Here is a 237,594-nt window from a genome sequence, read left to right as displayed (position 1 = left end):
GTTGCTGACCATGACTGTGGCAAGCATGCCATTGTGGAGGAGTCTGAGGATTCGAATGTACTTTTCAGGGCATCCATAGGTGGATAGGACATCCCATAGGAGTTCCCTTGATACCGAGTCAAAGGCTTTGGTGATGTCAATGAATGCCATGTACAAAGGTTGAAGTTGTTCACAACATTTTTCTTGTAGTTGTCGCATTGTGAAGATCATGTCAATTGTTCCACGTGATCGTCTAAAACCGGCTTGTGTCTCCGGAAGGATCTTCCCAGCTAAAGGCTTGAGCCTGTTGTTCATGATGTGGATGAGGATCTTTCCTGCTGTTGCTAACAGGGAAATTTCACGATAGTTTCCACATTCGGATCGATCACCTTTCCTTTTGTAGATGGTAACGATTGCTGAGTCTCTAAAGTCTGCTGGTATGTCTTCATTTATCCAGATCTTGATGAGAAGTTGATGCAGTTGATAATGAAGCGGGTTACCTCCAAATTTGTAGACCTCAGCTGGTATTCCATCGAGTGCAACGGCCTTGTTGTTTTTCAAGGCTTTGATGGCTTCCTTGACTTCTTCAAGTGTTGGAATTTTCCTTAGGGAGTTGTCAACAGGCTGTCTTGGAATGTTGTTAATCACATTCCTGTCAAATAAGAGGGTCTGATTTACAAGATCTTCAAAGTGCTCCCTCCATCTAGAATTGATGTCAGCATTGCTCTTCAGGATGGTTGAACCATCCTTGCTTTTGAGAGGGACTTGACCGTGAGTGGATGGGCCGAAAATAGCTTTAGTTGCCTTGAAAAAGCCTCGAGTGTTGTTCGCGTCTGCTAGTTATTGGATTTTCTGAGCTTTCTTCCTCCACCATTGGTTTTCCAGGTTTTGGGTGCTCTTCTGGACTGCAGCCTTGCATTCCTGATAGTGTTTCCATTTGGTAGCCAATTGTTGGTCATTTTGTAAGGTGATCATTTCCTCCTTTCGTCGATGAGTTGTTGGAGTAGTTTGTCGTTACCACCGAACAAATCCTGATGTTTCTTCATCTGGAACCCAACTGTTTCTTTGCAGGAGGTGATGATAGCGTTCTTCAATTGATTCCAGTGTTCTTCTACAGATGGTGGGATTTGTTGAGGCAGTTGTTCTTGAACATTTTGTTGGAACTTCTGTACATGGTTGATGTCTTGAAGGATGTCAACATTGAATTTCTTAATAGTGTTCTGATTTTGGTGTTTCCTTTTGGGCCGAATCTTCATTCTCATGGTGGACGAGATGAGACGATGGTCTGTCCAGCACTCATCGGCACCACAAACAGCTCTTGTTATCAGTACATCTTGTTGGTCCTGAGATTGTATGATGATATATTTGATGAAGTGCCAGTGTTTGGAGCGTGGATGCTGCCAGGAGACTTTGTGTCTGTTTTTCTGGTGAAATAGAGTGTTTGTAATCACCAGGTTGTGTTCAGCATATTTGGTGAGGAGGAGTGTTCCATTGGCATTGACCTTGCCAGCTCCTTCCTTGCTTATTATTCCAGTCCAGAGCCTATTATCTTTCCCGACTCTGGCATTGAAATCTCCAAAGAGAATGATCTTGCATTGTTGGGAACAGAGGAAAGGATGTCATCAAGTTGGGCATAGAAGTTCATCTTTACTTCATCTTCAGCATCCAGAGTTGGAGCATAGGGGCTGATGATGGTGGCGTGTTGGTTCTTGACGATTTGGATTCGCAGAGTCATGAGACGTTTGTTGATTCCCAGTGATTGCTCTGTCAGCTTTTGAACTAGGCTGTTTCGGATGGCAAAACCTACTCCATGGATCCTTGGTTGTTCAGGATCAAGTCCTTTCCAGAAAAAGATGTATTAACCTTGCTCTTCCTTTAGTTGCCCTTCTCCAGCTCTGCGGGTCTCACTCAGAGCAACAATGTCAATGTTGAATTTTTGGAGTTCCTGGGCAACAAAGGCGGTTCTTCTCTCTGGTCAGTCTGAGTTTGGGTTATCCATCAGAGTTCGTATATTCCAGGTTCCAAATTTCATAGTTTCACTTCTTGATGCTTTTCAACCGCATGATAGTGATCCCTCTGGACGCAGCTTTCCAGACAGGGTGGAGTGAAGCAGCCTATTTTTAGGGCACCTTTTCTAGCCCCCTCCCAGTTTAGGGTGAGCAGAGTGGATCCTAAATAGGGCTGCTCAGACGTGAATACTGCTACCGAACAACTTTCCTGCTTCTGTCCAAAGGTTGAGCGACTGAATCAAGTATTCACCATTTTCATGCTGGTTCTTGACTAGGAGCTTCCCGCCATCACATTGCCTGCTCCCGTCGCCCTCCCCTGATCACAGAAAGACTTGAAGATGTGGCCCACAGAGCGAAGACGCCTGTGCGTGTATTTGTTTAATGTGTGCTTGGTGTTGCACTCCAAGAAGCACACGATGCTTCACAAATCAACCAACTGATTCTAATGGCATGGAAACCACGGCAATTGGAGCTGGTGGATTTGTTGCAGCCTTCATTCGCCTTCACAGTCGTTGAGTTCGAAGTAACTTCATCCACCTCTTCCACCGCTGAGGTCCTGGTTGGATTGTTCTTTGTCAGGGACCGCACCCTCGACCTTACCGCCATGGGTGACCCTACCAGGAGCATAGCTCCAGACGGCATTGCTCTCAGGATCTCAGGACCACACAAGCCTCTCCACCACGACAGGGTGACAATCCACAGAGGAAACAAAAGAAACCAGTTACACAAAAGAAACCAAAGAATGAATGCATTTCTGAATACATTGCAGAACTGTGCAAACTTTTCCAATACTGTGACTTTGAAGATGGACTTTCTGCTACATTAAGGGACTGCCTTGTATTTGGCATGCATAGTCAAGGTGCTCAAAAGAGGCTACTGTCTGAGAGAGACCTAACCTTAGAATGGGCATTGACCATTGCAATATCAATGGAGCTTGCAGCAAAGGATGCGCCTGAACTACAGAAAAAGCGTTTAGAATGTGAGATGCACAAAATGTCCCTGAATGGGGCAAAAAGCGAAAACTTTTATCAATGTGGCAAATCTTCCCATGATGGAAAAGTTTGCAGACAGTGTCACAGACAAGGCCACATAGACAGTGTGTGCAAGTTGGACAAAAACCACACAGTGTGAAGTTCTAAGTATGAAACTAAACAAATGCATAAAGCGACTGGATGTGAAACTGAATCAGACAACACAGAATCTGACACACTGATGCAAAACACAGCAGTTAGAGCCTTATGTGTTGAATGGAGCAATTACGCCATACCCATTGTCCTGGTGACCAAGAAAGGGAAGGCCGGAGCCGTTCGCGTATGCATGGACCTCAAAGTGAGCATCAATCCTGTGCTGTGTACTGTGCAGTATCCCGTGCACAGAAGACATTTTTGCATCTTTGGCAGGTTTTCAAAGATTGGCTTGTCACAAGCCTATTTGCAAATGGAGATCAAGGAGTCAAGCAAGAAAGTTCCTCACAACACTCACAAAGGTCTGTTCCATTATAATCATCTCATCTTTGGTGTCACATCAGCTCCAGTGATTTGGCAAACAGCAATGGACCAAGTGCTTCAAGGTATCCCAGGAACACAATGTTATCTTGATGACATCATTGTGACTGGCAAGAATGATGAAGAGCACCTCTGTAACCTTGGTAAGGAGATTACCAGGCTGAGTGAGTATGGTCTGCATGCAAGAGAGACAAATGTGAGTTCTTTGAGAATGAATCTCATATTCTGGACATGTCATTGACAAGCATGGCTTACATACAGTGGTGCAAGAAAGTTTGAAAATCCTGTAGAATTTTCTCTATTTCTGCATAAATATGACCTAATATGTTTTCAGATCTTCACCCAAGTCCTAAAAGTCCTCGATAAAGAGAACCCAGTTAAATAAATAACACAAAACATTATACTTGTTCATTTATTCATTGAGAAAAATGATCCAAAATTACATGTATTTGTTGGAAAAAGTATGCGAACCTCTGGGGTAATGCCTTTTACAAAAGCTGTTTGGAGTGGTGTATTTCAATCAATAAGATGAGATTGGATATGTGGGTTGTAGAGGTGTCCTGCCCTATATAAAAGACACAGAAAGTCAGAACCTGCTCTTCTCAGGAATGATCTGTTTAGGTGCACCATGCCCCGATCAAAATAACTTTCAGAGGACCTTAGAGGAATTGTAGAGATGCATGAAGCAGGAAAAGGCTAACAGAAGCATTTTTAAAGACTGAGTGTTCATCAGCCTACAGTAAAATAAATTGTCTACAAGTGATGGAAACTCAGTACTGTTTCTGCTCTTCTCTAGGAGTGGGCATCCTGCAAAGATCACACTGAGAGCACCACATGCAGTGCCAAAAGAGGTGAAAAAGGACCCAAGGGTAGCAGCAAAAGACCTGCTGAAATCTCTAGAACATGGGTTGTTATCATGGGTGACTTTAACTTCCCTAATATTGATTGGCACCTGATTAATTCCGAGGGTTTAGACGGGGCAGAATTTGTTAGGTGTGTCCAAGACGGAGTCCTGTCATAGTGTGTTGACAGGCTGACTAGGGGGAATGCCATACTAGATCTAGTATTAGGTAATGAACCGGGTCAGGTCACAGATCTCTCAGTGGGTGAGCATCTGGGGGACAGTGATCACCACACCCTGGCCTTTAGTATTATCATGGAAAAGAATTGAATCAGAGAGGACAGGAAAATTTTTAATTGGGGAAGGGAAAATTATGAGGCTATAAGGCTAGAACTTGCGGGTGTGAATTGGGATGATGTTTTTGCAGGGAAATGTACTATGGACATGTGGTCGATGTTTAGGGATCTCTTGCAGGATGTTAAGGATAAATTTGTCCTGGTGAGGAAGATAAAGAATGGTAGGGTGAAGGAACCATGGGTGACAAGTGCGGTGAAAAATCTAGTCAGGTGGAAGAAGGCAGCATAAATGAGGTTTAGGAAGCAAGGATCAGATGGGTCTATTGAGGAATATAGGGTAGCAAGAAAGGAGTTTAAGAAGGGGCTGAGAAGAGCAAGAAGGGAGCATGAGAAGGCCTTGGCGAGTAGGGTGAAGGAAAACCCCAAGGCATTCTTCAATTATGTGAAGAACAAAAGGATGACAGGAGTGAAGGTAGGACCGATTAGAGATAAAGGTGGGAAGATGTGCCTGGAGGCTGTGGAAGTGAGTGAGGTCCTCAATGAATACTCCTCTTTGGTATTCACCAATGAGAGGGAACGATGACGGTGAGGACAATATGAGTGAGGTTGATGTTCTGGAGCATGTTGATATTAAGAGAGAGGAGGTGTTGGAGTTATTAAAATACACTAGGACAGATAAGTCCCCAGGGCCTGACGGAATATTCCCCAGGCTGCTCCACAAGGAAGAGATTGCTGAGCCTCTGGCTAGGATCTTTATGTCCTCGTTGTCTATGGGAATGGTACTGAAGGACTGGAGGGAGGCAAATGTTGTCCTCTTGTTCAAAAAAGGTAGTAGGGATAGTCTGGGTAATTACAGACCAGTGAGCCTTACGTCTGTGGTGGGAAAGCTGTTGGAAAAGAATCTTAGAGATAGGATCTATGGGCTTTTAGATAATCATGGTCTGATCAGGGACAGTCAGCATGGCTTTGTGAAGGGAAGATTGTGTCTAACAAGCCTGATAGAGTTCTTCGAGGAGGTGACCAGGCATATAGATGAGAGTAGTGCAGTGGATGTGATCTATATGGATTTTGGAAAGGCATTTGACAAGATTCCACATGGTAGGCTTATTCAGAAAGTCAGAAGGCATGGGATCCAGGAAAGTTTGGCCAGGTGGATTCAGAATTGGCTTGCCTGCAGAAGGCAGAGGGTGGTGGTGGAGGGAGTACATTCAGATTGGAGGATTGTGACTAGTGGTGTCCCACAAGGATCGGTTCTGGGACTTCTACTTTTTGTGATTTTTATTAACGACCTGGATGTGGGGGTAGAAGGGTGGGTTGGCGATTTTGCAGATGACACAAAGGTTGGTGGTGTTGTAGACAGTGTAGAGGATTGTTGAAGATTGCAGAGAGACATTGATAGGTTGCAGAAGTGGGCTGAGAAGTGGCAGATGGAGTTCTACCCGGAGAAGTGTGAGGTGGTACACTTTGGAAGGACAAACTCCAAGGCAGAGTACAAAGTAAATGGCAGGATACTTGGTAGTGTGGAGGAGCAGAGGGATCTGGGGATACATGTCCACAGATCCCTGAAAGTTGCCTCACAGGTGGATAGGGTAGTTAAGAAAGCTTATGGGGTGTTAGCTTTCATAAGTCAGGGGATAGAGTTTAAGAGTCATGAGGTAATGGTGCAGCTCTATAAAACTCTGGTTAGGCCACACTTGGAGTACTGTATCCAGTTGTGGCTGCCTCACTATAGGAAGGATGTGGAAGCATTGGAAAGGGTACAAAGGAGATTTACCAGGATGCTGCCTGGTTTAGAGAGTATGCATTATGATCAGAGATTAAGGGAGCTAGGGCTTTACTCTTTGGAGAGGAGGAGGATGAGAGGAGACATGATAGAGGTGTACAAGATATTAAGAGGAATAGATAGAGTGGATAGCCAGCGCCTCTTCCCCAGGGCACCACTGCTCAATACAAGGGGACATGGCTTTAAGGTAAGAGGTGGGAAGTTCAAAGTGGATATTAGAGGAAGTTTTTTTACTCAGAGAGTGGTTGGTGCGTGGAATGCACTGCCTGAGTCAGTGGTGGAGGCAGATACACTAGTGAAATTTAAGAGACTATTAGACAGATATATGGAGGAATTTAAGGTGGGGGGTTATATGGGAGGCAGAGCTTGTGTGTCGGCATAACAATGTGGGCCGAAGGGCCTGTACTATGCTGTACTATTCTATAAACTCTATCTTTGCCAGGGTCTCTGTTCATGTGTCTACTACAAGAAAAACACTGAACAAGGATGATGTTCGTGGAAGGCCACCACGGAGGAAACCACTGCTCTCTAAAAGAAATATTGCTGTACTTCTCAAGTTTGCAAAAGACTGGATGTTCTACAACACTTCTGGGACAATGTTTTGTGGATAGATGAGACAAAAGTTGGACTTTTTGGCAGAAATGCACATTGCTATGTTTGGAGGAAAAAGGGCACTTCACATCAACACCAAAACCTCATCCCACTGTAAAGCACGGTGGAAAGAGCATCATGGTTTGGGGCTGCTTTGCTGCCTCAGAGCCTGGACAGCTTGCAATCGTTGCGGGAAAAATGAATTCAAAACATTTTTCAGGAGAACGTCAGGGTAGCAGTCTGTTACCTGAAGCTTAATAGAAGTTGGATAACGCAACAAGACAATGATCCGAAAGACAAGAGTAAATCGATAACACAATAGTTTAAAAGAAACTTTGTACTTTGGAATGGCTGAGCCAAAATTCTGACCTTAATCCTATAGAAATATTGTGGAACGACCTAAAGCAAGCAGTTCATGCAAAGAAGCCCACTAACATCTCAGAGTTGAGCAGTTTTGTAAGGAGGAATGGCCTAAAATTTCTCCAAGCTGATGTGCAGGTCTGATCAACAGTTATTGGAGCATCTGGTTGAAGTTATTGCTGTACAAGGGGGTCACACCAGTTACTGAAAGCAAAGGTTTACATACTTTCTCCAACAAATGCATGTAATATTGGATCACTTTTCTCAATAAAAAATGAACAAGTATAATGTTTTTTGTGCTATTTATTTAATTAGGTTCTCTTTATCTAGTTATAGAACTTGCGTGAAGATCTGATCATATCTTAGGTCATGTTTATGCAGAAACAGAGAAAATTCTACAGGGTTCACAAACTTTCCAGCACCCCTGTAAGTCACAAGAGAAGATTGAAACAGTGTTGCAGGCACCCAAACCAGAAAATCTGTCACAACTCAGGTCATACTTGGACCTTGTAAACTACTACCACAGGTTGCTCTCAAATTTTGGTGTGGTGCTGCACCCATTGAACACACTGTTGCAGATAGGAGCAAAGTGGGAATGGTCAGAAAGATGTGAAAAAGCATTCAAGGAAACAAAGAGCTTAACAGCATCAGATGAACTGCTCACCCATTTTGACCCATCTCTGCATCAGATGGGCGTGTGATGTGTCTCCTTATAGCATTGGAGCCATTTTGTCACACACTATGAAAGAGGGATCTGAACATCTGATTGCATTTGCTGTAAGATCACTGACGAGCGCAGAATGTAACTACACACAGATTGAACAAGAGGCGTTTAGTCTAGTATGGAGAGTAAAGAACTTCCACCACTACCTGTGCTGTACTGTTCTATGTTCTACCTGCATGGACAAAAGTTTACTCTAGTGACAGACCATCAGCTTTTTGTGCCCATTTTCAATCTCAGGAAGGGAACCTCAGTGATGTCTGCTACCCAGTTGCAATGTTGGACAGTTTTCCTAGGAGCCCACTCTTATGATAGAGTTCAGGGGTACCAAACAACACATCAATGCTGACGGCTTGTCACGTCTTCCACTGTTGACAACTGAAGAGAAGTCTTCATTCTGTGACCCAGCAGAGATGTTCCCAACAGCATTGGTTTATCAGCTGCCAGTAACAAATTCTGAAGTACAAAGAGAAACATTGTCATGTGTCAAAAGTCTATGATATCACCATGCAAGGATGGGCAGCTCATGGTGATCTTACGTTTCCAGAGATCACATTGAGACGTCATGTGGACCTGGATGTTCTGCTGAAGAACACACCTGGTTCGTCTGCACCCAACAAGAAGGACACATTGCATCCACTAGACTTACCACTCAGTTATGATTATGTTACTGACAGCAAAGACACTGACTGCAATAGAGAAAGTTGCCTTTGACAGGACACCTGCCAAACCTGATGCCACTCCACAGGTCCAGAGACACTACCCTGAAAGAAACAGAGTGCCACCCAAAAGTCTGAATCTTTAGTATAGTGAAGTTAAGTTATCTCTGAGCTCTGAGGCCTCTCTTGGTCAGAGATGACCATGGATATTGCATCCTAGCTGTCTAGATACGCAAGCCTGGACAGTATAATATGGAGAACAAGCTGTTGCCCATGTAGCAAGGTCCCCCTCTCCACGCATCTGATGAACCCAAAGGAACGGCAGAGACCGATACAGTTTGGTACCAGCAGCATTGTAGGAGTCGCCAGTCAACATTGAACTCCGAGACCCCAGCTCTGGATTTTTACTTCAGGGTAAACTCCCAAAGCCTTCCTCATGAGTGGATATAGCCACAAGGCAGTGGAGGTTTGGGATTAGTTTTCCTTCTCCTAGATGAGCTGCCAACCACAGCTGATGAGCCCCATCTGCCCAAAAGTTAGTTATGAACTGTTGTTTTAAAAAAAAAAATCAAGCAAACACTGCAATTGTGAAAGCATGTTTACTTGAACATGGTCTGTTAACGGGAAATTGAGTGTTTTATGTTACATAAATCTAAAGGGAAAGGAGGTGTGAGGTGCAGATCTATTTCTTTTAGGGCAAATACTCCCCTTAGCACTAATTATTGACTGATAACTTATGCATGTGCATTGATTTGTTGCTGTCTGTAAGGTGAATATACAAGTTCACTTCCGACTGTGTGTCTTTATTTAGTAGATATGTAGTTGTGCAGATACAACAGTGTGAGTGTGAGATAAAAATGGAAGAGCAAGGAGAAGGGAAGAATGGAAATATAGAAGGGGACAAGAGAAAACAGTTTGGGGAAGAAAAAAGAAAAAGAGCAAGTGAGGGACAGGCAAAGGGAGAGTTGAGAGTTGAGGGTTCAAAGTAAATTTATTATCGAGGTACATATATGTCACCATATGTAACCCTGAGATTCGTTTTCTTGCAGGCATACTCAGTAAATTCAACAAACATAAAAGAATCAATGAAAGACTGCACCCAACAAGACAAACAAATAACGTGCAAAAGACTACAAACTGTGCAAATACAAAAAAGAAAAATACACATTGAATGTTGAGAACATGAGATGAAGAGTCCTTGAAAGTGAGTCCATAGGTTGTGGGAACAGTCAGTGATGGGTAGAGTGAAGTTATCCCCAGCGGTTCAAGAGCCTGATGGTTGAGGGTGTAATAACTGTTCCTGAACCTGGAGGTGAGGGTCCTGTACCTTCTTCCTGATAGCAGTGGGAAGAGAGCAGGACCTGGGTGGTGGGAGTTCTTGACAATGAATACTGCTTTCTTGGGATAGCATTCTGTGTAGATGTGCTCAATGGTGGAGAGGGCTTTACCCGTGATGGGCTGGGCTGTATCCACTATTACTTGTCAGATTTTCTGTTCAAGGGCATTGGTGTTTCCATACCAGGTTGTGATGCAATATACTTTCCATCACATATGTATAGAAGTTCGTCAAAAATTTAGATGTCATGCCAAATCTTCACAAAACTTCTAAGGAAGTAAAGGTGCTGCCATGCTTTCTTTGTACTTGCTGGGCCCAGGACAGATCCTCTGAAATAATAACATGAGAGACAGAAAGGTTCAGTTAAGGAAGAGGATATGAAAAATTTAAGAATGTGAGTAGGCTTTGAGTCTCCTCTGAAATTCATCAAGATTATTTCTTGAATATCCAGAAATCTATTAAAGTATTTTGAACTGATTAACTGAGCCTGTATAGCTTCTTGTGGTAAAGAAACCCAGAGACTCACCATACTATGGATGAATAAATAGTAGTCATAGTCATACTTTATTGATCCCAGGGAGAAATTGGAAGTTCTTCTCATCTCAATCCTAAGGGCAGATCCATTATTCTAAATTTTTCAGCCAGGGAAACTTTTTACCAGTTTGATATGAATGTTCAGGTTACAATAACATCTCTTCTAAATTTCTGAACTGCAAAGAATGGGGCCTAATCACCTCTGGTCTGGTCAAGCTAACAACCATGAAATCAGTCAAGTGCAATCTCATCAAAGTCTTCGTTAATTGCACTGTGATATCATTACTTCTGTAATCAACCTTCTTGTAATAAAGACCAACGTACACACTTTGCTATATCTTTTAGTGCCTTGTACAAGGACAGCTGGAGAAAGCAATTCCACAGATGTTGCCTGACCTGCTGAGTAATCCCAGTACCTTTTTAATCTTTCAGTCATTTTTAAAAATTTTACATTTCCCATATCGATAATTTTCCATTTTTCCAGTGGGTTTTAAAAGTGTCTGGAAAATTAAATATTTTTACATTGCAACACATTCATTCTCCGGATGCAGCCTGGTCAGACTTTACAGTGGCTTGTGGTGAATATCTGACATCCAATATTTTCTTCCATCTATGGCCTGCACTTTGCTGCTGTTCCAAGCAATCTGTTTGCAAACTCCCAAACATTCAACATTTGAAAACTCTTAAATGAAATCACCTGGAAAAAGAAACTTGTAAAAACATTATGTGAACACTGCTGTTAATATGTAATGTACTTCTCTTCAGAGCCACACCATGTGGTGTGCAACAGCAGAGCTTGGCTAACCAGTTTGGCACAGTCAGTCATGGATACTGCTGAAAGTACCAGCATTTGAAGTAAAACATAACAAAATCAGAGTCAATATTTCTTCTTATTTGCTTTATCTTCCAATGATTAGTACTTGGCAAGAAGCTAGTAATTTTTTAAAAAATGTGATTATTTAATAACTTCTGCATTGGAATTACAATAAACCACAGACTTTAGTATAACATATTAATTTAGTACATGTAAAATTGTTTTGAGTAGATTGAAATACCTACTCAAATTTGGTCTGGTGTTCAAAATCACTCTATTCCCCACTTCCACACAGTGGGAGTTGTTTAACCAGATCCTGCTCCTTTGAATAGACTGAAATATTAAATTATTTTCTCAACGGCTGAAGCAGTTTCTGTGGTTTTCGGTCTGCTATTGAATCTATATGTGGTCAGCTTTTCAGTTTTGTAATCTCAAATGTTGTGCAATTAAAAAAATTAAATTTTACATATGTACACAGAAAGGTTTGATCACCAAAGGTAAATTAAAAATGCAGCCCACTTCAGCTCATTGCTATAAAAAAAAAAGCTGGTAGAATTACTGAAAAAAATATCCACTAGATAGTGATTCTAAAGGTTACAAGAGATGGGTTGGAGATGGTGATATATTGGTTGCCACTTTTCAGAATTTCATGGATTCTCAGAGAATCTACGGACTCACTCACTTTCAAGGAGTCTCTACAACTCCTGTTCTCAGTACTATTTACTTTTCTTATTTTTTTTATATATAGCTGCACGGTTTGTCTTCTTTTACACATTGGTTGCTCACCAGTCTTTGGGTGTAGTTTTTCATTTATTCTATTGTGGTTCTTTGTTCTCCTGCGAATATCTACAAGAAAATTAAATTTCAAGTTGGTATATGGTAACATATTCATAACTTGTTAATAAATTCTCTTTGAGTTCCAACAGATTGGAAGCAGCATATACTTATTATTTGGATAAATAGAAGGAAGACAGGGGTCTAAGAGACTTCTGAGGCCCATGTCTGTCAGAGTTGACCATGGATATTTGCACCCTAGCTGTCTAGATACACAAGCAGTACAATATGGAGAGCAACCTGCTGCCCATGTAGCAAGCACCCCCTCTCCACACATCTGATGAACCCAAAGGAATGGCAGAGACCAATACAGTTTGGTACCAGAAGCATTGCAGGAGTTGCCAGTCAGCATTGAACTCAATTTTCGATTGCCTTAGGGACTCCAGCTCTGGATGTTTCCCTCAGGGTTTACTCCCGAAGCCTTCCCCATGAGTGGGTATAGCTGCAAGGCAGTGGAGGTTTGAGATCAGAGTTTTCCTACTCCTAGATGAGCTGCCAACCACGGCTGATGAGCCCCATCTACCCGAGGCAACTGATTTTAAGGTGCCAGTAACCTGCCTTTGACCCTTCTGCCAGTAGAAGCAGTTCCGATGAGTTTAGCAGCTAAGCCACACGTGAAGGCCAGAAGATGGACCAGGTTATCAGAGGCTATTTGAGGTGCATGCCACTGGGAGCTTTGTCCTCATTACCAAACCCATCTATAACAACCTTAAGAAGCCAAGGTCTCTTAGGTGTATCTAAGAGAATAGCTAGCCTAAAATTAGTAAGGCTATAGATGGATCAATGTCATTGATTGAAAGTTTAGAGAAATGAGGCAAATACAGGTATATGAAACAAGCTTAGGTAGACATGTTGGTCAGCATTAACGAGTTGGCCTGCTTCCATTCTGTATGACCCTATTGGTAAGAAATAAACAGGGTGACTTAGAAAATAACAGATGCTACACAAGATTATTAAATAAAGTCCAGTCTGTAAGGTACTGTTGTAAGTTGAGGACTGATTAATTGTCAGAATAAAAAAAAAGGATATTTTTGGATTGAGTAGCTGTGGTGATTATTTCTGAGGTCCAGTTGTTCATAATTTATAGAAATGATTTGGTTGGGGGAGCAAGTGTAATAACATACAAAATTGATTATACTTTGGTGGGCTGCAATATGATTTGTAAGAAAGATGCAGAAGGGCAGGGGAGGGGGAAGTTATAGAGATGTGTGAATGGGCAAAAGGGTAGAAGGAATAAAATTTTAAAAATGAGTTCTTTGCCTTTTTTATAATAATGATAGAGTAAAATGTGTTGATGTGCAGTGGGTCTCCTCGTTCTTGAATCAAAGAATATATGGTATCACTTTAGATACTGATCAAGATTTATAACAGTGCACTGTCATGATATCCAGCAAGTGAAACATAAAATATGTTGAGGAATCTTGACAGTGTGGATGGAGGGGAAGTTTCCTTTTAGGTGAAAATGCAGAAAATTCCAGGCAGATGGAGGTAAAAGTTTCTCAAGCGCCAATGTAGAGTTTGAATTTTAAAGTCACCTGATAAATGAGGGATTGAAATGCAAGCTGGGGCATTTGAGTTTGTCCATGACATGAGAAAACAAAAGCTGTTGTATTTTCAAACCTAAGAGTGGTATTTGATCTGGCAGAAGTCGAATCAGGTTTAGCACTACTGACAGATGTTGTGAAATTTGTTGTTTTGAAGCAGTACATAATTACTACACACAATATAAAAAAAGTGAAAAAAGAGCAAAATAATGAGGTAGTGTTCATAGATGTTTTGACTCCAAAGTCTTTAAAAACTACATTTAGGAAGACCACATGACTAAAATTGGTGTCCCTTTGCAAGCTTAGTTTCCTTTAGGTGTTTGCAGTCAAATGTGGCTGTGATATAAGAGTGCATTGCTCAGCTGCAGAAGTCAACTTTTAATTTAGTATTAACAGATTTAATCAGGAACTTGTACTCCAAGAGCGGGGTTTGGAAAACACCGTCACTGCGAAGAGACAATGCAAGCATATTATCTTGAATATATGAATATAGCTAGCACATCTTGCATTTGTGCACAAACAGCCAGCTTCAGAAAAATGGTCCAACTGGCATGTAATAACAAGGCATCCACCTCCAATGTACAGTATTTGTTGTTGTGGAGTAATCAGTATAATTTCAGTTATGCCATGATGCTACAATTGCAGTCAGGACCACAATTGCTGACAAAGATCACTAATCTGTTTGTTTCAATGCTGCATGGCCGGAAATGATCTTCATTGACATTGCTGAACTCATCAATTCTACAGTGGCCATTGTAAAAGTGAATAAAATTACACCAGCAATACACAACAGAAACACATTAAAGGCCTTGTGCTTATCCAGTTAAAAAGCTTATGGACTACATAACAACATGCTTTTAATTATAGCAGGGGTAGACTTGTAAATTGAGAACATATCCCAAAGGATACCATAAAGAAAATTAGTCCAGCTTTTCTAAGTTAAGGAATACCAGTTTTATTCCCTATTAAATGATTCACAGAAACATAAAAATAGTGTTTCACAAATAAGATGCTTTATTGTGTTGGTTGCACAGATTAACCTGAAACAGTTCTCATTGATGAAATCAAACAAGTTCTGCAATACTAGTTACAGCTGAATTGACAAAATTTATCTCATCTATTTTGCACACTTTGGACATAAAGACAACCCTGCATTTATTCAGCTCACCAAATCTGCAATACAACCCAAATTGAACACAAACTTATATTTAATCAGTTCAGCACCATTGCATCGGTATTGCATGTTTAGAAACATCCAGAACTTAACACCACCACAATTTACTTTACACAGATTAGAAAGAATATCATAATGACCCACATAAATACATGTGTCCCATTTCAGGATTACTTTGAGCAAATCTAAAACCAGGTTATCAGTTGTATATAAACCAATAATTTTGTTCTTCATGCTTGCAATTAGTAGCAACAGAGTTTTTAATTTCAGAACCACATATCCAGCAATGTATCAGATTGAAAGCCACTTTGCAAAAAATAAGTGCCATAATGCCATAATTTTGAGTATTTTAGTCACTTAGATTACATAACTCAGAAGTTTCTGTTTTGTATTAGATATTAAGTAGAAACCACATTCAGAATTTGAAGACATTTACAGACATGGATGAAGAACTCCATAAATGTTTCATTATTATTCACATGCTCACACCTTGGCTGACATAAGAATTACAGAACTGCTATTAGTATATTTTTTTTTGGGAAGACTGGGGGTAAGAAATCTTTCAACATCATAATTTGATTATGATATAAATTCCTCCAGAATTTGGGATAAGCACAAGTATGCAGAGAAGTCACTGGTAAACCATGGAAACTAAGTTATTAATGACATGTTGTAATTCCACAGAGAAGTAGGTTCAACTCAGTGATTCAGGTCAACATGATGGATTTAACTATAACTATACGAATATAACTTTGAGGTTATATTTTATGGATAAAGCCAACAAGTCCGAAAAACATCTGTGAACAAAGAACCTCTCTCCTTTCCAATGGCACTTGCATTTATCAACCCCTATGTTCACAAAATCAGATACTAATACTTCAATAACAGAAAACAAGATGTGAACCAATATTTATGCACAAAATACAAGAAATCTATAAGTTGTTTTAAGCAATTTAAACTCAACATTTTTGCTATATGTTTGAAATTTGCATGAATCAAGACATGGATTAAAAAATAAGATTTAAAAATGCCTTGACTACAGCTTTTTATTTAAGTTAGCAAAAAAAATACAATATAAATACCTGTAGGAAGAGGTGCAGTCGACGTTTCAGGCCGAGACCCTTCATCAGGACATGAGTCCTGACGAAGGGTCTTGGCCTGAAACGTCGACTGCACCTCTTCCTACAGATGCTGCCTGGCCTGCTGCGTTCACCAGCAACTTTGATGTGTGTTGCTTAAATTTCCAGCATCTGCAGAATTCCTGTTGTTTGCAATATAAATACCTGCTATTTGAGTTCAAATTCTATTCTGAGTAGGAGTGTTGTGGAAACTGGTAACACTGAGTAAAAACTGGATGTCAGTTTCTAAGTATAAAGTAACCAATTACTTTTGAAAACTAAGTGAGGTGGTCAAAACAAATATTTATAGGACAGCCAAATGACTCAAATCAAGAACTGGAGTTGCACGTAATTCAAAAGCTTTTTTGCACCAAATCCAAGAACTATTCAATAGCACTCATTGGGAAAAGCAATCTGAAATCACTAACTGCAGATTGAGCATGAAAAATTCTTGTATAATTTTCTATGTAACTAACAGCATTAACTTTGATTCTGTAAGTATCAGAAATGCAGCCAGATGTGATCAGTGAAAAGTTACTGCCAGGAAAGTCAACCTGCAACCAAGTAAAATCAGTATTTTTCAAATCCTTTTTAATCTACATTTTGATCAGTAGTAATATCCAACCACAAACAAGAGAAAATCTGCAGATGCTTAGTTTTGTGAAAGGGGCACCGACTTCTGTAAGTCGCAAAATCTGGCAAAACACTAATTTATCACAAGCTCATTATCACCTAATATTGTTATCCAACTATAATTTAAGGTCTCATTTGAAAACATTTATGCTAAGGAAGTTCTTTAAATGTTAATAGTATTTATCTTTACATTACTTAAGATATTTTTATGGTTTCACTCCATAAACAGACACATGCATCAATTAAGGAAACATTAAAATGTTTTGTGTAATAATGGAATAATAATTCTGCTTCAGGACATACCAGACGTGACTATGATACCTGTTTTAAACACACTTTAAAATAAATGGAAAAGGATTGTGAATTATGCTTCCAGTATATACCACGAGTGCCCAAGAATGGTCCCAACATAATCAAGTACTTTTCAGTTATTTAAATGTGTACACTTCAGAAAGTAACAATTGCAATGCAAATAAACAAATTTATCTGGATAAATTGTGTTCAATTTCCAAAAACCATTTATCCAAGATCTCTTAATTTCAGAGATAATGCTTATATTGAATAATTTTCTACATTAAATCAGATACATGTATCAGAGCATTTTCTTCAGACATCTTTATTATACCTTTCCAAGCCTCTGTCACTGATGCAGATTGGGGAGATTTGACCAGGATTGTATTGGTCAAAACTTTTTTTCTTTTAAATAGGTGCTGTTTCTGGCAACAGCCATGCAATCTAGTGAAAATTATTTCCTCTACACCAATGCCAGAATTAAATTTTGTGGATAACACTTTGCTTACCTGTGTAATTTTACTGAACAGCAGACTTTTCTGCCGGGTCTTTACAAAACTAAATGCAAATATAATCCTAGGCATAAGAAAAATTTTTGAAAAGTAACAAATTAAAAATCTCCCAATTTGGTCCTTAGAGCTGTTTCACCAAGTTGTACTTTAAGCCAATTTTTTTTTGTCATGCTTCACATAATAAAAGATCACAATTTCCTTGGACTTCTTGATCAACTTGGACATTCTGATCAATCCCCTTTTTCTTTCAGCTTCTTAAGTGAACGAGCACGGATACTCTTGTTCATCTTCATGCTCAACTTCATTGACAGAGAAACTGGAAGCACAGATGAAATAATCCAACCCTGGGAAAAATTTAAAATATTATTTAATTTATTCTGTTTTGAAGCAATAAAAAGGTTTGATAAAGAAAGGTTTAGCATGAAATAAATTCAAATTTTATAACAGAACATTTGACATGTGTAATAACTGATGCAGACCCTGATTTTGGAATTAAATTTAAACTCGAATGTTACTCATGGAAGTTTGTCTTCTGGGGCAGAATATAAATAAGACAATGCATTGGCAAGTGACATATTTTAGTACCTTTTGCAATTATTTTAAAGTTACAAAATATCAAATATATAAAGTATATAAAGGAAAAGTTGCTGATACTTTTTGTAAAGCCTTGTAGATGGTTGAAATATGGAATTTATAGACCTAGTAGAGAGGAATATGACTGGCCATAAGGTTAAAGACCATGCTGGTGTACAAATACTGGATTGGCTAAATGGCCTCTACATTGTAAGGAAATGTTTGAACTACTGACTCTGATTATGTTAGTATATTGACAATTTTCACAGAAATGCAGGAAATTGACTTGGGATGAAAGGAACTATGAGAGATAAAAAAAAAACAAAGGAAATGAAGTTTATAAACTTTCATTTTTTTCTCTGCATTCATTTTAGAAAGCTAATTTCATAGCACTAAGGTGATATGCCAGTGTTACATAGATCCAGTGAAATGACATTTTAAGTGTACATTGAATTAATAAAAACCCAACATGAACACAGGAAGCATTTTAGATAATGTTTTCACTGGCCAACGTTTTTGGAAATTTCCCCATATACAGAAAAGTCAAAATTTCCCACAAGCAGTTCAGAGCATAGTGGGGACATCTACTGGACAAAGGCATCCTGTGGTACTACTTGAAGAGCAGGCCATTTTTAAATCTTCTAAAATCTGTCTCTCAGATTAAAACTTCAAATGGATGTGTCAGCAATATAAAAACATGGATGCCATAATTCTTAAATCAAATCAAAACTCAGATCAAACCAGCATCATGCTACACAAACACAAGGAATTCTTCAGATGCTGGAAATTCAAGCTTCACACATCAAAGTTGCTGGTGAACGCAGCAGGCCAGGCAGCATCTCTAGGAAGAGGTACAGTCAACGTTTCGGGCTGAGACCCTTCGTCAGGATGAAGGGTCTCGGCCCGAAACGTCAACTGTACCTCTTTCTAGAGATGTGGCCTGGCCTGCTGAGTCCACCAGCAACTTTGATGTGTCATGCTACACAGAAGTTTTCATGATATTACATACCAGCAGCAATAGACCACAAACTGAGTCAGGGTTTAATGTTAAACACAATATTTATTAGCATTTACTCAAAATCTGGAAAATTAAACAAACTACTCTTCTAAACAGAAGTTAACAGTGTTATGCGTTTGTGGCTCCTAAACCATCAAGTTTAGGAACAGTTCGTAAAGTTTAAATTCTTAAAGTTCTTAACTTCTTAAATTACTAAATGACAAATAAAAGAGGACTGCGTGTCCTCATAATCTAAAAAAAAAATGGCAAGCTGAAAAGTTCCAGTAATCCATAGAATAGATGAGGGGAGAAACTTGTAATTCCACATTAAAATGCAACAAGGAGGTGATCATGAAGAATTCCACAGGTTTCACGTTGGGAAAATGAAGTAGCAGTTACAGAAGATGTCAGCCGTTGAGTTGCGTTCCGAAATCCACGTAGAGATATTACAAGGTGACAGTCCAAGTGGACACCACATAACACACCCGAGTCCATGTGTAAGGGTTAATGAAAGTGGTCACCAGAGAATACTCCAAAAATCCATGTATGGATCATATAGAGTGACAGTCACATATTCAATATGCACTGTGTGCCGCTCATTCACCCAATCCTTTGGGAAAATATCAAACTTCACCCATTACTGTAGCGAGCTCCTGCTCGCAGTCCGAAGTCTTGTCTTGTCCTGTCCCCTCTCCCCCTCTGTGTCACAGCAGGCTGTCCGCATTTTGTTATATTAACGTTATACTCCCGCCTCATCCAGACGCTTAAAGTGACGCCCACAGTAAATGATACCTGTGGTCACATAACAATGAGAACTAGTAAAAGCTAGAGAGAAACAAATTGAGTTGAAGAAATCAGGTGAGGAAGAAAGGAACTAAGTGGCAGGAGCTGCATCTCGTGCAGTTGCACATGAAGGCTATTCACATTGACTGGAGAGCGAACCAGAGCAAAGGAAAAAAAAAATGTCTCCTTAATGATTGATTTTCTTTGTGGTATCCAAAACTTCAATGAGTGTAACATATTAAATAGTCTATGTGGATTTTAAACGTCCTACATGACAGCGTGGTCAGAGAAGTAAAGCCCAAGAGATGTAAATAAACGTAACAGCTTTGTCTAAAAATTAGCTCAGTGTGAGAAGGGAAAATGTAATGATCAATGAAACTTCAGTTTATACAATGAGGTTTGAAATCTCACCAATAGTTCCCCTGTTTTAAGATGCATGTTAACTGTCACTTAAGGGAAAAACCATGTCCTTTTCCAGTTTGCTCTTGTTAATCCAGACTAATGTGGTTAACATTTAATTGCCCTTAGAACACAAACTACTGAAAGGCAAACAGGTATTAAATAGAGGCCTAAACAGCAAATACTGTGCATGAATCACGTTGTTCCCTTCAAGATATAACAAGACTAACACTAACTTTTTTACTTCCCACTGCCTAGGAGCTCTAACATATTCTAAGTAAAATTGACTTGTATATCTTTCCAATAAGAATTTTGCCTAGTTACAAACCACCTCTTCTATACTTAGGGAAAACAAGAAGCAAATTGCATGGAGGCTTTGTGTAATACTCCTAAAAGGTCTATAAGCCAGATCCAGAGATTTCAAATAAACTTTTAGTTTAAAGTCTTCATCCCATTTGGTCTCTTATGTTGATAAAATGAAGAACATAGAATAGTACAGCACAGTACAGGCCCTACAGCCCACAATGTTGTGCCGACCCTCAAACCCTGCCTCCCATATAAGCCCCCACCTTAGATTCCTCCATATACCTGTCCAGCAGTCTCTCAAACTTCACTAGTGTATCTGCCTCCACCACTGACTCAGGCAGTGCATTCCACGCACCAACCACTGTGAGTAAAAAAGCTTCCTCTAATATCCCCCTTGAACTTCCCACCTCTTACCTTAAAGCCATGTCCTCTTGTATTGAGCAATGGTGCCCTGGGGAAGAGGCGCTGGCTATCCACTCTGTCTATTCCTCTTAATATCTTGTACACCTCTATCATGTCTCCTCTCATCCTCCTCCTCTCCAAAGAGTAAAGCCCTAGCTCCCTTAATCTCTGATCATAATGCATACTCTCTAAACCAGGCAGCATCCTGATAAATCTCCTCTGTACCCTTTCTAATGCTTCCACATCCTTCCTATAGTGAGGTGACCAGAACTGGACACAGTACTCCAAGTGTGGCCTAACCAGAGTTTAATAGAGCTGCATCATTACATCGCGACTCTTAAACTCTAACCCTCGACTTATGAAAGCTAACACCCCATAAGCTTTCTTAACTGTCCTATCCACCTGTGAGGCAACTTTCAGGGATCTGTGGACATGTACCCCGAGATCCCTCTGCTCCTCCACACTACCAAGTATCCTGCCATTTACTTTGTACTCTGCCTTGGAGTTTGTCCTTCCAAAGTGTACCACCTCACACTTCTCTGGGTTGAACTCCATCTGCCACTTCTCAGCCCACTTCTGCATCCTATCAATGTCTCTCTGCAATCTTTGACAATCCTCTACACTATCTACAACACCACCAACCTTTGTGTCGTCTGCAAACTTGCCAACCCACCCTTCTACCCCCACATCCAGGTCGTTAATAAAAATCACGAAAAGTAGAGGTCCCAGAACAGATCCTTGTGGGAGACCACTAGTCACAATCCTCCAATCTGAATATACGCCCTCCACCACCACCCTCTGCCTTCTGCAGGCAAGCCAATTCTGAATCCACCTGGCCAAACTTTCCTGGATCCCATGCCTTCTAACTTTCTGAATAAGCCTACCATGTGGAACCTTGTCAAATGCCTTACTAAAATCCATATAGATCACATCCACTGCACTACTCTCATCTATATGCCTGGTCACCTCCTCAAAGAACTCTATCAGGCTTGTTAGACACGATCTGCCTTTCACAAAGCCATGCTGACTGTCCCTGATCAGACCATGATTCTCTAAATACCCATAGATCCTATCTCTAAGAATCTTTTCCAACAGCTTTCCCACCGCAGTCGTAAGGCTCACTGGTCTATAATCACCAGGACTATCCCTACTACCTTTTTTGAACAAGGGAACAATGTTCGCCTCCCTCCAATCCTCCGGTCCCATTCCCGTGGACAACGAGGACATAAGGATCCTAGCCAGAGGCTCAGCAATCTCTTCTCTCGCGTCATGGAGCAGCCTGGGGAATATTCCGTCAGACCCCGGGGACTTATCTATCCTAATGTATTTTAACAACTTCAACACCTCCTCTCCCTTAATATCAACATGCTCCAGAACATCAACCTCACTCATATTGTCCTTACCATCATCAAGTTCCCTCTCATTGGTGAATACCGAAGAGAAGTATTCATTGAGGACCTCGTTCACTTCCACAGCCTCCTGGCACATCTTCCCACCTTTATCTCTAATTGGTCCTACCTTCACTCCTGTCATCCTTCTTTTCTTCACATAATTGAAGAATGCCTTGGGGTTTTCCTTTACCCTACTCGCCAAGGCCTTCTCAGGCCCCCTTCTTGCTCTTCTCAGCCCCTTCTTAAGCTCCTTTCTTGCTATATTCCTCAATAGACCCATCTGATCCTTGCTTCCTAAACCTCATGTATGCTGCCTTCTTCCACCTAACTAGATTTTCCACCTCACTCGTCACCCATGGTTCCTTTACCCTACCATTCTTTATCTTCCTCACCGGGACAAATTTATCCCTTACATCCCGCAAGAGATCTCTAAACATCGACCGCATGTCCATAGTACATTTCCCTGCAAAAACATCATCCCAATTCACACCCGCAAGTTCTAGCCTTATAGCCTCATAATCTGCCTTTCCCCAATTAAAAATTTTCCTGTCCTCTTTGATTCTATCCTTTTCCATGATAATTATAAAGGCCAGGGAGCGGTGGTCACTGTCCCCCAGATGCTCACCCACTGAGAGATCTGTGACCTGACCCGGTTCATTACCTAGTACTAGATCTAGTATGGCATTCCCCCTGGTCGGCCTGTCCACATACTGTGACAGGAATCCATCCTGGACACACTTAACAAACTCTGCCCCATCTAAACCCTTGGAACTAATCAGGTGCCAATCAATATTAGGGAAGTTAAAGTCACCCATGATAACAACCCTGTTATTTTTGCACCTTTCCAAAATCTGCCTCCCAATCTGCTCCTCTGTATCTCTGCTACTACCAGGGGGCCTATACAATACCCCAGTAGAGTAACTGCTCCCTTCCTGTTCCTGACTTCCACCCATATTGACTCAAAAGAGGATCCTGCTACATTACCCACCCTTTCTGTAGCTGTAATAGTATCCCTGACCAGTAATGCCACCCTTCCTCCCCTTTTTCCGCCCTCTCTATCCCTTTTAAAGCACTGAAATCCAGGAATATTGAGAATCCATTCCTGCCCTGGTGCCAGCCAAGTCTCTGTAATGGCCACTACATCATAATTCCATGTATGTATCCAAGCTCTCAGTTCATCACCTTTGTTCCTGATGCTTCTTGCATTGAGGTACACACATTTCAGCCCTTCTACCTTACTGTCTTTACACCGTTTATTCTGCTTCTCTTTCCTCAAAGCCTCACTGTATGTTAGATCTGGCTTTACTCCATGCACTTCTTTCACTGCTCTATCGCTCTGGGTCCCATCCCCCTCGCAAATTAGTTTAAACCCTCCGGAACCATGCTAGCAAACCTACCTGCGAGGATATTGCTCCCCCTCGAGTTCAGGTGCAACCCATCCAATCTGTACAGGTCCCACCTTCCCCAGAAGAGATCCCAATGATCTAAAAACCTAAAACCCTGCTCCCTGCACCAACTCCTCAGCCACGCATTCAACTGCCATCTCCTCCAATTCTTACCATCACTGTCACGTAGCAATGGCAGCAATCCTGAGAACGCCACCCTTGAGGTCCTGTTCTTCAGCCTCCTGCCTAATTCCCGAAACTCACACTTCAGGACCTCATCCCTCTTCCTGCCTATGTCGTTGGTCCCAACATGTATCACGACTTCTGGTTGCTTTTCCTCTCGTACCAGGATGTCATGCACCCGGTCAGAGACATCCCAGACCCTGGCACCCGGGAGGCAACAAACCATGTGGGTGTCCTTCTCACATCCACAAATCTCCTGTCTGCTCCCCTGACTATAGAGTCTCTAATGACGACAGCTCTCCTCTTCTCCGTCCCACCTTTCTGCACCACTGGGTCAGACTCAGTGCCGGAGGCCCTGCCACCGTGGCTCACACCTGGCCGGTCGTCCCTGCCAACAGTATCCAGGACGGTCAACTTATTATTCAGGGGAATGGCTACAGGGGTGCTCTGCACTATCTGTCTGCTCACCCTCACTTTCCCCCCTCTGACCGTCACCCAACGACCTGCTTCCGACAGCCTAGGTGCGACTACCTCCCTGTGGCTCTCATCTATGACTGCCTCATTCTCCCTTATGAGTCGAAGGTCATCCAGTTGCTACTCCAGATTCCTTACACGGTCTTCCAGATCGCCCAGCTGTATGCACTTCTGGCAGATGTGACTCTGCGGGAGAGGGGAGTTCCCCCAAGACTGCCACATCTCACATGAGAGGCACATCACCATCTCAGGAGACATTGTAAAAACTAACTGCAAGCTAGCTTGTCCTCCGCCTCTTCTCGTCGAAGCCTCTCGAGTCAAAGCCTCAAAGCTCCACTCCTTCACTGGCCCACTCGTGCACTGGCGGCTTCGCTTGAGCTATCCCTCTGTTTATCTGTTTGAGCTTTTCAAAATGTTTGGTCACCTGACCTCAACAGCCCAATCAGGTGTTTTCTGCTGAGTCTGAGCTATTCAAATCCTGATTGTCTAATCAACGGCTTTCTGCTGATCTATTCAAATCTTGATTGACTTGATTGCACAGACCAACTGCCAGAATCTCTCCAGTCAAAGCCTCAAAGCTCCACTCCTTCACTGGCCCACTCACGCACTGGCCGCTTTCCACTCAATAGAAGTTTGAGGAACATAACCTTTTCTTTTGATTAAGCACACTACAATCTTTGGGCTTCTATCAACTACTACAAATAAACCCGTCCCATCAAACATTCTATGGGCCAGGGGCTCCCAACCTTTCTTATGCCATGGATGCCTACCATTAACTGAGGGGTCTGTGGGCCCCAGGTTGGGAACCCCTGCTCTAGACCCATCTTATCCTGGAAACTACACACTTTTGTCTTGCATTATCACCCCTATTGTCACAGGCTATTCCATTATAATAATTCTCTTACATATACATGGAAATATTTCAATCCTACCACACTAACCGAGATATTTAAAGTTCAAGTAATAACTAAATATTGAACCAGTAACTGTGAACATCAAAACTAAAGGATGATCGTACAATTCATCTCCTTCATTAAGGTCCTTGCAGAAAGATATTTGCCATTCTTACCTGGTAAGGACTATATGCTGCTCCAGACCCTCACCACTGTGTTCACTTAGCTACACTGATTTGGCCTAGCAGACAACTCATTCAACAGGTAGTAAGCGATGAACAGTACCTTGCTGGGTTTGTCAGCAACACTCACATCCTGCTACTGCAATAATGGTTGCATAGACTTTTCTGAATTTAGAGTGTACCTGCTTTGTTGCAACTTAAAGCTGTTTACCTTTAACACTTTTCAATTCTCATTAAGGTCATTGACCAAAGGTCTTTCCCTTGCATGCTGCCTGGCATGTCTGAACAATGGTGCTGTGCAGGATTACTGTGGTGAAGCTGTGGAATTCTTTGCCACAGGCAGCTGTGGAGACCAAGTGGTTATGTATATTTAAGGCAGAGGTTGATAGATTCTTGATTGGTCAGGGCATGAAGGGATATGGGGAGAAGGCAGGAGATTGAGGAAAATTGGATCAGTCATGATGAAATAGTGGAGCAGACTTGATAGGCCAAATGGCCTAATTCTGCTCCTATATCCTATGGTCTTATTGGCTAAAGCAGAAATTTAGTGGCGGAGGATTCAACTACTAATTAAAACTGAACAATTGTCAATAAAGGTAGCACATTTGATGTAGGATATAGGACAGACCAAGTCTCACAAGCCAAGCCAATCAGGTATAACAGCCATTGAAATTAAGGGTCTGCAGCAACAGATAAGTGTGTTAAAATGCTTAAATTGTACATTTTATATACCTAGAACTTGCTTTCAGGATGTCAAGGTTAATGGGACTCAGAATTTTAGACAAGTATTTGACTGAAAGTCTCAATGATCATTTCCTATAAATGTACATCGTTGAACGCCTAAGCTGTTAATCACAGGCAGTGATTTTGACTTTCAAAGCAGACATGAAAAGATGCAGTGGCAATAATGCAAAAAAAAAGTTTCAGTCTGAGAGATGACAAATAGTTAAATTCATTTTCTTGCTGAATTCATTATAATTTTAGGAATTTTGCTTAATAGACTGTGCAAGTTTAACAATAAAAATTGACACTAGAAACAGACATAATACTCCCTTGGTCTGTATTTTCCCTCAAGCATAGGAACAGAGCCACAAATATCTTAAGTTAAAAAAAACTAAACATCAACTTAACAGAAGTCAATTGAGATTACAGGCTGAGAGACACAACCCAGTGTGGTTCTATTAGCAGTTTATTTTAAACTGCAATGAAAAACATACAACAAGGAGAATGACATTCACGAGCATCTCCAATTTCAAAAGGTCAACGAATAACCAGTCACACATTAAAAATAGCAACCTGTCCAGTTTTTTGGACAAAAAGACTGCCAATATCCAAACCACATGGTAGCCATCTAATCATACCCAAAATACTTTACAACACAAAATAATACAGGAAAATTAAATATTTTAAAGACGCATTAAAACAAATTGCATAACTAATGGGGGGGGGGGGGGAGAAATCGGCTTTCTTACCTTTATTGCATGTGGTAAATAACCATTTGTCTGCATTTGAAGGCCAACTGTGTTTAAAGCAGCTTTTACATATGTTTCTGGACTTGGTACAGCCACACCTGATTTACGTATCTTACTCAATTTTGTTGTCACAAAGAATGGAAGTATGCTCTAAAACAAAGAAAATACAATGTGAAAAGCCAGTTTAAGAATTCTAAAGCACAAATAAATTAGGAACAGGCCACTTTGGCCCTCAAGTGTGCATCGTTATTTAATAGGATAATGGCAAACTGATTATAACTTCATCCTCATTCTCCTTTATCTGCACAGTAACCTTTCAGCAACATAGTGCACTTAAAATACTAGTTTAAGAAACTCAGGAAAGGAAATTTTAATATTGACCACTAGATGGTGCAAATAAGGACCATCATGAGCCTTCATATTAGAAAGAACTCTTGGCTTTTAATTTAAAAGAAAGTTACATAAACTTTCTCTACAGTTATAAGAAAAACAACCAAATTTACTTTAAGCTAACAAAGATGATGTGTCTCCCAAGAGCAAATGAATGATTTGCACTCGGTATTCTGGATAAGTAACTAGTCCAAAGTAAATAAACAATATCTTTTAAAATAATGTTATTCTTAGTAATGCACAAGTTGCTAACAAACTCATTATTCATACAAATTGCCTTAAAAGTAGTGCTATGCCAACTTGACCTGCTGGAAAGAATGCAGCTGAAAGGAATTGCACCTGTTGCTTTGTTTCCATGAGTGGACAAGACCAGGGGCTGGCAGGTGCTATTTACCCAGTCTTGGCAACTTAACTCAGTGCATTTTGTAAATAGTACAAACTATAGCCAGTTAAATGGTGGCTGTGCAGTGAAACATTAGGGAGGTTTGGGCTCGGCTACTGACAACGATGGAGATGATTCTTAAATGGTTCAGCACAGACTAGATGGGCCAAATGGCCTGTTTCTGTGCTCTACTTTTCTGTGACTCCAATTTGCTTTCAACAGTTTAATTGTTCAGCATTCACAACTAGAGCTGGCAGAACTTTGATCTGACTCATAGGATAACGTGCCAATGACAGAAAAATGGAACACTTTCACCACAAGGATTGTATCATGCCACCATTTTATCTTTTTATTACTATGACTCTTAGCAATAGATAGATGGGCAAAGACTAAGTATAGTTTACTCTACACTACTGTGTTTGTTAGGTCTGTGACGTTACAAGTAGATTACTCTAAGTGTACAGTAAATTAGCCAAAGACCCTGCTGAAGGTGGTGATGTTTCTTTCATTAAGGAAGTTAAGGAAATTGATAAAACCATGTATGAACAAATTCAGAGTTCAAGTACTGTACATTTATTATCAAAGTATGCATTCAGTATACAACCTTGAGATGTGTCTTGCATACAGCCACAAAACAAAGAAACATAGAACCCGTTCAAAGAAAGAAGGAAACCACACAAGACCAAACACCCTACATCTCCGAATGTAAGTCCTCAGTGTTGTGCCAGTGGCTGCAGGCCACAGCTGCAGTCAGTACAGTGCTGAAGCACTCCCATCAAATCGTGTGAATAGTTAAAAAAAAACAAGAAATATGAAGTAGAGTCTCTGAAGCGAGTCCAAAACTATGGAGCACATTCAGCGCTGAGGCGAGCATTTCCATAGAAGCCCGATGGTTGCAGAGTACAGCCACTCCCGAACCTGGTGGTGTGCAACCCAAGACACCTGCACCTTCTGCCCACTGGCTGCAGTGAAAGAGACCAGTCTAACACAGACAGATGGCACTGAGCATCTATCTGTTCATCCTCTGCTATCATCCTCAATGATTTTAATCTTGCTCAATGTTTTAATTGGTGCAGAGTAATGGAGCCAACCACATGTTCATGTTCTACCATTAGGAATGGGCACAGAATCTCATCCATGCCCCAGGAAATCACAGATGTACCAGACCATTCAGTCTATCTTAAAATCCATTCTTAAAAGGGAAATTGCAGGCTGCAATCGATCATAGTTCAGAAGAAGTAGCATACTTAGAAGAGTAGCCAGTAGTTTTAGCTCTCAAACCTTCCAGGTGCCACTGCATCTTTCATTCAGACATTTCTTCTCCCTCCCCTTTGTTTTCAAGGCAAATAATACATTAACCGTTATTGCAAGTGAATTTCAGTAAGAGTACATTGAATCTCACTGGAACTGAAGAGTGCTCTGGTGAGAATGCACCTGGAATTCCTGGAATATACCTAGAATCAGGAAATCAACACCAAAATAAACTATAGAATATCTTAACAGATCTCAGAAATTCTCTCCTCAAAAGTGCTGTATTCAGTACATTTAAAAGAGAATGATTCCCTTAATGTTCAAAAATCTGCCAAAAATGTGGGAGTAATACAAGCAAGTTAAGTTCAGGTACAAAATCACCCAGTTTTACTAAATGGCAGAGCAGGTACCAGAAGTCAGACAGCCCATTGTTTTCTTAGGTTCTTTAACAGTTGCTGCAGAGAATTTATTATGGAATGCAGAGACATACACATGGCAAATCAAAGTGTTGCTAGGTTTCCTTACCTAAAAGATTAATAAAAATTAATTATACTATTGATAATCTGACTGCTATCTTGATTGCCTCTATGTTGCTTATACAAGGTATAATAACTGAAAATGAAATTCATGACTTGTCGCAATGGGATGAAAAGTCAGGTTGATAATTCCTTGATGAGTGAGGTAGAAATATTTTAATTTGCTTCCAAATGTCTGACAAGTCATGATGCTTTTGTCTTAGTATTACAGTTCAACTCTAAGAAAGCACAAATCTAGAATTAATTTCACTATATAGCTTTCGAAGTACTGCATCATCCTGTTATTTTGACATATCCAAGAAGGTCCAAGTTAAATATTCTGCAGTGTGAAGTTTGTTATATCTAATGTTTAAGTTGAGAAAGTGAAGTTTATTTTGATTTTAAACACTCCACGTTATCTTCTAGCATAAGGTGAACCATCTATTGGAGTGTTTGTTCTAACATAAACATGAAGCGAGGAGTAAGAATGAATGAGAGTTAATTTAGAAAGTTGATAATAACAAAAATTTTTCTTTTTAAATCTTTTTTATTGAGTTTCAAATTGATAAACATAACAATGATAATAATACAAAGAGATCAGGATTACATTAATAACAGTTAACGTACACAGACGCCGAGTAACATATTTAATTTAAACCTCCCAATCTCTTAATAACTGAACGTGAAAAAGATTCCAAAAAAAAAAGCTTTTACCCCCTATACTAAAAAAACAAAGACTGGGATGCCATATTTCATCGGGTAAAATCATTATTTGTCATTAACTCCGCTCCTCTACACACAAACAGAAAGTTATTAAGAAGGATTCGGAAAAGGTCAGCTTACATCATATGAAAATGCTGAATAAATGGCCTCCATGTTTCTTGAAAAGTAACCAAAGGATTGGTGGTACCATATAACAATTACAGCATGGAAACAGGCCACCTCCGCCCTTCTAGTCCGTGCCAAACTCTTACTCAGCCCATAACCCTCCATTCCTTTTCTGTCCATATACCTATCCAATTTAACTTTAAACAACAACATCGAACCTGCCTCAACCACTTCTGCTGGAAGCTCATTCCACACAGCTACCACTCTCTAAGTGAAGAAGTTCCCCCTCACGTTACCCCTAAACTTTTGCCCTTTAACTCTCAACTCATGTCCTCTTGTTTGAATCTTCCCCACTCTCAATGGAAAAGGCCTATCCACGTCAACTCTATCAATCCCCCTCATAATTTTAAACATCTCTATCAAGTCACCCCTCAACTTTCTACGCTCCAAAGAATAAAGACCTAACTTGTTCAACCTTTTTCTGTAACTTAGGAGATGAAAACCAGGCAACATTTTAGTAAACCTCCTCTGTACTCTCTCAATTTTATTGAGATTTTTCCTATAATTCGGTGACCAGAACTGTACACAATACTCCAAAATTGGCCTTACCAATGCCCTATACAATTTCAACATTACATCCCAACTCCTATACTCAATGCTCTGATTAATAAAGGCCAGCATACCAAAAGCTTTCTTCACCACCCTAACCACATGAGATTCCACCTTCAGGGAACTATGCACCATTATTCCTAGACCCCTCTGTTCTACAGCAATCTTCAATGTCCTACCATTTACCATGTATGTCCTATTTTGATTAGTCCTACCAAAATGTAGCACCTCACATTTTTCAGCATTAAACTCCATCTACCATCTTTCAGCCCACTCTTCTAACTGTCCTAAATCTCTCTGCAAGCTTTGAAAAGCTACCTCATCATCCACAACACCACCTATCTTAGTATCATCTGCATACTTACTAATCCAATTTACCATCCCATCATCCAGATCATTAATATATATGACAAACAACATTGGACCCAGTACAGATCCCTGAGGCACACCTCTACACACTGTCCTCCAATCTGACACACAATTATCCACCACTACTCTCTGGTGTCTCCCATCTAGCCACTGTTGAATCCATTTTACTACTTCCATATTAATGCCTAACGATTGAACCTTCCGAACTAACCTTCCGTGTGGAACCTTGTCAAAGGCCTTACTGAAGTCCATATAGACAACATCCACCGCTTTACCCCCGTCAACTTTCTTAGTAACCTCATCAAAAAATTCAATGATTTGTCAAACATCACCTTCCATGTGCAAATCCATGCTGACTGTTCCCAATCAGACCCTGTCTATCCAGATAATTATGTATACCATCTCTAAGAATACTTTCCATCAATTTACCCACTCCTAATTTTTTCCAAGTTTAAACATGTTAAAGTTTGGGAAAACCATTGAAATATAGTAGGGGGATTAGAATCTTTCCATTTAAATCTGGCTATTAATGTAACAAATACAGTCAAACGACAAGCTGAAATAGTCTATCATTGGTAGTCCAAAAACTGCAGTAATAGGTTGAGGTTGTAAATCAATACGCAAAACTACTGAAATAATATCAAAAATGTCTTTCCAAAAGAGGGCAAAGCCAGAACATATGTGTCAAGGAAGCTACCTCAGAATTACATCTGTCACAGACAAGATATGGGCTAACTTATCCTTAGACACATGGGCCCTATGAACCACCTTAAGTTGTATCAAAGCGTGTCTAGCACACATTGAAGAAGTGTTAACCAGTTGGAGAACTTTCTCCCATTTCTCTATGGGTAAAGGTACCTGAAGTTCTCTTTCCCTTTCATTCTTAATTTTATCAGACATACCTAAACACATTTTCGTAATTAAATGATAAACAATTGCTATTAAACTTTTCTGATAGGGATTTAAACCTAAAATATTTTCTGTAATTTCAGTTTGATGTGATATCGGAAAAGTAGGTAAAATAACCTTTAAAAAGTGTCTAACTTGTAAATATCTAAAAAAATGTGATCTGGGCAAATTATATGTATTAGACAACTGTTCAAAGGACATGAGACAAATATCCATGAATAAATCACAAAAACATATTATTCCCTTCGTTTTCCAGAAAAGAAAAGCTTGATCAGTTCTGGATGGCTGGAAGAAAAAAAATGGATATAATAGGACTTGATAGGATAAATTTATTCAATCCAAAAAATTTACGAAATTGAAACCATATTCATATTGTATGTTTAATTATTGGATTAATCGTTTGTTTATTCAGTTTAGTAAGTGCAAAGGGAAGCAGAGCCCGTAAAATAGAAGCCAATGAGAACCCCTGTACAGACTCAGACTCGAGGGTCACCCATCGTGGACATTGAATTTCATCCAAATCGTGCGTCCAGAACGGTAGATATCCAATATGAATTGCCCAATAACAGAATCTAAAGTTCGGCAATGCCAAAATGCCAACATTTTTTGATTTCTGTAAATATTTCTTATTTAATCTAGGATTTTTATTCTGCCATATATATGAAGAAATTTTAGAATTAATAATATCAAAAAAGGATTTAGAGATGAAGATTGGTACCGCCTGAAATAGATACAGAAATTTAGGTAAAATATTCATCTTAATAGCATGGATTCGACCAATCAATGATAAGGACAATGGGGGCCATTTAGTAAGCAGTTGTTTGACATGATCAATTAAGGGTAAAAAGTTAACTTTAAATAGATCCTTATGCTTCTTAGTAATTTTAACACCCAAATAAGTAAAATAATCAGTAACCAGTTTAAATGGTGATCATCTATAGTTTGCATATTTATTGGAAAAAGCTCACTCTTACAGTATTAAGATTCAATTTATAACCATAAAAACTACTAAACTGAGCAAGTACAAACCCCATTTCCAGAAAAGTTGGGATATTTTCCAAAATGCAATAAAAACAAAAATCTGTGTTATGTTAATTCACGTGAACCTTTATTTAACTGACAAAAGTACAAAGAAAAGATTTTCAACAGTTTTACTGACCAACTTAATTGTATTTTGTAAACATACACAAATTTAGAATTTGATGGCTGCAACACACTCAACAAAAGTTGGGACAGAGGCTTGTTTACCATTGTGTTACATCACCTTTCCTTTTAATAACACTTTTTAATCGTTTTGGAACTGATACTAATTGTAGTAGATTTGCAATTGGAAATTTTGTCCATTCTTGCTTGATATAAGACTTCAGCTGCTCAACAGTCTGTAGTCTCCGTTGTCTGATTCTCCTCTTCATGATGCACCATACATTTTCAATAGGAGATAGATCTGGACTGGCAGCAGGCCAGTCAAGCACACACACTCTGTCTCTACAAAGCCACGCTGTTGTAGCCCGTGCAGACTGTGGTCTGGCATTGTCCTGCTGAAATAAGCACAGACGTCCCGAGAAGAGATGTCGCCTTGATGGCCACATATGTCTCTCTAAAATCCTAATATACACCTCAGAGTCAATGGTACCCTTCACATACATGCAACTCACCCATGCTGTGGGCACTGATGCACCCCCATACCATCACAGATGCTGGTTTTTGGACCTTTCGCTGATAACAATCTGGATGGTCGTTTTCATCTTTCGCACGGAGAACTCGACGCCCATTTTTTCCGAAAACTAGCTGAAATGTGGACTCATCTGACCACAGCACACAGTTCCACAGTCTTTCAGTCCATCTGAGATGAGCTCGGGCCCAGAGAACTCGCCGGCGTTTCTGCATAGAGTTGATGTATGGCTTCCTCCTTGCGTAATACAGTTTCAAGTTGCATTTCTGGATGCAGCGACGGACTGTGTCGAGTGACAATGGTTTTCCGAAGTACTCCCGAGCCCAGGTGGGTATAATTATCACAGTAGCATGGCGGTTTCTTAGGCAGTGCCGTCTGAGGGGTCGAAGATTACGCGCATTCAACAGTGGTTTCTGACCTTGCCCTTTACGCACTGATATGTCTCTGAACTCTCTGATTCTTTTCACAATATTATGTACAGTAGATGTTGAAACTTGAGATCTCGGCATTCAATAATCCCTTTTCGACGGGCAATTCGAATGAAATGCTCCTTGCTATGCACATAGTGGAATCGGAGTATGACAGGTTGAGGTTTCAGTTCTTTAGGGGGTTTTGCTCTTAAAGCCCGGTGGGCGCAATCAAGTATAGGGAAAGTAGAAAAACTTCAGAGCCGAACACGTCCGTTAAAAAATTGAGAAAAAGATTTAGTAAGGTCACCACTCTCAACGTCTTCACAGAGTCCTATTATTTGCAAATTCTGTCTACGACTGCAATTTTCCAGGACAATAATCTTAGCTTTATATTGTTCCAGTGATTGAGTGGTCGAAGTTATTTTCTTTTCCAACAAATCCAGCTTGTGGTCTCTCTGTCTACCAGCTTCATCGAGTTCAGAGATTTGCCGTTGTTGTTTTTCACACTCCCGCTTAAGTGCTCCCAGTCTACTCTTGATCTCCTTTAACAATACTTCCCAATTAGAAAGTCTTGTATCGAATTTATCATCCAGGAGCTTCGACATAGCCTCCAAAGTGAGTTGAGACTTAGGCTGTTGAGAGTCACCTTCTTTCTTTCCATTTCCATTACCGGCTTTCGGCTAATGCCTTTTTCCCCTCTGGTACTCATTTCAGTGATTAAAAATCAAAGTTCAAGCACATAAAAGTGTTATAAACACTTTAATATAGATAGTAAAAGGGTGGTAAAAAGACTGAAAAATGAACGAAGCAAAGCCAAAATGCGACTTACTCCATCTAGTGCCACAAGAGCAATAATAAAAATCTTTTGCAATTGCAATCTAACTGGCTGAATAGAGTATGCAAGTATTTTTTTTTTTTACATAAAATTAAAAATTCAAATTCTAGGGAATAGAAACCCTGGGTATTCAAAGTAAATATCAAACATTCAAATCAAGTAACAAAATAGCAGATGATCCTCAGCCATAATTTTACAAATTTTGTTTCCACTCACTGTACCTCTTATTGCCCTCTTGAATGGAATAAATATTTTTTGTTAAACATTGTTAATCAATTACATTTGTTATTTTTGTTAAATCACATGTCAAACATGTGACTGAATTATAAACATCTATGAAGCAGAAAGCAGTGGATTAATTTCATCAGCTGAAACTTCTGGAATGTTTTGGACACATTTTAAATTGGAAAACTTATAAAATGCAACAAAAGGATGTTATTTTAATGTTTTTTCCCCATTAAAAGTTCCCAAGGTTTGTATGTTGCCCAAACATCTTTTAACATAATTATGGATTGAATACTATGCATTATACTCAAGCAACCACCATTTATTATTGATGCAACAGTTTCAAAAAAGTTGATGAAAAAGTCTTTCAGTCAGGCACTAGCATTGAAAACTTTACAGAAACCAAATGAAGCTAAGAAGAGGATAATTCCACTGCCTGAGGGAGAAGCAATAAAATATTTGGGGAAATTTATTTAAAATCAACACAATGATAGTTTTTGTAAATGAAGACATTCCATTTATGATCTGTTTTTAATATCATACACCTTCATTTTATCAGCAGCACTCATTACTCCTCTTCTCTTGCCATGTTATGGTACCAGTTCAGAATCTGATTTATTAGTTGCTATGACCGCAGTTGTTCCTATAGTAACCACAAGGGTACTTTCCCAAAATAAGCTCTGCTTACCTGGACAATGATTCCCTTTCCCTTGTATTCAGCATGGAGCGCTTGTGAAAAAAAATCTACAAATGCCTGGAAATAAAAAGGAATTGGGAGAGAAATTAATTTATTGTTCCAGATCGAACATAAAAAAAAACTTGGTTTTGGAACTTCAAACCTGGTGTATTGTCCCAAAGTCAGGAATTTAGATAGAACTGGCAAGCTCTGCACTGAAATCAGAGCCTGAAAGATCTCTGTATCTGACCACAGTAGGAAAAGCTTCAAAATCTTTCCTAAAAACACCTATTCTGAGAATGTGCTCCCTAGCTCCAGCAAGAAAAACACCAATTATAATAATCCCTTTAAATACTTCCAGAATTCTGTGCATTTCAATGAGACGTGACCAAGGTCAGTATGGACTTGTTGAATTGAAGGTCTTGTACACGTGCTATTTTGGTCTATGGTTGACTATAAATCATTGCAAAAGGATTGCCAACATTGACTTTTCTTCATAGGTCACACTGGTATTAATATTAGTCAAAAGATATGACCTTGACTACATGCAGACCCTAAACAATCATAAATATGTCTCAAGATAGCAAAGCTGAACTGGATTATTTGTAATTTTAATTTCATTACATCACTCATGATATTCAGACTCTGCATTTACCGTTGATTGTTTATTGTTGAGAACCTCATCCATACTTGCATTCCTAACTTGAATACTCTCACATCTTGAAGTTACTGCAGAAAAATTCTGCCAAGCATCCTTACCTGCCCCAGTACTGTATATTACAGCAATTTCGAGCTTATGATAGTGGCAAGTTGAACAACAAAATTTTTTTTTAATTCTCATGCTTTCATTCAAATGTCTTCTGTTTCACCCTACTTCCTCCTGTCCTAAATCATTCCCATGAGGTCTGTAGTCTTGATCTCATCCTTTGCTTTTCACTGGACTTAAAAAAAAAAATAAATCACACCACTTCTGACAATGCTTTAATCATTCTTGGAATAACTATTCTAAATCCTGGCCCCGCCACCTCATTTATCTCAGTTAATGTACCCAGGCCTATTTAACCAAGTTTTTGTTTGCAATATTTCAAGTGACCTCCTTGTAGCATCTTGGAACGACAATCATTATAAATGTATATTTACTAAGGAAACAAATCTTCTAAATTTCTAAAGTACAAATCATTCCAACTCAATCTTGCTTCAGGGTAAACATTCTCAAGTTAGAGATTAATCTCACGAACCAATGTTACACCATTTTCAAGGCAACTTTCTTTCCACGAACCAAGCTATACATAGTATCTCAAATGTGTTATCAAAGTTCTGCTCATTATCGACAGAAATTCATTACTCTCACATTCCAAATGCCTTACAGCAAAGCATGCCAAAGTAGTAGCTAACTTTGTCTGCAAAAGGATGTCATGATTCCTGGGAGATGCTTTTTGCACCATTTAAAGTTTTCTATTCTTTAATAACATCTACCAAAATTAACTCTACATTTTCCTATACCATACTGCCCATGGAATCATTTTAATACTCTTTATAGATTGTCCTCCACACAATTCTTTAACTTAAAGTAATGTTGCTTGACACATTACTTGCCAGTCTTTTATCCAACCTACTAGCAAGTCTCCTAATTAGATCCAGTACTGATCCATTTGGCACTGCAATGGTAAAGCTTGATACACAACAATAAATTAGTTAATTCCACCTCATTTTCAAATAATCTATTCTCTACACATAGGTGGCCAACTAATCCCAACATCCTAAACTTTTTAACAAATTCATGGCTTCTGAAAATCCAGCTACACCTCATTTACAGATTCCTCAGTCCTGCACTTCAGAAGTAACAAGGATTTAACGTTTTGCTTTCTTCCCCCCATCCATGTGCTGTCCCTTGGAAGGAATATCGAAAAAAATACTAACAGATTCCAAATGCACTCTGAAAATACCTTATTGCTATACTTCAGTATTTCTACAGCTTGGACCACAACTTACCTGTTGTTCAATCATGCACGTGCTAAAACTTCCTCCAATTAATTATTTGTATGGTTATACATGTAACAAGCAAAATAGAAGGCCTTGATTCATGAAGTTCATGGTCACGTTTCACTAAACCTGCTCATCTTTCCCTCACAAGAATGTTAACTCCTTTCTAACCACCAACATGGAACTAAATCATTTGTCAGAACGAGGGGTCACAGTTTGAGGATAAAGGGGAAGCCTTTTAGGACCGAGATTAGGAAAAACTTCTTCACACAGAGAGTGGTGAATCTGTGGAATTCTCTGCCACAGGAAACAGTTGAGGCCAGTTCATTGGCTATATTTAAGAGGGAGTTAGATATAGCCCTTGTCGCTACGGGGATCAGGGGTTATGGAGGGAAGGCTGGTGCAGGGTTCTGAGTTGGATGATCAGCCATGATCATAATAAATGACGGTGCAGGTTCGAAGGGCTGAATGGCCTACTCCTGCACCTATTTTCTATGTTTCTATGTATATGCAGTGCCCTAATTGTAGCTTCTGACTTCATAATCTGTTGCTAAGACCACCAATGTCAACAGCTGTAGTATGCCCCACAAACAGTCTATCATTGCTCAATGATCTAAATACTACCACCTGGAAATCTGAATCATGTATTCTGCAATGTCTCATTCACCCATTCTTGATTTTACACACCAACTTCTGGGGCCTTGCCTCAAATTATAAATTCACAGCTTTCTCTCAATCCCTTCCATGGTTTAAATCCTCCTATTCAAAATGGTGAAAAGACAGCCATACAAAATATGGCTCAAACAGAATCGTAGGAATTCAAACAAAATAGAATTTAATGCAAAACCTGCCTGCACTGGAATTACTTAAAAACAAATATGAATTATATGCAAAGAATAATACAAAAACAAGTCAGATTATTTAAATAGTGAAAGACTGCAGCATGCCATTGTGCAGAGGGACTTGAGTGCTGATGCGTGAAAAGGTTGGTTTGTGATGCAACAGGTTATCAAGGCGGCAAATGGAATGTTGGCCTTCATTTGTAGAGGCATTGAACTTAAGGGCAGGAAGGATGTGCTGCTACTGTACAGAGTACTGGTCAGGCTGCAGCTGGAATACTGTGTGAAATTCTGGTATCCTTACTTGAGGGAAGAGATACTGACTTTAGGTGTGATGCAGAGGAGTTTCACCAGATTGATTCTGGAGTGGAGGGGCGTTCGCATACCAGGAGAGATCAAGTTGTCTGGGACAATAATCGATGGAATTTGGAAGAATATGAGGGGATCTTACAGAAACATAAATTATGAAAGGGATGGATAAGATAGAAGCAGTAAAGTTGTTCCCACTGACAAGTGAGACTAGAATTAGGAGGCATTGGCTTAAGATTCAGGGAACAGGAGAAATAAGCAGAAATTGCTTTTCCCCAGAGAGTAGTGAATATGGAATTCTCTGCTGAGAAAAGTAGTAGGGGCCACCTCATTAAAACACAGACAGATTTTTTACACAGAAGGGAAATTAAGTGTTATTGGGAAAAGGTCATGATCTTATTGAATGACAGAGCAGGCTCCACAGGCCAGATGGTTAACTCCTGCCCCCATTTCTTATGTTCCTAGCCTAAACATAGAAATTCATTTATTTATACAATATTGTGTTTTACACGTTACAATTATAGGTAAAGTAAGCTTACAGGATGTGTCAAACTTTCTGCAAAAGTGTTAAATATATATAAAATGGGGACTATTCAATATACAGTAATTCCATAACTTGGGGTTTTGTCTGAACAGGTATAGTTTGGCAGAAGGGCAGCATAGTGGCTGGCATAACACTTTACAGTGCCAGTGATCCAAGTTCATTTCACTGCTGTCTGTACATTCCGAAGACATATGATTAGGAGGTTAATTGGTCACATTGGTGTAACTGGATGCCACAGGCTCATTGGGCTGGAAGGGCCTGTTATTGTGGTGTATCTTGAAACAAATAGTTTTGTTCAAATAAAGTGAGAAATTCAGTATAAGAAAATAGACAACTAACAGAGTTAAAAACCTGGATTTCAGCTTCTTTTGAGTAGCAACTGAATTACTGTCAACAAAAAAAAAACTAACAACAATATTTTATAACAGAACACACAACTTTGAAAAAGATAGGGCACTAACACCCTCCGATCAAGACCCAAAAATGAATGGCCTGATTATTTTCAGATTGTTGCTTGCAGGAATTTATTGTGTATATTGGGTGTTATGATTCTTAACAATTACAACAATAATTCTTTCATGGATGTAAAGCAATTTGAAGATCACAAAAAGTCCTTTTAACATTTTGTTTTCATCATGCAGTTTGATTTTTGTCATCTTGTATTCCAAGACTTTGCTATATAGCTTAGAAAGCATAAGATGAAATCTGCTGAAAAATTCAATCATCCACAGCAATTTGCTTGTACTACTAATCACCTCAAAATTTGTCAACCTTCAGCGTTCTGATTTAAGCACAGCATGACCCAGCTGTACTACATGTACTGTGCATTAACTATTACCTCAAGTCTGAAGCCAAGGAGTACCTTCAAAATTACATTTACACTTAATGCAACAAACAACAATTTGATGCATTGCTTTATATATAAAAAAAAATCCTCTACTATTGCTGTTTCCTTCTTTTCTTGCTTCTGAAATTCACTTATAAAAGTAAGTCTGACATTTTGATTTTGGTCTAACAAGTCAGTAAGAACCACATCCACGACTCATGACTGCATAGCTATATACAGCTCAGAAGTCATCTATAAATTTGCCATTTTGCACTTCATTAGCAAGTCTGATAAAGTGAATGTGGACTTCAAGAACAGAAAGTTGGGAGATTGCACACCAGTCCACACTGAGAAGTCAGCAATCGAAAGGTTTCAGTAGCTTCTAGTTCCTGGGCGTCAGCATCTCATAGGATCCATCTCGGGACCAACATATTGATGTAATCACAAAGGCAGCATGCCAGTAGATCTACTGCATTAAGACCATAAGACCATAAGACCATAAGACAAAGGAGCAGAAGTAGGCCATTTGGCCCATCAAGTCTGCTCCGCCATTTTATCATGAGCTGATCCATTTTTATCCTATTTAGTCCCACTGCCCCGCCTTCTCACCATAACCTTTAATGCCCTGGCTACTCAGATACCTATCAATCTCTGCCTTAAATACACCCAATGACTTGGCCTCCACTGCTGCCCGAGGCAACAAATTCCATAGATTCACCGCCCTCTGACTAAAAATTTTTTTTCGCGTTTCTGTTCTGAAAGGGCGCCCTTCAATCCTGAAGTCATGCCCTCTCGTACTAGACTCCCCCATCATGGGAAGCAACTTTGCCACATCCACTCTGTCCATGCCTTTTAACGTTCGAAATGTTTCTATGAGGTCTCCCCTCATTCTTCTAAACTCCAAGGAATACAGTCCAAGAGTGGACAAACATTCCTCATATGTTAACCCTCTCATTCCCGGAATCATTCTAGTGAATCTTCTCTGTACCCTCTCCAACGTCAGCACATCCTTTCTTAAATAAGGAGACCAAAACTGTCCACAGTACTCCAAGTGAGGTCTCACCAGCGCCTTATAGAGCCTCAACATCACATCCCTACTCCTATACTCTATTCCTCTAGAAATGAATGCCAACATTGCATTCGCCTTCTTCACTACCGACTCAACCTGGTTAACTTTAAAGGAATCCTGTACGAGGACTCCCAAGTCCCGTTGCATCTCAGAACTTTGAATTCTTTCCCCATTTAAATAATAGTCTGCCCCTTTATTTTTTCTGCCAAAGTGCATAACCATACACTTTCCAACATTGTACTTCATTTGCCACTTCTCTGCCCATTCTTCCAATCTATCCAAGTCCCTCTGCAGATTCTCCGTTTCCTCAGCACTACCGGCCCCTCCACTTATCTTCGTATCGTCAGCAAACTTAGCCACAAAGCCATCTATTCCATAATCCAAATCGTTGATGTACAATGTAAAAAGAAGCGGCCCCAACACTGATCCCTGTGGAACACCACTGGTAACCGGCAGCCAACCAGAATAGGATCCCTTTATTCCCTTTATTAAGAGCTTGAGGAGATCTGAAATGTCAAAGACTTTTACAAATTCCTGCAGATGTATGGTGGAGAATGTTCTGACTGAATGTATCACAATTTTGTATGGGGATTTAAATACACAAGATGGCAAGAAGCTGTAGAGCTTTATAGGCTCTGCCAGCTCCATTGTGGGTACAACCCACTCCATCATCAAGGCCATGTTTAAGAGGTGGCGCTTCAAGAAGGTGGCATTCATCATTAAGGACCTCTACTACCAGATTCATCCTCTTCACATTACTAGCATCAGAAAAGTAATACAGAAGCCAGAAAACCTATACTCAAAGTTTCAGGAAGTTTCTTCCACTCTGCCAACAGATTTCTAGATGGACAACAAACCTATGAACATGACCTCAGTCTGGTTTCTTATATTACTTATTTTGCAATTTATAGTTTTTTTTGTCTTTATACTGTATTGCTACTGCAAAACAGGACATTCCACACCATACAAGACAATGATAATACATCTGATTCTGACAGGCCAAACATTAGGATATGTTCACATCATAGTCATAATTTTTACCATTCTGCTGTGAAAATTAAAGCATACAAAATGAGTTGAAATACAAATAAATCTGCAAACCATTTTTATAAGATATATCATTTCAAATGGAAGGGAGAAATAAGTCTTACTTTGGTCGCAGAGTAGAGCGTCAGTAAAGGTACTGGAAACAAGGCGCTAGCAGAGGACACATTCAGGATGATGCCCTTCGACCTTTAAAATATAATATCACAAGTAATCAGTGAAACAAAGTAGGATAATTACATCAAAATAAATGAGGATATTATGAACTAAAGCAGTTAAGCTTAACTTAAAGTTATAGAATTACTCTTCATGATACATTTCATATGCACATCGAAAAGGAATGGCAGACAAACTGTTTTGCACCAGTCTTTACGATGAAATTTCTGAATTTCAGGGGGCAGAAGAGAATGCAGTTGTTATTACCAAGGACAAAGTGTTTGGGAAGCTGAAAGGTCTGAAGGTAAATAAGTCACCCAGACAAGATAAACTACACCTAAGGGTTATGAAAGAGGTAGCTGTAGAGATTGTGGGGCCACTTGTAGCGATTGTTCAAGAATCAACAGATTTTGGAATGGTCCCGGAGAACTGTAAAATTGCAAATGTCACTTCATTCTTTAAGGTGGGAGGCAAAAGATAATAAATTATAGGTCAGTTAGCCTGACTTCAGTGGTTGGCAAGATGGTAGAGTCCATTATTAAGAATGTACTTGGAGGCATTTGATAAAATTGACCAACGTCAGTATGAGTTTCTCAAAGAGAAACGTTGCCTAACAAATCTGTTGTAATTATTTGAGGAAATAACGGGCAGAATAGACAAAGGAAAGTTAGTGGATGTTGCTTACATTAGGTTGCTAAACAAGATGAGAGCCCATGGTGTTACAAGAAAGATACTATCATGGGCAGAAGACTGGATGACTGGCGGAAGGCAAAGAGTGGGAATAAAGGGGACTTTTTCTGGTTGGCTGTAGGTGACTTGTGTTGTTCCAGTAGAGTCAATGTTACGTACACAACTTTCCATGTTATACATTGATGACCGGGATGATAGAACGATGGCTTTGTGGCCAAGTTTGCTTAATATTTAAGAAGATAAGGGGACAGCAGTAACATTTGAGGAAGCAGGGAGTCTGTGAAAGGACTTAGATTAGGAAAATGGGCAAATAAATGGCAGATGGAATACAGTGCAGGGAAGTGTATGGTCATGCAGTTTGGTAGACAGAATAAAGTAGACTATTTTCTTAATTTCAGCAAATTCAGAAATCGGAGGCACAAACGGACTTCAGAGCCCTAGTACAAACTTGCAGGATGATTTGGTTAGGTTGAGCACTCCTTATCTGAAATTCCAAAATCTAAAAACCCTCAAATTCAGAATTGTTTTGAGCGCTTACTGGCAGCACATAAATTCAGGGTCGAGAATGATGGTGATGTCAAACAGCCACTGAACGTCCACCTGAGGAAGTGCAAGCCTACCTTTCTGATTGTTCAATGTACATATTTCTGTTTCATGCACAAAATTATTAAAATATTATACAAAACTACCTTCAGAGTATATAAGTTGTATATGTAATGTAAATGGATTTTACTCTCAAAATATATCATAGATATAAATATTCCAAAATTTGAAAAAATCCCAAATACAAAACAGTTCTGGCCCCAAGCATTTTGGATAAGAGATGCTCCACGATGGTAAGAAAGGCAAAGGAAATGTTAGTATTCATTCCAAATAGATTAGAATATAAAAGCAAAAATGGAATGCTGAGGCTTTATAAGGCATTGCTCAGACCACCTTTACAGTACTGTGTGCAGATTTGGACTCCTTATGCTGGCATTGGAGAGGCTCCACAGGAGTTTTATGAGAACTGTCTAGAGAATGAAATAGTTAAAGCATGAGGAATATTTGATGGCTCTAGGCATATACTTGCTGAGCTTAGAAGAATGAGGGAGGATCTCATTGAAAATACTGAACATTAAAAGGCCTAGATCACAGGTTCCCAACTTTTTTATGCCATGGATCAATAACATCAAGCAAGGGGTCCATGGATCAGAGGTTGGGAACCCCTGGCCTACATAGAGTAGACGTGGAAAGAGTGTTTCAAATAGTGGGAGAGTCTAGGACCAGAGGGCAGGGGCTCAGAATAGAAAGACATCCCTTTAGAACAGAGACAAGGAGGAATTTCTTTAGCCAGGGGCTAGTGAATCTGTGGAATTCACTGTCACAGATGACTGTGGAAGCCAAGTTATTAGATACATCTAAAGCGGAGGTTGATAGGTTCTTATCAGTAAAGATGTCAAAGTTTACAGGGAGAAGGCAGAAGAATGGGAAAATAAATTAGCCATGAGCAGACTCAGTTGGCTGAATGGCTTAAATCTGCTCCTATGTCTTGTGGTCTTATTATTTTGCTTGGCTTGGAAGGTTGCTGTTATGCTGTAACTTTTATGCTGATGCAAAATGGGTTTCAGTATGTATCAAATGGAAGATAACATATGTCCTGGGACAAAGTGCAATTATTTTCACCAAGCTATCTCACAACATCTCAAGTCTGTAATGCTGAATCGCAACTCAGTCTAAGAAATTTACATGTGTGGACTTACTTGAGATCAAAGCAAATGAAAAATGGAAAGCACTGCTATTCAAACCGATAACGAAAATATATACGCTTCTAAATGATTATTGCACGGATGAATCATACAAGGGGTGATTGATAAATTCGTGGCCCAAGGTAGGATTCAATTTTAGAAAACCTAGCACATTTATTTTTCAACATAGTCCACTCCTACATGTACACACTTAGCTCAGTGGTCGTGGAGCATACAGATCCCTTCTTTGTTGAAGTGGTCCACAGCAGGGGTGATAAGTTCGTGGCCGAAGGTAGAAGGAGATGAGTTATTAACTTCAAACTTTCTGCATTATCACTCAAAGAGTTGAACTGCACGTGCATGTAGCGAGTGCATCTTGCACCTCCAGGTGGTCCACAGCATGGGTGATTGATACGTTCATGGGCTAAGGTAGAAGGAGATGAGTTATACAGCTCTCATTACATGCACGTGCGGTTCAACTCTTTGAGTGAAAATGCGAAAGTTTGAAGTTAATAACTCATCTCCTTCTACCTTAGGCCACAAACTTATCAATCACCCCTGCTGTGGACTGCTTCTGGAGGTCCAAGATGCCAACTTCTACAAAGAAGGGATCCGTATGCTCCACGACCGCTGGAATTAAGTGTGTAAATATAGGAAAAATAAATGAGCTAGATTTTTAAAAATTGACTGTTGCTACCTTTAGCCACAAACTTATCAATCACCCCTCGTAACTTTATAGAATGAAGCCAACTTTTCACTGTTTGAATGCCATTTTTACAGCAGAGAGTCTAGTTTTTTTTATATAAAGCAAAGCTATGCATCGACAATTTTAGGATAGACACAATGTAATACAATACCCATCTTATATGGCAGAACAAGTGGTGTATATAACACGAACGATTTTGATGACAACAATCTGGTACTTTCATCAACATTACTGATACCATAAGAGTTGATTTAATTGATTATAAGTTGCTTAACTACAGTACTGGAATTTCAATAGGGAGCTGAACAGTAACTTAACCACCAAATCACCAAAATAGAATGCAATCTAAACACTCATTTGTTTGAGTCCAGATGCTTAACTGTTTGTCCACTCCTATGAGAAGTGAAATCACTTATAAAAAAAAATTCTCAATTTATAAGACATGCTTTTTTCAGGTGGGTATACAGCCACAGAATGCCATTTTCTAGGTAACAAGACTGTAAAGCCATTTTGATAATAAAGGGTCGGTGCTGTGCACAAAACTGTTTATGATATACATTTGGGACAATTTGGAACAGGGTACTGAGTGCAGCATACCTAACTTTGCTGATGACACTGAATTGAATGGAAAGCAAATTGTGCACAGCATGTGGATTCTGCAGAGATATATAGGTAGGTTAAGTGAATGAGCAAATGCCTGGCAGATCAATGTTGGTGAATGTGAGGTCATCTACTTTGGAAGGGGAAATAGAATATCAGGTTGTTATTTAAATAGTGAAATATTGTAGCATGCTCCTGTGCAGAAGGACTTGGAAGGTCTTGTGCATGAATCACAAGAAGATGGTTTGCTGGTGCAACAAGTTATCAAGAAGGCAAATGGAATTTGACTGTCAGTGCTAAAGGGATTAAATTTAAGAACAGGGAGGTTGTGCTGCAAATGTACAAGTTACTGGAGAGACTGCATGTGGAATACGGTGTCATTTTCTTTCTTGAGAAAAGAAAAAATACACTGGCTTTATAGGTAGTGCAGAGGAGGCTCACCAGATTGATTCTATAGATAAGGGGGTTAGCATATGTTGAGAGTCTGAGTTGCCTGCAACTATGCTTGCTAGCATTCAGAAGAATGACTTGCTACAGAAACATGAAATTATGGAAGGGATAAATAAGAAAGAGGCAGGAAAGCTGTTTCCACTGGTAGGTGAGACAAGAACTAGGGGACATAGCCTCAAGATCTGGGGTCAGTAGATTTAGAAGAGATGAGGAGGAACTGCTTTTCACAGAACATAATGGGATTTGTGGAACTTTCTAGCCAGGGAAGCAATGGAGGCTACCTCATTAAATATATTAAAGGCAGTTAGAATTTGGCATAGTGTGGGATTTAAGGATTATGGGGAAAGGAAGGTAAGTGGAGCTGAGTCCATGGCCAGATCACCCATAATTTTAAATGGTGAAGCAGGCTCAATGAGCCAGTTGGCCTAGTCCTGCTCCTATTTCATGTGATTACATTAAATTAAGACAATAAAGAACAAAGTAGTGAAAGGAAAAATAAATTGACTAAATATTAAATAGAAACTAAAATCAATTTCTGTAACAAATCATGAGCTTTAAATATTTATTGATTGAGAGATCACTGCTTTAACTTCCATTGCTTCAGGCATCTGGAAAGAGGGCCATGCACTTTTAATAAACTTCTATAATTGAGAAGGGCCATTTAATCACTTTTTACCAAATCATTTTTAGATTTGAAAGTTCACCTCTCTCAGGGATCATACTGCTTGTACTTATTTTTCTCCTCTAACCCCAAAAACAACACAAGTTGGTGCTTTAAAGACTAGAGGAATTCATGGGTCAGGCAGCATCTATGAAGGGAAATTGACAGTCATAGGTGCTACCATTTCTTCCATAGGTGTTGGCTGACCCAGCGTTCTTCCAGTAATATGTGTTGTTTTAGATTCAAGCATTTAGTTGTTTTTTTTTTCTTTTGGGATGGGTTTTTTTTTCTTCTTTTTTTTTGTCTTTTTCCTTTTTTTTTGCTTTATATTATCCGTGATCAGTTCTACATGTATGGGAGTTTTGGTAATTTCCACTATTTGGTTTTGCAATTACTCTTTTTTTAAATGTAACAATACATCTCATATTATCTGTATTATTGCTATGTTTTGTTTCTATATTTTGAAATTAATAAAAAGATTGAAAAAGATAAAAGATTCAAGCATCAGCAATCTCTTGTCTCCTTGATGTTATAATTGAAGTGTACAAATGCTACAGTTTATTTTTAAATATACTCACAGCTTTGCAGAAAATCAAATATAGGTAAATAAATCTGAAAGCCACATGTAGAGGTACTAGTTAAATATTTTCAAATCAAGGCTCTGACTTCTATACTTATACTAACTGAACAGTGGTTCAGGGAACTAAGGATTTTATTGGCAGCATGGTGGCAGAGCAGTTATCCTAATGCTTTTACAGTGCCAGCTACAAGGTCAGGGTTCAAATCCTGCTGCTGCTTCTAAGAGTGTATATGTTCTCCCTATGACCACAAGTGTTTCCTCCAAAATTCCAAAGATGTACAAATGAGGATTTGTAAGTTGTGGACATGCTATATTGGCACTGGAAGCATGCGACACTTGCAAGCTGAACCCATCTTCTTTGGTGCAAACAACACATTTCAATGTTTCAATATACATGTGATAAATAAAGCTAATCTTTATCTTTAAGTTAGAATGAGAGATGTAATGAGTTGCAAGTTAAAAATAGACATGGCACTTCACATGAAAGTTAGTTGGAAGATACAATTTTAAAATGTGAAAAACATAAGGAGGAATCCACTTGATGATTGTGTTTTTCAAATAGCAAAATAAACAATGATAATATCACGAACAAGATGGTGGCCACATCTTCCTCACCGAAGACAGCAACTTCCCAAGCAGGATACTTGGAAAGTAAGAGCAGCATATAACTAAAATATTAATCACAAATTACAATGTCCAATAAACCTTAAACAATGTAATCAGGGATATTTTTGTTAAGACTATTTGTTGACACTGATTGCATTGATTTTCTTTTAAAGTTTTTAGTTTCTTTAACTTCAAGTTTAATACACATTTTGGGGTTCAAAGCAATGTTGCAGCACCAAAGAATGAACAAGCTTCATCTAATACAGTGGATTCCAGTTAACTGGGCCATTGGTTAATCAGGGAGGCCACTTATTTGGGACAACCTTTAAAGAAAAAAAAACTAAATTGAGAAAATAGCCAGGATTCACTTTTATTTGGGATCCTATGCCAATTAATTGGGTCAGGAAAATGTTACTGAACAGTTTCTAACTGGTGTCAGATGTCTGCACTTGCTTGGCTGTTAAGACACTACACTGTGCTTCAAGCAGTTTTAAAATAGTGCCAGCTGCATGTTTTTCTGTTCAAACACAGTGATTTTTGTCACTGATAGTGATAATAATAAAAGCAGTAAGACAATTCAGAACAGTTTTGTTCAATGTAGTTTCAAGCATTCAGGCTTGAGGATGAGAGAAAAGACTGGGAGTGAAAACAAAACAATTTTCCTTCTTCAAGTTAGGAACTATGAAGAATTTGAAGGTAGCAACAATCACCTTGAATGTTACAATGAAAATGAAGATTTGGAGGATACAGTCATCAACAGCATTGCAGTCATAGTCATACTTTATTGATCCCAGGGGGAAATTGGTTTTCGTTACAGTTGCACCATAAATAATAAATAGTAATAGAACCATAAATAGTTAAATAGCAATATGTAAATTATGCCAGTAAATTATGAAATAAGTCCAGGACAGGCCTATTGGCACAGGGTGTCTGACCCTCCAAGGGAGGAATTGTAAAGTTTGATGGCCACAGGCAGGAATGACTTCCTATGATGCTCTGTGCTACATCTCAGTGGAATGAGTCTCTGGCTGAATGTGCTCCTGTGCCCACCCAGTACAATATGTAGTGGATGGGAGACATTGTCCAAGATGGCATGCAACTTAGACAGCATTCTCTTTTCAGACACCACCGTGAGAGAGTCCAGTTCCATCCCCACAACATCATTGGCCTTATGAATGAGTTTGTTGATTCTGTTGGTGTCTGCTACCCTCAGCCTGCTGCCCCAGCACACAACAGCAAACATGATCGCACTGGCCACCACAGACTTGTAGGACATCCTCAGCATCGTCCGGCAGATGTTAAAGGACCTCAGTCTCCTCAGGAAATAGAGACGGCTCTGACCCTTCTTGTAGACAGCCTCAGTATTCTTTGACCGTTGTATGAAGGCAGTCCATTATTTTGTTAATTTACTGACAAAAGAATGCGACAAGAATGAATTTTACAACACACGTCAATGATTTGAACTATGGGATTAAAGGGTTTGTGGCTAAATTTGCTGATGATACGAAGATAGGTGGAGGAGCAGGTAGTGTTGAGGAAACAGAGAGCCTGCAGAGAGACTTAGATAATTTAGGGGAATGGGCAAAGAAGTGGCAAATGAAATACAATGTTGGAAAGTGTATGGTCATGCACTTGAACGGAAGAAGCAAACAGGCAGACTATTATTTAGACGGGGAGAAAATTCAAAATGCAGAGATGCAAACGGAGTTGGGAGCCCTTGTGCAGGATACCCTAAAGGGTAACCTCCAGGTTGAGTCATTGGTGAAGAAGGCAAATGCAATGTTGGCATTCATTTCTAGAGATATAGAACATAAGACCAGGGATGTGATGTTGAGCCTCTATAAGGCACTCGTAAGACCACACTTTGAGCATTATGTGCAGTTTCAGGCTCTTTATTTTAGAAAGGATATACTGACAGTGGAGAGGGTTCAGAGAAGATTCACGAGAATGATTCCAGGAATGAAAGGGTTACCGTATGAGGCGCATCTGGTAGCTCTTGGGCTGTGCTCCCTGGAGCTCAGGAGAATTGGGGGTGGGGGGGGGGAATCTCATAGAAACATTCTGGATGTTAAAAGACCTGAACAGATTAGATATGGCAAGGTTATTTCCCATGGTAGGGGAGTCCAGGACAAGAGGGAACGACTTCAGGATTGAAGGTCTTTCATTTAGAACAGAGATGCGGAAAAATTACTTTAGTCAGAGGGTGGTAAATCTGTGGAATTTGTTGCCATGAGCGGCTGTACAGGCCAAGCCATTGGGTGCATTTAAGGCAGAGATAGATAGGTTTTTGATTAGCCAGGGCATCAAAGGGTATGGGGAGAAGGCAGGGGAGTGGGGATGACTAGAAGAATTGGATCAGCCCATGATTGAATGGCAGAGCAGACTTGATGGACTGAATGGATGGACTGAATGGCCTACTTCTGCTCCTATACTTATGGAATTCCTTCTTGATAAGTATTATGAACTAATACAATTTTATAGTACTGTAGTAGTACTGGTAGGGTCCTAATTTTTTCTGTATGTAATTTAAAAACGTAATTTGTTACTGAGTTTGACTTTTTTTTTTATACCTTTTTAACTATTTCCATGAAACCTTGGTTAATTGGAGCAGCCACTTAATTGGGCTAAAATGTACTGGCCCTGGTGTGTCCCAATTAACCAGAATCCACTGTACAATTCCATTTGGAGAACTATAAAAGGCAGTTTTATAACTTTTATTCACTAATGACTGTAGATTTACTATAATAGTTCACATTATTCAAGATGCCAAATAAAATTCAATATTTCTGATGCAAGTAAATATAAGACTGGAGCTCAAGTAAATTGCACAAGATGTAACTATAACATTGCTGCTTCACAAGGATAAACAATTCATAATTGTGTAAACAATTCATAAGCTGTGGACATGCTCATCTGTTTCAATGGTGCTGAGATGAAGGTAGTTGAGAGACTCAAATTCCATGGTGTAAATATCACTAACTTGTCTCAGTGCAGCCACATGGGCATAATAGCCATGAAATCTCACCAGTCCTCAAGAGGCCAGGGAAATTTGGAATGTGCTGGATGACTCAATTTTTTTCTCCTCTTTGCAGATGCACCATTGAGGGCAACTTATGTGAATACATCACAGTTTGATATGGCAACTCCGCTGCTCAAGATCACAAGAAATTGCAGATTTGTGGTAACAGGCAAGTCTGTCACAGAAGCCAACCTCCATCCTTTGACTCTGTCTTCACTATCTGCTACTTTGAGAAAGCAGCCACCATTATAAAACACACTCCCATCCCTGTGATTTTCTCTTCTCCCTTCCATCGGGCAGTAGACAAAATCCTGAAAGCATGTACCACCATGCTCAAGGACAGTTTCTATCCTACTATTATGAGAACTTTGGATAGACCTCCTATATGATAAAGATGAATTCGAGCTCTCAATATACCTCATCATGTTTACTGTATTTCACTTCCTCCTTAAATGTAACATTATATTCTGTATTTTGTTTTTTTTTGTTCTACCTCAAAGTACTTACAAGTTAGTCAGTTTTTCAATGTTCGTTGTCAGCTGGGTCATACTGTCCGTGAACTCCCTGTCGGTTGCCTCCATATGCTCCAGTCTTAGTTTTTTTTTAGTTTTAAGTCCTCCTGTGCAAGAGCCAAGAGCAATTCCCTTTAACTTTTTCTACTCCATAACTGGACAAACGCACACCAAGTATATTGTTTCCTCTTGGCTTGTTTTCTGTGCGTCCTGCGCGTGCCCAGTACAGGAGATTTGCCCAAATATCCATGTTAGTGTGGACAGAGATATATTGAAAAACGCTTAGTGTGTACGCCTGTGGTTTTTACTCGAAACCGGCATTTTCAAAATTATCCGGCGTAGTGTAGACGTAGCCTCAGTGTTACTGGAGCAAAAACATATGGGCTGCTAAGAAGCTTGAAAAGCCAGCTGACAATATGTTCAAGCAAAGAGTAGACACTCTCCAACAGCATTTAAACCCCAAGCCACTGGTCGTTGCTGAAAGATTTAAATTTCACAAACGGAATCAGAGCAAAAGTGAAAGCATTTCTGAATATTGTGCTGAATTGCACAAATTATCAGAACATTGTCAATTTGGAGCTGGTCTATCGGACACATTGAGGGACAGGTTAGTGTATGGAATGCACCGTGAAACCATACAGAAGAAGCTCCTGTGTGAAAAAGACTTTACATTAGAGAACGCACTGAACATTGCAATATCAATGGAAACAGCAGCACGGGGTGCTTCAGAGATACAACAAAAATCTCTGGAATATGCGACAAATAAAATGTGACTGAACAGAAATGAAGGAAAGAAATGTTACCGTTGTGGGAACATGTCACCCGGATGACTGTTGGTTTAAAGACAAAGAATGCAGAAACTGTGGCAAACAGGGCCACATTGGCAGAGTATGCAAAGCTAATAAACAGCAGAAAAAGGACAAAATACAGAGAAACAAGTCATAGTCATACTTTATTGATCCCGGGGGAAATTGGTTTTCGTTGCAGTTGCACCATAAATAATAAATAGTAATAAAACCATAAATAGTTAAATAGTAATAGGTAAATTATGCCAGTAAATTATGAAATAAGTCCAGGACCAGCCTATTGGCTCAGGGTGTCTGACCCTCCAAGGGAGGAGTTGTAAAGTTTGATGGCCACAGGCAGGAATGACTTCCTATGACGCTCTGTGTTGCATCTCGGTGGAGAAACCCCAGAAAAGAAAATACAACAATGTACACAAAATGAAAGAAAGCAGTTCTGGTGAAAACGACTCAGACAAAAGTGAATTGTGTTGTCTGCAACTTCACAGCGTGAAAGAGACAGATGATCAAAGAGTAATATGGATCACTCCATAAGTGGCAGGCGTGAGACTGAAAATGGAGTTGGACACAGGCTCAGCTTTAACAGTGATCTCTGTACAAGACTACAAATGACTGTTTTCTCACATATCTCTGAAACGAACTAAACTACTGCTAAAGACTTACACAGGACAGAGAGTGCATCCCAAAGGTAAAATTAAAGTGACAATGACCTACAGAGACAAAACACAGCAGCTGAATCTCTATGTACTGAAAAATGGAGGACAACCGTTGCTGGGACGTGAATGGCTCAGGAAAATCCAGTTAGATTGGCACACCATCAAGGCACTAGTTGTGTCAGCAAAGGAGGGTAGCATGACTACATCTGAGAGACTGTCACAAGTACTTGCTGACTCTAAGAAAATGTTCATAAAAGGAATAGGAACACTTCAGGGCATGAAGGCAAAGACTGAGATTGAGGAAAATGCATGTCCAAAATTTCATAAAGCCAGACCAGTGCCGTATGCAATCCATCCTACAGTGGAGGTGAAGCTGAAAAGTCTGGAGCAGGCTGGGGATTTGTCAAAGGTGGATTGGAGTGAACGGGCAACACCTATTGTTCCAGTGATGAAGAAAACTTCCAGCACAAAACCAGGAAAACCAAGCAAGGTGACTGTTAACCCAGTTCTCCGCACAGTACAGTATCCTCTACCTCATATTGAGGACATCTTTGCTTCCCTGTCAGGAGGGGAACATTTCACAAAAATCGATTTGGCCCAGGCTTATCTCCAAATGGAAATCGATGAAGCATCCAAGAAATACCTGACAATAAGTACACACAAAGGACTTTACTAGTACAACAGGTTGGTGTTTGGGATAGCATCAGCTCCTGCAATCTGGCAAAGGGCAAGGGACCAGGTCTTGCAGGGGATTCCAGGGACTCAGTGTTACCTGGATGACATCATTGTCACCGGTAAAGATGACGACAAACATCTTTCTAACCTTGAACAAGTGCTCACCAGGTTACGAGAATATGGGCTCAGAGCTAATCGACAGAAATGTGAGTTTTTCAAAAAGGAAATCTCATACTGTGGGTATGTGATCAACAAGGATGGCTTACACATGTATCAAAACAAGATAAAAGCAGTGCTTAAGGCACTACCACCTGAAAATGTGTCTCAGCTGAAGGCATATCTTGGACTAGTTAACTATTACCACAAGTTCTTGCCTAACCTATCCACAGTCCTACACCCACTAAATGCACTGTTACAGACAGGGACACAATGGAAGTGGACTGAGAGCCGTGAGAAAGTATTTCAAGAAACTAAAAGACTCATAACTTCAGAAGGGGTGCTCACGCACTTTGACCCCTCCTTACCAATCCGACTGGCTTGTGATGCCTCACCCCATGGGATAGGAGCTGTGTTATCGCACAAGTTTCCAGATGGCTCCGAAAGACCAATAGCCTTTGCCTCAAGAACGCTAACTTCAGCTGAACGCAACTACATACAGATTGACAGAGAGGCCCTAAGCCTCGTGTGGAGAATCAAGAAATTCAGTCACTACCTGTATGGTCAAAAGTTTACCCTGTTGACTGACCATCAGCGTCTCGTGTCAATCTTCAACCCAAGAAAAGGCGTTCTGGTGATGACAGCACAAAGGCTACAGCGATGGACCCTTTTCTTAGGAGGTCACAGGTATGACATTGAACACAAGGGGACCAAGCAACACGGCAACGCATATGGTTTGTCACGTTTACCACTGCCCACTTCTGAGATAACTACACAAATGGATTCAGCAGAGGTCTTTCACACAATAGCTGAACAATTACCAGTAACAAACAGCCTCATTGAAAGAGAAACACGCAATGACCCTATGTTGTCAAAAGTGTATGACATCACGGTAAAGGGATGGCCAGCGCAGGATAACACACTGTTTCCAGCCTGCTCAGCGAGGAAGGAGCAGTTGTCAGTGTGTCGGGGAACTCTAATGTGTGGTTCACGAGTTGCGATTCCCCCCAAGCTACGCACCAGAGTGCTGGAGGAACTGCACGAGGGGCACCTGGGTACTGTGAAGATGAAAAGTCTTGCCTGTGGTTATGTGCGATGGCCAGGAATCGATAAACAGATCGAGAACTTGACCAAGAACTGCTCTGGATGTCAAAAGACCCAGAACACACCACCACAAGCCCCTCTCCATCCATGGGAGTGGCCCTCATCACGATGGCAACGAGTGCACATCAACTTTGCTGGACCATTCATGGACTCTATCTCTTTAATCGCTGTCGATGCACATTCCAAATGGCCACAGTTCATCAAAATGAAGACAACCACATTGGAAAAGACCATTACAGTTCTGAGGGCCTCATCCGCCAGGAATGGCATACCAAAACAAATCTGCACAGACAATGGACGACAATTTGTCTCGGAAGAATTCCAAAATTTTGTGAAGCACAATGGAATCAAGCACTTTACATCTTCCCCTTACCATCCATCCACAAATGGCTTTGCAGAAAGATTTGTGCAGACATTCAAGAAAGCCAACAAGGCAATGGACAGCGAAAATCGACCACTGCAAAACAAGACAGACAACTTCCTCCTTGCCTATCTTAACGCAGTACATGCAACCACTAATCAAGACTCCAGCGATGATGTTTCTGAACAGGAACCCGAGGTCCTGCATGGATCAAACCAGATGCACGGTGTGGTGTAGAGAACAGACAGTTCAAACATTGAATACTAAGGCAACACGGAGCTTCAGTGTGGGACAGTCAGTTCTTGCACGTGATTACCAGACTGAAAAGTGGCAGCTGGGTACAATTTCCGCCACAGACAGGCCACTGATGTATACAGTGGAGGTGGGAGAGAACATATGGAGACGACATGTGGACCAGATCCTGGATGCTCAGGTGAAAAACACAACAACACCTTGCCCGGGCTCCCCTGACATAGAAGCAAACACTCCTGATGTGACCACATCAGCCTCATCTACAAATAAGCCTGTCATCAGTGCTGATGACCCACCTGATGTACCTGTGGAGACTCATTCCCCAAAGCAAATATTTCAGGACAGACGTTACCTGGAGAGGCAGAGAAGACCTCCCCAGAGACTTGAGTTCTAAATGGGTCTTAGACGAAAAGGAAAAAGAAAGAAGGCTTGTTATAATTTGATATTAAGTTACTTTGTTTAGCATTGTGCCCCAGTTAAAAAAAAAGTTGACACACTATAAAAATAAAAGGGGAGGAGTGTACCATATAGCCTACATTATAATATGGGACTACTTTATGTCTACATCCACTATTTAGACTTTTCAATATTCGAAAAGTTTCAGTAAGATTCCCCCCCCCCATCTAAACTCCATCAAGTATAGGCCCAGAACCATCAAATACTCATTTATTAACCCCTTCATTCCAGAATCATTCTCGTGAACTTCCTCTGGATCCTCTCCAATGCCAGCATGTACTTTCTTAGATGAGAGGCTCAAAAATATTCACAATACTCCCAGTGCAACCTTGCTCTTATATTCTAGTTCTCCTGAAATGAATGCTAACAATGTATTTGCCTTCCTTGCCACTGACTCAACCTACAAATTAACATTTAAGGAATCCCGCACAAGGACCAAATCCCTTTGCACCTGTATTTTAAAAAATTTCTCCCCATTTAGAAAAATCTACACTTTTATTCCTTCTACCAAAGTGGATGATCTTCACTACATTCCATCTGCCACTTCTTTGCCCATTATCCCAATCTGTCAAAGTCCTTCTGCAGACATCTCACCTCCTCAACACTACATGGCCCTCCAACTATCTTCCTATCGCCTGCAAACTTGGCCAGAAAGCCACCAATTCCATCATCCTAATCATTCACTTATGACGTCAAATACATCCCAACACTAACCCCTGCAGAAACCCACTAGTCACCTGCAGTCAACTGGAAAAGGCCTCTTTTATTCCCACTCTTTTACTCCTGCCAGTCAACTAATCTTCTATTCATGTTAATACCTTTCCTGTAATACCACAGGCTCTTCTCTTGTTTACCATAGGCTCTTATCTTGTTTGTGTGGTACCCTGTTGAAGGACTTCAGGAAATCCAAGTGAATTACATCCACTAACTCTCCTTTCTCTATCTGGCCTGTTATTTCCTCAAAGAATTCGAACAGATCTGTTAGGCAAGATTTTCCCTCAAGGAATCCAAGCTGACTTTAGTCTATTTTACAACGTGCCTCCAAATACCCCAAAACCTCATTCTTCATAATGGACTCTACCATCTAGCAACCATTGAAGTCAAGCTCACTGGCCTATAATTTCCTGTCTTCTGCCTCCCTCCCTTCTTAAGAGTGTGAAATGACATTTGCAATTTTCCAGACCTCCAGAACCATTCCAGAATCTAGTGATTCTTGAAAGAACATTACTAATGTCTCCACAATCTCTTCTCCTACCTCTTTCAGAACCTTGGGGTGTAGTCCACCTGGTCCATGTGACTTATCTACCTTTAGACCTTTCAGCTTCTCAAGCACCTTCTCCTTCGTGATAGCAACTGCATTTACATCTTCTCCCAGAGACTCCTGAATTTCTGGCATACGGCTAGTGTCTTCCACAGTGAAAACTAACACAAAATACTTAAGCTCATCTGCCATTATTTGTCCACAATTAGAACCTTTCCAGCATCATTTTCCAGTAGTACGATATCCACGCTCGCCTCTCTTTTGCTCTTTACATATTTCAAAAAACTTTTGGTATCTTCTTCTATATTATTGGCTAGCTTACCTTCATTATTTCACCTTCTTTCCCTATGGTTTTTTTTCATTGCCTTCTATGGTTTTTAAAATGTTCCCAATCCTTTATCTTCCCACAAATTTTTGTGGTATTAAATGTACTCTTTTCCTTTTATGCTGTCCTGACTTCTCTTGTCAGCCATGGTTGCCTCATGCTCTCTTTAGAATACTTCATCTTGGGGATGTATCTATCCTGCACCTTTTGAACTGTCCCCAAAAACTCCAGCCACAGCTGTTCTGCCAACATTACTGCAAGTGTTCCCTTTCATTCAGCTTTGGCCAGCTCTTCTCTCATGCCTCCATAATTGCCTTTAGTCAACCACTATACTAATACATCTGACTATCCACTCCCTCTCAAATTGCAGGGTGAACTCGAACTCGATCATATAATGATCACTTTCTCCTAAGGGTTCATTTACCTTCAGTTCCCTAATCAAATCTGGTTCATTACACAAAACACAATTCAGGATTGCCTTTCCCCGACTGGGCTCAACTATAAGTTGTTCTAAAAAGCCATCTCACAGGCATTCTATAAATGCCATCTTTTGAGATCCAGCACCAAGATGATTTTCTCAATCTACCTGCATATTGAAATCATCTATGACTATTATAACATTGCCTGTTTTACCTGCCTTTTCTAGCTCCCATTGTAATTTGTATCCCACATCCGGGATTCGTCCCATCAGGGTCATTTTACCCTTGCAGTTCCTTAACTCTACCAACAAGGAATCTACATCTTCCAATTCAATGTCACCTCATTCCAAAGATTTGATCTAATTTCTACCAACAGCGCCATCCAACCCATTCCCCTTACCTGCTTGTCCTTTGAATACAATATGTATCTTTGGATGGTCAGCTCCCAACTGTGATCATTCAGTCATGACTCTGATGTCCAGAACATTATATAGTACCTGTCAATCACTAAGTGCACTGCAAAACTATCTACCTTATTCCATATTCTGCATGCATTCAAATGTAACACTTTCAGAGCTGTATCCATCATGCTTTTTCAATTTCCCCCCCTTGTTGTATTGCAACTCCTCCAACTGACTGCAGTTTTGCCCAATTATCTGCCCAACTTTCCTCAGTATTCCTCAGCTACTTGTATACCAATTGCCCCATCCTCAGTCCCAGCATTTCCTTTCCCATCTTCCTGTCAAATTAGTTTAAACCCTCCAACAGCTCTAGAAAACCTGCCCGCAAGGACATTGGACCCCCCTTGGGTTCAGGTGTAATCTGTCCTTTTTGTACAGGCCATCCTTCCAAAGAAGATCAAGAAATCTGCCCCTGCATCAGTTCCTCAGCCACATATTCATCTGCCAAATCATCCTATTATTACCCTCACTGGTGCATGGCACAGGCAATGATCCAGAGGTAACTAACCTGGAGTTCCTGCATTTCAACTTCCCTACCTAACTCTCCAGATTTTCTTTGCAAGTGCTACTGAACGACAGTCATTGAGGCAGTTTAGCACATTCCTCTTGGGTACCAGCAGAAGGGAAGTCTTCTTGAAGCAGGTGGGTACCTCCGACTGCCAAAGCGATAGGTCAAAAATCTCAGTGAACACTCCAGACAGTTGATCAGCACAGGTCATTAGTATCTGGCCAGCTACCCCACCTACACCCTCCTGAAGGCTGCTGACACGTCAGCCTCAGAGACTGAAATCACAGGATCATCGGGAGCTAAGGGAGTTTGCAATGGCTCCTTGTTGTCTTAACGTTCACAGGTAGCATAACTGTGCATTGAGCTTATTTGGAAGTGAAGCACTGTTGTCACCTATGTTGCTTGATTTAACTCAAAAAGGTACCTGAAGAGATTGTGCAGGCATTAGTAATGATCTTTCAATAGATTTGAGCATCATTCAGGAAGACTAGAAAATTGAAAATGTCACACCACTATCAAGGGAGGCAGAAGAAAGCAAATTATAGGCCAATTAGCCTGACCTCAGCAGTTGGGAAGATGTTAGATTCCATTATTAAGGATGAGATTTTGGGGCACTTGAAGGCACATGATAATAGGCCAAAATCAGCATCATTTTCTTAATGGGAAACCTTGCCCGACAAATCTGTTGTAATTCTTTGAGGTAATAACATGCAGGGTAGACGAGGATATTCGGTGAATGGTGTGTACTTGAATTTTCAGAAAACCTTTGCTAAACAAAAGCCCAGGGTATTACAGGAAAGATACTTGCATGGATAGAGCATTGGCTGATTGGCAGGTGGCAAGGAATGAGAATAAAGGAATCCTTTTCAGATTGGCTGCCAGTAACTAGTGGTGTTCAACAGGGGTTTGTGTTGGAACTATTTTTTTTTATGTTGTATGCCAACAATTTGGTTGACTGAATTGATGGCTTTGTGGCCAATATGAAGATAGGTGGAGGGGTAGGTAGTATTGCAGAAATAGAGAGGCTGCAGAAGGAGTTAAGACAGATAAGGAAAATAAATTGATAGGTTCTTGATTGGTCAGAGTGTGAAAGGTTATGGGGAAAAGGCAGAAGAATGGGATTGAGAGGTAAAGAGAACAGCCATGATGAAATGGCAGAGCAGACTTGATGAACCAAATAGGTCACATAGTCTTACATCTTTAAAAATGGTGATAGCATTCATGTCCTGCTACAATTGTCAAGCATCCCTTGTTGATTCAAGTTTAATCCTGATTTGCCCCTTCGCCCATGAAATGGCTTTCTGGAGATTGTACCTTGGCCTCTGGTAACTTGCTTGGTCACCAGGTTTGAATACCTCTAATCTGGCCTTCAGCAAATTGCAGATCTCATGGTTCATCCAGGGCTTCTGAATGGGGAAAACTCTGGATGATTTTGTGGGTACACACTCATCTATAACTGTTTTAATAAAGTCCATGACAACCACGGTGTATTCATTCAGATCCACAGATGTGTTCATGAACATAGCGCAGTCCACCAACTCAAAGCAATCCTGTAGCTATTCCTGTCTTCCGTGACCACCGTATTATTGTCCTAATCTCTGGAGCTATGCTCTTTCAGCTCTGCCTGTATGCCTGATTTTCCTTCATGAAACGGTTGGCATTCATTATCTTAGTATAACAGTGGTCTAGTGTGTTGGGCCCTCTGGTGCTACAGATTATATATGCAGAGTTATCTTCAAACAAGCCTAGTTGAAATCTCTATGATTTGAAATGTGTTGGGATGGACTGTTTGTTTGGAGACAGTATCATTCAGAATCTCAAGGACTTGATTATATAGTTGATTGGTGGTGGCATGTAAACTTCTGTCAGGATTATTGAGGAGAACTCTCTGGGTAAATAAACCGGACAGCATCTGACTGTCAGGCATTCAAGACTGGGGGAACACAAGTTCAACAAAACTGCCACATCAGTACATCACGAGCTTATCATGAATCACACACCTCCACTTTTTCTGAATTAGTACTTCGGTCCATCCTGTGAATCGAGAAACCTTTGGGTCTGATCGCCGTATATGATGTGCTGGGAGTTCCATTACACATAGAAGGGGGTCTCACTCCCGTGTTTCAGCCTAGCTTGGAGCACTCCCCCCACCCTGCCCCGCTTTGCTTCTGGCCACGGTATTGAAACTTTGTCTGCTTAAAGGTGCCGCACCCTCTTAGTTGAGAGTTATGCTCACCAAGTCCTTTATAACATCATGAAATCTGTACACCATTGATTTAAAAGTACATTGCTTAAAGGGAAATTACATGTTCCTCATTGCAGTGAGTATTTTAAGAGGTATATTTAGAAGTATTGTACGTAGCCCGCAGAACATCGCCATGGTTCGCTGGAACCATCTTATTAGACAGAGGTAACAATTATGTATTGTACATTCTGTTTGATACAACTTACTGCCTCAGGCTAATGAATGCAAGAGATATGAATTATATTACAGGTAAGAACTGCTGTAAAAATATGGAAAATTACACATCCATAAAACAGGATGCAAAATGATACCTATTGAAAAATATTTAAGCCTATACCACCAATGACAGACATTTACCATTGAGAGATAACTGCAACTGATGAATTGAAAATTTTCAGTTATAGATTTACATACAACCATTGAAGATTTAGATTTATCACATGTACCTCAAAACATGCAGTGGAATGTGTTGTGTTAATAATCAACACACCTGAGGATGCTCTTGGCTGTGGATTCTCTAGAGTTCTGCCGCTTTTCTAATCTCTCACTACAGGGATGGCTAATTCTGCTTTAAATAGCCAATGGATTATGAGTCACTTTTCACTTATGCTTTTGGCTGGTGGGGTTATCCCAGGGAAACACAAGACAAACAGGTTTTAACTGTCAGCATCAACTGAAAAAAAACTATTGTTGCGTTACTAATGACTCAGATTACTCACTTAAAGCAATAGCTGTAAAACTGAAAAGGAGGTATTTCTTACAGCCCATGAATCATTCTCTGCTACCATACATATATTGTTAATCATATAAGCAGAAAGACAAAGCTCATTAGTTATTAAATGAATTCTTGAAAGAATCTCCCTTATAAATAATGATTTCACAATGACTCACTGCTGTACCATGGCAGGCAACACCATCCTAGTCATCTGTAGGAAAAGAAAAGAAATATCAAGATGTTTATCCCACAAATATGAACATCTAATAAGCATATCTGCATAAATATGTTACTTTCTAAAATAATTTATAACTTTAAAGAAAATTACCATTTTAAGTGTAAGAGCAATTTTTTCTACAAATTATAAACACTCGTATACAAGCTATTCTGGTCTTTTGATATTCACACTTTAAATTCATGATCAGATAAGCAGTTCCTTTCTATTAGCATAAATAAGATCACCTCATTCCGGTGCAGTAACTACCTAAACATGGAGCACATTGCCCCAATAGACTCAAACAGTGCATATGAAAATACCACAACAGATCAAGTAGGCTTGTTCCAGAACTAGTTTTTAACCCCCAGATTGTCTGATCACTTAGGAGGCATTTCTGCCTATATTACCCTGCCTTTGCAATAAAAGATCACAGCAATAATGAAAGGAGCCATGCAGACAATCCACTGTGTTACAAGCACTGTACTTAACATACAAATGAGATTCCATAAAATTAAATTAAATTCAAAAGCCTGACATATGCACATATATTCGTTCCCAAAAACTGCAGAACTAGCCCTCTGCTTCCCACTTTTAGAGACTTTTTTAAACTTGTGCTTTTGACGCCATTCATATAAATACTATGGAGATATTTTTACCATAATCACTTGATTTTTGGGCTTTTTCTGCCTTTCAGACAAAATCGACTAATGGAGTATAAAAATGGAACCTATTCATTATGCAACCATGGTCTAAATTTTATTTTGTTGTCAGTCTGCAGTTTTAAACCAAGGTTCAGACACTAGTTTGGCAAGGAGTAATCTGCAGAAACAATGGCATTTAGTGGAAGTGGTCAAAACAGCCAATTCACACCTACTAGCCTACTAGTGATAATTAGTAGGCATAATTCATAATTCTAGTAGGCCTACTAGACATAATTCATTTCATTGAGTGGGGCAAAAATCTTCACGGCTATCTTAAATGATTTCTAAATTGCTCACAGCTCTAAGTACCTATCACTTTATATGATTACTTATTTTATTTAAGATACAGCACGGAACAAACCCTTCTGGCCCAATGAGCTGTGTTGTTCAGCAACCCACTTATACACTATCCTATTCACAGACAGCTTACAATGACCAATTAACCTACTAATTAGTATGTCTTTGAACTGAGGGAGGAAACCAGAGCACCCGGAAGAAACACACATTGTCATGGAGAGAACGTACAAGCTTCTCACAGATGGCATAGGAACTGAACTCTGAAGTCTTGACGTCCTGAGCTGCAACACAGCCACGCTAACAGCTGTGCTACCATGGCATCCTATTAGATCACCAGCTATGCCGATTAAGTTACAAGGATTGGATAAGGCTTGTCATGTTATTAAAGACCAACCACAATAATCAAAAATAAAATTATATAAATGTAAATTGCTGCAATGGAAATCTAAAACCTGTGAAAAAAATTTAAATCATCTGCATTGTGCTGTGAACTAAAAAACTTCAGCATAGGGCTTAAATAAACTAGCTGTGTAGAGGTGATGTGCCATGTAGAAAGTATTTTAATTTACTTTATGAATATTCAATAACTAAAGGGCTTAGAATGCCCTGAAATGCATATGGTTAAAATGAACCATGGGAAAATATGCAAATGCCACATAGACAGTACCAGAGGTCAGGAATGAACACAGAGTTGAAGCAGAAACTATCAGCTGTGTCACCCCATAACAACATACTTTCCAATCACCTCTTGCACACTACAAACAATTAAAATCAAAAAGTTCTTAATCTGAGTCATCTATTTCCTACCGGCAACTGTCTAAAAAACGCTCATGATAATTTTAGCAATAAAGAAAATGCAAATAATTAGGTATATTGCACTTGATTAAAGTTTAGAACTTGTAAAATTCAAAAGAAAATTTAATTCACAAGTAACAATGTACAGGATGGACTAGAATAAAGGTGATGGCTTCTGTGAGAGGTGCAATGAAAATTAATTGCAAGGATTGGATAAGGCCTGTCATTTTATTAAAGACAGACCATAGTAATCAAAAAATATACTTAATTTTTATACAATGGAAATCGCTGCAAGAGAAATCTAAATCTGTGAAAAAAATTAAACCACCTGCATTGAGCTCTGAATCAAAAACTTTAAATATTTCATCAAAAGCTGTAAAGCAAAAGAGCAGTAGAATTAAAGATTAAAGAACACTGACAACTCAAAGTTTTCAACTTGCACTAAAACTGAGCAGTATTGTTGGTGTTTATTTAAAAATAGAGTATGGCACTAGTGGCTACCAGCAATTACCTTGTAATACCAAGTAGGCTAGAAGTGATTCTTAATTTTTGTTTTTGTAACAAGATTCAAGAATATTTCCCCAATATAGAAAACCAGCCATGACTTCAAAACAAGTTAAGATCACGTTTCGTGAAAGGGAAGTTAGTTGAGGAGAAAGCTGAATCCTCATTTTGCTTACTTACAATAATGCAGCTTCATATTTTCCCAAGTACTATGGCATTTTCATTAGTCAAGTGATTTTATGAGTGATCTGCCAGTTCCATTGGGAACAAGCATCAGCTGAAGAACAAATCATTTTCAGATTCCTGGAACTCCCCTCAGTGAGTGCTTCTGGCTACAAGCTGAGTGCAGGGCTTCACCAATCTCACTCACTATTTTATGTCATGTTAAATGAAAATGCTTATTCATTCGAGGCAGATGCAACAAAATATTAATGATAGCTTGGTTAAAGGAAACCTATGAACCGCTATCTCTAGTGATGTTAAATCAGCAACACCTTCCAAAACTGTATTTTGAAATTCCAGGTTATAATGGATCACAATTGCATCAGTGCTCTTCAAATTTCATGTTGCTTTTCCCCCCTTGTTCATATCCTCACCACTCACCCCATTACATATTTAAAACACATTTCCTTCTGATGATCTGCAAAATTATAATTCTCCTGATTTCACAATTGCAGAAACATGCTAGCACATTTTTAATACCAGACAACAAGATATTTTGCAAAGGCCTTTTAAAAAATACGTATGTCTATTAGGCAGCACCCTTAGAGAGAAAGGCAGAATGTAAAAAAACATATCAATGGCTCAGTTCCTCTCTTAACAAAATCTGCAGAGCACCTGTAGTACTTTATTTGAATTTCCAGCATACCTTGAGTTTTGTTTGTATTCAAAGAAGCCTTGTGGTTAAAAATACATTTGGATAAATAATTATGATGCTAATTTTGTCAAAATGATTTTGTCCCCACTTAATTCACCATCATCTTTAATCACAGACACATTGTTGGAGATCATTTGCATTTCAATTTATAGACACAAGACAAAATCAGAAAATACCAGAAGCAGATTAAATAGCATTTCATCCACCTCTTGCGCTGATCTACAGTAGTTCCACACATTCACTGCCCTCTGAGTGAAGTAGTTTTCCCTCATTTCCCTTTAAACATTTCACCTTTCACACTTAACCCATCACCTCTGGTTGTAACCTCATCCAACCTCAGGGGAAAAAGTCTGCTTGCATTTACTCTATCTATCATCATCATGTGCCATACTCTGCCAGAGCCTCAGCGACTGCTTTCTTCCACTGCGGTCTGTCGGCAGTCAAATCTCTTGCAACTCTGGCAGTGAGGCTGGTCCACTTCTTGAGGTTGTCGATCCAGGTTGTCCTCTGTCTGCCTCGGGAGTAGTTTCCTTCTACTCTGCCTTCAAGCACAGTGCGTTCCAGTGTGTCATCAGTTCTTGAGACGTGTGCAAAATAGCGAAGTTTCCTTTGGATAACGGTTTCCAGAAGTATTGGTTTTGTACCAACCTTTTCCAGGATGAAATTGTTGGATCTCTTTTCAATTTATGATACCCTGAGGATCCGTCTGTATGTCCACCTCTCAAATGCTGTCAACTTCTTTTCATCAGCTGCTTTTAGGGTCCATGTTTCACAGCCATATAGGGTTACTGGCCAGACGACATTCTTGAGGAGGCGCGTCTCGGTATCCGTGCTCACAGATCTATCTTTCCAGATGTTCCAGAGTTCGGTCGTGCTTGTGCATGCTATTGCTAGCTTTCGTCTTATTTCCTTGCTGCATTTGTTTGTGTCAATTTAGTTCTGCACCAAGGTATATAAAGGAGGACACTTGTTCAATCTTTTCATTTCCGATGCAGATGTCAGCTTGAATTGCAGTTTTGCTCATCACCATAACTTTGGTCTTTTTGCCATTTATAAGCAATCCAAATTCAGCAGAGATTTTTGCAACATTATTGAATCGTGCTTGTAGGTCTTCCTCTGTTTTGGCTAGCAGGGCTGTGTCATCTACATATCTCAAGTTACTGATGGTTCTTCCTCCTATTTTAATGCCAGTGTTGTCTGGAATTGCCAATCTCATGATCATCTCAGTGTAGATGTTAAAAAGGTGCAGAGAAAGGATACAGCCTTGGCGGACTCCTTTCCCATTGCAGAATGATTCAGTCTCGCCAGATGTGGTCCAAAGGCTGGAGAATTGCATAGCTATCTACACCTCTATCAAAGCTCTCCCCAATCTTCTATGTTCTCACCTAATCAATCTTTCCTTACATCTCGGGTCCTCCAGACCCAGCAACATCCTTGCAAGTTTTTTCTACATAATTTCAAACTTATTTATATCCTTCCTGTAGGTAGGTGAGCAAAACTGCATACTATACTCCAAAGTAGGCCTCAACAACATGTTATACAACCAATGTAATACCCCATCTCCTGTACTCAATATTTTGATCAATGAAAGCCAACGTGCTAAAAACTTTCTTTACAACCCTATCTAGCTATGACACCACAATTATAGTCCTGCATTCCCAGAACCTTTTGTTCGACAGCACTCTTCAATGCCCTAACGTGGTTGGTCCTACCAAAGGGCAACACCTCGCACTTGTCTGCATTGAATTCCATCTGCCATTTTTCAGTCCATTTTTTCAGCTGTTCCAGATCCCACTGTAATCTTCGATGGCCTCCCTTGCTATCTGCTACAACCCAAATCTTGGCATCATCTGCAAATTTGTTGATCCAGTTAACCACATTATCATCCAGATCAATGACACAGATGACAAATAACAATAGACCCAGTAATGATCCCTGCAGTACGCAATTAGTCACAGGCCTCCACTCAGAGAGGCAACCATCTACTACTACTCTCTGGCTTCTCTTGCAAACCCAATATCTAATCCAATTTATTATGTCATCTTTAATGCCAGGTGACTGAACCTTCTTGACCAACCTTCCATGCAGGACACTGTCAAATGTCTTGCTTGAGTCCATGTAGACAACATTCACTAGCTTATCTCCATCAACTTTCCTGGTTACTTCCTCAAAAAACTCTCTCAGTTTGGTTAGACACTATTTACCATACACAAAGTTATGCTAACTATACCTAATCATTCCATGTCTACCCAAATACTCATATATCCAGTTTCTTGGAATATCTGGTAACTACTTTCTCACCACTGATGTCAGGTTCACTGGCTTATTATTTCCTGGTTTATTTTTAGAGCCTTTGTTAAACAGTGGAACAACATTAGTTACCTTCCAATCCTCTGGTACCTCACCTGTTGCAAATATCTCTGTTAATGCCCCTGCAATTCTGCACTTGCCTCCCACAGGGTCTGAGGAAACACCTGGTCAAGCCCTGGGGATTTGTCCACCCTGATTCGCCTCAAGACAGCAAACACCTCCTCCTCTGTAATTTGTGTAGGGTCCATGACCTCACTGCTGCTTTGCTTCACTTCTATAGATTCTGTATTCACCTTCCAGACAAATGCAGATGCACAGAATTCATTTAAGATCTCCCCCAACTCTTTATTTCCACACATAGATTACCATTCTGATCTTGCAGTGGACCAATTTTGTCCCTTGCAATCCTTTTGCTCTTAACATATCTGTAGAATCCCTTCAGATTCTTCTTCACCCCGTCTGCTAGGGTAACCTCATGGCTTCTTTAAGCCCTCCTGACTTTTTCCCTCAAGTGTTTTCTTGCATTTCTTGTACTCAGGTACCCCAATTATTCCTGCCTGCCTATACCTGCTATGCACCTCCTCCTCTTTCTTATCCAAGGCCTCACATATCTTAAAAATAGAGTTTCACTAAACCTGTTATCCTTGGCTTTTATTCTGCACTCTCAAAATTTCACTTTTAAAGGCCTCCCATTCACCAAGTATACCTTTGCCAGAAAACAGCAGGTCCCAATCCATACTTGCCAGATCCTTTATGATACCATTAAAATTGGCCTTTCTCCAATTCAGAATCTCAACCCGAGAACCAAACCAATCCAATCGTTTTACATAATGTCATTCCCTAATAGCAGATCAAGTATTGCACACTCTCTCATGGGGACATATATTGACATACTCTATCCCATCTAGTCTTTTACAGTGTGGGAGTCTCAGTCAATATGTGAAACGTTAAAAATCACTTACTATCACAACCTTATGTTCCTTGCAACAGTTTATGACCTCTCCACAAACTTGTTCCTTTAAATCCTGCGGCTAGTTAGGTGGCCGAAAATATAGCCCCATTAACGTATAAAACCTCACTATACGAGTTCACCAGTCTGTCCTGACTAAGCACTGCCATAACATTTTCCCTGCAACCAAGTCTTACCAATGTCTACATTATCATAATTCCATGCATTGATCCATGCCCCAAGCTCAACTGCCTTTTCTATAATAGTTCTTGCGTTGAAATATCTTCAACTTTCTCACTTTCCAGGATATTTTCAGCGGCCCCAGTGGCCACATCTGCACTAGGTGCAACAAGATGCAGCTCCTTAGAGACCGTGTTAGGGAACTGGAGCTTCAGGTCGTTGACTTTCGTCTTGTTAGGGAAAGTGAAGAGGTGACAGGTAGGAGCTACAGGAAAGTAGTCAACCCAAGACTACAGGAGAGAGGTAAATGGGTGACTGTCAGGAGGGGAAAGGGAGAATGTCAGAGAGTGGAGAACACCCCTGTGGCCATCCCCCTCAACAATATGTACTCCATTTTGAGTACTGTTGGGGGCGGGGGGGGGGGAGAGAGAAAATGACCTACCCAGGGAAGCTTCTAGCACAGAGTCTGGCCCTGTGGCACAGAAGGGCAGGAAACTGAAGAGGATGGCAGCAGTAATAGGATACCTTATAGTGAGGGGAACAGAGAAGCGATTCTGTGGACGCGAAAAAAAAACATGGATGGCAGTTTGCCTCCTAGGTGCCAGAGTCCGCGATCTTTCTGAATGCATTTACAATATCCTGAAAAGGGAGGGTAACCAGCCAGAAGTCATGGTACATATTGGTACCAACGACATAGGTAGAAAAAGTGAGGAGGTCCTGAGAACAGAATACAGGGAGTTAGAAAGGAAGCTGAGAAGCAAGATCTCAAAGGGAGTAATCTCAAGATTGCTGCCCGTGCCACTCGACATTGAGGATAGGAATAGAATGAGATGGTGGATAAATGTGTTGCTGAAGAATTGGAGCAGGAGGCAGTGATTCAGATTTCTGGATCATTGGGACCTCTTCTGCGGCAGGCGTGACTTGCACAAAAGGAACGGGTTACAACTGAATCCAAGGGAGACTGATATACTTGCAGGCAGCTTTGCTAGAGCTGGAGGGAGTGGTTTGAACTAAAATGGCAGGTGGATGGGAACCAGTATAAGAGAGTTGATGATAAGCCAGTAGGTTTTACAAGTAGATGATGTAATATGTAATATGAATGCAAAGAAGGACAAGTCAATAATTGGGTACAACTGCAGACAGAGCAAAGAGTTAAATTGTACTACAGAGGCAAATAAAGATTGCACGACCTCTGGCTGGTTACACTCCCTTTTCAGGATATTGTGAACACGTTCAGAAACGTCGCATACCCTGGCACCTGGGAGGAAAACTACAATCCGTGCTTCTTTGCCAGAGGGGAGAGATGCATGCAACTTTACAGTGGTCAGAGAAGAGCTTGGTTGGTTGTAGCTCTAAAGCCAAAAAACATGAGATTGCAAAGGGAGCAAGAAAAGGCATGTAATAAGGGTAATGTCACAATTGTAATGGAGGAATTCCAATATGCAAAGGGATTGGGAAAATCAGGTTGGTGTTGGATCACAAGAGAGGGAATTTATTGAATGCCTATGAGATGGCTTTCTAAGAGCAGTTTGTGCTAAAGCCTATGAGGGGAAAGGCGATCTTAGACTGGGTGTTGTGTAATAACCCAGATCTTATTGGTTAACTTAACATAAAGGAACCCTTAGGAGGCAGTGATCATAATATAATTGAATTCACACTGCAATTTGAGAAGGAAAAGCACAAGACACATGTGGAATCGCAATGGAATAAAGGGAATTACAGAAGCATGAGAGAGGAGCTTGCCCAGGTGGATTGGAGGGGAGTACTGGCAGGGATGACAGCAGAACAGAGGTGGCTGAAGTTTCTGGGAATAGTTCACAAAGCACAAGATAGATATGTCCCATAGAAGTAGTTGCTCTCAAGTGGCAGGGCTAGGTAACCGTGGCTGATAAGGGAAGTTAAGGACTGCATAAAAGCCAAGGAAAGGGCATATAAGGTAGCAAAAGTCAGTGGGAAGTTGGATGATGGGAAGCTTTTAAAATTCAACAAAAGGCAACCAAAAAAGCTACAAGAAGAGAAGAGATGAAATATGAGGGCAAACTAGCGGATAATGTAAAGCAGAATACTCAAAGTTTTTTCAGTTATATAAGGAATAAAAAGGAATTGAGAGCTGATATTGGACCACTGGAAAATGATGCTGGTGAGATAGTAATGGGGGAACAAAGAAATGGCAGATAAATGTAATAAGGACTTTGCTTCAGTCTTTACTGTGGAAGACACCAGCTGTCTGCTAAAGGTCCATGAGTGTTACGGAGCAGGAGTGAGTGCCGTTGCTGTTACAAAGGAAAAAGTGTCAGGTAAACTCAAAGATCTTAAGGTGAATAAGTCACCTGAACCAGATGGACTACCTCCCTGAGCAACAAAAGAGGTTACTGAAGAGATAACAGATATATTGGACATAATCTTTCAAGAGTCATTCGATTCTGGCATGGTTCCAGAGGAATAAATGTTTGCAAATATCACTCCACTCTTTAAGAAGGGAGGAAGACAAAAGACAGGAACAAAGAACATAGAAATCTACAGCATATTAAAGGCCCTTCAGCCCACAATGTTATGCCAACTATGTAATCTACTCTAGAAATTGCCTAGAACTATCCTACCGCATAGCCCTCTATTTTTCTAAGCTCCATGAACCTATCTAAGAGTCTCTTAAAAGACCCTATTGTATCCACCTCTACTACTGGCTCTGGCAGTGCATTCCACCATACCTACCACTCTCTGTGTTAAAAAAAAAACTTACCTCTGACATCCTCCCTGTACCTACGTCCAAGCACCTTAAAAGTATGCCCCCTTGTGTTACCCATTTTAGCCCTGGGAAAAGCCTCTGGCTATCCACATGATTAATGCCATGCTCTCATCATCATGTACACCTCTATCAGGTCACCTCTCATCCTCCGTCACTCCAAGGAGAAAGGCCAAGTTCACTCAACCTATTTTCATAAGGTACACCCTCCAATCCAGGCAACATCCTTGTAAATCTCCTCTGCACTCTCTCTATAGTATCCACATCCTTCCTGTAGTGAGGCATCTGGAAATGAACACAGTACTCCAAGAGGGGTTTGACCAAGGTCTTGTATAGCTGTAATATTACCTCACGGTTCTTGAACTCAATCCCACAGTTGATGAATGCCAACACACCATACACCTTCTTAACAACGCTGTCAACCTGCGCAGCAGCTTTGAGTGTCCTATGGACACGGATCCCCAAGATCGCTCAGATCCTCCACACTGCTCAGAATCTTGCCATTTATATTATATTCTGTCTTCAAATTTGACCTAAGCGGAAGCTGATAGATTCCTGATTGGACAGGCATCAAGGGATATAGTGTGAGGGCAGGCGTAAGGGTTTGAATGGGATCCGGAATCAGCCATGAAGAAATGGCAGAGTGAACTCGAGGGGCTGAATGGCCCAATTCTGCTCCTATGTCTTATGGTCTTATAATCTAACCCAGAACATTAGTTGCTCAACCTTTTGATTGTGGTATTGTCTTAAAAATATCTGACTCCACAACCTCTCCCCCATCTGTTCTGGCACTCCGGTTCCATTCCCCCCGCAACTCTAGTTTAAATAACCCCCCCACCACCACCACGTGCAGTACTAGCAAACTTTCCTGCTAGGATGTTAGTTTCCCTCCAGGTTAGGTGCAAACCGTCGGTTCTGCACAGGTTCCACCTTCCCTGGAAGAGAGCCTAATGATTCAAAAATCCAAAGTCCTCCTTCCTACACCAACTCCTTAGCCACATGTTAAACTGTATGAAGATCTTATTTCTGGCTTCATTAGCATGGATAGCAATCCTGAAATCACGACCCTGGAGATCCTGTCCTTTAACTTAGCACCTAACTCTCTGAATTCACTCGACAGAACCTCATCAATCTTCCTACTGATGTCATTGGCACCTATATAGACCACGACCTCTGGCTGCTCACCCTCTGACTTATGAATGCTAGAGACTCTATCTGAGATGCCCCAGACACTGGCACCTAGAGGCAACATACTACCCGGGAATCTCATTTACATCCACAGAACCTTCTTGCTGGTCCCCTAACTCACAAATTCTCTATCACCACAGCTCACCTCTTCTCCCCACTTCCCTTCTCTGCCACAGAGCCAGAATCAGTGCTAGAGACCTGACTGCTATGACTTTCCTCTGTTATCGGCCCCAACAGATCAACAAGCTTCAAAACCTGGGCCTCTATAGCATTCTCTGCAACTGGAGCCTTGACTTCCTCACTGGGAAACCACAGTCTGTACAGACTGGGAATAACATCTTTTCCTTGTTGATAATCAACACTGCCACACCGCAAGGATACATGTCAGCATACTGCTATACTCTCTACACCCACAATTATGTGGCCAAGCACAGCTTAAACACCATCAATAAATTTACCACGACACAGCTATTGTTGGGAGAATTTCAGATGGTGACAATGTGGTGTAGAGGAGTGAGTTAGATCAGCTGGTTGAGTGGTGTCACAGTAACAACCTTGCACTCAATGACCAAGGAATTGATTGTGGACTTGAGAAAGAGGAAGTTGAAGGAACACACACAAGTCCTCATTGAGGAATCAGAAGTGGAAAGGGTGAACAGTTTCAAGTTCCTGGGTGTCAACATCTCTTGAGAATATATCCTGGGCCCAACATATTGATGCAATTATACAGAAGGCGTGACTGCAGCAATATTTGATTAGAAGTCTGAGGAGAATCAGTATGCCACTAAAGACACTCTCAAACTTCTAAAGATGTACTGTGCAAAACATTCTAACTGACTGCTTCACCATCTGGTATGGAGAGGCCACTGCTTAGGATCAGAAGAAGCTGCAGAAAGTTGTAAACACTACCAGCTTCATGATAGCCTCGACAACATCCTAGATACCTTTAAGAGGCGATGCCTTAAAAAGGCAGCATCCGTCATTATGGACTCTTATCACCCAGGTCATCCCCTCTTCTCATTGCTACCAAAGAGGAAGTACAGGAGCCTGAAGATGCACACTCAACATTTCATAAATTTCTTTTCCTCCTCTGCCATCAGATTTCAGAATGGACAATGAACCCATGAACACTTCTTCAGTATTTATTTTTCTTGTCTCCTTATTTATTTATTTTAACTTTTTACATATATGATTACAACTTACTTTTTATTATATATTACAATGTACTGCTGCTGCAAAACAAACTTCCCGATGTATGACAGCCATATTAAACCTGATTCTGATTCATATCCTTACAGACATTCACAGTGGAACTAAGAAATACAATAGAAACAAAGACCGACAAGCAAACCATGTGCAAAAAAAGACAAACTACGCAAGTACAAAAAAAGAATAAACATTAAGAATAATAACATTGAGAACAATAGTTTTAGAGTTCTTGAAAGTGAGTCCATAGGTTGTGGAATAGTTTAGCGTTGAGGTGAGTGAAGTCATCCATACTGATTCAGGACCCTGTTGGTTGAAGGGTAATAAGTGTTCCTGAACCCAGTAATGTGGGACTTAAGGCCCCTGCACATCCTTCCTGATTGCAGCAGTGAGAAGACAGTATGACGCAGAGGGTGGATATCCCTGATGATGGATGCTGCTTTCTTGCGGCAGCATCCTTGTAAATGTGCTCAATGGTGGGGAGGGCTTTGCCTGTGAAGGGCTGGGCTGTATGCACCACTGCTTGAGAGACCTTTCTGTTCTTGGCCATTGATATTTCAATACTTTGCCATGATGCAACCAGTCAGGATACTCTTTACTGTGGATCTTTAGAAGTTAATCAAAATTTTAGATAACATGCTGAATCTGCCCAAACTTCCTCTACCATGCCTTCTTTATAATGGCACTTACATGCTGGTCCCAGGACACATCCTCCAAAATGATAACGGAGTGATTCCCAAACAACTGGAGGGCATATTAGCAGGGTTATACCATACTAGAGAGTTGAAAGTTCAGCATTGGACAAGACCTTTTTTTTGCTTTAGAACTGGTCTAAATTGGGCAATGAACTGAGTTTTACACTATTGGGGTGGACAAACTCATTTCATTTGGACAGCTACTGTAGCAAAGTGTGCAAGCTGATAAGCACTGCGTTTTGCATTTTTATCATTCTAGAAGAAATTTATATAATATTATAACTGCACTGTTTTTCCCGAACAGTGACATAGCAGCAATGTATAAAAGCAAAAATAGTGTCTTCTGATCTTCCAGATTTGGTTTACTATGTCTGATAAAAGTTTTATTTTTACACTTTGAAACAGCATTGTTAATAATTTTTTCTTCTATGCACAGGCTTGTCACTTTAACAACACTAATCAAAAGCAAACACTCCTGCAGTTTATCAGTTCAGTGATCATCTACACAATTCTTAGACTGCACAACTCCTCGAAATCTGTGGCAAAACTAAAAACATATACAATGGAATTTGATCAAGATTAATTCACTCGTTTCAAATTGTTATAATCAACTTATAGCACTTGAGTGTCATAAATCAGACTGCCTAAAATTATTACAACTCAATGAGCAGTTAAAAGTATTTGGACACTTCCAATTTACCAATCAATAAATACTCAAACAAAAGATAAACACTTCCTTACACTTCATTTTCCTGAACAAAAAAAAACTGAATTTTATATGTTACATAAATCTTCAATTCCTGGCATTTGTTCCCTAAAGCAAGCTTGCCAACGCCCACAGCGTCTGTTCATCCTCACACTCAAACACCCACACAGTCTCTCAGGCACACACACTCTTCCTCTGTAGCTTCACCTAGCACAACCTATCAAGTATGTTTATCAGCAAAAAAAATACTTGGGAATAGTGCCTCCATTGCTAATACCTTAAATTATGATGCTGCAACACGACTTAGCTTAATTGTTCAACATCTGAAACCAAGTATTAGTCTTGGATTTTTCTTTAAGGTATGCCTTATTAAATGAATTTATTAGAACTCTCCATTATATTGCAGAAAATGTGTAAAATTCATTTTCATTCCCCTTTCAGTTTTAGCTCTGAATAATATGGTTACAAAATTGTAACTAGATGAATTTGTACTCTAATTATTAAGAGCATATCTCAAGGGTAAGTTCAGTTTGTTGCCACTCAACTATATATACTGTCACAAGAAAAAATGTTTCTCCGGACCAAGATTCACAACAGTACATAACTCACACACATAACATAAAGTAATATTACCACCAGTAAATTAACGTATAATAAGGTGCAGTTATGGCATAAGTTAAAAAGTAAACAGTATAACTACTGGCGCTTCACGTGTGATGAGACCTGGGTGGCGGCAGAGAGTTTAGTAATCTTACAGTCTGGAGGAAGAAGCTGTTTCCCATCCTAGCAGTTCTTGTCCTAATGCTACAACACCTCCTGCCTGATGGCAAAGGGTCAAGGAGATTGTACGGCAGATTGGAGGGATCACTGACAATGCTAAAGGCCCTGCATACACAGCACTCCTGACAAATATCTCTGATGGGTGGACCAGAGACCCCAATGATCCTCTCAACAGTCCTCATAAACCTTTATAGGGACTTGCAGTCAGATGACTTGCAATTATTGTACTAGACATTGATGTAGCTGCACGCAGCATTAGAAATAAAGTGGATGACCTTGTTGTACAGCTACAGGTTAAAAGATATGACATTGTGGCCATCACCGAGTCATGGCTAAATGATGGATATGATTGGGAGCTGAATGTCCAAGGATACACAGTGTATAGGAAAGACAGGAAGGTAGGTAAAGGGGGTGGCATGGCCCTGATGGTAAGCAATGATATCAAATCACTAGAAAGAAGGGACATAGGATCAGAAGAGGTAGAGTCCTTATGGGTCGAGTTAATAAATGACAAGGGTAAAAAGACACTAATAACAGTTATATACAGGCCTCCAAACAGCAGCCGGGATGTGGACTACAAATTACAGCTGGAAATAGAAAAAGCATGTCAGAAGGAAAATGTCAAGATAATTATGGGGGATTTTAATGTGAAAGTGGACTGGGAAAGTCAGGAAAGTACTGGATCTCAGGAGAGGGAGTTTGTAGAATGCCTACAGGATGGCTTTTTGGAGCAGCTTGTCCATAAGCCTACCAGGGGATCGGCTGTTTTGGATTGGGTGCTGTGTAATGAACCAGAGGCGATTAGGGAACTGGAGGTAATAGAACCCCTTGGAAGTAGTGATCGCAATATGATTGAGTTCAGTTTCGAATTTGAAAAGGAGAAGCTGGTATTAGGTGTACTGATATTTCAGTGGAACAAAGGAAATTACAGTGGTATGAAGAGAGGAACTGGCCCAAGTCGATTGGAAAAGTAAGCTAGATGGAGGGACGGTACAGCAGAATTGGATGAAATCCCTACAAGAAATAAGGAAAGTGCAGGAAAAGTATATTCCAAGAAAAAAGAAAATCATGAGTGGAAAAATGGCACAAATGTGGCTAACGAGAGAGGTTAAAGCTAAAATAAAAACAAAAGAGACGGCGTACAAGGAAGCAAAAATTAGTGGGAAAACTGAGGACTGGATGACTTTTAAAAACATACAGAAGGAAACTAAGAAAGTCATTAGGAAAGAAAAGATGAATTATGAAAGGAAGTTGGCAATTAACATTAAAAAAGGATACTAAGAGTTTTTTTTTAAATATATGAAGAGTATAAGAGTGACACAGGTAGATATAGGACCGATGGAAAATGATGCTGGAGAAATTATAATGGGTAACAAAGAGATGGCAAAGGAACTAAATGAGTATTTTGCATCAGTCTTCACAGTGGAAGACATTAGCAACATACCTGATAGCCAGAAGTCTCAGGGAACAGAATTAGGTACAGTCAAGATTACTAGAGAGAAAGTGCTTGGGAAGCTAAATGGACTAAGAATAGATAAGTCTCCCGGACCGGGTGAGGTGCACCCACGGGTTCTGAAGGAGGTGGCTTTGGAGATTGTGGAGGCATTGGAAATGATCTTCCAGGAATCAATAGACTCTGGCATGGTTCTGGAGGACTGGAAGGTCGCAAATGTAGCTCCGCTGTTTAAGAAAGGAGGGAGGCAGCAAAAGGAAAATTACAGACCTATTAGTCTGACATCGGTAGTTAGAAAGTTATTGGAATCAATCCTCAAGGACGAGGTTATGAAATAACTCGAGGTGCATGACAAGATAGGCCCAAGCCAGCATGGTTTCATGAAGGGAAGACCCTGCCTCACCAACCTATTGGAATTTTTTGAGGTATTCTCAAATAAGATTGACAAGGGAGAGGCTGTGGATGTTGTCTATTTGGATTTTCAAAAGGCCTTCGATAAGGTGCCACATAAGAGGCTGCTTAATAAGATGAGAGTCCATGGAATTACAGGAAAGATATTGGAATGGGTGGAGCTTTGGCTGATAGGCAGAAAGCAAAGGGTGGGAATAAAGGGATCCTATTCTGATTGGTTGCCCGTTACTAGTGGTGTTCCGCAGGAGTCAGTGTTGGGGCTGCTTCTTTTTACAAGATATATCAATGATTTAGATTATGGATTAAATGGTTTTGCGGTTAAGTTTGCAGATGACACTAAGATAGGTGGAGGAGCAGGAAGTGTTGAAGAAACAGAAAGGCTGCAGAAAGACTTGGTCAGTTTAGGAGAGTGGGCAAAGAAATGGCAGATGAGATACAATGTTGAGAAATGTACAGTTGTACATTTTGGAAGAAGAAATAATCAGGCAGATTATTATTTAGATGAGGAGAAACTTCAAAAATCGGAAGTTCAAAGGGACTTGGGGGTCCTCGTGCAAGATACCCTAAAGGTTAACCACCAGGTTGGATCGGCAGTAAGGAAAGCAAATGTTATGTTGGCATTCATTTCAAGAGAAATAGTGTATAAGAGTAAGGAGGTGTTGATGAGGCTCTATAGGGCACTGCTGAGACCTCATTTGGAATACTGTGTGCAGTTTTGGGCCCCCTATCTTGGAAGGGATGTACTGATGTTGGAGAGAGTTCAGAGAAGATTTACAAAGATGATTCCTGGAATGCAGGGGCTAACATATGAGGAGCGTTTGTCAGCTCTTGGACTATATTCATTAGAGTGTAGAAGAATGAGAGGGGATCTCAGAAACATTTCGAATGTTGAAAGGATTGGACAGAATAGATGTGGAAAGGCTGTTTCCCTTGGTGGGTGAGTCCAGGACAAGAGGTCACAGTCTTAGAATTAGAGGGTACTCATTTAAAACAGAGATGAGGAGAAATTTTTTTAGCCAGAGGGTCGTGGATCTATGGAATTCGTTGCCACATACAGCTGTGGAGGCCCAATCATTGAGGGTGTTTAAGGAGGAGATAGGTATCTAATTAGTCAGGGTATCAAGGGATATGGGGAAAAAGCCAGAAATTGGAACTAGATGGGAGAATAGTATATCTTATGGTGGACTGGCGGAGCAGACTCAATAGTCCTTTGTCTTGTGATCTTGTGGACAGGTCATCTTGGTGGTGCTCCTGTAAAAATTGGTTGGAAGGGAGGGGGGCTGAGCCTCAGACACCTCAATCTCCTTAGGAATATTAGGAATCAAATTATTTTTAAGACAGCAGATCCCAGTGTGTTGCAATGCATATCTCAACCAAAGTTATACAGTCGGCCCTCCTCATTCGCAGGGGATTGGTTCTGGGACCCCCCCCATGAATACCAAAAAACACGGATGCTCAAGTCCCTTATATAAAATGGCGTATTATTTGCATATAACCTACGCACATCCTCCCGTATACTCTAAATCATCTCTAGATTACTTATAATACCTAATACAATGTAAATGCTATGTAAATAGTTGTTACACTATTGTTTAGGGAATAATGACAAGAAAAAAAGTCTGTACATGTTCAGTACAGACGCAACCATTGTAGCTCTTCTGGGAACGCTGATGCTGCCTCAGCACCAGCCCATCCCAATTCTCCCATGATCTTTAAGTTCCTGAGGCTGTAGCACTTTACATAGATAGCTAGCTAGCCATCCCTTACTAGCTTTCAACTCCTTCCTCTCACTCACAACACAAGTAGCGAACAAATGAGACACGAGGCGAATTCCATACTGTCATCATAGAGAGCATCCTCACATCAGTCATTACCTTCTAGTTTGATGTAGAATCTTTCACAATATATGAAAACCACAGCAAACTGTCAGGTCAGCAGAAAAGGTCACTGGTTACAGACTGCTATCACAACAGGGCTTGCAAGTGCCCAGGACAAAGAAGTGGGCAGGAAAAAAAACATTATAGACACCACCCTCCCTGTAAAACCACCTTTGCCAAAAGCTCCCTTGCTGGAATGCACTATAAGGCTTTTAAAACAAATTCTTTCTGCCATCTTAAAAGTTTCTTCCTGAAGATAATTAATCTAATCAATCATTCTAGTTAGTACCCCTACACCCTCTATAAATCCCGTCAAAGCACTGTAAACACCTTAAACCACTTGATGTAATGCTGATTACATTGTAAATACATGCTGGTATTGATGTATTTATGCAGTTTATTTTACATAGATTACATTGTAAATACATGCTGGTATTGATGTATTTATGCAGTTTATTTTACATAGAATTCTTTATAATTCCTTTTTCAGCTTTTATTTTGTACTTTTAATAATTATGCATTCTGTAGAAAGTTCACAGATGTTCCAGGATTCCCTATATTGCTATCAATAAGTAGAAGCATTGAGCACACTACCACTTCTTAATAAAGGACCAGATATATCAGTTACTTATTCTTTGACGTATACAGGTTGAGCACCCCTTACCTGAAATGGTTAGGGCTGGCTAGGTTTCAGATTTTGGATTTTGGAATACTTGCACTTATATATACAGATTTTTTCTATTTTCCATTAACTTCTGTTCATTGCATGTACGAGGTCACTTCTCAGAATTGTCTGTGGTGCACAGAGACCTGGACATCACCAAGGAATCTTCCCAGTGTCTTGTGGAATTTTCCATTTATGATGTCATGTCAGTGCTTGGAAAATATTTTGATTTTGGAGGTTTTTGGATTTTGAAATTTCGGATAAAGGGTACTTAACCTGTTCAAGTTTGGTGCGTCATTGCATGTTACAAAAAAGATACTTATTTTGGTGTACAAAGCAACAGTTCTGTTTGATGTGCAGGTACCACATTAACTTTGTGAAAGCTGCCTCAAATACATCAGGCTTCAAGTGGTCTTGGTGCCAACGTCAATAGTAACTACGAAGCTTACTTTGACACAGAAGTATTTTGACAAATATGACCCAGTAAAGAAAGATTAGAATATGAGGTATAATTCCTTGAGGAAGATCATTACTCCAGACGTATTATCTCAAGACTTTCAGGAAATTAGCCTCAAAAGTATTTGCATATATAGGCATTAATAATGTTAAAGGAGTTCATTGGTATGTAGGGGTGATCATAAGTCAGGTGTTCCTCCTCAGATTATGAACACCTGACTTATGGTCACTCCTACAAAGTAACACACTCTTGTAATACTACATTTTAAAACTCCAATGTATATACATACTGTACATTTGTTTGATCAAATGGGAGAACTGGTTCCTACTCTCCCTACCTTTAGTAATTGCTCTTTATCAGTTTCATGTGCTTCACAATTTCATGGAGACAAAGTTACCATAGAGTAATTACCAGCTTTGACAAGTATCTTACTCCAATGTACTGAATATTCTTCTTGCATGGGATTCTGTTTAGGTAACATAATTCATAGAGGCAGATTTAGGCCATTTGGTACATCAAATCTGCTCACCATTTGATTATGGATGAGTTATTTTCCACTCATCTATCCCACATGTTATTTCCTCAAAAAATTCCAACAGATTTGTCAGGAAAGGTTTCTCCTTTAAGGAAGCCTTGTTGACTTTGTCCTGTTTTATCGTGTACCTCCAAGAACCCCAAAACCTTATCCTTAATAATGGACTCTAACATCATGCCCACCTAGTTCATGCGACTCACCTACTTTCAAATTCCCAAACACTTTCCCCTTAGTATTAGTGAGTACATGTCTAAAAACATCCCTTCAGTTTCAAACTGCAAAGATTCCACAGTTTAAAATCTATACACAGAATTTTCAAAAAATACATGTTTGAAACTCACATCTCTGAAGGAAAGTGCAGCCAATTAAAAAAAAATATCCTGGTAGTACTACACAATGTCCTTTTTTTTTGTACATCGTTCAGTACACAAGATCATCTTCCCTGGAATGGAGGAGCTAATGGAATTAGCACTAAAATAGGCAATTACAACATTAAGTCTGGAGGTACAGGTTCCCCCCGCCATCCGAAGGTAGAGTGTTCCTGTAAGCCGAAATGTCGTAAAGCGAAGAAGCAATTACCATTTATATGGGAAAATTTTGTGAGCATTTGCAGACCCAAAAATAACCTACCAAATCATGCCAAATAACACATAAAACCTAAAATAACAGTAACATATAGTAAAAGCAGGAATGATATGATAAATACACAGCCTATATAAAGTAGAAATACTTTTCCACAATCATTACTGAACTGTTCTCCGTAGCAAAAATATCATGCAAGCGCCGTCGGCAAAAAATCTCACGCAAGCGCTGTTGGCCAGAACACTCTCTCCAGTAACCTTTAAACTATGAAGCTGCCAAATCTACCAAATAACACATAAAAATACACAGCCTATATAAAATAGAAATGATGTATGTACAGTGTAGTATCACTTACTGGAATTGGGAAGACATTGAACACACTGATGATGGTGTGTTAGACTGAGTCGTCGCAGGCTGTGTGGTGCAGTGGCCCCCACCCTCCGGGCCGCCGACTGATACATTGCTGCGAAGAACGCAGGGGTAGCCGGGAGGCACACAGCACATCTTTAAGAAAAAAGCCGAAATAAACATGCTGCCTGGCACGGAAATGTCGGTGCAGATCAGAGGCGATTGCATCGGTACTGATCTGGGCCGACAAATACGTGCTAGGTGGCACCTAACTAATTAGCATGTTTATTTTGGCTTTTTTCTTAAAGATGTGCTGTGTGCGTCCCGGCTACTGTTGCCTTTTCCGCGAATCGGTATCTGTCCGTGGCCTGGGGGTTGGGGTGGTGGGACACTGGGGTGTCATCTCATCGTCGATCAGGGCAGGCAGCTCATCTTCTCCTATGACTGCCCGCCTCGATGTCGGAAGGTTGAGGTTCGTCGTCTGCTGTGGCTGATGTGGAAGGCTTGCTTGACTGCTGAGCCTCGCACATTTTTCTATCACACAGTTCTTTAATAGGGACTCAAACCATCCTGCAAATATCTCCTAAACCGACGTACCCTTTCAAAATTAAAGTCATACTTTATCATTACTCATTTGGTTTCGATTGTTATCCTTTTTTCTTCCAATTGCATCAGCTCTTCATCTGTCAGTTCTTGGTGACGGGACGCCAAAACCTCTTCAACATCATGTTCGTCAGCTTCCACAAGCCAAACTCACGTTGTCCTTACTTCGTTCACCACAATCAAAACGCTTAATTATGTCTAGTTTTACGCTAAGTGTAACACCCTTACGAGCTCTTTCAGGCTTTTCCGACACCTTAGAACTCATCTTGCAAACGACTGCTCACAGGCACGTGTTAAAGCAAAGCAGTTCCCAATCCGGGGGAGAGCGGCTGCTCGGGGCGTGCTCTGCCTTTTATTGCGCGCTGAATTTTTTTTCGTAACAGTGAAGAAACCTTCTGAAAGCGAAAACAGGGTACTAATGTAGGTCTTTTGTAATAGTGAAGTTTCGTAAAGCGAAGGTTCAAAAAGCGGGGGACACCTGTATGTGCTACTTTCTGCTCTGCCAGGAACTCTTGTCACACACTCCACCAACGTGCTCACCCCCCGCCCCCCTCCGCCCACAAATACTGCTCTGGAGTCAGATATTAACCCCTATATTTCCTTTTTTGGTATGCTGCTGTGCCAGAAACATAGCTTGAATCCATCAATGAACCATCCCACATGTCAATGTGGAGGTGTTGCCTGCAAAGTTGTTGTTGGGCAGCTCAGGGTGGTACTCTGGCACTACCTAGGTGACTTGAAGGATGTGATTAAAACTTATCTCCCTCTTTATTGACTTGCACAGCTCTCCTTCGGGCAGCAATCTGTTGAGCTTGTTACAACAAACCAAAGATGGAATATTTTATTTAAGGACTACAAACAAAGGTAGGAAGTTGAAAGATGAATAAAATTTCAAATTAAAATGCATTATATTTTGGAATTACAATCAACCTTTTTTGGTAAAAAGTTCTTATATTAGTAATATTAAGTGCATAAAAAGCACTGATCTCAAATTAATATTTAAGGTACTTTTCTGTGATAAACATGAGGACGTCTGTAAGTGCTGGAAATCCAAAACAACACACGCAAAATGCTAGAGGAACTCAGCAGATCAGGCAGCGTCTATGGAAATGAATAGATACTTGACTTTTCAGGCAGAGACCCTTCTTTAGCAATGGAGTCTGGAAAAGGGGTCTAGGCCTGAAATGTCAATTACTTTTCTGTGAGACTGGTTTGTTGAGGCACCTCATTCTCATTAACTCTAGTCATTTCCCTCAATGCAATGGAAAAAGCAAATGGAACAGGGCTAGATCACTAGCAGAGGAATCAACCTGCTCCTGTTGCAAAATTGAGAAGAACATTGCCCTCTGCTTGTATTGGGCGATGCTAGCACTGAGAAGATACTAGATTTGAGACGGCATATGACCAAGAGAGGTGAAACGTCGGGACAAAAATGGACCATACTGTTCTGCAAGTGACAATGCACAGTAAATAGTTAAATAAAACTACAGAAGCTGGAAATCTAAAAATTAGAAAGTGCAGCAAACATTTACAGGTCAGCTGACATGAGGAAAGAGAAACAATTAACATTTGAGATCTGGGAATGTTTGGCAGAACGCCACACATACTATCTGATATTTGGTACAGTTTAGAAAAAACAAATGCAACCATTCAATGAACACAACAGAATCAGAACTTAGTAGAATGAAAAAGATAATTTTACCTTACTGACAGACAGAATATTGATGTTGATCATTTTGCTGATGACCTGAGGGGAAGAAAATTGTTATTATATCAGAATACAATTAACTTTTGATTTCTAATTTTATCATATTGGAGAGCATTTGGGTAAAAGATCCAACTCGACTTATTACTGAATAATACAGTAGGAGCAATAAATATTAATTCAGTTAACTGATCACTTTTTTCAATACTAAAAGTAAAATAAGTGTTTAAACAGCTTTTGGCTGCCTATCTGAACATGCAATCCTGAATAAAATACTACTAACCACTTTACAGGTGCCCAGTTTACCTTCAGCCAGAGTTGTCTAGCCTTTAATTTTGTCAAACTGTTGCTTCTTGCACCACAAATGCTAAACAACAAAAGTTAGATTTTTCAGTGCTTCATTATTACATTGGAGCCAAGTTGATGTAAATATAACATGTTCTTTCATGCAAAACATTCAGGCAAGGTGATCATTGCTGGACAAGAGGATTTCATAAACACAGAGAAGCATTTAGAAAGATTCAGCACAGAAACAAGGCCCTTTGGCTAATAAAGTCCACACCAACCACATATTTATACTAATTCTATTAACTTTTTAAAAAATTCTCAGTTCTCCTCAGATTCTACACTCATCGAGGTATTAAGAAACTAGTCGCCAGTTAACCTACCAACCAACCCACCCATATATCTTTGGAATGTGGTATGACAGAGTACCAGGAGGAAGCCACATGATCACAGAGAGAACATCCAAATTTCGAAGTTCAATGTAAATTTATTATCAAAGTATATATATGTCACCAAATACAACCCTGAGATTCATTTTCTTGCGAGCATACACAGTAAATCCAAGCAACACAACAGAATGCACCCAACAGGACAGAAAAACAACCAATGTACAAAAGATAACAAACTGTGCAAAAAAGAAAAAATAAATAAGCAAGCAATAAACAGAGAACATAAGACCATAAACCATAAGATATAGGAGCAGGATTAGGCCATTTGGCCCATTGAGGCTACCAGTGCCTTATTAAGCCTCAACACTACAGCCTTGCTTTTATATTCGTGTCCTTTTGAAATGAATGTTGCCACTGCATTTGCCTTCCTCACCACTGACTCAACTTGCAAAGTAATCTTTAGGGAATCCTGCACGAGGACTCACAAGTCCCCTTGTACCTCTGACTTTTGAATTTTCTCTCCACTTAGTAAATAGTCTACACTTTTATTTCTTCTACCAATGTGCATGAGCATACAATTCCCACAACTGTATTCCATCTGCCATTTCTTTGCCTAACACAGAACCCTGTGGAATACCACTAGTCAAATGGCAGCAAACCAGAAAAGGCTCCCTTTATTCCCACTCTTTCCTTCCTGCCAATCAGCCAATGTTTTATCCATGCTAGTATCTTTCCTGTAATATCATGGGCTCTAATCTTGTTAAATAGTCTCATGTGTGGCATCTTGTCAAAAGGCCTACTGAAAATTCAAGTACACAATGCCCACCAATTCTCCTTTGTCTATCCTGCTTGTTATTTCTTCAAAGAATTCCAACAGATTTGTCAGGCAAGATTTTCTCTTAGAAAACAATGCTGACTACAAGCTATTTTACATGCCTCCAAGCACCCTTAAACAATCGACTCCAACATCTTTCCAACCATTGACGTCACACTAACTGGCCTACAATTTCTTCTGCCTCTCTTGAAGTAATATCGGCAGTGACACTGGCAATTTTCCAAACCTCCAGAACATTGCCAGAATTTATTGATTCTCAAAAAGATCTTTATTAATGCTTCCACAATCTCTTCAGCTATGTCTTTTAGAAGTATGGGGTGTACACCATCTGACCCAGGTGACTTATCCACCTTTAGACCTTTGTTTCCCAGCACCTTCTCCCTAGTAATAGCAACTTCACTCACTTCTGACCTGACATTCTCGAACTTCCAGCATACTGTTAGTATCTTCCACTGTGAACACTAATGCAAAATACTTTAGTTTGTCTGCCATTTCCTTGGTCCCAGTACTATCTCTCTAGTGTCATTTTCCAGAGGTCCAATATCTACTCTCGCCTCTCTTTTACACTTTATATATCTGAAGGAACTTTTGGTATCCTCTTTAATATTATTGGCTAGTTTACCTTCTTATTCCATCTTTTCCTCCTTAGGACTTGTTTAGTTGCCTTCTATTGGTTTTTAAAAGCTTCCCAATCCTTTAAACTTCTATTTTTTGCTCTATTATGTGCCCTCTCCTTGGCTTTTATGTTGGCTTTGACTTCTTGCCAGCCAATACTGCATCATTTTGCCTTTGAATATTATTACTTCTTTGGGAAGGATCTATCCTATGCCTTCGGAATTGCTCCTGACCTGGCCCTCAGCAGATTGCGGATCTCATGGCTCATCCAAGGCTTCTGGTTGGGGAAGACTAAATTATTTTGTAGAGACACACTCGCCTATTTTTATAAGCTCCATGGCAACTGTGTTGTATCTGTTCAGAACCTCTGATGAATTCTTGAACACAGACCAGTCTAGTGATGCCAATAAATCCTGCAGCTGCTTCTCTAGCTTCTGCCATGACACCTTTGTCGTCCTTATCTCTGGAGCCTTGCTCTTTAGCCTCTGCCTGTATGTCAGTAGGAGGAGGATAGCAAATTGATCAGATTTCCTGAAATGCAGTCTAGGCATGGTACGGTAGGCATTCCTAAGTGGTCGAGTGTGCTGGGACCCCTGGACTACAAGATATATGTTAATAATTGAGCAGAGATTTCTTCTAACAAGCCTAATTGAAGTCTCCTGACTAAGATCTAAGAGATGTTGGGATAGATTTTTTTTGTTTGCTATGTTCAGTATCTGGAGTGCCTAATTGACGGCCTTTGGCAGTATGTAAGCTGTGGTCAGGATCATGCAGGAGAACTCATTTGGTAAGTAGATTGCTCAGAACATCATCGTTAGATGTTCCAGGATGGACAAACAAGTGCGCGACAAGTCCACTGTGTCTGAATACTACAAAGAGGTGCAAACTACACACAGACAGCACCTAGAGGTCAGGACTGAACCCAAGTCTCAGGTGATGTAAGGCAGCAGCAGCTCTACCACTGTGTCTGCAGCAATGAAATGACAAGCTAGAATTTTCATACATTCTGCCAAGTTTTGTTCAATTACACTTCACACATTTAAGTATATGTTGTACATATGAGATTACCAGCCTCAAGCACTCAAATAAAAGATCAGCATCTCTACGTTTCCATATTTTTACTGGAAGTTTAATATAAAGTCAACACTACTTGTCCTATGAGAACTAGTGTTTATTTGACCAGATGATGGTGTAACCACAATTGGTAAGAGATCACTAAGTGTACTTGTTAAATAAGCAAATTGACAGTCTCAAAAGAATGCTCATTAAAAAGAAGTGAACATAAACTATAAAGGATGATAAGAACTCATTGAAGGGATGGTATGGAGACTTTTCATGCAGAAAAGCCTTTGCTATGAAGCAGTTTAGGGATTTCAAAAGAACACTTCCTGAGAAATTTGATGAGATATCTAAAGTTAAAGAAAATTATGAGAATAATAATACATTTATTTACACGGGGAGTTCTTGGCAAACAGGAATGCATGTCCAAGAGATAGCTTCATACTTCAAAAAAAAGTTTAAGAAAATTTGAGGTTAAGCCATATACGAAGCAATGTTGAAGCCACAAGGCACATTAAAAATAACACTAATGTAAAAACTGAAAACAGTTGGAAGTGTTCAACAAGTTAGGCTGCATCCTCTGTTACACAAACAGTTAATTTTTCAGATCTGAGAAACTTTTTCTGAACTGGGAAAGAGGAGAAACATGTCAGTTTAGTTGGGAAGAACATGGAATAGAGGGCTTGCTTCTTTCTTTTTCTTTTCTATTCATATAGTCTGGCCTGCTGGGCATATCTCACAGCTTTATTATTTACATCATGCTGCACATTGAAATTTAATGTGCTAGTAAGTGCCGCCATTAATCTATCTGGATTCACCAAGAGATATTTTAACCCCACATCCCCCACAAGAAAGAGGTATTTAGTAAAGAACATCTCTATATTTGCACATGTAGATTATATAATAACGAGTCATATTTACAAAAAATAACCCTACCATACAAAATGATCAGTTCATCAAATCCAAGGTGGCATTAGGCGAGCTGGCTTAGATCAAACTCTAAGTTTTCGATAATGTGCTATTAACATATTAACAAGATATCTTGCCAAATTTTAACTATGAAGGTACTGATACTGCAATATGTTAAGGTGAGCAGATTGAATTAGCCTGACTTTAAAACTATCAGGAGTCTATCAAAACCTCAGCACCTCGATTTCTTTTGAGGGGAATAAAAGAGAAAATCTAAAATTATAAGGGGCATTGGCAGGATTGTTAACCAAAGCCCTAACCATGGGGGGAAAAACTCTCAAAATCAAGAGGACAAGTGTAAGTGTAAGGTAAGGTGAAGCAGTTTTAAATGGGATTTGAGGAAAAGGTTTTTTTTTTAATTATACACAGACAAGTTGGTGTGGAATTAAATGGCAGAGGTGGTGGTGGAGGAATCAGAGACAACCACGACACCTACAGAACATTTAGGCAGGTGCTTGAATAAGCAAGTCTTAAAGCAATACAGATCTAATGCAAACAAAAATTACTGTACCTGGGCAAAAAAGGTTGGCATGGATGAAATGAGCCAAAGGGACCTTTTCTATGCTGTATAACTGTGACTCTAAAAACAAAACTTAAAGGCTTGAATTACTTACATTGTCCAGATCAGGCACATCCAGGAAATATTCTGGGTAGTTGTAAGAAATTCCCACATTGTTCACTGAAGGAAGTTAAAAAAGAGTCAATGACATAATAATTAGATCCTTTTTTCATCTCCATTTATAGCTTACAGTTGGCTTTCAAATTTCTTTTGCAGATAATGCCATTACAATCTGTTTGAAAGGGTAATGAAGAGAACGATGGACAGATAGATTTACAGTTATATGTCCAGGAATAAAAGGTTCTTTTTAGTTCCTTTAGTAATCAAATCATTCATTCGTCTGCTGGGAAAAGTTGGTCACTAGGTTAGTTACAGTAAGAGTTAAACTAAAGCAGAGTCACTACTACCTTGCTGAAGTTATATTATAAACATTGAATATATAGAATATACATAAAATTCACTTTGTATATTTCATGTCAATTATTCACAACTTCAGAATCAAGTGATACTAGCTAACCTGCATCATCTCAACTCACTTTCAAGGCAATTATATCTTAAGTTCTGATACATCTTTGGAGAAGGTGATATCTTAGAAACATCGTAAACATATGGGAGTGGGCTAGAAATGAACAAAAAAATGTGCATTGTATTCAATAGAATTTGATTCTAAAAATCTGGAAGACTATGTCAACAATATCTTGACCGGGGGGGTGTGTGTACGTACGTGTACATACACATGTACATGCTCACTAATTCGAGTCATGGCAGAAGATTATTCCATGAATGAAGTTTCCCACAATGAAATAATTTTCAAGTAAAATGATGTCATATTGGGATGTAGAATTATATTTTTCTTTAGTTTAACTTTCATATGCTTGCCTGTACTTTTATATCATCACCTATGTATGCGTAATTGTTCAGTAAATTTTCTAGTAATTGGAGAGTAGCTGATTCTGTATTTTATAGAAGCTTCTCAGATTTTCTGCAGATGTCATGGTACTTGAATATTACTATTTTATAGGTTAATTGTTATCACTGGAATATTGTTATCTCTAGTCTGAGTACGAGAAGACCACTACTTTTTCTTTCTCTTTGTTCATTCATTGTTCTTGTAACACTAAATAAAAACAGCCATGATCACCCAGTTTTATGCCTCATTCTGACTTTCAAAGAACCTCTGGATCAATATTACCAGGTTAAACAAGTCTCAAAGTTCTTTTCATATTCGCATAGCAGTTTTGACATTGTCATAAAAACTCACTTTTTTCAAAGAGTGAAAGTTTTCCGTTATCAATAAGATTGATACATGGCTCTAACAAATTTATCCAACAAAGGATCATTGACACAAACCGGGAAGGTCCAAAGTTGCCTTTGCTCATTGATTTCTCAGTTTTGGACAGTGCTACAGCCATTTGTTATGAAGGTGCTAGAAACCCTTAAGATACTGAAAATTATATTAGTCAGAATCAATATGATTCAAAATCAAGTTTTTGTAGGTGTAAATAAAAGACAAAGACAAACCTGCAGACGTAGATTTTCAAAAGGCATATGAAGTGTTACTCAAGATCCCATTTAAAGGGATGAAACAATACAGTTACAGATTTATTCAAGAAATCAGAAGGAATAGGTTTTTTCATAGTCAAAGTCAAACTTTATTGATCCCGGGGGAAATTGGTTTTCATTACTTTTGCACCATAAATAATAAACAGTAATAAAACCATAAATAGTTAAATAGTAATATGTAAATTATGCCAGGAAATAAGTCCAGGACCACCCTATTGGCTCAGGGTGTCTGACCCTCCAAGGAAGGAGTTGAAAAGTTCGATGGCCACAGGCAGGAATGACTTCCTATGACTCTCTGTGCTGCATCTCAGAATGAGTCTCTGGCTGAATGTACTCCTGTGCCCACCCAGTAGATTATGTAGTGGATGGGAAACATTGACCAAGATGGCATGCAACTCAGACAGCATCCTCTTTTCAGACACCACTGTGAGAGAGTCCAGTTCCATTCCCACAACATCACTGGCCTTACGGATGAGTTTGTTTATTCTGTTGGTGTCTGCTACCCTCAGCCTGATGCCCCAGCACACAACAGCAAACATGATAGCACTGGCCACCACAGACTCGTAGAACACCCTCAGCATCGCCCGGCAGATGTTAAGGAACCTCAGTCTCCTCAGGAAATAGAGACGGCTCTGACCCTTCTTGTAGACAGCCTCAGTGTTCTTTGACCAGTCCAGTTTATTGTCAATTCGTAGCCCCAGGTATTTGTAATCCTCCACCATGTCCACACTGACCCTCTGGATGGAAACAGGGGTCACCGGTACCTTAGCTCTCCTCAGGTCTACCACCAGCTCCTTAGTCTTTTTCACATTAAGCTGCAGATAATTCTGCTCACACCATGTGACAAAGTTTTCTACCGTAGCTCTGTACTCAACCTCATCTCCCTTGCTGATGCATCCAACTATGGCAGAGTCATCCGAAAACTTCTGAAGATGACAAGACTCTGTGCAGTAGTTGAAGTCCAAGGTGTAAATGGTGAAGAGAAAGGGAGACAAGACAGTCCCCTGTGGAGCCCCAGTGCTGCTGATCACTCTGTCGGACACACAGTGTTGCAAGCACACGTACTGTGGTCTGCCAGTTAAGTAATCAAGAATCCATAACACCAGGGAAGCATCCACCTGCATCGCTGTCAGCTTCTCCCCCAGCAGAGCAGGGCGGATGGTGTTGAACGCACTGGAGAAGTCAAAAAACATGACCCTCACAGTGCTCGCTGGCTTGTCCAGGTGGGCGCAGACACTGTTCAGCAGGTAGAGGATGGCATCCTCAACTCCTAGTCGGGACTGGTAGGCGAACTGGAAGGGATCTAAGTGTGACCTGACCATAGGCCGGAGCAGCTCCAGAATAAGTCTCTCCAGGGTCTTCATGATGTGGGAGGTCAATGCCACCAGTCTGTAGTCATTAAGGCCGCTGGGGCGCGGCGTCTTCGGCACAGGGACGAGGCAGGACGTCTTCCACAATACAGGAACCCTCCGGAGCCTCAGGCTCAGGTTGAATACATGGCGAAGTACTCCACATAGCTGAGGGGCACAGGCTTTGAGCACCCTGGTACTGACACCATCCGGGCCTGCAGCCTTGCTTGGGTTGAGACGTTTCAGCTGTCTTCTCACCTGTTCAACTGTGAAACCCACCATGGTGGTTTCGTGTGGGGAAGGGGTATAGTCCTGAGAGCAGGGTGGGGGACTGTGAGGAGGGGAAAGTGGAATGTGTGTTGGTTGGGGGCCGACAACAGATGGCTCATGTGGGGGATGGGCAGGAGTCACAATGTCAAATCTGTTAAAGAACAGGTTAAGTTCATTGGCCCTGTCCACACTGCCCTCAGTTCCTCTGTTGCTAGTTTGCCGGAACCCAGTGATGGTCCTCATCCCCCTCCAGACCTCTCTCATGTTGTTCTGCTGAAGTTTCCACTCAAGCTTCCTCCTGTACCTGTCTTTAGCCTCCCTGATCCTGGCTTTCAGGTCCCTCTGTATTGCCCTCAGCTCCTCCCAATTTCCATCTCTAAACACCCTCTTTTTAGCATTCAGGATGTCCTTAATGTCCTTCATTATTCAAATAACAAGTCATGGGTGACAAAGGACAGTTCTTGTCAGAACATTGCAGTCCACACAGAAGTTGATGTAATCAGTGATGCACTCTGTGAGCCCATCAATATCCTCTCTATGTGGCTCACAGAGTGCCTGCCAGTCTGTCACCTCAAAACAACTCTGGAGCGCCTCATAAGCCTCCTCCGACTATTTTCTCACTGTCCTCGAGGTTGCAGGTTTACTCTTCACCAGAGGGACGTAGCAGGGTTTTAGATGCACCAGGTTGTGATCTGACCTTCCCAGTGGGGGGAGGGGAGAGAAGCAGTATGCATCCTTAACGTTAGTGTACATCAAAGATGAAACTGCTATTTGTGATGTGCCACAAACATCAATCCTGGGGGCAGAGCTATTTACAAATTACATTAAGGACTAAAGTTCTGCCAATATAAATACTTAAAACAAGAATGCAATCTGAGAGAACTGCTCAAATATCCTACAAAGGGATACGGTCAAGTTAAGCATCCAGGCAAGATGACGGCAGATGGAATACAATATGGAGAACATCAGGATATTGATTCAGGTGGACATGAGGAAACATTTGACTGACGAGAAACTAATACATGGTGATCTTCAAAGAGGTCTTGATGCTTGAAACACAGTCACAGAAATGTTACAGAAAACTTTCTGGACAATTAAAAACCCAGTCAATATGCTGACATTTACTGCAATACAGGCTATGTTAAGGAAACTCACTGGAATTAGGCAAGAGCTTTGAAGAGACAGCATCTCAAAAAACTGCATTGCACTTTTTCCATCTGTGACCAAATGTTCACTGGATTCACGACACTTTTTTTGCTCTTTCTTCCCCTCCGCTCTTCCACCATATTCTCCCATTCACCCTCACCACCACCCCCCCCACCCCACTCCCCAGGAAACACTTGAGTAAGATTGGGCATTTACACTGGTTTAGGAAGGCATCTCTGATTTTCCTGGTGGTGGCGCATGGAGTAACAGCAATCTGCCATTGCTCCAGCTCTAATTATCTTACTATTTCCAACCTTTCTTGAATCTTCTTTTTTAAGTGTGATATTCTTTCATTATGGCTGGAAGGAGTGCCAGAGGTACTAAAAAGGATGATTTTCCTGCCTCTTTGGATTCTATTATAGAATTGTTACAAAGTCACACACGAGAAGCCTGAGAAGTTTCAACAATTCAGCACTGAATTCAAACAAATAGATGGTACATTAGACTGTATTCAGCAAACTCTTAATGAACACGATAAATGTATTAAAAATAATGAGGAAAATTTGTTGGCTCTGGAAATGGAAGTGGATGAATTACAGAAGCTTTGTGAAAAGCAATCAAAGTCCAACGAAAAGTTAAGACAGAAAATCATTGACCTAGAAAACAGAAGTAGAAGGAACAACTTACAGGTTCAGGGTCTCGAAGAATTAATCGAAGGTAACCATCCTATGGAGTTTTTTTTGCAAACTTTTTTCAAGAATTATTTCTGGAGATTTTGAAGTCTGTGCCTATGATTGATCGAGTTCACACATCTCCTGCGTTTAGACCTCCTAATGGTCAGAAACCAATATCACTAATACACATCAAAGTTGCTGGTGAATGCAGCAGGCCAGGCAGCATCTCTAGGAGGAGGTACAGTCGACGTCTCAGGCCGAGACCCTCTCGGCCTGAAATGTCGACTGTACCTCCTCCTGGAGATGCTGCCTGGCCTGCTGCGTTCACCAGCAACTTTGATGTGTGTTGCTTGAATTTCCAGCATCTGCAGAATTCCTCTTGTTTGCGTTTTTAAGATCACTAATAATCTGTTTTCAGGAATTTAAAACAAAGGAACTCTTAATTCGCGAATCTCGTCGAAGAGACTATAATGATCACAAGATTAGAATTGTCAAAGATTATTCACCTGAAGTTAATGCAGGAATGCGTTAAGTTCAAAGAAGTTACGTCCGAGATTTTTAATACGGGTTTCAAGCCTTCACTTTGCTACCCAGCCCAACTCAGAACCACACTTAAAAATGGTTCTTTCCAACGGTTTCGCTCGACTGTTGAAGCACAACAGTTTTTAAAATCCGAAGGCTGGTTGTTTAGTTTCTCCTTACATGAAGACACAAGAATAAGTGAGAATCTTTTAATTCGCAAATCCCGTAGAAGCGGCATGATTGGTTATAGGGTGGAATATTAAGATTCTCAAAGATTATTCACTTGAGGTTATGCAGGAATGTGCTAAGTTTAAATAAGCTCTGTTGGAATTTTTTTAATAAGGGTTTTAACCTGTCCCTTGGTTACCCAGTTTGACTGAGAATCTCATTAAAGATGGATCCTTCGAATGGTTTTGTGTGACTGGTGAAGCACAAAGATTTTTTAAATTTGAAGGCTAACTGCTTAGTCTGCTTTTCCATGAAGGTACAAGATTAATGTTTAATGTCTATCTGTATGAATAGTTGTACTTTTTACTTTTGGTAAACCTTTTTAACTGCTACACATCAGTCAAGGAAGCCTAACGTTCCCTCCCACGACCTCACTTCGGAAAATCGGACCATCAGGCCGTACTCCTCCTCCCGGCTTACAAACAGAAACTGAAGTGGGAGGTCACGGTGTCAAAAGTAGAGTCGCATTGAATGGAGGAAAAGGACAAGGTCCACCATGACTGCTTTGAATCGGTGGACTGGTTAGTATTCAAGGACTTGGCAGCTAACCTCAGTGATTATCCCTCAGCTGTCACAGACTTTATTTGGAAATGCACGGAGGACTGTGTGTCTTGCAAGACGATCCCGGTATTCCCTAATCGGAAACCTTGGAAGAATTATGAGGTCAAGTCCCTTTTAAAGGCTAGAGCTGCGGCTTTTAGGTCCGGGGATACCAATCGCTACACAGAATCCAGGCATGAATTCCTGAAAGCCATTCAGGGTGCCAAGAGGCAATATCGAGCCAAGTTGGAAGCCCAGGCTAACCAGAGGGATGCCAGTAGACTATGGCAGGATCTAAATGAGATCACTGGGCGCAAAGAAAAGGCTGGGAATATCAATAACTGGCGCTTCTGTTCCTGACCAACTTAACGTATTCTACGCAAGATTCGAACAGAAGAGGAGCATCCCGTTCCCTCTGGATGAACCGGACCTGGTGGCATCAAGATTCATCGTCACCAAGGAGGGCCTTCCTGAAGATAAATCCAAGGAAGGCGACCAGCCCAGTTGGCATCCCAGGACGGGTTCTCAGGGTCTGTGCAAGCGAGCTAGCTGGAGTGTTTGCTGACATCTTCAACTGCTCCTTGCTTCAGTCTAAGATGCCCTTGTGTTTTAAGAAGGCAACAATAATCCCAGCGCCGAAGAAGAGCAAGGTGGCATGCCTGAATGACTATCCACCTGTGGCTCTGACATCAATTGCTATGAAGTGCTTCGAGAGGTTGGTTATGGCACACATCAACCACAGCCTACCAGTCAACCTCGACGCTTTGCAATTCGCCTACCGGAGCAACAGCAACAGTAGATGCCATCTCTCTGGCCCTACATTCCTCCTTAGAACACCTGGAGAATAAAGACGCATACGTCAGGCTCCTTTTCATTGACTACAGCTCTGCCTTTAATACCATCATTCCAAATAAACTGATTCCTAAGCTCCGGAACCTGGGCCTTAGCACTCAGATCTGCAGCTGGATCTTCAGCTTCCTCACAGACAGGATGCAGGCTGTAAAAATAGGGGACAAGCTCTCCTCTACAATCACTATGAGCACCGGTGCCCCACAAGGCTGTGTACTCAACCCCCTGCTGTACTAACTGTACACCCATGATTGTGTAGCCAAGTTCCCAACAAACTCAATATATAAGTTTGCTGATGACACAACAATTGTAGGCTGTATCTCGATGAGTTTGAGTACAGAGAGGAAATTAAGAACCTGGTGGCATGGTGCGAAGACAATAACCTATCCCTCAACGTCAGCAAGACGAAGGAATTGGTTGTTGACCTCAGAAGGAGTAGCGGACCGCACGATCCAATTTACATTGGTAGTGCGCAAGTGGAACAGGTCAAAAGCTTTAAGTTCCTCGGGATCAACATCTCAAATCGCCTGACTTGGTCCAACCAAGCAGAGTTCACTGCCAAGAAGGCCCACCAATGCCTTTACTTCCTGAGAAAACTAAAGAAATTTGGCCTGTCCCCTAAAACCCTCACTAATTTTTATAGATGCACTGTAGAAAGCATTCTTCTCGGGTGCATCATAACCTGGTATGGAAGTTGTCCTGTCCAAGACCGAAAGAAGCTGCAGAAGATTGTGAACACGGCGCAGCACATCACACAAACCAATCTTCCACCCGTGGACTCACTTGACACCACACACTGTCGGAGCAGTGCTGCCAGGATAATCAAGGACACGACCCACCCAGTCGACACACCTTTCGTCCCTCTTCCCTCCGGGAGAAGGCTCAGGAGCTTGAAGACTCGTACGGCCAGATTTGGGAACAGCTTCTTTCCAACTGTGGTAAGACTGCTGAACAGATCCTGACCCGGATCTGGGCCGTACCCTCCAAATATCCGGACCTGCCTCTCGGGTTTTTTGCACTACCTCACTTCCTATTTTTCTATTTTCTATTTATGATTTATAATTTAAATTTTTAATTTTACTAATTTTTACTATTTTTAATATTTAATATTTGTAATCCAGGGAGCGGGAAGTGCAGAATCAAATAGCGCTGTGATGATTGTACGTTTCTAGTATCAATTGTTTGGTGACAATAGAGTATAAAGTAACTAATTTCCTTTTGTATTTTTTAATACCATATTTTTGATATACAAGAATTGAATCTCTTGTTTGGGTATTGCTTAGTCTAAGTTTGAATATAAATAACCTCGAAACTAACTGGAGCTATCACCAGGTTTTTTGGGGGGTTCTCCGTAGTTCGCAGATGCCAACTTTTTATTGGTCGGTTTTCTTTCTTTGGGAGGTGGACGGGGGTATGGTTTTTTTTCTCAGAAGCTGTTTTCGAATTTTTAGTCAACTTGTTGCTTGGTTACCATTTCTCAAGGTTTATGGCTTGGTTTTTACACTTACATTTTAACCCTTCCTTTAAATAGTATTAAAAATGGACCAAACTATTAATTTATTCAGTTTTAACGTGAAAGGGTTAAATCACCCTGTTAAACGTAATAAGATTTTTGATTATACTAGGAAATTTAAGGTCCCTATTATTTATTTATTATTTTTTTTTTTTACAAGAAACTCACATACGCAAATGTGATAATTATGTTTTTTTAGCCGTTGGAATGGACTTTGTTTTCACTCTTCTTTTCAGGCTAAATCTAGAAGAGTTTCGATTCTTATAGATAATACACTTTCCTTTGTCCAATATAAAGTAGTGTCTCATACTAATGGATGTTTTGATATAGTTTCAGGAAAACTAGATAATAAATTAATAGTATTTACTAATGTGTATGCCCCAAATGTAGATGACCCAGGATACTTTGATCGCTTTTTTTCCGTTTTTACCAGATCTGAATCTTCAGTCTTTGGTGATGGGAGGAGATTTTAACTGTTGGGTAGACCCAATTTTAGACTGATCATCTTCCAAACCGGCGTCTCTTAATAAATCAGCTTCATTTATTCAATCCTTTTCATTCAAATATGGTATAGTTGATGTTTGGCATTTTTTTTTTATATCCTTCAGATAGGGAGTATTTGTTTTTTTTCCCCTCCATGTTCATCATACATATTCCAGGATTGATTTTTTTAAAATCGATAGTCAAATGATTTCACCAGTTCGTTCCTGTGAATATAAAGAGATTGCTGTTGCAGATCATGCTCCTATATTTCTATCTTTAAAACTCCCTGGTCTTCTTCAAACCAACAGATTTTGGCATTTTAATACAACTTTGTCATCTAATAAGGAATTTTTTAAATTTCTAGAGAAGCATATTTTTTTTTTGAAGAGAATAAAAAGGAAGAGACTGCTAATCTTATTGTATGGGATACTTTCAAGGCCTATATTAGAGGACAAATTATTTCTTATACTGCGAGTGTTAAGAATAAAACTAATAAAGAAAGAATTGAATTAGCCAATCAATTGAAACAATTAGATCAAAGATATGCTATAAGCTCCAGATCCTGTTTTATATAAGAGACGTGTTGAAATTAAAACTAAATACAATCTTCTGTTAACATATCCAATTGAAACTCAACTTCTTAAAGATAAAACTCAATTTTACATTCACAGAGATAAATCAGGCAAAGTACTGGCCAACCAATTAAAAACTTCTGTAGATAAATGACGAATTAAAGAAATTTGTAAAACTAATGGTGATAGGACAACTGATTACTCTGAAATAAATGATACCTTTACAGAATTCAATTCTAAACTTTATAGCTCTGATTCCCCTAAAGATAATACTGTAATGAGTAATTTTCGAGATCAATTAAATATCCCTGCATTTTCTGCAGATAATTGCAAACAGATGTATCAACCCATTTCTTACGAGGAAATCGCTGAAGCTATACGTTCATTACACTCGGGGAAGGCTCTGGGTCCAGATGGATTTTCCGGAGAATTTTATAAGGCTTTTTCTTCATTAATTATAACCGCAGTTACACTTAGTCTTTTTGGATTCTTTCCAATTGGGTAGTTTGCCTCAATCTTTATAAGAAGCTTCTACTTCGCTTATCCTAAAAAAGAACAAGGATCCAACTGAATGCTCTTCATATAGGCCAATTTCATTACTCAATGTTGTTATTAAAATTCTTTCTAAAGTTCTGGCTCGTAGGATTGAAAATATTTTACCTTCTATTATTTCTGATGATCAGACTGGATTTATTAAAAACCAACATTTTCATTTTAATATACGCCGTGTATTAAATGTTACTTACTCTCCTTCTCAGGAGCTATCAGAATGTGTGATATCCTTAGATGCTGAGAAGGCCTTTGATGGGGTTGAATGGAATTATTTATTTAAAACCTTAGAAAAATCTAATTTTGGACCAGATTTTATTCAATGGATTAAATTACTTCATCTTCTTCTGCTTGGACTAATTTTCAAAATTCCAAACCATTTAAACTTCACCGCGGAACTAAACAAGGCTGTCCACTGAGTCCTTTGCTTTTTGATCTAACTTTAGAGCCCCTTGCCACTGCTTTTTGAGAATCTAATGATATCTGTGGTATTTTAAGGAGAGGTATCAGCCACAAAATCTCGCTTTACGCTGATGATATATTGCTTTTTATCTCTAATGTTGAGACCTCGTTACCTTGCGTACTTTCTTTACTCTCCCGTTTTAGCCAGTTTTCAGGATATAAATTGAACCTACATAAGAGTGAATTATTTCCTTTAAATAATTTGGTATCAATTAATACTAATCTCCCTTTTAAAATTGTAAGGAATCAACTTACTTATTTGGGTGCGACAATCACTAAGAATTACGAACACCTGTTTAAAGAAAACTTTCTTACTTTATTGAACCATGTAAAAGAAAATTATTAAATTGGTCACCTCTTTCAATATCGTTGATTGGACGAATTAATTCTATTAAAATGAATATTCTACCTAAATTTATATATCTTTTTCAGGCTTTACCCGTTTTTATTCCTAGATCCTTTCTTGACTCTCTTGTATCTATTTTATCCTCCTATATATGAAAAAAAAACGTCCTCGTTTAAATAAAGTTCATCTTCAAACACCTAAAAAGTCTGGAGGTTTAGCCTTACTTAATTTTAGGTGTTATTACTGGGCAGTTAATATACAATATCTTGTGTTTTGCTATATTATTTTAATCATGTAGACTGTCCGTATGGGTTTCTTTAGAAGCTAACTCTGTTAATAAATTTTCAATTATTTCTCTTCTTGGATCCTCACTTTCTTTATTTGTAAGTAAACTAACTGATCGAGGATCTGGATACAATTTAGAAAACATTTTGGTTTATTGAGATTTTCCCTTTCTAGTCCCATTTATTCTAATTATTTTTAAACCCTCCATGACTGATTTAGTTTTTAAAGAATGGGACAGGTTGGGTATTGAATGTTTTTGGGATCTGTTTGTTGGAGGAAATCTTTTTTCATTTGAGCAATTGTCAGCTAAATATAGCTTACCCAAAATGCACATTTTTAGATATCTACAAATCAGAGACTTTCTAAGATCTCAATTAGGCAGATTTCCTTTAAGAACTTACTAGACGTAATTTTTAATTTGACACCTTTTCATAATGGTTCAATATCTAATATTTATGGTATGTTACTGGAGATGAGGAATGTTCCTTTAGACAAAATTAAGAATCTCTGGGAACAAGATTTACCAACATCAATATCTGAGAAAACTTGGAATGAAATTTTTAAACTGGTTAATACTTCATCGCTATGTGCTCGCCATTCCCTCATACAATTTAAGGTGGTACATATGGTCCATATGACTAAAGATAAGCTATCTTGTTTTTATTCGGATATATCTCCCTACTGTGATGGATGTAATAATGGAGAAGCTTCATTAATTTATGTGTTTTGGACTTGTCCAGATCGTGAAAAATATTGGAAGGAAGTTTTTCAAACTTTTTCTTTACTTCTTAAAGTCAATTTTAAGCCTAATCCTCTGACAGCTCCATTCAGTATTGTTGCAGGACAAGATATCAAGCTGAAGACATCTGATTTACATATTTTGGCCTTCAGCTCTCTTATAGCTAGGAAGACGCTTTTGTTTAAGTAGAAAGATGTTTCTCCTCCTACTCATGCTCAATGGTTATGCAACGTTACATCATGCTTAGATTTAGAGAAGATTCGTTGTTCAATTTCTGAATCACGTCAAGACTTTCAAACATTGTGAATTATCTTCAAAACTTTCAAAACCCTCAATTCGTTGTTTAAATTCAGATGTTGGCTATTATTACTTTTTATTATACGAGAAGGTATTTTACCTTTTTTTTTCCTTAATAAACAGCCTTGGTCATGGTAGGGGTTAGGCTCTTTTTTTTGTAATAAATTAGTATATTTCAATATAACTTTGACTAACCTACATGAATACAGGGTAATGAGGTTATTATTATGAATAGATATAATGCAATTAGTAGTTTTTTTACCTTTATATATATACTTTCTTGTACTCTGTATTCTTCTAGGTAGAAACTAATAAAAATATTGAAAAAGGAAGGTATCTGAAACAATGAGAAATTCAGAAACACCATATCCTGCAGCTGGGGATCTCAGACAGGTTCATTCGCTTGAAAGATTGTGAATCTTTGGAACTCTCTGTTTCAGACTGTCAGTGCTCAGATGTTTAAAAAATTAAAGGCTGCTTTGAAAAGCTTGTTTTAGGGAATAATGGATGTAGAGAAATTGGGCACAAAAGCGTTAACCACTATATGATAATGGTGGTGGAACAGCCAAGGAGCGTTATGGGCCTACTTATTTATTTCCAGTTTGATTTCAGACACATTCACCATCAAGCCTACCAAAAGAGCTATTCCTGAGAATGCTTGGAATTTGGCAAACTACTACGGGGGAAAATTTCCAAACTATACTTATTTGCACAGAAGTAATGTGATTATATAGTAGTTTTAATTCAGCAGAGTATTCCAAAGCACCAGATGAAAATTTTTTAAAAAACTCAGATAGAGCTTGGCTAAAAGGTATTGAACATAGAAATCTAGAGCACATTACAGGTCCTTTGGTTCACAATGTTATGTCAATCATGTAACCTACTCTAGAAACTGCCTAGAATTTCCCTACTGCATAGCCCTCTATTTTTCTAAGCTCCATGTATCTATCTATCTAAAAGTCTCTTTAAAAACTCTATTGTATTCACCTTTACCACTGTTGCTGGCAATTCATTAATCGCACCCACCACTCTGTGTAAAATACTTACCTCTGACATTCTCAAACTTTTAAAAAATATGCCATAAAAATGAAGAAATTAGTTTAGGGACAAAACTCCCAAGCTTACAACCTCAACAACCAAAGGAAGAGCTGGTAAAAGATGAAATGATTAATTCAGTGGTGAACAAAAGGAGAGAATTGGAGGATCAAGGAGATGACAGAGACAGACCACATAGTAAGTTTAAATTGCCAATGTAAGTCAGCAAAGGATGATGGCTGAACAGTTCACAGTTCTGCTTATTCTAATTTATTCAAATTTGAGAAAAGTGGAATAAAAACTATGTGTAGGATTCCTGGAAGAAAGCAGGTTTAACATTTCAAAAGAAAGAGCCAAAAGTAATAACCAAAATTGATTTAACTAGTTCCAGTACTTAAGCAATGAAACTGTTTTTATACACAGATGATTACCCAAAGATACACAAACAGCAATCATTTTATCTTAGAATACGTACCGAGTACACCTATTTCCAGTCCAGCCAGAACAGGCTCAATAATCTTGTAGATCTCAACTCCTTCTCCAAAATCCACAGCAACTGTTTTTGTTTCAACACCAAACTGCTCATCTAGAAAACAAAATAAAATATAAATTAAACAAAATTAAACCCTTTTAAAAAGATGGAAATTGGTTCCCAAGTACAGGTGCAAAATCCAGGTTTGCCTTACAACTAAGTTCTTAGGCATTTCAAAATGTTCAAAAGGTTTCTTATTACATTAAAACTATATAAGACTTTCCAAACTGCAACTTACACCAAGCTTCTAATATTAAAAGGTGTAATCTGGCGGCAAAAGTTATTGTACACTTATGCAGTAATGTTGTGGAACAGAGTAAAGTCAAAACTGGTTTTCTTGGGAGTTATGGTGACAAAGGATTATTAATCCTGCCAAATTTACAGCTGTGTAGTTTTAAACAAATTTTTATTCAAACAGTACATCTTTACAAATGTTTAAAATTATATTACATTAAATATTTCAGCTGCTGCCTCTTGGGAGTTTGTACGTTCTCCCCATGACCACATGGGTTTCCTCCGGGTGCTCCAGTTTCTCCCTCACTCCAAAGACATACCAGCTGGTAGGTTAATTGGTCATTGTAAACTGTCCCGTGATTAGGCTTAGATTAAATCAGGGATGGAAGGGTTGGAAGTGCCTACTCCGCACTGCATCTCAATAAATAAAACAAATAAAAGTTAAATATACTGAATTTTCTCAAAGGCCAGGAAGATTATGTAACCCTCTCACCAGGGATCATAAACCAACTCCGCTTGCTAGCTAATTCTGCTAACGACCACATGACTCAGCAGTGAGAAGGCCACCTTTCATAAACAATACAGGTGTCCCCCGCTTTTCGAACGTTCGCTTTACGAAACCTCACTGTTACGAAAGACCTACATTAGTACCCTGTTTTCGCTAACAGGTGGTGTTTTCACTGTTACGAAAAAAAAACGCACAAAAAAAATCAGCGCACGATAAAAGGCAGCGCGCGCCCCAAGCAGCCGCTCTCCCGGATTCGAAACTGCATTCTCGCTGGCATTGCTTAAACACATGCCTGTGAGCAGCCGTTTGCAAGATGAGTTCTAAGGTATCAGAAAAGCCTGAAAGAGCTCGTAAGGGTTTTACACTTAGCGTAAAACTAGACATAATTAAGTGTCTTGATCGTGGTGAACAAAGTAAGGACTAAGTGAGTTTGGCTTGTGGAAGCTGACGAAGATAATATTGAAGAGGTTTTGGCATCCCATGACCAAGAACTGATAGATGAAGAGCTAATGCAATTGGAAGAGGAAAGGATAACAATCAAAACCGAATGAGTAATGATAAAGTACGACTTTAATTTTGAAAGGGTACATAGGTTTAGGGGATACTTGCAGGATGGTTTGAGTGCTTACAAAGAACTGTATGATAGAAAAATGCACGAGGCTCAGCAATCAAGCAAGCTTTCCACATCAGCCACAGCAGACGATGAACCTCGACCTTTGACATCGAGGCAGGCAGAGATAGAAGATGAGCTGCCTGCTCTAATGGAAACAGACGACGATGAGATGACACCCCAGTGTCCCACCACCCCAACACCCAGGCCGCAGATACCAATTCGCGGAGAATGTAGCGGTAGCCGGGAGACACACAGTACATTTTTAAGAAAAAAGCCGAAATAATCATGCTAATTAATTAGGTACCGCCCGGCATGTAATTGTTGGCCCAGATCAGAGGCGATGCAATCGGCAATCGCCTCTGATCTGGGCCGACAATTACATGCCGGGTGGCACCTAACTAATTAGCTTGTTTATTTTGTTTTTTTTCCTCAAAGATATGCTGTGTGCCTCCCGGCTACCGCTGGACCTCTGCATGCTTCGCGGCAATGTAACGGGTCACTGCCCGGAGGGTGGGGGCCACTGCACCACCCCAACCTCCGACTCAGCCTAACACACTATCATCATTGTGCTCGAATCTGTCCCAATTCCGGTAAGTGATACTATACTATACGTACATTATTTCTACTTTATATCGGCTGTGTATTTTTACGTGTTATTTGGTATGATTTGGCAGCTTCATAGCTTGAAGGTTACTGGAGAGTGCTTGCGCCGTGTTCTTGCTGACGGCGCTTGCGTGAGATTTTCGCTACGGAGGACAGTTCAGGCAATGATTGTGGAAAAGTATTTCTACTTTATATAAGCTGTGTATTTATCATATCATTCCTGCTTTTACTATATGTTACTGCTATTTTAGGTTTTATGTGTTATTTGGCATGATTTGGTAGGTTATTTTTAGGTCTGCGAACGCTCACAAAATTTTCCCATATAAATAAATGGCAATTGCTTCTTCGCTTTATGACATTCCGGCTTACGAACCGTTTCATAGGAACGCTCTATCTTTGGATGGTGGGGGAAACCTGTATACGCCCAGGATCGGTATGATTTGGAGTTTAACCAAACAGGAAAGTTAAGATGTTCCAATTAAGAAGCCTATGTTATAGTGAATGCTGTGTAAACACTGCCCATATATAGTTATCAGTAATTCAGAAATGACAGATCGTAAACCAGCATAAAATTAAAGAGAAAGCAGATGTACCAAATTTTCAACTTTAACAACAGTTACAGAGAAAGGAAAAACAAAAGGGCCCATTACAGTTAAATCAGTCCAATGTGCACATAAATGTTGGAGCTCATTCTGGAGTAGTCGAAGGTCTATCTTTATACTCACGTGCTGGACCTATAGTCTGTGTGTAGGCACCCGCCACAGTCTGAACTTCCATCTAAGATCATCTCAAATGAACTGGCTCTCCCTCAGGAGTATTGGTCCTTCATCCTTGGAGCCATTCATCTGCACAAAACACATCTTGCAAATGGGACTCTCCTTCCAATGGCATTCTGCGGCATCTTCCGTTGTGCGATGTTCTGCAGCTTCCACTAAAAAAAACTTCAAACCAGACTCTTGTCCTTCAGGAAACTTTTCCCCACGGCTCTATCACATCCCACAATCCTGACTGGCTGAAACATGTGGCTCCTTATCTTCAGCCAAAGCCAAAACACTTTTTTTCCCCAGCAGGTCACACTGCTTTTACAGAAAACAGCTAAATTAGAATACCTCACAGTACAGCAGGAGAAATCTTAAACAGGATAATAAAATTAGAATTAGACTCTTATAGATTACCACCAACAAGAAACTTTCCAATAGGTTGCAATGGCAATTTTACTGAAGGATTAAGTTGTAAACTTGCATTTTCTAATATCTTGGGTTACATCTATATTCATAAGAATACTCCACCACATTGATACTTTGGCCTTTAACTTGGACTTAAAAGATTTGCTGCACTCAACTGTGTAAGCTGGCCTTTATTTACAAGGACTTGTACTGCAACACTCCAACACAAACAAAATTATATCAGCTGTATTTCAATCTTGCCAGTTACAAAAAATGCACCTTTGCACCCTTTTTCATATCTCAAATAACTTTCTTCACATGTAAAATTCCTTCAGCTATGGCATGCATCAAGCAAATGAAGAACATTCAAACAAAACCACATGTTGGAAGGTCGCACTCAAAATACCAAAATTAAATGAAGGATTTAAAGCTCAGAATGCAGATAAGACAAGTGTCTTTAGGCGAGGATCAAAGTATACACAGAATGTTTAAAAATGAAGGCAGGCCTCCAGAAGTAAACTGGCCACTTCCAAAAAGCAATGATATTTGATGTGGTCAAGTGAACTACTTTCAGTTCCTTGTTTCCTTCTTCCAGCTTAAAACATTGTCAATTGTATATTTTTCCCCCACAAACATTTCTCCGCTGAATGAGATTTTCTACCGAATCCAGATCAGTAGAAGAAAAGACTTCAAAACCTTTGAAATCTGCCATAATATTGCATTATTTCTCCCCCCCATTCAAAGACGTTCAGAAATAATTAAGGGTTAAAGATAAAATTTTAAATCAGTGGAAAATTCTGCACTACCTCTATCAATTAATTTGTCTTAACTTCACTTTCTCATCTTCTTAATCAGTCATTCCCCTGCCTCAAAGTCTCAATCGTTAAAATCAGAGTATCCAGACTCTCAATCCTTGAGTAAATATTAAACACTGATGAAATTACACATTTGTCACCAAAAATATTGACCACAAAGCCATAATAGTTATATAGGATTAAGATAGAAATTGCAATCTCATTGCAAATTTAATATTCTTTTAATTTAGTTTTTAAATTTAATTATTTTTATTTGAACGCAACATTTCATCTGACCACAAGAGGGAACAAGACTTGGGAAAAGGTTTAAAGTTGCTTGAAGTTTATTATGGCATGGTCAGCTCTATAAAGGCAAGCTCCATTTCATCACAATTGACTTGTTTCCCCATGCCAGAATCAAATGACTGACGAAACTTCTTTCCCCTTCCAATAGATCAGTCAGTATTTAACCAGATCATTGCTTAATTCCACAAAGCTAGAACTCTATACTCTCAACTCATGTATTGTTATTCTCCCAACAAAAATCAAAATAGATTTCTTTCCAAAGGCAACCACTTACCAGCAGAAATTTTGAGCGAGCTGTTGATCACGGGTATTTTTCAGACAGCAAATGAGTCAGACTCACGACCTTTCCACAATACCACCCAATCCCAAATAGATTGGTGTGCAAGCATTGTGGTGTAAAAGGTTCCTTTCCTCCTAATTAAAGTATGCAATAGGTACTGCTGCTGGAACCACTGACATAATTTCAATATGCCCAAATCTATTTTTCAAATTTAATTTATTTTTAAAGCCCTTACAATAATGTTAAGGGAGAATAGCAACAAACTACAAGCAGAAGTAAAGGTCAAAATAACATGATTAAACTATATGGGATACAGTTACAGAACTAGTACAGGATAAAAAAAAACAAAAAATCTTTACAGATAGTAGGACAAGATTTTGTCAGGATGCTCAGAAATTCCCTTTGATTGTCAAATCCTGAACTTGGCTAATCATAACAAGGGTTTCCCTGACCGCACTGACATTATAACCCTCATGGAGTCCAGTGTCTGAGCTGCAACTCTTTAGGAAATATGTTCACTGAAGTAATACAGGAATAGAACCTTCTTCAGTGACGAGAAACTACTATGAGGGAAGATGGGAAGTGTCTATTAATTCATGTTTTTAGAGTGTGTTTATTTTAGAGATACACCACAGTAACACCTCTTCTGGCCCACGAACCTGCACCACCCAATTGACACCCATGTGCCCAATTAACATACTCACCCGAATGTCTTCGGAATGTGGGAGGAAACCTGAACACCTGGAGAATGTACAAACTCCTTACCGATGGTGGCAGATTTGAACTTGGACTTGCTGGTGCTTTTGCACTCACCGCTACACTACCGTGCTGCCCAGTTTAATTATTTATTGATACTTAATAACTGGTGATTGCTTCAGAATATCAGAGACTATCAAGGTCTTTCATCCAGTATTTAAAAATGCAAACACGAGGAATTCTGCAGATGCTGGAAATTCAAGCAACACACCAAGTTGCTGGTGAACACAGCAGGCCAGGCAGCATCTCTAGGAAGAGGTACAGTCCACGTTTCAGGCCGAGACCCTTCGTCAGGACTGCGAAGGGTCTCGGCCTGAAACGTTGACTGTACCTCTTCCTAGAGATGCTGCCTGGCCTGCTGCGTTCACCAGCAACTTTGATGTGGGCTCCTTCACCCAGTATATTTGACATCAAAACCAAAGGCACAACCATCAGTGGTATTCCAAATATTTTACATGCAAACTCCTCATCACTTGGAACCAAAAAAAACTGTGGGCAGGTAGTTGGCAAATCTAAAAGAACGTTGCATGTGCTCAGTAGATCAGTTGATAGTATAGCCAATTTACCATCAACAGAAAGTTCAGGCCAAAAATGAGGAATTATGAAGCGACAAACATTCAAATTATTGACATAATATAAGATTCACATTCTTCACACGTAGGAATAAAATATGAGAAATACGCAAGCTGTGCATCAACAGATTAGCACATGGCAGAACACAATGAAATCTAACCCAAAATAAACAATTACAAACTGGAAAAATTATATATAAAAATTATGCATAGCTGGATGATTACAAAATCAGAATCAGGTTTATTATCACTGACATGTGACATGAAATTTGTTAACTTAGCAGCAGCAGTTCAATGCAATACATAACCTAATAGAGAGAAAATATAATAATAAATAAAACAATGATAAACAAGTAAATCAATTATGTATATTGAATAGTTTATTTAAAAATGTGCAAAAACAGTAATACTGTACATTAAAAAAGTGAGGTAGTGTCCAAAGCTTCAAAGTTCTTTCAGGAATCGGATGGTGATTAAATGATTAAATTAAATGGTTATAACATTAAGTTACCTTTTTAAGTAGTTACTGATGTGGGATATGCAATGGCTAAAAAAACTATTTACCATATACAAAAATTACTTTACAGATTACCTTTATGTTATGACTAAGTACTGTTATGGTAATGTTGATTCAGAGAATGACCAGGATGCAAGGATAGTTCACTTGCTTTTCTAAAAATATAAATTCCTAGCTTTAGATGACATCCCAAATCTTCACAAATTTCTAAGAAAAGGGAGGAGCTGCCACGTTTTCTTTGTAATGGCAATTATGTACCTGATCCAGGACAGATCCTCTGAAACCATAACACCAAGGAATTTTAACTTGTTGACCCTCTCCACCTCTGATCCCCCGATGAGGACTGGCTCAAGGACCTCCAGTTTCCTCTTCCTTAAGTCAATAATCAGCTCCTTGGTCTTGCTGACATTGAGCAAGAGGTTGTGACAGAACTTAGCCAGATTTTTCAATATCCTCCTATATGCTGATTCATCCATTTTTGATTCAGCCAATGGTGTTATCAGCAAATTTAAATATGGCCCCGGAGCTGTGCTTAGCCTCAGTCATAAGAACAAAGTGAATAGCACAGCTGGCTACACACACAGTCTTGATGGAGATTGCGGAGATTATGTTGCCAATCCAAACTGACTAGGGTCTGCAAGTGAGGAAATCAAGGATTCAGTTGCACAAGGAGGTATTGAGGCCAAGATCTTGAAGCTTATTAATTCTGAGGGATGATATTATTGAATGCTGAGCTGTAGTCAATGTAGAGTATCCTGATGTATGCATCTTCTGTCCAGATGTTCCAGAGTTGAGTGACAAGCTAATGAAATGGCATCTGCTGCTGACTTATTACAACGGAAGGAAAAATAGAGCAGATCCAAGTTGCTTCTCAGGTAGGAGTTCATTTGTTTCATCACCAACCTTTCAAAGCAATTCATTACAGTGGATGTAAGTGCTACGGTATGATAGTCATTGAGGCAGGTTGCCACATTCTTCTTTGGCACCAGAATAAAGTCCTACCTCGAATGATTGTCTTAAAGTTGTCACAGCTTTATTGTCTACTTTGCTCAGTTAGTAGTTAGCAACTCCTAAAAATGCAATTTCCATTTCTTGTTGTTCTTGCACTGTCCTTCAATCTTCCTGTAATTTGAAGACTGCAGCACCAGTAGTGAGGACCAAGAAGGTATGGACAAATAAGGCAGAGAAGCACTTACAAAACTACCTTAAATTTATGGACTGGACTTGATTCAGGAATTCATCTTCGAATTTGAATGAGTATGCCACAGTTGCCACTGATTTCACTAAGACCTGAGTGGATGAGTGTGTGCCTATGAGAACTTACTGTACATACCCAAATCAAAAGTCATGGATAAACTAGGAAGTTTGTAGTCTGCTGAGGGCTAGATCTGTGACATTTAAGTAACCCAGGTCTGTAGAAGAAAACCAGGTATGACTTGGAGAGGGCTATTTCAAGAGCTAAGAAACAAGTCCAAGCGAGGTTGTGGGTGACATAAGGTAAACAAATTGGGCCTCTGTACCTCCTTCTGCAACTGGATCCTCAACTTCCTAACCAGAAGACCACAATCTGTGTGGATTGGTAATAACATCTCCATCTCACTGACAAATCAACACTGGCGCACCTCAGGGACGTATGCTTAGCCCACAGCTCTACTCCCTCTATGCTCATGACTGTGTGGCTAGGCACAGCTCAAATGTCACCTATAAATGATACAACCTTGGTGAGCAGAATACAAGATGTTGACAAGAGGGCATACAAGGGTGAGATATACCAGGTAGTTGAGTGGTGTCATAGCAACAACATTGCACTCAACATCAGAAAGACCGGAGTTGATTGTGGACTTCAGGCAGGACAAGACAAGGGAACACAAACCAATCTTCATAGAGGGATCAGAAGTGGAAAGAATGAGCAATTTCAAGTTCCAGGGTGTCAATATCTCGGAGGCCCTAACCTGGCCCCATCATATCGATGCAGCTATAAAGGCAGTTTGAGGAGATTAGGTATGTCATCAAAAACACGTGAAAATTTCTACAGATGTACCGTGGAGAGCATTCTGCTGGCTGCATCACCGTCTGGTATGGGGGGGGGGGGGGGGGGGAGAGCGGGGAACTGCAGCATAGGATCGAAGCTTGCTGCAGAGAGTTATACCTCAGCTCCATCACGGGCACTAGTCTCCATAGTATCCAGGCCATCCTCAAGGAGCGGTGCCTCAAAAAGGTGGCGTCATCATTAAGGAGCCCTCATCACCCAGAACATATTCAACACTGCCCCCCACCCAAAAGTTTTCATGTGTTATTGTTTCTGAATCACAGTGCATTTAACTTGGCTTTTTCAATGCTGATCAACAAAAAAAAAACTTTTTCGTGTCAAAGTGAAAACTAATTTCTACAACTTGGTCTAAATTTATTACAATTGTTAGACACAAAATAATTGATCACATAATTACTCACTCCTTTCCAGTCAGTATTTAGTAGATGCACCTTTGGCAGTAATTACAGCCTCGAGTCTGTGTGGATAGGTCTCTATCAGCTTTGCACATCTGGACACTGCTATTTTTCCCCATTCTTCTTCATAAAACTGCTGATCAAGCTCTGTCAGATTACATGGGGATCATGAGTGAACAGCTCTTTTCAAGTCCAGCTACAAATTCTAAATTGGATTAAGGTCTGGACTCTGCCTTGCCCACACCAGGACCCACTGTTACAGGATGACAGTGTTCTTAAGATGGCGTATGGTGTGATGGCCTTCATCAACTGTGGGATTGAGTTCAAGAGGTGTGAGGTAATGTTACAGCTATATAGCTTAGTCAGACCCCAATTGGGAGTATTGTGTTCAGTTTTGGTCACCTCACTACAGGAAGGATGTGGATACTATAGAGAGTGTAGAGCAGATTTACAGGAATGTTGTTTGGATTGGAGAGTATGCCTTATGAGAATAGATTGAATGAAGTTGGCCTTTCTCTTTGGAGCGACAGAGGATGAGAGGTGACCTGATAGAGTTGCATAAGGTGAGAGGCATAAGGCCAGAGGCTTTTTCCAGGGCTGAAATGGCCAACACAAGGGGTCATAGTTTTAAGGTGCTTGGAAGTAGGTACAAGGGGGATGTCAGAGGTAACATGTCAGAGAGTTGTGAGCGTGGTGGAATGCACTGCCAGTGACAGTGGTAGAGGTGGATACAATAGGGTCTTTTAAAAGACTCTTAGATAGGTACATGAAGCTTAGAAAAATAGTGGGATATGTGGTAGGGTAATTCTAGGCAGTTTCTAAAGTAGGTTACATGGTCGGCACATCATTGTGGCTGTAATGTGCTGTAGATTTCTCAGATTCTATGATAAATAACTTTGTTGTTTTTAAGCCATTCCTCTGTAGCTTTGGCTTTATGCTTGGGGTCATTGTCTTGCTGGAAAACATGTCTTCTCCCAAGTTCCAGTTCTCTTGCAGAATATAACAAGTTTTCCTCCAGGATTTCCCTGTATCTTGCTGCATTTATTTTACCCTCTACATTCAGAAGTCTTCCAGGGACTGCTACAGCAGAAGCATCCCCACAGCATGATGTATCCACCATGCTTCACGGTAGGGATGGTGTGTTTTTGATGATAGTTGTTGTATGCATAGTTTCTCTCATCTCAGCCACTGAAGCTTGCAACTCCTCCAGAGTTGTCATGTGTCTCTTGGTGGCCTCCCCCACTAGCCCCATTCTTGTGCGGCCTGCTCTAGGAAAGTTTACAGCTGTACCATATTCTTCCCATTTCTTGATGATTGACTAATCATTTTTATAGGCACTGCATATATACATATACTTAATACAATTCAGTTTTTTCTATATTCATCATGTATTGCATTGAACTGCTGCTGCTGAGTTAACAAATTTCACGACATATGCCAGAGATATTAAACCCGATTCTAAATAGTTTTCACACAAATTCTCCCACCATTTATAGTCAATCTCATCCTACATTAGTTATTTGATATAGTTTATTTCTCTCCTTACTTGCAGTCCCTTTCCCCTCATGAACCTATTGCATCCAAACCCTCAAAACAATTAAAATCTGCAGTTTCCATTCTTCACACTAGGCCCTCCACAATATCTTTACATCTAATTATCTGCTCAGTCACATGCCTATGTTCATCTTTGACCCACTCCCTGTGAGCAAAGGATTTAGAATTAAATGACTAGATAACCATTCGAGTCATCAATTCAAATCGGGTTGTAACACATAGCACTACTGGGCCTTTACTGTTGTTCTGCAGGATAATCCTGGAAATGCAAAAGGAAACCACTCACCCACATTTTAGTGTGGGCTATTCTAAATCACTCAATATGCAAAATTGGCCAGTTAAGATCCTATTCACACCTACCAAAAATTTTTACGAACTGATGCAAGTTTGCCTTATGGAGCAAAAAAATCAGCCTTTTAATTGATACCCAGGACCAGTTGGCTCCAGACTGCAGCACCACAGCCTTGTTCAAAACAGACTACAGGTGACTGAATTTCAATGAAGCATTTAATACTGGCTAAATTGAAATCAATGAGTATCAAAAGGAAAAAAAACACAAGGTACGACTCCAACACTGGAGTGGGCGGGAAAATCGAGGTTGTGGTAGGCCAGTCAGCCCCAGGCCCAGAGCATCTCAGTAGTTGTTCCTCATTGCAGGCTTTTGTAACTTCTGCTTCACCAATGACTTTCCTTTCAACATAAAATCAGTTGAGGGGATATTCACTAATACCTCCACAAAGTTCAATTCTATTCACAACTATTCAGCAGTTTAAGCACCCCTTGACTGCATGCAGCCAGATCTACATGACAGTAAGGCATAGGCAGATAAGTAGCAACACACACAAAACGCTAGAGGAACTCAGCAAGTCAGGTAACATTTATGGAGAAGAAGAAACAGTCAACATTTCTGCACAAGAACCTTCACCAGGACTGATTTAGCTTCATCCCCCTTCCTTTCCAGTTTTTATGAAGGATTGCAGCCTGAAAAGTCAACCATTTATTCCTTTCCACAGATGTTGTGCGCTTTGCTCTGGATTTTCAACATCTGCAGAATCCCTTGAGTGCTTGTGTAACATACAACCTTTTCATGACAGAAGGGCCAAGCAATGACCACCAAGAGGGAATCTTACCACCTACCCTTGACATTCAAAGGTATAACTAAAGTCCACCATCATCAATATCCTGAGCATCGCCGCCAACCAAAAATTCAGCTGGACCAGGCACATGGCTGTCAGAGCAGGTTAGAGGTTGAGTATCCAGTGACGAGTGATTCACCTCTTAACACAAGCACAAGCCCTCTCCATCATCTACAAGTCATGTCAGGAGCAAAGCAGAATACACTCCACATCTATTGATGAGTGCAACTCCAACACATATGTAACTTGAAATGATCTGGGGCAAAATCCCACCAATGCCAGCATAGACAAGCTATTAGATTATTTAGCCACTCTAAATTGCCCCAAATGGTAGAATCTTGGGAGGGGGAGAGGTAGCTCATGGGAATGTAGGGAGAATAAAATAGGATGAGTATAGCGAGAGGACTGATGGTCAGCAATGGATCAAGTGGGCCAAAGAACTTATTACCTGCTGTATGACTAACTGAACTGACCAGATCTACAACTACCATGCTCTATTCTCCAGGCATACCTAATGAATCACAAGGTATGGTTTGCTTTCTTGTGCCCGTACCACTGGTTCTAATTGTTTACACTGCCAGTACCTCCTTATTTCCTCAGCTACATCCTGCCTTTAACAACATCTTGTTGGAAAATGAAAACACGAGGAATCGTCTCGGCCCGAAACATCAGCTGTACCTCTTCCTAGAGATGCTGCCTGGCCTGCTGCATTCACCAGCAACTTTGATTGTGTTGTCAGAAAATGACTTTTTTTTTAGTATCATGTTAATACAGAGCTCTATTTCACTCAACTTGCTTTTAATAGATAACAGAAATTTACTCTAAAGCAGGGAAGCCCAATCCATTACCTTTGGTTGTTGTTAAAAACCTATTTCTGAAGTACTGAATGGTAATTATCTTCAACCAAACCAGAATGGTTGCTACCCTGAATCACAGAATCAGATTAGATATTGGTATAGCTGTTTTTTGATCCACTACCATCGATGAATCTTGTCCCCAACTCAGTTCATCCTATGCTTAAAAACTCCCATCTGTACTTTTTAAAGTCTAGATTTAATTCTAATAATAATAATAACTTAGTTCCGTCCCGCGACCTCACTTCGGAAAATCGGGCCATCAGGCCGTACTTTTCCTCCCGGCTTACAAACAGAAACTGAAGTGGAGGTCATGGCGTCCAAAGTAGTGTCGCGTTGGACGGAGGAAACAGATGAGGTCCTCCGTGACTGCTTTGAATCAGTGGACTGGTTAGTATTCAAGGACTCAGCAGCTAACCTCGATGAGTATGCCTCAGCTGTCACGGACTTTATTTGGAAATGCACGGAGGACTGTGTGTCCCGCAAGACGATCCGGGTATTCGCTAACCAGAAACCTTGGAGGAATTATGAGGTCAAGTCCCTTTTAAAGACTAGAGCTGTGGCTTTTAGGTCCGGGGATACCAGTCGCTACACAGAATCCAAGCGTGAACTCCGGAAAGCCATTAAGGGCACCAAGAGGCAATATCGAGCCAAGTTGGAAGCCCAGGCTAACCAAAGGGATGCCAGTAGACTATGGCAAGGTCTAAATGAGATCACTGGGCGCAAAGGCTGGGAATATCAATAACTGTGGCGCTTCTCCTCCCGACGAACTTAACGTATTCTACGCAAGATTCGAACAGAAGAGGAGCGTCCCGCTCCCTCCAGATGTACTGGACCCGGTGGCCTCAAGATTCATCATCACCAAGGAGGGCCTTCCTGAAGATAAATCCAAGGAAGGCGACAGGTCCAGATGGCGTCCCAGGACGGGTTCTCAGGGTCTGTGCAAGCGAGCTAGCTGGAGTGTTTGCTGACATCTTCAACTGCTCCTTGCTTCAGTCTAAGATCCCCTTGTGTTTTAAGAAGGCAACAATAATCCCAGTGCCGAAAAAGAGCAAGGTGGCATGCCTGAATGACTATCCACCTGTGGCTCTGACATCAATTGCTATGAAGTGCTTCAAGAGGTTGGTTATGGCACACATCAACCACAGCCTACCAGTCAACCTCGACGCTTTGCAATTTGCCTACCGGAGCAACAGCAACGGCAGATGCCATCTCTCTGGCCCTACATTCCTCCTTAGAACACCTGGAGAATAAAGACGTATACGTAAGGCTCCTTTTCATTGACTACAGCTCTGCCTTTAATACCATTGTTCCAAATAAACTGATTCCCAAGCTCTGGAACCTGGGCTTTAGCACTCAGGTCTGCAGCTGGATCTTCAACTTCCTCACAGACAGGACCCAGGCTGTAAAAATAGGGGACAAGCTCTCCTCTACAATCACTCTGAGCACCGGTGCCCCATAAGGCTGTGTACTCAGCCCCCTGCTGTACTCACTGTACACCCATGATTGTGTAGCCAAGTTTCCATCAAACTCAATATATAAGTTTGCTGACGACACAACAATTGAAGGCCGTATCTCAGGTAATGATGAATTTGAGTACAGAGAGGAAATTAAGAACCTGGTGGCATGGTGCAAAGACAATAACCTATCCCTCAACGTCAGCAAGACCAAGGAATTGGTTGTTGACTTCAGAAGGAGTAGCGGACCGCACGACCCAATTTACATCGGTGGTGCACAAGTGGAACAGGTCAAAAGCTTTAAGTTCCTTGGGGTCAATATCACAAATCATCTGACTTGGTCCAACCAAGCAGAGTTCACTGCCAAGAAGGCCCACCAGTGCCTTTACTTCCTGAGAAAACTAAAGAAATTTGGCCTGTCCCCTAAAACCCTAATTTTTATAGATGCACCGTAGAAAGCATTCTTCTAGGGTGCATCACAACCTTATATGGAAGTTGTCCTGTCCAAGATCGAAAAGCTGCAGAAGATCGTGAACACGGCGCAGCACATCACACAAACCAATCTTCCGTCAGTGGACTCACTTTACACCGCACGCTGTCGGAGCAGTGCTGCCAGGATAATCAAGCACATGACCCACCCAGCCAACACACTTTTCGTCCCTCTTCTCTCCAGGAGAAGGTTCAGGAGCTTGAAGACTCATACGGCCTGATTTAGGAACAGCTTCTTTCCAACTGTGATAAGACTGCTGAACAGATCCATACCCTCCAAATATCCAGACCTGCCTCTCGGTTTTTTTTGCACGACCTTACTTTCTAGTTTTCTATTTTCTATTTATCATTTATAATTTAAATTTTAAATATTTACTCATTTTTACTATTTTAAATATTTTTAATATTTAATATTTGTAACCCAGGGAGTGTGAAGCGCAGAATCAAATATTGCTGTGATGATTGTACGTTCTAGTACCAATTGTTTGGCAACAATAAAGTATAAAGTATAGTATGTTCCTGATTGACCTCTAATACACATAAATAGATGTAATTAAATACTTGCTGCCTGTGCCTGCTAACGTGTATCCAACCAAATTAAGCTAACATCCTTCCTGATGGTAGCAGTGAGAAAAGAGCATGGCCTGGATGGTAGGGGTGTCTGACGATGGATGCTGCTTTCCTGTAACATTGCTCCATGTAGATATGTTCAATAGTGGGGTCTGTGATGAACTGAGCTGTACTGAGGGGGAGGTGGGGCATTAGCAGAAGTTTGAGAAGTCAATGTTCACCTCCCCCTCGTACCCCATCCGTTATTTATTTATATACACACATTCTTCCTCTCTCTCTCCTTTTTCTCCCTCTGTCCCTCTGACTATACCACTTGCCCATCCTCTGGGCTTTCCCCCCCTCCCCCTTTTCCTTCTTTCTGTGCTTTTCCTTCTCCCTTGGCCTCCAATCCCATGATCTTCTCATATCCCTTTTGCCAATCACCTGTCCAGCTCTTGGCTCCATCCCTCCCCCTCCTGTCTTCTCCTATCATTTTGGATCTCCCCTCCCCCTCTTAAATCTCTTACTAGCTCTTTCTTCAGTTAGTCCTGACGAAGGGTCTCGGCCTGAAACATCCACTGTACCTCTTCCTAGAGATGCTGCCTGGCCTGCTGCGCTCACCAGCAACTTTGATATGTGTTGCTTGAATTTCCAGCATCTGCAGAATTCCTCGTGTTTGCGTTTGAAAATCTTTTCTTTGTACTTTTGCCAGTTAAATAAAGGTTCACGTGAATTAATATATCACAGATTTTTGTTTTTATTGCATTTTGGAAAATATCCCAACTTTTCTGGAAATGGGGTTTGTACATTAGTTACTTGTTTTCGCTAACAGAAGGTGTTTTCACTGTTATGAAAAAAGGCAGTGAGCGTCCCGAGCAGCTAAGCTCCTCCCCCAAACTCCATTCTAGCCAGCATTGCTTAAACACGTGCCTGTGAGCATCTGTGCTTTATGTCGATTTATTTCGAGCATCCATTAGCAAGATGAATTCTAAGGTATCAGAAAAGCCTAAAAGAGCTCATAAGTGTGTTACACTTAGCGTACAACTAGACATAATTAAGCGTTTCCATCTTGGTAAACGAAGCACAGTAAGGACAAAGTGAGTTTGGCTTGTGGAAGTTGAAGATGATGATGTTGAAGAGGTTTTGGCATCCCATGACCAAGAACTGATAGATGAAGAGCTGATGCAATTGGAAGAGGAAAGGATAACGATCGAAACCGAATGCAGCAGCGAACAGACCGAAAGTGAAGTCGTCCAGGAACTGAATATGAAGTAATTGCGTGAGATTTTTGCTGCAATGATTACAGAAAAGTACGACTTTAATTTTGAAAGGGTACCTAGGTTTAGGGCTTATTTGCAGGATGGTTTGAGTGCTTACAAAGAACTAGATGATAGAAAAATGCGTGAGGGTAAGCAGTCAAGCATACTGTCGTTTTTCTAGCCTTCCACATCAGCCACAGCAGACGACGAATCTTGACCTTCGACATCGAGGCAGGCAGACATAGACGATAACGACCTACCTGCACTGATGGAAACAGACGACAATGAGATGACACCCCAGTGTCCCACCACCCCAACCTCTGGGCCGCAGACCGATACATTGCTACGAAGAACGCAGCAGTAGCCGGGACACACCCAGCACATCTTTAAGAAAAAAAGCCGAAACAAACAAGCTAATTAATTAGGTGCCGCCCAGCACATAAACGTTGGCCCAGATCAGAGGCGACGCAATCGGCAATCGCCTCTGATCTGGGCGGACATTTACATGCCAGGCAGCACCTAATTAATTAGCTTGTTTATTTCGGCTTTTCTCTTAAAGATGTGCTGGGTGCGTCCCAGCCACTGCTGCACCCCTGCATTATTCGCGGATCGGTATTGGTCTGCGACCTGGAGGTTGGGGACCACTGCACCACCCCAACCTCCGACGACTCAGCCTAACACACCGTCAACAGTGTGCTCAGCGCTGTCTTCCCAATTCCAGTAAGTGATACCACATTGTACATACATTATTTCTACTTTATATAGGCTGTGTATTTTTATGTGTTATTTGGTATGATTTGGCAGCTTCATACCTTAAAGGTTACTGAAGAGATTGTTTCTGCCGAGAGCGCTTCCATGAGATTTTCGCTACGGAGAACAGTGCAGCAATGATTGTAGAAAAGTATTTCTACTTTGTACTGGCTGTGTATTTATATCGTTCACGCTTTTTACTATATGTTACTGTTATTTTAGGTTGTGTGTGTTATTTGGCATGATTTGGTAGGTTATTTTTTGGGTCTGCGAACGCTCACAAACTTTTCCTATATAAATAAATAGCAATTGCTTCTTCACTTTACGACATTCCTGCTTACGAACCGTTTCATAGGAACGCTTTACCTTCGGATGGCAGGGGAACCCTGTATAGCAGTGGCAGAGTGTATTGGGACACCTGGTGCTACAGGTGATATGTTGTTGATAATTGGACAGTGATTTCTTCACAAAAGCCTGACTGAAGTCCCCAACAATGATTCGGAAACTATCAAGCTAGGCTATTCCTTGTTTGCTGATGACAGCACTCAGTAGCTCAAGTACCTGCTTAACATCAGTTGGTAAGTAGAACAGTTGACACTTAATCATTAGATGTTACAGGGCAGGGAGGGTGGTGGTGGGGGGGGGGGGGGGGAGGGAGATCAAGAGTGCAACAAGACAACTGCATCCAAGTACCACAAAGAGTTTATCACGAAACACAGACACCCCCTCCCCTCATCTTTTGCCTTCTCCGAATCAGCAGTCAGGTCCATCTGCTGTACTAAAAAGCCCTCAAGTCTGATCACGAAATCCAGCATGTTTTGAGTTAGCCATGTTTCTGGGAAAGACAGAACACAGCAATGGCTTATTTCCCTCCGACCCTAGATGCTCAATCTTGTTCTCCAGAGACTGAACACTTGAACGGAAAAACCTACAAAAAGTAATGGATAAAGCCCAGACCACTGTGGGTAAAGACCTCCCCAAGGAGCACCATTGCAGGAAACAGCATCCATCATCAAGGACTCCCATCATCCAAGCCATGCTCTTCTCGCTGCTGCCATCAGAAATGAGGTACAAAACCCCCAGGTCCCACACCACCAGGTTCAGGAACAGTTGTTACTCCTTAACCATCAAGCTCCTGAACGAGAGCATGTCTCAACCCAACACTAAACTGTTTCCACAACCTATGGATTAACTTTCAAGGACTCCACAACTCATGTTCATATTTATTGTGAATTAACTTATTAATATCATTTCCATTTCTTCCTCTTTTTGCATTGGCAATTTATTGTCTTTTGCACATTGGTTGTTTGCCCATTTTTCTTGTGTGCCATTTTTCATTGATTCTATTATTGTGCTTCTTTGTATTTGCTGTGAATTGCTGCAAGAAGATGAATCTCAGGGTTCTCAATGGTGACATGAATGTACATACTATCCTCGTTATATGCGGGGGATACGTTCCTCGAAGTCAACACATAATGTGAAAATGCATAATGTGAATAATTGTTTAAATGGAGAAAATAGGGCTGTGTTCTGGAGACTTCCTAAATATGTTTTATCTGTAATTTATTCACATTTTCATACCAACATGACACAAAAGCTGTACCACAAGGCAACATTCGTATTATATTTCATCAATTTAAGGTACTATTCAACATAACAAATCATAGAAAGTTAACATATTAGGGTGTACAGTACTCAACAGTGGCAGGTGTGTTCGCTCCAGGAGATGAGTGGTTGTTGTGGTGTCAGGCAGCTTTACATGGATGAGGTGGATGGTTGTGTGTCGTCAGGATCATCAAGGACAGCAAGGGGTGAAGGAAGACTCACAGAACTCTCAAAACTGCCGGCAGCAGGAGATGACACCAGTTTGAAGAAAGTGGTGAGGGTTGTTTGCTTGGCAGCATTTTGTTTTTCAGCATAAATTTGCTTGTAGGGAAGAAGGCTTGACTGCAGGGAATGACTGAAATGCTGACTCTGTTCTAAACTTGGGTCCATGTCCATCACCATTTCTGCCAAGTGTTCTGCATCCTTAAAAAACTCTGCTAGTTGCTTCACCGTAAAATCCTTCACCTGCAACTTGACACTTTTTCTTCATTGTTATCACCTTCAGTCTGAGTTAAACGCAGAGCGTCATAGAAACATAGAAAATAGGTGCAGGAGTAGGCCATTCAGCCCTTCAAGCCTGCACCGCCATTCAGTATGATCATGGCTGATCATGCAACTCAGAACCCTGTACCTGCCTTCTCTCCATACCCCCTGATCCCTTTAGCCACAAGGGCCATATCTAACTCCCTCTTAAATATAGCCAATGAACTGGCCTCAGCTGTTTCCTGTGGCAGTGAATTCCACAGATTCACCATTCTCTGTATGAAGAAGTTTTTCCTCATCTCAGTCCTAAAAGGCTTCCCCTTTATCCTTAAACTATGACCCCTTGTTCTGGACTTCCCCAACATCGGGAATAATCCCTTTAGAATTTTATACGTTTCAATAAGATCCCCCCCTCAATCTTCTAAATTCCAGCAAGTATAAGCCTAGTTGATCCAGCCTTTCATCATATGAAAGTCCTGCCATCCCAGGAATCAATCTGGTGAACCTTTTTTGTACTCCCTCTATGGCAAGAATGTCTTTCCTCAGATTAGGGGAACAAAACTGCACACAATACTCCAGTTTTGGTCCTCCACACTTATTTTAAGTCATCCACACTTAATTCTTCATCATAAGAATCCAGGAGTTCTACCACGTCAGCAGTCTCGAGGTCTGAGAATCCTTCCCCACCAATTTTACGGCCCAGGGCCACACAATCCTGTACAGCTGCAGTGAAGGCAGGAAACTCCTTCGAGGGTGTGCACACACTCCACCCAATTGATTTCCACGCTTCATTGAGAGCTTCTTTCCCAAACCCTTAACAGCACGGGGGTTTAGTGAATGGTAAACTCCTTCAGCATTGGAACACAAGCAAAGTCAATCTATCCTTTGCTGCCTTGAAACCTGACGCAGTTTTTTCATCCATACTTAAGTAAATGTGTTTCAGCACACGCTTCCAAAAAAGCCAGGTCTCTTCTGCATTAAACACTTGCTTTGGTGTGATGCCTAACTCAGCTATCATAGCCCGCAACTGCACAGGGTAGCATCCCAGAGTTGTGTTACCTTCACTTGACGCCGCCCTGTTTATAATTTCCAACTTTTTTTTTTCCAAGTGTTAAAGGGGTTCTCTGCCGCTTGGCTAATGGCCCAGGACTTGACATCGGACACTTAGGAGGCATAGTTAAATATTTCAAGCACAAAATCACTGCACCATAGGTAAAAACAACAAAAGTTTAAGAGCGCAAGATCGCACATCCATACATTGCCAAAACCAATGCGAGACTGGAGTGAGACGTGCGCACGACTTGTATTGGCGGGAAAGCAGTGCTCCTCGCATAACTGAGTTTTGGACGCATAATATGGAGAAGTTGGTAGAAATAGATTCCTCGCATAACCGTTAATCCACATTGTCTGAAGACGCATATAATGAGGATAGGGTGCACTTTGATTTTAAAAAATCCTTTGAACTTTTCTTTGCACCAATTTGGAATGCCTCTCTATAATGGACAATTAAACACAAAATACAAGCTTTCAACACCAAATATCAACAATTCCTTTTCCCTCAGGGATGCTGCTTGATCTACTGATTTCTTCCAGCTGATCGTTTGTTGAAAAAAGTTTTTTTGTTGTCTTGCTGGGATTCATTAGTTTTCCATTTGTAGACTAGCACTCCCTCTAGTGACAAAATGAGCAATGTAACACATTGGAAATTCTGGTTTTCAATAGATCAGGGATTGGCAAACATTTTTGAGAGTCTGCGTCCAAATTGGTGATAATCTTCTAAAAAACCTCTCAGATACCAGAGTAATTTTAAGCAGAGATTATCACTGATTAATAAATCAGTAACAATAATAATCGGCTTTAAGAAAAAAAAAGTCCTGGGTATTTGTGTATATTCATTGTTTTACTATTGTTAAAACTATTACTGAAATAAATGAAATATTTTAGAAAAGTTGTTCAAAATTATTTATATAATTTTTTTAATTACAATTTTTAAAAACACTATAAATAGCATTGTTGTACTTCATAAATAAGAAACATGAATGTAAAATTATAAGCTTTGGTGTATATTCATAAAAGATCAAGGAAGAGAAAATAAAGATTTTATTCTCAAACTTCTGCTGCTGTACTAGCGACTGCAAGTATTTTATATCCAGCTTGTACTTGATTGTTTTGAGAGCAATGCACATAGCACTAGTTTCATCAGTAGGTCTACTCCTACAATTTGGACTTAGTCATGGGACACTAAACTACATACAGTATTTACCATTATGATCACTGGATATCCAGAGTTCACTCAAAAACTAAAGAAAAAATATAAGCAGAGCAAAGCTAATGCCAACTGGCACAACCATACACTATCATGATACTGATGTGTACACCAGTTCTGCGAGGATTTCAAAATATTGTATATCAACCAACATCATGTTTTTTCACAATGGTGTCATTGACACCAAGCCAACGTGAGACATTCCCTGTGAAAGCATCTCACTGCTCTCAGGTTGTAAAATGTCATTCTGTTTCATTTGGCAGTAAAGATAATTATTGTGTCTTTTCATTATGGGTGGAGTTTAAAGAATTGAGGGCAGCGCCAAATGCGACATGCCAACAAAATTCTTATGTGTGCATTGGCTCACCACCTCTTATCACCTGCTCGTCTCCTTCCAGAGAGAAGCACAACTCTTTCACTAGTGAAAGCACAATGGAAAAAAGGACGGATTGCAATACCACCAGACAGAAGTCAATATTTTTGCCTTCCATTTTCTTTAGGCATATCATTTTTGATCAATCAAAATCTAAGCTACAGAGATACAATGTGGAATAGGCCCTTCTGGCCCAGCAGCCTACAAATTTAACTCTAGCCTAATCACAGGACAATTTACAGTGACCAACTAAGCCACTAACCAGTAGGTCTTTGGAATGCAGGAGAAAACCAGAGCATCCAGAGGAAACGCATGTGCTTATGGAAAAAATGTACAAACTTTCTTCAAGGCGCCGCAAATGGACTCCGAACTGACTGTAATAGCGCAGAGCTACCTGCTATGCCACTGTGGCTCCCCACGCCGGGACTAAGCCAACAACGTAAAAAAAAATTTCTTCTTCTCCATGCCCTTCTCATACACTACCTTGAAAATGCTTCAAAAAATTCCACTCCAATTTGCAATAAGGTAAATAATTCCTGTGCATCACATATTGCATGACTGCATTCTAATTGTATTGGTATTCTTTGTATAGGTACATAAGTAACAACTGACAATTCTAAAAATAGACCACAATGCAGTACACTTTGAACCAAAATTCACAAGCCCCACAATCTCATCTATTCAAAATGTCAGTGAATTAACCAGGTACAAATGTGTTTTAGCTAAAGATCACAGCAGCAGCTGCCATACCAAAATATCAAATATTATGCCTTACAGGGGCTTTTTACATTTTAGGTGTACAACTATCAGTAGATGTATTCCCTCTTGGGGTTGGCTGCATTTAATAAAATACAACACCTTTAGACTATAAGAAATAGGAGCAGAATTAGGGCATTTGGCAAATCCAGTCTGCCCTGCCATTTTATCATGGCTGATCTATTTCCCTTTCAGTCTCAATTTCCTACCGTCTTGCCATAAGCCTTCATGCCCTGACTAATCAAGAATATATCAACTTTGGCCTTAAATAGACCCAATGACTTGGCCTCCACTGCCACTTGTGGCAATGAAACCCATGGATTCAGCACTCTTTGGCTAAAGAAATTCCTTCTCATCTTCATTCTAAAGGGTCATATCTCTATTCTGAGGCTGTGCCCTCCCCCACCATAGGAAACATCCGTTCCATACCCACTCTAGAGGCCTTTCAATATTTGATAGGTTCAATGAGATATCCTCTGAATTCCAGTGAATATAGGCCCAGAGCCATCAATCAGTCCTCATATGGTAGCCCTTTCTTTCCCAGAGTCATTCTCGTGAACCTCTTCTGAACCTTCTCCAATGTCAGAACATCCTTTCTCAGATAAGGGGCTCAAAACTGCTCACAATACTCTAAGTGAGGCCTCAGCAAAGTATCAACATTACATCCTTGTTTTTACATTCTAGCCCTCTTGCAGTGAATGCTAACACTGCCTTCCTCACCACTAACTCAACCTGCAAATTAACCTTTAAGGAATTCTACACAAGGACTTGCATGTCCCTTTGCATTTCAGATTTTTGAATTTTCTTCCCATTTAGAAAATAGTATACACTTTTATTCCTTCTACCAAGGTGCATGATCCTTATTGTACTCCATTTGCAACTTCTTTGCCCATTCTTCCAATCTGTCTAACTCCTACCATAGACTCCCTGCTTCCTCAACACTACATGCCCCTTCACCTATCTTCATATTATTTGCAAACTTGGCCACCAAGCTATCAATCTGTCATTCAAATCATTGACCTGCAACGTAAAAAGAACCAGCTGCAACACAGATCACTGTGGAACATCACTAGTCAACAGCAGCTAATCCGAAAAGGATCCCTTTATCCCAATCTCTACCTCCTACCAATCAGTCAAAGCCCTAACCATGACAGTATCTTTCCAGTAATACCCTGGGCTCTTATCTTGTTTATCTTGTATAGCACCTTGACAAAGGCCTTCTGAAAATCCAAGTACACAACACCCACCAATTCTCCTTTGTCTATTCTGCTTGTTATTTCTTCAAAGAATTCCAACAGATTTGTCAGGCAAGATTTTCCCTTGAGGAAACCATGCTGACGAGAGCCTATTTTATCATGTGCCTCCAAGTACCCCAAAACCATAGCCTTAGCAATCAACTCCAACATCTTCCCAACCATTGAGGTCAGACTAACTGGCCCTGTTTCCTTTCTTCTGTCTGTCTCTCCCTTCTTAAAGTGTGACATTTGAAATTTCCAGTCCTCTGGAACTATGCCAGAATCTATTGATTTTTGAAAGATCATTAGCAATGCCTCCACAATCTCTTCAGCTACCTTTTTCAGAACCTGGGGTGTACACCATTTGGTCCAGGTGATTTATCTGCCTTCATTCCTTTCAGTTTCCTAATCACCTTCTCCCTAGTAATGGCAACTTCACTCACTTCTGCCCTCTGACACCCTCAAACACCTGACATACTGCTACTGCCTTCCACAGTGAAAACTGATGCAAAATATTTATTCAGTTCATCCGCCATTTCCTTGCCCCTACACTACCTCTCCAGCATTATTTTTAAGTCTAATATCTACTCTCACCTTTCTTTTGTAGAATGTCTGCGAGATGGCTTTTTAGAACAGCTTGTTGTTCAGCCCACTAGGGGATCGGCTGTACTGGATTGGGTATTGTGTAATGAACCGGAGGTGATTGGAGAGATTGAGGTGAAGGAACCCTTAGGAGGCTGTGATCATAACATGATTGAGTTCACTGTGAAATTAGAAAAAGAGAAGCCGAAATCTGATGTGCCGGTGTTTCAGTGGAGTAAAGGAAACTACAGTGGCATGAGAGAGGAACTGGCCAAAGTTGACTGGAAAGAGACACTGGCAGGAAAGACGGCAGAGCAGCAGTGGCTGGAGTTTATGCGAGAAATGTGCAAGACAGGTATATTCCAAAAAAGAAGAAATTTTCGAGTGGAAAAAGGATGCAACCGTGGTTGACAAGAGAAGTCAAAGCCAAAGTTAAAGCTAAGGAGAGAGCATACAAGGAAGCAAAAATTAGTGGGAAGACAGAGGATTGGGAAGTCTTTAAAACCTTACAAAAGGAAACCAAGGTGGTCATTAAGAGAGAAAAGATTAACTATGAAAGGAAACCAGCAAATAATATTGAAGAAGATACTAAAAGCTTTTTCCAAGTATATAAAGAGTAAAAGACAGGTGAGAGTAGATATAGGACCGATAGAAAATGATACTGGAGAAATTGTAATGGGAGATGAGGAGATGGCAGAGGAACTGAACAAGTATTTTGCATCAGTCTTCACTGAGGAAGACAGCAGGATACCGGACACTCAAGGGTGGCAGGGAAGAGAAGCGTGCGCAGTCACAATTACGACAGAGAAAGTACTCAGGAAGCTGAATAGGCTAAAGGTCGATAAATCTCCCGGACCAGATGGAATGCACCCTCGTGTTCTGAAGGAAGTAGCTGTGGAGATTGCTGAGGCATTAGCGATGATCTTTCAAAAGTCGATAGATTCTGGCATGGTTCCGGAGGACTGAAAGATTGCAAGTGTCACTCCGCTATTTAAGAAGGGGGCAAGGAAGCAAAAAGGAAATTATAGACCTGTTAGCTTGATGTCGGTGGTTGGGAAGTTGTTGGAGTCGATTGTCAAGGATGAGGTTACAGAGTACCTGGAGGCATATGACAAGATAGGCAGAACTCAGCATGGATTCCTTAAAGGAAAATCCTGCCTGACAAACCTATTACAATTTTTTGAGGAAATTACCAGTAGGCTAGACAAGGGAGATGCAGTGGATGTTGTATATTTGGATTTTCAGAAGGCCTTTAACAAGGTGCCACACATGAGGCTGCTTAACAAGATAACAGCCCATGGAATTACAGGAAAGTTACATACGTGGATAGAGCGTTGGCTGATTGGCAGGGAACAGAGAGTGGGACTAAAGGGATCCTATTCTGGTCGGCTGCCGGTTACCAGTGGTGTTCCACAGGGATCAGTGTTGGGGCCGCTTCTTTTTACATTGTACATCAACGATTTGGATTATGGAATAGAGGGCTTTGTGGCTAAGTTTGCTGACGATACGAAGATAGGTGGAGGGGCCAGTAGTGCTGAGGAAACGGAGAGTCTGCAGACAGACTTGGATAGATTGGAAGAATGGGCAGAGAAGTGGCAAATGAAGTACAATGTTGGAAAGTGTATGGTTATGCACTTTGGCAGAAAAAAAATAAACGGGCAGACTATTATTTAAATGGGGAAAGAATTCAAAGTTCTGAGATGCAACGGGACTTGGGAGTCCTCGTACAGGATTCCCTTAAAGTTAACCTCCAGGTTGAGTCGGTAGTGAAGGTGGCGAATGCAATGTTGGCATTCATTTCTAGAGGAATAGAGTATAGGAGCAGGGATGTGATGTTGAGGCTCTATAAGGCGCTGGTGAGACCTCACTTGGAGTACTGTGGGCAGTTTTGGTCTCCTTATTTAAGAAAGGATGTGCTGATGTTGGAGAGGGTACAGAGAAGATTCAATAGAATGATTCCGGGAATGAGAGGGTTAACATATGAGGAACGTTTGTCTGCTCTTGGACTGTATTCCTTGGAGTTTAGAAGAATGAGGGGAGACCTCATAGAAACATTTCGAATGTTAAAAGGCATGGGCAGAGTAGATGTGGCAAAGTTGTTTCCCATGATGGGGGAATCTAGTACGAGAGGGCATGACTTCAGGATTGAAGGGCGCCCTTTCAGAACAGAAATGCGAAAAAATTTTTTTAGTCAGAGGGTGGTGAATCTATGGAATTTGTTGCCATGGGCAGCAGTGGAGGCCAAGTCATTGGGTGTCTTTAAGGCAGAGATTGATAGGTATCTGAGTAGCCAGGGCATCAAAGGTTATGGTGAGAAGGCGGGGCAGTGGGACTAAATAGGATAAAATGGATCAGCTCATGATAAAATGGCGGAGCAGACTCAATGGGCCGAATGGCCTACTTCTGCTCCTTTGTCTTATGGTCAAACACATAAGAAATCAGTAAAAAGCAGTCACACAGGAAAAAAAAAAGTCCAAGACCGAATCCATGAATGTTGCAGCCACCTGCAGTCGAACACAATGCAGTTTGTCTTCTGCCAAACAAACACTAGGCAGGCAGCACTGATTTTCACCATCTCACCTCCAGGAGTGCGTACCTGACTCTGATTCCTCTCTCCTGGACAGCCTTCAACAGGTGACACTGCAGCTTGACGCCTTGTCCTCACTACAACCCCAAGGTCATGCAACTCCCCCATCATCTGCCAATAAATCAGTGAATCAGACTTGCAGCACAATGTTCAACAGGGTGCTGTGACCACAAGAAAAATAACTGATATGATCACTCGTTGTTTGACTGCACACCGCCTTCACGCACTGACTCTAATGACTCTCTGACACAGGCAGCAGCACAATCCGCACCAAGTGCAACTCCTTCAGCTTCTCCACCGATGAGCAACTCACTGATAAAGTACTAAAGGTCTACTCTAACTACTTAATGTACAGCAGGGTCTTGCGATTGTAAAAAATACATTTAGAAAAAGCAATAAAACCAACCATTGGTTGACCACATAGAAGCCACTGCGATCAAATGTACTGTCGTCTTACTGGTCATTAGCCCATAACATCATCCAGTATGAGACTATCATCTTCATCATTGTCTGTAAAACAGTTTCAACTTTCCACATAGTATGGAGAAGTAAAACATTTGCATTTACATTATAAACACAAGAAATTCTGCAGATGCTAGAAATCCAAACCACCGTAAAGCTGGAGGAACTCAACAAGTCAGGCAGCATTTGTCGAAATGAATAAACAGTCGACGTTTCGGGCAGAGTCCCTTTTTCAGGACGGAAAGGAAGGGAGAAGATGCCAGAATAAAAAAGGTGGGGAGAGATGAAGGAGGATTAGTTAGAAGGTGATAGATGAAGCCAGGTGGGTTGAAAGGTGAAGTGCTGGACAGGAAGGAATCTGACAGGAGGGGAGAATGGACCATAGGATAAAGGGAAGGAGGTGGGGACCCAGGGGAGGTGATCAGCAGGTGAGAAGAGGTAAGGGCAAGAATGGGGAACAGAAGAAGGGGAGAGGAGGGAAAAAGTATCTTTTTTAAACCGGAAGGAGAAATTGGTAACCTCCAAGCTGATGGCATGAACATCGACTTCTCCTTCCAGTAACAATTTTATCAAGCATCGGCTGCCTCTGATGTGAAGGTAAGGAATTTCAGGATATTAACCAAATAGGGAAGGAACAATGAAACCCATTCAAGAAAGACACATGATTATAAGCATGCTGGCAGCTATGTTACTGGTTGTCATGGGGTTGTGTTCAAAAGATACCTCCAAAATAATTCCATTTGAAAAACTGAGTAAATTTTATCAATGATGGAAGGAATAGTTGTTAACCTTGGCAGATGGGTAACAATCAACCATTAAGCTATTTCATAATGCTGTTGGAGTTGTAAACATCAAATAAGTGGAGAGTTTCTTTAAGTCATCTGCAATATCCAAATTGCTTTATTGAAGCCTTTGCTCTGGTCCTGACTACATCTTTTCTCTAAATCCTGTACCGCATAAAAGTCTTTGGCAGCCTAGTTACATATGTGTGCCTAAGACTTTTGCACAGTACTGTATATTATATTTTTCCAGTTACCAAATAACACTTAATACAACTGAGCTAATACAAAGCTAAATACTCTCATTTTTGTTTCCTAACCACCTTCCAAATCCAACCAATATAGAGAGACAGAGACAGAGAGTGAGTGTGAGTGTCCAAGAATTTCACACAGTACTGCATTTGAGACAAGCTTAACAATATCTTATTGGATCAATGAGCGCCACAACACAGAAACAGGTCCTTTGACCCATTTGTGCCAAACTGTTATGCTGCCTAGTCCCACTGAGACACATCTGGACCATTATTCTCCATAACCTTCCCATCTATGTACTTACCCAAACTTCTCTTATATATTGAAATCAAACACTTGCACCATCCTCTGAATGAAGTTCCCCCTCACATTTCACCTTTCATTCTTAACCTATGACCTTTAGCTACAGTTTCACCCAACCTCAGTGGGAAAAACCTGCTTGCATTAACCTTATCTATACCCTTCATAATTCATCAGATCCTGATGAAAGGTCTCCCCCCAAAACATCAACCGTACTCTTTTAATGAAGGGTCTTGGCCCGAAACGTCATCTGTACTCTTTCCCACAAATGCTGCCTGGCCTGCTGCATTTCTCCAGCATTGTGTCTTGCCCCCTTCTCCAGCCCTTTATCTCTTTCACCAATCAACCTCCCAGCTCTTTATTTCACCCCTCTCCCTCTCTTGGTTTCACCCATCACCTACCACCTTGTACTTCTTCCTCCCCTCTCACCCTCCTGGTTTCACCCATCACCTACCACCTTGTACTTCTTTCTCCCCCTCCCTACTTTCCTAGACTGACTTTTCCTTTTACCAGTCCTGATGAGGAGTCTCAGCTTGAAACATCGACTGTGCTCTTTTCCATAGTACTGAGTTGGCCCTGGAGTGTCATACTCACAGACTTGTAGACATAGGGCCTCCATCCTCCGTACTGGCCTACTGAGTTCCTCCATCATGTTGCGTTTGTTGCCCTAGAAACAAGATTACTTCCTACTGTAGAAAACGTAAATTCACCTGAACCCAAAAGGAATTAGGGTCACTGTCGCAGAATCCATACAGTTCATCCACATGTTTTTGCAAATGTCTAGTCTAAATGCCACACTTAACTGCCATATATATTTTAATTTAGCACAAAATGAAAGCAGACAGCCCAAATATGACTTAAACAAACCAGAAGAGAATGGATCCTGCAAAACTATCTTAAGCATTTGGGGCCAAAAGTGGGAACACCTTCTGATGAAATGTACAGTCTCGCACTGAATGTACCTTTCTCCATCTCAAGTTGTGCGGTACTGAACCAAATAAGATAGAATCAGAACAAATCAAAAGGCAATTTTGAGCAAACGCTTAAGGTAACAGCACTGTACTCAATCCAGAATAGCATGATGCAAAGCATTACCATTAAGACAAAGGACCAACTCTGGGTTCAGGAGAGTTACCAAGAACATCAGTAAACATGCAAAAATAAGATTCTGAACTGGTGGAAATACAATTCAGGCCCACATGGATAATAATAGCAGGATTTTGATTGTAGACAAAGCTAGTTTATATAGAATAATCAGGTCAATATTATGTAGTGTTGCCAATTAAAAAGTTAACCACAGGAAGCTCCACGACCATTTTCATATTCAGTCCCTTACGGTCAAGATGGTGCTGAGCTACAAGGTCCGTTGAGATTAATAGGGATGGTTTTGGGGACAGAGCTAGAACTTAGGGGTCTGGTTAGGGCATAGATACTGGGACGAGGGGGAATTCGAGATCAGAGGCAGGAATTGGTGGTCACAGTCCAGATTGAAGCACTCCACAGTGAAAGACCAATGATGCCTGGGGGAGGGTCAGGATGGCAGCCGCTGAGGATGAAGACTAATTACTTCTATGGTCAAGACTATTGTCAACAAGCCACTGTGACCAGAGTTGGTGACTCCTCCAGGTTTGCAAGTCTCAGGGTTGGAGATCCATGTAGGCAGGAAGCACAAGGGTTAGTGAAATGCCAAGTTGATGAGACTGAGGGTCACAGGTCTGTGCAAATCTGAAGGTCAAGGCCCAAGGATATAAGCCTTGAGACAGCGATTCCAGAGGATGGAGGTCCTATGGCTGCAAGTCTGGGCTGAGGACTGATCTTGGAGGCCCAACATCTGTGAGCACGACACTCCAGGGCCAAGAACTGGAGGTCAGAGCCCGGAGGCAGAGTGTCCTGGGTTTGGAGGCCTGTCCGCTTGTGCAAGTGGGTGGGTGGGTGGGTGGGTGAGTGAAAGGTTGGGAAAGGAGCTTTTCTCTGTTGCTGCTTGTGTTGCTCTGCTGAATGTTGTGGGAATGCTATGTTTGCGCCAGAAACTTACTTGGGCATATCAGAATTGTTATCACAACAAGGAAGATAGTCATGACAGGAACAAAGAAAACATCTAAAGATATTGACTTACCTATTTCCTTTGCCACTTCATCCAGTTTTTCTTCATTTCTGCTGATCAGGACAATACTCATGCCACGCTTGGCAAGCTGGGTTATAGAGATCAAAATTTAAAGAATAGTATATTAGAACTACTTTAATTAAAAATCATTTTTTTTCATTTTGCACTGTTCATTTTTCAAAATATTTTTGAACACTAAATGCTATAAAAGGCATTCGGTGCAAGGAAATGCCTTAGACAAAGACAAAACTTAACTGATTAAAGAGAAGATGTTGACCACAACTGTGCAAAAATGACAAATGAAAATGAGCTAAGAAGCAACTTATTTTCTAACATACCTCCCTTGCGTAAGCCTTTCCAATTCCATCAGTTGCTCCTGTAACAACTTAAAAAGAAAAAAGTCAAGTTAATGTTTTGCCACATTTAATTGGTTTTAGGTGCTCATACAAAATCAACGATAGTGACTTTAACTATTGATAAAATAGCTTTCCTCTTTTTTTTGCAAACTGAAAATGATGTGTGCTTTTTAAACCTTGCAATCAATTCTAGAAAGTGTTCCTGGATGAAGTCAAATAAATCACAGTGGCTTCAGTAAATGCCTGCATGTATACCATGTGAAGTAACAAAACTATTTTTGAAAGCAACTTCTTGTAGATGTTGGGTGAAGTTTAGGGGAGGACTTATCGCAGTCTTTTTAAAAGAGTCACCATGGATATGATCAGATGAATTGTCTCCTGTTCTAACAAATCCTGTTCTATAATAAGATTTCAATCCAGATATTGCATGTATAACTTAATATTAAACTTTACACATTAACCAACTGGTTAAATAATTCAAATGCAGAAGGCCCTAATTCAATACTTTCTAATCTGCACAGATTTAAATACCAAGAACATATGCATATACATGTGACACTCAAGCATCATCCAAGTCTGTCAAACGGAGTATTTTCTAACACTGTGATCATCAAGGAGTGGCTAAGTAAAACAACAGATGTATGAGTTAGGGTAAGTCATCTAAAGAGGAATCATACGGTGCATCAACAACCTCCACAGGCCGATTGTGGCTGCCAGTACAAACAATATCAAGCTGTGAAAATAATCTCAGTAGATCTGTTAATTTATTAATTCCAAAGAAGCAGAAATGAGAAAGAAAAATTGGTTGTATTTGAACAAAAAGATGAAGTAGCCAAATTTTGGCAAAAAGTAAATTGGCCAACTTTATCTAGTCTTGCCTAACCACTATAAGCACCCCTACAGCTAAACCATATTGAAACTAACTTCTTTCTAAGCAGTCCAATGATTTGTAGTCAAGGGCTGCTGGACACTGGCTTGATAATCTTGCAGAAAATGTGGAAAAGTGAGTAAATGTAGCTTTAGTTAGTGTCAGCCACATGCATAACACAAAATGAGCATAAGTTAATCATTGCCTGAACTGAACAGGTCTCTACTGCAAAGGCAACTCTGAACATGACGTAGTGCTTGCCTTTTAAAAATACAACTTGAAATTAGCATAATTCTCCATATTAAAAATAAAATGCCCTCTCCAATTCAGGATAAACTGAAGACTGGCATATCACCAACTTAATCTATTTTAAACTTCCAGGATTAGCCATAAATTCAAAGACGCTATCAAAAATATTATGTATGAATAGAATATTCGTCTCTATAATCACCTAGACAAACATATTCTTAGGTCTGAAACAAAACATTTTCATATAAATACACAACCTAAAAGCTTTGTGTACCAAAGGGATATTTTTAGTTAATAAATTATTTTTGACATCACCCAAATTGTGACCTTTATCTGAAAGGCTGTGTGCAAGATCATTTTCATTAATGGCCAATATCACTGCAATCGTGACAGCTGCACCTCACACAAATGCAATGGACTGAGTAGTGAGGACCGCAGGAGCATCTCTCCTGGGGATCTATTGCATCGGAAGAGAAAATGCTATTTCAATCCCCTCCTTTCTATAAATAGAGGACTGTGATTAATCCCTTTGAACAAGGCACAAGGCTTTTTGTGCTGCATTTAGAAACCACTGAAGACCTTGGCATATATAACGCAACCAAGGCACGAGTGGATACATAATGAAGTGACAACATCACTCTAGATACACGAGAGGCAAGTTAAAATTATAGATCCAAGAATCTCAAAAATTAATTATTTACACTTATGTTTTGGAAAATTAAGAATGCCTCATTGCTTGCTTTCTCGCCAACCTCAGAATAATCACAAAGGCAAGTCACCGACAATAAAACAGCCACAGTAAGCAGTTGCGCCGAATTGAAACAGTGCATTAATGCTCAAGATCTGCAAGGCTCTTGTTTCATTCACCAAGTTAAACTGGCATCTCATCAAAATGCTGTACTTCACCAAGGTAAAAAAAAAACACTGCTTCCGTCACATTCATAGGAATTGATGTCTTGCCATCTTGACGGAGATGAATATTTTACAAGCTAAAAATGGCACACAAGCATCTAAAAATAGCTTTCACTGCAGACCTGTCAGATAGGAATGCAAGCTACACCAGATTTTCCTCCACTGAAAATAGTTTTTTTTTAAGCCACCCTATGTATAAAAAAATGAAAACTTAGCAAATACTTTCCCATATTTTCAATGCTCAAATGAATGATAAACTATAGTATTTTATTGTCAAGTTCAAAAATTCCTAGTACTGCTCGGATCCAAAATAAGGGTATACAATTTTCTGAATAATTAAAGGTCACACTTATTTTAAGTTCAACAATGTGTTTTTAAGTAATCGTCATTTTTCTCTGTGCACTTGAACTAGTTGCTTTTGTAACCTATGCTGTGGCTGGGTACCTCAGGGAACTACAGTGACTTCTGTTTTCTCAGCAAGTCTTCTCAAATTATAACACTGGCAATATAAATTGCTGAAAAAGCCCAAAATCAGAATTATTATCACCGGCATGAGTTGTAAAATTTGTTGTTTTGCAGCAAAAGTACAATGGAAGTTACAAATATAGTGCAGAAGAGGAATGAGAAAGTAGTATTCATGGACCATTCGGAAATATGATGGTCGTGAGGAAGAAGCTGTTCATACAACACTGCATGTGGGTCTGCAGGCTTCTCCGTCTCCTCCCTGATGGCAATAATAAGAGGACATGTCCTGGATGCCGAGGGTCCTTAATGATGGATGCCATATTCTTCAGGTACTGCCTCTTGAAGATGTCATCTGATGGGAAAGGTGTGTTCATGATGGAACTGGCCAAGTCTCCAACTTTCTGCAGCCTCTTGTGATCCTGCACATTGAAACCTCCATGCCAGGCAGTGATGCAACCAATCAGAATGCTCTCCAGCATAGATCTGTAAAAACTTGGTTTCCTCAAACTCCTAGTGTAGTAGAGTTGCTAGGATGCCTTCTTTGTGATTGCATTGGTTGAGCCCAAGATAGATCCTCCAAGATGTTGACTCCCACAAACTTGAAGCTGCTCAGCCTTTCCACCAACGACCCCTCAAAGATGTGTCTTCTCCTGACTTCTCATTCCTGAAGTCCATATTCAATTCCTTGTCCTTGCTGATGTTGAGTGCAAGGTTGTTCTTATGACACAGTATCCCACTCCTGTACACCATCTTATCATTAACTGATACACTTCCAACAAGTGATGTCATTGGCAAATGTATACAGCAGATGGTATTCGGACTGTGCCTAGCCATACATTGATGAGAGTACAGAGAAAGTAGTTTTTCAGACAATTGTGAATTAAAACAATAGTATTTGAAACTTATCACCAGGTTAAGTAATATGCGATAAACGTCTAGCTTTTTTTGAACATATCTACACGTCTACTTGCAGATATTTTCACATAGGTTGTATACATTTTCCAACTTCAAAAAAATAATAAGTGCATAAAATATCTCCAATATCAACTCTGCTCTTAAACGCATCTCCCCCATTTCACGTACATCTGCTCTCACTCCATCCTCCCACCATCCCACTAGGAATAGGGTTCCCCTGGTCCTCACCTACCACCCCACCAGCCTCCAGGTCCAACATATTATTCTCCATAACTTCTGCCACCTCCAACGGGATCCCACCACTAAGCACATCTTTCCCTCTTCCCCCCCCCTGCATTCAGCAGGGATCGCTCCCTACACAACTCCCTTGTCCATTCGTCCCCCCCATCCCTCCCCACTGATCTCCCTCCTGGCACTTATCCGTGTAAGCAGAACAAGTGCTACACATGCCCTTACACTTCCTCCCTTACCACCATTCAGGGCCCCAAACAGTCCTTCCAGGTGAGGCAACACTTCACCTGTGAGTCGACTGGGGTGATATACTGCGTCCGGTGCTCCCGATGTGGCCTTTTATATATTGGCGAGACCCGACGCAGACTGGGAGACCGCTTTGCTGAACATCTACGCTCTGTCCGCCAGAGAAAGCAGGATCTCCCAGTGGCCACACATTTTAATTCCACATCCCATTCCCATTCGGACATGTCTATCCACGGCCTCCTCTACTGTAAAGATGAAGCCACACTCAGGTTGGAGGAACAACACCTTATATTCCGTCTGAGTAGCCTCCAACCTGATGGCATGAACATCGACTTCTCTAACTTCCGCTAGGCCCCACCTCCCCCTCGTACCCCATCCGTTACTTATTTTTATGCACACATTCTTTCTCTCACTCTCCTTTTTCTCCCTCTGAATATCTCTTGCCCATCCTCTGGGTCCTCCCTCCTTGCCTTTCTTCCCGGACCTCCTGTCCCATGATCCTCTTGTATCCCCTTTTGCCTATCACCTGTCCAGCTCTTGGCTCTATCCCTCTCCCTCCTGTCTTCTCCTATCATTTTGGATCTCCCCCTCCCCCTCTCAAATCCCTTACTCACTCTTCCTTCAGTTAGTCCTGACGAAGGGTCTCGGCCTGAAATGTCGACTGCACCTCTTCCTACAGATGCTGCTTGGCCTGCTGCGTTCACCAGTAACTTTGATGTGTGTTGCTTGAATTTCCAGCATCTGCAGAATTCCTGTTGTTTATGGACAAGTTGGGCTGTTTTTCATACTGTATAGTTCTAACTCTAATTTAGACTGATTGTTAAAAATGGGATCACCAACCTAAACTGAGGTCTAAATACTTCAGCTTTCAAAACAAAGTTAAAACTCATAATTATTGAAGTTATACTGCTAATTACATCTAACTGGTAAGAGGATAGACTAGATGCCCTCTAACAGATATACTGTATTGTTAGACCCTGAAAATCTTAATTTAGGAGGTAGTGGCAAAATGATTAGAAAAATAGTTATGCACTAAAGAATCAAAGGATCACCACAGGATGGATCAAAAGAAAAACAAATGGAGAAGAATTTTCTGGCCATGAATTTTCATTCCTGCTTGGATATAACGGAGTGAAAGGAAATACGAGGAAATTCATAAAAGAGAAACAGAGCTGGATGTAGAAGTTAATTAAATAAGCAATAAGCAGAAACAAGGTCAAGGAAAAAATGGGTGAAAACAAGGAAAAATGTTACATTGGCAAAATAAGGAGCTCTATCTGAATGCTTACAGCTTTCACAATTTGTACAAATTAGTGCAGTAGTACATTGAAATTAATAACATGATTCAGAAAGCTCAGCATGGAGTCATGAAGGGAAAATTGAGTTAAATTAACTTTGAGTGCTGAGGGTATGACTAGTTAAGTAAAAAAGGAGGAACCAGACGGTTGTATTTACTTGCATTTTAGAAAGCTTTCAAGGTCTCACAAAGGGCATTGTTCAGCACAGAGCATGCAGAATTAGGGGTGACAAATTGACATGGTCATCAGAATAGAAAGCAGTTAGTGAGTATGAACTGATATTTCTCAGGTTGACAAGAGGGTACCACAGGGATCAATGCTTGTGCCCCAGCTATTCATCTGCATCAATAATTCAACCAAAGGGACTAAATGTCATATTTCCAAGTTGTTGATAATACTAAATCAGCTGAGAAGAGTATGGGTGATATAAAAAAATTTACAGTAGATACAGTTAAATTGAATGAGGAGATAGAACAAAAAAAAACACTATTTTGTCTTAAAAAAAGAAATAGGTTCAGGTTGATATTTAAAGGGATTAGAAGAATAAAAGGCAATATGATTGAAACTTACTAAGTTTTTACTGGACTTGGATGTTTTGTCTAATTTAGATTAAAATTAGGAATAAGAGTCAGGTTTATTATCACTAATTGCATTATACACACACAAATAAAACTGGAACACCCAAGGAAAACCACACAGTCGACAGGGAGAACATACAGAGACTCCTTACAAACTGTGCTAGAATTGAACTCTGGAATGTCCCAAGTTGTATTAGCATCACTCTAACCACTACTCCACTGTGGATGGATCTTGCATACAAAGGAAATTAAGGAAATTGGGGATAACACAGGAAGGGAGCCCCTAAAGTGTAAAAGATCTATAGTGAACACAATCTGACTAGTTCTCAACTCTCCATTGGAAAGCCGGCACAACAAAATATTTGTCAGACTGTTTATTGATTACAGAATCAGGTTTAGTACCACCAGCACATGGCGTGAAATTTGTTAACTTTACCATAGCAGTGCAATGAAATACTTGATAAATAAACAGAGAAAAAAAACTGTATATAGACATATACATATATACCCGCACTAAATAGTTAAATTAAGTAGTATAAAAAAAACAGAAATAATAAAGCAGTGAGTTCGTTTTTTGGGGGGTTTAATATCCATTTAGAAATTGGATGGGAAGAAACTGTTCCTGAATTGCTGAGTGTATGCCTTCAGGCTTCCGTACCTACTTCCTGATGGTAACAATGAGAAGAGGGCACGTCCTGAGTGGTGGGGATCCTTAATGATGAACACCACCTTCTTATGACACTGCTCCTTGAAGACGTCTTGGGTACTACAGAGGCTAGTACCCATGATGGAGCTGACTAATTTTACAAGTTTCAACAACTTAGTTTGATCTTGTGCAGTAGCACCCCCATACCACACGATGATGCAGCCAGTCAGAAAGCTCTCCACATTACATTTGTAGAAGTTTGAGTGTTTTAGTCGACAAACCAAATCTCCTCAAACACCTAATGAAATATAGCCGCTGTCTTACCTTCTTTACAGCTGCATCAATATGCTGGGACCAGGTTAGGTCCTCAGAGATATTGACACCCAGGAACTTGAAACTGCTCACTCTTTTCACTTCTGATCCCTCTATGAGGATTGGTTTGCACTCCCTTGTCTTACCCTTTCTGAAGTCCACAATCAGCTCTTTGGTCTTCCTGACGTTGAGTGCAAGGCTGTTGCTAAAACAACACTCAACTAACTGGTATATCTCACCCTTTCGTCACCATCTGAAATTCTGCCAACAATGGTGGTATCATCAGCAAATTTATACATGGCATTTGAGCTATGCATAGCCACACATTGTCTCTTCAATATTAACCACCTGAGCTCTATACCTCCCTCTGCAACGGGATTCTCAGCTTTCTTATTGGGAGACTTTAGTCAGTGCAGATTAGTGATAACAATTCCTCCTCACTAACAATCAACACAGGTACACCTCAAGAATGCGTGCCAAGCCAACGACTCATGATTGCAGCTAAGCACAACTCAAATACCATTTACGTATTCAGAGACGACACCGCTGCTGTTGGTAAAATCGCACACTACAATGACACTTACATGAGAGAGATATGTTAGTTGATTGAGTTGTGTTGCAGCAAACACCTCGTGCTCAACATCAGCATGACCAAGAAATTGTTTGCGGACTTCAGGAAGCAGAATTCAGGAGGACATACTCTCCTGAAATGTTTAGCGGTCTGAAGTGTGAGCAGCTTCATATTCCTCAGCATGAACACATGACCATCAGACAAAGTAGCAAAATTAGATCATTTGACCCATTGAGTCTACTCTGCCATTATATCAGGACTGATTTATTTTCCCTCTCAATCACATTTCCCTGCTTTCTCCAAAACTTTTGTCACCCTTACTAACCAAGAACCTCAATGGATTGCATAAACTCACCACCCTCTAGCTAAAGAAATTCCTGCACATCTGTTCTAAAGGGACACCCTATTCTGAGGCTGCACCTCCTGTACTTAACAAAGTGGCTAATGTGTTTCTGTTCAGTCCTAGACTCTTCCAATAATGGAAACATCCTCTCCATGTACACTATCTAGGCCTTTTAATATTCAATAGGCTTCAATTAGATCCTCCCCCACCCCATTCTTCTAAAATAGCACCTAGAGCCACCAAATCCTCTTCATACATTAATCATCAGAAAACCTGTCCTGTGTCCAATACATTGATGCAGTCATGAAGAAAGCACGCAGTGGCTCTTCTTCATTAGGAATCTGAGGTGATTTGGTATGTCACCAAACACTTTTGTAAAATTCCATAAGATGTATCATGAAGAACACTAACTGGTTATATCACAGCCTGATATGAAGCCTCCTATGCACAGAAACACAAGCAGCTGCAGAGGATTGCAGATTCAGCCAACTCCATCATAAGCACTTCCCTCACTACCACTGAGAACATTTTCACAACATGGTGCCTCAGTAAGACAGCATTCAATTAAAGACCCTCATCATCTGGGATGTGCACTCTTCTCATTAATACTATCAGGGAGACCCTGTTCTTGTTACTTTCATTAGGCAAGTACATGAAACTGTAGAGCTGAACTAGGCGATTCAGAAATAGCATCTTCCCCTCTGCCATCAGAGTGCTATTCCATTAACACTACCTTATTCTTTTGAGCACTATTTAGCTTGTAATTTATCATAATGTCTTTGCACTGTAATGCTGTCAGAAAACAACACGTCACACCATAAAACAGTGATAATAAATCTGAATCCGAAGATGAATCGTAATCTTGATGAATGGCAGAAATGCTTCAAAGAATAAGATCCCAACTTTATGTAAAAAAATGCAAGTAAATCTGACCAAAGGTGGCAATTCATACAGGGGGCTGTTCCCTGACCAACTGTAAGGAGAGATGAGAGGTGTTCAAAATCATGACTTGATATCGTAAATGACGAGAAAAATCAGTGATCAGCAGAAAAATGGAAAAATTTTTATGTTATAATGATCTCAAATAAATATCTGGCAAGGGGAAAAGTGAGGGATTATGAGAATTGAAGCATATTCAAAAATAACAAGGACAAGATTTTGTCATTAGGAATGGAGTACAAAGCACAAAGTAACATTTATTATCAGAGTACATACAGGTCCCCACATACAACCCTGAGATTCTTTTTCTGCAGGCGTACTTAGCAGATCTATGGAACGGTAACTGTAAACAAGATCAATGGACAACAAACTGTGCGAATGCAGAGTTAAATAAATAGCAATAAATAATAAGCATGAATTAGTAGTACAATAAAAGTGTCTTTAAATGAGTGTAGTTATCCCCTTCTGTTCAAGAGCTTGATGGTTGAGGGGTAGTAACTGTTCTTGAACCTGGTGGTGTGAGCCCTGAGGCACTAGTAGTCTTAATTTCAATCTTTAAAAGCAAGCACAAGCATGGCAGGTCTAATGCCACTTCCACTCCTGTCCCATATGATATACAGTGGCATGCAAAAGTTTGGGCACCCCGGTCAAAATTTCTGTTACTGTGAATAGCTAAGCGAGTAAAAGATGACCTGATTTCCAAAAGGCATGAAGTTAAATATGACATTTCTTTAATATTTTAAGATTACATTTTTATTTCCATCTTTTACAGTTTCAAAATAACAAAAAAGGAAAAGGGCCTGAAGCAAAAGTTTGGGTACCCTGCATGGTCAGTACTTAGTAACACCCCCTTTGGCAAGTATCACAGCTTGTAAATGCTTTCTGTAGCCAGCTAAGAGTCTTTCAATTCTTGTTTGGGGGATTTTCGCCCATTCTTCCTTGCTAAAAGCTTCTAGTTCTTTGAGATTCTTGGGCCGTCTTGCATGCACTGCTCTTTTGAGGTCTATCCACAGATTTTCAATGACGTTTAGGTCGGGTGACTATGAGGGCCATGGCAAAACCTTCAATTGCACCTCTTGAGGTAGTCCATTGTGGATTTTGAGGTGTGTTTAGGATCATTATCCTGTTGTACAAGCCATCCTCTTTTCATCTTCAGCTTTTTTTTTTAAACAGATGGTGTGATGTTTGCTTCCAGAATTTGCTGGTATTTAATTGAATTCATTCTTCCCTCTACCAGTGAAGTGTTCCCTGTGCTACTGGCTGCAACACAAGCCCAAAGCATGATTGTTCCACCCTCGTGCTTAACAGTTGGAGAGGTGTTCTTTTCATGAAATTCTGCACTCTTTTTTCTCCAAACATACCTTTGCTCATTGCAGCCAAAAAGTTCTATTTTAATTTCATCAGTCCACAGGACTTGTTTCCAAAATGCATCAGGCTTGTTTGGGTGTTCCTTTACAAACTTCTGACGCTGAATTTTGTGGTGAGGACACAGGAAAGGTTTTCTTCTGATGACTCTTCCATGAAGGTCATATTTGTGCAGGTGTCACTGCACAGTACAACAGTGCACCACCACTCCAGAGTCTGCTAAATCTTCCTGAAGGTCTTTTGCAGTCAAACAGGGGTTTTGATCTGCCTTTCTAGCAATCCTACGAGCAGTTCTCTTAGAAAGTTTTCTTGGTCTTCCAGACCTCAACTTGACCTCCACTATTCCTGTTAACTGCCATTTCTTAATTACGTTACAACCTGAGGAAACAGCTACCTGAAAACACTTTGCTATCTTCTTATAGCCTTCTCCTGCTTTGTGGGCATCATTTATTTTAATTTTAAGAGTGCTAGGCAGCTGCTTAGAGGAGCCCATGGCTGCTGATTGTCGGGACAAGGTTTGAGAAGTCAGGGTATTTATAAAGCTTTGAAATTTGCATCAGCTGGCCTTTCCTAATGATGACTATGAACAAGCCATAGCCCTAACAAGCTTATTAAGGTCTGAGACCTTGGTAAAAGTTATCTGAGAGCTCAAATCTCTTGGGGTGCCCAAACTTTTGCATGGTGCTCCTTTCCTTTTTTCCCCCCACTCTAAAATTGTACAAAACAAAAATAATATACTAATCTTGCTTAAAATGTTGAAAAGAATGTTTCATCTTTAACTTTATGACTTTTGAAGATCAGTACATCTTCTACTCAACTATTCACAGTAACAGGAATTTTGACCGGGGTGCCTAAACTTTTGCATGCCACTGGATGTAGATAGATCAATTCAACAAAAGCTCCGTACTTCCCAAACTTTTGCTAAAGTCAGTGTCAAGGATAACAGTGCCAGAATAACTCACCTAAGGGATTCAAAGAAGATACATTATAAATACAGAAACTAAAGACACTGTAGATACTGTAAATGCAATGCAAAACCCAAAAACAGCACACACAAAATACTGGTGACTCAGCAGGTCAGGCAGCATCTATGGAAATGAATAAATAGTCAATATTTTGTGCCAAGACCCTTCATTGGGACTTAAGATTGAATCCCAGAGCTGTTTGCAATTGCACACAGAGCTGGTTCAGGGAAAAAATCCACTTTTAAGTATTTATGCATCATACATCATTCCACAGAATGAGAAAACTTGCACATCATTGAAACAGCGCCCTTTCATTTGCTAACACAAGAGATTCTGCAGATGTTGGAAATCCAGAGCAACACATTCAAAATACTGAAGGTACTCAGCTGGTCAGGCAGCAGCTATGGAAATGTATGAGAAGCTGACATTTCAGCCAAGACCATTCATCGGAAATGGAGAAAAAAAAAGGGGAAGATGCCAGGTTAAAAAGGTGGGAGTAGAGAAGGGGGACAAACTAGGTGACAAGTGAAGCCATGTGGGTGGGCAAAGTAAAGATCTAGAGAAGAAAAAATCTGATAGGAGAATGGACCTCAGGAGAAAGGAAGAAAAAGTTCAAAATCAATTTATTATCAAAGCACCAAATTATCAAAATACAACCCTGATTCATTTTCTTGTGGGCATACTCAATAAATCCATAATAAAATAAATGACAAACAGCACCAACTCAGGTATTCAACCAGAATGCAAAAGACAAAAATAAATAATAATAAATAAATAAGCAACAAATGTTAAGAACATGAGATGACATGTTCTTGGAAGTGAGTCCATTGTTGTGAGAACTTGCCAGTGATGGGCAAGTGGAGAGAAGTTATCCCCTTTGGTTCAGGGGTAATAACTGTTCCTGAAGGTGGTGGGAGTCTTGAGGCTCCTAGATCTGCTTCCTAATGGCAGCAGCAAGAAGAGAGTGTGACTTGGGTGGTGGGAGTCCCTGATGATGGATGCTGCTACCCTGCAACAATGCCTCATGTAGATGTGCTCAATGGTGGGGAAGGCTTTCTGTTATGAACTAGTGAAAGAGGGGTACCAAGGGGAAGTGCTAGACAGGTGAGGAGATGCGATAAGAAGCCAGAAAATAAAAGAGATAAGAAGCCATAGTGGAGAAGAGGGAAGGGAGCGGGGAAAAAAAATTACCAGAAAGAGAAATCAAGGTCAATGCTATCAGGTTGAAGGCTACCTAGAAAGAATGAGATGTTGCTCTTCTACACCAAGATAAAAAAAAATTGACTTCTGGGAAATTCCACTTTTTGCAGATGGAGCTGAGGTGCTCGACAATGTGGTCTGTCCATCTATGTCTCACCAATGTAGAGGAGGCCACATTGGGAGCATCAAATACAGTACAAACGCACTCCAACAGATTCACATATGAAGTGTTGCTTCACCTGGTAAATGCCAAGAGGGAGATGAGTGGAGAAGGATGAAAAGACAAGGGAATCACTGATGGAGCAATCCCTGCAGAAGGTGGGGGGTGAGGGGGAAGGTAAAGATGTGTTTGGTGGTAGGATCCTGTTGAAGCTGCAGGAAGATTGGGTGAGCAAATCTATGAGAAATAGAGGAGATGGGGTGTGGGCAACATCAAAGATGTAACAATAGAAACCCTTTTCTTTGAAGGAGGGAATCTCTGACGTCTTGGAAAGGAAAGCGTCATTCTGGGAACAGATGCAGCAGAGATAAAGAAACTGAAATAAGGGTGTAGCATTTTTGTAGGAGATAGGGTGGGAAGAGGTATAGTCAAGGTAACCATGGGAACCGATAGGCTTATAAATGATATCAAACATTTAGTCTCTAGAAATGGAGAAAGAGTTCAAGAATGTGGAAGCAGAAGAGGATAGGCAGGTGAGAAGGAGAGGTGGTAAGGGGGTCTAGTGTGGGGAACTGAAGATGATGTGGGGGGGTGGGGGAGAACTTAGCAGAAGTTGGAGAAATCAATGTTCATACCATCAGGCTGGAGGTTTTTTTTAATGGAATATGAGGTGTTGCTCCTCATTGTGACAGGAGAGGAGGATATACACCAACATGTCAGACTGGGAATGGGGAGAGGAGGATATACACCAACATGTCAGACTGGGAATGGAAATTTGAATTAAAATGGTTGGCCACCAGGAATTTATAACTAGTGTGATGGGGTCCTGAATTACCCCTATGAACTGTGCTCGATTACCCCTATGAACTGTGCTTTTAAAAACAGAGAGAGCGAGAGAGAGCGAGAGAGAGCGAGAGAGAGCGAGAGATATTTAACACCAACACCTTGTTTTTAAGAGAGGGGGGCGAAGGCTGCTCACAGTATGTTCACATTTCTACAAGGACGCTGCCTGCTTGGAAATTCTTACAGAGAAGGGAGGAGCTGTTTGAGAGACAGTTGATATTCAGTACGGGGAGATAAATAGAAGGTCAGATGATAGACCTCAGACACATTGTTTTGGACTCTGAATGAGCTTTGTTGTGCCCACAGAAAAAATAGGTTTTGGAGGAAATCAGTGGCTCTCACAGAGTGAACAAGGCGTGACCGGTGGGGAGGTATGTGTGTGTCCAACCCTCACCTGTGTTGATAGCTCCACCACAGAACAACGGTCCCCTTTTGTTGTGGTCACAGTCAGTGACTTCTAAAGGATTTCAGAGGACAACAGGAAGATCGACAGCTTCAGCTCACCTGAAGACTCAAACCTCTCCCTCTCTCTCTCTCTCCCCATCACTACTCAACTCAATACCACGAACTGAACTGAACTTTACTCATCATCGTAAGACTATCTGTTTACCCCTAGACTTGAAGAAGCTTGGTTTTCATATATTTCCACACTTACTGATATACTTACTAATATATAATCATTGCTAATCTGTTTGATTTATCTGGATTTATATTACTGTATTGTGTAGTGTGACGAGGATACACATAGATGTTAGCTGTCCTGTGAGATCAGCAGTTGGTCTGCCACCTGTCCTCAGGGGAAGGAGAGATATGGAACAATGGAGCAGCGTCTGGAGATGTGTAATGAAGGGACGGGAGAGAAAGAGAGCTGTCTGGAGCGGCTCCCCCTTTGAACCCTGAACTGTTTGAAGTGATGGACAGGCGATACCCCAGCAGGGGGATAAAAAGGGACAGGTTCGCTAAGACAGGACACACGACACCCCGAAGTAACGAGACCCTGGAAGTAGTGTGCCTCTCACGAGTCGGTGGGACGTACCGGACCTTAAACGCACAGGGTGGAAAGGTACGATCAGCGGGAACCCGGTGTGTGTCCACCCTCGCTTAGGTGCCGGGTTCACTGCAGAGGATCGACAGCATCTGGAGGAGGGGTCACAGTCGGTGACCTCAGGTGACATCACCAAGGATCTGCCCGAAAGCTGCTTGTGAGCAATATCGCCGGTCTGTGGGTGGAAGCCGTGTCTGAATGATCAGTCGTTCCCGTTCTCTCTCTCTCTCTCCCCCCCCCCAACGTTGTCCATCGCCATGGCAACGATTACTGCGAACTGCACTACTAAATTGGACTGAACTTTGTGTCACGTTGAAATTGGTCATTTATCCCTAGACAACGATAGAGCTTGATTGATGCTGTTATCTTAATTCTGTGCACATGTGTGTTTATCATTGCTGAACTGTTGCATTTATTATCCTTTCGATTACTGTGTTGCTTGTTTCTTTAATAAAACTTTCTTAGTTCTAGTAATCCAGCTTCCAACTGAGTGATCCATTTCTGCTGGTTTGGCAACCCAGTTACGGGGTACGTAACATAAGTGGGGTTCTCGTCCGCGATTTTGAACGCTAACTTTGGGACGGAGTAAATTGATTGGGGTAAAATTCCCGAAAGAAAGAAAAGACAAACAGCAAAAATGGAGGCTGAGGAATTTATAAAGGCGCCGACCTTGGAGGCATTAGAGGATGCCAGGAAATCGGAATTGGTAGCTGTGGCCAAACGGTTGAATCTTGCTAAGGTGAAGTCGACAATGAGGAGAGAGGAGATACACAGAGCGATCGTAGAGCACTATGTATCTAAGGGTGTGTTTCCCCAAGGCGAGCTGGGGGTGGTGTCTATTGAAAAACCTGCTGGAGACGCAGTACAGGTACAGATACAGCTTGAAAAACTGAGACTCGAGCACGAGTTCCGGGTACGGCAGTTAGAACAGCGGGAGAAGGAGCGAGAGTTAGAAAGGCGGGAGAAAGAGAAAGAGGTAGAAAGGCAAGAGAGAGAGAGACAGTTGGAGAGAGAAGAGAAAGAGAGAGAGAGACAGTTGGAGAGAGAGGAGAAAGAGAGGCAATGGGAGCGAGAAGAGAGAGGGAAACAGAGGGAAAGGGAATTTGAGCTGGAGAAGTTAAAGATAAGGGCCGAGCAGGGGCTCGTGCCGAACCAAGGTGGAGGGTTCCAGGCGACCCAGGAGGTTAGGCTGGTTCCCCCATTTGACGATACCGATGTGGATCGGTACTTTCTCCACTTCGAAAAAGTGGCTATAAGTCAGGACTGGCTGAGGGATAAGTGGGTTGTCTTACTTCGGAGTGTACTAAAAGGGAAAGCCCAAGAAGCTTACTCCGCTTTGTCCGCGGAAGATGCCCAGAGGTATGAGGTGGTAAAAGAGGCCATCCTCAGGATTTATGAGTTGGTCCCGGAGGCATACCGGCAGAGGTTCCGGAATGCGAGGAAGCAGTGGGACCGCACGTATTTGGAGTTTGTCCGTGAGATGCAGACATATTGTGAGCATTGGTGCACTTTGAAGGGGGTAGAGGGGGATTATGACAGACTGCTACAACTGATCCTGATTGAGCAGTTTAAAGGTTGTGTCCCTGAGGGTATGAGACCCTACCTCGATGAGAAAGGGGCAGCCACGTTAGCCGCAACTGCTAAGTTAGCGGATGAGTATGCATTGACGCACAAAATGAAGTTTGCCCCGAGTAAAGGCTACCAGAAGGGTAGTCAGGACGGCGGGAAGAGTCCGCCGGAAAAGTCAGAAAGTAAGCCGGGGACTAGTGAGAAGGATAAGGTAGACCGGGAGCAGTCCGGTAGGAAGTCTCCTGGGGTCGTCTGTTATAATTGTGGGAAAGCCGGACACTTTGCGTCCAGGTGACGGGAGACGGGAAAAGGAAAAACGGCAATTTTGAATGGCTGTATCGAGCTGTTAAGCGAACCGTTAGGGAAGGACAGGTCTGAAAAAGTCCAGGAAGGGTGCGAGAGGTTTATCTCAGGCGGATTGGTGTCAGTGAAGGAAGGGTTAAAACCAGTTCCAGTGCGGATCTGGAGAGAGACGGGAGCGTGTCAGTCACTAATACTGAAGAGTATATTACAGTTTAGCTCAGAGACCCAGACTGGGGAGGTAGGGGTTAAAGGTGTTGGGGAAGGGACAGAGTCAGTCCCTTTGCACCAGATACACTTACAAAGCAACCTGGTCTCTGGACTAGTCACGATCGGGGTGAGGTCCGAATTACCGATGAAAGGCGTGGAAGTCTTGCTCGGTAATGACATCGCCGGGGAAATCGTGTTCCCAATCGTGAGATTGACAGGTCAGCCTGCCAGCAGTGAGGCCCCACCCATGGACTCACAGGTTCATCATGGGGCTGTGGTAGTGAATTCTGCTGCGGTGGTAAATTTAGCTGAAACATTTCTACCAGTCTTGTACGAGACGGGGGTAGAAAATGAAAAGGAGTGTAGTGAGACAAGAGGTAGTGAGGGAGCTGGGACAGATGTAGCAGTAGCCAGGAAAGAGTTATGGGGATGAGGTTTTTAACATGGCCCACGAGGTACCCCCCGGTGGACATTTTGCGGTGCTGGAGGAAACAGTTGGTGGAATCATGAGAGAGATTTACCGGCTGCCCAGGGGGAAGAATGTTATTGATCATGACCGACGCGAACTGAGACGGTCACCGGCTTTTGATATGCTAACAAACCTAGTCGGTGTTAGCGTGGAAATCAATGAAGCTAGGGGCCCCCTGATAAGAGAAAAAAACCATTTTGAAAAGATTAGTATGGGATCGATCAGATGGGAGAAGGCTATTGTTTTGGCCAGGTCTACTGATAAGGTCTCTCCCTTAATCCCCCAACAAAGCGACTCTTTAGGAGAAAATAAACGACTCGCACCCGTGTGGTTGATTGTCCCAAGGCAATGCAAAGAACTGGGACGTTGGGTGATGTCTGTTACAATAGGTCAGCCTAGCAAACAACATCCATATATAATGAGTAATTCAGTGACTAAAGCGCTGATGAACACAGAGGTGTGTATTGGCAATTTAATACGGCTGTCTGAAGCCAGCTTGATAGTGAACCTTGAAAAAAATAAGTGCGGCCACGTGAAGGTCAGTTACCTGGGAATTGTGGTGACACAGGGGCAGCTAGCAGCAATGCAAGCTACAGTGCAGGCTATCGCTGACCTCCCAACCCCGACAGACAAGAGAGCCCTCAGAAGGCTCTTGGAGATGGTGGGGTACTGTAGGAAGTTTTGCCATAACTCTGCGGTCACTACCCCTCCCCCTCCTACTAAACCCTTGCGAGAGGAAACTAGGTCAGAATGGGACGACTCTTGTTATTCTGGTCCGGGACAAAGCCAAATGAGAGGTTACATTGATCGCAATTCATCAGTGTTTTTGACCACTATGAAGTTTGCTGAGTTGGAGCCTGGTCTAAGGAATTATTAATAACACCTATAAAAGGAACAGAAAATCTGATGACTGTCTGTCAAGGTGTTGACAACTTCAAATTCCCTGTATTAGCCAAATAGCTGATAACGATGTATATTTGTGTGTATCAAATAATATATTCATGTTTGTAATTTTTACCTCCCGGTAAAAATCCTTAAGGGGAGGGAAGTGTGACGAGAATACACATAGATGTTAGCTGTCCTGTGAGATCAGCAGTTGGGTCTGCCACCTGTCCTCAGGGGAAGGAGAGATATGGAACAATGGAGCAGCATCTGGAGATGTGTAATGAAGGGACAGGAGAGAGAGAGAGAGAGAGCTGTCTGGAGCAGCTCCCCCCTTGAACCCTGAACTGTTTGAAGTGATGGACAGGCGATACCCCAGCAAGGGGATAAAAAGGGACAGGTTCGCTAAGGCAGGACACATGACACCCGAAGTAACAAGACCCTGGAAGCGGTGTGCCTCTCACGAGTCGGTGGGACGTACCGGACCTTAAACGCACAGGATGGAAAGGTACGATCAACGGGAACCCGGTGTGTGTCCACCCTCACTTGGGTGCCGGGTTCACTGCAGAGGATCGACTGCATCTGGAGGAGGGGTCACAGTCGGTGACCTCAGGTGACATCACCAAGGATCTGCCCGAAAGCTGCTTGTGAGCAATATCGCCAAAAGATCAGTGGGCCGTTCTGTTACAAAGTGTGATTAAGGGGAAGGCCCAACGAGTGTATTCGGCGTTGTCTGTTGCAGACACAAATAATTATGATGTAGTGAAAGGTGCTGTACTTAAAGTTTACAAGATGGTCCCGGAGGCATACAAAGGTTCTGAAATTTGAGGAAGCCTTGGGACCGCACGTATTTAGAGTTTGCCTGTGAGATGCAGAAGTACTTTGATCGCTGGTGTACCTCAAAAGGGGCAGGTGAAGATATTGACAACCTGAAGGAGTTGATATTGATTGAATGGTTTAATGGTTGCGTTCTTGATGGTATAAGGACACATTTAGATGAGAAAGAGGCAGTGACACTGTCAGCATTTGCTAGATTAGCAGATGAGTATGCCTTGACTCATAAGGTCAGGTTTGTTCTGAATAGGAGTTCTCAAAAGGGTAATAGAGATAATCCACCAGCTAAACCAGAAAGTAAGCCAGGGACTAGAGACAAAAGCAAGGAAGGAGGAAAGCAGTCGGGGGGAAAATTTCCCAGTTTCAAGTGTTACTTTTGTGGGAAACCTAGTCATGTGGCCTCCAATTGTTTTACTATGAAAAGGGAAAGAGGAAAAGAGAAAGAAAAAACCCCAAATGCCTGCGTTTAGATGGTTAAAACACCGCTGAAGAAAGAGGGGTCTGACTGAGTTCAAGAGGGACTTGAGAGATTTGTTCCAAATGGGTTTGTGTCTGTGAAGGAGGGGTCAACCCCAGTTCCAGTGAGAATCTGCAGAGATACTGGAGCTTTTCAGTCACTGATATTAAAGAGTGTTTTGGAATTTGGTGCTGAGACGGAGATTGATGAAGTAAATATTATCAAAGGCATTGGAAAGGGAAATGAGGCTGTGCCTTTGCATAAGATAATTTTGAAATGCAACTTGGTATCCAGACCAGTCACAATAGGGGTACGATCTGAACTACCGATAGACAATGTTGGTGTCTAGCTCGGTAATGACCTTGCAGGTGGAGATGTTTACCCAGCAGTTCGGCTCACAAGTAAGCCTGCTGCTACTGAGGATCCGCCCATAGATGCTGATGTGTATCCCGCATGCGCAGTGACCCGAAGCATGTCCAGAAAGGCTTCTGATGCTAATGTTGATTTATCCAAGACTATCCTACCGTCCCTATACCAACAGGACTTAGAGGGTAGTAAGGCTGAGGAGAGCAAGGAGGAAGGGAAAGATTTGTCCTTAGCGAGGAAGGAATTTATAGAGGCACAGAATAAAGATCCTGAAATTGTGGCTTTGAAAGAGACAGCTCTCTCTGAGGATGAAATTCAGAAAGAGACAGTGGGATATTACCTTAAAGATGGGGTGTTGATGAGGAAATGGAGACCAGCCACTGTGCCTGCAAGTGAGGATTGGGCTATTGTGCATCAGGTGGTGGTTCCAAAGGTTTACAGGGCTGAAATTTTAAACCTGGCCCACAAGATGCCTTAAGGGGGATACTTTGGAGTAAGGAAGACAGTGCACAGGATTATGAGGGAATTTTATTGGCCTAACTTGAGGAAATATATTGTCAATTACTGCAGAGGGTGTCATACGTGCCAGATGGTGCGGAAACCTAACCAGGCCATCCCAAAGGCACTTCGGCCGATACCTGCTTTTGGTGAACCTTTTTCTAGGGTCATAGTGGATTGTGTAGGCCTGTTGCCAAAGACTACAGCTGGTCATCAGTATTTGTCAACAATTATGCGTGCTGCATCTAGGTTTCCTGAAGCCGTGCCTCTCAGAAACATCCAGGCGAAGACTGTGGTAACGGCACTCAGCAAGTTTTTCGCACTGGTAGGTTTACCTAAAGAAATTCAATCTGACCAGGGTAGTAACTTTACTTCAAGAACATTCCAGCAAATAGTTTCTGAGCTGGGGGCTAAACAAATTGTGTCATTTGCCTACCACCCAGAGTCTCAAGGGGCTTTGGAGCGGTTTCATTCCACTTTAAAGACCATGATTAAAACCTACTGTTATGAGAATGACAGGGACTGGGATGAAGGGATACACCTATTACTTTTTGCCGTGAGAGACGCCATTCAAGAGTCCCTGGGGTTCAGCCAGTTTTTAGCTCATTTTCGGCCATAGGCCCAAAGGACCTCTGACTTTGCTCAGGGCGCAATGGTCTAACCCAAAAGTGTGTGTCAGCATGTTAGATTATGTTTTTAAATTTCGCGAAAGGCATAACAAAGCTTGCGACCTTGCCAAGAAGAATCTGCAAAACTCCCAAATTAAAATGAAACATTGATTTGATAAAGAGAGCGAGGGAGCAGGTGTTTGAGGTTGGAAATAAAGTGCTGGTGCTGTTCCCCCTTGTGACCAACCACCTCCAAGCACAATTCCATGGACAATACCACATAATTAAGAAAATTGATTCTTTGAATTATGTTATCGAAACTCCCGATAGAAGGAAGGCAACCCAATTAGTAAACGTAAATATGCTGATGCCTTATTTTGACCCTAAGACGGTACCAACAAGTACTGCTATGAAAACAAATGGGGCTGAGGAATTTGATAATGAGGTAAAAGATCATTTTACCAAACTGAATATTGTATCAACAAGACTTGATAACTCCACTATTTTGAAAGACCTTACTGATAAAGTCTGTCATCTAGAGCCTGCAGAGAGAGAGCAATTGAAAGAACTAATTAGCAAGCCTAAGGATTTATTTCCTGACATTCCAAGATGGTGCACCGGTGCAGTGCATGACATCATTATAAGTTAAATCCAGCCCATTAAACAGCATTCTTACAGAATGAACTTAGAGAAAAGCAAAATGGTCGAAAAAGAAATTAGTTACATGCTGACAGCCAGTATCATTAGGACCTCTACCTCAGACTGGGCGTCGCCCTGCATCCTTGTCCCCAAGCCGGACAGTAGCATGAGATTTTGTACTGACTACAGGAAAATCAATGCAATAACCAAGACAGATGCTTATCCTATCCCGAGAGTGGATGACTGTATTGATAGAGTATGAAAGGCTAAATACCTTACAAAGATTGACTTGTCAAAAGGATATTGCTCTGTTCCTTTGACAGAGAGGGCGAAAGAGATATCAGCATTTGTGACACCACCTGGACTGTGAGTACAATATTTTACCCTTCGGGATGAAAGATGCTCCAAGGACATCTGTGATTAAAGGTTTAGAAAACACAGGGGCTTATATTGATGATTTAGTGGTCTGGAATGACATGTGGGAAAAGCACACTGCAGCAGTAGAAAAACTGTTTGACAGACTTTCCAAGGCCAATCTTACTGCGAACCTCGCTAAAAGTGAGTTTGGCTGTGCCACAGTTACATATCTGGTCTATGTAGTAGGCCAAGGCCAACTGGCTCCTGTACAGGCCAAGGGTCACGCTATTACTGAAGTTCCTATTCCGACTTGCAAAAAAGCTTTAAGAAGATTTTTGGGAATGGTTGGGTATTATCGTAAGTTTTGTAAGAACCTTGCCGACATCGCTCTTCCCCCTAACAAAACTTCTAGGGAAGATTGAAAGATTTATATGGAGTGATCTTTGCCAGGAGGCATTTGAACGTCTGAAAACCATCCTGAGTTATCATCCTGTGCTCAAGGCACTCGATTTTTCCAAGCCATTTTCTATAGCAACAGACGCTAGTGACAAAGCTGCTGGGGCAGTACTGTTACAGAAGGGAGTGGATGACATTGAACACCCAGTAGCCTTTTAAGAAATTTAATGTGCACCAGAAAAATTGCTCCATTGTTGAAAAGGAATTGCTAGCACTTATTCTGGCTTTACAACATTTTGAAGTCTATATTTGTCCTGCCCAGAGACCACTTGTGGTTTACACAGATCACAATCTGTTGGTGTTTCTAACTAAGATGAAGGATAGGAATAGGTTATTAAAATGGAGTCTGATATTGCAAAAATATGACCTGACAATCAAACATGTGAAAGGTACAGACAATATTATAGCTGATTGTTTATCCAGATGTTAAGTTGGAAATTGTACACGTTTTGCTCTGTCATCTGATGATTATATATGTATTGGTTCAAACTCTGAAATTTCCAGTTAAACAAAAATTTTGCCTTCGTCAAAATTTTTTTTTCTGAAGGAAGGGGGTGTGACGGGGTCCTGAATTACCCCTATGAACTGTGCTTTTGTAGAGGGACAGAGGGACAGAGGGACAGAGGGACAGAGGGACAGAGGGACAGAGGGACAGAGGGACAGAGGGACAGAGGGACAGAGGGACAGAGGGACAGAGGGACAGAGGGACAGAGGGACAGAGGGACAGAGGGACAGAGGGACAGAGGGACAGAGGGACAGACTGCTCACAGTATGTTCACATTTCTATAAGGACGCTGCCTGCTTGGAAATTCTTACAGAGAAGGGAGGAGCTGTTTGAGAGGCAGTTGGTATTCAGCACGGGGAGATAAATAGAAGGTCAGATGATAGACCTCAGACACATGGTCTTGGACACTGAATGAGCTTTGTTGTGCCCAGAGAAAAAGTGGGTTTTGGAAAATCGATCAGTGGCTCTCACAGAGTGAACAGGGCGTGACCGGTGGGGAGTTATTTGTGTGTCCAACCCTCACCTGCGTTGATAGCTCCACCACAGAAGAACGGTCCCCTTTTGTTGTGGTCACAGTCAGTGACTTCTAAAGGATTTCGGAAGACAACGGGAAGATCGACGGCGTCAGCTCACCTGAAGACTCAAACCTCTCCCTCTCTCTCTCTCTCTCTCCCCCCATCACTACTCAACTCAATACCACGAACTGAACTGAACTTTACTCATCATCGTAAGACTATGTGTTTACCCCTAGACTTGAAGAAGCTTGGTTTTCATATATTTCCACACTTACTGATATACTTACTTATATATAATCATTGCTAATCTGTTTAATTTATCTGCATTTATATTAGTATTGCATAGTTACTAATAAATACCATTAGTTAATAGCAATACTGGACTCCAAAGTGTTTTCCATTTCCGCAGGTTCTTTAGCCCGTCACAGGGTACGTTACACTAGTGAAATTCTGTTCAGCAGATAATTAGATGCAATAACAACTAAGTTTTTCCATTTAGATAGTTAAGTCAAATACTGTTAAGAATAGTAGCATATGCAGTACATTGTTGTAATGTCTTCCCCATTTTTGTGTGTTTAGTCACATACTCCCCAGTATGGTCTGGATGTCAAATCGATATAAACTTCAATGAGGAGGCCTAGGTGGAAGGGGTGATGTTAATTTTCTTCATTTTGATAGGATTTTCAGGAGTGTTGCAACACTAAATAGGCTACTTTCATTTTATAGAAATCTGAAGGCAGAGAATCAACGGAATTCCCAAATAATATCAGGTGGTGGATGGAATCCTCAGAAGACTCAGCAACTCTGACAGCCACAGGTACTTCAGGGCTATCAAAACTATTTGTGGACCAAACACCAATTCACCCACCCTACAGGGAACCAAAAATAAGGACAAACTCAAGGAGAAAAGTAGTGATGCCCACTGATTCAACATTGAAGACCTTCATTCAGCCTTTACAAGTGCCTTAGACTCTATTCCACTATTCAAGCCAACCTTGCCACCACTCCTGACCAATCCTAATTCAAAACCTCAGTAAATGGTATTCCCCATTGAAATCGTAAAATCAGACAGTGAAGAGTTTCAGTCACAAATTCCCAGCCACACAACCAAATCCTCAAAAAAAGGATATTTCAGGAGAAAACGTATAGTGTAATTGTGACTAAAGTAGACATGTCTGACTCTACTAACAACAGCTATCAGTGTGCCACAGAGAATGTCATCAACAAACTTGAACCACCTCGTTCCAGTAGAGAAAGAACTGCGCCCTGATTTAAAGTGTGATTTCTGTCCATCTAGGAGGTAAGTGAAAATGAGCTTCACCATTTGAGAACACAAAAACAAAACACAGGGAGCAGCACAAGATATTACATAACCTCCAATCTTGCTAAAGCCTTGACTGCAGAAAATCAGGGAAAGGCTATGAACATGTTCCTTAGCTTCTCCCTTGCAGTCAAGGCTAGATTAATGGGTGTAGCAAAGAGAAATAACAGAAAACTGAAAAAAGTTAATGATCAGAAGAAAACAAACTCAAGGACATGCTTAAGTCCTGATGAAGGGTCAGGCCCAAAAGGTTGACTGTTTATTCCTTCCCATAATGTTGCCTGACTTGCTGAGTTCCTCTGGCACTTTATAGGTGTTCCTCAAGATCTCCAGCACCTACAGATCTGCTTGTGTTTACAATGTACCATCTCCAGTTTGGAGTAATTTTGATCAAAAGAAGGTACAAGGCCAGAAGGTCCAAAGAGGAATTCACTTGTGAGAAGAGAAAGACTCTGCGGGTCTGGAGTCCAAAAAAAGACATGAAGACAAAGGCAGCTGAAGAAAAGCACAATGTTGTGTCAAGCTTAGCAAGTCCCAGTACATTATTAAACTACCAGGCCTGTTTAATAACTTTTCAATGTGCAGATAACAATCACCATCAAGCCACTCTGAATATCATCCCATCCTATCACAAACTCCCTCTCATCTTGCCTCCAGCTTTCCTCAAACTAAGAACTACTTACATAGATTCCAGTGCTGACTAAAGGATCACAGGCTCCAAAATGTTGAATACGAGTGATCTGTGAATGGCATGTGGCAAGTTAAGGACAGGCAGCAAAGTGTCAACTCAGACCAAGTTCAGGGACAGAAGAAGCCAAATTATTATAGCAGTCATTACCTATAGTTTATTGTCTTTGAACACAACTGGCTTGTAGCAACTACTTGAAAACAAACTAAAAGTCAATAACAGGCTAAGTGAGGGAGTATAGCACTGTATGATATGTCTCCAACTCAATTCCAAGTCAAAAAAGTACATTTAGTCCTTTATTACAAACAAAATAATTTGATTCTTCCATAATCTATGTAAGACAAAAACCAGCGAAAAGATAATTGGATCAAATTCAAAGACAAGCAGTCAGTCAAAAACATGCGCTCCCTACTTACCTCCTCCCCATGCCGCCATGCAGGTGAAAAGGTGACTATATTCATTTATTTCTACCACCACCCAAACCCACATGACAAAATTAGAAAACATGGCTCAAGGAATTTCAGTGCTCAATTACGTGAACTACATTGCTGTAGACCTCTGGAAGAAATAGTAAGGATGAAAGATTTCCATAAAACAATTATCTTACCGGATTATATTTTATAATCCACTAGCAGCAGGGTCGCCAATAAAACCTATTTTGAGTTCTACTTTTGCCATAACCATCCATCGCTATACTCTCTTAGGATGGTGCAAATTAGAATGCAGGAACACGTTAATTATTTGACAGGTAGTAGATAGATGCCTCTTAAGATTAACAAAGAAAGTGAGGAAGTAACAATGGTATAGATAAAGGCTTCAATAACCAAGCCTTAAAGGGATATTACACAGATAGAATCAGAATCAGGTTTATTATCACCGGCATGTGACGTGAAATTTGTTAACTTTGCAACAGCAGTTCAAGGCAATACATAATCTAGCAGAGACAAAAAAAATAAAATATAATAAATGAAGTAAATCAATTACGTATATTGAATAGATTTTTTAAAAATGTGTAAAATCAGAAATACTGTATATTAAAAAAGTGAGGTAGTGTCCAAAGCTTCAATGCCCATATAGGAATCGGATGGCAGAGGGGAAGAAGCTGTTCCTGAATCGCTGAGTGTGTGCCTTTAGGCTTCTGATGGTGACAGTGAGAAAAGGGCATGCCCTTGGTGCTGGAGGATCTTAATAATGGACGCTACCTTTCTGAGACACCACTCCCTAAAGATGTTCTGGGTACCTTGTAGGCTAGTGCCCAAGATGGAGCTGACTAGATTTCTGCAGCTTCTTTCAGTCCTGTGCAGTAGCCCCTCCATACCAGACAGTGATGCACCCTGTCAGAATGCTCTCCACGGTACAACTATAGAAGTTTTTGAGTGTATTTGTTGACATGCCAAATCTCTTCAAACTCCTAATAAAGTATAGCTGCTGTCTTGCCTTCTTCATGATTACATCAATACAGAACCATAGAGCATTACAGTACAGAAACAGGCTTTTTGGCCCTTCTTGGCTGTGCAAAACCATTTTTCTGCCTAGTCCCACTGACCTGCACCTGGACCATATCCCTCCATACACCTCTCATCCATGTACCTGTCCAAGTTTTTCTTAAATGTTAAAAGTGAGCCCGCATTTACCACTTCATCTGGCAGCTCATTCCACACACTCCCACCACTCTCAGTGTAAAGAAACCCCCCTAATGTTCCCTTTAAACTTTTTCCCCTTCACCCTTAAACCATGACCTCTTTTTTTTCTCCCCTTGCCACAGTGGAAAAAGCCTGCTTGCATTCACTCTATCCATACCCACCATAATTTTATATACCTCTATCAAATCTCCCCTCATTCTTCTACGCTCCAGGGAATTATGTCCTAACCTATTCAACCTTTCTTTGTAACTCAGTTTCTCAAGTCCCGGCAACATCCTTGTAAACCTTCTCTGCACTCTTTCAACCTTATTAACATCCTTCCCGTAATTTGGTGACCAAAACTGCACACAATACTCCAAATTCAGCCTCACCAGTGCCTTATACAACCTCACCATAATATTCCAACTCTTATATTCAATACTTTGATTTATAAAGGTCCATGTACCAAAAGCTCTCTTTACGACCCTACCTACCTGTGATGCCACTTTTAGGGAATTTTGTATCTGTATTCCCAGATCCCTCTGTTCTACTGCACTCCTCAGTGCTCTACCATTAACCCTGTATGTTCTACCTTGGTTTGTCCTTCCAACATGCAATACCTCACACTTGTCTGTACTAAACTCAAGCGGCCATTTTTCAGCCCTTTTTTTCCAGCTGGTCCAAATCCCTGTGCAAGCTTTGAAAACCTTCCTCACCGGCCACTACACCTCCAATCTTTGTATCATCAGCAAATTTGCTGATCCAATTTACCACATTATCATTCAGATCATTGATATAGATGACAAATAACAATGGACCCAGCACTGATCCCTGTGTCACACCACTAGTTACAGGCCTCCACTCAGAGGAGCAATCCTCCACTACCACTCTCTGGCTTCTTCCATTGAGCTAATGACCAATCCAATATACTACCTCTCCATGAGACTGCATCTTGCTAACCAACCTCCCATGCGGGACCTTGTCAAAGGCCTTACTGAAGTCCATGTAGACAACATCCACTGCCTTTCCTTCATCCACTTTCCTGGTAACCTCCTCGAAAAACTCTAATATATTGGTTGACCATGACCTACCATGCACAAAGCCATGTTGATTCTCCCTAATAAGACCCTGTCTATCTAAATACTTGCAGATCCTATCTCTTAGTACTCCTTCCAATAATTCACCTACTACTGACGTCAAACTTACCAGCCTATAATTTCCCGGATTACTTTTCGATCCTTTTTTAAACAATGGAACAACATGAGCTATCCTCCAATCCCCCGGCACCTTACCCGTAGATACCGATATTTTAAATATATCTGCCAGGGCCCCTGAAATTTCAACACTAGTCTCTTTCAAGGTCCGAGGGAATACCCTCTCAGGAGCATCTCCTCTTCTTCAATCTGTATAGGTTCCATGACCTCACTACTTGTTTGCCTTATTTCTATAGACTCCGTGCCAGTTTCCTTAGTAAATAGACACAAAAAAACATTTAAGATCTCCCCCATTTCTTGTTGGGACCAGGTTAGATTCTCAGAGAGCTTGACGTCCAGGAACTTGAAGCTGCTCACTCTCTCCACTTCTGATCCCTCTATGAGGATTGGTATGTGCTCCTTCGTCTGACCCTTCCTGAAGTTCACAATCAGCTCTTTCGTCTTACTGACGTTGCTGCGGCACCATTCCACTAGTTGGCACATCTCACTCCAGTACACTGTCTCGTCACCACCTGAGATTCTACCAACAATGGTTGTATCGTCAGCAAATTTATACATGGTATTTGAGCTATACCTAGCCACACAGTCATGTGTATATACAGAGTAGAGCAGTGGGCTAAGCACACAACCCTGAGGTGCACCAGTGTTGATAATCACTGAGGAGGTTGAGGAGCAGATAGCCTTGGAGGTTGAAGGTCACTAAATTGGGAACAGGATACAAATGCGCAAGCTTCTTACATTTGTCACTAGTTTATAGAAGGTTTAATTGTGTAGACTTTACCAGACTTTAATTATGAAAGTATTATTTAAATTATACTCTCAAAGATACTGTAAACGCAAAACTTCAGTAAATTAAAATTTGTTTTGTTTTCAACGAATAAAGTCTACTTTTGCTGTGACATTCTAGCCATAGATAGCTTTCAAAGTAGTCTCACAAATACGTCTGAAGATACAGTGAAGCTAGAAAATTTGTGAACCCTCTTAGAATTTTCTATACTTCTGCATAAGTATGACCTAAAATGTGTTCAGATCTTCTCATGTCCTAAAAATAAACACAAAAAAATCATACTTTTTTTATTTGTTGAGAAAAGTGATCCGATATTACATGCATATTTTGGAAAAAGTATGTGTGAACCTATGACCCCCACCCCCCCCCCCCCCGTACAGCAATAACTTCAAACAAGTGTTTCCGGTAACTGTTGATCAGTCCTACGCACTGGCTCGAGGAATTTTAGGCCATTCCTCCTTACAAAACTGCTTCAACTCTGAGATGTTAGTGGGCTTCCTTGTATGAACTGCTTGCTTCAGGTCCTTCCTCAATATTTCAAAAGGATTAAGGTCAGGACTTTGACTCATCCATTCCAATATGTGAGATTCCTTCTGCTTTAACCATTCTTTGATAGACTGACTTGTGTCTTTAGTGTTGTTGTCATGTTGCATGACCCACTTTTTCAAGCTTCAGTTCACAGTCAGATACCCTGACACTTTCCTTTAGAATTTGCTGGTACAATTCAGAATTCATACTTCCATTAATGGTGGCAAACCATCCTGGTCTCGAGGCAACAAAGCAGGCCCAAACCATGACACTGCCACCACCATGTTTCACAGTTGGGATGAGGTTCTTCTGTTGAAATGCAGTGTTTGCTTTTTGACAAGCATAACACTTCTCATTTAAGCCAAAAAGTTATATTTTGCATTCATCCATCCACAGAACATTCTTCCAATAGACCTCTTGGCTTTTCCACGTGGTCTTTAGCAAACTTTAGACAGGCAGCTTGCTCTTCTTGGAGAGTAGTGGCTTTCTCATTGCAGTCCTGCCATGCACACCATTGTTGTTCAGTGTTTGCCTGATGGTAGACTCATGAACACTGACATTAGCCAATTCAGGAAAGGCCTGTAGCTCCTTTGATGTTACTCTGGGGTGTTTGTGATCTCCCGGAGTACTACACATTTTGCTCTTGGAGTGATTTTTGCTGGTTGAGCATTCCTGAGGAGATTAAATGGAGGGTGCTGAATTTCCTCCATTTGTACCCCATCTTCCTGACTACATTGGTAGAGCCCCACCTCTATAGAAATGGTTTTGTATCCCTTTCCAGCCTGGTAAACATCCACAATTTCCTTTTCTGAGGAAACCTCCTTTGATCGAGGCATGGCACACTTCCAAAAAAAACCCTGTGGGGTGAAGATCAGACTTTGATGGTGAGGACCCAGGTTTGTTCTTTAAATAGGGCAGGGCCTCCCACACTCACACCTGATTGTCATCCCACTGATTGAAACACCTAACTTTAAATTCCCCTTTTAAATGAACTGATAATCTTAGAGGTTCATGTAGTATTTTCCAACAAATGCATGTAATATTGGATCATTTTTCCTCAATAAATAAATGAACAAGTATAATGTTTTTGTGTTATTTTACTTAGTCGGGTTTTCTATCTAGTTTTAGGACCTGCGTTAAGATCTGATCATATTTTAGGTCATATTTATGCAAAAATAGAGAAAAATTCTAAAACTTTCTAGCACCACTGTACGTACATCCTTGCTATAGAATTTTCTTGAAAAACACTACTTTTTAAACTAAAACATCCTAAGCAATACCATAGAAACATTGGCAACATTTGACAAGCCACAAAGGTTACAATAAATTTTTAAAAAAGCACAAAGTGGTAGATTACAAGGAGCATCTTAAAAAAGAAGAAAGGAATATTAAGGAGACAAAAGCAGTGAAGTCAGCGTAGATCAGCCAATATTATATTTAAAAGTGGGGCAGTCTTGGAGGCTCTGATGGCCGACACATGTTCCTGTTGTGCAATTCGGACAGGCGGGGCTCGTCAGCCATGGTTGGCAGCTCATCTAGGAGAAGGAAAAATCATTTAAAATCTCCACTGCCTCATGGTTATACCCATTCATGAGGAAGGTCCAGGAGTAAAACCCAAGGAAAAATCTAGAACTAGAATTCCCCCAAGGCAGCCTTATGTTGAGTTCAACACTGACTGGCAACTATCGTATTACCACTGGTGCCTAATTGTGTCAATCTCTGCTGTCCCTTTGGATTCATCAACTGCTGCATGGCAAACAGCTTGTTCTCCATATGATACTGCCCTGGCTTGCATATCAGAGATAGCTGGGATGCAATATCCATGGTCAACTGACAAAGAGGGCCTCAATGCAACGCCAGGCCAGACCAGGCTAACCACAAGGACAAAAAGGGCAACTAGTAGTACAGAGTATAGAAAGTACAAATAAATTTATTATCAAACTGCATATGTCTCTATATACAACCCTGAAATTCGTTTTCTTGCAGACAGAAAACTAATAAATAAGCAATAAATAGCTCCCTCAAATCCCATGCTTCCTAACTTCCAGATCAGACTGCCATGAGAACTTTGTTAAAGGCCTGAATAAGGTCACGATAGACAACATCTACTGCCCTACCTTCATCAATCCCTTTAGTCAACTCTTCGAAAGACTACCCAATCAATGTTAGATCTTGTCTCTCAAAATACCCTATAACTGAAGTCAGGCTTCCCAACCTGTAGTCCCCTGGTCTGTTCTTGCTAACATTCTTGAACAATGTTAATCACCCTCCAGACTCCAGAGTTAAAATTGGTACTGGTTTATTGTTGTCACATGTACCAAGATATAGTGAAAAGCTTGTCTTACATAAATGTTCATACAAGTCAGACGATTTGCAGACGACACAAAGGTTGTGGTGGATAGTGTAGAGGATTGTCGAAGATTGCAGAGAGACATTGATAGGATGCAGAGCAATACTCACAACACGCTGGAGGAGCTCAGCAGGTCGGGCAGCATCCGTGGAAAAGATCTGTCGACGTTTCGGGCCGGAACCCGTCGTCAGGACAAAGGGTTCCGGCCTGAAACGTCGACAGATCTTTTCCACGGCTGCTGCCCGACCTGCTGAGCTCCTCCAGCATGTTGTGAGTATCGCTTTGACCCCAGCATCTGCAGATTATTTTGTGGATAGGATGCAGAAGTGGGCTGAGAAGTGGGAGATGGTGTTCAACCTGGAGAAGTGTGAGGTGGTACACTTTGGAAGGACAAACTCCAAAGCAGAGTACAAAGTAAATGGCAGGTTACTTGCTAGTGTGGAGGAGCAGAGGGATCTGGGGGTACATGTCCACAGATCCCTGAAAGTTGCCTCACAGGTGGATAGGGTAGTTAAGAAAGCTTATGAGGTGTTAGCTTTCATAAGTCAAGGTACAGAGTTTAAGAGTCACTGAGTAATAATGCAGCTCTACAAAACTCTGGTTCGGCCACACTTGGAGTATTGTGTCCAGTTCTGGTCGCCTCACTATAGGAAGGAAGGATGTCGAAGCATTGGAAAGGGTACAGAGGAGATTTACTAGGATGCTGCCTGGTTTAGAGAGTATGCGTTATGGTGAGAGATTAAGGGAGCTAAGGCTTTACTCTTTGGAGAGAAGGAGGATGAGAGGAGACATGATAGAGGTATACAAGATATTAAGAGGAATAGATAGAGTGGACAGCCAGCACCTGCTCCCCAGGGCACCACTGCTCAATACAAGAGGACATGGCTTTCAGGTAAGGGGTGGGAAGTTCAAGGGGGATATTAGAGGAATGTTTTTTTACTCAGAGAGTGGTTGGTGCGTGAAATGCACTGCCTGAGTCAGTGGTGGAGGCATACAGGTATACAGGTATATGGAGGAATTTCAGGTGGGGGGTTATATGGGAGGTAGGGATTAAGGGTCGGCACAACATTGTGGGCAAAAGGGCCTGTACTGTGCTGTACTATTCTAAAAAAAACCTTGTACAGTGCATTGAGGTAGATTAAGGTTAAACAATAATAATGCAAAATAAAGTGTAAAAGCTACTGAAAAAAGAGCTGTATAGATAAACAATAAATTGCAAGGTCAGAGCGAGGTAGATTTTGAAGTCCATCTTATCATTCAAGAGTTTGATAATAGAAGCTGATGGTAAACACTTTAAGGCCTTTGTATTTTCTGCCTTATGGGAGAAGGGAGAAAACGAAATGCTAGGGGTGGGTGAGGTCTTTAATTATGCTGGTTGTTTTACTGAAGCAGCAATAAGTGTAGACAGACTCCATAGAAGGGGGAAAAGACTAGTTCCCGTAATGTGCTGAGTTGTGTCTACAACACTCTGCAGTTTCTAGTTGTAACGTGCGGAGTAGTTGCTATACCAAGCAATTGTGCATCCATACAGAATTCTTCCTACGGTGTACTGACAAAAACTGGCAAGATTATACAGGGATATGTCAAATCTCTTTAGCCTCCTGAGGAAGTAAAGGTGTTACTGAGATTTCTTGGCCATTACATTAATGTGTTTGGATGAGAACAGGCTATTAGTGATGTCCACACCTCAGAACTTGAAGCTTTCAACCTCAATACTGTTGATGTAATCAGGAGCAGATTCACCAAACCCTTTCTGAAGTCAATGATCAACTCATTTGTTGATACTGAGGGAAAAGTTGTTGGGACACCGTGTCACTAAGCTCGCCATCTCCTTTTGGTACTCTGACTCATTGTTATTTGGTCCACTATGGTGGTATCATGGTGAGAAAAACACAGGCTCAAGAAGATACAGTTGAAAATTGGGTATTATTGGAGTGTGGCAAAACAACTACGAAGTCAAACCATTTTCAAGTTCATTGTCATCTGACTATACATACACAACCAAATGAAACAACATTTCTCAAGACCACAGTGCACCCACAAAAATTGTCCTGTGATTAGATTAGGGCTAATCAGGTCTGTCGGGGGGGGGGGGGCGCTCAAGCGACATGGCTCAAAGGGCCAGAGGGCCTACTCCGCGCTGGCAAATGAAACAAAATGTTATGATAAATAGGATATAATTCAGAGTGCATGTAGTACACAGGTAAACAGCAAACAGTGAACCGTACAATAAATGGCACGCAATGCTAGAGAGGACCTCGGTGGTTGCAAGGTATTCCTTAATCTCACAGCCTGAGAAAAAAATCTGATACACAGTCCAGCAGTCCTACTCCTGAACCTCTTTCCTGATGGTAGTGGGTCAAAGAGATTGTGAGGGGTGATAGGGATCCTCAACAATGCTTCATGCCCTTCATGTACAATGCTCCTGATAAATGTCACAAATAGGGGAGAGAGACTCCAGTGATCCTCTTGGCAGTTTTTACTGTCCTCTGTAGGAATATTTTACTATGATCCATTTTACATTAGTGATTTTGCAATTACACTAGCAACGCACATTATAATTGCAAATGGCTGACATCCATGATTTGGGAAGCTCAGATACTGAGGTCGAATGGTCAGTTTGGGGAAGTAGAGGGACTGAAGGGAAATGCTGAACACAGTGCAAGGTTGGATCAACAGGATAACATCTGACATTGTGAGTACTGACAGTCAAGTTCACAGTTCAGTGAAGTAAAGAAGGATCGTCTGCCCATGAGAAAGTGCAGTGTAATAGACAGTAGAAGCAGCAGACCAAGGCATATGTAGTATGAATGACTACATTCATTTGCCATTCACATTGTTTGGGGGAAGAATGGGAGCCAAGAACAAGGTTGTGAACTCTATGCCAGGTGTCCAGTACACATGTGCCTTTCACTTAATAAACGCTCCGCAGTGAAGTCTACTGTGATAGATGTCCAAAATGCTAACTGAATCTCTCACAACAGAAAATGATAGCCTGTTGTGACAAAAACTGAACCACATGGAATCTGTAACTGGGAAATATACAAAAGTCTTCATTCATATAGCAAACCTCCATGAGAGTCCAGGAGAATCCAACTCTCCTGACGCGATGTTTTAAACTTCAACACAAAGACAATGAATAATTAACTAGTTTCAATTGCTATAATTGTAAGGAAAGAGTTAAATGTGAATCCCCCTTGGTACATGTTAAAAAAGAAATTTCTAAGACAAAATAGTGTTAGCCTGGAGTAGGATTGTTTAGATAAAGTTAAAAGAGTACAAGTCTACAGTCTTGAGAGTAGATAACGATGAATACAACATTCACAAGCTTTGATCCCAGCATCTGCAGATTATTTTGTGTTAACGATGAATACATTTGTCCAGAGAAGGTGAGGTCATTGTGCAGATACCGAATGGTGCCTTATCATGGGAAAGTAATGGGGTAAGAATTATTTTGGAGTTTAAGAGATCTTGCAGGTTATAAGAAGGGGCACTTTCTTTGTGCAAGGGGAGAGTTTTTCTTAGGCTAGGGAAAGATGACGGCAAGGATCGCATGAAAGGTTTTGGATCATGGGACCTCCCGTCCCATGATCCTCTCGTATCCCTTTTGCCAATCACCTGTCCGGCTCTTGGCTCCATCCCTCCCCCTCCTGTCTTCTCCTATCATTTTGGATTTCCCCCTCCAACTTTCAAATCCCTTACTCACTCTTCCTTCAGTTAGTCCTGACGAAGGGTCTCGGCCTGAAACGTTGACTGCACCTCTTCCTAGAGATGCTGCCTGGCCTGCTGCGTTCACCAGCAACTTTGATGTGTGTTGCTTGAATTTCCAGCATCTGCAGAATTCCTGTCGTAAAGGTTTTGGATATGTAGTTTTCTTCAGCTTTTCACCAATCATTCATTGAATGATAAGTATTAGTTTGCTCTTCTGTACTGCTCCTTCATTAACCATTTGTTTCCCTTTTTGTATTGCACGTTTTATATAATTCTAATTAAGTGATTCATTCTGGTTTGACACGAGTGCCGTGTCCCCTTTGCAATTTCATGTGCAAATGCCCATTGCTTAATCAGAAAAGAACACAGAACAAATTTCAGAATAAATTTTGTTACAATAATCACTTATTTAACTTTAACAGTCAGAACATAGTCAGGTAAAGTTACAGAACTACATATCTACAATGGCAACACACTCCAACTGGCTGTAAGGAGTTTGTACATTCTCCCTGTGCCCAAGTGGGTTCCCTTTAGGTGCTCCTGGTTCCTCCCACATTCCAAAGACATACAGTGAGGGTAGGGTTAGGGTTAGAAAGGTGTGGGCATGCTGTGAAAGCATAGTGACACTTGCAGGCTGCCCCACTTGCTGTATTGATTTAACACAACATATTTCACTTCATGTTTCGATGTTTCATTGCACATGACAAAAAAGTTGACTTTTTTTAATTAAATCTTCAGAACACCTTTGAATATTCAAATACTGGCATCTGTACCAAAAGTTCATGAGTATAAACTGCAGGCAGCCCTTTTTATTACAGCATTTAAAGATGGCTCCATGAGTATACAACTAATCAGAAGGTTAAGTGACAAAACAGATCTGTGCTGAACTGTGCATTAAGCGACAGGGATATACAATTAACAATGTGATCATAGCATTAAAATTCATCTAAACATGAGAAAGTTGCAGATGCTGGAAATCCACAGTAGTACACACAAAATGCTGGAGGAACACAGCAGGTCAGGCAGCATCTATGGAGATGAATAAACAGGCCGGGCCCTTCTTCAGGACTGAGAAGGAAGGGGGAAGGTGCCAGAATAAAAAGTTGGGGTGGGGGGGGGGGGGAGAAATAAGATGATAGATGAAGCCAGGTGAAGGTCAAGGGCTGGAGAAGAGGAGGGAGAAAAGGAAAGAGAACAGGACCCAGGGGAAAGAGATAGGCAGATGAGAAGAGGTAAAGGCCACAGTGCAAAATGGGGGGGTGGGGCGGGAGTAGAAAGAGAATTTTTTTTAAACCAGAAAAGAGAAATCCATATTCATGACATCAGGTTAGAGGCTACCCAGAAGGAATATAAAGTGTTGCTCCTCCACCCTGAGGATGGGCTCATCTTGGCACATGAGGAGACTATGGACCGACATGTCCCAACGGGAATGCGAATCAGAATTAAAATGTTTGGCCACCAGGAAGTTACACTTGTGGCAGGTGCAGCATAGGTGCTTAATGTAGCAGGCACATCATCTATTGTCTCTCCCCATGTAGTTTCAATGGGACAGAGAATGCCCCACATCCATGATTGGTTTTACAAGCCACAAAGTATCAGTTGGAATTTAAATTGCATACTGGTTTTATTTCCAGAAAACTGGTTCTCATTTCAGTTAATCCAATGATTACGCTGTCCATAATTTCATAACCCCAGAATGATCCGTAACGTAAACCCCAGTTGTTCCTGCAATGAGATTATGTTAAATTGTTAAACTCAATATTAAATCCTTTGTTATGATATGCCTAGTTAGAACATAACATGCTGTTCTTCAAGCTCGCACTTGGCATTATTGGCGACTTAGGAGGCTAAATGGGGGAGTAGGAATGGCATAAAAAAATTAAAGCAAAGGAGAATGGATGATCAGGGTCACTTTGGTGGACTGTACAGAATGTTCTGCCTCAGTAGAACACATCGTGAGCAGGAAATGCAATAAACTAAATTTCAACTGTAAGCAAAATGCTGTCCTCCTTGGGAGGAAATTTTGGGTCCCTGAACGGTACAGAGTTGAGAATCAGGTACTACATTAGAAAATAGTGAAGATGCGAGAGTGGACAGAGAACTCGCTAACAATGTTGAAAGGTGTTGGATTGGGGGTTGGAGAATTGTTATTTTTCTTTTAATTTGACATTCCTATATTTGCTTATAATTTTACATAATTAACTATGTGCATGCAACTTCAATGAATTTTCAGCAACTGTAGTACAGCTGATTCTGTATTTTTCTAGAATTTTCTCTGCAACCTGTGTCACATCAGTGAATCTGGCTGTTTTATAAGTTACTTCTTATCACTGGAATGTATTTCACTCTCTAGAGAGCTAGCTTTTAGTATAAGACAACCACAACTTATTTGTTTCCCTCCCTCACTTTGTCTCGCCCTTATCGAAGGGCAAGTAACTTCCAATTTTTAAAAATTTGTTGTGAACACCTAACAGCCTAGTTCATCATGGGTAAAGCTGTCCCCTCTACTGAGCACATCTACAAGAAGCGGTGTCTCAGGAAAGCAGCATCCATCATCCAAGGATCCCCTACCTCCTTCCCTCCATCCAGGCCATGCTCTCTCCTCATTGCTACCATGAGGAAGGAGGTAGAGGAGCTTCAAGTCCCACACTACAACCATCGGTTATAACACTTCAACCATCAAACTCCTGAACCAGAGTGGATAACTTCACTCACCTCAACACTGATTCCACAACCTGTGGACTCATTTATAAGAACTCTAACTCAAGTTCTCAAAATATATATATATATATATATATATATATATATATATATATATATATATATTTGCATTGTCTGTTTGTCCATCTGTGTGTGCAATTTTTCACTGATTCTATTGTTCCTTTGTATTTACTGTGAATGCCCATAAGAACATGAATCTCAAGATAGTATATGGTGACATATATACCTAGACAATAAAATGTACTTTGAACTTTAACAAATTGTCTATAACTACAAGATTTATGCCTCATTCTTGACTTCCAAAGAAACTCTAGATTCAATGTCACTAGATCCAGGAGCTTGGCATAGTCAGCAGGATGGTTTGCAAAGGTTTAAGGAACTGTTAGAATCCCAGGGGAAGGGAAAAGCTTCAGCCTGCACATTATATAACAGAAGCTAACACCTTCTTTCTTTCCTAATCAGAAAGGCACCTAGTTCTTCCTTCAATACACCACCTAATGGAAGATTAAGAATTGCTGTATTCTGATGATTTAATCCAAGGTTCTTTCAGAAGTCAGAAAGAGGCACAAAACCTGTTGCTTCATGATTGTTTTATTAAGTGTTAATAGAACAAAGAGAAACAGAAACACAGTGATAGAGGGCTACTCAGTGAAGGGAAAGACAAGCTAAGATGGCACAACCTTATGTCAACCAACTTTATACATGTAGGTAAGGAAAATTCCATTCAAATTCATAGATAAGAGTCAAGCAATGACATACCACCTATTCAAATAATGCAGCACTTAGAGTTCTAGAATCATATATAACCATATAACAATTACAGCACGGAAACAGGCCATCTCAGCCCTTCTCAGCCCTTGTGCCTACCTACCTGTCCTTTTGATACAACAGGTATCCTTGGACATTAAGCTCCCAGCTATCATTTTCTTTCAGCCATGACTCAATGATGCCAACATTGTTAACCCTGCCAATCTCTAACTGTGCTACACATTCATCCACCTTAGTTCTTATATTGCATGCATTCAAATGTAACACCATCAGTCCTGTACTCATCACCCTTTTCGATTTTGTCCCCCTTTTGAGCTTGCAACTCATCCTGTTGACTACAACTCTGCCCTGTCATCAGTCTCACCACACACTACTTCTGTTTGTAAATCAACTGCCCCATCCTTAGCCCCATCACTCTGGTTCCCATCTCCCTGGACAACACAAGTGTGCAATCAACAGCAAGTTCCACATGCTCACATTTGTCCTACAAAAAAGTAATACATACACTTTCTTCACTATAAATTTACAAGAAGCCAACTTGACCACTCAGTCATGACTGAGTACCCTATTATAGAAGAGAGGGAAAGAGGCATTGAAGGCAATTTTTAATGCCAAAAATAATGATCATTGCAGTCAGGTTGCTGTGCTTAAAACACAACTGACATTGTAATGAGTTCCATGGGGGAAATATCTGTGATCTTACAATTTTCATTTGGTTCAGTAACGTCCCCTCCTTCACAAAATCAGAAGTGAGGATGTTTGCCAGTTATGTGAAGCTGCCTATGTTGACAAGCTACAAAATCTAGACGTAATTCAGACATGAAATGACATATGGCACAGATTCTGATATCCAAGTCTGATTGAGGGTAATGGTGAAGGAGTGTTGTGAAACAAGAAGTATTTCTGTAGACAATTAGCAAGAGGTTTTATAGTCATTCAGTGGCATAACTTCCCTTCTAACTCCTTGCAGCCTCTCTGCCATCAGAGGTACGTTCCTCAGTGGACCACTACCTCACATCCCACCATTCTCCATGCTGACTACAGATCAAGAGGGTGACTCAACAACACATCATTAAGAAGAATCAAAGATTGAAGTTATTGAGCAGATAACTGGAATGAATACTTAGATCTTTATCTTTCTAATAAAATAACTATCGACCATTAAGGTACAAACAGAAAATGAAGAACAAGGACAGATCATTGGAGGAACACCCTTGCAGCCGCACTGTCACCAATCATAATACAACAAATCAAGGCAACCAATCTTAGAATGGTTACAGTGAAGGCAGCCCATGCTCTCCACCAGAACAATTAATTCCCATTCTTCATGACCCTGCAATTCTTTATCCAGCAATTCCTTCCAAGGTTAGTGGAACTTGTCAATGCCATGTGTGCACAAAATACATTCAAGATTTCAAACATGCTGTATTTCTTTTAAGTCATTCTTATCTGCTTTCGCCTTCACCTGTGGCCTCTTGTCCTTGACCCCCTCCAAAGAAAACAACCTACTTTCCATTCTGCAAGTCATTTCTGGGCCTTTTCTATAATGTTCACATCTTCCCATAATGTGGCAACCAGAAGTGAATAATCCAGTTGTGGACATGATAGTGCATCTTTCTTAAATTAAGGTTTAATATGAATTCCCTACCTTTGTACTTCGTTAACAAAGCCCAGTTGCTCAACTTTCAATAAGGTCTGATCATTCTCCCAAGTCTTTCTGTGCCTACACCCTTGTTGGAACAGTATACTTTACATCACCTGTCTTCCCACCAAGATGCATCATTATGCATTCTGCGACATTGACTATAACATGTCCATTCCACCAGTTTCTATCCTGATCTAATCACAGTTGAAAAATACTGCCAAGTGTGTGTTGCCTGCAAATTCCTTCACATCAGGGGCAATCTGCATCCCATGATAAACAATGCGGCAGATGCATTTTCAAATATTATTCTTGATAAGAAAATGTGTTATTTTAAAAGTGCAGAGGAATGGAAACTTTAAGCAAGCTGTTGAACAAGTTCTAAGATTTCTACCTAGCAACAGTGAAAGTGTGCTGCCCAAACTTTTTTTCTGTACTAAACCACTATAAATTCAGGATCTCTCACTCAAAATCCAGCAATAGAATTTGCTTTCTAAGTCCAGTTGGCAAAATATAGGATGACTGATGTTGGTCTCAGGCAGTAAAGATAGAACGACCTTATCCGAGCATTTCAGCTTTAGCTTGCTGAAAACTTTAATCTCAGACTTTCAGATCTCTCACCCAGAACCTGCAAGTTCAGACCTTGTGCAACTAATCATATTTGACGTAAATGACCTGCTGGAGGAACTCACTGGATGGAGCAGCATCTGTGCGGGGGGGGGGGGGGGGGGAGGAGTTATCAACATTTTGGCTGAAAACCTGGATCAGGACTGAGAGTAGAAAGGCGAGATGGTCAGTATAATGAGAAAGGGATTGGTAAGACAGGAATCCAAGATGTATGTAGACCGAGGAGCGATAGACAGATTGTGACAGGTAGGGGAGGTGAGCAGAGGTGGAGTTGAGGAACAGTGGCAGGTGAATAATAGATGGAGGCACAAAGAAAAAAACTCAGATAAAGCAAGATAGCAGGATGGAAATGCGAAAGCCAGAGTAAGCTTCTGAAGGGCGACAGCTACTAGTGCTGTACTCATAAGCAAAATAGACAGAAACAGGACCCATTAGAGCGTGGTAAATAGCAACTGGAAGCAGAACCACATTTTTCTTTTGGGGGGAGCAGCTTGTGAGTAATATGTTGATTATGTTACATGATGCTTTAAATTCAGTTTAATTATGGCCCCTTAAGTATAGTGACATCTGAAACCTTCAACATAGTATACGTTGTCCAACAAAAAAAAGAAAATCCGCCAATTCTGGAAATCCAAAGCAACACACACAAAATGCTGGAGGAACCCAGCAGGCCAGGCAGCAGCTATGGAAAAAGAGTACAGTCGATATCTTGGGCCCAGTCCCAATGAAGGTCTCGGCTCGAAACATCAACTGGTTACTCTTGGCCTGGTGAATTCCTCCAGCATTGTGTGTGAGACTCTTTGTCCAAAATGCCTATGGTATAAACTGATCCTACATATTACCTTCCAGTCAGAAAAGCATCAGTTGACGTTTAGTCCTTACCCTTCACCCCTTGACTACATGTTCAATTATCACCATTCTTTCATACCAAGTAGTGCTCAGTCCTCCAAGTGGTACTTTCGAATTCATTTTGAATGTCAGATAAGTTTAACATTGTGAATGTCCTTTTAAATGAAAACTAAGGGAAACATTTGTAATGATATTTGAAGTACAATTATCAAAAAGGTAACCAGGTTCCACATAAAATCCTGAATGTTGAAACAAACAAGTATAATGACCTGAAACCACAAAGAATACAAGACGACTCAGTCAGGTAAAGACAGGAATCAAAGTTAGGCAAAGGATGAGCGCAAACACTAGATAGGAATGTAGATTCCAATTTTTGCCCTTATTTACTAATTTCCAATCACAGTTGACTTAATGATAGCAGCTTATCTTACATTTGAAGTATTTGCCAAAAATTCAGGTCTGAGTAATAGAGAGAGGCCAAGCAGACAGAGCCTTTTTTTTGGAGCACAGGAGTGATCTTATAAAGGTGTATTAAATTACGATGGGCTTGGACAGGGTGAATGAGCCATCTTTTTCCTCAGGGCCAGGGAATCAACAACTAGTAGGTACAGGTTTAAGGTGAGGGGGAAGAGATTTCATAGGAACATGAGTGGCAACTTTTCACCCAGAGGGCAGTCAGAACATGGAATGAGCTGCCAAAGTGAGTAGTTGAGGCAAGTACATTAAGAACATTTAAATGGTACTTGACAAGTACATGAATAGGAAAGATTTCAAGGTGGGGTACCCAACTTGGCCCCATGGACCTCTTGCTTAATGTTATTGGTCCATTACATCAAAAAAGTAGGGACTCCTAATTTAGAGGGTTTAGACCAAACCTGGAAAAAATAGGAACAGATTAGATAAGAATTTTGGTCGGCGTAACTATTTCGACTTGTTTACGTACTGTGTATCACTTTTTGCTTCCATCTACCTTAAAAAAAACTAATGTTTTGTTTCGACTTTTGAGTTGGGGGGGGTGAAAGAGATCTTCGTATGCTTTAAAACGGTGGCCCATTGTTTTAAACAATGACCCTCTTGATTCCGTTTTTGTCTAATGCCCCACTCCACCAAGAACTAGAGCACTCAAATCTCCTCTGCAAAACTCCAGTGAACACAAACCAGCCTGTCCGATTAGGGGGTGCCAAGTTCAGAGTGCAAGGCAAAGTGTGTGTGTTGGGGGGGGTGGGGGCAAGTTTCGGAACAAAGGCAAATGAAGAGGATGCCAACCACAGCGACTCCACGGCATATCTGTCAGAATTTCAAAGCCCGCCTGCAGGCTCGGCTGTACTCGCCGCCCGTGCCCGCCACCGCCACTCACCTGCCCAGCGACCGAAGCTCTCCACCTTGACGCCCGTTCCAAACACAAATGCCCGAGCTCCACTCAGCAACTGGCACACTACTTTCAGCAAAAACCAGGTCACGGCGCCCAACCCGAGCCAGTAAAAGAAGTCAAGCGCGGGCAAAAAGCCCACATTCAGATCGGAACCCATCACTTCAACACTAACGGGGTCCCGGCGGCCAGGGGAAAGTGATAAGAGGACACGTCTCCGGAAGCAACCGCCCTCTCCCACGCATTCATTGGCTAATACGGGCACCACCGCTCTATCCCACTGGCCATTAGTTCAGATGCACGTCAATCACTCTGCGAGCCAGCAGCCATTTCCGAGACGGCTCCGGGAGCATGTTGCATTGCGGGACTTGTGGTTTATCTCGGCTCTTTCGCTTCGGTTTGAAGTCAAATGGAACTACTTTTCCCACAATTCCATCGTCATACCAAATCTCAGGCATCGTCTCGTGAGATTTCACTGCCACATAAACACGGAAGTAACGGCTGTGATTAGAATTTTTGTAGCATTTACAGAAAAATAGTAAAAGAAATTGAAAATATTTGGTCTTAAAATACAGGTGTGTGTCAGTAATCATTTGTTTCAATTACTACTCCTTTTACAATAAAAATCATGTTATCGTACAATCTTGTGCTCATATTTAAACCAATAACTCTAAATCTGTTATTACTATCTCATTAAAAATGATTTCAGTCACAATTAACAGTGTAGTTTCATTTGAAAATATATATTTAGATCTACTTTATGATTTGAAAGCCTGGCATATATGTACGTAGGTGTCCATTTGAAAGCCATTGATTCCTGTGATGCTACAAATTTCAAATGTTCTTGCACATCCTACCTTCGTCATTTGCTAAAAAACATACATTCGGTCTTTTATACATTATTTTATTACAATTAAAGAAGAGAAAAATATGGAGAATTTTGTTATTTAATCACTTAATGTGACTATATGGCTTTCTGATACATGGACATATCCTAAAGGAAATAAACTATTCTTTGAAATGTTCATGTCTAATCATTTATAATACATCATTTAAAGTATCATAATTTATAATATGCGTTGGTTATCCATATTTTCATCAGTTACTTTATTTTTCTTTCTGATAAATCTTAGACTTTTATTTTACATTGTAAAAAACACTTCTCCATTTTGAGTTTCATTACTCTTTTGATTCAATAGTAACAAATTTTACAACTATTTCTCTTTCATTTAAATTAAATTTTATTTTTTTCATAAAAACGGTATAACTGTATAATATCTTTGAACAACTCCATGAAAATGCAACAGTCTTTCACGCATATTGTGTTTATCCTGCTTGTCTTAAGTTTGAAATAGCTTGCTATTATAACATTGTATTTAACTGATGAGTAACATTAACAAAATGCATGAGTAAATGATCAATTTTTCTTAATTATTAAATACCCTTGCAAGCAGCACAATGTTTAGAGCAACTAAAATACAGTACGCCTTAACTAAACCTAGTACAAATTATTTACAATTTTTGACTTACTTAACAAAGTACTTGCACCTACAATTCTTCACTAATTATAAACATATTTTGTTCAAACATACTAAATACTAAACAAGATATGTTTTTATTAAGTTAGAATAGTAAATTGGATTGAATGTCTTGTGGGTATTTTTTATAAACTTCAAGTAAAATTTATTGGATTAAAATTTTGCTCAAATATTATTTCTGTAGTCTTTTTAATTACCTATAATGTACAATATTGTCTGACTATGATTGTTTTATAATTTGAAGAACAGCAAATGCCACATAGACAATTGTAACTCATTTTGAAAAATCCATTAGAATTACAGTACACATATTTACCAAGGCTTGTACAAGTGTACATTTCTTGATTAAAATATAAAAAATAACAATATCGTAACAGAACAAATCACAGCTAGCCAACTACTCTGAAAACAAATATCCCAATTCTTTCCTTAAGTTTGCTACATTCACAAATAAAATATCAAGTATTCCTCACTTTATGTAAATATGTTCCACCATTTTGCTCCTTTGCTTGAGGAAATTTTTCTCTTGAATTTTACGTTAAATACCACAACAAATTCTGACCATCTTTTCATATTTCTGGAAAATAATATTGTAATGTGATCAAAATATGCTTAAACCCCCCTCCCCACCAACATTTGGCTTTCCATATGGTTCTACATGGTCAAAAGTATGTTTGAATGAAAGTTTTAAAAATTTGTTAATCTATTAAATTTATCAGGAAACAAAACATTTGAATTTTAATCTCATAAAGTAACAAAATCAGGGTTTGCATTTTTAACACAGATGCTTAAAGATACCACCCATCCAATAATTTGTTTACATTGTTATAATAAATGGTATTTTATACACTTCTTTTAAAAATGTTCTCTCTGTCATTTATTGTGTAATAATACGTTTTCCTTTTATATTTTCAATATAAAATAGTTTTGGTTTCAAATGAATCAATCAAATGCTTAATCCTCTCACTTTTAGTTCACCAACCCAGTAAACTATTACAATCAAAGACGTTTTTAGTATGTGTTACAGTGGAATATTTAGACAGAATTTTAACTTAATTCTGATCTTCAACATTTTAAGTTTCTAATGTCAAAATTATATAACTGTGGTTTGACTCAAATATTCAGTTGTTCTAAATGAATTTTCTTCAGGGTATTTAACCCAGAACAGCAATTTTGCACACATTCTAATGTGAACATTGCAATGAATATTTAGTAAAATAAGTATACATTCAATTTTTATTATAGTATGTCTTTCTTTGTTTTGAATATGGGAATATTTCTGTCTTGAGTTTCTGAAATCAATTGCCTTATGTAAGCTTTAACAAAAGAAACCCAAGAGTAAGATGGTCAAATCTAAACTGTACGTATATTTGAAAAAAAGACTGCTTCTGGCTGATCAGAAAATAAATAGTTTAATATAAGATTAATTTTGAGAAGCACAGTTCCTTACATTGTTAAACACAAGCTATATTATGTATGAAAGTATACAAATAAAATATCTTTATTTCTTAAGATAAAATTATTTATTTTGTTTGCAAATCAATAGAACACGTGAACAGTTGACATCTGAAGTATAAATGTTGGCTTTACTATTTATTAAATACAACCTTCTGACTAGTACCAGATATTTTTAGCCTTCTATTTAGTTAAAATGAATTACAAAACTGATAACAAAGTGCAGTAATTATAAAAGATCATTTTGTAACAAATAGTTCAAAGCTGTTCCATCTGGTTCTCTGATACCCATTAAAATATTGTTTGCCATTGACCTCACATGCTATCGTTCGCCTTTGCACTGTAGTCAGTCTTCTGATATCATTTTTAAATATTATTTTACTTGTTCTTACTTTTTAAATATATATTTTCAAGGAAAATGAACCAAGTTGTTTTAGACTGATTAATTATCTGGCTTACATGAGTAACAAGCATTTTAGGAATACACTTACAATATTTCATGATATATGGCTTAAAGATATTTTGCTGGGAGTTTATGATAATTTACATGTAAGGTCCTCCATGGCTCAAACAAAAAGAAATACCCCTACAGTACTCTGAAGGCCAAAATCTGACCAAAAACACATGAAAATAGTGCTGAATGAAAAAGGCAGGAGATCCAGCAATTCACTGATTAAAAAGGATAAATATAGCTTTTTCAGTGATGTCATGACCACTTACTACCCAAACAACACAAGGGCATACTTCACTGAAAGACAAGAATGAGAGTGAATTTATCCAGGACAAAGAAGCAATCAGTGCCTGCTGAAAGAAACCTTTCAAAGAATTTGTTGGACAGGACTTATTTCTTGACATGAGCACCTTTGTCTCCATGGCATATTTGGTAAAATATTGCTGATATCTCTGACCAAATGAAAACAACAAGACCTTGTGAACAGACCTTAGAAGCTGGCAGAAGTTGAACAAGTGGTAGAGATTAAGTTCAGTCACAAATGGGAAAATAGGTACACACCAGGAGACCTTAGGGGGTCACTAGAACAACCATCTTCAAGAAAGAAGACAAATCTAATTACAACACCGAGGAAGGTATCTCTGCTTCCTGCCATATGGAAGGCCATTGTTGGGATCTTCCTCAACACCTCCCTATAACTGAAGAGTTGCTTTTCAAATCACAGTATGGATTCATCCATTGAAGGCCACAGTGCACATGACCTTTATCCTGCATCAATTTCAAGAAAACGGGAACAGCTTCATCCATTGTTAATGGCCTCACAAGAGACTTTGACCCCAGCAGTCAGCTGGGCTTGTGGAACATCTCTACAAATCTGTGTGACAACAGAAACTTCTCTTCATCCTAGATTTACTTACTGATTGCATGCAAAATCACAGTCTTAACTAACGGCTTCACAGTAAAACCAACCTCAGTGTATGATTACCCCAATGCTTCTCTCAATCTTCCCTGCAGCAAGGTTGTAACTAACCTCCAATTAAGTTCCTACTGGAGGGAAACTAATCTGCATGAGAAATGGGAAACTGTCAACCCACTTGTCACCTCCACTCTAGAACCTCTGTCACCCCAACTTCAGTCATCAATCTGCAATATTCGGATGATGCTTACATGTGCACACTTTCAGAGAACAAGCTCAAAGTTGTCAGTAATTTATTCATTGAAGCATATATGAGAGGTCGGTCCTTACATTTAATTTCAGCTAAACAAAGACCCACAACCAACCTGCTTCCATTTTCACACCAAGCTCCAGACTAGAGGCTCACAATCGGATCCCGGAAAACTCAGATTGCTTCGCTTGGTTAAAGGCAGTCATTCAAAATGGAATTTGCCATCAATTTCAGTATCCCAGCACAGCTATTTGCTGCCAGAGAAAAGAGTGTTTGAAGGTGAAACCCTCAAAACCGCCACAAAGCTCATAATCTACTAGGCTGCCATGACCCTCGTCCTCCTTCAAACTTAGAGACAGGAACCTCCTATAGATAACACTGAAGAGATTTTGGCAGAGTTCTTCTCAACAGGATCATTCAGATTCACTAGCAGGATAACCAAGTCGATATTAACCAAGCCAACAACCCCAGCAGTGAGGCCATACTTATACTCAGTCAGCTCTCATTGCATGCCATACTATTTGCATGCTGAATATCAGACTTCCAAAAGGGCGGTTCTCAGACCCATCTTGGGTCAAAGAGAACCCACAGCTCATGGTCACTCAAAATGCAGGTGGAGCATTTGGTCAATTAAATGGAGCACTGGGTCAATTTTGTGGGAACTTATGGAAGCTTAACATAGGTGATGGAAACTGTGTACTATTTCAAAAAGTGCCCAGTGCCCCACCTGTGGTAGAGTTTGGAGACCTTACATTGACCTCATCAGCCATCTCAAAACCTACAAACAGACGAGGAAGATTGTCATTCTTGATCCCAAGGGGCTGCCTAAGAAAGAGAAAAACATGCTTGTGACACAGTTACCAATATTCAACCCACCAAGTTTCTTCCCAATTTTCACCTTTACTTCTTCAAGTAATCATAATTAATTGGAATATATTCCATTAGACTACAGCAATGGACCATTGTCCCATCCAAGTTGTCATTCTAAAAATTTACCCATGATAGGTCAATTGACAATATGGAAAGCTCAATTACATATTTATCCATCCACCCATTCTCAGTGCCGAAATTATTAATCTTCAGTTAGTATCAAAGAGCCATGATAGACAGCAAGACTAAAATGTGTCAATTTCCCTGACTCAAGAACACTGCAATACAGTATTTGTGTTTTCCAAATCAGTTAATTCAAAATTAGTTTTTTTGAAGTATAACCTAGGATCTCCCTGTTCTAAAAAAAGTGTATAAACAAACGATGTGATGATCTTCTGGTCAGAGTTAAGATAACACATTATTTTGTTTCTTTTTAACTAAATCCTTACGAATCTGATAGCATGCTACAATATTACTGCAAATAGCCTAATTCTGCTCCTACGTCTTATGGTCTTATGGTATTATACACAGACATTCTCACTTGTCTAAATGATATTGTTTTTAAAACCAAGTGAGGGAATAACGTTGACTTTATTGGAGCTGACACTTTCGGCACCGGCTTTAAAATGAACAAACTTTATCTGAAGAAATTATATACACACATTTTCTTTCGCAATATGTTAATACAAAATTATTTAATGTTAAAAATAACATTATGCCAACAGACATTTAATCTCGTCGTACGAAACAAATCATTATAAAAACCAAGGCACAGGATGTCGAAAGCACACGATTTATTGTATGTTTCAATTCATATTCAGGTGAGCATCACTTTAACGCCATTAAGTTGCTTTGTACCATTAGCTTCATTTCAAAATATCCCGGTTCACCGGTGAAATAAAGTCCTTTTCATTTGAAGAAGAAACTCTTCCTATGCTTGATCTCTCATTGCTTTCCTAAATGTATTATCTTTACTTATCTAAAAAAAATCAATTTATCATAGGCTGAGAGTGAAAAAAATCATTTACAGAATCAAAAAAGATATTTTATTTTTATGATACACCCTTCCGTGCCCTTTCTTTTATAATCCTTTATCGACGCCAATGTAAAATAAAACCAAGTGACGGCTGTTAGTTAAAAAAGTGATTGAATTGACTTTAAGAGGTTAAAATAAATAACAGTGCTGTCATAAACCACAACTTCCTCGCAGATTTATAAATCGTTAGATTAAGTTAAAGGTGTTAGATTTAAGAATCGAACGTATCTTAACGGCGTTTCTCAGCAGATGATAGACAAACGGATTTAAGTAGATAAACCCAGCTCAATTCTACGATTGTCTTCCATCCCTGAAAGTGTTTTCTATATATGAGCAAAAACAACGATAAAAGAACTCCTAATGAACTTATGAATTGTATTCTTTTTTAATTCTGTAGATCGTTGCCATTTCTAATTTTCTTACGAGATGTTTTAAGTGTTGGTACAATGCTATTTCAAATCTGTCAGCAGAAAAAAAATTTCGGAAAGGCATTTCTATGAAGAAATTAGAATGCAAGATAAAAAAGGGATGTGATTCTTGTCCTCCTAAGCAATCTACAGATATTGAATTCAATGGCACTTATCACCCTCATTATATACTGTAGGTTCTAGCTCAATCTCCTATATGAGGCTCAGAAAAATATTCAAAAATCTTTTTTGTTCCTCAGCATTTATGAATGAACAAAACGTCATCCAAATGGTTAAGTAGAACTACCTTCTGGTCCTTACCCTGAGAGCAACAATGAATTCCTATCAATTTTATTCCTATCAATTTATTCTACAAAATCATGTTAGTTGTAAATGTGTATTTTGGTTAAAGATGAAATGTGAAATGTACGTTTTGGGAAGGGGGGATTTCTGGCATAGTTTTCATAGCCTCTTTTAATCTTGCCCAACCCTGTATTTAACACACTTGTTATTTGTCTGCCATTGCTCCAAAGCAACCTTTATGCTAGTATTCAACTTTATCTAATCTTCTAGATAGAGTTATAGAATTTTATTTCTTTTTCACCTGGATAATTTAAGATTATGAGCAATCTATCATCCATTCCTATTATTTGCAGATACTTGATTAGCATTTAACATGCTAAGATATCCTAGCTGAATAATTGATGAATTTGTAAATTCGTTTATTATCACCACATGTACAGAAGTACAATGAAAAACTTGTCTTGCATATTGCCCTTACCAATCAATTCAGTACAACAGTGCAATGAGGTAGTAAAAGGTAAGACAATAGTATAATGCAGAATAAAGTGTTAAAAGTTACTGAGAAAATAGTGCAGTAGACAGTAAGGTGAAAGGTCATAACAAGGTGGACCGTGAGATCAAGAGTCTATCTTATCGTACTAGGGAACTACTTGATAGTCCTAAAACAGCAGGACAGAAGCTGTACCTGAGCCTGGTGGTGTGTGCTTTCGGGCTTCTGTATTTTCTGCCTGATATGAGGGGGGAGAAGAGGAAAATGCCAAGGTAGATGAAGTCTGATTATGCTGACTGCTTTACTGAGGCAGCGAGAAATGCAAACTGATTCCACAACCTCACTCTCAATGACTCTACAACTCATGTTCTCTGTATTATTTATTTACTTATTAATTATTATTATTTTTTTTCTCAGTTCAAGCTGGTCAACACTGAGATATGGGCATGGTCCAGTATGCTCATTTGTCAATTGCTAGGAACTTTCAGACTATTCTAGTGGTGTTTAGTACTGTGGCTTTCTGAAGATTTACATAGATATTACTGTGTACCCATAATTGTTTAATGCTATTGTGTAGCGACTTTGGGATGACTCCCGTTGCAGATATTACTATTGGGATAATGTATACCTTGTTCATGTTCGAAAGTCTTTCAATTTCCTCTTTTAATTCAGCATATTTCTGGTGTTTTGCATTTACTGATTTCAGTAAGTTATATGTGCTTGGAATGGCTATAGCTATTAAATAAGTTATTCTTGTTTGTTTACCCTGTATTATTATATCTAGATGGTTATTGTGAATTGTCCGATCTGTAATAATGGGTTGGTCATAATACAATTTGTGGGATTCTGACTCTAAAATTGGGTCAGGCTTGTATTTAAAGAAAGGTATGGTTTATTTGATGAGATTGAATTTTAAAGCAAGATCTTGCTTAATGATGTTTGCCACTTGATCATGCCCGTGTAAGTAATCAGATTGAGTTAAACTGCTGCAGGACCCTGTAATGTGTGGGATTGTTTCTGGTTTCTCTTGATAATTTCTACATTTATCATCTTGAATTTGTTAGTCTTTTACTATTAGTTTTATTAATTTTTTTCTCAGCTCAAGCTGGTAAAACCAGAGGTATGGGCATAGCCAAGCATGCACATTTCTCAATTGCTAGGAATTTTCGGACTATTCTGGTGATGTTTAGTACTGTGGCTTTCTGAATATTTACATAGATGTTGCTGTGTAGCCCTAATTGTTTAAAGCTATTGTATAGTACCTTTGGGATGACACCAGTTGTAGATATTACTATTGGGACAATGTATATCCTGTTCATGTTCCAAAGTCTTTCAATTTCCTTTTTTAATTCAGCATATTTCTGGTGTTTTTCATTTATTAATTTCTGTTAATATTATAATGATTATTATTATTATTATATTTGCACAGTTTGCCTTCCTTTGTATGTTGGTTACTTGTCAGTATTTGTGTGTAGTTTTTCATTGAATTTATTGTATTTCTTTGGTCTACTGTGAACACCAGCAGAAAAATAAGTCTCATGCTCATATATGGTGATAATAAAACAAAGGGTCCATGCAGGGGAGGCTGGTCTCCATGAAGTGCTGAGAAATGTTCACAATTCTCTGCTGTTGCTTGTGATCACAGGCACAGCAGTTGCCATACCAAACCATGAGGCAACCATATCAGATGTTTTCTATGGTGCATTGATAAAACTCGGTGAACTTCAAAGGGGACAATCCAATTTTTTTAGTCTCCTAGGGGAGTAGAGGCACTGGTAAGCTATCTTGGTTGTAGCATCAATGTGGTTGAACCAGGATAGGCTATGGTGAGGTTCATTCCTGGGAACTTTCAACTAGTTTATTTAATGCTGTAAAGAGCTGTTTCTTTTTTAAGGAACATCTGAAGTAAATACCTTTTCTAGCACATAAAGAAAATAAACAGTATTAATTATCTGTTCAGATAATAATTTGGGTTACCTACTTTGCCTAAAATATAAGTATGCAAAGCAGAACAATAGTTTTACTGGATCTCTAAAATATTATTTTTGCAAATTTGCGGATGACGCCAAGACTGGGTGTGTTGTGAGCAACGAGGAAGTCTAAGGAGCTTGCAGCAGGACCTGGAACAGCTGGAAAGATGGAATTTAATGCAGACAAGTGCAAGGTGTTGCACTTCAGTAGGACCAACCAGGACAGGGCTTACACAGTGAGCGGGAGGGCATTGAGGTGTGTGGCAGAACAGAGGGATCCGGGAATACAGATTTATAATTCATTGAAAGTGGCATCACAAGTGTAAGGAGAGCTTTTAGGACGTTGGCTTTCAGAAATCAAAGTATAGAATACAAGATTTAGGATGTTATGCTGAAGTTGTATAAGATTTTGTTAAAACCTAATTTGGAATATATGCAGTTTTGGTCACCTCCCCCAGTAAAGGTATCAATAAGATTGAAAGAGTGCAGAGAAAATTTAAAAGGATGTTGGCAGGACTTGAGGACCTGAGTTGTAGGGAAAGGTTGAATAAATTAGGACATTATTCCCTGGAGCAGGGATTCCAAACCTTTTTTCTGCCATGGACCCTTACCATTTACTGAGGGGGTCAGTGGACCCTGGGTTGGGAACCTCTGCCCTAGAGCATAGGCGAATGAGGAGGTTTGCAAGTGGTATACAAAATTATGACCGATGGCGGGGTGGTGATAAATCTCTACCAAAGGAGGTGTAAGGCTCTCTTTTGCTCCAGTAGCCTGCAGATATCCCCTGGGCAAAGTGTAGCACCAGCTTAGCATCCTGAGCAGGGTTACGTGATGCCATTGGGGCAGGTGGTGCATGTCACAAGTTCTGGTTATGGGACCACTGACGCCAAGCAGACAATCTCTGAAGAGTATTGATAATAGCTGGGGTCACCCACCTTGTAAGGACACTGGCAGAAGAAGGCAATGGCAAATGAATTCTGTAGAAAAGCTGGCCAAGAACAATCATGGTTATGGAAAGACCATAATCGCCTACATGATACAACACAGCAGATAACAAACGAACAATACAGAATTCTGAGGGGTATAGGTAGGGTAAATACAAGCAGGCTTTTTCCACTGAGGTTGGATGAGACTGGACTAGAGGTCATGGGTTAAGGGTGAAAGGTGAAATGTTTAAGGGGAACATCAGGGGGAACTTCTTCACTCAGAGAGTGGTGAGAGTGTGGAACGAACTGCTGGCAGAAGTGTTCAATTTCAACATTTAAGAGAAATTTGTATAGATGCAGGAATGAGAAGATATGGAGGGTTACGGTTCAGGTGCATGTCAAAGGGACTAGGCTGATTAATAGTTCAGCATGGACTAGATGGGCCAAAGGGTCTATTTCTGTGATGTATCTCTATGGCTGTACGTGTTAACTGCTCAGAATGAAAACTTATTCTCTATTATCATTGTTCTGACACATATCAAATAATCTTTTGATCTTTCTTAAAGTCAATCATAGTGGTTTCCATTATTGATCATTCAACTATGTATTTTTAAAAAAAGAATAAAACTTTGGTTCTGGAGATGTGGAGATTCCTCAAAATACACCTAACCTTTTTAAACTATGCAAGGTGGTTAGTTTACAGTATATCTATCATTGTTTCTTTCAGTTCAACCAAACATGTAAAAATAGCTAAAATAAAAAGTTGTTGTTCATTCTGTAAAATACCAGTTATTTATCACAGAAAATATTTTTGAAGTCATCTTACTACAGGTTTTAAAGTTATACATTCACTTATCCAAGATTAGCAACATGCTAGTTTTTGTAGGGCAATCAGAGTAACACATATGCACAAGAACTGTAACATGTATTTGTTCTTACCTGATTTTTTTCCAAGAAATGCTTTAATTTTCGTATTTTCACAATTATGGGGCCTTTTTCATTAACATCAGTCTTAACATACCAGACCAAATTTCTGAAGCAGGATAGATAGGAAAATAACTGCATGGAGATAAAAATACATGTATTAACTAATAGTAAAGGGGAACATATTTCCAACACAAAATTGGCTTCAGTACTTCAGAGCCAAACAAATTTACTTCCAAAACACCTACTCAGTTTTACGACGCTTAATTTCAAAATCTTCGCTTAAACTTCTCTCAGCTAAAATACATTGAGAATTGTAATTTTTGCCATGACATAGGAGAAAAGGAGATGCATTTATTATAGAATAACACACACAAAATGCTGGAGGAACTCAGCAGGTCAGGCAGCATCTATGGAAGTAAGTAATCAGTCAACATTTCGGGCTAAAACCCTCAGGCTCACAGGGCTTCGGGGTCTCAGGCTGAAAGGATGGCTGCTCATACATTACCATAGACGCAGCCTGACCTGCAGAGTTCCTCCAGCATTCTGTATTTGTTGCTCTGGATCTCCAACATCTGCAGCATCTCTTATGTTTATACTTGTATTATAGGCCCAGCTAATTTAATCACAAATTCCAAAGATAATTATTTCGGCAGCCTATCTATACAAGTGCATTGCTACAAATTGTCCATTGCCCACAATCGCTCATAATGTTAACTAAGAAGAAATAATTTTAATTAATACAATTACTTAATTGCCTTTTATATAGGTGTGTGTCCTGATGTCAAGTAACACCACATTAGCCACATTGATTTAGAAAGTAGAGTTTAACTGTAATTTTACCTTCATTGGCTATTATAGATACTACATTATAATCCTAAACAATTTGTGTTAGCCTGACTGCAACAGGGCATTAATGTGCATGATATTATTATCAAGTTTATTGTCTAATGAGTGCAAAATCCCTTAAATACCATGAAGTATTATAAAACATTATCTATAATGCTACTTCACCAAGTTTAGGCAGTTAAGGCATTATTTTCATTACATATTAAATTTCTCAAAATTCTGCCATTTCTCATTTCAACAAGTAAATCATAATAAAGCAGAAATAATACTATATTTGAAACTAATTAAACAAACCAAAATACTGGACACGAGAGATACTGCAGATGCTGGAAATCCGGAGTAACACACACAAAAATCTGAGGAACTCGGCAGATCAAGTAGCATCCATGGAAAGAAATAAAGTGTCAACAATTTAGGCCGAGAGCCTTCATCAGGACAAAGTCTGGTCCATATTATTTTACATATCATGTTAGATTTTTGTCATTTGTGAAATTGTAATTACCCCAGTACAACTTGCTCAAGTTTAAAATACAATGTTGTTAGCTATAATTAGCTTGCAGATATCCTAACTTTTTAAATATGTGTACACCAACTATGTGGGATAGGTTAAATAATAAAATGGATCATTACCAAGGTAGCCTGTGGTGCATGCAGAGATAATACTAGGTTATAAAGTTATTGCTTACAAGACTGTAACATGAATGAAACATGAAGAAAATCTCCCCATCGTAAATATACATATTATACATATAATATTTATTTCAGTGAAGAAGGATTATTTTATCACCGAAGAAGAGTCTCGGTCCGAAACGTCGACTGCTTATTAATTTCCATAAATGTTGCCTGACCTGCTGAGTTCCTCCAGCATTTTGTGTATGTTGCATTTTATTATTCTGGTAGATTGCAAGTTTGTTTTGTGATTACATATCTTTTAAAAATTGGATCACTATAGTTTATGTTCTGTATAAAATATTAGCTTGAATGCTAAGAATTTTCAAAATAGCTTTGTTGTGGGGATTTTAATAATTTCATTAATTTAAAAAGCTGGGATATTTAGACACCATAAAGTATGTTATTTTATAATAGTTAGAAAATTAAATTATATAGTGAGAACATATTTTGTGTGATAGAGAAAAGTTAACCCCATTATGGGTGCCATATTGTCCTAAAAACTAAGCCTAGACTCCAAACACTTTTAGATTATATGGTACAATCAGGTACATCAATATGCTGAAGGCTTGGTACGTATTTACTGTTCATACATATTTATTCCAAGAGTAACATTTGCCAGTGTTACTGAATATAATACTAACATTCTTTCTATTCAGAATTCCTTCTCCCTCTCTCCTAGCGTTTTTAAAAATTGCCTCAGGTCATTTGGTCAGCATCTTATTGCTGAAGTATAAGGCTCTAATTATGTGCAAGAAAATGGAGGTTAATTTTGGCATTGTTAGATTGTTTTTGTTGTATGAACGTTAAGAACTATGGTCTAAATTATGGTAAAAATCTAAAAGTAAATACATGAAGTTAATAACATATGCAATATTAATAGCTAGGTTAAAAACTACAGTTAGATGACAAACAATAGCATCCAAATTTTAAGAAAACCAGCTATCCAAGTAAAGAAAACTTTAAAATGGTGATGGCAGAGCAAGTGATGTGTTGTTGCAAAAGGATGTGGGAGATTGTGGATATTGGCAATATCTGCAGAATGCATCTGCAGTTTGAAGAAATTTTGCTCAGAACTGATGTGCTGGACTCCAAATACTGCGATATTATAAGGAAAGAATAAAGTTGTCGAGACACTTTGTTCCATGAGTGAGGCGCTGATTCTAAGGTTGAGTACTATGGATCTGGCCAGTAGTCACTACCAGATAGGGTAGGTTGACCTTAAGGTGTCCATGAATAGATAGATTCAGATGATAGTATTAGAGGAATTGCAGCCCCTGCACTTGTCCAGTTACTGATGGTGCTTCATAATTCCTTTGACCCAGGTTCATTCCTAAGCAATCTGTGTGGAGTTGACTACATGGATTTCATCCAGTGGTGGTCTCATTTCTTCTCATGTCACAAAGACTTGCTGGAAGGTGAATTGGTTATTTCAAACTACTCTTCATGTAGGTGGATGGACAGAAAAATATGAGTGGAGTGAATCAGTAAGAGAGAAATGACTATCGGAAAATACATGCTAAAATAGAAATGATGGGAATTCTCTGAGAACCAGTGGAGATGTGACGGGACTAATAACTTCCTATGTTGTAAGAAAATATAAGAATGGCTGAAAGCAAGCACTGGTAGGGGGAAGGATGAGCAAATTAACCATAGCACTATTAAACAGAAGGTCATCCAAGCAAGGAGGAATTTTGCAGGCATGGAGGTCAGTATAATTACTGGGCAAGATATTGCCTGCAGCTCTTGTCTGAGGGCAAGTTACGGGTGAGGGAGATGGGTATATGGAATTATAAATAAAAAGGGCTGCAGTATCATATTCAGAGAAATTGGCAAACATCTTTTCTGGAATAAGTATGCATAATAAATATGACAAGTAGTAAATATATATCTATTATTAGATACATGCCTGCAATAATAGTTTTGCTGATAGCTTGTATTTACATACAATTCCAACACTTAGTCATGAAGTCCTTCATACGTTATGAAATAAGCTTTAAGATGGGAGATCTTTTGTTCATTAATATACTGCTATGATATCTCTATTACTTCTTTTCTCACGTCTTCATAAATGCTGTGGAAGATACAAGTTTATAAAATCGATACATAAAGTAGGAGACATAAAAGGGGATAAAAGCCCTTTTCTTTCATATGTCTCTGCCTTTTCTACATTACTTAAATATTTCATTGAAATGGCTTTAACTTATTGTCTCAATTTAGTATCAAACGTCTCATATCAACAAAAAAAAATTACTTTTAAATAAACTGCAGTTCCTGCATACGTGTTTAGTATCAGTTAAAACTGACGAGGATACCCAACGAGGGCAGAATCTATATTAGTTAACTTTATTGTGGGGAAAGTCAAAACATCTTGGAAATAACGTTTTGAAATAAGAGCAAGTAATGCATTTAACCAGATTGAGCGGGCGCCTAGTGACCTTACAGAGGTTGACCTGTTAAAGTTATTGTAAATTAAAGTTTGTGTTTACATCTCAAGTATGGTAATCTATAAGACGTTATCCTCACTGTAAACTGCTTGAATTTGGAAACAACACACATACAAAATTTTACTTTCTTGCTTCAGTCCTGACTCATAATTCATTATTCCCTGTCCACATACGTAACTTCCTATCCCGATACTTAATAAAGATTTAAAACAGGGTTTCATGTCTCCTACAAGCAAGATTGTTAAACCACTGAACGATTCTCACTAAACGATTCTCAGCCATACAATCAATCCTAACTTTCAGCATTAAATAACATGCTATTCAGCAATAGATAAGGTTATTTTCCTTCTTGTACTTGTAATATACTGTTGTCCATAGTTAAGCCAAAAGGACATAATTGGTCACTAAGTCTGACAGACTTTCACTTTATTCAATTCCCTTATTCATCTTCCCAAGTACTTAAAATGAAACGCCCGACCAAAAAGTTTTCTGTACCATGTACTCGCGACGCACCTACATGAACCTAATAAGATGACATATTTTGCAAGATGCAAACCGTCTCCAATTATTGCTACAATTTAACAGCTGCCCTCAAAGACTTCGAGCTCGTGTAGTAGAAAGAGGCATTATTTCTGTCTTTGATTTATCTGAACCGTACCTAATTACCTATTTATTTTAGCAGTAAAACCGTATTAGGGGACGATATAACCCAGCAAAGTGAAGCTTTGTAATTATAAAGGAGTTTTAAAAAGAAATAGGGATGAAATACGACAGGGAGTGCACAGCACAGCCCTGCACATTGCTCGCGAATCCCTGTACAGTGGCACGCACTCCCTGGACCATTTATTGTAAAAGTTTAGAACTTTGCAGCATTTCTTTATTTATTTCTGGATTCCTCTTTTATCTTGATTAAGCAATAATCAAAACTGTAAACGCTGTCGGAGGTTGCTTTATCGCAACGATGCGAGTGTGGGCTTTACACAGCCATTTTGTCCGACTCTTTCACAAAGCTCGTCACCGGCAGTCTGTGAATGAACTGTTTATTGATGCTGCTGGAAAGAATTGATGTTCCTAGGGAAAAAAACTTTTATTTTGTTTAAACTCCGTCCTTATTTATTGTGACGGCTGGCTGGTACGGTGACCACCGGTTTGTCTGTGCCACCTTGGGGCTGACGGGGTGGAAAGAGAAAGTTCGGGGCAGGATGAAGGGCAGCCGGGAGACGATCATTTGTAGTTGATAAAAAGTTAGGGGAAAGCGATGGTCTGCTGGTGAAATGGGTAATAAACTGCTGTCGAGGTTGGGGCCGCTTTCCTGTGCGCCGCGCTGTTCGGAGTTGCCAGTGAACGCATCCTTTGGACATCCTCGATGAGAGCGTCTTCCGCAAATGCTTTTTGGGGTAAGGGCTTCCCGGCTACATAGTTACATACAGCAAGCCCAGACCGCAAAAAGATTCGAGAAAGACAAGTACGCAGGCGGGGGTTTCGGCTGCTTCAGCATAAGGAGGGGACGGCAAAAGATTACACGATGTGGAAAAGCGAAGATCTTGAGATTCGCGGCTCGCTGTCTTCAGATGGAGCCTTTCATTGGCGCTCAGCTCGGGTTCCCTCCTCGCCGAGGCTGGATCTACCCCATCTATCGCCATCCTGACATGATCCAGGCTTTCCCTCATCTCCTCCGAGGCATTGCCTCACCCATACAGCCTATTCATTTATAGAGCAGGCTACTGAGGTTCTTAACATAACATACACATACAAACACCCACACGCACAGAAATAGAAAGCGAGGGAAGGAGTCGGAGCGAGGGACCGCTGTAGATATATATATGTATGGAAAGAAGGCGAGAGAGATGCTGGAGAAATTGACTTCAATCCTAGCGAGGATCACGATCTTTTCCAAGTGGAATCTATACTGCAGACTGGTGGCGCTGCGTAAAAGAGGGTACTTGCGCCCTGACCAGTAAATAAATAGAGACTGGCGCGCAAGCTCATTGGTGTCCACTGAATCGTCATCATCCAATCCCGAAAGAGCTCATTTCAGAGCCCCCCTTTCAAAAAAAAAATACACTCCCAATTAAACAGGTCGCCACAACTGACTTACAGCTCCAGCCATTGGTGAGTCCATTCAGACCCGAGGATCACCTTCTTCGCACGAGGTCTGGTCACCCAACACCAGCGCTGGTCGTGAACTTTGTCAAGAGGTGACCAAGAACAGGTTTTGTGATGTCACTGTTTGTATACAGGAGCTCTCGCGACTCACAGTCAACGTTCGCCAAGCACCCAGGAGAAAGCCCCAAGTCCCAAACAATGTCTGGCTCCACACTTGGAACTGCGGGGTTGTAGGACAAATAAGGTGGGCCTCGGAGAACGCCAGAAGAGTCGTTGAAGTTTTAGTAATAATTGGTAACTCTATTGCTGCATGGCGCTCGACTTGATTATATGAGAATCCACGCTAATTTAAATGTAAAGAAGGCTTAGCTTTGAAGGGCTTTACTTCTTTTACAAATGAAGAATGCTTTTTAAACACCACCTGCATCAGGACGACATATTCCTGTCAAGGCTGACCGAATAATATTATAGTTCACTTTGATATGCCCCACAGCTCTCATATATCATACTTAATAGAAAATAAGGATAACTCCCGAGGTCACCATACTGTGATGACTATGATGATAACAGGTGACTATGATGTGCCAATACATAATGCATGCACCCAAAATAAGATCACAAGAACAAATATTTTGAAAAGTCTTGATTCGACTTGCCTTTTGTTCCTCGTTCTGTCTTGGATTTAGCACATTAAGGTGTCGGTAGAAACTGTAAACTAAAATTCCTTTCACCCACGGAAAGTACTGTATATAAGTTATTATACTGTGTGGGAGGGTCACGATCTCGGTAATTATGTATTCTAGGACCAACCTTCTACTATGGAAGATAATAAAAGCAGCCCGAACGGATCGCCCCGATACGCAGCAGTCTTGTTTTCCGAAGTTCTGATTGGGAGTCTTTCATTTAGGGAATGTATCAAGTAAGTCACGATTTTCCCCAGTTCCGAGTGAACTGTGACTGGAGCCATGACGCATCCACGCAGATTACTCACTTAGCAGTCACGACTTTGAAACCATGCTGTTCCACCATCGGAGTGGAGAATTCACACCGGCACTCTGAATTATTGAATATACTAATAATCTTAGCCGATGTTCTGAATTACGCCAAGAAGCAACCAAGCCCTGGAAAGGTACCACGACACTGAGGAGATGATGATGCCAGTTACTGCAGTTGTTTATTTAATTCTATTTGGCAAACTATTAAATACGGCTGTGCAGCACCCAGAAAACCACAGTAACAGAACGTGCACAGCCACCGATTGTCGAACATTGGCGCTGGGTTAACATACGTTGCACAACGGTGCCATGCAAACGCGGCGGGTCTGTTACAAAAGGTGGGTGTCCGTGCAGATTAGTCAGCATGTGTTTATTTGCGGAATGTGTTGCCGTCTGTATAGGTACGTTCGTGTTACCTTGTGTATTTCTGGATGACGACTAGCATATATGCTTCATTAATATTTGCTTCTGTATCTTTTTCACTATCCTCCTATCTAAATTAGCTCTCACTCTATCTATATGTGCACGATGACCACAAACCTGTCACGAAAATGACCATAAATGTAAACATGTTGTTATACATCTTGGTTTGAGTTCACTGCTAGGGAGAATACACACCCTTGCATATATCAATGGATTGCAGCCTGTTTGCTTGAAGATTGCGTTGACGATCCATCTGGCTTAAAATTAACGCAGTTTAAATTATTATTATGCATTTTGAACCAAATCAATTTACACATGTGTCATATTGTCCTCTACACATCTTCATAATGCGGTGGTGGTGACAGGAGAGCTTGCCGACTTGTTAGCAAAGTGAATGAAGTCCGGCTGAAAGGAAGAGCGATTTTAATTTGTGTTGTTTCCACTGCCCACCCAATATGTGGTTTAATATAGATTAATAATGCATTGCATCCTTCTTCGAAGTACCACCATCCAGTGCACTGGGTCAAATGAGTGTCAGCGGAGGCAGCACTACGGCATATAGACCGGTCCCTACAGCTTTCCCACAACAACGTCGCTGAAACAGTAATTCCACCCACTTCGTTTAGCACTATATGACTAAGAACAACAAAGTGAGAGGGGAAGAATGATGCACAGTGGTAAGAGCAGTAACGGGCCAAAAATAAAGGATGACGTGAGAATAGGGAGCTAAATAAAGCATCCTATAGCCTCCTCTTCTACAAATCACCATCCGGTACAGAGTTCAAACGTATAGGCGGGAAGAAAAGATGAAAGTACACAGGTAGCAATGTGCATCGCGTTGATCCAGATTCGGAATGGGAAATCCAGGAAGCCAGTTCTTGATTGTGCCTCAGTCATCAGTTTGTTCACGTTTGGAAGTAAGTTTTGCAACAGTTACAATTTCACCGTTGTGAAATAATACCACACATACACACACACACACACACAAACCCTACCAACACCACTAGTTATCAAGTATTATTTGTGATTTCAGGTCAGGATAATGCTACATTAGATCATTAATGGGGTAAAAAGTGCATTGAGAGTTAATATTAGCTGCCTGGGAGCTATGTATGCGGAGCCCAGAAATGCGTGCTAATTCGGTCACGTTAAACCTTTCATAACAAAATTGTACAAGAGGTCTTCTTGCTACTCTTACTGCTCCCTAGATCCACCCTGCTCAGAATCTGTTTGCTACTAGGAGTAATAACAAACTGTTACGTTTATTGTAGCTTGTCTTTGGAACATATCTGGTCTGTTCAGTTTAACTGCTGAAAATCAAGGGGACTCAACAGCGCCGACAGAGAACGAGATCCGACCGCTACTGATTCACAAATCTAACGTTGGGTGATTCTCCGTGTACCTGCAGCCCACCATCCAGAATGTGTATACACTGAAAGACATGCATGCAGCCTACTTCTAGAGGTGCTTATAAACAGCCTTTTTCCTGAGGTAAAGAAATCAATCCCCTTCTTTAAAAAAAAATGCAGAATAAAGCTTGAAATAATTGTGCATGCAACTCTTACCGATCGTCGCTTAGTGTTGATCTGTTCTGGAAAAAAGTGTTCCAATAATTAATTTCTTGATTGAGTTGCATATATAGCAGCTGCATTCAGGTTCTCCTCCACCCGCGCTCTCTTTTTATACAAGTGAATCCCTCCGTCTATTTCTGGAGTGCGATCAAACCCTGCTGCTATTTTTAGCATGTGGTCTCAAAAAAAAACTACTCACAAAGGCATTTTGCTGGAACGTGACGTACAAACCATTAAGTGAACATTGAGAATTTTTTTCCCTCTACCATCTCTGCACCACTTACATCTGACCGGCTTTAGTTACATCATTGCAGAGATTTTTAAACCCCAACGCCTTTTTAGATTCTCCCTCTTACCGCACATCTCCCGAGCTGTGCTCCTCTGTACTCACCAGATCTTTACTTCTGTGCGAGTAGTTTTAAAATATATTTATCAGCCTGTTTGCAACATGCTCGTGTTATTTATGTGGAACCTCACACTTCAGTGCAAACGCACTGCAATGCAAGTTCCTTGAAAGTACTTGTGGAAAACAAAAAAATACACCCGGGCTTTATAACACGCTGGCCAATATTGAGCGTGTTTTAAACATTTTTTTTTATTGCAACTGACTATCGGGATATAGGGATGACAGAATTACCCCTTAAGCGTCTATTTACAGACAGAAATTTCAAGAAATAGGTAGTAATTAAAGCTGCTGTCTGCAGCCTGTGTAGAGACTGAGTTTTTTTCCTCTCTTTTGGCCGCGTCAGTCTTCTTCCATTGACGTCACGTTCATAGTCTCTTCAGAGGGTCGAGATGATCAGAAAAGACGGTTCTTTTGGAGAATATAGATTCCCAGTGTTAAAACATTTGCGTTATGCTCAGTAAGACAAAATGGTCACAGCAGCTTCGCATGGATGTAAACATGGGTGCGCTTTGATTTGTGTCACCAGAGGGAATGGTTTAACTTGCCAATCTTTTCTCGGGAAGGGCTACCTGTCCCTGTACCATTCTAGCAGTAGCACCTTTCCTCCTGTATTTGGCTATCGAATTGGAGATAGATATTGATAAAGTGAGGATTAATTCTCTCTATTTGTCAGGCAAACAGCCCCGTCTCCTGCAGTGACGCAAATCACAGAAGCTGTGGATCTGTCTTCCTATTTTCAGCGCCCACGCACTCCGCTTGGTCTCCCACGGAATCAGCTTACAGAGCTTTCCATGGAGAAGACCCCGAATTAAAATTGCATTGTAATTAAAATAACCCCTCTAGAATGTCCAGTCGACGTAGCTGGTGAAATAAACAGAGGAGTACACTAGTCTTCACTATCAGAAAGGCGACATAAATCTGACAAACTAGTGTTCTTATTCGCGTCAGCCACATGCTGCAATGGGGAGTTTATGGGTTCAGATTCATTCTTGTATGTTTTTTAAAGGAATGAAAGAAAAGCTTTATCGCGTAAAGTTACCTTCAAGCCCTTTCCTTTATCGTAACCGAAGAAGCAATTGCAAGCCATGGATATAAAACATAATTGTTTTCTAAAATTGAACACATTCCCTCCAATATGATAACAGGCAGGCCAACAACTATATTTACTTTCTCAATAATAACGATAAGCATATTATTGAGTCCACCTTCAGTGTACTTGAATGATATATAGACGTCAATAAACGGTCCAGATGAACTTGATCAAATACTAAGACTAACGTTCAGTCCTTGTTCTAAACAAGACACGCTGCACAGAACGGACATATACTACATGGCCCCGACGTGTGAATTTAAAAAAAAACCCAGGTAATGTATTTCTGATGTTTCATTCCCCCCCACAAAATGGTTCAGAAGCACGCTAAAAGAAAATGGCAAGAACACAAAATACCTTTAATGAGTAAGTGATCACTTACATTCACATTAGTGCCGAAGAAACTGCAAAATCATATTTTGAAACATTAAATAAAGTTCCTCGCAAAGGCAACCATTCAGACATTGCTGTGCGAATAATAAAGGCAGTTAAATTGTCCTTGGGAAAACAAAAGCAATAATAACCAGAAGCGTGTATATTAAGATTTATTATGTTGCGAGTCTGCATAGTTTAGAAAGCCTTCAGAACACAGGTGCAGAAAACATGTACAGCAGGTTTCCTTTTATAATGTGTGGCAAATCCAATGTGCTTTCTCTGTTTAGACTGACAGTCGCTACTTTATTGATATTCACCCTTAAAGATTTCATTTTGCCGGAACGTGTATTTTCCTCTTTGATTCTGCATTATAATTTCTAACATTGCAGTGCACAGAATACAGTACACAGCCACGAGTGGAGGTGATTTAATACTTATGTAAAGAATAGTTTACTGCACATTGCGGCGCAAGAAGTCAGAAGCCCACCACACTCACATAATTTTACTTTAGGATAAAAGGCTCTAATGTTTTCTAGAATATGTTTGCCTATTATATGATGGCCATCTTAACTATTATGATGCACTTATTAAAACCCTGACACCAATAAAGGGCTGCAACTCAGAGATAGTTATGAGTACTCACCAATGTTATTTTATTGCGAGTGACATGACAACGTGATCCACTACGAAATATTAGATCTTTGAAAATTTCCAAATACCGTAGATTAACTATTTTGGGTAGTTTACTGACATATTGAAAATGCTAAAGGTAAAATTTGGTAGGTCGACGATGCATGGTAATGCTTCACACAACCGTGGTAGCTGATCGTGGTGCTGAAGTTATGAACTTCTGTAGGAAATTCGCCAAGACACAACAACAGCACAGGTCTCAAATTGTCAAGCTACTAAGGATCATCATACATATAGTTCTGAATAGCCTTTTGCAACCAACACAGGATAGAAATGTGTCTGACCATCAGTATCAAGAAGCACCGAAGATATTTAGCACATTTTGCTCATGCCGTATGGTACTGGCAAGATGTGCTAATTGTGATAAACCAAATATTTCCATCTTTGCTCTTTCCCCTTACCCAGCCATTCCCCCCGCCCCAAGTATGTAGTCAGTCCTCCTTTGAACATTGTGACTGAACCTTTGTCTTAACCCTTTCGGTTACTGTATTTCAGAACATTAATAAGGATTGAGATCTCTCCTCATCTCTCTTCTGTCACATTTGCCAATGATCTAAAACCTCTCGTTACTGCACTCTCCACCCTTAACACAGAAGCCAAGTCCTTCTCATTTATTCTATCAAGACTCCATGTCATATGGAGCACAATAATAAAATATCTCAAAATGCTGGAGGAACTCAGCAGGCCAAGCAGCTTCTATGGAAAAAGAGTGCAGTTGATGTTTCAGGATGAAATGTCGAGGGTACTCTTTCCCATAGGTGCAACCCGGCCTACTGAGTTCCTCCAGCATTTTGTGCGTGTTGCTTGGATTTCCAGCATCTGCAGATTTTCTTTTGTTTATAAAATATCTCGCCAGCGAAGGTGGGCTTGTTTTCAAATGAGAACAATCCCTTCACCTCTTTCTCCAAATAAACAATTTCTCATTTCTGGAAAATTTACAGTTAATCTCTTCTGAAGTATTTGACTTTTCTTAGAATATAGTCTCTAGGATTGGACACAATGTGAGGCCTAACTCTTGATTTATACAATGTTATTCGGATTTCCTTTTTTTTCTAAACTACATGCTTCTATTTACATTTAATTTCTTAACAAGATAGATAACTGGCAGAAGAATCAAGGAAGACATGAGATGTTTTTGCACCAAGGCAGTAAGGGTTTGAAAGTCACCTTCTGAAAGTGCAGCAGATGCAGAGGATGTGGCTCTCATTTAAACAGCATTTAGACATGTACTTGAAGAATTAAGATCTACAAGACTATGAAAACAGTGCTAAGAGTTGTGGTTAGGATGAGGATTATTTTTTCAACTGACAAAAACACATTGGCAACTGTCAATATTGTAAAATTTCTTCAGCTCTTTCCCACCAGTGAGGACATCTTCAAAAGTCGATGCCTCAAAAAGGTGTCATTCATTGTTAAAGATCCCCACCATCTAGGACATGCCAACTTCTCAGTACTACCATCAGAGAAGAGGTACAGGAGCCTGAAAACATACACTCGATATTTTAGGACCAGCTTCTTCCCCTATGCCTCCAGATTTCGGAATGGACAATGAACCCATGAACATTACCTCACCTCACCTACTTTTGCTCTCGTTCTGCACAACTTGTAATATCTTTATATATCATGATAATTTATAGTATATATTATGTATTGCATTCTACTGCTGCCACAAAAGAACAAATTTCATGACATACATCAGTGATAATAAACCTAATTTTGATTCTATGATTCAGTCCTTCACCTGCACTGCCAATGTGGCTCAAGTGTCTACTCTCCTGTACCTTTATAAAAGGGACTATTCATCTTATATTATTTTTCATGTTTTTTCCTCTTGTGAAATTAATATTGGTATTTTTAAAAAGTCTTCATAATGTTATTAAAATCAGATTATTACGAGAGATTTGTTTACAATGCAAGACCTATCTCAATGTTAATTCTACTTTTGATTCTGAGATGAGATTCCGGACTCATTAAGTCTCCAAATTTCTACCCGGTAACATTGTCCATCTTACATTACACATATAAAGTGCTGGAGGACTCAACAGGTCGGGCAGCATGTATGGAAAGGAATAAATCAACACTCCAGGCTGAGACCTGACCCATGGAATTCTTCCAGCATTTTGTATGCATTACTGTGGATTTCTACCATTTCTTATTTAATGTCCATCTTACTTCAGCTTTTACTCACATTAGATGTGCACTAACACTCTTGTTAGGCCTTGAACTAATAATCTTCTGGGTGGCCTTCTTCCAACCCTTCACAAGCTTGTGTTCATCTTAAAAGTTATGGCTTCACCTATCACCACTCTGTTTGTTGTCCTTCGCAGGTTCCCAGCCCAATAATGCATCTGTTGTACAATCCTCATCTTTTTATTTCAATCCCTCCGTAACCAAATTTACGTCACAGTAATATCCATCCTTAAAAAAAAACAAGGTCATTCTGCTCTAGCAATTCTGACATCTTATCTGTGTCTTTTTAAAGCACATTTTAGTGGTGTATTTCACTATTAATGCACTATGCTTGGAATTTTTTCCCTAATATATTCCATCATTTAACTCTTTTAATGGGATTTTCTAAACCTATTTCTCTGACAAAACTTTTGATCATCTGTTTTGATAACTCCTCTTCCAACCTGACATAAATTTTGTTGATATTACTCTTATTGAAAGATTTGGAAAGGTTAGCAATGTTAAAGGCGCAATATAAATGCACCTTATTATTATTTGCATGGTATTGGATTTTTTTTTTGTTTGAGCGCACAGTAGTGTAAACAACTGTGCATAGTCTGCTAGAAGACAGCAATATAGCTGTTAGTTTACCTTACTATCTCCAGTAAGTTTATTTGCCCTTTTGATGAAAGCAACATCCTTTTAAAATCTAAATAATATCATGGCTATTTCTCTTGTAGTTAGTATGGATTTCTTAAATCCTTAAGTCATAGGCATCCTTACATTGTAAAGCAAATCTGTCGAGGTCTTCTTGTGTAGATCTATCTCTAGACTGAAAAAAGAACAGACACATATTATGAACAGAGCATGATTTCAAACATTATAGAGAAATTGTTGGGGAGAGTGTAAACTGCCTATAACACACACTAAGTGCTATTCAGCATGAAGCATCATTTTCTGATCTAATATTTCCTTGTGATTTACAAGCATTTTGAGAGTTGAGTGGCACAAGGAACTGGCATAGAAACGAAGTTGAGGCCAGCATAAATCAGCCAGGATCACACTGAAGTGCACAATAGGCTTGAGGGCCCTCTGCCCTACGTCTGCTCATACTTTCAAGTGTTCCTGATTTCTTACGTTCTGTGTCAATGCTTCTCAATCAAATTAAACTTGAATGGTGACACAAGGACCCATGGGCAATTATGTCATCTTAAGTTGGCATATGAGGAAACAATAGAAGGGAGCCAATCAAACCCATAAAAATGGAACTGAGAGAAGGTGCAAAACATTGAAAGCCGCATTGATTCTAACGTTGGAGTACAACAAAATGCGCTTGACTGGATGCATATTAATTGGTAGAACAAAATGTTCTGTATTACACAGTTACCTTTTATAAAAGGACCAATTGCACGATCATAGTCAAGCTGGAGTTCACATTAGATATGTGTGCTAAAAAAGATGAGGATGTTCTAATTGGAACAGATGTGGTCGGAAGAATTTCAGGGATATAGATAGTGTGGATAGGGAGAAGCCATTTGCAAAGGCAGAAGAATAAAAATAGTGGGTAAATAGTGAAGTTGATGGGCAAAGAAATAAAAGTGACATGAGAATTATTTGGATAGAGAATGCACTTCCAAAGGCAGTTATGGAGGAATTCAATTGTAGTGTCCAAAAGAGACCTGGATAAGTATCTGAAAGGAGAGAATCTCCAGTAGTGTGGGTGGGGGGTGGGGGAGAGGCGGTGAATGAGGTTCCATTGGTTAGCTTGGTTTTTCAAAGCACTTGTATGGATTTGGAAAAAGCTGAATGACCTACTACTGTGCTGTAACCATTCTGATTTTAGCTGTAATGAAAAAGTGTATACTGTAGTTCTTACTTCTGATCATCTTAAATACATGAAATTTACTGCGTTATTTGAATAATTGTTTGGATCGTAACATGTATGTGCTTTACAAGAATTATCAGCATGCAAATATTCTGAAACATTCCAACTCTATTTCGAAAAGTGGCGAATCCACTCTGTGTGGGTATCTTCAAAACACACCAGGAGGTGTCAAGAAATCACACCCTTCAGTGAGTTCCTAGCAGTATGAGCTTCGCTGCTTATGTTGAGGTCAGTCAGCACACTTTTTATTTAAGCTGCAAAGAACCAGAAAAACAAAATACTGAGTCAAATAGTACCTGTGGCTGGAGAGTAACAGTAGACCGATTGAAGGATCGTAATCCGGTCAAGCTCTCCTGGTCATTTCCCTGGTTCGGGTCACATCTCGTCCTGTTATCAAATGAATATTTTGCAAAGAGCATCGTGAACTAATACATACCTGCAACATTTTAATAAGTACACGACGCGGCTATACCATAATGACAGAGTATACCATGTATCTGTGGATGAGATTAAGTGTCGCTTCATACCAATTTACCCTGTTTTGTAAATACCAAAACAATGAAATGCACGCACGAAGCACATTATCAATAAACGTCGCCCTTCGGTGCACGGTTTTTGAAAACAGAAAACCTATGCACTCATACACGATGTTTTGGACGCCTACCTTTCACAGGATTTCTGCAAACGCGTCCCGTCCAGACGATGTGAGTTCTCTGCAACCTTTGAAATGCACACAATGAAATTGTTTAAACGTACAGCAAAAACGTCTGCATTCTTAGTTAAAAGTGGTAAACCAGTCGGTGCCCGGGGCTAGATTCGAGGATGACAGAATAGCAAGCACCCGGCAAATAATAAGGATATTGCTATCTCTTACGCACTGTTCAAAAATTCGCGCAACTGCAAAGCGGCATTTCATTTCCCCCGTCTATCTGTTTTCACGCATTTCCTTTCTATCCTCGGCTAACTATACTTTCTATTTTGTGGGTCACAAACACATTCGATACCCAGTTATACCGAAGCTGATGGTTCAGATTTGTCGGGAGTTTGGTATTTGAAAATGGCCCTGCCCTGCCGGGCGATCTCAGTTCCTCCAGTGTGTTATTGACCTGCATTGACGTCATTGCGTCATTAGGTCTCCCTTAGAAACACTGTGAGTTTCAAAAATAGAATCAAATTAATTCAGCTGAAAAGAAAGACTGCACGGACCTTCAACTGGCATCGGCCATAAAGCACTGGAATCTCTCGCCCTATCCAGTGTCCAAGCAACCTGCCAGGAACAGATACATTGATTTATTTTCATCCGAAAAAAAACATGTTTTCACTCCTTGTCTAAAAATAGTGCCTGTACACTGTGATTGCAAGCAGCAGTATTATACATCACTGGCATCTCTCACTCTTTAGGATATACCAGTGCACGAAGAATATGAATGAATAGTTGAAAAAGGCAAAAAAAAAACCATGAATGAGGTTGGGGGTCAACAGCTCGGGGTTATGTCGGGCGAGGTATTTTTAAGGAAACATAATAATCTATAATATAAAATACAAAGGATAATTACAAGGATTGATAAAAACATTCAAGAACACGTGCCTCACGTGTTTATCTGGCAGCAGATTCGACTCATTCACAGAAACCCCGTGCAGCGGTCCATTAATGATTTGCGCATACATACATTGGAGGAATGGAGTTCCATATATTCCGCGCGCTAGAATTTTATCAATAGCCCCAGTCTAAGAATAAACCACAATGACTTCAGCGGCGTGAATGGAATAGCCTACACTGTAGCAGGAGCCGCTGAACTGTAGTCACCCCGCGGTTTCTTGTGAAGAAATAAAGAAAGCTTATTGTGAAATAACTACTCCATGGCGCGAGGGCAAAGCTAGACTATGTGTTATCAATGCAATTTAATAAAAATAATTCATTGCCATAATCCAAAAACGCGGCAGGCATTAGGCAAACCAGAGCAATTAGTTTGTTGCTACACTAAAAAAAAAGCTTTTCTCCAAAGTAGGTAGGATTTTTTTGGGAGGGGGAAGGGCGTGGGGCGGACAGTAGCGATAATAACCAAAAATGGTGAATTTCTCGCAATCAGTTTCTAAAAATAATCCGGTTACTTTGCAGCTCTGCTCACGTGATATTTTATATTTTAAAGTTCTAAACATTCAGACCTTATACAGCAATATACAACTGATAAATAATCTTTATCACAGGTCGCGTAGCACTTTGTACAGATAGTGAAGTGAAATCTCCCCATGAAGGAGAAACCATATTATACGTTGTGCTGAAAACATTAATTGCACACAAGATTCAGTATTGTTAACTGTCAAACAGTCGATTATGAAAGGGATTGTAAAATGCTTTCGCTTTTCTCTTTGTATAAGCAAAAGGTACCATTATTACATAATGTTAGGAATGAATTTTGCACTAATTCTTGCTATGGAGTAGTAGATTTAATTTACACGTCACATGACCCTTACATACAGGTTCCCTCATTTAATTCCTGCACAGTGGAACTTGTTTTCCTAAACCTCTTCAGCATTTATCATCTTCTCAGTTTTCTAACACTGTACCAATCTTGATCATCATGTTTCTAATGATAATTCATTGTTAATCCAGAGGCCCAGATACACAATCCCAAAATGTCAGTTCAAATTCCATATTCATTCTGAAATTCAGAAACATAGAATCACAGAAAACCTACAGCACAATATAGGTCCTTCGGCCCACAAAGCTGTGCCGAACTTGTCCTTACCTTAGAAATATCTAGGCTTTACCCATAGCCCTCTATTTTTCTAAGCTCCATGTAGCCATCCAGGAGTCACTTAAAAGACTCAATCGTATCCGCCTCCACCGCCGCCACCAGCAGCCCATTCCACGCACTCACCGCTCTCTGCATAAAAAACTTACCTCTGTACCTACTTCCAAGCAGCTTAAAACTATGCCCTCTTGTGCTAGCCATTTCAGCCCTGGGAAAAAGCCTCTGAATGTCCACACGATCAATGCCTCTCATTATCTTGTACACCTCTATCAAGTCACCTTTCATCCTCTGTCACTCCAAGGAGAAAAGACTGAGTTCACTCAACCTATTCTCATAAGGCATGCTCCCCAATCCAGGCAACATCCTTGTAAATCTCCTCTGCACCCTTTCTATGGTTTCCACGTCCTTCCAATAGTGAGGTGACCAGAATTGAGCACAGTACTCCAAATGGGGCCTGACCAGGGTCCTATATAGCTGCAACATTACCTCTCGGCTCTTAAACTCAGTCTCATGATTGATGAAGGCCAATGCACTGTACGCCTTCTTAACCACAGAGTCAACCTGCGTAGCAGCTTTGAGAGTCCTATGGACTCGGACCACAAGATCCCTCTGATCCTCCACACTGCCAAGAGTCTTACCATTAATACTATATTCTGCCATCTTATTTGACCTACCAAAATGAACCACCTCACACTTATCTGGGTTGAACGCCATCTGCCACGTCTCAGCCCAGTTTTGCATCCTATCAATGTCCCGTTGTAACCTCTGACAGCCCTCCACATTATCCACAATACTCCCGATCTTTGTGTCATCAGAAAATTTACTAACTTAATTTACGAACTAATTTAAATTGAAGTTATTGTATATTATGGATTTAGATTAAGAAAAAATGTCGTCTCGGTAATAGTGACTGTGAGATGACTGGTCTGTTATGAATGCTTCCTGGTCTAATTGAAGTAGGAGTTTGGACGCACAGCATAATGCAGTTGACTCTTAACTGTTGTCTGAATGGGCAGAAATATTAATCTATCAATCCTTGTGTAAAGACAATAAATTGAAATTTAATAATAATAGAATCAGACAAAAAAATTATCCGGGCACTGAACATAGATGAGGTATGGTTATTCCTCATCCAGTCATCTTTGCAGACTCTTTTTCACTTCCAGTTTGGGATTCATCTCTAAATTAAGAGAACTGTGTCCCACAAAGTTGTTAAGAAACAGCCTAATACAGTTGGTTTTACAGAAACATACCTTATAGACATTGGTGCAGATTCCTCCTCCTTAATCCATGGATTCATTCTGACTCACTGGCAAAACAGACCCACCAAAGGTGATGAGCATAAGAAGGTTTGAAACAGGAACAGGAGCAGGCCAATCAGCTTCTTGAATCGGCTGTACCATTTTATAAGAGCATTGCTGATGCAGAATTGGCTTCAATCCCACTCTCCTCTATTCTCTCCATACCCCCAACTCCCATGTGCTCTGCAGTTCTGGCAGCCTCAGCATTGAAGATACTGTATTCATCAACTCAACCTCCACAGGTGTACATAATTCTAGAGATTTATGACCTGGGAGAAGATGTTAATCTTCAAATACACATCTTTGTTCTGAAACTTTGTTCCCCAGTTTTGAGTAATCCTACAATCTCTCAGCATCCACTCTCTCAATCCCTCTCCAGACTCTTAAATATTTCAATAAGATCACGTAGATGATCTTGTGGTACAGCTACAGATTGGCAGGTATGATATTGTGGCCATCACTGAGACCTGGCTAAAGGATGCATGTCTCTGGGAGCTGAACGTCCAAGGATACACGGTGTAACGGAAGGATAGGAAGGTAGGCAGAGGGGGAGGCATGGCTTTATTGGTAAGAAATGATATTAAATCATTAGAAAGAGGTGATATAGGATCGGAAGGTGCAGAATCTTTATGGGTTGAGCTAAGAAATAGCAGGGGTAAAAGGACCCTGATGGCAGTTATTTATAGGCCTCCAAACAGCTGCAGGGATGTGGACTACAAATTACAACTGGAAATAGAAAAGGCTTGTCAGAAGGGCAGTGTTATGATAATTGTGGGAGATTTTAACATGCGAGTGGATTGGGAAAATCAGGTCGGCACTGGATCTCAAGAGAGAGAATTTGTAGAATGTCTGCGAGATGGCTTTTAAGAACAGCTTGTTGTTGAGCCCACTAGGGGATCGGCTGTACTGGATTGGGTATTGTGTAATGAACCGGAGGTGATTAGAGAGATTGAGGTGAAGGAACCCTTAGGAGACAGTGATCATTGCATGATTGAGTTCACAGTGAAATTTGAAAAAGAGAAGCCGAAATCTGATGTGTCGGTATTTCAGTGGAGTAAAGGAAATTACAGTGGCATGAGAGAGGAATTGACCAAAGTTGACTGGAAAGGGACACTGGCGGGAAAGACAGCAGACCAGCAGTGGCTGGAGTTTATGCAAGAAGTGAGGAAGGTGCAAGACAGATATATTCCAAAAAAGAAGAAATTTTCGAGTGGAAAAAGGATGCAACTGTGATTGACAAGAGAAGTCAAAGCCAAAGTTAAAGCAAAGGAAAGGGCATACAAGGAAGCAAAAATTAGTGGGAAGACAGAGGATTGGGAAGTTTTTAAAACCTTACAAAAGGAAACCAAGAAGGTCATTAAGAGGGAAAAGATCAACTATGAAAGGAAGCTAGCAAATAATATCAAAGAGGATACTAAAAGCTTTTTCAAGTATATGAAGAGTAAAAGGTAGGTGAGAGTAGATATAGGACTGATAGAAAATGATGCTGGAGAAATTGTAATGGGAGATAAGGAGATGGCAGAGGAACTGAACAAGTATTTTGCATCAGTCTTCACTGAGGAAGACAGCAGTATACCGGACACTCAAGGGTGACAGGGAAGAGAAGTGTGCGCAGTCACAATTACGACCGAGAAAGTACTCAGGAAGCTGAATAGTCTAAAGGTCGATAAATCTCCCGGACCAGATGGAATGCACCCGCATGTTCTGAAGGAAGTAACTGTGGAGATTGCGGAGGCATTAGCGATGATCTTTCAAAAGTCGATAGATTCTGGCATGGTTCCGGAGGACTGAAAGATTGCAAATGTCACTCCACTATTTAAGAAGGGGGCAAGAAAGCAAAAAGGAAATTATAGACCTGTTAGCTTGACATCGGTGGTCGGGAAGTTGTTGGAGTCGATTGTCAAGGATGAGGTTACAGAGTACCTGGAGGCATATGACAAGATAGGCAGAACTCAGCATGGATTCCTTAAAGGAAAATCCTGACTGACAAACCTATTACAATTTTTTGAGGCAGTTACCAGTAGGTTAGACAAGGGAGATGCAGTGGATGTTGTATATTTGGATTTTCAGAAGGCCTTTGACAAGGTGCCACACATGAGGCTACTTAACAAGATAACAGCCCATGGAATTACGGGAAAGTTACATACGTGGATAGAGCGTTGGTTGATTGGCAGGAAACAGAGAGTGGGAATAAAGGGATCCTATTCTGGTTGGCTGCCGGTTACCGGTGGTGTTCCACAGGGGTCCATGTTGGGGCCGCTCCTTTTTACATTGTACATCAACGATTTGGATTATGGAATAGATGGCTTTGTGGCTAAGTTTGCTGACGATACGAAGATAGGTGGAGGGGCCGGTAGTGCTGAGGAAACGGAGAGTCTGCAGAGAGACTTGGATAGATTGGAAGAATGGGCAGAGAAGTGGCAAATGAAGTACAATGTTGGAAAGTGTATGGTTATGCACTTTGGCAGAAAAAATAAATGGGCAGACTATTATTTAAATGGGGAAAGAATTCAGTTCTGAGATGCAATGGGACTTGGGAGTCCTCATACAGGATACCCTTAAAGTTAACCTCCAGGTTGAGTCAGTAGTGAAGAAGGTGAATGCAATGTTGGCATTCATTTCTAGAGGAATATAGTATAGGAGCAGGGATGTGATGTTGAGGCTCTATAAGGCGCTGGTGAGACCTCACTACTGTGGGCAGTTTTGATCTCCTTATTTAAGAAAGGTTGTGCTGACGTTGGAGAGGGTACAGAGAAGATTCACTAGAATGATTCCGGGAATGAGAGGGTTAACATATGAGGAACGTTTGTCCACTCTTGGACTGTATCCCTTGGAGTTTAGAAGAATGAGGGGAGACCTCATAGAAACATTTCGAATGTTGAAAGGCATGGACAGAGTGGATGTGGCAAAGTTGTTTCCCATCATGGGGGAGCCTAGTATGAGAGGGCATGACTTCAGGATTGAAGGGCGCCCATTCAGAACAGAAATGCAAAGAAATTTTTTTAGTCAGAGGGTGGTGAATCTATGGAATTTATTGCCACGGGCAGCAGTGGAGGCCAAGTCATTGGGTGTATTTAAGGCAGAGATTGATAGGTATCTGAGTAGCCAGGGCATCAAAGGTTATGGTGAGAAGGCGGGGGAGTGGGACTAAATGGGAGAATGGATCAGCTCATGACAAAATAACGGAGCAGACTCAATGGGCCAAATGGCCGACTTCTGCTCCTTTGTCTTATGGTCTTATGGTCTTATTCTTCTATACTCTAATGAGTGTAGATTCTGATTATGTCAGCCAATACATCCCAAAAATCAACCTAGTGAATTGTCTTTTGCACTAACTCCAATGTGAGTGTATGCTTCATGAAATATAGAGGCCAAAACTATGTGCAGAGTGCGAGCATGTCCACCAGTATCATGTAAAATTACATCAAAACTTCCATGCTTTTATTCTCCATATCTTTCTGCAGTAGAGGTTAAAATTCTATCAGTCTTCCAAATTACTTGCTAAACCTGTCTGCCATCCCTTTGTATTTCATGCACTAGAACCCCAGACCCTTCATACTGAATATAAATAATAAATTGCTGTTGTACTGTTCCTTCCAAAGAGAATAACCTCACATTTTCCCACATTATACTTCATTCTTCTTTACACTTGTGTATGAGGAATGATAATAAATTGTCTTGAATCTTGTCCACACTCTTAACCCATCTGTATGTCTTTGCTGTCCGTGTCCTTTTCGCAAGCTGCTAACATACCTCACTTTATATTTTCAGCAAATTTGGCTACCGTATACCCAACTGGTTCATCCAAGACAGTAACACAGATTGTAACCAATTATGGCCCCTTCGCTGATTGCAGTAGCACCCCACTAGTTATTGGTTGGCAATTTGAAAATGGTCCATTTATTCTGAATCTGCACCCTTATCTGGGTAATTTATTATCCCCAAACCTGTGGCTTTTTGTCTTGTGCAATGGCCTTTAAATGATCTTTACCCAATCTAGTTGTTACATCCTGAAGGAATTCTAGCAAATTTCTCAAACATAATTTTAACTCAAATGATTTTCTAATTTTCTTTCACATCCTTACTAATGGATACTAGTGTTTTCTCAATGGCAGGTGTTAGGCTAATTGGCTAACAGTTCTCTGCATTCTCTCACTCGTTCTTGAATAGTGGTGTTACACTTGCAGTTTTACAATTCTGCTGGGATTTCTCCTGAATTTAGGCAATTTTGGCAATGTTAAACAATGCATCCATTATCCAAGCAGCCACTTCCTCGGGGATATATCATAAGCTCATGAGACTTGTTATTCTTTCATCTCGTTAGTTTTCTTGGTAAATTTTTATTCTGGTATTTGGGATTGTGTTCCTTAAGGTGACATGATGGTATACTGACTGGAGGGAAGAGTCCTATGTATCCTCAACTGACCAGACTTCATGAAGTCACATAACAACAGATCAGCACACCTGTCTGGTTACCACATACCATTCTGTCTCATGGCTGAATCAGAGCTCCTGATGTTCACCCCTCTTGGAAGAATCGCAAAGTATAGCAAGAGCTTAGAATGTAGTGTGGCGATAAGCATCAGCGTCCATCACAAGTTGGCTACATCTTGATACACGTAGGCTGAGTGGACAACAGTTAGTGAACCTTGTCGACACCAGCCTATTGATAGCGGCTGTCCATGGTGGGAATGACCATTTGGAGGCAAAATCCTCCCTTTACATAACACCATCTTTCATCATGTTGTGTATCACAACTTGCGTTAAATGGAAAAAACTGAAAACACGCAGGGCAGATCAAAACTGTGTCACAGTAAATCAATGGCCCATTTGCAGGAACAGAAATGCAGCAATTTGTAGTATCATGACCAAGCATATTCTCATTTTACCATTAAAATCAAGCCAGGATGTCAACCATGGTTTAATTGGAGTATCGTGAGCAGTTTTAGGCCCATTGTCTAAGAAAGGATATATGCATTGGAGAAGATCCAGAAGAGGTTCATGAGAATGATCCTGGGAATGAAAGGGTTAACATACGAGGACTGTTTAATGGCTCTTGGCTTGTACTCATTGGAGGTTAGTAGAATGAGGGGGAAGTTTCATTGAACATTGAAAGGCCTAGATAGATTGGATATAGATAGGATATTTCCTACACTGGGGGAATCCAGCATCAGAGGACACAGCCTCAGAATAGAGAGAACGTTCTTTTAGAACAGAGATGAGTAGGAATTTTTTTAGCCAGAGGGTGGTGAATTTGTGGAGTTCACTGCCACAGGTAGAGGTCATTGGGTATATTTAAAGCAGAGGTTGATAGATTCTTGATTAGTAGGGACATCATGGGGTAAGGGGAGAAGGAAGGAGAATGGGATTGAGAGGGATAATAAATCAACCATGATGAAATGGCAGAGCAGACTCGATGGGCTGAATGGCCTAATTCTGCTCTTATGTCTTATAGTTTTAATGGGACTTACAGGTTGTGCCGAAATCAGCGTCAGATATACCTAAAAAGAATCTGTAACACAGAAGTCAGTTGGCATCAAGAAGAAAACACTCTGCGGCTGGAGTCATAGTTCACTCAGAAGACAGTAGTTATGGTTGTTGGAACTTTATCATTCCAGCACTCATTTGAGAGTGCGTAAGAGTTCCACAAGGCAGAGTCTTAACTCCAAACAGCTTCAGTTTCTTCATCAGTAATCTTCCTTCTGTCACAAAGTCGGCAATGGCATCTTGAAAAGATCAATTCCATTTGAAACTCCTTTGAAAATGAAGCAGTGTGTTCCTGTATGTAGGAAGACATAGACGGCATTCCGAAATGCAATCAAAAAGCAGAAAATGCTGGAATCACTCATCAGATCAAACAGCATATGTTTGAAGGAGAAAGAAATATGTTCCAGTTCAAAGACACTTAATCAAACAAAGAATCTTTGTCCTGAAGTGTTAACTTTGTTTCTCATTCCACAGAGTGTGCCTGAGCTGACAGGCATTTCCAGCATTTCTGTTTATACTTCAGAATTCCAGCAACTGCAGTTTAAAAAAAGAATTACATTTTAATAAAGGTGATAAGTAACTCATGACATTTATGTAACATTAGTCAATAACCATCTACAACAAAAGTGTGTTTAATCATATACCTTTGACAATCACTGGGGGCATTACCAATGCAGGACCACCCCTACCATCAACAATTTTTAAGTGAAAGTGACCATCCTACGAGCCTTAAATAGACCGGCCACATAAAAAGTGTGGTTACAAGAGCAGATCAAAGGCTGGGTTCCCTTAGAAGAATAATTCATTTTCAGGCTGTCATAACTTTATTACCACTAACAAGGCACAGATGAAGAGTGTGATGTAATGCTTTCCACTGCTTAGGTGGATCAGCTTCAACATCATTCAAGAAACTCTACATCTAACAGGACCAAACAGCCCTCTAGATTAGCACTCCATCCACACTCCCTTTTTCACTACCAGCACATGGTAGTAACAGTGCACACTATCTATAAAATGCACTGCTGTTATTCATTTAGGTTATTCCAAAAGCACATACTATCCCACAACCTCCACCAAGGACAATAGGTACATAGGAACACCACCACCCACAAACACATTTTGTTCGGACTCTTTGTCCTTTGGTGTTATTGGATCCGAATTATGGATCTCTCTCTCCAGTAAAAATATGTCTCTCCATTAACATGAACACCATATGCTTTGGATCTAAGCATTGATAGTTTCATGGGCTCTCTCTGAATTTCAAAAGACAAGGACTGACTAGAGACAGCCAGCATTGTTTCTTGAATTTGATTGAGTTAGTTGAAGAGATGGTTAAGAGAATTGGTAAGAACAAGGCAATAGACATTGCCTATGTGGGCACTGGCAAGGCCTTTGACAAAATTCTGCATGCTAGGCTGGTTTGGAAGATTCGATCTCATGGGATTCAGTATTAGCTAGTGAATGAGTCCAAAATTAGATTAGTGGTAGTTGGCATGGTAGTCAGTTTGTGGACAACACTAAAATTGGTGGCATAGTGGACAGTGAAGAAGTTTAAGCAGGATTTCGAGTAACTGGGAAAGTGGGCCAAGGAATAGCAGATGGAATCTAACTCAGAGAAGTGCAAAGTGTTGCACGTTGTGAAGTAAGGACATACATAGTAAATGGCAGGGCCCTGGAAAGCGGCGTATGAGTACATAGCTCCCTGAAAGTGAAGACGTGTACATGGGTTGGTAGAGAAGGCATTTTGTTTGGTCAGGGCATTGAGTATAAGAGTTAGGATATCATGTTACAGCTGTACAAGAAGATGGTGAGGTCATATTTGGAGCTTTATGTGCCTTTCTGGTTACCCAACTTTAGGAAGAATGTAATGTCACTAAGCTGGAAAGGTATAGGCAAGATTCACTAGGATGTTACCAGGACTGGACAGCTTGAGTTATAGAGTTACAGGATGAATGGCCACAGTTTTTTCCCCACAAACACAGGAGTCTAAAACTAGAGAGCATAGGTTTCTGTGAAAGGGGGAAGATTTAAAGGGGACCTGAAGGGCAACATTTTCATACAGAGGGCAGAAATTACAAGTATCCAGAGCAAGTCACAGAGGTGCACATAATTACAATGTTTAAAAGCCCATAAGACCAGAAGATATAGGAGTAGAATAAGGCCATTTGGCCCATCGAGTCTGCTCCACCACTTCATCATGGCTGATCCATTTCCCTCTCAAACCCAATCTCCTGCCTGATCCCTGATTCCCTTCATGCCATGACGAATCAAGAATCTATCAACTTCTGCTTTAAATATATCCACATGTATCTCCTGAGGCCTTTCAACATTCACTAGGTTTCAATGAGATCTCCCTCATTCTTCTGAATTCCAGTGAATACAGGCCCAGACCCATCAAATACTCCTCATTTGATAAGCCTTTCAATCCTGGGATCATTTTTCATGAACCTCCTTTGAACCCTTTCCAATGTCAGCACATCCTTTCTTAGAGAAGAGGCCCAAAACTGCTCACAGTACTCTAAGTGAGCCCTCACTGGTGCCTTATAAAGTCTTAAAATTATACCCTTGCTTTTATATTCTAATCCTCTCAAAATGAATCTTAACTTTGTATTTGCCTTCCACATCACTGGCTCAACCTGCAAACTAACCTTTCGGTCATCCTGCACGAGGACTCCCAAGTCTTTTTGCACCTCAGATATTTAAGTTTTCTTTCCATTTAGAAAATAGTCTATGCTTTTATCTCTTCTACCAAAATATGTGACCATACATTTCCCGACACTATGAGGGGTGATTGATAAGTTCATCACCTAAGGTAGAAGGAGTCAATTTTAGAAAACCTAGCACGTTTATTTTTCAACATACTGTAGTCCCCTCCTACATTTACACACTTAGTCCAGCGGTCGTGGAGCATACGGATCTTGGACCTCCAGAAAGTGCCCACAGCATGTGCAATTGATAAGTTCGTGGCCTAAGGTAGAAGGAGATTAGTTATACAGCTCTTGTTACATGCACATGCAGTTCAACTCTTTGAGTGATTATGCAGAAAGTTTGAAGTTAATAACTCATCTCCTTCTACCTTAGGCCACAAACGTAACAATCACCCCTGATGAGGAGCACAGAAGAGGAATGGAGGCCTGGGACAGTCCAGGCAGAATCTAATTACACTGCAGTGCAAGTAGCTTGCTCTTGCTTGTGTTTTCCTTTGTTCCTTTGCAAGAGGTTTTGGGGAAGGGTGTCTAAGTACAGTTAAATAAGGCTGTGGTGGGAGACCATCTGGAACAGTGTGCGCAGTTTGGCCTCTTCACCCAATAATGGATATACCCGCTATAGCAGGAGTGCAAAGGTTTATTGGACTGACACCCAGGCTGGCTGGGTTGATATTAAAGATGGCTTGCAGGTACAACAGGTTATTAAGAAGGCAAATGGAATGTTGGCCTTCATTGCTAGAAGGATTGAGTTCAAGAGCAGGGAGGTCATGCTGCAACTACACAGGGTACTGGTGAGGCTAAAACAGGAGTACTGTGTGCAGTTCTGGTCTCCATACCTGAGGAAGGATATACTGGCTTTGGAGGCAGTGCAGAGGAGGTTCACCAGGTTGATTCCAGGGATGAAGGGGTTAACTTATGAGGAGAGATTGAGTCGCCTGGGACTATACTCTCTGGAATTCAGAAGAATGAGAGGGGATCTTATAGGAACATACAAAATTTTGAAAGGGATAAATAAGATAGAAGTAGGAAAGTTGTTTTCATTGGTAGGTGAGACTAGAATTAGGGGACATTGCCTCAAGATTCAGGGAAGAAGATTTAGGACAGAGATGAGGAGAAGCTGTTTTTCCCAGAGAGTGGTGAATCTGTGGAATTCTATGCCCAGGGAAGCAGTTGAGGATTCTTCACTAAATATACTTTTAGAAACAGTTAGATAGGTTTTTACATAGTAAGGGAATTAGGGGTTATGGGGGAAAGGCAGGTAGATGGAGCTGAGTTTATGGACAGATCAGCTATGATCTTATTGAATGGCAGGACAGGCTCGATGGGCCAGATGGCCGACTCCTGCTCCTATTTCTTATGTTCTTATGTAAAAGGAGAGATTGGGTGAACTAAACCAACATGCAGTACGGTGCAGAAGAATTGAGCACCAAAGTTTGAAAAGGCAACTTAGAGGAAAGCATCTGTTTGTTTTGGTACTGAGAGGCCTATAGGTACATGGATAGGAATGATTTAGAAGGATATAGGCCAAACACAAGAAAATGGGACTAGATCAGGTGGATACTTTGTCAGCCTGTTGGGCTGATAGGCTGTTTCTAAGCTTGTATCTCAATGACTCTATTTCATGTTGTTTCCAACATGAATTCCAAATAAATAAAGCCATACTGAATGGGTCATAACTAACACAATACAAGCTTTAGTTCTCATTTGAAACATTGTGAGATCAAGGCAGATTTTGATGTGAAGTTTCTTTCATGTATGAAACTAACTTCTGAAATAAATCTGTACAACTTAGATTGGACTCCAGTGCTTCGGTAGTCATGTATATTGTGATACCACACCTGATTTATGATAATTTATATGGAATCTAAATCCAATAGTTATGGAGGGCCTGCTGGGAAACCTTGTATGAGAGCCTGCCTTACCTTTAATAAAACATAAGACCATAAGACATAGGAGCAGAATTAAGCCATTCAGCCCATTGAGACTGCTCCACCATTCCATCATGGCTGATTTATTGTCACCCTCAAACCGATTCTCCTGCCTTCTTCTCATAATCTTCGGTGCCCTGATTAATCAAGAACCTATCAACCTCCGTCTTGAATATACCCAATGACTTGTCCTGCACAGCCATGTATCACAATAGATTCCACCGTTTCACTGCTCTCTGGCTAAAGAATTTTTTTCTCATCTCTGTTCTAAATGGATGTCTCTCTTTCTGAGGCTGTGTCCTCTTGTCCTAGACTCCTGCACTATGGGAAACATCCTCTTCACATCCACTTTGTCCAGGCCTTTCAATATTTGATAGGTTTCAATGAGATCCCCCCTCATTCTTCTAAGCTCCAGCAAGTACAGACCGTGAGCCATCGTATGTTCCTCATACTTTAAACCTTTCATTCCTGGGATCATTCTTGTGAGTATCCTATAGTCTCTCTTCAATGCCAAACATCTTTTCTAACATAGTGGCCTAAAAGTGCTGATAATACTCCATGTGCAGTTTGACCAATGCCTCAGTATTATATCCTTGCTTTTGTATTCTAGTCTTCCTGAAATGAATGCTTATATTGCATTTGCCTTCCTTACCACTGACACAACTCTCAAGTTAACCTTTAGAGAATCCTACACAAGGACTCCTGTCCTGTTGCACCCCTGATTTTTGAATTTTCTACCCATTTAGAAATAGTCCATGCCTTTATTCCTTTTGCCAAAATGTATGACCATGCACTTCTCTGCATTACATTTCATCTGCCATTACTTTACGCATTCTCCCAATCTGTTTAAGTCTGCAGACACCCTGCGTCCTCAACAGTACCTGCCTCTCCACTGATCTTTGAATCATTTGCAGACTTGGCCACAATCCATCAAATCCTTCGTCCAAATAGTGACATATAACGTGAAAAGAAGCAGTCCAACACAGACACCCCTGTGGAACATCACTAGGCACCTGATCTGAAAATGATCCCTTTATTCCCACTCTTTGTCTCCTGTCAGTCAGCCCATTTTTGTCCTGTAATGACATGGGTTCTTATCTTGTTAAGCAGCCTCATGTATGGCACCTTGTCAAAGGCCTTCTGAAAATCCAAATAAGCAAAGTCCATTGACTCTCCTTTGTCTGCCCTCTCCATTAGTTCCTCAAAGAGTTCCAACAGATTTGTTAGGCAAGATTTCCTCTTAGGGAAACCATGCTGAATTTGACCTATTTTATAAACACAAACAAGAGGAATTCTGCAGATGCTGGAAATTCAAGCAACACAAATAAAAGTTGCTGGTGAACGCAGCAGGCCAGGCAGCATCTCTAGGAAGAAGTGCAGTCGACGTTTCAGGCCGAGACCTTTTGTCAGGACTAACTGAAGGAAGAGTGAGTAACGGATTTGAAAGTTGGAGGGGGAGGGGGAGATCCAAAATGATAGGAGAAGACAGGAGGGGGAGGGATGGAGCCAAGAGCTGGACAGGTGATAGGTAAAAGGGATACGAGAGGATCATGGTACAGGAGGCCCCATTCTTTCTCTCACTCCCCTTTTTCTCCCTCTGTCCCTCTGAATATACCCCCTGCCCATCCTCTGGGTCCCCCCCCAGAGGATGCAGCATCTCTAAGTTTGTGGATGACACGAAGCTGGGCGGCAGTGTTAGCTGTGAGGAGGATGCTAAGAGGATGCAGGGTGACTTGGATAGGTTAGGTGAGTGGGCAAATTCATGGCAGATGAAATTGAATGTGGATAAATGTGAGGTTATCCACTTTGGTGGCAAGAACAGGAAAACAGATTATTATCTGAGTGGTGGCTGATTAGGAAAAGGGGAGGTGCAATGAGACCTGGGTGTCATTATACACCAGTCATTGAAAGTGGGCATGCAGGTACAGCAGGCGGTGAAAAAGGCAAATGGTATGCTGGCATTCATAGCAAGAGGATTCGAGTACAGGAGCAGGGAGGTACTACTGCAGTTGTACAAGGCCTTGGTGAGACCACACCTGGAGTATTGTTTGCAGTTTTGGTCCCCTAATCTGAGGAAAGACATTCTTACCATAGAGGGAGTACAAAGAAGGTTCACCAGATTGATTCCTGGGATGGCAGGACTTTCATATGATGAAAGACTGGATCGACTAGGCTTATACTCTCTGGAATTTCGAAGATTGAGGGGGGATCTTATTGAAACGTATAAAATTCTAAAGGGATTGGACAGGCTAGATGTAGGAAGATTGTTCCCGATGTTGGGGAAGTCTGGAACTGTTCCCGATTTTGGGGAAGTCCAGAACAAGAGGTCACAGTTTGAGGATAAAGGGGAAGCCTTTTAGGACCGAGATGAGGAAAAACTTCTTCACATAGAGAGTGGTGAATCTGTGGAATTCTCTGCCACAGGAAACAGTTGAGGCTAGTTCATTGGCTATATTTAAGAGGGAGTTAGGCATGGCTCTTGTGGCTAAAGGGATCAGGGGGTATGAGGAGAAGGTAGGTACAGGGTTCTAAGTTGGATGATCAGCCATGATCATACTGAATGACGGTGCAGGCTCGAAGGGCTGAATGGCCTACTCCTGCACCTATTTTCTATGTTTCTATGTTACCTGCATATTGAAATCCTCTATGACTATCATAACGTTGCCCTTTTGACTTGCCTTTTCTTTCACCCATTGTAATTTGTAGCCTACATCCTGGCTATTGTTTGGAGCCCTGTATATAACACCCATCAGGGTCTATTTACCCTTCCAGTTTCTTAACTCCACCCACAAGGATTCTACATCTTCCTATCCTACTGAATGTCACCTCTTTGTAAGGATTTGGTTTCATTTTTAACCAACAGAGCCACCCCACCCCCTCTGCCTACTTCCCTGTCCTTTTGATACAATATGTTTCCTTGGATATTAAGTTCTCAACTATGATCTTTATTCAGCTATGACTCAACAATGCCCACATCATACCTGCCAATCTCTAACTGTACTACAATATCATCTACCATATTCTGTATACAGCGTGCATTCAAATATAACACTTTCAGTCCTGTATTCATCACCATTTTTGATTTTGGCCCATTGTTACACTTTAACTCATCCCACTGACTGCAATTTTGTCCTATCGCCTACCTGTCTTTCCTCACTATGTACTGCATCTAGTTGTCTACTAACTGCCCCATCCTCAGCCCTATCATCCTTGTTCCCATCCCTCCTGCCAACTTAGTTCAAACCCTTCCCAACAACCTGAGCAAGTCTGCCCACACAAGACATTGGTCCCTCTTGGGTTCAGGTGTAACTCATCCTTTTTGTACTGGTCATGACAGAAACTTCATAATTGTAATCTGTTTAAAGGAATTTAAAAAAGCAAATCAGCCCAGATTCAAAACCTACTTATTGTGTCTTTAACCAATTTATTCAAGGACACAAGAATTTTTTATGCACAAAGCAGAATCATAACAAAATTTGCATATAGAACACACTGTATTCTCACCAATGCGTCAGTACACTCTTAAGTCACGTCCTTAGTTGATGGTAAGGTCAGTGGAATTTCAGTGTTTGGGAGAGACATTTTGCTTCAGAGTTGGACATTGTTTGGGATTATCTGATGAGGTAATTGATTATTTGCATGCTACCTCATTGGGTTTGACACATTCTCCTGCAGTTTTTGTATGACTTTTTAAGCTAACATTCATTAATCTACAGATAAAAATCAAATTTGTATTAAACACTTTTTCAAAATAATTATTCATTTTTCTCCTGGATTTTAAAGCAATTATCTCTTGCCTCTTCTTTTTTGTTTCCACGTCCTGTTCGCTCACTTTAAGTGACACCCAACTTTGGAAACATCATCTTTGCTTGAAACTGTAGAGCCAGCAATCAGGAAACATGGGAGAAGAACCACGTGATATTTGCGCAGTGGTACAGATAAGAACCAAAGGTTGAGTAGGGCTTTTATTTTGCATACATAGGAGAATGCAAGGGTGTGCTATTTATGCACCCACCATGATCCCCGTCCCAGGCCTTTGCCATAACTTATAAATTTAGCAACATAAACTTGCCAGTTTTCCATTTTGCTTACCACCTTTATTCATCAGCAATCTACGAATCTTATATTTAAAACTTATAATTGATGCAGCATGATTTGGCACTGAAGCAGACTTTCCAAAGGTCTTCCACTCCTTACATATAGAAATGCTTCCAAACTTCACTGTTCAAAGCTATCTTTTAATTTTTAGTCCATTGCCTTTGCCATTGACTTCACAAGCAGCAGCAGCAACAGTTTTTCTAGCCACCGTTTCTCTAAATCTTTCCAAAACTGCAGTTTTATTACCATGTAAACTCTTGCAAGCGATTTCTTTAATTGTGTACTTCATAGTTTGACCTCTGAGGCCCAGATTTATGCTGCATTCTGTTTAATTTGTTGTGTATTTTGAATAGTGTATTAAAACATATAACGGTGGATAAATATATAACATTCTACATTCAGTGGCCACTTTATTAAGTACAGGTGCCCACCTGCCTGCTCATTAATTCAAATATCTGATCAGCCAATCACGTGACATCAACTTAATGTATAAAAGCATGCAGACATGGTCAAAAGGTTCAGTTGTTGGTATCAGACCGGGTGGTTTGTGTATCTCAGAAAATGCTGATCTCCTGGGATTTTCACACATGGCTGTCTCTGAAGTTACAGAGAAGCAAAAAAAAAAATCCAGTGGGCCCCAGTTCTGTGAGCAAAAATGCCATGTTAATGAGAGAAATCTGAGGAGAATGGCTGGACTGGTTCAGCTGAGAGAAAGGTAACAGGTAACCACGTTACAACAATGATGAATGGAAGAGCGTCTTTGAAAGCACAACACTTAGAAACTTCAAGTGGGTGGGCAACAGCAGCACAAGGCCATGAGCATACACTCAATGTACGTTGGATTGTCCAGGATCATCTACAGTCAGAGGCAAAGCACCTCAGTAGTTAGAGGTATGTCATATTTCAATATTTCTCTTCTGTACATAACTCTGATTTGATCTCAGACCAACCAATTTTGCTGCATATTCTATTTTGAATTGACAATTCCTTTATTTAAGGTTGTGTCCCTTCCACACTTTTGGTCCTCCCTCCTACTCAATTCTTCACCCTGTTCTATGAAAGCTTTCATGACAGTCTTCTACATGATTGAAACATGTTTTCTAGTTGTTACAGTGGCTTGTAATTTGAGCAGAACTGTACTTTTCAAAGTCTTTCTCTCAATTCGCAAAATGGTAATTAATCAGCTGAAGAAAACTAAAAAAACCATTTAATCCCTGATTTAGTTTTCCTCAACTTCAGCAATAGTAGAAGCAATGATTAATTGCAATATCTCTGATCTAGAAATAGAAAAATATGCCACTTGCTATTTTGCAACCACTCCAATGCAAATTTTAAATATGAGCTGAGTTTTTCAATGATGAAATTGATTATTGGGTATACTTTTGATACTGTACCTTTCATGAGTCTACTGCAATATATGCCAGCAAGGAAGTTAAAACAGCAAAGAAGGGAATGGCACTGATGAAAATTAGAACAAAATAGCCTTCAGTCATTGGTGTGCCATAGAATTCTACCACTGTGTTTGAGACTGATACTTGTTGCAAAAAAAGAAAAACATTTTTATTCCTTAAACTGCCGTAGCTTCTTAAATGAGCAAAGTATTCACTGCAAAGTATGGTTAATAGAGTTGTAGAGAAGTATAGCACAGAAGCAAGCCCTTCAGCCCATCTTGTCCATGCCAAAGCCATTTAAGCTGCCTATTCCCATCAACTTGCACCCGGACTATAGCCCTCCATGTCCCTACCATCCGTATAATTATCCAAAATTCTCTTAAACATTAAAATCAAGCCCCTTCATCTACTTTCCCTCCAACTTCCACCCTGCCCTTAAATTCACCTGGTCCATTTCTGACACCTCTCCCCTCTTTCTTAATGTCTTTGGAGTCTAACTGTCTACCGACATCTTTTATACATCTATTGATTCCTATGGCTATCTTGAGTATACCACTTCCCACCCCGTCTCCTATAAAAATGCTATTCCCTGTTTTCAGTTTCTTCCTCTGCAACACATCTGTTCCAGGATGCAGCTTTGCTTTCCAGGACATCAGAGATGTGTTCTTTCTTCAAAGGAAGGTGTTGCACTTCCTCCACCATTGATGCTGGCTTCACTCCTCCATTTCCTATACATACGTGCTCACTCCATCTTTCCTCGGCCTTAACAGGGATAGAGTTCCTCTTGTCCTCACCTGCCACCCTAGGAGCATTCTCATCCAACACATCATTCTTCACAACCTCTGCCATCTTTAACGCAATCCTACCACCAAACACATCTTTACCTCACCCCATGCTCCACGTTCCATAGGGATCACTGCCTAAGTGGTTCCTTGTCCATTCACCCCTCCCATTAGTCTCCTTCCTGCCATATGTACCTGCAAGCAAGAAAATGATACACCTGCCCATCCACCTTCTCCCTCACCTCCATTCAGGGCCCCAGGCAGTCCTTCTACGTGAGGCAGCACTTCACCTGTGAACCTGTTGTGTTTGTATTGAATCTGGTACACCCAATGCGGATTCCTCGACATTGGTGAGGCCCAATGTGAAATGGTTTCCCTGTGGCCAACCATTTAAATTCCTACCCCATTCCCGTTCCGACATGTCGGTCCATGGCCTCCTCTCCTGCCACAAGGCCACTCTCAGGGTGGAGGAGCAACACTTCATAATCCATCTGAGTAGCCTCCTATCTGATCACATCAACATTGATTTCTCCTTCTAGTATTTTTTTCCTCTTTTTTTCTTCTCCTCTCTTCTTCTATTCCCTGGTCTGGCCTCCGATCTCTTCTCCTCCCCCCTTATCACCTCCCCCTGGTTCCCCTCCTTCTTCCCTTTCTCCCATGGCCCACTCTCCTGTCCTATCAAATTCCTTCTTCTCCAGCCCTTTACCTTTCCCACCACCTGGTTTCATCCATCATCTTCTAGCTTGTCCTCCTTCCCCTTTCCCCCTATCTCTTCCCCCTTTCTTTCCAGTCCTGATGAAGGGTCTCGGTCTGAATCATCGACTGTTTCTTCATTTCCATAGATGGTGCCTGACCTTCTGAGCTCCTTAAACATCACAAGTCGTTGTGGATGCCCTTTAAATAAAAACTGCTTTTTAACTGAGCATCCTTTCACTTCATTGTTCATAACAATTTCCTACGAGAAGTGCTTTACTGTGTGTTAAAATACTGGGAGTAACATTTAACATATAAACTAATTGATCACTATTCTGCCCAGTTTTTCCACATATTCATTGCTATTCATTCCTGCAATGGATTTCATATCGGTTGCAGATCTTGCAAAGCAGCAGCTGGATATAGAAAAAGAATCTATAAATAGCTCAATAGTGCACCAACCAGTGTACGCCAAGATAGAACAAAACTAAGCTGATGTTACAAGAAAACCAGTAGATAGTACCATAATTGATTCACAGAATGCTGCTGAGGCAAGATGTGTGCAACTATTATGGAACATAGACAGAATTTAGTAAAATTGTTTTCATATAAATGACATGTTATGCTTTGAAGGATCAGAGCAGTAATAAGATGAAGGTGCTTTTCTCTGATAAATTAATTGCAAGAGTAAGGAAATAAATGCAGTAACTTTGTCTAAATGGGATTCTGGAGAATATTTGGTGATAATATATATTACTTATTTCACTGCACTACTGTACCTAATAAAGTTGCCACTGATGCATATACGTGGTCATCTGCTGCTGTAGCCCAACCAGTTCAAGGTTCAACGAGTTGTGTATTCAGAAATGCTCTTCTGCACTCCACTGTTGTAACATGTGGTTATACGGGTTCTTGTGACCGTCATCCAGTCTGTTCATCTTCTGCCGTTCATCTCTCCCATAAACAAAATGTCTTTGCCCACAGAACTGGATGTTTTTTTTTGTTTCTCTGTAAACTCTAGAGACTGCTGTGCTTGAAAATCCAAGAAGATCAGCAGTTACCGAGATACTCAAACCACCCTGTCTGGTGCCGACAATTATTCCACAGTTAAAGTCACTTAGATTACATTTCTTCACCATTCTGATGTTTGGTCTGAACAACAACTGAACCTCTTGACCATATCTACATTATTTTATAGCTGCCACGTGACTGGCTTATTATATATTTGCATTAATTAGCAGGTGTACATGTGTACCTAATAAAGTGGCCACTGAGTACACAACAATATGGGGATCATTTATGAAAACCTTTTTAAATTAAATGTTATCCAATCATAGTTATATGGTGTTGCATTTAACAAGATAGATATTAGGGTAGAGGAAGTTTCAATGCTATGAGTTCAGATGAAGAAATTTGCTTCTTACAGATTCCACTGAAATTTGTAGTATTTTCCTGTCCAATGTGACTCGATGTGCAGTGAAGGCCCAAGTGTAGAGTGAGGGACACTGAAGCCGATTGAATAGTTCACCAAATTTTAATAAGAACGGTGCAGAATGAAACAAAAATAATTAACAATGGTCCAACAGGGCCGTTAACTAAAACTCTCAAACTGAAAGCTAATGCCAACATTGCAGCTCAAAACAGTAACATAATACTAAATTAACTTTGCTCCTTTACAGCATCAATCTAAACAGTGGTCCCCTTTCCCAGAACAAGGACTAAGTTAAGCAGGGAGTGTTGCTTTTGCTGTGTTTTGGTCAAACCTCGACAAGACTTAAAGGAAGGGAGTTAAGTATGACCTAGTTGGCTGGAACGTGAATACTCACGAGAGTGAACGCCAACCCTGCTCAGTTGCCCGCCTTGCGAGAGCGCCCAGACTCTGTGGCAGAGTCCGTAGTTGTGACAGGGCCCCCCTCCCTAGGTGCAGTTCTCGAGTTGCCAGAGACCTATGCTCTCTGGAAGTCCCGGCTAAGAGACTTTTCTAGGATTTCATGAGCAGGAACCCAAGAACATTCCTCTGAGCCATACCCCTCGTAATCCACAAGGAACTGGACCATGACCTCCACCAGGTGAGATGCTGGGGGTGTTGGGGTGTCACAGAGAATAGACTAGGAACACATTCACCAAATGGGGAGAAGTGGGGTGGGGCGTTCCTGGAGCAAGGGAGGAGGAAGTCACCAGTTTTAGCTGGGAAACATGGAACACTGCGTGCATCTTCATTGATCAAGGTGGGCACAGTCGATAGGAGGCTCAGTTGACAGCCTTCTCCACTACAAATGGTTCCGCCTGGCATGGCGCAAACTTGCGGCTCTTAACTTTCAAAACAAAATTCCTAGGTGCCATCCTATCTTTCTTTACTGATTTGAAAGGCCTCGCCTGTCAATGAAGCTGATCAGCCTGCTGGGCATATTGTTTCTGAGTCCACAGCAAAGAAGCCCTGGCCTGTCCCCATGTGAACTTGTAGCATTGGACCAACTGTCAACAGCAGGAATTCCCAAATCAATCTCTTGGTCAGGGAAGAGTGGTGCCTGGAACCTCTTTTGGCATTCAAAGGGGGATATACCAGTGGAGGATGACTGGAGGTTATTGTGGACAATCTCTGCCTAAAACAGGTCGTGGGATTGGAAGAGACAAGGAAGTACAGGGTTGTCTCCAGCTCCTGATGTATTCTCTCAGTATGGCCATTCAGCTGGGTTTGGAAACCTGATGAGAGGCTGGCTGTAGCTCCCAAAAGAGAACAGAAAGCCTTCCAAAAACAAGGCGCGAACTCTGGTTCTCAACCAGACATTAAGTCCTGACGGAAGCTGTGCTGCCAGAACGTGTGCTGAACTATGAGGCTGGTAGTTTCATAAGCTGATGGGAGCTTGTGGAGGGCAATGAATTGGGCAGCTTTGGAGAACTAGTCCACAAATACCAGAATGGTTGTGTTACCATCTGATGGAGGCAGACCAGTGATGAAATCCACTGCGAGGTGGGACTGGGGCAGTGGGGCACAGGCAGCGGGCAAAGCTGACCAGCTGGGTGCTGGTGTGGCATCCTGCCTGGGCACAGTGGGACAGGCAAAGGTGAAGTCGTGGGCATTCTGGGACATGGACGGCCACCAAAATTGTCTCTATAAATTCCAGGGTCCGTTGAATCCCTGGATGGCCAACCAAATGGAAGAGCAATCCCACTCCAACCTTCTGGAGTGCACAGTGGGTGGGACAAACAGCTGGTTGGAAGGTTTCCCACCTGGGCCTGGATTTGACTGTTGGGAAGCCCTCATCTCAGTTTATATTCCCCAAATCTCTGGAGCAGCTATGCACAAGTGAGGAAGGATGGGCTCTGGAGAGGCATTGTCCTCAGAGATGTTGGACTGGTTGGAGAGAGAATTGGCCCTTGATATTCTTGCTACCAGGTGGAAGGTGAGGGTGAAATTAAACCATATGAAGAAGGGTTCCCAATAGGCTTGATAGGAGTTGAATCTCTTGGCCTCCTAAATGTAGGAGAGGTTTTTTGTAATCTGTCCATACCAGAAAGGAGTGCTCTGTTCTCTCCAGCCAGTGTCACCATGCCTCCAGGGCCTCCTGGAAAGGCAGAAGTTCTCAGTTCTTGACTTCAGAGTTACACTCTATAGGAGCCAAATGATGGGGGAATAAAAGTACAGGGGTACAGTTGATTACCTACAGGAGAGTGTTGGGAGAGTACAACTCCAATGCCGACATCTGATGTATCAACTTCGACGATGAGTGGATGGGAGGGGTCTGGATATTGCAGCACTGGGACAGTGGTGAAGTATCGCTTTAGCTCTGAGGATAATTGGTCTGCTTCACCTGTTCATGAGAATCCTGCAGAGGTCTTCTTAGTGAGTGCATTTATGGGGTACGTGATGGAACTGAAGTTTCTGATGAAGCAGTGATAAAAGTTTGCAAACTACGTGAAGCACCTCACCTCACCTGCTTGGGCCCCTTGGTAACTGCCTGAACTTTACATGCATCCATTTGAACACTGGAAGGAGTGAGGATATAGTCCAAGAACAACACCTGCCCCTAGTGGAACTCACACATCTCTGAGGTGCCAAAAAGGTTGTTCCCAAGAAGCCATTTCAGAACCCTCCAGACATGCTGGATGTGTCCCTGTCAAGAGTGGGAATAGATAAGAATGTCATCCAAATACATTTAACAAACTGATTCTACATGTCCTGGAGCTCATCATTGTCCAGGGCCTGTCACATGATCGGCAACAATGAATATATCAAGTCAGGATTTATAAACAAGCAAACATTTATTAAACCCTGATAAACAATGAAAAAAAAATGAAAACCCTAACTGGAAGTAAACGACTATGCAGCCATTTGGTAAACCACTACTCAGTACTATTTCTTAAAGTGATAATGCGAAACCAGTTCTTAAAGCGATAAATTCCAACACAGTTCTTCGAATGGTAAATTTTAAAGTCCAAGAAATTTATACAGTCACTTAGGAGAGACTTTCATGAAGTAACGAATTCCTCGAAGACACGGTGTCACTGCCATTTCCAGTCGGATCCTGCCTTTTCCACAGGATTCACGGCGACGGAAATAAAACAGTTTTAAAGGCACTGACCTTCCTCCTCCGTAGAATAGATCTTGCATAGCCTTTCTGCCACTGTTAGCAGAGGCTATCTCATGTAGATCACTCTTTCTTGAATGAATTCAATAAAGGTCGATCCTTTCCAAACCCGTCGAACGTCTCCTTCAGGGTCCCGTCTTCACTCTCCAATGTTACTGAAAAGATACACTAACAAACCTGGCAGCGACTGTCAAACTGCTGATCCAGACTTTTGTACCTTACATTAGAACATAAAACTATGTTTAAAATCAAAACTGAGTCATAATGCAAATGAGCAGCGGAGCAGAGTATCTCATTGACGTTCTAACTGGAAAACTAACTGCGTCACCAGGGGTCTTCCCTCTTTATACCCATGGTGAACATGTCATCACATGACCTCACATCAGTGGGAAAATTACATCAGGTGACCTCCAAAAGGCCATTGCATCATTCTCACAAGAAAGTCACAAGATCTCCTTGAGGTATGTAACACCTCCTTCCAAAAAAAATTTTGGTCTCTTAAAGAACAAAATTTTAACAAATAACAATTTTTCAAAAAAAATACAAAGGTATAAAATTTACAACATACACAGTATTATCTTTCAGCACTTTACAAACTAATATACAGTAGGAGTGTTACAAATATTAAAATACCACTCCATAAAAAAATTTCATTGTCTATCTAGATGTTAAATGTACAATCAGCAATCATATTATCTTTATGAGTGATCAAAATATTGTACTCCTGTAACATTAAACTCCAAATTAGTAATCTTCTATTTTTGTTTTTTGTCTTACTCAGAAACACTAACGGATTATGATCAGTGTAAACTATGAGTGGTTTCTGAGTAGTACTAACATACACTTCAAAATGTTGTAAAGCCAAAACAAGAGATAATAATTCCTTTTCTATTGTTGAATAATTTCTTGGATGGGCATTAAATTTCTTAGAAAAGTAAGCTACCAGACGATCAACTTCATCACCCTCGTCTCTTTGAAGTAACGCTGTTCCTGCAGCTTCATCGCTAGCATCTACAGCTAATGAAAATGGGTTTTCAAAGTCAGGAGATTTGAGCACAGGTTGACTACATATTACAATTTTCAATTTATCAAAGGCCTCTTGACAAAGCTCTGACCAAACAAACTTTTCATTTTTCTTCAAGAAGTTAGTTAGTGGAAGAGCAATGATTGCAAAATCCTTACAAAATTTTCTGTAATATCCTACCATACCCAAGAATCTTCTGAGAGTTTTTCTACCAGTTGGAGTGGGTACTTCTAAAATTGCCTGAACTTTCACCTGAACAGGTGCTAATTTTCCCTGACCCACAACATAACCAAGGTAGGTCACTGTGGCATGGTCAAGTTCACTTTTAGCTAAGTTAATAGTTAAGTTAGCTTTTGAAAGTCTTTCAGATAGTTTCTCCACCGCAGTAATATGTGTTTTCCAAGTATTATTTCCCGTGACTAAATAATCAATATAGGCATCCGTATCTTTTAATCCATGAATCACCTTATTAATTATCCTCTGGAAAGTATCTGGTGCATTCTTCATCCCAAATGGAAGACCATTATATTCATATAACCTGGTGGGGTTACAAATGCAGAAATCTCTCTACCTCTATCCGTCAATGGAACACACCAATAAGCTTTTAACAAATCAATCTTTGTAAGGAACTTGGTTTGTCCAACTTTGTCCACACAATCATCTACCCTAGGGATTGGATATGCATCAGTCTTTGTCACAGCATTCACCTTCGTGTAATCTGTACAAAACCTAATACTATTGTCTGGTTTAGGCACCATAACACATAGTGAACTCCAATTTGAATTTGAAGGTCTAATAATATTATTCTCTAACATGTACTTAATCTTTTGTTCAGCAAGTTCACATTTTCCCTATTCATTCGATGTGGATGTTGTTTTATAGGCTATGAATCTCCCACATGTACATCATGCATAGCTACGGTGGTTCTTCTAGGAATGTCTGGAAAAAATCCCTATATTTAAAAATTTATTGTTTCATCTGCTCTCTCTGCTCTGGCTGTAAATGAGCTAATTTTTCATCAATATTTTCCAGAACTTTTGAATTTGGTAACCTGGCTGAAATAACGTTGGGTTTAAAATGAATTTCAGATGAATCATCCATTAAGTTTTCAGTTCGATCAAATTCATTATTATTGACCACAACAGTCATAGTAGCATTTTCTTTCTCATAATACGGTTTTATCATATTTATATGACACAGCTGTGTTGACCTTCTTTGATCTGGAGTTTTTATCGCGTAATCCACATCATTTACTTTGGATTTAATCTCATAAGGACCATGAAATTTAGCTTGTAATGGGTTTGTTTGCACCGGGAAAAGAACTTTATCTCCAGGCTTAAATGACCTTATCCTAGCTTCCTTATCATACCAAGTCTTCATCTTTTCTTGAGCTGATTTTAAATTTTCTTTGGCCAAGCTACAAGCTTTATGTAATCTTTCTTTAAATTTTAAAACATAATCCAGCAAATTAGTGTGTACCTCTTTATTAATCCACTGTTCTTTCAACAAGGCCAAAGGTCCTCGAACACTATGCCCAAACACAAGTTCAAAAGGACTAAAACCTGATGATTCCTGCACTGCCTCTCATACTGCAAAAAGTAGTAAATGTATGCCTTCATCCCAATCCTTTTCATTTTCCATACAATATGTTCTCATCATATTTTTAAGGGTAGAATGAAATCTCTCCATGGCTCCTTGTGATTCTGGATGATATGCAGATGAGGTAATCTGTTTTGCTCCCAGTTTATAAACTATCTGCTGAAACAATCCAGACATAAAATTATTACTTTGATCCGATTGTATTTCCTTAGGCAACCCAAAATAAGTAAAGAATTTGTAAGAGCCTTTGTCACATTTTTGGCTGTTATATTCCTAAGAGGTACTGTCTCTGGTAACCTAGCTGCTGTGCACATAAGAGTTAACAAATATTGATGTCCAGTTTTAGTTTTGGCAAAGGACCTACACAGTCTACAATGATTTTTGAGAACGGCTCACCAAATGCTGGAATTGGTTGCAGTGGGCCACTGGAGTAACCTGATTAGGTTTACCCACAATTTGACATGTATGACACATTCTACAAAATGTCACCACATCCGTTCTTAAACTAGGCCAGTAAAAATGTTTAGAAACCTTGTTCATAGTTTTCTTTACCCCTAAATGGCCACCCAAAGGAATACTATGATCCATAGTTAAAATCCCATTTCGATAAACTTTAGGAACTACTACCTGATGATTAACTTCCCATTCTTCACTTGCAGGAACTGTAGGTGATCGCCACTTCCTCATTAGTACTCCCTTTTCAAAATAATATCCTACTGGCACCTTCTTAATTTCACTATCTGGAAGAGCTTGTTCTTTTAATTTAACTATCTCAGGATCTCTACCCTGCTGTGCTATCATCTCCTTCTGAGATAAAGACAAATCTTCATGGTCAGAACCTTGATCGTACAAACGTATAATGAAGGTAAGAAAGTTTCTGACACATCCTCAAAATTTGCATCCCGAGTTGAACTGTCATGGGTAACAACCCCATCCTGTACATCAGTCTTCTTAGCCATAGCTCTTGTTACAACACAGGAAGTATCCGTGTTAGAATCCCTCTGTAGTTCCTCAGAAATAGGCTTTATTGTCAAATGTACATTAGGAAAAGCTTGTCCATTAGCTAAGTCATTCCCTAACAACAGAGCAACATCATTCACAGGTAAACTGGGTTGTAGTCCTACTTTAACAGACCCTGTAACTAACCCTGACCTTAAATTAACTCTATGTAAATGTACCGGCATAAGGGCACTCCCAACTCTTCTTATATAATTTACTTCACCAATGTCAGACTCATCACTAAACTTTAGAACACTGTCTAATATTAGTGATTGAGAAGCTCCAATATCTCTAAGTATTTTTATTGGTATAGGAGTGGATCCCTCTTTCAAGGATACAAATCCTTCAGTTATAAAATGTTCATATCCCCTCTTAACTCTGTCAGACTCTAACAAAACCTCATTTGTATTTTCTGAACCCTGTGGCTTTACAGGTTTTTCAATATGTTGCACAAAAGCATCTGGGACTGCTTCCTTCTCTTTCTTCTTCAATCAAAAACAGTTAGCTATTACGTGACCAGGTTTCTTACAATAATTACAAATAATACCAAAATGTCTTTCCTTCACATGTCTCCCTTCATCCTTACCTTTCTCACTAACTTCAGATTTAATTTCTGATTTACTTTGACTCTCTGCGCTATTTTTCCTTTTAAAGTTTCTACCTGGAGAAAATTTACACTTATGAATTAAAGTATACTCATCAGCCAAATTAGCAATCCTCTGCAATGTAGCAGAGTCCCTTTCATTTAAATATGTCCTCACTTCAATAGGAATGCTTCTTTTAAATTCCTCCTGCAAAATAAACTCTTTTAATTTATTATACTACCCATTCACATTTTCAGAGGAAACCCATCTCTCAAAATATACACATTTCTCATAGGCAAATTCCACATACATTTTTTTCCACTGGTTTCTTCAAATTTCTGAATCTTTCTCTGTACTCTTCTGGAACCAGCTCATACACCTTTAATATAGACTGCTTCACAGTATCATAATCAAGTGCTTGCTCAGTATTTAAAGCAGCATAATCTTGTTGTGCCTTTCCTTTAATAACTCTTTGTAACATCACTGACCATTTCTCTTTCGGCCACTCTAAACTCAGAGCAACAATTTCAAAATGCTGGAAATATTTATCCACTTCTGTCTCATTAAATGGATGAGCCAAAACAACCTCACGACTTGTTACAAACTGTTTCCAAGAACCAGAAGATCAATTTTCCATCCTTAATTTCTCCATCTCCAGCTCAAGTTTCCTCCGGTTTTCAGCTTCTCTTTCAACCATTTCTGCTTTAAATCTCTCAAACTTTATCTGTTCAAGATGCAACTGCATTTCCAGTGTACTCATTGGAAACCTCTGTAACACCCCCTCATCAAACTCACATAATGCTCAGCGATCTTTCTCTGTATTATGGGCTTAGTTGTATTCTTCATAGTACCTTTAAGATTCAACTTTTTAGCAATCTCCGACACCTCAGGTTTTCTCGCATTCATTAAAACCTCCGGGTTTGGCGTTTTCATAAACTCGTCAACATCCATTGTTGCTGAATACCACTCACACCCCTATCAAACAAAAGAATCAGGTATATTCCCTTTTCCAAATCAGGTTTGACAATTAAACAAACACTTAAACTCAAAATCGGAACATATCCCCAATGAGCCCCCAATTAATGTCACGTGATCAGCAACAATGAATATATCGAGTCAGGATTTATAAACAAGCAAACGTTTATTAAACCCTGATAAACAATGAAAAAAAAAAACGAAACCCTAACCAGAAGTAAACGGCTATGCAGCCATTTGGTAAACCACTACTCAGTACTATTTTTAAAGCGATAATGCGAAACCAGTTTTAAAGCGATAAATTCCAACACAGTTCTTCGAATGGTAAATTTTAAAGTCCAAGAGATTTATACAGTCACTTAGGAGAGATTTTCATGAAGTAACGAATTCCTCGAAGACACGGTGTCACTGCCACTCCCAGTCGGATCCTGCCTTTTCCACAGGATTCACAGCAATGGAAATAAAACAGTTTTAAAGGCATTGGCCTTCCTCCTCCATAGAATAGATCTTGCACAGCCTTTCTGCCACTGTTAGCAGAGGCTATCTCATGCAGATCACTCTTTCTTGAACAAACTCAATAATGGTCGATCCTTTCCAAACCCATCGAACGTCTCCTTCAGGGTCCCGTCTTCACTCTCCAATGTTACTGAAAAGATACACTAACAAACCTGGCAGCGACTGTCAAACTGCTGATGCAGACTTCTGTACCTTACATTAGAACATAAAACTACATTTAAAATCAAAACTGCATCATAATACAAATAAGCAATGGAGCGGAGTATCTCATTGACGTTCTAACTGGAAAACTAACTGCGTCACCAGGGGTCTTCCCTCTTTATACCCATGGTGAACATGTCATCACATGACCTCACATCATCGGGAAAATTACATCAGGTGACCTCCAAAAAAAAACCATTACCTCATTCTCACAAGAAAGTCACAAGATCTCCTTGAGGTATGTAACAGGCCTGAGAAACAGCAGGGGTGCTGGCAGACCTAAAGACATCACAAGGTACTCATAGTGGGCAGTGGAGGTGTTGAATGTTGCCTTCCACTTGTCCTTTTCTTGGATGTGGACCGGGTTGTAAGCATTATGCAGATATGTCTTGGAGAATATGTTTGCTCCCTGGAGATGTTCAAATACAGAGGCAAGAGGGGGAAGAGGGTAGAAGTTCTTCACTGTGATGTTGTTGTGGGGATGATAACCAATGCAGGCACAGAGTTTTTAAATTCTTCTTGATGTATTCTTCCATGGCCACCGTG

General features: G+C 40.4%; 1 protein-coding gene and 1 long non-coding RNA gene across 2 annotated transcripts; both read right to left on the bottom strand.

Moving 5' to 3' along the window:
• Window positions 1-16,114: 16,114 nt before the first annotated feature.
• On the bottom strand, window positions 16,115-178,433 carry LOC140205243 (very-long-chain 3-oxoacyl-CoA reductase-A-like). The gene is made up of 11 exons (XM_072272682.1): window positions 178,195-178,433; window positions 135,176-135,222; window positions 134,850-134,925; window positions 104,155-104,265; window positions 90,313-90,377; window positions 85,544-85,588; window positions 62,940-62,974; window positions 42,767-42,848; window positions 36,058-36,123; window positions 26,975-27,124; window positions 16,115-17,878 (listed from the first exon to the last, which is right to left on the bottom strand). Exons 1-11 carry the CDS (start codon window positions 178,364-178,366, stop codon window positions 17,765-17,767), a joined length of 963 nt encoding a protein of 320 aa, XP_072128783.1. The 5' UTR covers window positions 178,367-178,433; the 3' UTR covers window positions 16,115-17,764.
• A 2,840-nt stretch (window positions 178,434-181,273) lies between these two features.
• On the bottom strand, window positions 181,274-198,867 carry LOC140205548 (uncharacterized). Its single transcript, XR_011887872.1, has 3 exons — window positions 198,797-198,867; window positions 189,758-189,877; window positions 181,274-183,641 (listed from the first exon to the last, which is right to left on the bottom strand). It is a non-coding gene; the product is annotated as an uncharacterized lncRNA (long non-coding RNA).
• Between the last annotated feature and the right edge of the window lie 38,727 nt (window positions 198,868-237,594).

This window comes from Mobula birostris, chromosome 11 (assembly GCF_030028105.1).
Source record: "Mobula birostris isolate sMobBir1 chromosome 11, sMobBir1.hap1, whole genome shotgun sequence".
NCBI classification, from domain to species: Eukaryota; Metazoa; Chordata; class Chondrichthyes; order Myliobatiformes; family Myliobatidae; genus Mobula; species Mobula birostris.
Note: the sequence above shows the minus strand (reverse complement) of the source record. Positions and strands in the feature narration are given on the sequence as shown.

What these genes read in the sequence shown, in the direction of transcription:
- LOC140205243 (XM_072272682.1), bottom strand. Translation starts at nt 178,366, where the DNA reads ATGGGTTCCGATCTGAATGTGGGCTTTTTGCCCGCGCTTGACTTCTTT. An exon ending in GAGCTTCGGTCGCTGGGCAG is followed by an intron (nt 135,223 to 178,194) that starts GTGAGTGGCGGT and finishes TTTCTTTTTAAG; the next exon opens with TTGTTACAGGAGCAACTGAT. An exon ending in ATATTCTGTCTGTCAGTAAG is followed by an intron (nt 62,975 to 85,543) that starts GTAAAATTATCT and finishes CTTTTCCTACAG; the next exon opens with ATGACTAGGATGGTGTTGCC.